General features: G+C 57.3%; 8 protein-coding genes and 1 long non-coding RNA gene across 18 annotated transcripts in view; 5 read left to right on the top strand and 4 right to left on the bottom strand.

Annotated features, from left to right (window-relative positions):
* SAXO4 (stabilizer of axonemal microtubules 4) overlaps window positions 1-3,075 on the top strand; it is an 8,160-nt gene extending 5,085 nt beyond the window's left edge. For all 3 annotated transcript variants that reach the window (XM_079104344.1, XM_079104343.1, XM_079104342.1), the window contains exons 10-14: window positions 57-170; window positions 270-364; window positions 2,055-2,219; window positions 2,693-2,775; window positions 2,971-3,075. In XM_079104344.1, the coding sequence (XP_078960470.1) occupies window positions 57-170; window positions 270-364; window positions 2,055-2,219; window positions 2,693-2,762 (444 nt within the window). In that variant the 3' untranslated portion in view covers window positions 2,763-2,775; window positions 2,971-3,075. The remainder of the gene's footprint in view (window positions 1-56; window positions 171-269; window positions 365-2,054; window positions 2,220-2,692; window positions 2,776-2,970) is intronic.
* An 11,690-nt stretch (window positions 3,076-14,765) lies between these two features.
* On the top strand, window positions 14,766-18,717 carry LRRC10B (leucine rich repeat containing 10B). The gene is given in 4 exon segments (XM_079103394.1): window positions 14,766-16,699; window positions 16,702-16,754; window positions 16,756-16,905; window positions 16,907-18,717. Coding segments are annotated over 4 exon segments (876 nt in total). The 5' UTR covers window positions 14,766-16,662; the 3' UTR covers window positions 17,543-18,717.
* A 3,665-nt stretch (window positions 18,718-22,382) lies between these two features.
* Window positions 22,383-82,313, bottom strand: SYT7 (synaptotagmin 7). Its single transcript, XM_079105388.1, is given in 15 exon segments — window positions 22,383-25,672; window positions 28,725-28,817; window positions 28,819-28,881; window positions 28,883-28,926; window positions 29,460-29,574; window positions 29,972-30,141; window positions 33,274-33,544; window positions 37,371-37,506; window positions 42,303-42,425; window positions 46,441-46,809; window positions 50,160-50,384; window positions 51,246-51,377; window positions 55,148-55,227; window positions 59,612-59,715; window positions 81,919-82,313. Coding segments are annotated over 15 exon segments (2,061 nt in total). The 5' UTR covers window positions 81,950-82,313; the 3' UTR covers window positions 22,383-25,567.
* Window positions 82,314-149,774: 67,461 nt separating this feature from the next.
* On the top strand, window positions 149,775-208,777 carry DAGLA (diacylglycerol lipase alpha). 6 transcript variants are annotated; one of them, XM_079105138.1, is made up of 21 exons: window positions 149,794-149,913; window positions 183,723-183,775; window positions 184,743-184,880; window positions 185,228-185,439; window positions 186,645-186,746; window positions 187,153-187,291; window positions 190,569-190,656; window positions 192,522-192,656; window positions 193,206-193,283; window positions 195,109-195,233; window positions 198,642-198,795; window positions 199,305-199,388; window positions 199,471-199,548; window positions 199,914-199,994; window positions 200,740-200,882; window positions 201,183-201,251; window positions 201,578-201,650; window positions 202,901-203,097; window positions 203,647-203,776; window positions 204,280-204,467; window positions 205,588-208,777. In XM_079105138.1, the coding sequence occupies exons 3-21, from the start codon at window positions 184,786-184,788 to the stop codon at window positions 206,543-206,545; spliced, it is 3,129 nt and encodes a 1,042-aa protein (XP_078961264.1). In that variant the 5' UTR covers window positions 149,794-149,913; window positions 183,723-183,775; window positions 184,743-184,785; the 3' UTR covers window positions 206,546-208,777. The 6 variants fall into 6 exon arrangements, with proteins under 6 accessions (XP_078961261.1, XP_078961264.1, XP_078961262.1 ...); XM_079105136.1 differs by lacking the exon at window positions 183,723-183,775 and adding an exon at window positions 166,363-166,482; XM_079105135.1 differs by lacking the exon at window positions 183,723-183,775 and having other exon boundaries at window positions 149,775-149,913.
* Window positions 208,778-211,477: 2,700 nt separating this feature from the next.
* On the bottom strand, window positions 211,478-219,661 carry LOC306640701. Its single transcript, XR_013757864.1, has 4 exons — window positions 217,104-219,661; window positions 215,645-215,779; window positions 212,387-212,470; window positions 211,478-212,225 (listed from the first exon to the last, which is right to left on the bottom strand). It is a non-coding gene; the product is annotated as an uncharacterized lncRNA (long non-coding RNA).
* MYRF (myelin regulatory factor) lies at window positions 212,829-242,342 on the top strand. Of its 3 annotated transcripts, none has more exons than XM_079105149.1 (27): window positions 212,829-213,018; window positions 223,086-223,173; window positions 223,326-223,589; window positions 225,789-225,850; window positions 226,750-227,029; window positions 228,159-228,409; window positions 228,488-228,611; window positions 230,128-230,323; window positions 231,398-231,474; window positions 231,665-231,775; window positions 232,172-232,262; window positions 232,622-232,822; window positions 233,057-233,168; window positions 233,804-233,913; window positions 234,440-234,600; window positions 234,677-234,749; window positions 234,988-235,073; window positions 235,372-235,440; window positions 235,762-235,842; window positions 235,970-236,055; window positions 236,158-236,355; window positions 236,586-236,837; window positions 237,713-237,818; window positions 238,028-238,102; window positions 238,418-238,523; window positions 239,732-239,806; window positions 239,996-242,342. In XM_079105149.1, exons 1-27 carry the CDS (start codon window positions 212,973-212,975, stop codon window positions 240,074-240,076), a joined length of 3,462 nt encoding a protein of 1,153 aa, XP_078961275.1. In that variant the 5' UTR covers window positions 212,829-212,972; the 3' UTR covers window positions 240,077-242,342. The 3 variants fall into 3 exon arrangements, with proteins under 3 accessions (XP_078961275.1, XP_078961274.1, XP_078961276.1); XM_079105148.1 differs by having other exon boundaries at window positions 235,967-236,055; XM_079105150.1 differs by lacking the exon at window positions 235,762-235,842 and having other exon boundaries at window positions 235,967-236,055.
* Window positions 242,343-242,936: 594 nt separating this feature from the next.
* Window positions 242,937-245,847, bottom strand: TMEM258 (transmembrane protein 258). Its single transcript, XM_079105147.1, has 4 exons — window positions 245,694-245,847; window positions 244,208-244,317; window positions 243,546-243,682; window positions 242,937-243,041 (listed from the first exon to the last, which is right to left on the bottom strand). The coding sequence occupies exons 1-3, from the start codon at window positions 245,694-245,696 to the stop codon at window positions 243,556-243,558; spliced, it is 240 nt and encodes a 79-aa protein (XP_078961273.1). The 5' UTR covers window positions 245,697-245,847; the 3' UTR covers window positions 242,937-243,041; window positions 243,546-243,555.
* Window positions 245,848-246,037: 190 nt separating this feature from the next.
* On the top strand, window positions 246,038-250,263 carry FEN1 (flap structure-specific endonuclease 1). Its single transcript, XM_079105145.1, has 2 exons — window positions 246,038-246,149; window positions 248,385-250,263. Exon 2 carries the CDS (start codon window positions 248,404-248,406, stop codon window positions 249,544-249,546), a length of 1,143 nt encoding a protein of 380 aa, XP_078961271.1. The 5' UTR covers window positions 246,038-246,149; window positions 248,385-248,403; the 3' UTR covers window positions 249,547-250,263.
* Window positions 250,264-251,918: 1,655 nt separating this feature from the next.
* Window positions 251,919-266,833, bottom strand: FADS1 (fatty acid desaturase 1). Its single transcript, XM_079105146.1, has 12 exons — window positions 266,426-266,833; window positions 264,203-264,313; window positions 263,458-263,655; window positions 262,644-262,745; window positions 262,407-262,535; window positions 257,561-257,621; window positions 256,160-256,236; window positions 255,237-255,334; window positions 254,950-255,046; window positions 254,629-254,708; window positions 254,409-254,534; window positions 251,919-254,130 (listed from the first exon to the last, which is right to left on the bottom strand). The coding sequence occupies exons 1-12, from the start codon at window positions 266,630-266,632 to the stop codon at window positions 254,079-254,081; spliced, it is 1,338 nt and encodes a 445-aa protein (XP_078961272.1). The 5' UTR covers window positions 266,633-266,833; the 3' UTR covers window positions 251,919-254,078.
* Window positions 266,834-276,763: the final 9,930 nt, after the last annotated feature.

Below are 276,763 nucleotides of genomic sequence, written 5' to 3'. Positions count from 1 at the left end.
CCTTGCTGCCCCAGCTGGCCACCCCAGTCTCCCTTCTGTGGCCCTGCCCTCTGCAGGTGCCCCCACCCAGCCCAGAACCCAGCAGCATGAGCCACCGCCAATTCCAGCCCCAACAGCGGCTGCAACAGACCAACGTTGCCCTGCTTGGCCGCGAGACTGTGGGGAACAAGGTGAGGTTGGCTCCCCAGCCCACACCCTCCCAGTCCCCGTCCCCGTCCCCACCCCAGCTCTCCAGACCTGACAGCTCCCTGTCTCCCCCTCTTGTTCAGGAGCCCACGGGGTACAGCCTTAACAACCCCGCCTATGTCCGGAGCGCCTATGACCCAGACAGGGATAACCGGTACCTGACTACCTACAACCAAGGGTGAGGCCCCCTCCCAGCCCAAAGCGGAAACCCATTTGACAGACTGGAAGACCGGGGCTGGGACAGGCAGTGAGCTCACAGCCTTGGGGAGAAGACCAACACTGAATTAGCGCAGGCTCTGCTAGACGCACGCCCTGAGCCAAGCATTCAGGAACCGGGATGGGGAGGGGCTGTGGGGTGGGGACGACTGGCAGCCTGTAACGGGGATGTCACGAGGCCAGCTGTCCCATGGCGAAACTCTAGAAAACAGCATAAAGCACACAGCTCAGAATTTTCCCAGCCAAAGGGCAAGAGAGTGGGTGTGTTTACACCCCACGTCTACTGGTCCCTTGTTAAGACTGTCCCAGGGGGAACGTCAGACACTAGATGTCTCCTTGTTCAGGTGAAGCAGCTTCTAGCAACACGAGGGTAGCTCCCTGAGAGCTGTAGAGCAGGACTGTGGAGGGCTGGCTGGTGGGCATGGGAGAGGGGTCAGCAGGAAGAGCAGTGCCTACGTCCAGCGCCTGGCAGGTGGGCTTGGGCCCCCGGGGCAGGTAAGCTCTGCATTGTCCTGGAGAGAGGCATCAGCAGGGGCTTCCAGGAGGAGGTGGTCCTAGCGCCATCGGGGAGCCTCCAGGGCCAGCACTGGACATGGAGGGCATTTGCAGGCGTGGAATAAAGGAAGTGTAATTTACGGGACAAAATCCTCCAAGCCAGGAAACCTGAGTCCCTCACGGTGTCCAGATTCTTACTGTCCCCCCAACTCCTCAGTATTCCAAGGTGACTTGACCCTCCCTGTCCTCTTGGGCTCCCCTCTCCGGACCCCTGATCCACTCCCAAGTCCACCTCTTCCCCGCTCCTCAACCCACCTCTCCTGCCTCCTGCTCGGGACATCTCTCGGAATCCATTCATTTCAGATTCTCCCCGAGCCCTGGGTGCCAGGCAACGTCCTTGTTAGGGTGTGAGCAGGAGAGGAGGGTCAGGAGGGGTGGGGGACCGGGCACTGCCAGCTGCAAAGAGGTGAGGGCCATAGGCAGCTTCAGTGAGTGTGGGTGCTGAGCGGACAGCCCTGCACGCAGACCAGAGACCGAGCTGCAAGCTCTGGCTAAACCCGCCCTTTGGGACCAGACCCTGAGCTCAGATTTGGAGCAAATGGCTGCTTTAGTTCCCAAGGAGTCCAGCGGGAGGGGCAGAGGCTCACACAGGGCATTGCGAGACCACTATGTCCCTGCCTGTCCTGAGGTGAACATACCCCTCCCGAGGACCCAGCAGCCCCCAGCCACACCCGTTGGGGCTGGGCCCTTCCCCGGTCCACCTGCCTGGCCACTTCCTGAGCACCTGCCAGTCCACACTGGTGTGCCTGGAGCCCCTCCCCCTCCTGCAAGGCAGTCATCATTGATTTCCACGTTGACCTGTCTGCACCCCCTCTTTGTGAGCTCAGGGGCAGGGCCCAATCCCCTCAGAGCTCTGGTGGAAGGAAAGCAGGACACCAAGGGAGAAGTGGGCGAGGCAGGCCGCCCCCACCCCAGATGTGGGAGGGCAGACTTCCTGAGTGAGAGTTGTCCAAGGGGACAAGGGCTTTGAGTGACCAGGCACAGGGGACACAGGCAAAGGCAAGGAGGCCAGAGGGATCCGAGGGCCAAGATTCCTGAAGAGAGGCTGTGGAAGCGGGTAGAGGCCAGCGGAAGGCCAACGACCCCCTGCCTTCTAGGTACTTTGAAAACATCCCCAAGGGGCTGGACCGGGAAGGCTGGACTCGAGGTGGCATCCAGCCCCAGAAGATGGGAGGCTATGCCCTCAACCAGCCAGTCTCCCGCATGGAGGCCACTCCCAGCCCCACAGAGAGCCTGCGGCGCCTGCACCCCCATGTGGGAAGGTAGCACCCCAATCCCAGTTCTGTCACCTCTTCCCCTCCTCACATCCCAGCCAGCCGCGGGGCAGCTCCAGGCCTACCCCTGCTCTGTCGTCTGTCTGTCCCTCTGAGAAGCCGTTTCCTTGGGCTGGCCTCCATCCCAGCTTCTCTGGCCTCTGTCTTCCTGCCCTCCCGGGCTGCTCCTGCCCAGTGACTTGCTGTGCTCCCCACCACCCCTGCCTTCCCCTTGGAGGCAGCAGAGGATGGATCCAAAGATGGATGGACTGCAGATCTGCCTCTCCCTGACTCCTCTCTGCTCAATTCCTCAAAACCCATGCTTTCGCAACAAAGGCCCGGCTTGGCAGGCGAAGAGTATTTGTGGCTTGGCTGCCCTGACTCAGGCCTGGGGTTGCTCGCGGGCTCCCAGGGAGGAGCCAGCAGAAGAGAAGGTCCAGGCCCCACTGGCCCCTCTCTCCCACTGTCCTCTCTCCCTACAGAACCTTGACCTCAGTTGACCCCTTCTATTGCGACACACCTCACAGCAGCCGCTACATGGCTTCCAGCTGAGCCAGAGGCCCAGGTAAGGGGGGGAGCTACCTACACCTCTCCCTGCGTGGGGGGCCCTGCAGGCCAACCCGCCGCCCAAGCCTGGGTCAAACAACCTTCCTGGGACCAGAGCCCTGAGTGGGGTGGGCAGTCAGGGGCCTCCCAGGAAACAGGCCTCGCTCAGAACACCCAGACCCTCACTGGGGCCACGCCTGCTCTTTCCTCCCAGGTTTACGGACCCCACAGGACAGAAGCCAAGTCTCTGTCCCCATTCCCACCCCCTCCCCCACAGTGCCTCCCGAGCTACTTTCCTGATGAAATAAAGAACATTGAAGCAGAGAAGTGTAACCGTCACTGTCAGGGTGGCTGGAAAGGAGGGGTGAGCTGAGGGCAGTGGGTGCAGGGTGGGGGCTGGGGCCGGATTTGGAGTCAGGGGCTCAGTTGGAACTTGAGTCACCTGATCCTACAGACAGTGCGCTTCATTCTGTTCTGCCTTGGATCGGGCTTGGTTAGGTGTGCATGGCAGAACCCCAGGGGAGGGCTAGAGGGAGGGGTGTCCAGAGGCAGGTCGCTGTCCTTCTCCAGGTCTCAGTTACCTCTTCTACGGAATGGGAGTGGCGATTAGGACAGGACTTCCAGGTCCTTCCTCGGTCTCATGGGATGGCTTCAGAAGAAGGCATAGCAGACCTGGGAGAGGGGCACAGGCCTGTCTCCAGAGGTGGAGGCGAGTCTGGAAGGAATGGGCACTGGGTGGGGTGCTGATCCCAAGGCCTGGGGCCTCTTTCCTTCCAGGCAAGTGACCAGAGCAAGGCAGCTCCTTTGTGAGAAAGAGACCAAGGTGTCCACTAGAGAGGTCCTACCCGAGCACAGGCTTCCTCCACAGGCTGCAGCCTGGCACCAGGGCCCCCAGACCGGAAGGCATAATCTGGGCTGGCTCTCTGCTCTTTTGTCCTCTTAACCAGGTGCCTTTGTGCAGTGCACCACTATACCACTGTATGCTGTGGCCCTGCCAGCACCAGTCCCTCAGACGGGGGACCATGAGCTGTTGAGCCATACGACACCCGCCCAGGGCCGTCCGCTGTGCCTTGCAGCCCAGCCCAGTGTGCAGAGGACGCTCGGGGTCCCTGCACCCACACTGCTCCTTAGTGGCTATCTGTGGAGCAGTGCTGCTGGCCCTGGATCCCGGCTGTGCCCGGCGTGGTCCTGAGTGGCAGGCCCGGGGGCTGTCCGCAGCCAGGCTGGGGCTCCATGTGGGCTGTGGGCGGCCCCAGCTGGCTCCAGCACTGGAGGAGGGGATTCGAGGACACAGAGTCTATAAACCCAGCCAGATTCAGGCCCCAACGACAGCCCCATAGGCTGTGGGTGGGGACCTGCTGGCCCATACCCCCAACACTGAGGGTGAGTCACCAGCCCTGGGACTGAGCTGGGCCCCAGTCATGACTTGGCCACGGCAGAGTGGGCGAGTGAGAGTTAGGAGCTCCCTCAGATACTAACGTACTAGTCCACACTGTCACTATAAACACACAAATAAAAATGACACAGACCCCCAAAGACAGCTCCCGCAAATGCACAGGCACATTTATGTCGACAGACAAATACACAGAGACTCAGCACAACCACACACAGAAACGCAAATGTGTATGTGGACATGTAGATGTGCACGGAACACGTGCACGCAGACCCACAGACAGCATGGACACCGGCACAGACACATAAAACAGAAGCGTAGACGGAGCTGACAAGAGACACCCCCCACCCCGGCCCCTCTCCTCCGTGAGGCTTCCTCTCAGCTCGAGTTTCCTGTTCATCCAACTTCTACCCCGCCCAAAAGGGGATAGGGTGTCCCTGTCGGGGACACTGGAGCCTGGTTACACCCTCCCCAGCCTCTCCCTCTCCTATGGCCCTGCACCCAGTTTCCAGGGCATGTGAGCTGGGCCACCTCATGGTCAGGTGGGAGCTGTGGCCCCTGAAGGGAGAGGCAGGTGCCCCAGGTGCTCTGCTCAGCCCTGCCCCCAACCCAGAGCAGGGGACTGTAACCTGCCTCTGACTTCATCGGCTCCTAGGCCCAGGGCAAGGGGCTGTGTGAGGACAGGGTGGCCCAAGGCATGAGCTGGCAGGAAGAGGGTCCAGGAGGGGCCAAGGCCAAGACTAGGTGGTTCTGGAGCCCCTGCTGGAGGCAGGGTGTCAGCTTCCCCATCTCGGAGGCAGACATGGAGAAGGGGGCATGGGGGCCTGCTGGCAAGGAGAGGACTGGAAGCCCAGAGTGGCAGCAGCTGGGAGGGCATCGGTCACCCTCCAAGATGCCCCTGACCTCTGCTGGAGCCACTGTGCACCCTGTTACTAGGGCCGTCCACATGGGGGAGGGAAGGGCTGGGCCTACGTGAATGGGCTCGTGGTGGGGCAGCCCTGGAGGGAGGCCTGTGGGTGAGGACAGTGGAGGCGACGAGCCCCAGGCATGGCAGGTGCAGGGGAACAGGGACCTGGACAGGTGCCCCCCTGGGGAAGGCAGGTGGTTCCAGTCCCAGGAAGTCTTGATGACCATGTTAGGGAGCTCTTCTGTGCCCGGCTCCTGAGGAGGAAGCTCAGTGGGACATACAGAGTGGGTCTTGCTCACAGCCGAAACCCCAAAGCCCAGGACAGCGCCTGGCACCTTTGGATATGAGTGGATGTTAGCTGGAGGAATGCAGTGGAGGGGCCCCCAGTGGGCTCTGACCACCACCCTCCCTGACCACGGATGTCAGTCAACCAGGCTCCCTGCATCTGTGCTGCTGGCAATGAACCCGCCATGCCCAGCGCTTGCCCAGCTGCCCCTGATGCCGCCCTTCAGACCTGCCTTTTCTCTGCACCGGCCCCTCCTGGTCTCCCTGCTCCCTGAGGTGGCCTAGGGGCCTTCACATGCCAGTCTGGACCCCATAGGTGTCCTCTGCCAACCCAGGCTCTTCAGGCTACTGAGCCCTAGGCCAAGGGACGGCTGGCTGCATGGGCTTTGCCATGTCGCCCTCCCGCCCTGTGTGCTCCGGAGAGTGTGGGAGAGCTCCTGCCCCTCAGCAGGCCTATGGCGGGTGTGATGCTCGGAGATGAGTGACAGACATTCCGAAGGAGAAGTGGAGCAGCAAGCCCCTTGGGACAGCTCTGAGAGAGGAGCCGGTGAGGGGTGTGGAGTGTGGCCTCGTCCCATTGGCCCTCAGAGCTCTGAGCCTGCAGCCTGGCCCCCCCCCATTGGCCCTCAGAGGTCTGAGCCTGCAGCCTGGCCCCCCATTGGCCCTCCAGAGGTCTGAGCCTGCAGCCTGGCCCCCGCCAGCGTCCGCCCGGGGTGCTCTCCCCTCAGGCCCAGGCGGGTGGCAGGGCATGGTGTCCCAGGCCTGAGCTCTGGAGTCAGGACTGCCCAGGTCCAAATGCCAGAGCCACACTGCCTGAGGGTAGTTCCTACCACCAGCAGCAGGACCTCCATCCTGAGCTTTTTTGGTGAATCGCAGCCCCTGCCTGGTGGGTGACATGAGATGACACACTCAGAGTTACTGACAGTAGTAGTCGTTTTATGGCAGGAACCCAGGAAACAGGCCCAGGTGGGATGGGGCTTGACCAGGCCACCACTGCTATGTGCAGGGTATGGCCTCTGACTCCTGTGGCTCTGGATGGGTCCCTCCATCCCTTCTTGGGGAGGCAGCCTCCCTTGATGGCGGGTGGGTGATCAGTCGCACAGCCTGAGCAGGCGGCCCCCGCCACCTGTCCCTAAGCCCACTCTGCCAGGACCTGTTGGCAGCTGCCTGCCTGTCCCTTCTCCTGGAAACCAGCTCAGAGTGTTGGTTCGAGTCCCCTCTTCCGGCGGGTGCTGAGGGCTCCCTCCTCCTCCCTGCAGACATTTTAGAGAGCTTTCTAGGTATGCGGAGAGGATGATTAACCCTCCTGCAGCGCCCACAGCCTGCCAGGTGCTGAGAAGATCCGTGGGCCTTCACCTCTTTCAGTGAGAACATGGAGGGCCTCCCTCTGGGGGAGGGTTGGGGACGCAGGTGGGTGGGGTGCTGACGGCAGGCAGGAGGGGTGTGGGGTCCAGGAGGAAGGGGGGGGCAGCAGAGTGGGGACTCGTGCTGGGTGCTACACGGGCAAGCACCCACCTCTGACGCATGGGGACATGGTGAGACTGGTGCTCGTCATGGTACCGTGGCAGCTGATGTTGACAGGTACCATCTGGCCTGGGTCACGTGATGACACAGAACCACCAGCTCATGGACTGGACAGCTGTCCAGCTGGGAGAACAGGGCGCCCAGGGGCTGGGGGGGGGGATGGTGGGGGTGTTTAAAGGCATCTGTGTGTGGGAACCGGAGGCGGGTGGGGTGGCGGGAAGCCCTGCCTGGGGAGGCTGAGGCTGGTGGGCCTGGTACACAGACAGATGGAGTGGGTGAAACGCTGAGTCGCTTCTCCCATTTCCTCTCTGACCATCTGGAGAGCCACCCATTCCTGAGGAACCGTTCCCCGAACAACCGAGCAGGCAAAGACAGAGGAGGAATCAGGCCCAGGAAGCCCCAGCCGGGGCCTCTGAGGAAGGGCCCCGGGCCTCACGGGGTCTGGGGGTCGTCCCACTCTTGCTTCCTTGAGGCAGTGTTGCAGGCTGGCTCTGACAAGAAAGTCTTTCCCCTAGGAGGACCTTGGTGACACCCGGGCATCCTGAGAGATGACCAGGCCAGAGAGGTGAAGCCACTCGGCCAAAGGCACTCTGCTTAGTGAGTGCACGTTGTCATTCTCTGTTCTGAACACGAGGACTCTCCACCGACCTTGCTTGCCTGGGGGACTGGGGTGGGCAGCAATGGGCCTGGAATCTTCCCGTGATAAAAGGGGGCTTTGTTTTCTTTGTTGAAGGAGTGTGTGAGCTTGTGTGTGTGTGTGTGTGAGCTTGTGTGTGTGTGTGAATGTGTATGTGTGTGAGCTTGTGTGTGTGTATGAGTGTGAGCTTGTGTGTATGTGTGTGAGTGAATGTGTATGTGTGAATGAGTGTGTGTGTGTGAGCTTGTGGTGTGAGTGTGTGAGTGTGAGCTGTGTGTGTGTGAAGTGTGTGTGCGAGTGTGTATGTGTGTGAGCTTGTGTGTGTGTGAGAGAGAGTGTGTGTGTGTGAGTGTGTATGTGTGTGTGAGCTTGTATGTGTGCGAGTGTGTGTGTGAGAGAGAGTGTGTATGTATGTGTGTGTGAGCTTTTTGTGTGTGTGAATGGTGTGTGTGTGTATGTGTGTGAGCTTGTGTGTGTGTGTGTGAGAGGAGAGAGAGAGAGTGTGTGTGTGTGTGTGAGTGTGTGTGTGTGGATGTGCCTTCAGAAGTCCCCGGGGTAAACAGGTCAGAGAGGCACCCGTCTGGCCACCTGACCTCAGACTGGGTGGGGCCGTGTCAGGAAAGCTCGAGGAGCCTCTGGGCACAGTGACAGCATGTGGCCACAGAGCCTTTTTACGGAGCCCTGGCACCTGGGACAGAACACTGCTGCTGCTGAACGCAAACTTGTCCTCAGGACAGAGGAGGAGCTGAGGCCAGGGTAATGGGCGGGGGGGCGAGCACGTGGCTGCCTGATGATGGCGGCTTGGGTACCAGAGCTCCTTGCAAGCCACAGAAACCAGCTTTGGCTAATTTAAGCAGAAGGAATTTATTAAAGGACTTTGGGTACTTACATAATCTTCAGGTGGCCCCAAGGACAAAGCTTAGAGGCTACCCAAGCCAGGAACATGGCCCAAATTGCCCCAGGGTCCAGGGCTGGTGAAGCTGCCAGGGCCTGCCCCTCTGTGGGTTCCTGCTGCCACCCTTTCCACTCGCCCTCAGAAGAAAATCCAGGTGGTCCTTCTGCTCATTTCCCATTCAGAATTGAGGGTGGGTGACTCCCAGGTCACATGCCTGCACCCAGCTTGCAAGGGATGCTGGGAAAGTGAGTTTCCAGTGTTTTCCGTGTCCACACTGGCTGGTGGGATTCTCCAGTATAAGAAGGGGCTTCAGATACTGGGGGCCCCCAAAGGGTGCAAAGGTCCTTCACATACAGGGGTCATCACCACGAAGGGAATGAGCCCCGGAGGGCCTTCCGTGAGCCCAGCGCTGTGCACACCTGGCGGGGCTGCTGATCTGGAAGGACCCTTTGTGAGACATGGAAAGGTTAGTTGTCCTTAGGAGGCTGGACTCAGCTGTGAGTTCCCAATACCTGGGTCCACTCGTGACTGAACAAAGTCATCAATCTAGTTGGACACTTCTGGTCCAACTCGGGCTCCTTTGAATGACAGCCCTGCCACTAAGGACTCAAAACCAGTCAGTTCAGGAGTTGTGTCCCTTCTCCCCAGGAAGAGGCACGCCTTCCGTGGAGGCTGCACCCATGCATGTGTGATCTTTGTGGCCTTTGGTCATCCACACCTGTCCTCCCTGTACCTGCCCGGAAGCCACTGTGACTTCTGGCCTCTGTTTGCCAGAGTTATGCAATCATCTCTGCAGCTCCCTTACCAGAACACTGCACCTCTTTGGATCTACCAGCCTGCTTCTGGCCGTACCTGCATCCATTTTGGAGGAATAGAAACTTCTGGGTTCTCGCCAGGTGCTGTGGTACATACTTGTAATCCCAGCAGCTCAGAAGGCCGAGGCAGGAGGATTGAAGTTCAAAGCCAGCCTCAGCAACTTAGCAAGACCCTAAGCAACTTAGAGACTCTGTCTCAAAATAAAAATAAAAAAGAGCTGGGATGTGGCTCAGTGGTTTGAGCACCCCTAGGTTCAATCCCAGGACAGAACACAAACAAAATTCTAGGTTCTCCCCTGTGACACTGGTGTGGAAGGATCCAGAGGAGGGGACTGGCTCACCTCCTGTCTCCTCTACTGAGGCCTCTCCAAACAGGCAAGAGGACTGGTGGGAGGTTCATGGCATCCTCAGACCACAACGGCTGTGGGAAGTGCAGGTTGGTCCCCTCTGTCTTGGCGTCCCTCAAGTGTACTGAGAGCCTTCTCTCAGGCTGCCCCAACCTATTTTGGCCCACATCCGTGTGCGAGTTGTGGCACTGTCCCTTCTCTCCCACCTGCAGCTTGGGTCTCGATCTGCTTCTGGGTGGGATCTTTGCTTCTGTGATGACGCAGGCTTCTCCTCTCCAGGGCTGGGCATCAGCTCTCTGCTCTTCAAGTTCAAAGCCAGGCTTCTGGACCTACAAAAAAGATTTTTGCTTTCAAACCTGGCTCTTGTAAGGCTATACTCTGGGCTCTGGGTTTCAAAGCCTCTTTTGCAACTCGGAGCCAAGGATTTGATTCTTTGTTCTGGTTTTCCCATGAAGAGCAGGAATCAGAGAGAGCCAACTCAGCATCTGAATGGATGGGAATGGATAGAAGGAAATTGTCTACCAGAGAACAGCGGTTAATACCCCCTAATGATCTTGATGTTATCTCCCTGACGCTTCGTGCTAATCCATCAGGGCATGGCGATCGTGCCCACAGCAGACCTGGCATTGGGGTGAAGGGAACAAGGGGCTTGCCCCCAGGTATGATATTTAAAGTGCAAAAAACAACTTCATAATCAAGTTATAGTTTGATGGTAATCGTTGTGTGTGTGTGTGTGTGTGTGTGTTGCTGAGACTTGATTCTGGGACCCCTCACGTGCTAGGTGAATGCTTTACCACTGAGCTACATCCCAGCATTTGCTTCAGTCATTTTTTTTAAAATAAAAATGAATGCTGAAACTCCATGATGAACAAGACACCAACATTTAAAGGAAGACAAGATTAGTACTACTGCTTTTTCTTTTTAACCCATGCTCAAGAAAGGGCTCCACGTAGCATTGTCTTGATCTGACCTTATTTCAAATTTTAATATTTTGTTGATCATGAAATTTTTTAGATTAATTTCGAATTTTGAAAAAGCCAGGAGCAGTAGCGCACACCTTTAATCCCAGTCACTTGGGAGGCTGAGGCAGAAGGACGGCAAGTTCCAGGCCAGCCTGGGCAACTTAGTGAGCCCCCTGTCTCAAATAAAAAATAAAAAGGGCTGGAGATGTAGCTCTGTGATAGAGCACCCCTAGGTTCAATCCTTAGTACTGCCAAAAAAAAAAAAAAGAAAGAAAGAAAAAGAAAAAAAAAAAGACCATCAATACCCATCCCCCAAAAAAACAAAACCACAGAGAAGGCGAGCTGCTCAAGTGGCCATGTGGCTCCAGCGGAACATGTGGGACAGAAGGCTCTCTACTCTCGATTCACATGTACAGGGGGAAACAGCTTTCAATTAGAGAGTTCACTGTTAATTATTTAATTATAACTGATAACTGAAATACTTTGAAAGAAATAGGCACTCAAGTTTTTATTCCATGGGGATTTGACATGCTTTGAAGGACCCTGGAAGGATTCTCAGAGATGAGGAGTTTTCTAGAAGAAGACACTAAAGATGATAGTGTGAGCCCAGCAGAGGGACTGGCATATGCAAAGGTCCTGGGATGGGAACTGAGAGGAATCATGTTAGATAGTCCAGGCTGATTCTATAACAAACAGCCCTGGAGTCTAAACACGGAAACACATTTAACATTTATTTCTTTTTCTTGTCACCGTCTAAGGTGGGTCAGGTAACTCATATCCAAGTGATGACTCAGGGCCCAGGTTTCTTTCCATTGTTAAAATGGCAGAAGGTAAAAGAACATGGAAGATGACGTAGTGACTGGTCTCACTTCTGCTAGTGTCCGTTGGCTCAGGGCTCCTCCCAAGGCCTCACCCTGCAGGGCCTGGGAAAGGTAGTTATGCTCAGTGTTCAGGAAGGGAAGATAGAAAACAGAAGTCAGCATCTCCCACCACAGAGAAGGGGACTAGGCTAGGGGTGTCCTTGGCCATCGTGGTTGGGACCTGGGTCTGTATTCTTTGGATGAACAATCCTAGCTGATTGTACTTGGCCATTGACTCAGAAGGTACTAACGTAAGGGCAGCTGCCAGCAATGGCCACTGCTAATCTTCCTGGGAGGAAGGGGCCATCATGCCTGGAACCCAGTTAGCAGCAGGCGGCCCACCGGATCCACTAGGAGGGTAGCATGGCGGCTTGGCCTTGGGTGCTGGCTCAGCCTCATCCCTTCCTCACTCTCCCTTGGCCTCACGTTCCCCAGCTCGGGTTCCAGCGGAATGTGATCCCAGGCCGTTCGTGGGCTCGGGTTCCAGCGGGGGTGTTGGAGGAGCAGGCTGCCAGGGGCTGAGCTAGCCAGTGAGTTTGCTGCCCACTGAAGGGCCCTGGGCTAAGGGTGGGCCCGAGAGTGCCTGGAATTTGTAATCGGGTGAACCCTGAGCCCCACTCACAGGCCTAGGGTGACCCTGAACTTGGGGGCCTTTTTGTTCTGTCCTCTTGAACCTGTTTGGGGGTTCCTAGGCTTGCCCTGCAGGTTTCAGGATCCCCCCCTGCCCCCAGGTGGGCAAACACACTGAAGCCTGGGGCTGAGGAGGGGCATGGGCTCTCGGCCATCCTTAACTTGTCTGGCAACATCCAAAGCTCCAAGCAGGGCACCCTGGACATGGGTGCTGTTTGCAGGACAGGGGCACCCCGGGCGGTTTCTCTAATTTCTCCCATTTGGGAGGGTGGTCGAGACAGAGTTGAAAAAACCCTGGATTTGCAACAGGATGGTCTGGGTTTGAATCGTGGCTTTGCCTCCTACCAGCTGGGTGACGATGCCGTGGCTTAACCTCTGAATCTGTTTCCTCATCTGTGGAGTGGGAGTGTGGGGATGGAGCCGAGAGGAAGGGTAAATGAGGCAGCCTGGAGGTGCTCAGTGAGTGACAACTATCATTACCGCGTGGGAGGCAACAAGGCGAGGGGGCAGACGCCTCCTGCATCCTTTCCTGCAGCTGCAGCCCAAGGCTCTTGTTAGGACGGGGACTCTGCTTAAAGTCCCTCTCACCTGAAGTCTTCAGGAAGGCCGCAGGCCTCCATATGCCACCTCCTCCTCCTCTGCCTCCTCACTTTCCCTCTCTGACCTCACCTGCTACCACCTTCCCTCGTGCTGCATGGGTTCCAGCCACCCTGAGCTGCCCTGCCCACTGCAGTCCCCTGTGCCAGGAACACACCCTCTCAAGACTCCTTCACTGGCCCCTCACCTCCGCTCTCTCCTCTTGGCTCAATGCCATCCTCTCAAAGGAGCCTCCACTCGTCACTCCACTGGTGTTAAATGGTAGCTCTCCCAGCCTCCCTTCTCCTCCTTGCCTTACTTCCCCCACAGCCTTATTAGCGCTAGATTTGTGGGTTTTGTTAATTATCTCCACTGGCGAGAATATGAATCCACAAAGGCAGGAGTTTTTCACTTTTATAGTTAATTCCCAGAGCCTAGGCTTAGAAGCAGGTGCTAAATGTTTGTTGACTGAATACTTGAAAGATTCAAGGCACTCAAGTTCTGACGGGGCAGAGGAGGGGAGCACGCCACGGCATAAAAGACATTGTCACTTTTCTTTTTGCCAACTGAGGGGACTGGACTAAGACTCCCAGGAGACCATGACCCTGTGGAAACGGTCCTCCGCGCACTTCTCTGGGACGAGGGTCCCCCACTTCTTACAGACATTTAAATCAGTGGCCTCCTGGAAGAGCTAAGCCCGCTTCCTGCTCTGACATGGAGTGATTGCCTCTCGTCGGCTCAAGTCTTCGCTTTCTAAGACGCCAGGCAAATATTGCCTGGTTCTTCCTCGAGCCTCAGCAGCCAGTGGTCCTGGGCCCAGAGCAGGGAGGGAGAATCCAAGTGGCCTTGGCAAGGTCAGTGTGGAGGAGGCAGAGGTGCCTGTGGGGACGTGGAGGAGACACGCAAGGAGCCTTCTATGTTACACTGCTGTTTTCTTTCTTTTATTTAACAGGAAAGAGATTTAAAGCGTGTATGACAAAATGTGAGCAATTGTGACCACTGGAGACCCAGCACAGGGGTGTTTATCACAGAGAGCTTTGTGCCTTTCCTGTATTTAAAAAAAAAATCCTTTAAAAACATGGATTTGGGGGTGGGCATGAGTTATAGCTCATGATTAGAAACAGAGAGGTGGCTTCCGGGGCCTGGAGGCCCCACACCTTGGTTATTTTGCGGTGCGTAGGCAGAGGGCACGGCTGGCCCGGGACCCTATCTGGAGCTGTCGGAGACCTGTTCCCCTCGCGCTGCCTTTGCTGGTCTCGTTTCCTGCCTTCCCGGGGAGTAGGGAAAGGCTGAGAGGCCCCGCACTGAGGGTGAAGCTAATTCATTAGTGCCGCCTCGGCAGGGACCGGGCGCCTGCAGAGCCAGTGTGATTCATCAGGATGATTGCCCCGCTGCCAGCCTGCGTGGGCCCGAACGCCAGCACATTTTACCTTCACCCACTGAGAAGGGCCTGGTGGGGGGCGAAGGTACAGGATCTACCCAGAGCAAGACAAAGACTCGGAGAAAGAAGGCTGGGCAGGCACGCTCCCGGCCCAGGGATGCTATGCCAGGCTGGTGCCAGAGGGCAGGGGCTCAAGCGGGCTGCTGCCTGCGCCCAAGAGGGCTGCTTGGTGCTGGAGTGGCAGCCCTGAGCAGGTGGCGAGGGTGGGCTGGCTGAGCTTCCTCCTCCACAGCGAATGTTCCCTTGCTCAAACCACTTGGGGGCCAGGGGGTGGGGAGTACTCATGTTCATCCCATCAGTCTGGCTGGGCTTCCCCCAACTTTCTGGTTACCCCGCCTCCTTCAAAAGAGCAGAATGGAAAGAGTTGGCCTGGGGCTTAAGGAGGTCTGGCAGGAACTCGAACCCCTCCTGCTGGACCTGAGAATCCTCGTCCATCCCAGGTCTGGGGTCTGGGTTCTGCTCTTTCTTGGTCTGTGTCCCCTACCTTGGCTCGGGTCCTAACTTCATCTTTGCAGTCCCCTGCCAGGATGAGGGTCCACGGCTGGTTCCTGGCTTAGACCATACCTGCCCCTGTGTCCCCCAACATCTGCTTTCTAACACCAAGACATCCTTTGCCCAATTACAACTGCTGTTGCTCTGTTCATCTCTCCACCCAACAAACACATGTCCATAATTGGAACAAAAGAAGTCAACAGAAAAAAAAAAAGTATGTATTGAATAATTTCATTTATGTGATGTTCAAGAACAGGCAAAACTAGTCCCGGATGATGCAGGTCATGATCACAGTTGCCTGTGGGAGGTGAAAGAGGTTCAAGGGAACTCTTGGGTGATGAAACGCGAATGGATGAGTACATTTGTCAAATGCATCCAGTTGTACCCTTAGAAGCTATGCATTTCACTGTATGTGAAGTTGCCTTGCTTTTCTTTTTTCTCTTTCTTTCCTTTTTCTTTTTCTTTTTGAGATGGAGTCTTACTATCTTGTCCAGGCTGGTCTTGAACTCCTGGGCTCAGGCCAACCTCCTGCCTCAGCCTTCTGACTGGAGGTGGTTATAGGCAATGCCACGTGTCCAGCTTCCATTTTCTTAAATGTTAAACATTTTCATTGCGGTGGGCAAGGAAGTGGGTGGGGTAGGCTGGAGGGCAGGGTGCTGCCCTGAGGTCTATGGTGCAGTCAGTCCACGTGGGTCACAGGTTCCAGAGAGTGCAGCGTGGAGGAGGCATGGAATCTGCTCCCTCCGAAGCAACCTCTCTTCACTATGTGACCTTGAGCAGGTTGCTTCCCTTGGGATTAATAATACCTTCCTTGTAGTTTTGCATTGAGAATAAGAGGTTTTACTGGGGGGGGGGGTGGATTCATCTGGAGTGACATTGTTCCATTTGCTGGCGGTAGTGTATGGTTAAAAGCCCAGGCTGTTGAGTCACACTGCCTCACTTTAAAACCCAGCAGCTCACCAGCTGGGTGACCTTGGGCGAGTCACCCAGCTCAGTCAACCAGCTCAAGTCAAACCTCTCTGAGCCTCAGTTTCTCAATCTTTCGAACTGGGTAATGGCTGTGGCAAGGATTCAGTGCAAAGTTTTTTATCACTGCGCTGGGTACATGGTAGCCTCGCAGTAAATGGGAACGCGAGTCTGCTCTGGCAGGGAGGGCCCCCATGGGAGGGGAGAACAGGGTAAATAGCTGTTGGTGGGAGCATGCGCAAGGAGTTTCAGAATGAGGGTGGTTGGGGGGTTCTCAGGCGTTCACCTGTCCCAGCCCTCTGACCTCCGTAGCCACACACAGACCTTGAGCATCGAATGAGGCAGGAAACAGGCGTGTGAGTGCACTAGCCAGGAAGCTGCTGGGCAGTGGACTGTACGGAGCGGGGGCGGAGTCAAGCGGTGAGTTCCTGCAAATCCTCAGATGTGAAAAGGGACAGAAAGCAACACCGTTCGGAGTTACTATCCTGAAGTGACCCCACAAGGAGACTGGTCGCACGTCGCCGGATGTGAGTGACCGGCAGTGACCGCGCTCCACAGTACCTCCTGGAGAGCTCTCTGTTCCCAGCCGTAGGTGTCGCGTTTCTTGGTCCGGACTTTTCTTCAGAACCCAGGGCCCCGGAGAGCACAAAACCTCCCTCCAAACAGCTCGCGGCGGCGTCGGACGTCGGATCTCGGCGCCGACACAGCGCTGGGCTCGCTGGGAGGGGATCCTTTGGCTGGCGCCCGCGGCAGGTGGGCGGGATTGGCTGGCAAGGGGCGGGCTCGGGCACCGGGACCCCACATGGGCGGCGCCTTGGCCCCGCCCCTCCCCGCCTTCCCTCCGCCTCATTGGCAGCTACACGCGCGTCGGGGGTTGCCAGGGCGACGGGTCGCTAAGCTGCGAGTCAGTGCGAACTCTAGCCAGTCGGCCTCTGGCAGAGGCAGCGGGGGAGGCCGGAGGGCGGGTGGCTGAGCGCAGCGCTCGGCCCCAAGCGGGCGCCTCCTCCCGGCCCGGCACGGCCCCCCTCCCGGCGCAGAGGCAGGCCGGGGCGGGGGGCCCCGAAGCCGGCGCGGTCCCGGCCCCGTCGGGGCGGCCGGGGGGCGGCCGGGGGGCGGCCGGGGCGGGGCGATGCCGGGCGGCGGTGGTGACAGCGGCCCCGGCCGGGGCCCGTGATCATGGGCATCGCGGAGTCCACGCCGGATGAGCTGCCGTCGGCGCGGAGGAGCAGTTGCGCAGCGGCGAGCAACAGCTGGAGTTGAGCGGACGGGCGGCTGCGGCGTCTGCCCAGCGCGGTGTGCGCGCTGAGCCGCCTGCAGAAGCTGTACGTGAGCGGCACCGGGCTGCGCGAGCTGCCCGAAGAGATCGAGGAGCTGCGCGAGCTGCGCATCCTGGCTCTCGACTTCAACAAACTCGAGCGCCTTGCCCGACGGCCTCTGTCGCCTGCCGCGCCTCACGCGCCTCTACCTGGGCAGCAACCGGCTGCTAGCGCTGCCCGCTGACTTCGCGCAGCTGCAGAGCCTTCGCTGTCTTTGGATCGAGGGCAACTTCCTGCGGCGTTTTCCGCGGCCGCTGCTGCGCCTAGTGGCGCTGCAATCGCTGCAGATGGGCGACAACCGGTTGCGCGCGCTGCCCGCGGAGCTGCCGCGCATGACGGGCTTGCGCGGCCTCTGGCTCTACGGTAATCGCTTCGAGGAGTTCCCGCCAGCGCTGCTGCGCATGGGTCGCCTGCATATCCTCGACCTCGACCGCAACCGCCTGGGAGGCTTCCCCGACCTACACCCGTTGCGCGCGCTGCGCGTCTTCTCTTACGACCACAATCCGGTCACCGGACCCCCGCGCGTCGCGGACACGGTCTTCCTCGTGGGCGAAGGCGCCGTGGAGCGCATGGCGGAGCGCGATGAGCCTACGCCACGGCCGCTCCCCAGGCGCCCAGCACGGGCCTTTGAGGATGAGGAGGAAGAAGACCTGCTCATAGGGGGCGCTGGCTCCCGGGCCCTTGGACACCTGGGGGGCAACCTCCGTGCCTTGGAAGGCCCTCCAGGTCTGGGCACCTGAACCTCTGCACAGGGTGATGGTCTTCGGCCACTCAGGAAGGACGGCCTTCGGAAGACTGTGTCTTCCTGGGTCTGTAGGACCGGTGGGAGCCTACTTGGGGCAATGAAGTCTCTTTGGGCTAGCTTCTGGGCACAGGCAGGCCTGGGGGCCATCTTCAGACACTCCTGGGGAATAAGAAGAGTGCCCCCTCGTGGATCTCTGGACAGTCTTCAGACCAACAAGTTTGAGCTCTGTCTCCTCCCTGATAGAGCCACTAACAACAAAATGTGCCAGTTTCCTCCTGGAACCAGGGTCACCACTGTCCACAGAATCATACCAGTCACTGAATCTGGATGCCCAGGGCACCCACACCCTCCTCCTGGGGTTTGTATCTCCTAGGCCACCTTTTCCGGTGCCAGAGCTGCTACCTCTGGGGTAAACTGTGTTAGAATAGTACTGCCCTTGGTGGGGGGATACTGCCCAGGGGCCAGGCCTGGGACCCTTGGCCTGCGCCCGTGACAGAAGTAGGAGACAGATTGAGGACTAAGGCCATAGCTGGCCAGGGCTCCTCATGCATAGCTCCCTCCTCAGGCCCCATGATACTTGTATGGGACCCAGAAGTCAGGGTCTCTTTCCCCGCTGCTTTCCTTCTGGTCTCTTCTCCCAGCATGTACGTGGACTCTTGCTGGGCAAAGAGAGCTCTCCCTCCCTTCCCCACAGCCTGAGCCTTCAGCTGTCAAGTTTGAAAAGAAGCCACTGTGCCTCCAGGGCTGCCTGCCCTGAAGAGAGGGGCTCTGCGCTCTGGGAGGCTGCTCCAGGCCTCTCCTGCTGCCTGCATTCTCCATTCCCTTACATGGGCACAGCCAGTGTGGCTGGCACGGCATGGGGCACGGGATGGGCACTGTGTGCCTCTACTCCGTCACCAGGGCCAGCCTCAAGGGGGTGAGGAGACGGGCCTTGCTCTGCAATTCCCAGGGCCAGCTCTTTCCCATCCAAGCAATAACAGGAGGAGGGGGCCAGGGCCAAGGACACTCAGGGGACACTGTCAGGGGCAGTGCTCCACATGATAGTGTTTTCTTTAGGAAGAAGAAGAGAAAAAAAAAAAAAAACTGGCTGTAAACATAAATTATATTTCTTGGAGAAAGAATGTGCATTTCCCACATGCCTGTTTATTTATAAGCCCTGGGAGCACCGGGTCCCACTTCTGTGGGCACACTGCCCCCATCCGCGGCCTGTGTGTCAGGCCGACCCTGGCAAAAAGTGGTGTCCTGAGTGTCTGGGGAACAAGAGCCCAGACAGAAATGTCTTGGACCGGCCACACGAGGCTGGTTTCCCTCAATACCCTGGGTGTCTTCATTCCTTTTCGCCACTGGGCTCACCCCGTCTCAGGCCGCGGATTTTCTGGAGCTTAATTCTCAGGTTCCTGGTTCCTGGATCTCCCACCAGAGGGCTGACCTTTCTGTGTTCCCTCAGCCGTGCTTCTCTCCTCCTGCTCTGTGACTACACTTGTCTCCGTCTCCTCCTCCATTTACCTCTCCCTTTCTCTCCCCGATAGTCTCCTTTTGCTTAGTTTTGACATTTCTCTCTCCCCTCGTCGTTCAGGGGGAAAATATTTAAAGAAAGGAAGAAAATGAAAATCTCAAACCTACAGGCCCATCTCCCATGAGAAGATCCTGCAGGCCTCCATCACCATGGCAACAGGGACTGATGTCATATGGGGCCAAAAGGTCAGATCCTGCCCAGCAGCTTGGCTGGCACACTGGGCTGAGCCCTGATTAAGGAGGAGTCTGGACCTGGGTCTGGAGCAGGCAGCTTGCAAGTGAGATCACAGTCATGAGGGCACAGAAAGAGGTGGCGAGGTGGGGAAGATTGCAGGAAGAGGGGTGTGGGGCTGGCTGCAGACCTTGTCCCACTGAGGTTTCATCAGGGCCTGGGAACATTCTGGGATCTGGGAACTTGAAGGAAAGTGCCTGGAAGGGTGGGGATCAGTGAGGTGGGGTAGGAGATGCAGCTGACCAGTAACTTGTCTTACACAGGGGAAATTTCATTCCTAGTTTTGCTATCAGTTAAGTGACCTGAAGTCTCTTTTTCTCCATCTTATTTAGAGCTGAGCGAGTCTACAATTCGATACTCCGTACATCCTGGTGTTCATCTACCTCCTTTTCATGCAGAATCAAGTTTCCTTCCTCTCTCTGCTGTTTCCCTGTACTTCCTCTCTGCTGAGCCCCCCACCCTCTAGGTCAGAGCAAAGACCCTGCCATGGGTTCCCCTGGGCTATCCGGAGGCACACAGAGCTCTCCCTTTTTACATAGGGCCCTTATCGATGGCTGTTTGCTCACCAAACAGGGCTGCCAGGCTGTTTCTCTCAGGAGAGAGGAGAAATGTGCCAGGGCCTGCTTTGCTATTCACTTGCTCTCCATAGCAGGAGCAAGTTCCTTCTGGAAAGTTAGTCTGGTTAAAGCAGCTGCCAATGCCTGACTTGAGAGCACTAACGAGGGTCTCTATTTCCACAAGAAAATGAGGGAGACGTCCTTCTTGGAGGGAGCTATTGCGGGGTCCACCTGGGCATCCCGGCTCCCATAGTATGGAGAGAGCACTGTAGGAGAAGTCCTAGCACCCCTCGCCCCACAGCTTCCTTTGACTTCCACCTTGGTCTCTGGGGAGCAGGGAAAAGGGCGTCCTAGAGCAGTCAGAGGTGGGTAGGGAGCAGGGCAGGGAAGCTCTGAAGAGTTGTGTTTATGCGAGGGATGCAGGGGACGAGGCCAAAGGCATCTGGCGGTCAGAGCAGGAAGGCAGGCTGTGGGATCTTCGAGGAGAAAAGAAGTGGCAGGAACAGGTGCAGGTGGTAAGTGACTTGCCCACCAACGGGTGTGTGGACTCCCAACCAGTGTTCACTCCACACCACTCGAGGGCTGCTCCCGCCTTGACTGGCAGTCAGCTCTAGCCTGTCGCCACCCACCCCACGATGGCCACTGCCTCCAAGCCTTCAGACAAGGGAGCCTCCTGGCCAGCAGAGTGGTGCACAGATGAGTGATGGGGAGGATCATTTCCCTGGCACCCCCACACTCAGGGGCTTGGGAAAGGGGGAAGAACAGGGTACCTGGGAGTCAGGGCTCCTGCCTCTCATGCCACCAGCCAGCTTTCTTAGCCATTTGTCCCAAAGCTTCCTCAAGACACTGTTGTTCTGAAGATGGACATTTATTAGCACACCCAGGCGTGCTACATAGAACATGTGTTCAGACAGGGATCTTGCCCAGGGGGGCGCACAATCTAAACAAGACACAACACACACGCACATACACACGTATGCACATACATGCACACACACATGCAGGGACAGAGACAGGGGGAGTGCAGTGTCTTCATGAGAAACACGTTCAGGGGAGCCACAGGCTGCGGTCCTTCTGGCTGTCTTTGTGGGGGAGGGAGAGGTGTGTAGGACATGGCCTTCCCAGAAGCAGCGGCGGACAAGGAGGGACTTGCAGGAAAAAGAAAACACTGGAGAGCAGCGGTTCCAGGTACAGGGAGGGGCAGGCAGCTAGCTCAGGGCAGCATGGATGGAGACCGGATCCGATGAAGTGAAGGCGGTGCTTGTACGTGTACCAAAGAGTGGACTGTCTGTCCAGGGAAGAGGCCCTGAGCCGTGGCTGGGGCTGAGCCGACTCTGCCATTGGCTGTTTTCAGAGCGCCTCAACAGAGGCACCAAGGGAGTGCCCCGAGGCTACTTACCTGACCCCAGGGCTCCCTCCAGAAACAGAGATCTGAAGCCAAAAGGAGAAACCACTTTTCTTTCTTTCTTCTTTCTTTTTTTGTGGTGCCGGAGGTGGAGCCCAGGGCCTCTGGTGCTAGGCAATCTCTCTACACCTGAGCTGCACCCCCAGCCCACAACCACCTTTAAAAAGGAACATTAAAACGAGGGCCTAGGAAATTGAAGGGGCAGAAAGGGAGAAGATGGGCAGCTTTGTTGGTGAGGGTACCTTAGTGCAGCTCAAGGAGGCAGCTGCCAGCCCCAGGTGCTGGGGAGCGGGAATATGTGGCCCCCTTTGCCCCGAGTAGGGTGGGGCCAGCAGGTGGGCATGTGACCAAAGATGCCAGCATTCCTTTTGTCTATGTCTGAAACAGATGTAATGCCTCCCTCCTGAAGTGCCCTGAGATCTAGCGGGCCTGCTGCCCCTGGGCAGCGTGGGGAGGCGGGGTTATTGCTTCTTTGTGGACAGAGGATTCTAAGGGCAGAGGGAGGAAGCGTACAAGGCCACACAGGCTGGAGCCAGATGGGACCGAGCTTCCCAGGCTCCTAGGCTGGGACTTGCCATGGGCTTTTGGGTTGGAGAGATTTTTCTAATCCTAAATAATTAAACTAGAGAAAATGGTGGAGAGAAGCCACAGGTCTAGCCAACAGACCCAGAGCTCTCCTGTCCTTTACCCCACAGGAACCAGGAAGGGGATACTGGCCCAAAACCGCAGCAGCTCCTTAGGTGGTAGTGGAAGGTGAAGGGGCCTCCTTTGGTTTTCTGACCTACCTTGGAGGGTAGCAAGCATCCCCTGGGAACCAAGGGAAGGGATGTCCAGCGGGGTGGAGATCCAAGGGGCACCCTAAGGCCTCCAGGAGACTCCACTCCCAATAAACCTCCACCTGAGATGGGGAGGGAGCTGCCCCTGCTCTCTAGGCAGCTGGTGGGATCATAGCCTGGATCTGAGGATGGGCCGGAAGCTCAGAAAGGGCCAGGTCACCAGTGAAGTCCCAGAAGTGATGAGCTGAGTGAGGGGAGACTCAGCCCCAGGCTCCCCATCCCCTCACCCAGCTGCTTCTCTCTGGGGAGGGAGCCGGCTGGGACCAACAGAGGAAAGAACCAAGGCCCTGCTTTTTCACGATCCTTTATTAATCAGAACAGGCCTTGCCACAAAAAGCAGGGCCGGTTCCCACAAAAATATGATTTTGCAAAGAGGAAATCTTGCTGGCTTAGAGGGTGCGTGTGGTGGAAAATTTTGTATTTTTTCCTTTTTTTTTTTTTTTTTCTTCTCCAGTTTTTTCTTCACTTCTCTTTGCTGCAAAAATTTTTTGTGGTACTGGGTTTTGTTTATTTTTTTATAAAACACTTGCGCTCAAGGACTCAAACACAATACAAACAGGGCCACCAATCCCCACCCCTGGGGCCCCAACTGGGCTGGGCATCCCCCCGTGGCTATTTTTGTGGCTGTTTTCCTTTGTCCCTTGCCTGGCCTCTGGTGCCTGAAGACAGGTCCTGGGCAGGTGGAATTTGTACAGCAGTAATGTGGAAGAGATGGTCACAAGAAAGGATACCGGAACAAAGTAACAACTAAGTCTAGGGTGCCCACAAAGGTGGGTAGATGACACTCATGGGGGGGCTGGAACACAGTGAAGAGACAGACGGCCCTGGTGGCCTCGCTGTCCCTGGAGGCTCTCTGGGGGAAGGGCAGTGGGCCTGCTCTCAGGCTGCGGCAATAATACTTTGCTCCCAGGTAGCACCTTCAGAGTCCTCCTGCTTGGACCCCCAGGTCAGGTGGTGGCCTCACAACCTCCCCTATGAGGTAGGTGGAAGTATTATTACCATCATTTACAGAAAGGGAAACTGAGGCCCAGGGAGTGTGGGTGACTTGCCCAAGATCCTGGGACGGTGGCAGGGCTCCGGAGCCCTCCCCTGCCCTCAAGTTCCCCCATTCCTTGCTCGCTGTGCCCTAGACTGTCCCGTCCCCACGCCGGATCACCTGCGGCCTCTCGTGCCAGCCCACCTGGCCCTCAGACCCCCACCTGCAGCCCCCCGCCTGCATCAGGGAGCGAGCTCCTGCGGCGCCGGGTGCTGGGGAATCCAGGCGGGGCATCTGCGAGCAGGAGGGGGTCTGACCGGGCAGACTCTGCGGGAGGCTCCCTGCAATGTGATTGGCTAAGAGTTCCGTGGGCGGGGCTCGGAGGGGGATGCAGCAGCTTCACCGCCTCGGTGGGAACTGGGTCCCCAGGGCTCGCAGGCAGGCAGGGGCCCTGGGGCGGGGCTCGTGGACTCGCCGCCTCCCGCCGGTCGTGGGGGCGTTGCATCGGAAACCCCAAGCGGATCCGAGGGAGGGCGGAGACTTGCGAGTTCCCTCGGCCTCTCGAGACTTCTGCCCTTCCTACTTCCACAAGGCCTCCGGGGTCCCCTAGGGACCACTCCCCAGGCCACCCCATGTAAAGCAAGCTACGCTATAGAAACATTTGGGTTTACAAAGAATGTGGGTGGACTATTTGCTTTACATAACTAGCATTCTTCACTCTACAAAACGGTTCACCTACTACGGATGATTATCCTCCGGATCCCATGGACAGGTGGGGGGCAGGCAGGACGGGTGGGGTGGGGGGACCGCGGTGCGAAGGCAACTCAAGAGCATTTTAATATGGGCAAAAGGTGGCCCTGACAATGGCATAGAAGGAAACGCTCAAGGGGAAGCCCGCTAAAGGAAACTGGTTCCCGACGACTATGCTTTCGCCAGTGCTTTGGATTGTGGGGACCCTGTGCGGGTTCCCTCGGGGTGGCAGCCCACCTCGGGTAAGAATGTGGTGCAAGAGCGCGACACAGACGTGGTGTTCTCGCGCCACCTTGGCGGTGTGATCTGGGAATGTTCGGCCCAGGCACGTGGAACCACTGGATTGAGACTTGTCACCAGCTGGGTCTTGTATCAGTACCAGGCCCAGTGTAGGGATGACAGGGCTTAAGCAGGGATCATCCTGAAGTCTGCTGTCTCCAAGGAGGAACCAGTTCTAGTCTCGCAGTAGCTGGGAGGAGAAACACAGCTTCTTTGTGTGGGGCCACCTCAGAGTTCCTAGAATGGTCCCTGCTTTCTCTGCCTGCCGGTGGTGGGAGGGGCAGAAGGAGCGTTCTGGAGGCCCAGGGAAGGTGGGGGAGATTTGAGAAGACAGGTGATGGAAGATCAGAAACCACCAGAGGAGAGGGAAGGAAAGGGAAGGTGTCTGCCCACCAGTGGGGTGAGGGTGGGGAGTGAGGAATGGGGCGGGGGTCTGCACAGGCAGAGAGAGGGGAGGAAGGGCCAGAAGCTGGAGAGCATGGAGCATAGTGCCAACTTGGCTGGAACCCGAGACTCTGGAAAGAGGGGGAGTCAGGGAAGAGCTAGTGGGGGCTGGGGACCCCTGAGCAGGAGGGGAGCAGGTGCATCCTGTGAAAGCTGTGCACACAGGAGGTGCCTCGGAGTTGTCAGCACATGTCCAGGGATGAGTCACTGGGGGAGGAGCTCCTGGGGGGACTCTGAGCAGAGGGGGGCCCTGAGGGGCAGGGCGAGGACAGGGGGATGGCCCTGCCCCTCGTCCCACCTCTACTGGCCCTGACCCCAGCCTGGACCTCTCCAGGCCTCCAGCCCCACCCTGCCTTCCACGAAGCCTTGCTTCCCCACAGTCCGTAGCACTGCTGGCCCCAGGGGGACAGGGAGCAAGTGCCCCCCTCTCTCTCTCTCTCACACACACACACACAGACACACACACACAGTGGACACAACACAAGTGCACAGGGCCTGGGCTCCAGGACCCGGGAGCGGGCTATGTACTGTCCTCAGCATTCAGGGCCCAGGCGGCACCTGAATCTGCCCCGGACGGCCTGTCTCGGCTAGGCCAGGGCCAAACGCCCCGGTCTCCCCGCTCGGGCCCACAACCACGGCTGCAGAAGGGGTGGTTCTCTCCACTCCAGGCACTGCCTTAAAGAAAACGGGGGGCCATGCCCACCTGGCGGGCCTCTGGAGGGATCTGCCCGTCTGCCCAGCTGGCTTTCGAGCTCTCCCCCACTTCTTTAGTATCAGCAAGTCAGGAAGGAAAGGGGCAAAGCAGGAAAATGGCTCCCGGAGCCCCACCCTGAGCTGGACGGATGCGGGTGGGCTGGTACTTCCTAGAACGGGGCCCAGCTGAGTCCTGGGACCCCTCCCTGCTGAGCCCTCAGGGCCCTCCCCTCACCCGTGATGGCAGAGGGGCAGGCCAGGCATTGTGCATAAAGTGGTGAGGCCATGATGGGGACCTGGGCCTCGGCCCCCTGGGCCTCCCTCGGCCCCCACTCAGGCCTTTAGCTGGTGCCACTGGGCCACAGGCTGCCGGGGTCGGGCAATCATGTCCTTCCAGTGTTTCACCTCCCCTGGCCCGCTCTTCCAGGACAGGTAGATCTGGGGAGAGAGGGAGGAAGATGCATTAGGGCCATCTCCGGTCTGCCCCGCCCCCGCTGATAGTGACTCCCACAAGCCCACAGAGGACATTCTTGGCGGTGCCGCCCCACCCCCGCAGGAGCCTGGGCCTGCCTGGCCCTTTGAAATTAGCCTGTGACCTATTTGGCAAAGGCAGCCGTGGAGGCAGTTGTGTCCATGGCCTTCCCTGCCCTACTGTGGGACGCTGTCTAGCTCACCGTGGTGGCAGGCGCTCCCACCTCCCGGGTACTTACACGCCAGGCACTAAGCTAGGACTTTCTATCAGTAGATGGCCGCGTCCTTACTGCTGGGAGCAAGGCATAATCACCTTCCTAGTCCACAGACGCAGAGTTTAAAAGGGTGCAGAGGTGTTTAACACGGGTCTTGGGGCCCTAGACTACTGCCCTGTCCTGCCCCATCCTGCTTGGCCCTGTATTGGGGCCTTCCCAGCCTAGTGGGGCTGTGTGCACAGATCTCCAGAACCCTCCAGCGTGAACCTAGCTGACCACAGCCTGGAGAGTGGGCCAGAGTGTGGGAAGAGGAGTGGGTGCTATAGTACACCTGGCCAGTACCCCCCAAGGGTGTCAAGGTCACAGACAATACAGGAGACTGAGAAACTGTCAGAGGAGACGGGGACATGACAACTCAGTGCCAGGTGACACCCTAAACTGGATCCTAGAACAGAGAGAGGATATTGATGGAAAAAACTGGTGAAATACAAGTCTGAACTTTAGTTCCTAGTAAAAGCCTCAGGCTGTGACAAATGTACCATCTTCACGTGAGAGGCAGACTACTGAGGAATCAGGGTGAGGCGGACGTGGGGACTATCAGTACTACCTTCTCTATAAATCTAAAATATCCAAATAAAAAGTATTTTTAATGGAAAAAATAAAAGCAGGGCATGCTAGGGCATGCTCGTAATGCCAGCGACTCGGGAGGCTGAGGAAGGAGGATCAAAAGTTTGAGGCCAACCTGGGCAACTTAGCAAGACTGTATTGCACAATAAAATAAAAGGATTGGGGATGTAGCTCAGTGGTAGAGCCCCCTTGGGTTCAGTCTCCAGTACTGGGGAGGGAGGGAGGAGAGAGAGAGAGAGAGAGACAGAGGGAGGGAGGGAGGGAGGGGATGAGAGAAAGAGAGAGAGAGAGAGAGAGAGATTAGAGGAGAGAGAGAGAGGAGAGAGAGAGAGAGACCGAGAGAAGGAAGAGGAGGAGGAGGAATAATGGTGGAGGGGACGGGAGGGGAGGGGAGGGGAGGGGAGGGGAGGGGAGGAGAGAGGAGGGATTTAAAAAAAAAAAATGGAGGCAAACTCCAGCTCTGCCATGTAGGTTGGAGAGACCTCCCTCTGCCTCCGGCTGGCTTGGCGAGTGTTGTGGCTCGGGGGGCACGAGGTATACTGTACATAGTGAACTTTCTCCGTTATGGGTCTGTCTCTGCAGCTGGCTGGCTGTCCACTCCATAGGGTCACAGAGCCTTAGGGCCACTCTGGGAAAGGTCCTCATTTGCAACCTGAGTCCAGCTGTGCTGGACTGATACAAGGGCTGAGCAGGCCTGGGACTCAGAGGGTTGCCTAACCTCCCAGGCCAGAGCAAGAACAGATCTGCCTCTGCCTCGGTTCAGTGACAGAAGGTAGGTCTGTTGCAAAAGGACCTATCTGTGCTGTCTAAGGAACATGCGATTCCCAGAGGAGAAGCTTTGGAAGAACGTAGACACAGAGGGTTTCCATGGTCCTTGGCCTGAGCTGGGCACGGGAGGACTCAGCAGGCTCTGCCCAGAAAAACACGTTCTCACTGGAATAGGGGTGGCGTGTCCTGTGACAAGCTGGCTGGTCATGCTCATGGCAGGCAGGGCCAGCTGTCCTCTGTGAGGCCAGACTGCCTCCCTCACTCCCAGTAGCACAGCCGTGTTCCCCGTTCCTAGCTGAGGGACGCCCCCAGTTCAGCCCCCCTCCCCTGCAGGTGCCCAGAACGTTCTTCCCTGTGTTTCCCAGACAACGCGATGGCCTAGGCAGTCTGTTTCGCCCTCGCTCACTCTGCCTGTCCTTGTCATTGGTTCCTCCATTGGCTCCTGGGCAAAACTGCACAAGCCCAAAGATAACCTTTATCCTAACAGTAGCTAACAGGCGGGCTCTAAGACCTATGCCAAGCACCTGGCCTGTGTCACCTCATTCAATTCTCCCAGCACACTACTGTGGTTAGGATCGTCCCCACTCGTTTCAGAGGAGAAAAGGAGGCTTAGGGAGGGGGACAGCTGTTAAAGGTGAAGCTGCAGAGCCAGGGGTGTAGCATCTACCTGTGGGAAGCCCTGGGTTTGATCCCCAGTCAAACAGAAACAAGAGGTGGGGCGGGAACTGGACTCAGGTAGGCTGACTTCCTGAGGCCACCCGTGCACACTGAGCCATACACGAACCCAAGAACAGACACTTCAAAGTAGAGAAATGGAAGGGTCTATGTCACGGAGTCACGTCCTAGAAAAACTCAAGACTGGGACATGGATGTGTAGGTGAACAGATGAGAAGAGAAGGTCACCTTCGGTAAGGAGGACCTCTACATATCTTGGGCAATTCTTCTAAACACTCTGGAAAGTTCTGTAGCCCCATCTTACACACTGAAGCTGGGAGAGACCAGGTGGTGGGCCTCAAGGTCACCCGCTCTCAGTGGGCAGATCAGGTGGGACCTGCAGTAGGTTCCTTGGAGTCTGGTGGTAAGCACTTGACACTGACCCCTCAGAGAAATCCAGGGCCTTCCTGGAGGATCCTGTCCAGAAAATCCTGGTTTTTGTGAACCAAGGTGCTTTCCTCCCTCTCACGTCCCTCTTCCCCTTCCCTTCCAGTGGTCTGTCCTGATGAGCGTGCCCTCGGAGGATGCCTGGGGAGGGACCTTCATCAAGGTCTCACCCATGCCCTCATTTTTCAGATAAAGAAATGACCCACGACAGGAAGAAACTGACCCGTCGTCTCTCTTGGTGTCCAGTCCTGTGCTCACCCACCCCTGCCACCTCCTTGGAGGAACAGGCCCCCGCAGCCCGGCCCTACCTTGCCTATGACGTCGTTGCGGCTGAGCTTATCCTTGTCCATGACGGTGATGACGATGGTGGTCTCCCTCAGCTTCTCTGTGGGGATGTCGAAAGGCAAAGGACTCATTGAAGATGGGGTTCAGGTTCCTCTTCATCGTCACCGTCTTCTTCTTCTCCAACCCGCTTGTCCTTGTACATCAGCCACACCTTCACATAGGGGTCTGGGAAGGAGGGGGGGGGTTAGAGGGACGGCCGTGGGGGTACCACCTAGGATCCTTGCCCCCTTCCAGCCGTGGAAGCCAAGGTGGCGGGGCTGGCTGTGCGCTTTCCCCAGAGGGCAGGGAAAGGCCCAAGGAAGGACCGGAAAGATCTGGGGGAAAGGTCTGATGGAAGGGTCAGAGGGGACCTTGGCCATCAGTACCTGGAGCCACCTGCTAGCATCAATGAGGAAACCAAGCCCCAGAGAGGCCAGGTGCCCAAGGTCAGAGACAAGTGGCTTGAACCCAGCACTTGAACCCAGGTCTCCCCAGAATAGTGACATTCCCTTTCTTCTCCATTCCATGAAGGACAGGGTCCAAGATGTTGCTGTCCCATAGGGTCACCCACAGGGGTCCCCAACATCTCTAGGGTAGAGGACCCGAAATGGAGGATGGGGGTCAGGGATGAGGCCACAGCACAGACCCTGCCCTCTGCATCCAGAGTGACCCCGTCAGAGCCTCCCCTGGCCTGCCCGCTGCCTCCAAGAGCGCCGCACCTGAGGTGCCCCCGATGTCCATGGCTTTGAGGTTCCGGGCTTTGATGATGTTCACGATGATGGAGTTGGCAGAGGGGTTGTAGCAGAGGGACAGGAGCAGCTCCCCTCGGCTCCCCTGGGAGGGACCGCGTCAGGGATGAGACGGGGCCACGGGGAGGGGCGTGGGGCTCCCCTCCCGACTGCCTCCGGGGCCCCTCTGGCCTGGCCTGGTGCCTACCCATCCCTTCTGTCTGTCATTGCTGTCGCACTGTGTCCCCGCCTCTGGAAGCCCTGCACCCCCACCCAAGGACCCCCACTTCCTGAACAGAGCCCCAAGTTCTTTTCCACAGCTCAGGTGAGTCACTCAAGTGCCCAGGGCCAGTGCTCGGACCACTGGTGGGAGGCACCTCCTTGGGCACCTCACCCCTCTCCGAGCCCGGCTGGCATTCCTAAGGCCGCCGGGGCACAAGGAGGATCTGCCGGCCCTGACAGGGCAGCCCCCTCCGGCCAGAGGCCCACAGGTGAGGCCTTACACTCCCATCGCTGCATGGCTTCAGATCCTTCCAGAAGGTCTGCATCTGGGTCAGGTCCACCTTGTTGAGGGGGATGGACACCTCCCCGATGGGGTCATTGCGGCTGAAACGGTCGTAGTCCAGGACTTGGAGGTAGAGGACCCTCTGTACCACCTTCTCGTAGGGAAAACCTGGGGGACAGACATGTGAGGTGAAGAAGGGCACAGTGGTGTCACCCAGGGCCCAGGAGGAAGACTCCATGGGGGGGAGACTGGCCCATGGCCTCCTGCTGCCCTGACACCCAGGACAGCAGCAACACCTGGCTGCAGTCAGGGCTTCCCGAACGTGCTAGGAGGAAATGCCACTGTCCATGTGGACCGCTAATGGTTTTCCTTGGTTGGAGGGTCTTGTTCATTTCACAGATGAGGAAACCGAGGCTCGAATGGCTTAAATTACCTGCCAGTCTCATGGCTTATAAAGGGCAGAATTGGGGTCATCCATTCGTTCACCAGGTGTCTATCCCAGTGAGGGGCATCTCTGAGCTGCCACGGCCCATCATCCTGAGGCAAGTCTGGACAAGTGGCTCTGTTGGAGGTGGACCAGGCTGCCAGCAAGTCCCTTGGGGGGACTGAGGTCGGGGGCGGAGAAGTAGGGATGGACTGGTGCCCTGGGACTCCTCCTTCCCCTTCCAAGGTGGCCTGTCCTTCCGTTCTTCCTGAGCAGATCCTGCAGCCTGCCCCTCCTCCACGCCACCTCCCTCGCCCAGCCACCAGCGGGCACCTCCTGCCTAGACAGCCGCAAGAGTCTCCAGATTGCCCTCCCCACTTCCACGCTTCCTCCTGGTCCATTCTCAAGGCAGTGGCCAGAGTGAGCTTTTAAATATAGCAGCGCATCCCAGCCCTCTCCTGCTAGAGCCTTTCAATGGTTCCCGGTGCACTTAGAATAAAAGCTAGGCACCCTGCCTTGGCACAGTCCTGCCACAATCTGGCAGCCCCTGCCCGTCTCCTGACCACTCAACGACGACAGGCCGCAGCCTCCTTCCTGGTCTCTTTGTGCCTCTGCCCGGCTCAGGCTGGCCCCCCCTGCACCCGCTGGCTCTCCTTTCAGCCTAGCTCTCCTCCTGATGGCGGTGGCTGGGGGGGACGCCCCGCGAAACCGGGCGCCCTGCTTTCGCGACAAGCACCGCGAAAGGAGGTTTATTCGTCCATTTCCTTAAGGGCTACCTGACTTGCACGTGGGGCTAGGATTTCCAGAAAGGCATCCCTGTCATCACCCACCAGACCCCAGCGTCTAACACCGTTCCTGGCACGTAGTAGGCACTCGATAAATATTTGTTAAGAGAATAAATAATTGAACAAACGAATAAGTGCCAGGGAAAGAAGTGGTCTGATGGAGCAGCAGGAGCCGAGGCTGCAGGGAGGGAGGTGGGGTGGAGAAGGGGGGAAGGAGCCAGGGGAGGTCAGGAGGCATTGTCCCCTGGGAGACTTAGAGAGGTGGGGCTGGCTCCGGGGGTGGAAGGGGCACAGGCCACCCGGAGGCCTCGGGGCTGAGATCCTGGATGAGGGGTGGGCAGGGAGGAGAGGGCCTCTAATGCCGCAGCCCCACCGGTGGAGAAACTGAAGGCAAGAGCTCTGGAGGCTTCCAGCACCTTCACCCAGAAGCAAGGGAAGCATAAAAGAAGCCCCTGACAGGAGCAGGGGAAGAGGAAATCCTCCAAAATCATACAGGCCCCTTTCTTCCTGTTAAGGAGGACTGGGTCTTGCTTCTCTCGGAGGCCCTAAGGGATCTTGCCCAGGTGTCCCTGGGCATCTATTCAGGTGGAATGCACGTGGACAACGTTCCGGGAACACCAGCAGCCCCAAGAGGTCTGTGCACCTGCAGCTGTCTTCAACGCCAGAGCAGGCAGGCTCCTATCTGGTGAACTCCTACTCATCCATCAGGACCCACCTTGAATGGCCCCTCTCTGGGGAAATTTCCTTCAGCACCACCAAGGGAAGCCTGCACTGGGGTCCTGTAGCAGCCGTCATGCTGTGTGAGGTTCCAGTACCAACCCATCTATGTCCTCCATTAGAGCAGTAATGTTGAGGGCCATAACAGGGCCTCGTTCTTTTCTGAACTCTCAGTTCCTAGCTGGGAACTGATGCTGGGTACCTGTCTGTGGAAGGGATTGGGCGACTGCGGCTCTGTCCATCATCCTCCCCCCATCAGCTGGCCACGTATGCCTCCAGATGGCCAGACCGCTTGCTGGGCCCCCGCACTGAACAGGGAGGAGACCTAGAAACACGTGAGCTCACCCTCACTTACTCAGCGAGGTCATTTTGCAGAACCAGAGGGGTGCCGAAAGACACCAATTGGGTAAGAGTCCGTGGGGTGCACACTGCAGGTTCTGGAAATCAGGGGACCAGGCAGTGGAAATCACAGGGGGTTATTCTCACTGGTCGAAACCAGGCTCCTGGGAAAGAGTGATGGCCTCTCTAAGTGGGGCCCTGGATAGAAACTGCTCCTCAGCATGCACCCAGCTTCTGGGTTACACTCATTCCTCAGACGTGAAACATAAAGACAGGCCTTCAGGAGAGGGGAAGGACTTTCGCCTCAGTGGCCTCCTGGAGCCAGAGGACATGGCTCAGCATCCTTATTCCTGTCCCAGCTTGGGGTCGGGGGCGAGAGTGGGGGTTGGAGACCAACAACAGAATGTGTTTAACAAACTGCTATCAGCATTTTCTGAGTGCAGGGCCCAGTTCTAAGTGCTTTGCAATAGTTAACAGTTTGTTTAATCCTCACCATTATTATCTCTGTTTTGCAGATGAGGAAACCAGGGTACAGAGACGGTTAGGGAATTGCCCAAGGCCACACAGCTAGTAAGTGGAAGAGCTGGGATTTGAACCCAGACAGCCTGGCCACAGCCTGTGCTCTTAACGATGCACTCCGGTTGCCCCAGGGCACTCCATTGCTGAATGCTGTGGGTGCCTCCTGCCTGTCCGACCCTCCTCAGGATGAGTGCTGTGCCGGTGCTGAAGCCCAGGGGCACCAGCTGCCTGCCTTGGCCTCTGGATGTGCTGCTGGCTCCTCCCGGCTCCTGAGACCTGATCCAGCTACATACAAAACGCATCAGGTTGACTGGGCCAAGACGTGCCCTGGGCGTGTGCAAGCACACTCACATGCACACGTATCTGTCCATGAGCCCACACCTGTACCGGCTTGCACGTTTGTGCACCTGTGTGCCCCCAAGCGTGCCTATGCGCCCGTGCTTGTGCCCAGGGCCACGCGTGTGTGGTGGGGTGGGGCATGAGGTGACCAGGGTAGGGAGGGCGGCGCTGTCTCACCTTCAAAGAGGAAGGTCTCGTTCCAGTGGGGGTTCAGGTTCTTCCGCTTCACCTTGGTCTCCAGCTTGTGCTTCTTGTCTGGCAGCAGGTAGATCTTGACAAAGGGGTCGCTGGTGCCGCTGAAGTCCTTGGCCGGCAGCTCCTGGGCCTTCATGATCTTCACGGTGAGCGTGGACTCCTGGAAGTTGTAGCCGACGCTGAACTGGATGCGGCCCAGGTTCTCTCGGCTGCAGCCCTCGTGGGCCTCGTCCTCCTCCGAGCCCGGGGAGAGCTGGGGGTGGGCAAGAGGCAGCAGGTTGGGGAGGGTCCTGCTGCTCAGGACCCCCTGAAACCCAGCAGGGTTGCGAGGCCTCTCTGCACTGGAGGCGGGTCCAGCTACCACGAGCTGCCCTTTCCTGATGGCCACGTGCGGGGCCGGCTCGAAGAGTGGCCCATCCCGCACTCAGGGCCGGAGGAAGATGTTCAGGCCAGCGAGCAGGTGTCTTGACCAAGGTCTCCTGGGGAGGGGGGGGAGGGAGGGAGGCAGAGCCGGAAACGGCCCCCTCTTCTGAACCTGATCTGTGTGTGGACACATGTTCTCCCACTTCCTGTCACAGTCCAGGATCCTCCTGGCCACCACAGCTGCCTTCACCTCCCCAGGCCGGGAGGCCCAGCCTTGGTGCATGGGGGGTCCCTGGGTCTCCTCTGTCCCTAGCCCTGTGGGCCCTGCAGACACGTGGCCCAAGCCTGGGCTGCAAGGCAGATGGGGGCGGCTCCAGCTTCAAGAGCTTGCTGCCATGTACCTGATGCAAGCCACTCCCTGGGGTGCTGGGTGATGCAATTCACAAAACGAGAAAGGCAAGCGTCCCTGGGGTGATGTCTCTGTGAGGCAGAGTCACCAGGGAAATGAGAAACTCAGACCTGCCTGTTCCCGTCCCCAGGGAGTCTGACTGGATCATGCTGGGGTGGGTCTGGGCATCCATACTGTCTCCAAAGGGCCTCAGATGGCTGGACTGTGTGCCCGGCTCGGGACCCGGGAAGGCACCCAGTCCCCATCTGCTCAGCGCAGAGGGTGAGGTGGGAATCGGGTTCCCATCCTGACACGGAAAAGTCGGCAGCAACTGGGGGAGGTCTCCCAGTCAAGGGTCAGCGGGGACCCCTGGGCCCTAAGCCCTGCCACCTCCAGCTGCTGGGGTCCAGACCCATCGGACAGTCTGCTGGCCCCCGCATCCCTGTCTCTGCTGATTAGATGGGAGCAGGAGTGGGACCCAGGGTACCACAGGTGAGACAAAGCTCCAGGTGGCTGTCTTCTCTCCCCTGCAGAAACCTTCTCCATGTCCCCCTCTTCCTTGCTACAGTGGTGGCCACAGGCTCTGACATGCTTCATGATACAGGTAATATTGATGCAGACGGGGTACACCTACCATGGCAGACGACTCATGTCACCTTCTTACTGCCAGGCCAGGCAGTTGTCACCGCTCTCTAGTTGAGGAGACTGGCTCAGAGAGGTTAAGTCACATGTCCAAGATGGCACAGCAGTATGAACCCTCTCTGACTTGAAGGCCTGCTCCTTCCACCAGAGCAGGCCACACCCCAGGGTGATACGAGACTCCCCCCAACCAGCCAAGCCTTCCCTGTGCCAGGTGAGAAGCATCCAAATCACAACAAATGATGGTCACTATTGGTACAGGCCAGTCGCCTGCCACCCTGCCCTGTGCCAGGGCCTCCACCCTTACTCCTTACTCCCAGTGAGGCAGTGTTCCAGTTTGCTTTTGGAGCACAGAGAGGGTGGGTAACTTGCCTCAAGTCACCTTGACTGAAGGCGAACTGAACCTGCACCCGGGAGGTGCCAGCCGTCCTGAGGACCCTGCACCTGGCTCCGCGTCCTGCCCAGACCTGGAACTTTACCCCTGGTTCCACCCGTGGGTGGGGTGCCAAGCGGCCCCTGCTGCCCTCCCTCACAGCAGGAGGCTTGTCCTCGAGGATGGCCACCGACCCAGGCTCTGCTCTCTCTGTGCTCTCTCCATCTGCTCCTCTGCACCCTGAGCTCAGCTTCTGCATCTCAGAATGGGTACCAGGGGACAGGACTGGCGTGGCTCCCGGCAGGTCTAAATGGGCCCACGTTCCTTCCACAGTCCTGCTCTGCAGCCTGGTCCCCTGGCCCAGGGACCAAGAGCCTAGGACACTGCATGAGTAGGCAGGGCCACTAGCCTTCCCCTTTCCTCTGAAGTGGGGGTGGAGTTGTGGGTGACTAGAGCCCCGGGGGCCCCAGCCCCACCTGAGGTCCTGGGTCACTTGGTCTAGGGTAGTACTGGGCTGGCCAGGTGGGTTTCACTGCAGAAAGAGGCAGTGCCTCTGCACCCACTCCCAGCCCTCCTAAGCCACAGCCCTGAGCCCTGACAAGCTCTCTCCACGGCACCCAGGCCGGCTGCCCCCATCCAGCCCCCCGCAGGTGCCACCTGAGCCCCACCCCCAGTAGAAGTTAGTCCCTCACAGCACCAGGTCCTGGGCCAGGGCGTGGGCACCTCAGATGTCTGGGTGGTCCTGACACCCTCTCCCCACCGTGCTGGTCAGCTCTGGGTGCCTGACTCCTGTCTTCTGACTCCCGGCCTCTGCAGGAGGGAGTCCGGGGCTTATTTGGCCTGCTTATCTTTACCGTCACTGTTAATGCTGAAGACCCGGCTCTGCCATAAGGCTGGGCTATTAGACTCTGCCCTCTACCCTGGGCATCTGCTGACCACGAGAGGGAGGTGGGCCTGCCATGCCTTCCACCACCACGCCCGTCAGCCCCTCCCTGGGGCAGCAAGGGGCAGGCAAGCTGGCTGGGAATGGGCCGTCTCTCTGGGGAACCTGGCTCCTGGAAAACATAACTGATCGCAGGGCTGTGAGAGAGGCAGGTGGGCGGTGGCAAGGGGCATCCAGGACAGAGGCTGGCCAGGACTGTCTAGATGGGAGGCAATGCAGGCGAGGTCGGGGGGTGGGGGGCTGTGGGCGAGGGGAGATCTGGGCTGGGGAAGATGGGCTGCCCTAACCCGGCTCCGACAGAAAGGTGGACTCTCCACCAATCTCCGCTGGAAGGCTGCCTCTCACAAGGTGGCCTGGGGTCTGTGTGTCCACAAGAACTTGAGAAATGCCAGGCTAGCCAGGGGCAGTGTGGGGGGGTGGTTAGAGCTGGCTGCGACCCTAGACCGCAGAAGGGGTGGGGCTGGAGGCTTTGAGGGCCTCAGGAAAGGTGGCGCCTGTGGGGCCAGCGCAGCGGGTAAGGGCACTCTGAACTGACGCCAGCACTGGCAAGGGCCAGACAGTCCCCCAAGCCCACTTCCCTGTCTCTACGGAGGGAAGGCGACCAAAGAAATGATCTGCCCCGGTCATGTCCAGCAGGACGGGGGCGGGCACTGGTTCCTGGGACTTCTGAGCTGCCAGAGCTTTAACTGATGCCTGCTGTAAACCCCTGCGGCCGAATTTAGGGGCTCTTTGGAAAGTACAGAAGGGACAAGTGGCCTCGCTGCTGCCACCAGGGGGCGCCCTGTGACTCACACCTGGCCTTGGTGAAGCTCTAGGATCTGCGTCGATCTGCGTCCGCAGCGCAGTGTGGAGGCGCCGCAGCACAGCGGGCCTTCCCAAGAACCAGGACCGTGGGCTCTGCTCCTCCTCTTCTCTCATTGCCTCCCAGCAATGGGAAGCGGGGGAGGTGGCCAGCGTGGGGGTACGAGATGGCCTCGGCTGGGTGCGCCACCCCAGACCTTCACTCCAGGGCTGCCACTCCAAGGCAGGGGACACCTTCTGCCCCAAGGGCCACCCCCCAGCCTTTCCTGCCAGGGACATCAAAACGTGTCCCAGGAGCAGGCTTTCCTAGGCCACTTCTCAGTCTGGAAGGGGCACCAACGGAGGGCCGGCCTTCCTACTTTCACTTGACAGGTGAGGAACCTGAGCCCAGAGAGGCTGTTGGGTGAAAGAGCCGGGAAGAGACCCCAGGCCTTGCTCCCTCAGGTCCCACGGTCACTGCACTCTGCCTGGCTCTCAGGCTGGGTCCCTTGCCCACTCCAGGTCCTCAGGTTCCCACGCACACCTGCCTCCCCGCCCAGCCCCTCCGAGGGGCACAGGCGCCCGCTTCTCACCATGAGCATCTCGCTGGTGAGGGAGTTGACGAGGTCCGAGACGGAGGAGCGGGGCTCGGTCCGGCGGTCAGACTCGTCATGGGGCGTCTGGCCTGGCACTGGGGCTGTGTTCACCGCCTTCCCTCCTGCCGGCAACCTGGGAGAGGGAATCCCATGAGTGCAGGCCGGAGCTGGGCTGGGCTGGGCGCCATGGGCCTGGACCCGCAGCAGCACCTTCTCAGATCTTCTCCGGAGCCCCTGCCACCTTCTGCAGGCGGGCAGGAGCAGCGCTCTTGTCCATCAGGAGGCCTGGTTTTCCCCAGCCTCCTGCTCAGGGCCCTTGCGCCCTGCAGCCTCTGTCCCAGTGACTCTGCCTTCACTGGCCCTGGGGGGCTGTTTGGGGTGGAGATCCCACTCTTTCCGTTCCCCAGAAGCCTTCTAGTGCCCAGTCACTGACTTGCATGGTTGGTCTCTGAGCCTGCACCCCTCTGCTGAGGGCTGCTCCGCCATGTCCCCCCAGCCTGGAAGGGGGAGGCTCACTGGGGAGGCTCCGGGTGGAGGCCAGGTGCCTCTATGTGTCATTACCCTCTGCAAACAGGTCAGTGTCTGTCACCAGGTGCCCCACCTGTTTGTTCAGGCTATTCAGAGTACAGCTGCTCGTCCACCCTCCAGACCAGGTGAGGTCATGACCACTGTCCACACAGCTCTCGGGCAGAATTTCTATCACAAACGAAGCATTCAGTCTGCACTGTCTGAGGCAGTAGCCGCTGGCCACACAAGGCAAGGGGGCATTTGCAATCAGGCCAGTGCAACTGAGCACTGAGGTTGATTTTATTCAACAGAAGCGAATTTAGACCGGATGGCACCTACTGGGCAGGACGAGCTGACGTCCCTGTGCTCCCCAGTCCCCACCCTGCCCCTACTGGGAGGTCTGCACATCTGAGGAGGCTCTCACCCGGAATCAAAGAAAGACAGGGACCCCCAGGCAACCCCGTGTGCACCCTACTCCATGCCGTTCCCAGAAGGCTCCCGTCTCTGCTCAGTGGCCAGGCCTGGCACCTGGGCTCCATTCAGCTGGGACTTGGGAAGGGTTACTAAAAGCCTGCCCGGGGACCAGGCTGGACTGTCCCATGAGGAGGAAGAGAGGTGGGGGTCGGCAGCGAGGAGGTGATGGGGGACTGGCAGCAGGGGGCTTGGGGCAGGCTAAAGTCGAACAGCTTTCAGAGCAGAGTCACAGACTCAGCCACACAGGCTGGACACAAGCCACGGCCCTCTAGTACAGACCGGCCACCAGCACACAGGCGGCCACGACAGGCACAGACAGACATGCACGGAATATGCCAGGCCCTGGAGGAGAGGGGCCAGGACCCAATAGCAGGGTGTGCACACAGACACACGCGTGCACACAGACACACAGACACACAGACACACACACACACGGAAACACACAAGGCTGGCAGACACCCGGGGGACAGGGAGAGAATGGTATGGGCGTCGGGCAGGTCAACAAGAGCAGCCGTGAGGACACACACAGTGATGGGCACGCTTAGATCCCCAGAGGAAACCCATTCAGGGACACCCAGGCATGCCAAGGAGCGCACATGAATCGGGACAGACTGAAACAGAAAGGAGGGAGCAGACACAGAGACACCCCGATGGTCAGGTGCTGATACACCTGCTGTAAGAACCTGGCCTTGCTGCGACAACACAGAGACCCCCACCGGCCCTTGACAGGCTGGACACCCCTTCCAGAGGCGCGGACACAGGAGCGCACGCAGCGCGGGGCGCACGTACGGCCCCCCCACAGACACACACACACGTGTGGACATGTGCTCACGCAGACAGGCGCGGGGAGGAAGAGGAGACTGAAATAGCTGGAGAGGTAAAGTCAGGTTAAAAATAGAGCAGGAGAGGAGGAGAGCGCAAGGTTGACTGCTGAAGGTATGAGAAGTCGAGTTATTTTGGCCACGCCACAGCGGCAGCACAGCTGCAAAGCAGCCTGGGAAAGATGGTCAGCGCCACCCAAGCTGTCGGAGGTCACAGGACAGAGAGACAGAGAGACAAAAGGCACAGGGAGAGGCAGAGGGAGAGGCCGAGGGGCCCGTCACTGGCCCAGGGACATCCCTGTGAGGAGCAGATGGGAGGAAGGAGGCAGAGAGAGAAAGAGAGGAAGAGAAGAGAGAGAGACAGAGGCCAAGAAAGGTTAGTCAGAGACATGTGGAGAAGGCTGCTGGGTGGACAGGGACAAGGAGGAGCGAGGCGGCCAACAGGAGAGGCAGAGAGGAGGCAGGGGACACACAGGGGCAGAGGAACATGGTGGCTTCGGAGGAGGCGAGCAATGGGGGTGGCCTGGCCGGCCCGGCCCCGCTGGGCGGGGGGTGGGGCCACGTGGAAACCATTTGGATCCCAGGAGCAATGGAGAGGATGGCTGAGCACATGAGGTGGGTGGGTGGATGTGCGGTGCAGAATGAATGAGGCCAGCTGCGCGCCTGGGGCCAGCGGCCACTCCCCTCCCAGGCCCAAGAGGCTTCCAGGTCCTTCCTAGAGGAGCAGGGGTTTGTGGACCCTGGTGTGGGAGCCACCTGGAATGGAAGGGATGGGAGGTAGGGGCTACCCTCCCATCTTCCTGTGGTCGGATGGCCACACTGCCACCTTGTCTGGGACCTACAGAGGCTCCTCCTTCTCATTGGGCGCTGTCTCCCACCAGCCTGTTGCTAGAGGCCAACGGAGCATGTTCTCTCAAACAAGAGACACGGGGTCGCTGGGCTGGGCGGGGTGGGGCGGGGGCAGAAGGGCGGACTCTGGGTCTGGAGGGGAAAGCTGAAGAGGGACAGGTGTCCAGCCATACTGCAAGGTCAAGGTTACTGGAGCCCAGCAGATGGGGACCTAAGATGCCCGGCCCCAGCAAGGGTGGCCATGCCAAGCTTTGGGATGGGGAGAGCCTGCTGGGGGAGGCACTTGACTCTGTGGCCCCCCTGTGGTGGCCCACCACTGGGGAAACGCTCCATGGGCCGTGAGAAATGAGTTCCCAGGATGGGTGGGCATGACCAGGTGGGAATGGCAGGTGTCCACTCGGAAAGTCAGGTCAGGTGGGGCGAGAGCCGGTGGCTTCCACCTCCACACCCCCCTTTCCCAGGAAGGCAGAGGACAAGCTGATGTCATGATCAGAAGGGATGGGTGTGTTAAAATATGGAGTGAGACCTAAGTGGCGAGGAGGTAAAAACAAGCCGCGGGCAACAATGGCGCCGGCTGATCAGCACGGTGGGGGGAAATCTCGTTTCCAGCCTGCTGCTCCCTCACGCTTCCCACCTCTCCCCAGCCAGAGGCTCAGGTTCTTAGCAGGCTGTCAGAGGGCTCTATCACCCCTGCGTCCTCTTGTCCGTGAGCCTGCCCCTCTCCCCGTGGCCCTCTGGCCTGCCTGCAGCCCAGCACTGGGAAGCCCCAGCTCCTGGAGGACCCAGGTGGGTTGGGAGTGGCAGGTTCTGCCTCTCCCAGCACCCTAGACATGGGCCCAGAGCCTGACATCATCGGCGCCACGGAGCGAAAGGACAGTCCCCACTCGCCCCTCCCACTCTCCAGGGGCTTGCGGCCCACCACAGACATGCGACATGGACTCGGTGGGAAGGAGATGAGAGGGCTGGTCTCCAGAAGCCGCGGGAGGGGCAGCCAGCCAGCAGTCTCGGGCTATCCACTCTTCCCTGACCCACTGGCCCCTGGCAGAAGCCTGGGCCAGTCCCTTCCTGCCCCTAAAGGCCTCTTAGTAAGCTCAGGGTCACCTGTCCAAACAGTCCCTGTCCAGCTCACAGGATCTGGCAAGTGCTCCAGCCCAAGGCCCATTTCCTCATTAGAAGCTCAGCATGTCTGAGCCAGAGGGCTGCTCCCCAGAGGTCACCCTGCTGGTCCTTGACTTGACAGCTGCAGAAGCAGAGGCCTAGAAAGGGCTGTGACTTGCCCACCATTGTAGAGGGAAGCTCTGGCCAAACCAGCAGTTTGGGCAGGTGTCCTGGCTGCTGGGCCTCCGTCCCCCCACAGGATTTTGATCTCAAGGGAAGCAAACCTAACCAAGGTGACGAGCCCTCCTCTCATCCCTGGGACCACAGGTGTGTGATCAGCTCAGCCTAAGGCCAGGTGTGGGGAGGAGGCTGGACCAGGTGCAGGATGGTTCCGACTGGGGGCTGCCTCCTCCACTCTGAGACCTCCAACCTTCCCCCTCCCACGAAGCAGTGCCCACCGCCTCCTGGAGACAGGGGCCCGTAGGAGCCGCTTCCCTGAATTCCTGATGGCCGAGGCTGTGGAGGTGTAAATGCTCAGCCTCTGCAGGGCCCTGAGGGCAGCAGCGACCCTGGGGCCCGACAGCCAGGCCTCCTCTTGCGCCAGCAGCTGCCTCAGCTGCTCTTGGCCCCGCACCCCACTCCCTCCTCCTGATACCCGGGCTCAAGGACTGCCCTTCTGGTTCCTTCTGGTTGCCAGACCTCTCCCATGCCCCATGCCCTCCTCACCAGGGCCCCCTTCCGTGGCTGAGCAGCCCAGCAGGGGGGTTGAGGTGGCGGGGATGAGGGAGACCAGGCTGGTCTCACATCCCCTCCGCAGTCCACCAACCACCAGGGAAACGGGGATTTCAGGGTCAGGGGTGGGGCAGAGATGAAAGATGAAGGGGGCAGCAGAGGGGAGCCAAGCAGGGAGATGGGGCAGAGAAGGCTGGGCTTGCTCCCGGCCCGCCCGGGCAAGCATGCTGGGGAGCAGGCTTGATCCAGAATGGTCCCTTCATAGCCTCAGGGACACCACCAAGGTGGCTGTGAGGGGGCACCAGCTGGGGAGGGGGCTCGTCCTCCTGCTCCAGCATCCACTGAAGGCACCACCGCCTGGTCCAGCAGCCGGGGCCGGTCAAGGCAGGCGGCCTCTCCGTGCCTCCTTCTCTGCCGCCGCCGCCGTGGGCCTCGCCCGTGCTCGTACCTCTTGTCCCCCTGAGCGTTCTGGTTCTGCTGGGTTCCTGGGTTTTGCAGGTCAGGGATATTGGCAAAGTCATCCTGTTCCGAAAGCCCTAAGACCAAGGATAGCACCACCATCCGGCCTTCCCTGCCCGGCAGGCAGCCCACCAGCCGGGGCGAGACCAGGAGGCCCCACGGGCAGGGGCAGGGGGAAAAGGAGAGACAGAGACAGAGACAAAGAGAGAGAAGAAAACAGCGTAAGAAACTGGCCCTGCAGGGAGGAAAAAAAACTTCAGCACTGTCAACAGTGGTAGGACAGAGTAGGGAGGCGGGAGGGGGCCCGGAGGGAAGGTGTCCACAGCCTGGGACCCCACTTGCCTCAGGCCAAGAGCAAGACTGTCGGGGGTGACATGGGGAAGGGGCTGGACAGAGGGCTGATGAAGATTGTTGGTGGCAGGTCAGTTCCAAGGGAACAAGTAGAGGTAGCTGGGGTGGGGGTGGAGCTCAGGTCCTGGGACATGGCAGATTTTTGAAGGCTAATGCATCCCCGGCTGAAGTTGCTCTGACCACCTGGGTCCCTGGGGGAAGGGGGAGGGTCTGTCACCATTTTGTTCTAGGATTGTGCATGCGGGTTAAGGTTCTCAGCGGGCAGCATCTTAGAAACTTGAAATCCAATGAGCACAATACCCTGTGCTCATGGAAGCCCATCACAGACCTCTCTGGGTCATGGTCAACCAGATGTCTTTGAAGCCAGGAGGGGCCTAAGGACACAAAGCCCCAGGTTTCCAGATACATAACCCATCAGAGGAGAATGGAAGTCCCTTCTGGCATGTAGTATACTGGGCACAGCAGACCCTTTCCTGTGTTCCCCTTCTAGAGATCCAGGGAATGCCCGCCAGGGAATATGGGTCCTGTTCGGGGGCCTTTCACTGGAGAAGCAGTCCAGAAGGCACGGAAAAGCAAGGGCAGAGAGAAGGTGCAGGAACTTGGCAAGATGCGGAGAAGCCTTGGCAGGACTGTCGGAGCCTGCGCCTGCAGCGAGCGATTGTGCTTTGAGAGAGGCACGCAGGGCAGAACGGGTGGGCAGGCAAGGAGAAGGTCAAGTATCTTGGAGTGGACAGCAGTCTGAGGTCAGAGATCACGCTGCACACTTTGGGTATGGTGCATTCTCTGAGAACCACTGGACAACTGCCCAAGATCTTTGCTGGGGTCACCTGCATTTTCTGGGGAAGAAAAGGAAGCGTAGGTGGCCGCTGCCTCTCAAAACCATCGGAGTCTGTGAGCACTTTCTGGTTGCTTTGTGGAGCTCACCTGGCTTTATGTCTTTCATGAAAACAAAGGAAGAGGCGTTCTCGGATGGGGCAGGCAGGAAAGCCAGTCACAGGAAGGGTCAAAGGAAAGATGACAAGATGGATGGAATGTTCTGGAAGGGAGAAGATCCTGGGTCAGGAATCTACCACTTCAACCACTGAAGGAAGGCAAGAGCTTGCTGGTACTATTCCCCAGACTGTCAAAAGGGAACTCCAACAGGTGAGAAATGGTCTCTGCCACAAGGGACCAGAGCACAGGGGTCATGGAGAAAGGAAGAAGCCGCCGGGACCGAGCACCCGGAGGAAGCTGAGGAGCTGCAGGATCCTTCTTTGACTTTGTGTCTTTGTCCTGGGCACAGATCTGCAGGCTGACACTTGTTCTTGCATTTAACTTTTGGGGAGCAACTCTGCCACTTCCCTGAGGATGAACCCTGTGTCCTTTGTTCTGCCCACCGGTCCACTTTCAGAGTTGGTAAAATTCCATTTGGCTGCTCAGGAGCTGGTGAGCTGGGGGAAGGCAAACCCAGCGAAAACAACATGTTTTTCCCCAGTTAATGCATTTTTCAGATACTCCTTTTGCTCTTCTTAAAAAACAGAGCGGCCTCTGCATAAATACCCAATTTGTCATTCTCTGCAGTTTTGCGGGCCACAAGGGTGGGACAAGGGGCGGGAGCCAGACAGTTGGGAGAGAAGCTGGCCATGTTGGAGGGAGCTGTACTCATTGACCAAAGGGTGGGGTCCTGCAGCGTGTGGACAGCCCTCCCAATCTGACACTCTGAAGGGGGCCTCAGTATTGGGAGCAAGGACAGAGTCTCAGAAATGGGCCACCTGAACTGTATGGCACAGGTCAGCAAATGGTGGTCCATGGTCTGTTTGTACACAATCCACAAGCTAATGCTTTGTATATTTTATTTATTTATCTGTTATTTATTTATCCATCCATTCATTTATTTCTTGGTACTGGGGATTGAACCCAGGGATGCTTAACCACTGAGCCACATCCTCAGCCCTTTTGAATATTTTTATTTTGAGACAGGGTCTCGCTGAATTGTTTAGGGCTTCACTAAATTGCTGAGGCTGGCTTTGAACTTGCGATCCTCCTGCCTCAGCCTCTTGAGTGACTGGGATTATAGGCATGCATCACCATGCCTGACTGCTTTTTATATTTTTAAAGGGCTAGGGTAAAAAAGAAGAAAGGAAAAAGGAACACGTGATGGAGACTACACGAGTCTTGCAAAGCCTAAGATATTATCCAGCTTTTCCAGGCAGAACCTGCTGACCGCTGCCATAATGGGCAAGTAGAGGAGGTGGGGGCTGAGAGGTGGGGTGAGCTGGGAGGCAGGTAAGGGGAAGGAGCGCTGCTGTGTGGCAGAAGTGCAGGCACAGATCCTGGCATGAGAGTGACACTCATCAGGTCCTGGGTGAGAGGAAGGTGAGGCAGGGAGAACTTGGTACTCAGGACTCCTCCTGCAGCTGGGGAGATCCTGGACAGAGCCTGAGGCTGAAAGGACAGGAAGCGAGAGCAGAGGGACGTGGGGCCCCAGCGGGCCTGTAGACCAATTCCTTGAGTCTTCTAGGTCCACGTGAGGGCCACCACATCCATCCCAGGCAGGAGGCTTTGCCAGGCATCTTGTCTGGTGCAGGGATCCAGGGGATTCTGAAGGGTCAGCAAATAGGCTGCCCTGATTTGTCAAGGAGACCAGCCGGCACCCGGCTAGGCTGGGGCCACAGGTCTCTTGCATGAGCGTGGAAAGCTGGTTCTTCTGCCCAAGGGCCTTTTCCAGGGGCATGGCTCCCGTCCATCCTGGAAGCTCTGGCTGGACTCTGAGCTGGATAGACAGATGCTCTGAGGAGCTTGCATGCCTTCCTGATTCTGGTATCTTGCCCCAGTGAGCTGGGCCTTTGTCTTGGGCTTACCATTCTTCCCCCCTTTCTCCTCTCCCAGGCTTACTGTGCTGGTCACCAGCTCCTGAAGAGGGCTCTCAGGGGAGACCCCAGAGTGACCCCAGAGCCTGGAAGGAAGCCCATGTTAGGCTGGAGGGTGTGACGCTGGGCACTGTGGCCACACCGGCCTTGGGCTGAGAGTGAGTACAGGTGCCCAGAAGGCTGCTGGGCAGGGGCCCACTGGTTAGGGCAGGCAGCAGGGGTGCTAACAGCTGGGCAAGTGGCTAAAGGTCGGATGGATGCTGGTGGCAGGTTCCTTCTGGGCCTGTGCGCTTGAGAGAAGGCTGCGGTTTACACATCCAGAAGCGCTGGGAGCATCTCAGGTTTGTCCTCAGGGGATGGGGCATTATGGGGAGGAAGCAACCCTAGGAAGCCATGGCAGGCGCTGGAGGACAGGTGACTAGAGAAGGTCGAAGAGACAGGGGACAAGGCTGATGGCAGGGACAGGGGAAGTGAGAGGGAGGGAGGAAGTGTGGGGCAGAGTCAGGTTACAGAGAGGAGGGCAGGGCTCTGGAGCTGGAGTGGCCTCAGGGTGGAGAGGGGTAGATGGGGACGTGGCAGAGGTGAGGCTGGCGGGGAGGCCCAGAGCAGCCCGGGACTGACCAGGAGGAGACAGGGCTCAGGGACTTCTGTGACATGTCTAACGTCTCCATTTAACTCTGGAGGGGTGGGTACTTTCTCTGAGCCCCGAGCAGGTTCTGGGGTCCTCAGAGTGGAGGTAGCTCAGGTTACAGGAATGCTCGGGCACCAGCCATGGAAGCTGCCGAGGGGACCCCGAGATTGCTTGGCACTCGGCCTAGGATATGAGGCCCAAGGATGGCACGTGACCAGTGGCTCCCAAGGAGATTTGGGGGGAAGGAGGCTGGAAGGGGAAGGTGGGGGGCTGGCCTGCTCAAGGGGAGGACTTACAGGAAGGATTTCATGTCCAAGCCTCGGTTTCGAATCTGCCCCACCACGTGGTCCCAGCTGCCTGGGTTGGAGCGGCTGCGGCCCCCGGCCGCCCGGTACTTGGAGCCGGCCGAGGTGCCCTGCCGAGCCTGGCCCCGGCCATAGGCCCGGGGGTTGGAGCCCGGGGCCGAGGCCGCGTGGGCCTGCAGCTGGCCCAGGCTCTGGCTGGTGGTGGGCTGGCTGGGCTGCCGGCCCCGCTGGTGCTGGCTCAGGGGCTGCTGCAGGCTCTGCTGCCGCATCAGGGTGTGGGGTCGCTGGCATCTCGGCTCTCCCGCGGAGCTGGGGATAGACTCAAGGGTAGTGGCCGTGGACAGGGTGGAGTCCTCGAAACTTGGGGCGGGTGGAGGAGAGGAGAGAAAGGAGAAGCAGGTGAAGGGATCACAGTGCAGGAGAAAGAAGCCGAGGGCCGCAGGGCGCGCTCAGCCGGACATCGCCGAGCCGCCATCCGAGTTGTCGCTGCCGCCATCGCTGCTACTGCCTCACCCAGGAGGCCACACAGCCCGCGTGCCCACCCTGAGGCCCCCAGGTCGGCCCCACCGCTCTGCCCTCTGGCCCCGCTCGGCTAGTGCCCTGACACCTCCTGTCTGGGCCGACCTCTCTGCCAACCTGAGGGCGGCGGCTGCGTGGTGAAGGCAGGTCCCTGGGCCCGAGGCTGCCTGTGGGCTTGGAATGGAGCTGCTGCTGCTCCCTCTGCTGTCTCACAGGGGCACCAGGACAGCCTGTCTCTGCATCCTACGTACTGCTGTCCTTTGGAGACGTGAGGAAATCCAGGCCAGCGTGCGGGCTGGCCTAGTAATGCCTGGTAAGGTGGAGTGGCCAGCCAGCCTCAGAATCTGTCCCTGGAGGGGAGGGAGGAGTCCTGGGCCCGCAGACCTCTGCTCTGAGGTCCAGGCTGCCTCAGGATTCAGGCTATGGGGCGTAGCTTTGCCCTCCTCCCAGGACTCTGTTTCCAAGGTACAGCATCCTCTCCTGGTAGCTTGGGAATGACTCCCAGTCAGAAGAGGGGACCAAGGAAAGAGGACAGATGAGGGGGAGTCCCAGGAACCACTTATCGGCCACTTCTCCCAGCTCTGACAGTCAACTGGGGGAACTATCTTGTCTTATTCATGAGGTCCACCAGTATCTCTGGAGAACACTGGGAAGCTGGGCAGGAAATCGGACCTGGCAGGTCAGAGGCAGTGTAGGGTCAGAGACCTGGGATCAAAGCCATCTCTGCCACTTACTCACTGCAAGATTTTGGGAAAGTTTCACCCCTCTGGGCCTCAGTTTCTTCATCTGTATGATGGAAGTTCAGAACAATGGTACAACTTGAGTCACCTCCATCACAGAGGTGAGGGGAAGTGCTGTATCTGTGAATACTCCCAGGCCAGTGTCTGAAGTCAGGAGTCTGTGGTTTCCCTGGACATAACCTGCTTGCTTTGTGCCCTAACCAGAGATTTCAGCACATCCCACAGGCAGGGCCAGAGGCAGGCTGTCACTAGAGCACCAGAGACTGGGCCAGAGCCTGACCCCGAACAGCTCTAGGTCAGTCACTTCTCCTCCCTGCACTTCAGAGTTCAAACCTTCTCTTCTAATCCAAGTGCCTAGGGAGGGGGTTGGTAAACTGTAGCCTGTGGGCTGAATCCGACCCAACATTGCTTTGTAAATAAAGTTTTACTGGAACACAGCCACTGGTGTGAGTTTACAGACTGTCTATAGCTGCTTTCGGGCTACAATAGCAGGGTTGAACAGCGTGAGATAGCTTGGCTTGCAAAGCCTAAGTGTTTCCTAGTTGGCCCTTTATTGAAGATGTGTACAGGCCCCTGGTCCAGGACCACCGGACAGCTGAGCATCCCTGTGAGTACCTGAGAGGAGGTCCCAGGGCCTTTGGGAGCCACGTTCACCACTGCAGCCAGACCTCAGCTTTGCTCACCCCCTGAACCTACCCTGGGAACCAAAAGACAACAGTTAGGCTGCCCCTGTGGGCTGAGAGAAAGAGAGAGAGAGAAAGAGAGAGCGAGAGAGCGAGAGCAAGAGAGAGAGAGAGAGAGAGAGAGAAGAGAGAGAGAGTATAGTAAAGAGAGAATGAAAGAGAAAGAAGAAAGCAAAACATGGTTTCGGCTGCAGTCTTGGAGGGGCAGCAACCCTGCCTGCCTCAGGCCTGGAATCAGGGCTATCACCAGGGGCAGGCCCAGGTCTGGCTGGCCAGGTAGGCCCATGGCTCCCTGGGGGCCAATGGAGGCAAAGGGAGGACAGCACATTGGCAGCCTCCTCCCCCTCCTCCTTGCTGACCTCATTTTGGTTTCCTATCACATCCAAAATTAGTCCAATTTACAACCTCTCAGTCACAGGAAACTAAAACTGGTTCCTTCAGGCCTGAAGCCAGCAAATGGCATGGCGGCCTAGCCAGCCTAGAGACTGGCCGGGGTGGCCTGGGGAGAGTGGGGCACAGGATCTGACTCTGGCAGGGTGTGGGGCTTTCCTCTGGGACTTTCCTAAGGCCAGATGTGAGGGGAGAGGTAGACGTGGTTCACTTAAGCCAGCAAGCAAAGGACGCCTCAGCCTGGTGGCCCTCAGCGGTCCTGCTGGTGGGACTTGTAAAGAGACCAGGAGGGCCCGTATTGCGCAACAGGAAGGCCCAGGGCTAAGAAGGGGTCACGGCTATTGGCATGCTAAGGGGTGACTGATCCACTAGTGGGGCTGTTCCACTAGCTGAAAGTGGAGCCCACATGCCATGCATGAGAATGGCCACAGTGGAGGGACCTAGGACTGGAAGGGCTCCACTGTGGGGAACTGGACGTTCCTAAAAGCCAACATGAGAAAACCCTGCCCCCGGGGGGCGGGGTGCATATCATCTATGGAAAACAGGGACCAACCCTAGCCTATGTCTATCACCCAAGAGTGGGACTGACTGACAATCTCAGACAGCTATTAAAAAGGGACAGCTCTTCTGCCTACATCCAGACCATCCTCTGGCATCTGGAGAGAAGCTAGCTGGGGCTCAAGAATCCAACCTCCAAGAACACCAAATCCCAGCAGCTGACAGTGGGACAGCTCACTGACCAAGACTGGGACAGCCAGTGGGGATGGCTGAGATGAGATGAGCCAATGGGGCGGCCTGGTGGCTACTCATGGGTGAAACTCTGCAACGGATGGTGTCATGGTACAAGCAAGACTGGGGTAGGCTGATGGAGTCACCAGGGGGTCCAGAATGGAAAGGCTCCATGTTGGGTCTAGAGCCATCTGCCGGCTGAAAGAGGAAATGCCCAGGGGCTGATGAATGGCAGAGACGGCTAAGGTGGGCTGGCTCCACAGGGTGGATGGTCTCATGGTGCCACTACCACAGGCCTGCTGCCTGGGGAGGGATGACCTGACAGCTGAGATGGGGTGGCCAGTCAAAGAGGGTGGGATGGCCCCAGGACTGAAATGAAGCTGCTCCAGGCGGGGAGAATGGAATGACTGGTGCTGGCAAAGGAAGAGACGGATGGGCAGCCGCTGAGGCTGGAATGGAGCCGCATGGCTGAACTAGTTGTGCCCAATGGCAAGGCGATGGGAGGATCTCACGGAGGAATGGAATGAGCCAGAGGCCGAGGACGGCACCTCTGGGGGCAGCAGCGGGCATGCCAGGGGTCCCGCTGTCCACCCTGGCGGGGGCAGGCCTGAGCTCGCGGCTCCGGCGGCCATGGGGTGCCATCACTCACTTGGACAAGTTGAGCTTCCCTGCGGCCAGGTGGCTCTGCACCGTCCGCCAGCGGCCTCTCCCCGCCTTGCCACCGCTGCCCGGCTCGCTGGGGGCAGCCCCGCCGCTTCTCAAGGCGTCCTCTCCGGGTGGTGGCACCGGCGCCGGCTTCTCCCCCAGCCGGCCTTCCCGCTCCACCGCCAGCCCCGCCACGGCGGCCACTTTGGCGCCCGACAGGAGGGTGCCACTGAGGCATGCACGAGGCAGCCCGGCCAGAGGGCACCGGGGGTGGCGGTGGGGGAGAGAGGACAGGCCACACGTGGGGGTGGAGGGGTGGAAGAGGAGGAGAACAACGACAGATAAAAGGAAGAAAGAGACAGCGAGAGAGAAGGAGAGAGACAGACGGACAAGAGACAGACAGAGAGAGAGAGAGAGACATCAGCACTGCAGATGGGTTAACAGTGGAGCCTGCAGAGGAGAAAGGGGCACCGGGTGGGCTGGGGTCGGAGAACAACGCACCACGACAATGGAGGGGGGCCCCTCCCCACCGCCTGGGGCAGGGGCGGCGGGGGTAGGGGAGGGCAGCCACCTCCAACTCTATCCCACAGGACAACGGAGGGTTAACGACGGAGGAAGAGCGGGCTGTCCAGGCCAGGAGGCCCCCAGGCAGGGAGAGAGAGAAAGCCATGTTAGTCAGAGTTCATCACCACCACCACCACCATCACCGCCACCACCGCCACGGACCACCGACCACCGACCACCGACCACCAGCAGCCACGGCAGCAGCACACAGCAGGGAGGAAAAAGCGAGCCACAACCGGAGGGAGGGACCGAACGGGCAACCCCATCCTGACTGCACAGAGGGCGGGCGGGCGGGCAGCTGGGGCCAGGCGGCTGCGGAGGGGGCTCTCCTGCGTGGCTGGCCCTGGGGCAGGGGCGGGACAGGGCAGGCAGGCGCGGGGCAGGAGGGGTTGCTCGTCTCCATGGCCAGCCTGCCCATGGGGGGAGGGGGGGCAAGGAGCAGGGGAGGAAATCAGGGGACGGAGGGACGGGGAGGAGGGCGTGCGCAGATACTGTACATATGATCAAACCAGGTAAAGTCACTCACTTGAGGGACAGTCGTGGGTCACCATAAGGGGCGTAGGGTGAAATGTTTAGAATAAACTCCTTGGGAGGGTAGGAACTCCATTTCTGCTGCACTGTGCTTTCATTGTTATTCCAAAAGTCTCTGTCTAGATCGCTGGAGGGGCAGAGAGAGAGGGGAGAAAACAGGGAGATACAAGAAGAAACAAGAACTCCAAGTCCTGCAGGGGCAGAAGGGACATGGGACGGGGGGTGGGCACCCTGAGGGCGGGGCTTCGAGGGTCTGCTCCTGCAGGAGGAAGAAAGGCAGGCGGGCGCCACAGCCTGAGCGGGCACCTGTTCACGCACACACCTGTGCAAGCCCACACACGCACACACGCACACACTGGAGGGCCGGCCGGGAGAGGCCGCACAGGGAGGAGGCAAGCTGCGGATGGGCAGACGGGAGCCTCGCGCCTGGGAAGCTGGTGGGAGAGAGAGAGAGACAATGAGAGCAGGGCACGAGGCGAGGGGGCGGGGTGGGGCCTGGGGGGTGGGAGAAGGTGAGGCGATGGAAAGTAGATCCGATCCTGCTGCCAATGACCTCTCCTGGCCTCAGTTTCCCTGCCTGTCAAAGGAGAAGGCTGGAGGTGCTCTTTCCCCTTCTCTCCACTGAGCTGCCCCTGCCCGTCTCTCTCAGCCCCGCATTGGCCTGAGGTGCCCCCTGGCCTCTTCTGCCCTCTCTCCCCCTCTGGCGAGAATGGGGTGCAGTGTGTCTGTGAGATTGGGGGTCTCTGTGAGCTGAAGAGCATCTCCACTCAGGACAGACGTGGTGCTGGGCTTAGACCCCCGGGAAAGGAAGTGCCCCTCGGCCTTTGCCTTGCTGAGAAAAGCCCGGCACAGGGGGCCTGTTCTGGGGGCTGCGTGGAGGCTGCCCTTCTCTGGATGGGGATGATGTGGGGCCTCAGCCTCAAGTCCCTGGCTGGCCAGCTAGGACAGCCCCTCCCTGTGCCCCTGTCCTTTTCCAAGGTGGAGCTGTGGGGCTCCTAGGAGACTCTCACCTCGGGGTCCCCACCCCTCCTGCTCTGGCTTGTCACGCTGGAGAAGCCAGTATGCTAGGCACGTACAGAATGTGGGAACTTCCAAGAGGGCAGGTGGCAGAAGTCTGGGTGGGCAGAGGGGGTGGCCGGAAGACCCTAGAAGCTAAGAACAAGAGTCTCCACCACTTTGTCAGACTCCTAGGCTTCCAAGGAACAGAGAAAAGAGAGGTAGCTCCCAGGCCAAAGGACTGTTCTGGAAGGGAGCCATGTCTGACCCATAGGGATGCAGCTAGGGGAAGGGGCTCTGGGAGAAGTTGGGAGGGTGCCTGGAGGGGGCCGAGGCAGCAGGCCAAGGGGACGGGCACTGTGGGGGCATGCCCCCGATGACCAAGCAGACATGTTCTGGGGGACCTGCTTCTTTCCCCACTGAGAATCTGACCTTGGCTTGGTTCTGCATCTCAGACTCAGGAGCAAGGGCCCAAAAGGTGACAGGAGCTGAGCTGCCACCCTAGGCTCAGAGGAGGCAGCAGCCTTAGGCCTCCCTGGTGTAGACAGGGTCTGACTGTGTGGAGTGCACACTGGAAAAGCCTCCTGGGGGGCTGCGTGCGCCATGTTCAAAGCGCCAGCCCTGAGCCAGCTCACGGCATCAGTGAGGGCTGGGGTAGGCCCAGGGGAAGCTGCTCCCTCGACAAATGACCGGTCCCCATCGGGGCTGTCCTTTGGGTACCTTGGCCACAGGGCACCACAGGAAGGTGTGGGCGGGGCCTCCCTGCATCAGGCATGTCACAGAGATGGAGCGGGTAGATGGCCTCCCTTCCCCTTCTCCCTTCAGATCTCCAAAATCAAGAGTGGTCCAACACTAGGTCCTAGAGAAAAAAGATCCTCCAGCATCATCGTTGACAGGCTGGTTTCCTGCCCTGTGTTCATGGAGCTCCAGGGTCCCTCAGGTTTTCACTTTGGCACAAGAAAAGAGGATCTCGATTAAAGAAGTGTGGGGAACACTGGTTCCTTTCCTGCAGGACTTGTCAGAGTCTTTAATGTGCCAATGGCTATCAGTATCACCGAAAGGGAGACAGAGTATGCTGTGTTCCCCAAACTTGATTGTACGTGGAACCCGAGTCATGGTAAACCATTAATCATTTATGAGGCACAAGTGCTCCAAGGAACACAGTTAAGGAAACACTGATAAGGAATGCAGCTTCCCAGAATCCTTCACGAGATGATCCCTTGGGGAGGTCCTAGGCCCACCAGGAGTTGTGCAGTAAATACATAGCACAGGCCCGGGAATGTGGGTCGGATGGACATGAGCAGGGACTTCCTCTCTCCTGGGCAGAGGGTACAACCGCCCAGCGGGGTGGGGGTGGGCCTGGGTTGTGGATGGTGGGGCTCAGAGGTGGGTTGGACAGTGCTGCTGTCTCCCCTTGACTCAGGGAACCCTCATGGGCACTGGTCCCAGCCTGCCAGAGACAGCTGCTGGCCCCACTGGCCCTGCTGGCCTGCCTCCCCTTGCTGGGAACCGTGCTCCTCAGGGCCCCTCCAGGATTCCTGGCTCTGCACGTGCGCCCTGTTCAAGCAGGTTTTGATCCCCTGGCAGAGACAGTCTCTCTGCCCTGCCAGTGGCTGTGGACAGCCCAGCCCGGAGGTGGCTCTGGTGCCGCCCTATGTTGCCCTCACACTGTCCCTCCCACCTTTGGAAAGCTGGGGGCCTGTGCTCTGCACCAGCCCCTGAGACCTGCCAGCTCTCGGCTTTGAAGACTGAGAACACGCAACCAAACCAGCTTCAAAGACTCCCCGCGGCCTCCTCCCAGCCTTCCGCCCACCCAGCCGTGGTGGCCCACCCTTCCCTCCCCCCACCCAGACACACACTGCAGTTTCTATAAAGGGCCCAAACAGGGTCAGAGCAAGAGATGAAAAAGGAGGAGGGGCAGGGAGGGGGCCCTCCAAGTGGGAAGGAGGGACCCAGGGGGACAGCGGCAGGAAGAGAAGAGAAGGAAACATTTGGCAAGGGCGTGGGATGCGGGCGGGGTAGGGCGGTTGTGGGGCAGCAGGCCTGGAGGCCTGGAGGCCTGGAGGGAAGGGGCTGGGGGTCTCAGCTTCCCAGCAGAGCCCCTCAGCCAGCAGGTTTGGTCTTGGACGGGCTAAGAGAGGGTGGCCCATCCCTCCCTGGGCTTTCCAGGAAAAGCCTGGGTTCCTCAGGGAGGAAAGGGCCGGGATGGGATGGCCGGTGGGCACGGAGCCTCTGGAGAAGGCCTCCGCACCAGAGCCTGGCCCACTCCCGCCAGGAGGGCAGGGCCTTCTGGGTCTCCCAGCAACCCTCAGTAACCGGCTGGCCAATGGGTCTGCAGGGGAAGCCAGCCCTGTCTGCCACATGGGGTCCCAGAGCAGGTCAGAGGCAGCAGGACCTGAGGTGGGGACAGGGGAGGGAGGGACCTCTCCCCAAGGCTCTGCTTCAGAGAGGCCCGGGCTCTGGGTCAGCCGGGGTCCCCAGGTTGGCTGCCCCACCCTCCAGCCGTGAGTAGGATCGGAGCAAACAACCTGAGCCCAGTAGGAGGCGGCTTCCAGCCCAGCCGCAGGGGACCAGAGCTTCAGGGGACCGGCCAGGGGTAGGACAGGGTGTGATATGAGGGTCAGATGGAGGACTTGAGGTGAAGCGTGACGGTGCTGGGGTGGGGACAGCTGGGAAAAGGAGCTGGGGGCTCTGAAATGTCATGAGGGACTGGGGGACAGGCAGAGGAGGAGGGTGCTGGGGTCACCCCGAGGTGCCGGGAGTGTGCATAGTGGACTCTGAGCACGGCCTGGGGGTGAGTGGGATGCTGTGGGTCGTGTGTGGGGTCAGGTCTGAGGAGGGGAGGGCCTCCTCCCACCTGGGTGGCCTGTGTGCCCCCCACGCAGGCAGCCTGGCACCTACTTGATGGCCTTCTTCTCACTGCGCCCACGCCCTGAGTCCGGCGTGCCCACCGTCTCCAGGGAGTTCTTGTAGCGTTTGCCCTGTGGAGACAGCACGAGGGTCACTCTCAGGGGCCGGGGCTGGACTCTCCCCCTCCCCAGAACAGGAACCCCAAAGTAGAGGGAGGAAATCAGAGTGCAGCCTTGGCAACACGGTCCAAGGCCTGTGTGTGGGCATCACCACTGGGCGGTGCCAGTCCTAGCAGTACCTGCTCCCTGGCTGGTGGCTCCTGGGCCCCAGCGGGCTCTAGGACCTGACTGCCACCCACCTCAAGCCTGACCCCCAGGTACCAGGCTCCTCCTGTCTGCCCGGCTCCTGGGCCTTGGCCTGGCTCCTAGAAACAGTTCCCTCTGCCATGGACAGACGGCTCTCAGGCGCCTGGCCACGTCACACTGTTCACGTCACCACCCCCAGATGGTGGGGGTGGCACCCTGTAGGGCAAGGTTGGCAGTGGCCAGTGACGTGAGCAGTGGGGGCGGGGAGAAGGCTGCATGCCCGGTCCTGCCCATGCTGCCTCCGTCACTGCCTGGGGCTCCCTGGGGTCCTGGTGCCCCGGGGCTGCGAGGGCCTTTTGAAGAGGAGCTGTGGGAAGAGGCTGTGGGCTGACTCCGACATGGGCGTGGGTGGCAGCCTGCCCCCAGACATCCCCCCGAGTCCCTCAAACCAGCAGGAGGAGGCGGTTGGGGGAGGGCAGGGGCCGGACACCCAGGTCCTCCAGCTAGAGGCAGGGCCACGCTGCAGCGGCCAGTGGGCCTGCCTGCCAGGAAGGTGAGCACCATTCACCTTCTTGGTTTGGGTTTCTAAATTTAGCTCATGCAGAGCCCGGCCCCATTAACATTCCCGGCTGCCACCAAGCGTCCTCACACGCACCCGTGGGCCCCGGGTCTGGACCGGGCTCCAGGCTGATACAGGCAGCGGAGGGTGGAGGCTGCACGGGGCGGAGACTGTCTCCCCCGCTAGGTCCACCTGCCCACTGGCACTGGCCTGCCCCTTCCTGGCTCAGTAGGGACAGTGGGGACAGACAGACACACATGCTTCCACATGCTTCCTCGACACTCTGTCATGCGCACCGACACCACAGCCACAACAGTCAATTATTTCATCCTCCCAAAAGAAAAATGAGAGTCATCAGAGTGGCATTTCCCCGGGTTCCTGCCAGCTGCAGCCCCTGCCCGGCCACGGGAGCTGCCTGTCCGGGGAGAGGCCAGGGAGCTCCCAGGACGGGGTAGGGGAGGGCCCTCGCTCTACCGCCAGCACCCTCACATCTCTGGAGCTCCTGATCTTGGCCCCCGTGATGTCAGGTGTTCCCTGTGCCACTCTGGCCAAGTCCCTTCCCCTCTGGTCTCTTTCCTCTTTCCGGAAATGGTGTGATATCACTAGATGCACTCCCAAAGGATGATACCCCTGCCCCAGACTTCACTGTTTCTGTTGACTCGCTTCAGCTCCTTCTCCCTGGAATGGAGCCGCACGAAGGCAGAGCTTACTGCCCCTGGTACTGAGAGGGGGCCTGGTACTCACCAGGCAGTTCTCAAAAACCATTGAGTGGAAGTGCCTCTTCTATGGACCCACCCACCACAGGGTCTGGGCCCGGCTGGCGCCTCTGAGCCAGAACCCGGAGTTAAAATTCGGAGCTGCTGGACCCTCTGGGTCTATAAAAGTTGTTCTCTCCCAGATCTCTTGTCACCCACATCATTACCCAGAAGTTCAAATTTCAAACTATTCCCAGTGCTGACTGGAACTCCTAGGGGCCACGCTGTCACCGGCAGGACCCTTGGCAGGAGGCACCGTGGCGCTCCCCTCGCCCCGCTCATCTTTCTGGTCTCTACAGGAGAACCTGCCCTGGTCAACGCCCTCTCCTCAGGCTGGTTGGCTGCCCCTTCCCCAAGGCAGCAGGCCTGGGCTGGGTTGGTGATCCTGCTTCATCCAGGACATTCTGGGAGCTTCTGTCTGTCCCTCTTCCTCCCACAGCCCAGAGAACCTTCCCCTCTGGCTGCAGCTATCACTGGCAGCAGGAGGATCTATGGAGGAGAACCAAGGCAGGGCTCGATGGGGGGGCGGGGGGACTTGAATAGGGCAACCCAAGTCAATAGGAAATCCAGGACGGTTCAGGAGACATTAGGTGGCTGCAAAGAAGCCCATACCACCAGCGGGCTTAGCAGGGAGGGGGCTGGCCAGGCTGATCCAGAAAAAGCCAGCTGGAGATTAAGGAAGTTATTAATGTTTGGAAATGGGATCTGGGCTGTCAGGGTATCACGTCACTGCTGCTGAGGGGACAGGCAGGCAAGGAGAACCCAGCAACTGTGTGTGGGGACAGCATTTTAAAGCTCAGTCCATGGAGCAAGGTATAAAGCTTCATGACACCTGGGACCCCTGGGGCCGGGGCTGGAGGTGGCCGGTGGGAGGGCTGAGAAAGTAACGCTTTCTTTCAAGCATTAGAGTCAAGAAGGACAGACTGTACCTTGGAGCCTTGGGAGGGTTCCTGGCTGGTGGCTGGGGGCATGCTGGGACCAGGGAAGAGGCTGCTCTGCATCTCCCAGCTCTCCCTGCACACTGGCCTCCTCCAGCTACTAAAGCTGTCATCTTTGAACTCTTGTCCCCAGGCTTTGCCCTGATTGGAGGCGAGTGGGGCTGAGAGTGGGGTCTGTTGTAACCTGGTCCTAGAAGGCGTGTTTCAGCACACACACACACACACACACACACACAGGCACACGCACTGTGCCACATGCAGGAGAGGTTGGGGTAATGGGGGCAGACCTCAGCTCCAGCCACACAAAGATCTGATGCTATAACCCACATCTCACGGATCAGGACAGACACAAACACACACGCATACACACGTTGCACCAGTGCCCTTAAAGTCAACACCCTCTGCACAAATCACACACACACACACCCTGCCCCCATGCACACGCAAGGTCACCAGAAGTGCCTGCTTTACAACCTTTCCCCCACCTTCAAACACAGACAGAAACAGCCAAATGAGTCATGTAACACACAGGTCTGCAGTGTAAGCTGGTTCCCATGGCCTCGGAGGATCCTTGCACACCAAGACATGTGGCCAAGTTCCCTCTGCCACCTCCCCTGAAATTCTGAGACAGGGGTAGACACATGGGACCTGGGAACAATGCACGGCAGCCAACCAAGGACCACACACCTGTAGGCAGGGAGTAGGCCAGGCCACACAAGCTCAAATACATGTATGCACGGAGCTGGTCTGGCTTCTGTGGTTCTTGCCCAGGGGTCAGAGCTGCCTGGTGCTCAACAGCCCAGGGTGGATGGAGAGGTAGACTCCCAGCTCCTGAGTTTGCCTTTCTTGAAGGAGATGCTAGGTTATGGGCTGCTTGGGTCTCATACTTACAAGATCCCATAACCCTTTCCCAAGGCTATCTGCTCCTCCTCTTTCTCCATGGTAGTGGGGCACAAAGCCCTCATCCACTCAGTGCCCCTGGCCATGGCCCTTACCCTTTGTACTTATGGCCCCTCTGGGACTGGGCAAGGGGAGAATGGGGGTCTCCGATGTGGCACCCTGTCCCCTGCTCACACCATTCTCCACTCGGGATGGAGGATGCCTGCAAAGCCCCATACCTTGGACACCTCTGGGCCCACCATCCATCAAGGGCGCCCCCTGTGGTCCCCTGCAGCCCACCACGCTGCAGGGCAGGGCTGTGGAACACCACGTGAGTGGCAGGGAGCGGGGGCCTGCGGGCAGTGGCCCTTGCAGAGCTGCGGACTGCGGGTTGGTGAGCGGGGAAGGTGGCTCAGCCGGCTTCCCTCCCGGCGCCCTTGGGTGATGAATGTCCCTCCAGACGATCTCGTTACTTATTGATGGCCTAATCCTGCTCTTTAATTTCCCAGCCCTCGTTAAAAATGAAAAGAAGCCGTTTGTGCTTGTACAAACCGGAGAATCAGGATGGATGTGCCGGCTGCTGGGGGGCGGGGCGGGGCGGGTGGTGCCTCCTCATTGGCCAGGAGACTCGGCTCAACCACGCCCATCTAGGGGGACTGAGAAGGGAGCGGCGCAGAGCTGGCGTTTGAGGGGCCTCAATTCTCAGTCTGTGCGTGTGAGTCTGCGGTTCTTTATGCGGGAGGTGGGGCGCGTGCGCACGAGTGCACGTGTGTGTGTGTGTGTGTGTGTGTGTGTGTGTGTGTGTGTGTATGTGTGTGTGTAGTTGCAAGCGTGCGATGACTGAGACCAAAGTCTGTCCATGAATGTGTCCCTAGATGTGTGGCTCTGAGTGTAAAGATGTATGGGATCAAGTCCCAGGCAAACAGGGTGTGCGTATAGTGGGAATTTCCATGGAACTGTGCCTCCACGGGCAAGTGGTCCATCCGGGGCATGCACTTAAGAGAATGCACAAGCCTGTGGCTGCTGGGTGAAGGGGTGCAGGGCCAGGCCCCCCGCCCAGGGGCCCTCAGGAGCCTCACCAGTTTGCGCTGACACCAGTGGCAGAGGCCACAGAGGACGACAGTGACGCTAAGGCTGACGGTGATGATGGCAGAGACCAGCAGGACATCGCGGTTGGGCGCCCCTGGGGAGGACAGGCACATGTCAGACCCTCATTGGCCAGTGCCAGCCACTTTTCATCCAAAAGCTCCCCAGAACACCCACCCTTCCACCTTCTGGCCCCCAAATTGAGCTCTGAGCCCTGGTTCTTCTCCCACCTTTGCCTTACTGGAGGAATTTAGGAAATCCCTCACCCCTCCATGTCTCAGTTTCCTCATCTGTAAAATGGGAGGCTTGTGCCGGCTGGCATCTTTTTTGGTGTCTCCATATCATTCTCCAAGCCTGACACCCTGAAAGGGAGTTGCCACACGTGCCCCTTAGCTCAGCCAGCCTGCACTAGGTCCATCAATTCCTCTAAAGGCATCACTGCATCCTCGTGGCTTTCTGCCCGTCCAGATCCCCAGTCTCTCCCCACCTCACTGAGTGACAACTGCAGTGAGATGGCCTAAGGCCTAGTTCCTACAGTCCCTCTTAAGGGTTTGGCTGAGGCTCATCAGCCACAAGTGCAATGAAAGGGGAAACCTCTGGACCCCTCTCATCACATTAGTTCAGTTTTCTTTGAGGCCCCCGTGCTGGCCTCTGCCCACCCGTCTTCTCCATCCATAGCCTGGGAGCTGCCCTCCCCCACAGCGTTCCAACCCCATCTACATTGTTTACAACGTCCTAAATGCTCTCGGGCTACCCTGCAGCTTCCATTCTAAGAGCTCGGCCCTACCCTTCAGGGAATCCTGCCTCTCCTTGCTGGGTGGCTTTGCACTAAACCACCTCCCCTGCCTTCTTCACAGGTGGTCATAAACATCAGCCCAAACCAAGTGTAAGGAAGGCAAAACCCTGACCAAAAATGATCACGCGGGGGAGCGAGTGGAGAGAATGGCACACCCACACGTGCGCGGTCATGGTGAGCACCCCGCCATGCATCTTGAAGTCAAGGAGATGTGGTTTATTTGCAGAGGCACCTGCGTGGGCTTCTCAGTGCCAGTGACTGTGGTAATTAAGAGTTGACGATATCTGTTTGGTCCTGGTTCCCGCGGTTTTAGCTTCCGCCCTCCCTTCCTCTCCTGGAGCCTCCTGCTCGGCCATGAGGAAGGCCCAGCGGTTGCCCCCAGCTCCCAGGGCTCCCCCCCACCACTCCAGGACCCTGGAGTCCATTTGCTACCTGTCCTCTCCAGAATGCCACTTGCGTCCCCTCTCTCCCTTCCCAACTTCCTGAGCCACCTTGCTATAAGAGAAGGCCACCTGTGCAGCCCCCACCCATTCACTCGCCACGCCCACACAGCCTGCTCCTGTACAAGTGTGCAGCCCCAAACCGTGGGCAGTCCCCCTGCCTGGTTCCCTGTCAATGTCGAGGCCCACAGCAACCATGGGCTCTGAGCAGGACAACCTGCAGCAACCAAGTCCAGCCCCCTGGGCAAGTGGCTGACATCGGTGCTGCCATCTGTGGAAAAGCTGACCCTTCCTTGCTCAGAGGACGGGCCAGGAATTCCAGGTGCTCCACACTGCAAGAGTAACTTGGTCCTTACAACAACAACTCAGGTAGGTAAACATTACAAGTTTCCTGGGGAAACCCAGTCACCGAGGGGTCAAATGCATGCTTAAAGTCATTCAGCTAGTGAGTGGGAGAGCCTGGGTTCAAACCTACCATGAACTCTGAGGTATGCTCTTTGCCTTGACATCCCATCCATTAGAGGTGGATGGTTGGTGGTTCTCAAAGTGTGCTCCTTGGAACCCCTAGGGTTCCCTGGGATTTCCCAGGGGCCATCGCCATGGATGCTGAGCAGCTAAGGCTCAAACCCTGTCCAGCCACAGCAACGTCGTTTCCCTCAGCTTCGCATCTTGGACTTGTGCAGGAAGTTCCACTTGAAGAAGGGGATGTGTTACTGAGGGAAGTTGAAACCCTCCCAACGGTGACTCTGGGGTCCCCTGCAGTGTACAGAATGCCATCATCATCTAGGAAGCTAACTCTTCCCCTCCCCAAGATCCCCGAGCCCCCTCGGCATCCCTCGGACAGTCCTGGAAGGCAGGGTGGAACAAACGCTTGCCACTGCAAATTGCATTGATGTTGGGAACAAAAGTGACAAGGTGTCCTTGGCCAGTATGCCCTCAAGTGATCTCACCATCAAGGGGTGCAAGCATGTTCTCGCCTGCCAGTCAGAGCCAACCACTCCCGGAGCAGGGAGTCACTATGTCTCTGGCTGGAAGGGACCTTGGAAGTCATGAGTCAGGCCCCACCGATGCATGATGCCCTGGGCAGCCCTGGCACCGACAGGGAGCTACTTCTGCAGAAGGCTGGCCCTCCCGGAAGGCTGGTGGGCCTGCTGTGCCTTGCGCTGAGCTGACTGTCTCCCTAGAACCCTCTGCGTGGTCCTAAGCCTGCCCTCCGGGGCTGCTCTGCCGCATGATGGGCCTCCAAATCCTTGCCGACAGTTTTCATGTCCCCTTCAAGTCTTCTCCAGGCACAGCCGCCCGTCCCTTCCATCCCTCCCTCAGATGACATACATGGTTCCAAGTCCCCTATTGTCAGCATATTAACATCTGGGAAAGAAAATATTGCAGCCTAGTCAGCCTGACAGGGCTGAGTTCTGCAACCTATCCTCAGGCAGAGGAGACATCCTGGGTCCCTGAGGGTGAGACGCAGACAAGGGCAGACAGATGACATCGGGAGACCTGGGAGGTCGGGTGAGCCAGGAGCTGGGCAGAAGCAAGCCTGCTCGCCTAATCTCAGGGGTGTCTTGGGAGTGCGGCGTGGGCTCAGCCATGCTGCTGCCCCCCACCCTGGTCTGTGGTGGGCACGTCAGCTGATCAGAGCTCGGGATTAACGCTCTGAGTCCTGTGAGCAGAGCTGGTGCTCCTGGCTGCGCGGTTCCCCAAGCAGATCTCAGATCAAGCCTCTGAACCTCAGGAGGTAGCCCCGCTCCAAAGGTGGACAAAATGCCACGCACAGGCCTCCTCTCCAGCAAGTCAGCTCCGTGAGGGCAGGGCTTGGTTTCTTGCTTGCCACCATATTCCCTGCGCTGAGGACAAAGCCTGGCCGATAGCAGGTGCTCAATAAATGCTTGTTGTAAGAACGGATGTGGAAGAAAACGAGCCCTCTGGGAGTAAAGATAACAATGGAGGCTACCAGTTATTGGTCACCTACAGTATACCACACTAGGGGGCCCATGAACATAGGAGCTATCTCTGCTTTGCTCTCTGCAGAACCACTGTGAAAAGAACGGTGTCTGACACACAGAGCTGCTTAGCAAATATTTGATGAATTTCAATGCTCTTTTGTCATCGCATCAGTCACCCACACAAGATGAAAAGAAGAGATGGGATGGCCATCAGTGACAGAGTTTCAAAGCCACTTTTACATACACACACACACACACACACACACACACACACACACACATACCAGGACCCCTTCTACTTTTTCCCCATGTCCCACTTGGCCCGACATACTTCTGATTTTTCTAGACTCAAATGAAAACACCACCTCCAGGAAGCCCTCCTTGGTCTGCCCCATGGGAGTTGACTTCTCCCGCCTGAGTTCCCCTCACTCTGTGCCTGCACCCAGCTTTTACAGGGCAGCGAAGCTGAGTGCTGGGGTACACTCCTGTAATTCCAGCTACTCAGGTGGCTGTGGCAGGGGGATTGAAAGTTTGGGGCCAGCCTGGGCAACTTTACAAGCCCCCTTACAACTTAGTGAGACCCTGTGTCAAATAAAAAATGAAAAGGTCTGGGGATATAGCTCAGTGGTAGTGCACCCCTGGGTTCAATCCCCAGTACCAGATAAAAGGAAAGAAAAAAAAAAAAAAAAAAAAAAAAAAAACGTGAAGTAGAGTGAAAAAGCACCAGGCTGGAGCTGGATGGCCTAGGCTCAATTTCTGGCTCAGATTCCTCCCAGCCAGGCGACTTTAATCTCTGAGCGCCTCAGTTTCCCCATCTGTAAATGGGGCTTTACCACAGTATAGCTCTCACGGGTCTGCTGGAAAGTTTAAAGGAAAGTGTACACATAAAGCACTTGGCACAGAGCCCTTCATGGAGTAAGCAAGCAACGAATGCTGGTTATTATCATGGCGTTACCATGCCATGCCTATACTGGGGAACCTGGGCATGGAGCTGGCACCCCCGGGTGCTGAGTGAAATGAAGTGCAGAGCGGGAAACATTCTGGCCTTCCCCAGGACAGCAGGGGTCAGGAGTCACATCTTACCCACCCACTGGTCCAAGACTGGACCATAGCAAGGATCAGGGAACATCTGTGACATGGAAGGGGAAGGTGGAGGCATGGGGACAGAAAGTGGAGGTGACAGCAGGAAGCCAGGCTGGGACTCAGGTGTGAACTGCAGACCCAAGTTGGTCCCTTGCCAGGGCTCTGCCCCCACTCCCAGTTCCTTCTCATCTCCTCAGCAAGCCATGATTTATGGATGAACAGAATCAAACGGGCCGCTGGCTGCTGGGATGCCCGGGGGAGCTTCTGGAGAGGGAATGGACTTCTGAGGGCAAGCGCACCAGCTGCCCAGGGGAGCACAGGAGGAGAGCCAGAAGGGAGGCAGGTACAAATGCCCAGGCCACAGATACAGGCACCAGTGGCTCTCACACACACGTGCCACAGGGACTCCCCGGCACAGTCCCGTGTGCACATTCACACTCATAAAGCACCACACACCCACGGCCACGGCCATGACATATCCAGTGCACTCTGCCATTCATGAATCTGGACATTCGCATACTTCCCCTGGCCTGGAACTCTCTCCTGCATGAATTTGCCATCATTTGTCTACTCAAATTCTGCCTTTCCTTCCAAGGCCAAGCAGAACATGAGCAGGAGACACGCGGGCAGATGACCTGGGTTCAAGCCTCGGCTCTGTCCCTGGCCAGCTACGTGACCCAGTAGATCTCAGTGCTTACTTTCAAATGATGACAGTAAGTCAGAGAGTAAGTCCTGACTTCCCCTGCGGGGGTGGTGCCAGGACCAAAGGAGAGCTAACATTAACTGAGGACATACGATGTGGCAGACACTGTGTCAGGAAGTTTATACGCACCTTAGGTCATTCATATCCCCATTTCACAGGGGAAGAGACAGAGGCAGGGAGAAGAGACAGGGAGAAATAAAGGCACTTGAGCCTGTCCTCTCCTGCCATGCTGTCGTGGTCTCCCTCTGAGAAGAGCTACGTGACAACATTCTGTACCTTGCTCCATGGCAGGACCCACCCGTACCCAATTCTCCTCCTTCCCACAGCAGGCCACTCCTCCACACCTTGGGGTCTTGCATGAGCTGGTCCCTCTGCCTGTGCTCCTTCCTTGCATTCTCTGTCTTCAAGGCACCTAGCCAAAGATGGCCTTTGTTCCCTCCCACAATCCTTTCTGCCTTCCCAGGAACTATATTGGGTCCATAATTAGTTCTTTCTAAGTCCTTCCCACACTGGGGGCCCTTGGAGGACTGAGACCCCAGTCTCAGCCTTCGTCTCTGCAGCCCCAGGTACATAGGAGAGGCTAGGTGAGTACCTGCTCAGCACAGGCATGGAGTTTTTCAAGGCCCCAGAAAAGCCCACCTCCCACAGGAGGCCCTCCCCTGTGACAGACACAGCAGACTCTTCCTTTTCCAAATTTGAGAACTGAACCTCTGACCCATCCCCTTTTCTTGGGACTAGGCCTGTCCCCTGAAGACAGCCAGTGGGATAAAGCCTTGTCTTCCCATTGCTGAGTCTTCCGTAGCCTGCAGCCCAGACCACAGTCAGAGAAGCCTCAGGACACAGTGGTCATCTGTGTACATGGCCCTTCCCCAGAATTCTCTTGTCTTTTCACTCTTAGATGGAGACATGCATACTCCCTATGCCCAGCGGGGGCTCCCCAAACCATCCGATGTAGACTGTCCCCTTTCCTGCAGGCTGGCACCCCCAGATCCCAAGCTCTGCTCTCCTTACCAAGTGCTTTTTGTCACAGTAACTAAAGTGTGCTGGGCATCAAATCATGTCCACAGTTCTCAGCACCCCTCTGAAAGTAAACCTCTCATGCCCATTTTACAGTGAGGGAAACTGAGGTTTGAAAGGTTCAGTACTTCTCAGGAGCTCACAGCAGAAAAGAGGCAAAGCCAAGATTGGACCTGAGGTCGTGAGACTTAACGTCTGCGGCTGTCCCTCTTGTTCTACCCCAGGGGAACGATGCCTTGAAACAACTCACTTGGAAGACAGAGGCCAGAGGAGGAGACTGATGCGCACCAACTAGAGAGCAGCTAGGGAAATGGCCCGCACCCGCCTCAGGAGATTACCCAAGAGAGCCAGGGCTGAGTTTCCCCAAGCACTTCAGAGACCCCTGGGACACGCACGTTTCTTGGAACTCCCCCTCCACCAGCCCGGGTACTGGCCTTGGTAAAGCGTCCTTTGTAGATTGAGCCTCAGGCTGCCTGAGGATTCCAGAATAGGTTGGGGGGTAGGTGCTGGAGCTAGGCAGGTTAGGAGTGGAAGGAGGATGGCGTTGCCCAATGATGTGCCCAGGGCCCCCTCTCTGGTATTGACGAGGGTCCAGTCACTCTTTGGAGATGGAGCAGAGGGTGCCCTGGGTGGTCAGGGCTCGTTTGCCAGCACCTTCCCATCCTGAGCCCGCCTCCTCTCCCAGCCCCCGAGATGACGTTCAAGGTGGAGGACAGTGAACACTGGAGTCATAGGTTGTCACAGGAAGCACCCTCCACACACAGGCTGCACAGATGGGAAAGGGGGAAGACGTGAGGGCACTGAAAGTGGGCAGAACCCACCAGCCCCAGGGCAATATGGGCATGGGAAGAGGGACATTTTTGTTGCCTGAACATCCTCCCTTCTCCCCCGGGACCCAGCACGCACAGGAAAGCCAGCGAGAAGCAGGGGTGGCAGAAAGGAACAGAAACCACAGAGCCAAACCCTGAAGCCTGGACAGCCGGCAAAGCTCTGCTTCTTGGCAGCATGCAGCCATCTCTGCCCTTTCTCCACCCTGAAACGCCCCTTCCGGGCCACCCACCTTGGGAACGGGGCAGCTCTTTTCTTGCAAAAGGAAAAAGAAAATGAGATGGGCGGGAAGAAGGACAAAAGAAAAGGAAGGCAGAGAGAAGGGCAGCACTCCTTTCCCAGGCTCCCCCTGTGCCCGAGGGACATTCCCTCTGCGTGTCCTTCAGAAAGCAGCAGAGGTCCCCACAACCCCTCCGGCCTCACCTGGGGTGGGTGCAAGGCTGACAAAAGAGGAACCCCGAGGGGAACTGTTTTGGAAAGTTACAAGTAGCTGAGAATAGGGGCTTAGCACGAGCAAGCTTCCTCAACCTTGACGGTAATAAAAACAGATAATGCGTGAGTGAGCCAGGGAGAGCCTGCTGGCAGGGGCCGCAGAGGCCGGCTGGATGCAGACGGTTTAGAATTCAGACGAGATGCCAAGTGAGTAAACAGCGAAAGAAGGATTATCTGGATGGGCCAGGAGTCTTTCCAGCAAGAAATTGAACGGGGACATATTGGGATCCACAAGCACTCCGGCTCCTCACCAGGGAGCCAGGCCTGGTCAACCAGGAGGGCCTCGTCACACCTTCCCTACCTCTGCTCTCTCCTCCAGCAGAGAGAATGGCCTTGGGAAGATTGTCTCACATTTGCACCACACAGAACAGTTTGCAAAGCACCGCACACTCTACCAAGGTTTCACATCCACTGTCACATTTAATGGAGGTGGTGGGGGTGGTGTCTTCTGCCCGCCACCTCCACCATCCAGAGCTCTTGGCTTAGCAAGGTCTGAGGCATCCAGCCCCAGTATTCAGCCTCCAAAGAGGGGGAAGGGAGCAGGCAGGCCATCTGTAGACCCCAGAGAGCTGCTGAGCCGGAAGTCACCAGGGTCAAAGCTATTCAGGATGGACATGGCCAGGTGTCAGCTCTGAGCAGGGAGCCCAGGCCGAAGGGTATGTAGCCAAGAGCTAGCCAGGAACGTGCCGCCCTCCCCACCCACCTCGATCCCAAAGCTGATGAGATGCCTGGGCAGCCATGAAAATGATCATGTCTATCAGAGCAGCAGGAGCCCAAGAAAGGAGGAGCTGAGATGGAGGGCCTCTCCTCCGGAGTGCGGAGCGGAGGCAGGATCGGGGACGTGTGATGATTAAGTGCAGGCCTTGACCACTAGTTACTCCTATGAATAATGCATTGTTGTGCCTTGGCCTAAATCAGCATCTTATTGTTATTAATAATACACGGCTGCGAAGAGCTGGGTTTGGAAGAGTGTGCTGTGTTTCATGTGAGGATCTCAGAGTGCTGTAGGTTCCTCAGTTTGATGACTCAACTCTACCTCCCCAGGCCACAGGCTTCCTTACAGGCCAGGGCACCTGCTCTTCCCTGGCTCCCTCCCACCTGAGGCTTGGATCCATGAAGGCACAGGAGCAAGGAATTGTTCATTCTGGGATTCAAATCCTCAGCCAGGGCTTTTGGTGGGGGAGGGGAGTGCTCTTAATCTTTGCCAGCTCAAGGGCTCTTGAGGATGCGACAGAATGTGATGGAGTTCCCAGAGATGTTTAAGAGAGAGGCAACTAAGAGGAATCCAGGTGTGGGAGAGAGGGTTGGAGACAGACCAATGGGGATCTGAATCAAGTTATATTACTCACTGGCTGTGTGCCCTCGGTCTACTCACTTACCTCTCTGGTCCTCAGCCTTCTCACTAAGATTTAGGGTGTCAGAGTCCCTCTAGTAGGTGCTGTTTTAGTATATTATGGAGGCACTATCCTTTACACCACAATCAGGACAGAGCCCTGCAGCCAGCCAGCTAGAGTGCTGTCCATGGTGCTGAAACCCACGCCAGGCACCCTGTCCCTGTCCTTAGTGCTGAAACAGATCTCGGTCCTGATGCCGTTGGACCCTCTAGGTGGCCCTTTGCGTTTGCTCCTGGAAAGCAGAACTCAAGAGACTGGAATCTTGTCACGACTGTAGCAGTGTTTCCACTTTCCTCTGCCAGCTCCTCCCTGGTCAACCCCTAGCTGAAGCCACAGCAGAGACTAGCCAACCTCGAGGGCTCTGCTTCCTCAGATGGCGAGGACCTCAGTGAGACGTCCAGCTTGGGGGAGGTGAGGTGACCGCTTGGATGGTGCAGCTGGTGAGCGTCGAGACTGACCTGGGGAAGTGCATCTGCCTGTCTTAATCTTGCAACTCAGCTGGATCCACCTTACCATCCTTCCAAGCTCTGGAGCCTCACTACCCCTTAGGTATCTCCAGGACCACTCCGCCTCTCCACTCTCCTCAGCTCTCAGCTCTTTACCCTGCTAAGGTAAAGACCACACCCTCTTCCCTCCACGTGAGCCCACCACACTGCCTCCTGGTGGCTGGCGCCGCACTGCACCCAGAGCAGGAGCACAGAAGGTCCCCAGCGGTGGTGCTGGGCGGGCAGGGAAGGAACGGCAGACGGCCCGGCCCCCGCCGCCCCCTCACCGCTCCCGGGGCAATCTGGCACTCTGAGCTTGCACTGTTGCCCAACACCCGCACGCTCCAACTTGTCCGACTGCGTTCTGGCCTCTTTGGGTGCCATGCAGCCCAGGTCACAGAGCAGACTCCGGTCAGTCAGGCAGACCTGGGACAGACAAAACCTTCTGCTCCCTCCCCCTGGTGGGTGGGATAGACCTGTCAAAACAATACCAACCTTTTCTCCTGCTGCAGGGCCAATCCACCAGGATGAATGCAAAGACCTGTAACTTGTCTCCCCGCAGGGCAGAGGCCCCAAATTTTCATGCCCATCCAAAGAGAGCCTTGCCCACTGCCCCTCCCTAGGAAAAAGTGGGGGGGCTGGGTTAGAAGACTACAATCACAGGACACCCCGATTTCCCTGCCCTTCAGGTGGGAGTTCTTTGAGAAGCAGTTATACTTGGTAGTTTTAGGCTTAAGATTAGCCTAAGTGGTATAGAAACTCCCCTCTTTCCATAAACAAAAAGCAAAACAAATAAAACCACCTGAGGACAACACCCTGAATCATTGCTTCTCTGGATCCAGGCAGGGACTAAAGATAATAACTTTGAATTATGTAAGATCTGTCTGGTATCATTTACTGAACACTTACTATGTGCCAAGCACTGTAGTAAGAGCGCTTACAAAACCCCCTTTGGAGGAAGCACCATGTCCAGCATCTTATGGATGAAGATGGTGGGTTTCAGAGAGGCAAGGTGACCACTTAGATGGTGCAGCTGGTGAGTGTCCAGACTGACCTGGGGAAGTGCATCTGCCTGCCTTAATCTTGCAACTCAGCTGGATCCACCTTACCATCCTTCCAAGCTCTGGAGCCTCACTCCCCCTTAGGTATCTCCAGGACCACTCCGCCTCTCCCCTCTCAGCGCTCGGTAGAGAGCCACATGGAGGAAGACAATACGCCTCACACTCCGCAGCACTTACAGCCCTCAAAGTGCTTGCAAAGCCACTGTCTGAATTAAACCTCATGCTACTGAGGGACAAGGCAGGTAGAGATGACCTGGCTCTGATTTTAGAGAGAAAACTAAGACCCCAAAGAATAAGTGGCTTGTCCCAAGTTGCAGTGAGCAATAAGCCAAACCTTAGCTGAAGACCATGGGGGTGCCCGCCCAGGGCTCGCTTTCCACTTGTCCAAGGCAGGGGTCCTAAGGGTACACCAGGCAGGGATTCCTAGAGACCTTCATCTCCTAAGGGGCTTCCTGAGGCCATGACCAGGGCTGCTTTCCCCTCCTGCTCCCTAGGGGCCATCAGCTGGCTCAGCTTTAACTTGGAGTCTTGGAGTCTCATTCTAAATGAAATTTTTTTCCAGGCAATTACCTCCTGCTAATTAGGAAGCAAGGCTGCCAGTCCCTGGGCCCTAGGTTGACCCCTTTCTCAACTCACAGGAGTGGGGGTGTGGAGGTACTGGGTAATAGCACCAGCCACGGAAACTGCCTGGGTCAGGGCCTGTCAGGGCAAGGGGGAAGTGAGGGGGCAAGGAGTTCCAAGGAACTGGAAGAAGGGAGGTGGGGACGCTGGGGAAGGAGGGCCTCTGAAGTGGGAGAGAGCCAGGGAACAAGGAGCTGAAGGCACCTATATGCGCCCAAGCAGAGTAAGAGAGACCGAGGCTCCAAAGTAGCAGAGGGCACCAGGAAGATCGAAAGAACCTGGACTACAAGGGAGAAAGAAAGGAAGAATCTCAGAAATCGGAGAGAGAGAAGGGAGGATCTCCCCCTGAGAGGAAGAGGAAGCAAGGCGGTACCTGGAAAATGGCTATGATTACAGGAGAGGAAAAGGCAGGGAAGGGGAGAGACTAGGAGACTCCAGGGAAGGAAAGGAGAGAGGAAGGACAGGGAGGAAGGAGGAATTGCTGAAGGAAAACCCCGGGGAGAAGGGGGAGGAGAATGGGGGAGGACAGCTTGGAGTGGCAGCTCCCAGAGTCCCAAGAAGGGCTCTCTCTATGTCATTGTCCTTGAGCTTCCCCCAATGTCAGTGCCCAGCCAGCCGGGCCTGCACACCCTCCTACGCAGCCACAGGTGCAGGCGGGCACGATGGCAGGCCACCAGCCGGCTCAGGCCCCAGAAGCTCCACTCACTGGGGGCAGACAGCCGATCTCCCTCCCTGCCAACCCACGGGCCAAGCCAGGACCCTCCTGGGTCCCACAGCACTGTGACCAGGTGCCTCTGCATCTGTGTTGTCCAGCCTCTTTACATTTTAGAAAGATCAAGACCAAAGAGAAAATGGTGCTTGTCCAAGGTCATACAGCAAGTGGGCGATGAAGCCAGATGCAGAAGGCTCAAGGGCTGAGTCCCAGAGGTGGGTCCTGTTCTCTCTGGGGGACACAGGAGGTAAGATGGATCTCCATTGCCAGCAGCCGGTCCCTGATCAGAGCCCTGTGGAGTATGGGCGGCAAATGGAAGGGAAAAGGGTGGCCAGGGGCTGGAAGGGAAGTAAAGGAAGTGGCCACTTATGGAGCACGGAGCGGAGGGCTCTGCAGCTCACCTCACTGAGCGCTTACCAAGGACAGTGTGCCAGCTACTTAAGACATGACCTGCAGGATCCTATTTGGCCCCAAGACAACCCTGTCAATAGTACATATCACTATTATCCCAAGAAAGGGAAGAAAGTGAGCCTCAGGAGGATGAGTGACAGCCAAGCCAATGGCTTAACTGGAACTCAGGTCACTAGCCACATTGAGGCCACTGACCTGAGGGACGCCTCTGATATGGCATTATCTGAAGATGTTGAGGTCCGTGAGCTCCCAGGATCCGAACCCAGCTGTAGTAGAATCTAGGCCCCAGAAGCCAATAGGACTGCAGTTGTGTACGTGGGGACTTCTTGTGGCCCCAATGGGGTGGAGGCAGTACAAGACTTGCACAGCCCTCTATGAAGGCACTGCTGTCTGATATCCAGACTCGGCTCTGCCACTAGCTTCCCATGTGATTCTGGGTAGGTCATCTGCCCTCTCTGGGCCCTGGTGCTCTCACCTACACCATCAAACGGTGGGACTGGATAATGACAGCCCCTACCCGTGTGGTGCTGACAGGCCCAGTTCTAGGGGGTCCACACACAGTAACTCGTCCTGTCCTCCCAGTGGCCCCAAGTTGGGACAGTCATCTCCATTCCACTCAGGAAATGGAGTCATCTCCATTCCATTCAGGAAAGAGAGCACTGTGAAGCACAATGCCCAGGGTCACAAAGCAACCCAGGCACAGTGGACCTGAGATCTGGACCCCAACACCCCTAGCCCCGAGCCCTGCTCTCGTTCCCGCTCTGCATTATTTCCTTGAGGACTCTCTCCGCCCTGTGGGGTGCCTGAGAGGTCTGTCCACGGCCCTCTGCGTAGGCACCTGTGCCATCACGTTTTCACACGGAAGCACATCCTGTCAGGTGCCTGCGCGAAGTGACGTGTCTGCTCATGCTTCCACCTGGCACAGCCACACTGGGTCACACATGCCCACGATTCCCAGCCGCAACAACCAGGCCAACTGCAGCAGGTACACGCACGTGTCCCCCTCTCTGGGCACTGGTTGATTTGTGGGGACGGTATGGCACTCTGCAGCACACAGCCACGTGGCGGTGACGTGGGCCACCACACCCTTCTCCTCTGCTTCCCTCTAGTGCCTGGGTGGCTGACACGTCACATCACACACCTGCCGCACCCCCATCCCCGCTGCTTTCCTCACGCCTCTCCCCTCACAGAAGCGGGCACCTTCTCCAGGAAGGAAGCAGGCTGGAGCACAGCCTGGCTCCCACGGCCCACGGATGCCAGCCAGCCCGGGGGTGGGGAGGCAGAAGCAGGCAGCAGCCAGAGGCTCTGGGGTCCTGGGGCCCACAGATCCCATCAGAGGAGGAGCCCTCTCTCAGTCTTGAGTGCCCAGATGAGTTCTTGAGATTCTAGGGATACTGGCCCTCCTTGGTCATTGCCAGATATGGGGCCAGATGCGGATCTGGGGACAGAGGGTCTGGGCAGGACTGTGGTGCCACTAGGGCTCCTTACCATTGCACCCCTCACCCCATTCCTGGTCCCTGCTCTCTCCTCCCCCTGCCCAAGCATCTCAGAGTCCTGGGTATTTTTAGGCCTCAGCTGACAGGCTGTGAAATCGCTCCCTTCGCACCTCCCCAACCAGGCGGGGGCTGGAGAGGGAGGAATGAGGTTGGGGGGGGCACACAGACAATTCACCAGGCTCCTTCAGGGCTGGCAGGTGCCAAGCAGGGAGTAAGGGGCTCCTCCCTTCTCCCTGAGTCTCCCCTGGGGAGAGATCCCTCCACCTTGCCTGGAGAAGAGAACAGAGACCGGGTGGGATGGAGCCTCTGTTTCACTCGGGGACTTGAGAACAAAGGCTTCAGAGGACAGCCCAAGCACTAAAAGAGGCGCTAGGGACACCTTCCGAGTCCAGCTCTGCAGCCAATACCAACTCCTAGTGTTCTCTTCTGAGAGACAGGCTGAGAGACAGGCTGGCTTGGATCCTAGTAGGATACGAGAGGTGCCAGGCAGTGCAGCCCAATGGTTAAGTCCTAGCCTTTCTAGTGAGGCTGACACAAATCCTTATCCTTGCTCTGCTGAATGGCCTGGCAAGACCCTCCAGCTCTCTGGGCCTCAGTCTCCCCATCTGTACAACAGTGGTAAGGATAGTGCCCTTGTAGGACAGCTATGAAGATGAAATAATGTATAAAAAGAACAAGGTGAACCATGAGATCCTCCCTGGCTGCTTCCCTGGCCTTTAATTTTGTCCCAACCACCCCTTCTCTGGGCTGGCTTTCTTTCTGTGATCCCTGCAGCAGAGGCTTACAGTTCATCCTGTCATCAGGCTCTCTGGTGACGGTCTGACCACCTGCCCCACTCCAATGGAACGAATCCCCAGCTGCGGGGTGTGAGTGCCCTAGCCCACCTTCCTGCTGCTTGCTGCAGGGCACACACACACATCAAGTGTGCACACGGAACCAAATGTCAACATGTGTGCATACTCCAGCACCTTGGCGTGGGGCGTTTGCCCTGGATGACCCCCAATGGGAGTGGGAAGATGTACCCAGGCCCTGCTGAGAATGGGCCCCTGTGCCAGGGGCTGTGGGCATGGAGAGGGAGGCGGCCCGCCTAGTTGCCGTGGAGACAGGTTTGTTTGGGTGGGGCTCTGGAGCTCAGGCCTGGTGGATGGAGTGTGAGCTGTGTGGCTCCCCAGGCCTGGTCCTGGAGCGCGTGGCGGAGTGGGCTGGGTGCAGAACCCATCCTCGGGAGCATTAACCTTGTCTCTGGGGCCCTGGATCTGCTCCCCTTAGCTTTACATCTCTCCCAGAGAGGCCTCCTCTGATGCCTCAGGCACAAGGGCAAGCCTCCTTGGGGCGCTCATTGATGCGTCAGGTTACCGTGACCGCCCACTACCTGCCACAAGCTTGACAAAGGCAGGGAGGGCCCCAGTCCAGCATGGTACCACAGATCTCCTGGTACTAATGCCTTGGCAGCCAGGTGAAAGACAAAGGAAGGGCTACACAGAGACAGGCCCAGGTAGCTCACAGCCGAGACTCTGGCTGCATCTACCTGCCTGCCTCCAGGCTCCACTGCTGCGCCACGGAAGTTCTTTCTAGCGGTCTGCTCCAAAGCCTCCATTGCCTTGATTTTAAAACAAAAATCCAGTTTTCCTATTTCTGAATGGCAGTCCATTTGTAATCTGGCCCGACCTATCTTCCCAAGTCTCATCTCCTTCTACAGTCCCCCAAGGTCACCCTCCCAACCACATTCAAGCACTCCCTGCTACCTCAAAGGGCTAAGACCCTCAGCACACTGGGCCCCACCTTGCCAAAAACCTCACCTGTGGTTGCTCACATTGCAGACTCTTATTCTTCCTTCAAGATCCAAGGCCCTGCACCCATAGCTCATGATCTTGGGCAGTGGCATGGCTGGGATCCCAGACAGTCCCTTTTTTCTTTTGTAGTACTGGAGATTGGACCCAGAGGCACTCTACCACTGACCTACATCCCCAGCTCTTTTTTTTGAAACAGGGTCTTGCTAAGTCCCTGAGGCTGGCCCTGAACTTGTGATCTTCCAGCTTCAGCCTCCTGAGTCGCCAGGATTACAAACATGCACCACAGGGCCAGGTTTCTGGACCAACTTCTAATTCCAAGTTCCCACTTCTCAGGGCGTTCTGAGACCCAGCGTGCAGAGAGCCGGCAGCACGTCTGTGCCACTCTGATGGTAACTAGCTGGCATTGGCCCACTGGAGCCCTCCCCAGCTCCTCCACCAAGGCGTGTCCTCCTCAGAGCTTCCAGAACCCTCATCCCACACATCAATCACTCGGTACAGATAATGTTGATAACAGCCGAGTGTTTACTACGTGCTAGGCCCTCCTGAAAGACTGTTCCTGCCTTACCCCACCTCATCCTCAAGCCACCCAGGAAGAGCCGTCATCATGCACATTTAAGAGAGGAGAAAAACCGGAGGTCACAGCGGTGGAGCAAAGTGCTGCGGGGACATAGCAGATGACACCTCTGCCAGGACTCACACGACAGCTGTTTGAGACCAGAGCCCTGGGTTAAGCGAGCCATTCCTGATGGCACGTATATAAGGTGCTTAGCATACACTAGGCACTCCAAAGAGCTTGCTGTCCGGGGACTATTGCTGTTATCAGGAGAGCGGGCAGGGTGTGCTGGGTGACTGAGAGGGACTGCTTAAGCACCAGACCCCCCACCCGACTCCTCATGAAAGAAGCAGCTCCAAGGAGCCCTTGGCTGCCAGGGATAGGGTCAGGGATGGCAAGGAGGTGGGCAGGAAGCCCCACTCTCAGACATGGTGGGCTTGGGAGAATGTGAGGGGTGCTAGAGGGAGCAACTACTCGAGGGGGCTGTGTGGGCCCAGGCTGGACCGAGCCTGAGAAGGCTGACCATGGGCTGGTTGTGCTGGCTATAGCTCTCTGGTCCCGCTGACACCACCCCATGGTAATGAGACGGATCCAATTTGTACCCAGAGCCCCGCCGGGAGCAGCTGCGCAGCAGGGTTTGAAGTAATTTAATTGGACACATTAGCCACACGGCTCTCTCCTTCACTCCCCTCGTGCAGGGCCTCACGCCGGCTCCCCTTTCATGCCACCAGACCCTGGCTGGGGGCAGGGTGCAAGCCCCACTAACCAGCCGGGACTGGCCATCAGCACTCTCCCCTGGAGTTCCTGGGGGCCTGAGCACCAGAGGGCTCTCCAGGCTAAGTTCTCACCTTTCTCTGGTGCAGGAGGAAACAATGGGATCCACTGAACCTGGGGTTCAGACCTCTTCTGCTATCTCTTCCAGTGGACAGAATGGGGTCACCCCTTTTGTCCCTTGGCAGCCCTAGAAGTCCCCAGTTTCCTGGTCTTCAGGAAGGACACTGAAGAAGCAGGACCGTGGCATGTGCATGTTCTGACAGCAACTTTGGTTTTGTGGCTGTCAGGGTCACTACTGAGACAGGGGGCGGCCCTCCTCTTAGGGCTCTGGGGGAGGGGTACATACACCCATGGACAAGAGTGACTACGCCAGACACACACACACACACACACACACACACACACACACACACACACACACACACAGTCACGGTGATGCTTGTGTCCTACCCACAGAAGCTCCCACGAACATCCCACAACCATACGCAAGCCTGCTTACAACCAGGTGAGGCCCTCCCTGCAGACAGAGGTGTTGGAGGTAGCCAAGCAGGCAGGTGGGAGGGTGTGGCAGGGGGCAGGCAGGGTCCCTAGAGGTCACTGGCTCCGCCTGGCCGAGTACAGGGCGTTGGGGGGAGCAGGGAGGAGCCCTCCCCAATACTTGCCGCCACAGCTCCCTGCGCACCTCAACGCACCTCCCTACAAATACACTCATTAGCTGCTGTTTACAGCGGGCACGGCACTCAGATGAGTGCAGCTATTACGGCCGGCCAGCTGCCGCCTGCGCCCGCACACGCACACGCACATAGGTACACAGAGACCCGGTGCAGCGCACACCGCCCCGCCTCCTCTGCCACCGGCGCTGGAGCCCTGCACGCACAGTCACATGAACAGATCAATTCCCCAGACATCCCAGCTCACCGTACAAGTGGACTCCCAGCCTGGCCCCACCGGCCACACACCTCTTCCAAGGGGACCTTCCAGGTAGAGGCTGCAGAGCCCCCAGAGCAGGCCTGACCGCCAGTCCACCTTCACACCAACGGGTCTGGAATTCCAGGCGCAGTCTCTGGGCGCCATCCAGCCCCTTCCACAGGTCCCACGCCGTCTGCCAATTCTGTTCCAGCCCTCGGGGAATTCTGCTGGGTGAGACCAAAGCCCTGCCCTCCAGACACAAATTGGACAGGGCCCAGGAAGGCTGCCCTGTTGCCTGGAAGGTCAGGGACCTTCGTGTCCATGGAACTGGCATGATCCGCTTGGCACCACTGGCTGGGCTTCCCTGGCAAGGCAGGAGGGCACCCAGGCTGGGGCTGGCACAAGCTGACTCCGGCACCTGGCCAGACCAGTGACCTCCCTGGGAGAGAAAGCAGACCTCACTGGCTACAAGTACCACCTGGCAGGCACTGTCCATGGAGCAGGGGGCAGGTTCCAAGCAGGGCTGGCTCTGCCCACCTGAGATGCCCCAGTGCCTCTGAGGCCATGGAGCCGAGACTCCTCCCCCAGGCAAGAGTCCTCTGCTCAGCACTGGGTCCCCTTCCTCCACGTGGCCCCCTCACCAGCTCCTCCCTGCTGTGCTCAGTTTTACTCGCTTGGCGGAAGCAGTTATTGAAAACGGTCCATCAGATTCAATAAGGATGCAGTCCCTGAGAGGATGGGTGGGGATGTGGCTCAGCGGTAGCGCGCTTACCTAGTGTGCGTGAGGCCCTGGGTTCCATGCCCAGCATGGAGGGAGGGTGAGTCCTTGAGAGAACGGGGTGGGCAAGAGTGGGGGTGAGGGGAAAGGTGGGGAGGAGGAGGGGTGGGGGGAAGGGGACCATGTCCTTCTTCTCTGCCCTCCCCACACAGCAGTGCTGGGGGGCCAGGAGGAGCAGCCCCCACTGGCATGCTACACTGTCCCTGAGGCCTGAGCTTCAGGGGGTCAGGACTCGGCTGGCCTAAGGCAGTCTTTGATCACCTGATGCCCACCTGTACTTCTGCCTCCCAGCTGTCCCCTCACCTGCCACCAGCTGGCCTGGATGTTCCCATCCCCCTTTAGCCTGCTCTAGCTGCTTTCTGAGGGGCTTTGGGGCCATCTCTGTCCCCACCATCCTCCAGTTCTTGAGCACCTAGATTGTTGGTGGAGCTGTGCCCACAAGGCCACAGAGCAGCATGATTAAGGCCAAGGAGGGGCAGGTCTCCACAGCAACTCTACAGCTTGGAGGTGGTGACTCTGGCCCACACCCCCTAGAGGGCATCCTCTCCCACCCTGGGTGTGAGACCTGCTCAGCCCCAGATCCCTCTCCTGCCATGACTTTTGGGAGACAAGACTCTGGCCTAAGCCCAGGGTATAGACAGGGTGACCTGGGCACATGGAGCTTGGGAGGTCGGGAGAGAAGGTTGTCAGTGAAATGATGGGCCAGAGTCAGGCCTCCTTGGACCATCCCACACCCCAGCCCTGGCCCCTGACCCTGGGGATCCTCCTACTGTACCCCTAATCTGCCCTTGTAGCCCATACCCCTAACTCCTGATTCATACACACAGCCTCATCAGCCTCTGCACCTAACTTGTGCCCAGTGAGTGGAGGGTTACCTGGACCAACTCTGTGGGTCCTTCTGCCTTAGGAAGGAGACCTGCCATGCCAAGGGCCCCTGCCCATGCAGTGGGAAGGGCACTGCTGCCCATGCCCCCAGGAAATGACCTGCCTGACAGAGTGTCTGTAGGGGACAGATCCCACTAACAGGTGGGACAGATGAAGGTTTTGAGTACAGCTGCCCCTGAGGGGACAAGTTCACAGAGGGCTGGGGCTGGGGGGCAGCCCCCGGAGCAGACCTCTCTCCCAGCAGGCCCCTCTCTGGCCTTGCTCACCAGCTCACCGCAAGGTCACCTCTCCCTCCCTCCTCCTCCCTGCTGCCATCCTGCCTGCCCACTGCAACGCTGACCCCTGCAGGCCTGTTGAGGCCCTGCCCGGCTTGGGGACAGGCAATTGGAGGGACAGAGGGAAGTTCAGTTTCGGGAAGCACAGAGATAGAGGGTAGGGAGAGGACAGAGGGGAGGCTGCAGGTTTGGACCAGAGTTCAGAGCAGGAGCCATGGGTGTGCATGGGAGGGGACAGGTCTGCGCTCCTGTTCCCCATGGGGATCTCGTTTCTTCCCACAGTCCCTTTCTTCATAATACACCGGCGCAGAGTGTGTAGTGCCTGGGGATAGGAGCCTAAGTGGGGAGGGAAGAGCACCCACCAGGTAAGGTCTTAACCCTACACTGAGCCCTGTGGGGACCTGCAGAATGAGTAGGTAGAGGGAGGGAGAAAGCACCCCAGGGACACTCTGGATCCAGTCTGGGGCTTTGGGGGAGGAGGAGGGGACAAGAAGTGTTTTAAAAAGCAGGATCGGTCCGCAGGTGTTCCTGAGGGGGGTGGAGGAGAAGATGAGGATCTAAGAGGTTCTGGCTCCTGGGGGACCAGAGGGGAAAGGAGGGACTGGCCTGAGTCACACAGGAATCAATATGCATTTCTTACTCCCACCTGGCACCAAGAAAAGGGAACGGGGGGGGGGGGAGGCAGAAAACGGGGCACAGAGCTCTGGCTGGGGGAACAGCATCAGGGGGCCCTTGAGTGAGCTGAGAGAGGAAGCTGACTGGAGCTCTAGGGAGTATAGGAGGTGGGCACAGAGGCCAAATGGAGGTCTCTGACCCTCTGGGGATTCCTGGATGCCTAGGATCCAAACAGTTCCTGCCCTCCCCAGCCTCTCCTCACCCCACCCAGTGAGTGCTTCGGGTCAGCCCCCTTCCTCCTCAGAGTGCCCCTGCCGGAGGTGCTGGGGAGCCCTGCAGCTGCAGGGGGGCAGGACAGGTCCCAACCCCAGACAGAGAGATTCCACTAGGGAGGGAGAAGGAGAGGCCAATGGGATGCCAGTCCAGGCCCTCTGCCCAGAAGATGCCAAGCCCATCGAAGTTGGCCTCCATGGAGAGGGCAGGGGTGCAGGGAGGAATGGTGATGTCATAGTGCCCAGGCGTGGGAGGGCTGAGGAGCGGGGAGAGGGTGGAAGGCAGGGCCCCAGGCCAGTGGCCTAACTGGAAAGGAAGAGGGCCTGGCAGGGCAAGGGGAGGGGACGGTCCTCATGCATCCCCGCTTCCAGCCTCATACCCTGAACTGGTCTCTCAACTAAGCTACTGCCTTCTGAGAGGGTGAACCAAGCGAGAGAATGCCCCTGCCCCCTGCCTGGTGCTGGAAGCTGGTTCTTCTTGGGGAAAGATGCCAGGGTTGTGACCTGGGTCCAGAAGAAGGGAGGACTCTCCAAAGGCAATGCCCCTGCAGCCCTTACCTAGAGGACAATCATGGAAGGGGACGAGGTTCCAGAGGAGAAGAGGAGTCTCCTTTCCCCCCAAACCCAAGTGCTGAGTGAGCACAATACCTGGCGCCCAGTAGGTGGTCCCCAGTCCACTTGGGCTGGAATGAACTGACAAGGGTGAGAGCCTGCTTTTCAGGAGGCAGGGACGGGCTGAGGCTGCTCCTCCAGGAGAAAGAGCAAGTGCGGGCTGGGGCAAGAGCAGGCAAAGCCGGCGCCCACCAGCCTATCCTCCGACCAGCCCGCCCTCAGGAATCTCAGGAGGAGCCTTCTGTGGAGGGTCTGCGGCTGATTCCTCCCTCCAGCACCTGCACCCCAGGTGCAGCAGAGAGCCCACCAGACCCTTCATCTGGGACTAGGTCCTTGATTGAAGTGGTGCTTTCAGTGTTGGACAGCAACCCAGAAACAGAGACCCCATACCAGAATTGGTAGGCTGGGGGAGGTCCTGAGTCAGGGGGAGCACCCCAGATAGAAGCTGGGACTGAGCCTGGGCAGGAGCTGCAGGGGACCTGCCTACAGGTGGGCACTGCGTGAGGAGGCGTCAGAAACCAAGGAGGAAATGGCAGAGCAATTTCCCGAGGAAGGAGAAGGGATTGCTGGCTTGGGCTTGGAGGATGATAAGCAGATAGTGGGCTCGCGGCCACTCCCTTTGAGGAGAAATGCAAAGGGGTGCCGCCCCTCCCCCTCCCACCCCCGACGAAACTGGAGTGAGTTTGGGGTTCTTTGCTTCCCCCTCCTCAAGCCTGGGAGAACATTTCCCCGGGCACCCCCCATTGTCACCGGCCACTGCGCTCTTTCCCTCCAGGTACCCCTACCTCCCCTTTCAACGCTCCTGCGGTTCCCCACCCCCCAGAAGCTTCCCAGCCTTGCTGCTGCACCAGATTCCCACTTGCCCCCTGGCACCCTCTCAATTCACAGTTGGCACGGCCAATGCCACTCTGCTCCCCTGTGCCCACGATCGTGGCCCAAAGCAACCGGATCCTCACCTTGGGGTCCCCCAGCGCTAACATCCCAGGGCACTGGTGCTGGGGAGCGGGGGGTACCCCTGAGGGCACTGCCCTGCTCCCGCGGGGGCAGTGGCTCCTCGCTCCGCCACACACGTTGTCCTTGGGCTGCTGGGGGGTGGGGGGGAGGTCCTTGTGGGGACACTGCGAAGCCGGCCCCAGGCATCAAGCCTGGCAGTGTCGGGACTGCGGGGGTCGAGGTCCGAGCCGCTGCCACTCGAACCCGAGCCCCCGGGGCTGGGATGACCCTGGGGGACAGTCGGTAAGGCTCCAGCCGACAGCAGCCCCAGGCTGAGGCTCCGAGACGGCGCCTGGCGCTGCCGCCGTCCTGCCCGCCGGTGCGGGGCGCCCCAGCCCGCGCGGGGCCGCGCTTACCTGGGCTGGCCGCCTCCGGGTCCCGGTACATGGTCCCCTCGTCGCCGGCTCCCTCCGGGCTCCTCAGAGCCGCCCGCGGCCGAGCGCTGCTCCGCCGCCGCTGCAGGGCATGGGGCCGGGCGACCCCCGGGGGCGGGTCCGAGGGCGGGGGCCGCGCGGGCTGCACCGAGCCGCGGAGCCGGGGAGCTGGGGCCGCCCGCCAGCCCTCCCGCCCGCCCGCGGAGCACGCTGCCGCCGCTGCCGAGCCGCGCTGAGCCTCCTCCCTCCGGCCTGCGCGCCGCGTGTGCGCGCCGGAGCGAATGTAAGTGTGTACGAGGCCGTGTGTATGTGTGTGTGTGAGCGCGTGTGTGAGCGCGCCCGGGGCACCGCCGGCGCCGCCCGCCTAACGCCGAGCGCCGCTGCCACCGCCACCGCCTGCGCCCGCTGCCGCCCGCTGCCGGCCGCGCGCCGCACTGCAGCCCGCGCCCGCCGCCGCCCGGAGCCGCCCCGAGGGCACGGCCGCCGCCCCGCGTGCCCCGCCCGCCCGTGGCCCCCGCGGGGAGGGCTGCAGAGCCCCACGGCTAGATTCTTTGAGCCCGCGGGTCCCTCCGCACTGCGCGACCAACTCTGTCCGTGCGCCCCAGCTGGCCGGAGCCTCGCATGGGGCAGGGCGGCGGAGCCGGCCACCTCCTCCGAGGTGCCCTTTGGCTCCGTTCCGAAAGGCATGGAGCTCCACTCCGGGTTTTCCGCCCGGTGGCCGCTCGAGGGCGTCAGCTCTGGACTCGACTCCGCAGCGGTACTGGGAAGACGAGATGGTGTGTGCAAAAACCCGGAGTGGAGTTTTGCCAGAACAGGGCCTGCGCCCGCTTACTCTGATCATTCTCACAGCTTGCACGCAGTGGGAGCCGAAAGGGCTAGGATCGCTGCTCTCTGTGGGACGCTTGATCTAATGACCCTCCTCATTCACCCCACATAAGAAGAAGCATATCCTTCAGCCTCTGCTCATCCTTCTGCTGCTGTTCTTCCTCTGTCCCTTCCCTCTTTTCCTTGACCCAGCACATACCTCTTTGGTAGGAAAGAAATGCCCATTTCCCCTGCTAACCCTCGGAATCTCTTGACCCTCTCTGCCTCTGTGCCCTCTCAGCACAGCCCAAGTTCTGGTAAACTCTACTTCTCCTTCCTTCACAGAATGGGGAAAAAATTTGATTCTGGGAAAAGGAGGAGAGATTCATCTCCCAAGAATTGTAAAGGCCTGTAACTGAACCATTGGCGGTAGCAGGTATGGAGACCTGCTTGTACACACCTACACACCTAATTGTCTGCATACACACAAGCACACAGACAGGCCTAGCACACAAAGAGACACAGACACTTCCCATGGTGCAGGTCTTGCCCCTACCCTGAGCTGAGGTGGGCAAAATCCCAGGTCTCTGGCAGCATCCTGCCTTTTCCTCTGCTGAGAATGCAGTTCGCAGGTGAACCAGGCTTTTCCGAGTCCAGAAATCCAACTAACTGCCTTAATCCCAAGCAGCTCACGCCCAGCCACACCCCACCTTCCCACAGCACAGTAGGTAGCCAGGACCCAAGGGACAGATCTCAGTCCCAAGTTCCCCTAACACACACACGCACACACACACACACACACCCCATTCCCTGGAACTCACAGGGAACCTCCGCCCTCCCCACCAACACACACACACACACATACATTCACCTCCACCCACAGCTTTTCCGGTTGAGAAACAGATAAGGAAATTCCCCCAGAAAACCTTCTCGAAGACTGTTCCGGTGGAGAACAGATTTCCTGGGATTGAATGTTCTAATTAAAAATGAAAGGAAAAAAGGCATCAGTAGGTTAAGGCCTGCAATTCCCCAGTAGCCAGAAATCTCTGCCCTTTCCTTCTGATCAAGGGTTATCTCCGTCCCTCCCTCTTTCCATATACTCTGCCTCTGTCCTCACCCACATGCAGCTGAGAATCCAGGAGCTATCCACAACCCTCTTTTGGGCCTGGCAAACCCCAGAAAACCAAGCCACAAGCTGGGACTCCAAGGCCCCTTGCCTTGGCTTCCTCCTCCCACCCCCAACTGCATCGCTCATTGCTCTTATTAAGAGCAAATAATGCACCCCTCACACACGCCACTACGCCAGACCGTCACTGCACACACAGAGGTCCTGTTCAGGATTCTCCCCACCCCACAGCCCTCCCTGTCATCAACCTGGGAGCCTGGAGAGGGACAGCAGAACCCCTCAGCACAGCAGTGCAACAGGTCTTTACTGGACATCCGGAAACTCCTGTTTTCTCAGAGCTGATGGAGAAGACAAATGAGAGATGACCCGGGCACCCCTCCTCGGGTGACAGAGGGTGAAGACAAGGCCTCTAGAGGAGAAAGAACTGATCCAGACAGCTCACAGCCCAGGGAGCTGCTGAGAGAACCTGGAGAAACCCTTGGTCCTGACTCCAGCATTTTACCAGCCATTGTGGGATTCAGGAGAAGGCCCTGTGCCTGTCCCCACCCACCACCTTACAGCCTGTCCTTCACAAAAATAAAAAGAAGTCGCATTCACTCCCAGCAGGCATTAGGCAACGCTCGTTCCAGAATGTAGGAGCCGGACAGTCCTCAAGCAGACTAGATAAACCCCATAAACATTGTGCAAACGGAGCCTCCGGGGCATTGGGAATATTGGGCAGTGTTTTATTTCTTGACTGCTTCATGAAAAACTTTGGACACGCCCTTTCTCTGGGCCTCAGTCACATTGTTTAAGGGACACAGAGTTATTGGAAGGAGCAAAGAATAGAGATTTCTGTGGCTTTGCCATTCATAGCTGTTTTTACCCTGGACAGACATCTCTGAGCCTTAGTTTCCTTGTCCCATATAATGGGAACAACAATACCTATTTCCTTTCACTTTTGTGAGATTAAATGTAATGATATGATTAAAGCACTTTGAATGACACTTGGAGCATATACTTCGTTCTGGATAGATATTGAGTGCCATTATTATTGTTATTTGTTTAACCTTGACAGAGATATCACATACTGCCCATTCTCATGTTTTTGCCTGTCAAGGAAGTCCTTTCAGATGTCTAACCTAGACCCATTCTGCTGCATTTCAAGGCTACTCTCTGCTGCTGGAGTATCATGAGATCCAAGCCAATTGTGAGTTCCTGCCTTCTGAGCACTCACAGAAGACTGGACAGAGGCAGGAAATGGAGTCTGCAGGAGCAAGCTGTCCTCAGAGAAAGGAGATGGGAGGCTGTGAATCACTCCTGCCTTGCCTTCAGGTCCTGTCTCTCACAGGGGAGGCTGGGCCTCTGCTGTTCTGCTTCTTCTGTCTGGCCCCTTGGAGGGGGCCCAGAGAGGCCTTCTCATTCCGTGATGCTGCTGGCCCCTGTGTCCTGGGTTCCATGACGTGGCAGGAAGTGCTGGCAGCACCTAGTTCCCCAGGGACTGGCTTGCTGCGTGCTTAGACCCCTCAGGCCTGTTTCCGATCTGGCTCAGTCATCAGGGCCAGGTGTCCTGGGTCAGCTTCAGGGAGTGATTGGAAGCAGGGAGGGACATTCTGTCCCTCGGGAGCAGATGCCAGGCCTCTACTCTCCCAAACAGGGCCCCTGAGGCCACCTGGCTATGTTGCTAGGCCACAGCCAGGAGGCAAGGCTCCTGGGTTCCCCTCTGGCCTCTACCTGGCATGGTCTCCGCGACTGCTGTCTACCCACAGCTCCCGTCCCCTTGCCCCCACCCCCTGGGCTACAGGATGAATTATTAATAAAAATGCTGAGGAAGCTGTTTGTACAGGTCACGTGACAGAACAAACACACCTCTCTCCTTGCCACCATCCGTGTGGCGAGAGGCTCAGGCTGAGCATTTGCCTGATCCGAGGAAGGCAGGCCTGAGACCAGCTGGAGGGCAACACCAGCACCTGCCAGAGGTGCCTGGCCCGGAGCAAACCCTTGTTCTGCAACCCTGTCCCTGCAGCTGGCCCCCAGCCTTCCCCTTCCTCCTCTGCAGAGGGCAAGAGCATAGAATTAACAGATGTCATCCTCCCAGCAAGGACATGACAGCTCGCCCCTGGATGGCAGCTGCAGCTGTCCCCATGCCCACCTCAGCATAAGAAAGACTGGATCAATACTTGCTGATTAATTACCTCCTGTCTCCAGACCCAGTCACCACTAAATCTCGTGGCCTACCCAGGACCCAGACTTGCCATACTTCTGCTGGGCTTCTCTTTGGAGGTCTGGTCCGGAAGAGTCAGGGTCTGTCCCCACAGCATCAAGAGAAGAACACTAAGCTGGGCACAGTGGCACATGCCTGCCAGCTACTTGGGAGGCTGAGATAGGAGGATCTTCAACTCAAGGCCAGCCTAGGCAACTTACTGAGACCCTGTCTCAAAATAAAAATTTAAAAAAGGGGTTGGGGATGGAGCTCAGTGCTCGCATGGCCTGTGTGAAGCCCTAGGATTTAGCCACCCAGTACTGCAGAAAGAGGGAGAAGGAGAAGAAGAGAAAGAGGAGGAAGAAGAATCCTAGACTCGAGCTCTGCTCCTGCCTCTGTTGTTCTAGTTGTTTGGTTTTGGCTGCTCACTTGACAACCAGGGGCCTTAGTTTTCTCAACCATAGGATAGAAATAATTGCCCTACACAGAGATGTGAAATGAGGAGATGGCCAGGGCTGGGTGTCTGTCCTGGCTCCTGCAGGTAACTCCAGGCACCAAGGATCCTGACTCAGGCTGACCTTCTGTAGCTACCGACCCTCAAGGGTCTCTCAGGTCACAGGTTGCAGGACCAGAAACATTCTCTTGCCAGAAACCCCAACCCACCCCAGTGGTCCTTCCCCCTCGTTTCTCTCTATAACCTACTCCCCACCCAGATTCTGCTCTGAGATTTTCTCTTCTCCACAACCCCCTGACACCCGCTATGCCAGGCTCAGCCCCTCTAACACCTCACCACCGCTGAAAGATGAGACCCAGTGCCCCTCACCTCACCACCCCTGCTTGGAATAGCTACAGCCTCTGCCAGAATCTTGTCTTTGGCCTCTGCTCTTGCTCGTGGGCACCTCTGGGACCCCTGAGACTAAAGGTCCTACGGAATCACCTCTGCTTGCCAATTCCAAGCTAAGTGACCTGGGGGGTAAGTCACTCAATCTTTCTCAATGTCCCAGTAGTGTGTATCATGGGAATGTTGCTTTTGAATCTTGATTACATCTCAGACTCCTTTGGGACTCTCCTAAACCCTACAGATCTCTCCTCCCTGGAAAAATGCACATGCAACCACAACATTGTGCCTGTCATTGGGTGTGTGACAATCCAGATAAAAATCCCTAGCTTGGAGGCCTAAGGTGGCTTCCAACCCTTGAGGGGCCAAGCCCAGTTCTCTGCCCTCCCCGCCTAAGGTGGCTTCCAACCCTTGAGGGGCCAAGCCCAGTTCCCTGCCCTCCCCGCCAGCGACTCTCGGGGAAGGTGGGCTGGTGGGCTGTCGCTATCATTTCTCTCTCCCCCAGCACTTGCTGTGGCTGGAGCCAGCCTGTCTGCAGCTCAGACTGTTGTTTTAATCCCTCTTGGAACCCATTGAACCGGCTTCACCTGCCTTTCAAGGTATTTAAAGGTTCTTTGACCAAATGCTTTTTGATCCTCCACTGATGGGAACCAAGCAGAGGCTCTTTCACCAACTGCTCCCCTTCCCCCCACATGATTAGTCTCTAAGAGCTCTTTTGATATTGCAGAAGCCTTCTGTGGTTTGTTCAAAGCCCTACCCTTGCCACCCCCCAGCCCCAGGAGACCCAAGCTGGTCAGCTCCAGCCTCCACCGCCCATCCTCAGCCATGGCCTAGTTAATGGGGGCCTCCCAGTGCTTGTCCACTCTTCCTGAACTGGTTGGGACCTCAGATCCATCCTAGCTGATAGAGGGTCAAGTGCCGCTCCTCCCACGGAGCCCCAGCCCGGTCTGGGTAGTAGGACGGGGTGGAGTTAAGGGTCCCCAGACCTCAGCGGACCTGACCACGCCGCCTCTGCTTCCCATCCCCCAGGATGCATAGATGAGCATGCCGGCCCACAGATCCGTCGCCCTGTTCCCAGTAAATTAGATCTCAGCCTCAGGCTGAGACGGGGAAACCGAGGCGCTCAGAAGTCCCGGGTGCAGAGCTCGGGCTGTGTGAGGGCGCAGGAACCTGAACACACCGACCCAGGACTTGGCGTGCTCCAGCAGCCTGCGCTTGGGCTCTCCAGCGCGGCGCGGAAGGCGCCCGGGGTGGGCTCCAGCTGCAGAATTGGGGGTGGGGGAGGCGCCTCCTCCTGCCCGGATGGCCAGCTCCCTCCCGCGACTCGCGACCTCCGCACGGGCGCCCTTCTACCCAACTTGTACCAACCCACGTTGCGCCTCTGTACTGTCCCGGCCCAGGCGGGGGACCGGGACCGGGATGCGCGTGCGCGGAGGGGGCGCCGCGGAGCCCGCGTGAGCAGGCACATTACCCCGGACCAGAGAGGACCCGGCCGCGCGGAGGAAGAGGAGGGGGCCGGCACACAGAGTAGAGGGACACGGCACGCTGGAAGGACCCCCGACCCTGGGATGAGGTCCACCCTTCGCCCCTCCCCAGCTGGAGTTGAAGACCGCAGTGGGGGTGGGGTCCTATCCCTCCGCAGGTGGAAGCGGTGGGAGCGCTGGGACAGCGACCTCTGCCCGGCTTCTACGACCCGCCACCCCGGGCTCTGGGCTCTTCGAGGATGTCAGGAGGGGCTCCAGCACGCGGGGAAGTGTTCAGATCGCCAGCCCCCTCCGTCGCCGAGGTCTCTGGGGGCTCTGGGTTCCTTGGCCCTGCCAGACCCAGCGCCAGAATTCAATCCCCGCTCTGTAATGATCGTAATAGCAGCAGCCACCATTTATTGAGCTCTGAGGGCTTGCCAGACCCGAGTGCCAAATGCATAACACGCATTATCCCACTTAATAGTCACAGCAACTCGATGAAGAAGTCCCGTTGTGATCCCCTTAGGAAGGCAAGGAGGCTGAGGATCGGTGGTGATGTGGCCTGTCTGAAGTCACAGCCAGGAGGAGCGGGTGGGAATGGATCAGCCAGGAGTCACTCCTGGATCTGACCAAGCGCGCTTTGCCGCCTTGGAGCTTTCCCCAAGGCTTGGGAGGCTTGGGCAGGCACCAGGGTCAGCTCCTCAGTGGGATGTGGCCCTGCTCGTGGAGGTGAGGGGCAACAGAGGCCCTGGTAGCTTGGAAAGGATGGAGCCGATGAAGGATCACCCCCACCACCTCTGGAGCTGCTCCATTTCCTCCTGGGTCCTTCCCTTCCTGCTCCCACCCCTCCCAGCTGTGGGTGGCCCCAAGGCTCCGTCCTGTCTTTTTCTTCTTTCTCACCCCACACTATCTTCTTGCAATCTCATCCACTCAATCTCATCCCCTCCCAAGGCCTCGGATTTTGCTTCAGCCCAACTCCCAGCCCTGCCTCTAGGGCCGGACCTCCCTCCCAGGCCCAGCATCTAGGTCTTAATAAAGCTTCTCCACCCAAGGGGAGTGAACTCATCACCTTCCAGGGAAGCACCAGCCTTATCACTCTCCCCGGCCCCAGGTCAGTTCCCCATAGTCCTCCTGATGCTCTTCCTCCAGCTTCTCAGCCCCTTTCCTCCACAAAGCTTCTCATACCTTAGGTGTCCCTAGGGCACCTCCTAAGACACATGCACACCCTCTGCCTCAGCAGCAGCTCCTGACCCATTGTCTGCTTCCTTCAGACCCTGGGATCCAGGGCTCTCTCCTCTTCCGTAGCCCCATGGTACTTCCTCAGCAGTTTGGAATTATCTAACAGTGTTTATGCACCTCTCTAATCCTGCAAAGGACTGGGAGCTCTTTAAAGGCAAGAGCCACTCAATTACTATCCATTCTCATCTTCCTTCCCCCACATTTTTATCGATCCATTTGGCAAACATTGAGTAGTTACTATGTGCTGAGCACCAAATATTCAGAATCCTACTGTGGGTTACCTCTGGGTAACAGACACACACTGGAAACAGCACTAATGAGGGATGCTCAGGGTGCACTTGGGGGTAGCTCTGCCCTGGGCAAGGATTTCCATTCCCTCAGGTCTCTGAAGGCCAGGCCTGCGTCCAGGCAGATGGAGAAATGCGAGCTAAAATAAGACTGAGCCTTAAGATTGTTCCAGGACGGAACAATGAGAGGGACACAAGGGCAGGTATGAATCAAGTGCTCTGGGATGCCAACAATGACCTTAGCCCTGGGGAGATCCACGGCCTTCCAGATGCCCAGAACTTTGGATCGAGCATGAGCCTTATCAATCTTCGCTGAATTAAATTGTTTGGGGGCAGGAAAGGGACATGGTGGAGACTAACGAGGGAAAAGAAGGTTGTGAGAGGGGCATTTTCACAACATCTGAACAAAGTGGCCCTGTCACCTACCCCAGAGAGATGTCTTCTGGGCAAATGAGATCATGGATGTGCAGTGCTCTGAACTCTTGGGGAGACAGGATGATGTATACACACACACACACACACACACACATGCAAAGGTGATATTATTAGTCTATCCCCAGAAGACAAGGTAAATTTCTCTCCATGAAACATTAATTTCTTCCCTGGAAATACCAGATCTCTTTGGACCTTAGTTCCCATCCACCAGGTAAAGATGTGGGAGGAGGTGGTCCTGAGGATTTCTGGTTCCCCCATGAGATGCTCCATGGAACAGCCATCTGTCCTCCTGCCTGCCACACCCTAGCTGAGCTGAGGAGTCCCCATGGTGTCACAGAGGCCACTCCCTGTCATGTTTGTCTTTCTGGTCAAACAAGGTCATGCAGAAAGTGAAGAAGTGTTGACTTTTCTGCTAGAAGTTCCCATTTAAATCCTGGAGCATAGGCTTCAGGCTTGACTTTCTAAAAATACCCCTTGGGTGGACCCCTTCCTTATATCCCAGGTCCAAGGTCTGGGTTCCCCTGGGCACCCAAGTCTCCACAGGCCTTGTCCTTTATGGCTAGGAGTATTGGGGTACAAGATGCCATCAGGGAGAGACAGTGAGGACTGTAGTTGGGAGAAGCTTCCCTGACTACATAGGCCTTCTTTACCCTCTGGTCTGGGCCCCTGTAACCTTCCTTTGGCTAGTGTCACCGTCCCCCACTTCTATAAAGCAGAGACCACAGCCATGTCTCTACCTCCCTCTTTTCCTTACCCAGCACATTTAATTGGTGGCAGGTCCTGGCCTTCCCCCACTCCTGACTGCCCCTGCAGTCCCTCTCCCCCTTGCCCTGCCCAGCCTGGGTCTTCTCATCTCTCTTGGGCTTCCTCCGGGGCCCCCTCTCATCCTCCAGCCTGGCTTCCCTGTCATCCATTCTCCTTAAAGCACAAGCATGACCACCAGTGTGACCACATTGCTCCTCAGCTCCAAGCCCTTCCGTGGACCCTCACTGCTCCTAGGAAAATGCCGGGACTTCCTGTCTGGCAGGAAAGTCCCTTTCTGACCTAACCAGAACAGTGAAATGATCTTTGAGAGGGTTCGAGGCAAGAAAGAGCACGTCAGAGGATGGTCCTGGGGGACACATTTCAAGACAGAGGGAGCAGCAGGTCCAAAGATATGGAGGTGTCATGGCGCCCGTGGTGGGAAAAGTGGAACATCTGGTAGGGCAGGAGCTTGGGATAAGTGTCCTGGTGTATTAGGCACACCTACTGTGTTTCAGGTACTGTTCTCATGCAGTGGATGTAGCAGGGGCTAAAACAGAGACCCCTGCCTTTGGGAAGCTGGCCTTCCAACCGGGGAGACAGGCAATCAGCAATACATGTGTTGTATGTCAGATGATGAGTTTGGGGGAGAGTAAGGGCTTTATGGGGAGCTGTGGTTGGCAGCAGCGAGACAGGGTGGATAGGCAGGCTTCATTGAGAAAGTGACATCTGAACAGGACTGGAGGGACTTGGCCTGCAGTCCTCTGGGCAACCGTGCGCCAGAGATAAGGAACAGCCAGCTCAGAGGCTCCAAGGTGAGGCTGCGTCTGGTGTGGCCTGGTGTGTGTTGGGGGGGCCAGTTGAGCGGGGAGGGGGTCAGGAGAGAGAGAAGGAGGCCAAGCCACTGTAAGGGCTTTGGGGGATGGACAGCTACCGGAGTGGTTTTGAAGAGGAAGGACGGGAGCTGACTTACTTTGTAAGAGAATCTCTCTGGCTGTGTGTGGAGGAAGCCATGGCAGCGGCAGGGAGACCAAAGGGAGGCTGTCATAATAATCTGGGCGAGAAAGGATGGTGGTCGGATGCAGTGGGGGTGGTGGGGAGGGACTGGATTCTGGATCTATTTTAAAGGCAGAACCGACAGGATTTCCTGATGGATTGGATGTGGGTTGTGACAAAAAAGGAGGAGGTGAGATCGCCACCAAGGTTTTGGCCTGAGCAATGGCAGGATGGGTTTGCCAATGGCTGGAGTGGAGTCTGAGTGAGCGAGCACTGCTCCCCAGTCTTTTTTTATTATCGCCCACCCCAAGAATTCTTTGCAGACTTTTCCCTCCAGGAAGCCCTCCTTTGGAATTTTAATACAGCAGCTATCATGCCTACATATTGAAGTACTCTGGCTCCTTGGAGAGTCACAGACCACTGCAATATCTATGATGTTTTTGTCCCCCAAGAACCAATTTTGGCCCCTTTGGAGGAGAGAGCAACCCCATGCAGGTTGCATGTGCTCGCACAAGTTATGAGCAGAGAGCAGAGTCAGGGTGGCCGGCGTTGGAACTGAGCTACTGATACAGGAGGGAACAGTGGACAGTTGGGCAGTTGCTGTCCAGGCTGGAGGTGTGGATTTGGGAGCCATCCGCAGGCATGTGAATGCTGCTAAAAGCCAGCAGAGTATGTAGAGATACTCCAAGAGCAAAGAAGGAGCTTGGGGTACCCCAAGTCCTCAAGACGTCTGGAAGAAGAGGAAAGACCAGAAAAGAAGTCTGAGGTGTCAAGGAGATGAGGGAAACACAACAGAGGACATGGAAGCCCAGTGGAAACCATGTTTCAGGGAGCAGGGAAGGCTACACTGTGCCAGGTGCTTAAGGGAGAGCAAGAAGCAGCAAGGCTGGGAACGGATGAAGGAAGTACGCCAAGAGGCTGCTGGAGACTTTGTGGGGAACATCTTTTCATTTCTGGTGTTGAGGATTGAACCCAGAGCTCATGCATGCTAGGAAAGTGCTCTACCACTCATCTACACCCCAACCCCCCTTTTTAATGTTTTATTTATTTATTTTTAAATTTTAGGATGGGGTCTTGCCTGGGCTGGCCTCAAACTTGTGATCCCTCTGCCTCAGCCTCCTGAGTAAGTAGCTGGGATTAGAGACGTGCACCACCTTGCCTGGCTCCAGGAACATCTCTGATGTAGTGGTGGGGACAGAAGGCAGATTGGAGTGGGTTTAAGAACAGGAGGAGAGGATCTGGGAGAAGTTTTGCTGCAGAGGGGGCCAAGGAAATGGGCAATAGCTGGCCTGGGAAGAGCCAGGATTGAGGAGGGTTTGCCTGCGATGGGAGGGAGCTCAGCATGTCTAAGAGGAGGGACCAGGTGAAAAGGGAAGAACTGATGATGCCAACGGGGTGGGGGTGGGGTGAGAAGTTGCTGGAATGATGTCCTTGAGCAGATCAGAGGGGCTGAGCGCCTGTGTGTGAATGGGGAGGAGCGTGGGCAGCCGTCTCTCCCAGGACTTGGGAGGCAGAGTGTGGGTGCAGAGGCTGGTGGGGCTGTGGGTGCCCCTGCGAGTCTGGAAGTACTTCTGAGAGACTGATTGTCTTCGGGGAGTGGGAAACAAGGTCAAGGGCCAAGAGTGAGGACAGGGAGGGGCGGAGGAGGCAGGGCGAGGGGCGGTGGAGCAGGGATCTACACCCCTGAGCCTTCCTGCCTCAGCTGCCCCAGCTCGAGTCGGCTGCCCACCTCTGGGCTCCTAGGACTCCCAGGATGCACTGCATTTGAAACTCTGGCTCCTCCAGGAGAGGGTCCTTTCTTTGGTTAGCATTCCAGTGACCAGCAGGCCCGGCAGTCGGACACCCCAGCATTGGCTTTGTCCTACACTACCTATTTGCTTTGTACTGTGGGACAAGCTTTTTTGTCATTGTTTGTTTTCTAAATGTCCCCATGCCTGTGATACCCTCTGAAAAATAGGAGCAATGGTAGGGGCAGGCTTGTACCAGGGCCTGGCTTCCACGAGAGCTCAGTAAGTAAATGAGTGCAGGGTGAGGGAGGGGTGGGGACTTTGCTCTGGCCCTGCCTGAGGGAGAATAGGGCGATGTCACATCTCTGCCCCGGCAGAGGAAGGCCTCCCCATACCCAGTGTTCACCCTCTCTATGTGAACTGAGACCCACCTAAGGGCTCACAGGTAGACAGCGACCCACTGGGGACAGAGCCACCAGTGAGGCCCAGGATAGTCCCTTGCATAGCCCAAGTCCAGGCTACGTTGGTCACTTTCAGTAGAGTAACCCAGAGCAGGGACAGGCCTCTGTCCCTTGGCCCACCCTCAGGACTTCCTCACCAGCCTGGCCCTTCCTGTTTGTCTTCCCTCGTCCATGAAAGCCATTTCCTCCATGGGGTTATGGCGGGGTTACTTTCTCTCTCCAGAGCCCAGAGCTTTCTGGACTCATAAACCTCTGGAAGTGAGCTTTTGGAACCTCTAGAAAATAGCAGAGCTGGCTCGCCCCTCCTCGGGGGCTGTGATGGGCTGTGATGGGAAGTGGGACTCTGCTGGGGGTGTGTCGTGTGTGTGTGTGTGTGTGTGTGTGTGTGTGTAAGGAGGGGCAAGAGTCTTGCTCTCTGCCTGGCTGGCAACAGACCGTGGAAAGACCACAGGAACAGAGCCAGCAGCCTGGGAGGGGGCCTGGCTGCTGGAACTTTACCCTCCAACCCCGAAACCTCTCTCACAGGAGCGAGGGCTAATGGGCCAGAATGGACTCCATAGACTATTATGAGAGCCACAAGTTCCTGCCCATTCCCAAGTGCCTATAGGGAGGGCTGGGGAGGAACTGCTAAGTGCCAGGTGGCGCTGAGGCTGGATGGCGGTGGGGGCAGACAAAGTGCTCGGCAAAGGCTTAGCCCTGCTTCTCACTCTCCTAAGGAAATGCCAGCAGCTACCAGAAGCTTCCTTCTCAGGCCCTGGTGGAGGTTGCTCACTCATGTCCTGCAAGCAGCCAGCCCAGCCAAGTCCTGGCTCGTTCCTGTCCCTTTGTCTAGTCCTGCCCTTTGGCCCCTCAAAGGGGAAGGGTCAGTGCCCTCTGCAGGGCTCTGGTACAGGGTCTCCAGGAGCAATACTAAAGCTGGGGGACTTCATCGTCACTTAGCAATACTCTATCCGTCCTGTGGGGAAACCCAACAGAAAGGCCATGGGACTTGCCTACGGAGGCAAGCTCTTTTTTCCTAGGCTGGCCTGCCATTTCCCTCTGACAGAGCCAGGCTCCCTCCTCTTCAGGAGCAAGGGGATAAAAAGAAGTTACTCTTTCTGCCCCTACCAGTGGGGTCAAGCCAGAAGTAGCATAGTACAGCGTGAGAATCCCGGGTCCCTGTGACTGAGGACCTACTACATGTCAGGCAGTATTCCAGGGACAAGGAGCACTGTGGCCAATGAGACAGGGTCTGCACATGGAGCTCACCTCGTGGAAGTAGATTTTAGGACATGGTGGTGCACATCTGTCATCCCAGCATCTCGCGAGGCTGAAAGCAGGAAGACCACAAATTCGAAACCAGCCTCAGCAACTTCGTGAGGCCCTAAGCAACTTAGTGAGACCCTATCTCAAAATAAATTTTAAAAGTTTTAAAGAAGAGGTTGGGGATATAGCTCCGTGGTAAAGCACCCTTGAATTCAGTCTCTAGTACAAAACAAAACAAAACAAAACTTCTTACCCCACATGGTTAGCGCTGCTGTCCCCAGTTTATAGATGGAGAAACTGAAGCTCAGAGCATGTAAATGACTGGGGAGCACAGTTAGGTCCCCTAGCCAGTGAGTGGCAGAGCAGGGATTCCAACCCAGCTATGTCCTACCTTGTCCCAGCCTGGCCTGGTAGCCACTGGGATGTACCAAGAAGATTTGGAGCTGGGAATCAGAAAACGTGCATTGGCTACTCACAGGGATCTGGGGATGGCTTTCCTCGCCGCGGACCTCAGGTGACTCAGATTCTTCATCCGTATGTGATCCAGAAGCTTCCTTCCTGCAATTCTGGAATGTCTAAAGACCTGGAAACCTGGCTTCCAGGAAGATCCAGGCAAGGATTCCTTGGCTGTACCTAAGTCGGTGGGACAGGAACTTGGGGAACAGAAGCTGTGGTCAGGCCTGGGCTCCTGGAGCCACCTGGCCGGTCTGGCCTTGCCGGTCCTCTAGGCGATGCTGCATTTTATGTCCACCCATGATCCTGGCCCTGGACTGGACTCAAAGGCCCAAATTCTAGTGCTGACTCTGGCTCTGCTCACCTGCTGTGTGCCTGGGGAAGCCTTGGCCCCTCTCTGGGCCTCTGTTCCCCTGGCTCGGCTCATCAGTCTGCATGGTGTGTTGAGGCCTTGGTGGGGACCCAGCACTTCTGGGGACTGAGTCAGCCTGGGAGTGTCTGCTGGTCCTGAGCTCCACTCCGCCCCTGGGCCTCCTCTTCCCTCCACCCCAGGAAAGGAAGAATGATCTGTCCCCCCGGATCCTGGGGCTCCCTCTCATCCGTCTTATCCCCTGCCCTGTGACTGGGCTCTGAGTCCTCAGCCCCGCGGGAAGGGGTCAGGAGGAGGCTGGGGGCGTGGAGGAGACAGGGTGGGCAGCCAGAGAATCATGACAGGTAGGGCTGGGTGGTGAGGCGGGCTCAGCGAGACCACGCTCAGCTGGAAAGGCACTCCTCATCCTGGGCATGCCTGCCAGGTAGTGGGAGGACCATTTCTTTTTTTCTTTTTTTATCACTATCCAATGTGGATGGGAGTGAGGGGGCCCAGGGAGAAGGGCTCCTGAGAAGGGGGATGAGCCAGGGACCCGTGGCCTGGCTCAGATGGGCGGGCACAAGTATTCAGGGTCTCCCCCCATCCCATCCCCTTGCAGACCCAGGCCCCGCCCAGGCTGCACCCCCTAGCTGGACAGAGGAGAGTCGGGACTGCTCTCCTTCCTCCAGGTCTCTCATAACCTAACATGGGGTGCAGGTGTGGCTGCCTCATCCCACTTAACAGATGAGGCAACTGAGTCTCAGAGCAAAGAAGTGACTGGCAGATAATGGAGCGTGGGACAAATATTGTGCCTCCTGGGAGTTCTCTGGCCTCTTCAGGCAGGGGTGGAGTCTGGGAAATGCACCTGATAAGAGGAAATCATCCCCTTTGTTAAAGAGGTAGGAAAGAGCCGCTGTGGGAGGGCAAAGAGGCTGGCCCAGCTGCTAAGAGTCCCCAGAATACACCACCCCTGTCTGTACTCCAGATCCCTGTCTGAGCTGTTCCCTCCTGGAACTGGTTCTCCCAACTGGCTAACTCCTACTCATCCTTCAAGTCTCCATTTACTTGTTGCTTCCTCCAGGAAGCCTTCCTGGTCTCCCCAGGACTGTGGAGCCCTGTTTTTGTATGTTCCTGCTGCCGCCTGGTCTCCCCTCACCCCAGGATGGCCAGCATGGAGCCGGGTACGTAGTTTGCTCCAAGAGCTGTTTGTTGGGTGAATGAATGATGGAATAGACACCTCTAGAGCTCAACAACATTCCAGGCCCAAACAGGGGGTCCAGTGACAAATAAGATCCCGCCCGGCCTCATGCCCACATGCATGATGGCCCAGGAGGCTAGCGAGGGTGAACCTGGGGAAGCCAGAGTGAGAGTTCAGAGGAGGGAGAGAGCATTGCAGTCAGAAGTTAGGAGGCTCCAGAGAGAGGCCCAGGGGCCTTGAATGACAAATCCTTTGGAGCAGGAGGCAGGGTTGGGTGGGAGATACTTAGTGACCTAAGAATAGGCGTCTTTGTCCTGAGCACAGGATTGTGCCCAAGAATGGACCAGTGGGGTGGGGTGAAGGGTTCTGGCGAGGGAAGCTGAGGCACATATGGAGAGCCATCTCCAGGTGAGACCAGAAAGGCCAAGAATCAGGGTCAAGGTAACGCAGCACTGCCACTGCCCTGCTCCTCCCACCTGGCAGCCTCCTGGCTTTAGGTGAAGGAACTGCCACAGGCTCTGGGGACACAGCATCAGAGGAAGGTGATGATAAAAGCTTATCAAATGGCATGTTGGAGGCAGGCACTAAGTATTCCGTGTCTACCACTCACTTAGTAGAGTGCGGGCTTCTGAAATGTCAGCGCCCGCCGTCGGCCCTGCAGCCTTGGAGCCGTTGAAGCCAGGGAAGCGGAGTCCGTCGGCCCACCCGCATGAAGCCCCACACAGGGCCCTGGGCCCGGAGGGGTGTGGTCCTGGAGGAAACATGAGCTTTCAGACACTAGACCACCCTGGCGGCGGCGGCCAGCTGCTCCTGAGGAGGAACACTCATGTTTGGTCTTGGCAAGGTCATTCAGGAGCATGGAGGTACAGTGGCCCTTGTGCAGAGAGGGACAGAGGACGCTTAGCCAAGGGAACCCACCGCTGAGTGGCTTCAGAGCCTGGCTTTACCCGTGAGCCTCTGCTGCTTTGAGTGCCCTGAGACTTGGCCCTTAGGGGTCACGGGGAGGACTTCCCTTGGCTTGTGCCTTCCCACCCAGGACCATGGAAATGAGGCTGCACAAGCGCCCCGCTGAGGGAGGACCCAGCTCGGGGCTTTCTAAACATCAAAGCCCTAAAAGCCAAAGGGGTCAACCTGGCCTCTGCCCTGTGTCTTGTGTGACTTCAGGTAAACCCTTGGTCCTGTCTGGGTCTCAGTTTCCCGCCTCTGTCAAGTAGCAAAAGGTCCTGTCCTCGTAGAACATGACAGATGAGGTGGCCACCTGGCTGTGCCTTCCTCATCTCTGGGATACGGGGTCCTGGTTCTGCTGCGGCGATGACCCCAGAGCTGGAGCAGTGCCTTTTTGCTCATCCTCCATACTTCCCGGTTAGCCCCCTCTCCCGGCACCCAGGTTCTGCTGGGTGCCCTCCAGGGCCGGGCTGCACAGACTCCTGTGCACGTGTTGTGTGCAGTTCTACTCCCCCCGTTTCTATTCCACCTTCTCCTTTCCGTCCTGGGTGCGTGGGCGCCGTGTCTTCTTTTAGATCCCCAGCACGGCGAGGATGAGGGCCAGGGCCTTGGCGGTACAGCCGGGCTCCATGGAACTGTTTACAGCCTGCCAGTGACTCACCCGCAACAGCCCGGAGCAGGCTCTGCCCAGCCCGGGCCCAGACTCGGGAAAGTGGGGGAGGCCTCCTCCAAAGCCCGCCAGGATCCTGCAGCCGAGGCCCCAGAGACCTTCCAGCCCAGCTCTGGTCCTAGGGAAGCAGGGATGGAATCTGATGGGCCCAGCTGGGCCGGAGGGAGAGGATCCGTACCGGCTCAGGTCCGCGGGTTCACGCATTCCCAGCCTCTTGGGAGGGCCTCCCTCTGGCAGCCTGAGCAGGAGCAGGGGACCCTGACATGAATCAGCCCAGGTCCTGGCCTTCTGGAACTCTCAGGGAGACGGAGGAGGTGGCGGGTTTAGGGGTGAGGTGGGGGTACAGGTTCCTCCAGGAGCAGCAGGTGCCAAGCTGCCCAGACACTGCCACCAGCAAGTGGCTGGACGCTGGCCCTCCCCTGCTCCCTGTGGTCTTGCCCCCTCCCCCACCATGGGACTCTCTTTCCTCATCTGGTTTGTCACAGCAGAGGGGGTAACAGGTTGTCCTCAGAGTTTTCATGGCTTTTCCGGCTCTGCGAGGTAGATTCTGTGGGCATGAGAAAGGGTGAGGTGCTGGCAGGCAGGGACTTGGGTGACAGTGAGGTCCTTGTGGCTGGGCAGGCAGGACAAACAGGGCTGTCTGTTTAGGCAAGGAGGAGAGCCAGGAGCAGGACACTGCCAGCCAATTAGACTCTCTCTCCAGGCCCAGTGTTTGCTGATGGAATAAGGGAGCCGGTGTGTCAACAGTGGGGAACGAGGTGGCCCTGCACTGCACACATGGTGTCCCCGAGCAAGCCATCCGGCGCTGGCAGGCAGGAGCCTGTGGAGCCCAGTGACCCCATTAAGCGGGGTGCTCAGAGCACTCAGCCCAGGCTGTGTCCCCAGCCCTCTTCCCCAGGCTCAGCTTGAGGAAGGGGACAGGGGTGTGTCCCATCGCCCCCCGTGGGCGGGAGAGCCAGGGTGCCTGCTCCTGAGGCTCCTGCTTCGCCCCCTTGCGGAAGTTCCATGTGAGTTCTGTCTTGGCTCTGCCACCAACTTGGCGGATGACCCTGGGCCAATCCCCTCCCTCTGTCCACTTCAGTTTACTCTCTGAAACGAGAGGGAATTTGCCGACGGGACCCCATCTTTGCTTCCTCCAGAGCCCTTCCTCCTGAAGCAGCTGTCTGCTGACTCCTTCACGCACTGAACAATTGCTGCCTGCCTGTTCCCTGGCGGGTGGGGGTGACACAAGAGAGCAGTCAGCTTCTCCAGCCTCAGCCAGCTTCTCCTCCCCGAGGGAAGCCGTCACTCTGAGGCCACCTGCACACGGCTTCCAAGGGTACAAGATAGGTGCTGGATTTAGCTTCATCATTACCAAGTTCCTGACAGCTTTGCTAAGTTCCAGGAAGGGGTGGCCATGGATAAAAATTCCTGCGGGAGAGAGGGGTTCTAGGGCCCCCAAAATTTGTGGGCAGACTGGGACTGAGCAGAGCCACAGGTCCTGGGAGGCAGCGCCCCTGCCAGTCACCTTCCTGTCCCACGACTCATGCCCAGCAAGCCAGCAGTTCAGTTGTTCGTTTTGCAAATTTGTGGTACTGGGAATTGAACCCAGTGCGTGTGGGCAAATGCTCTGCCGTGGAGCTCCGTGCCCAGCCCACGACTGCCCATCACTGGACACCCTCACCCCAACACGTGCATGCAGAAGCCCCAGGTCCTGTGTCAGCAAGACACCTTCTTGCGCTGAGTCTGGCTGGCTAGAGAAGGAGGGCGGACACTGGACAGTCCTCCCATCACAGATGGAGACACTGGGGCCTAAGTGTCAAGGAAACGAGTCAAGAGAGACCCGTGCACCCTGAGCCCCCAACCTGGACCCCTGCCCTATTTTTAGGAAACAGTGAGGCTCAGAGTGCCCCAGCGCAAGGTCAAGAGTACCGCAGCTCCATGCCCGTCTTTCCCAGGGGTCTGGCTCCCTGCGACGCCCTCTGCGGAGTCCCCCCCCCCCCCCGCAGATGGTGCCAGGGCTGCCAGGAACCAGCTACCCTGGAGCCCAGCTGCGGCACAGATGTATGGGGGGGAGGAGGGCGGGCGCTGAAGCAGGGACCCTTGGCAACTTGGGCCTGAGTCACCGTCAGCTGCAGGAGTGGTAATGAGGGGATTAGGCTGGGGCTTGAATGGCTGGGAGCGCACCCACTCACCCGAGCAACCGCCACGGCGCCTGCGGGGCTGAGCAGGCTGATCGCGGCCGCAGCCCCGCCTGGTCCTCGCCTCCCCATTGACCGCCCACCTCCCGCCTCATTAGGGCCGCCTGGGCGTGCCTACCACCCACCACCCAGACCTCCCCCTCCTGCCCTCCTCCTGGGCTTGGCAGGGGGACACGGACACTAACAGGGGGGCCTTCAGAAGCAGGCACAGTGATCTCTGGTCAGGGAGAAAGGCACAAAGTCCCTCTGCCCCCCTGGAACTAGGGAAGGACTGGGCCACCAGCCATCTCCCTGGGGGAGTGAAAACGGGGCTGGGCTAGGGACACCTGTCCCCAGGGAGGGCAGCCTTCTCCCCCAGTGGCCTGCGTGCTGCCTGTGTTCCCTCCCAGAGCAGGAACAGAACCAGCGTTTCCAAGTGGCCCCGGCTGGGACGCGGGGCGGAGGACCAGGGCCGGTAATAACGAGTGGCAAGCAGCAGAGGCTTGCTGCTGTGTTCCAGAGCGCCGGCCTTAGTGCCGGGCACGCCTTCGCCCACGGAGTCCTCGCAGCAGATCCGCACGTGGGTGTGTTATCACCATCCCCATTCTATAGGCCCAGAGGGGTTCAGTAACTTTCTCCAGGCCACACAGCAGGGGAGCAGCACTGCTGGGCTTCCAGCCAAGCATCCTTGCTCCCAGAGTCTCTCTTTTGGCCACCACCTCTGTGGCCACACTGCACTTGTTCCGTGTCTCTCTGCCTGAGCTGGTCCCCACCGTCGCCCCCACCTTCATCCTCCCATCGGGCCCAGTGCGCCCCGAGAGGCTTCCATCCTGGCACCTGGCCCCGTCCTGCCTGGTCAGCCTTCCGGGCCCCTCCACTGCCCACGGTCCCCTCGTTCCGACACCTGGTCCACCACAGGCGGTCCAGTCTCACCACTCGTTGACGGCCCTGCCTCCCTGTGCTCTCTGCCTGGAGCGGGCTCCCCTTTGTGCCTGCTTGTCCCCCTGAGCTGGCCCAGGAGGCGCAAGAACCCCCGAGTCACGGTGAGGAGGCGGCGTGTGCGTGTCGGGGGCGCTGAGGAAATTCGGGTCTTGGGGTCAGTTCCGGGACTTCAGGGCCGGCCACCGAGTCCTCACTCCCCAAGCCTCAGAATCGGCAAATGGGGGCCCCTCGCCCCGGCTTCCCTCGAGGGTGAGGCCAGTGTATCCCAAGGGTGGGCACACAGTAGGCCCGAGAGCAGCTGGGTGCAGGGCCCGCCTCCTCCACTGGCAGTCAGGCTGTTGCCTCTGGTGCTGGCGACGCCGGCAACGCAGGCCCTTGTCCCTGCAGAGCCACCTACCCTCCAGGCCCCACTGCGCTGGTGTGTCACCAGGGACCACAGGCTGGGAAGGGGACTCTGGACACCAGGTGGCCCTGGTGACCAGTCCTGGTGGAGAGCCCTCACCCACTCCAGGAGCCCAGCGCCACCTGTCCCCGTGCTGGGAGTGGGTGGGTGGCACGCGCCTCCCCCACGTTGCCGCCTCGGAGACTCAGAATCCAGGGAGACCGTCTCCTGGCAGCCGAGCTCCGCGGCCCGCAGGGTGTCTGATGCTGCCACGCCCCCCGGGGCGCAGGCACCACGCCTGAGCAGACCCCGGAGCAGGAAGGGGGATCCGCCCGGCCAGGCTGCAGCCTGAGGCGCCCGCTGGCCAGGGGGCACTGCAGGCATGGAGCCCCTACCCCGGATTGTGTGTGGGAGATGGCAGTCCTGGCCGCGGGGAGGGGAGGACCCAGCACAGGGGGGTGGCAGGTCAGAGACGAGGACAACCTCTCCTCCGTGGGATCCTGACTTCTGCTCCTGGAGGGTCAGAGTTCCCGGAGGGGGAGGGGACCCTTGACCACGGCCCCTGGGAGGACATAGAAGGTTCCACCCTTCTCCACACGAGCGGCGCTGCTGACCTTGGCCCAGGGCCACTCACCCGGTCCCACCTGGTGCCCGGCCGCAGTCGGACCTGGGAGAACACACTGAGGACATACCTGTCCACAAGGACTCGGCATCTGCCAGGGGTCAGGGTCAGCGGTGCCGATGCGGGGCTGCATTGACCTTCATGTGTTACGAGGTCTCTCTTTTGGTGGGAGGACGCCGGGGTGGAACCCAAGGGCGCTTCACCACTGAGTACATCCCCCATCCTTTGTATTTTCTTTATTTTGCAACAGGGCCTCCCTAAGTGGCTGAGGCTGGCCTCCAACCTGCAATCCTCCTGCCCTTAGCCTCCCGAGTCCCTGGGATTACAGGCGTGTGCCACCACACCCTGGTCAATTGTTCTCTATTTAAAGTGCTTACACACCTTTCTCCATACCTGGCTTTCTTCCCTTAAAAATTTATCTTGGTTATTGTTCCATGCCATTTGAAAACAGCTTCCTCATCTTTATTTTATGGCTGCACGGCCCTTCCTTGTATGGAGGGACCACACGTTATTTAGCTGATCCCTTATGGAGGCACGGTTAGCTTGTTTCTAGCCATTGGCATTAAATGTTGCAATAAATAACCTTCATGTGTGCCAATGAACCTGCAGTGAAGATCCTGGAGCTGGCCCGGCTGCTAGGTGAGGTGGGGCCACGTCGGGAAGGGACTCTGAGGGTGACTACCCTGCCCCATGCCACTCAAGCTCCACTCACACCAGCTCTACGCTCCCCTCTGCCCCCACGGCTTTGCCTGACCAGTGAGTCATCAGACTGTGTGAGCTTTCCCCATCTGAGAGTTGAACAATGGTATGTTTTTGTGGTTCGAAATCTTAAAACATCAATTATGTCGGTGGTCATCTACTGAGCAGGAGGACACCAGGCCAAGCGCACGTAACATGTGACACGACGTTCATTTCTCCCAAAGGACCCCTGAATGTAGATGAAAGTCACTCCATTTTTCTCATTAACTCAGAGAAGTTAAGATACCTTCCTAAGGTCCCACAGCCTCAAAGAGCAGAGTGGGGATTTGAACCCAGGTCATCTGACTTAAGAGCCCATGCTCTCTCTCTATGCCAGGCTCCCTTTCAGTGACAGCTGTGACAGTACCCCAGGCCTGAGGACCACCCCCACCTGGGTTTTGAGCCCAGCCAGAATACTGCTCCTGAGGACTGGGGACACTCTCAGAGGCTTGGCCCCCACAGCTCTGCCCTCCCAGGGTGGCTCAGTGGGAGGCAGGCGGGTTGGCACCCCCTGAGGGCAGAGCCAAGGCCACCTCCCTCCGCACGCACGGCGTCCTCCTGCCTGCCCTCCCAGCTGCCTGCGCACACTTGGCACGAGAACCCGGGGCGCACACCCTCTGCTCTCCGGCCAGTTGGGGAATCCTCCAGCTTCTTCCTGGCTTCCCCGGGATAGAGGGGGCAGGAGCCAGCAGTCCTGAGTCTACCTTGCCATGTGGCCCTGGGCAGGTGGCTTCCCGTGCCTGGCCCTCGCTGCCTCCATGGCTCCTGCAGACAGTGCCCCCTGGACCTGCCGGCTCTTCTTCCAGAGCTGGCCTCTGCCCGAGAAAGCCTGAGAAGACAGCAGCTGCCAGGAGGGGCCGTTCCCCACTCTGTGGCCCATCAGTGGCTTTCCTGGGACTGCGAGGTCTTCGACGTGGTGGCCTTTCCCTGCTCCACTCCTGCTGCAAGTGGCCCAGCAACAACCCTGAACTCTGACCCTGGCCCGTCCAGGCTGGGCGGGGCAGGACATTCTGTCAATAGTGGGAGAGCCTCGTTAACTGAATGTCAACAGGATTAAAGCCTCTGAGGGTGCAGGACAAGGGTGACGTCACCTGAAGTGACGGGGTTGGGGGTGGGAGGGGGAGAAGAGGGAGGCAGAGGGTGGCCTGGGGGCGGGTGTGACAGAGACAAGGGATGGAGATGGACCGCGGAAGAGAGAAGTCGCAGACAGAAGCAAAGGAGAGACAGGAATCTGAGAGACCAAGCAAGGAGGGGACATCTAGGAAAGCCCAGAAGGAGAAGGGCGGAGGGCGGTCCAGGAGCGGCCAGCGAAGGGGCAGGGAGGGAAGGGTCGCGGGACAGCGAGCTGCAAATGAAGACCGAGCTTCCCGAGAGGCCACGGGCAGCAGGATGGCAGGGCGGTCGGTGACTCCAGGGACTTAGGGGGCAGGTCTGTTGCCCAGGCAAGGTGAGACCTGTCAAGCACCCACATCAGGCTCTGCGGTGGCCGCCCGGGCTGGGAGCCGGCAGAGCGGGAGCGCAGGGAGTCTCCGCCCTGGGCATCCAGATGCACACTGGGCCAGCACTGCGGAGGACCCCTGGGGACGCTGCCGCAGGAGGGTCAGAGGCCAGGCAGGCGCCCAGCTCATGCTCGGGCAGAGCCCAGGTCCAGCTCAGTCCAAGGACCGCAGTCCCACACACTGAGGGGACACACCGCATTCACACACCACACACACCACACACACCACACCACACACACCACACCATGAACAACACACACCACACCACACACACCACACCACATACACCACACCACACACACCACACCATGTCACACCACGCACACCACACCACACACACCACACACACACCACACCATGCACACCACACCACACACACCACATCACACACACCACACCATGCCACACCACAGCACACACACCAAACACACCACACACACCATGTTCCCCCCTACACCGCACACCACACACAACACACAACACATACACAAACACACGTGCACCCATGCTCACACACCACAGGCACCTACCCACACCCTGCACACACACACGCACGTGCGCACACACCACGCACCCACACGGTGGCGCTGGGTGTCTGGTGCAAAGCACGAGGACCTGCCTCCAGGCTGCTGGCAGGTGAGCAGCAGGGGTGGACGCTGAGCCCAGGCCAGCGGCGCCCGGCCAGAGGTGCTCGGCCTCCTCTCCTGGAGTGCCGGTGGTGATGGCGTGGGCGGTCAGGGGCAGCCCCGGCGCGCAGCAGGGCTCCGTGGTGCCCTTCCTTCCCCGCACCCCAGGTTCACGGGGAGACCTGCAGGGTCTCCCTGGACCTGAAGGGACGGTGACGCGGGCCGGGCGGGAGGTCAGCTGGCCGGTTACCCTCACTGCGCTGCACGGGCCTCTGGCCATGGGCCCTGCAGGACGGGGAGGCCTCTGCCCGCACCCTGGCCTCCTCCCAGCAGGGTCTGAAGCTGTGGGCATCCCAGAGCCGCCCGCCCCGGCAGGCCTGCGGCCTCTGCCTGCCCGTGTGGCCCGCTGCCGGCCAGCATGACGGGCAGCGGATGGCCAGCGGCCTCCAGGAGTGTAAATTCCACATTTGCATGGCGGACGCTCCTGGCCCCAAGGGCCGCTGACCTTTACGGCTGCCTCTTCCATCCTCGCCCCCCTCCAGGCCTCTGGGGCTCAGCTGCGCTGCCCATGGAGGCTGGAGACTCGGAGCCAGGGCGCCTGGCCCAGGGCGGCCGGCAGGGCTGGGAGGTGACGCTGCCGTCCCCGGTGTCCGCTCTTCCCGCAGCTCACTGCCCCCTGACTCAGAATCAGCTGCCCACCTGCCCCCAGAATCCCCTTCGCCCCCACTGCGAGTCGCTGCCTGGCACGCGGCAGCCTGGGCCCCGGATTAGCGGTGTCACCAGACGTCAGTGGCCCCGGGCTGTGAGACGGCCCTGGGACTCCTGTCTGCGTGAGTGGCAGCAGAGCTGAGCTCACTGTCAGCTCTCTGGCTCTGCAGTGTCAGGCCTGTCCTCTGACAGGTGGCCCACGCCGGGGCCCCGGGGACCCTCATCACCAGTGGCTTGGGCAGCCAGCTGACTGGGCAAATGCCCCAAGATACATCTAGATTAAATCCCTCTCTGGCCCCCAGGAGAGCAGGTTCTGTCCTCAGCCCCGGGGCTGGGACACTGGTGTCCTCCGGAAGAGGGAAGACGGCCAGCAGCTTGGGGCACTGACACAAGAGGACACCGGGTGACGACAGGCACAGGGCTGAAGTGATGGGTCCACAGGCCGGGAACCACCGAGGAGCCAGGGAGGGGAAGCCCGGGTCCCCCTGCAGACTTCTGTGGGACAGAGGCCCTGGGACCCTCGATTCCGGGCTTCTGGCCTCCGGGGCCATGAGGCAGCTGGCATTTGCTGGTTCAAGTGTCCAGTTTGTGGTCATTTGTCAGGGCGGCCCCAGGGCACGATTGCAGAGTGCATTAGGGTCCTGGGCCTGCAGGTGGTGTGGGCGGAGAGAGATTCAGGCAGGAGAAAAGGTGCGTGCCGAGCGCTGGGCTGCCCGCAGCTGGCCCTGTGGCATGCTGGTCCCTGTCGGGCACTGTACGGGTCTCCTCTGCTGGATGGTTTGTTGAGACAGGGTCTTGCTACGTTGCCGGGGCTGGCCTTGAACTTCAGGGCTCAAGAGAGCCTCCCGCCTTGTCTCCCAGGTAGCCAGGACCACAGGCATGCTCCACCTGGCCCCGCTGGCCATGGGGCTTTCCCGTTCCCCCGAGCTCCTGCACCCGAGCCGCCGTGCCCGTTTCACAGATGAGAAGACCGAGGGCGAGGCTGCATACCTGGCCTAAGGCGGGGAGGAGATCCAGACCCAGGCTGCTGGGCCCCAGCAGAAGGCAAAGAGGGACCAGAATTTGGGGCACAGGACCCTTTGGAAGGAGAATCAGATCCTTTCAGGCACAAACCAGACCCCCTTGCGTCCCGCTGCTCAGACCTGCAGCAGCTTCCTGTTTTCAAAGTCCGGCCTCCTGGCTCTGGTGCCGTGCAGGGGCGCTCGCCCGACCTCCGTCCCTCCGCCACCTGCCAATCTGGTGAAGGGAGAGCCAGCTCCTGGGTAGAGAGGGCCAGATGGGAAGTGAGGCCCCTCTGAGTCTGAGCCCTGGTCTGTCCTTCACCAGTGTGGCCCTGGCCCTCGGCCCCCTGCCTGGACACCCGGAAGGAGAAGAGGGCCTCCTGGTTGCGAGAGGCCCGGTGAGCGGCAGACTGAGGACTGCGGCCCCAGCAGGCCCCTGCCCCACCGGACCGGGCGCCGGCCTTGACCTGGGGAGCCGCTGCCTTTGCCCACGCCTCCCCCGCTGGGGACGCCTCCCCCATGTCCCTGGTCCCCTCCAAGAGCCGTCCCCCGCCCCGACCTACCTGAGGCGGGGTGACCGCAGGGACGTCTCCCAGGAGCCTGGAGACTGATCAACAGAGGAGACCTGCCGTGAGCTGCCCTGGGCCGGGGCAGGGGGATGGGCGGTGCCCAGATCCCCCGGTCCCCCCTTGCCTGTCCATCTGCCGCCAGCCGGCTCCCCCAACACCTCCCCCGGCTGCCCCCACCCCCTTGCAGAGGGTGGAGGACGGGCCGCCCCCTCCCCAGCCAATGGGCGAATTACATGGCTATCTCCTAGAAGGCATGGGTGAGGAGGGTAATTAGCCGCCTGCCAGCTAGCCACCCTGAAGGGCTGGCTCTGCCCTGGGGACTGGGTGACAACAGGGAAGGCCTCTTTCACCCACGTGGCCAATCGCTCCTTCCCTCATGAGCTGCTGGGTGCAGGAAACTTGAGTGTACCCAACCTCCCAGTCCTTCCAGGGTCCTGTCAACCACGGAGCTGAGCCACGTTGGGGGTGGTGGAAAGAGTTGTGCCTGTGGCCCCAGAAGGCCTGGGTTCCAGTCCTGCCCTTGCTTTGCTGTGTGATCTTGGGCAAGTTGTTCACCTTCTCTGAACTCTGTTCCCCTAACACATAAAAGGGCCAGGATGGGGGGGGGGGTGTCGCAAAGCCCCCTACATGTGTGATGGTGCAGACTCTTGATTGCTCACCTAATGACTATTCCTTCCCTCTCTGCTTGCTGACCATGCTCCAGTTTTGTTCAAAATTGTGCGGTTCCCATCCCCATTGATGGATCACCTTCCCCGATTTCTCAGCTTCCCCTGACTCTGTGTCTGACCAATGAAGCCTAAATTGTTGTCTCTTCGCGGTTCCAAGAGAGTCTTTGCTTTTTTTAAGTGAGGGGATGACTGGGCTAGCTGGATTCCTTTTGGCCTCCACTTCTCTTTATCTTGCAGGACTCTACATGTGATACCTGGCGGTATAGCAGCCATTATGGCACTACGAGACTGAAAGTCAACATCTAAAACTGGAGACTAGGAATTGAGAAGTCAGCTTGATGCCGGGGCACTGGCCCTGGGACCCTCGCCTCCAGATTCCTTGTTAGGCGAGAAGACTTGAAGTGTTAAGCCACAGTTCTCAGGCTGACTTGTGACCAAAGTGTTCCTCCTGACACCAGTTGGAATCTGGCTGTGGATGTCTCCCTTGCGCTAGGCATGAGAGGATGTCTGGAGCCCGTGCCTTGGTGGCACTACTGAATACCTGTTGACTGACTGACTGACGGAGGAGGAATGAATCATACATACCAAGTTCATACCAGTTCACCATAATAATTGTCCTGTCCTTATTGTGACGATAGTAACCCTGCGTCTGCAGGACTCGCTATCCCCTCTGTCTGAAGCATTATCTCATTTAATCCCCACAGCAACACCACGAGGTAGGGACCTGACTGTGCCCACTTTACAGATGAGGAAAACCGAGTCTGAGAATGGGTGCCGCAGCTCGTAGGTGCTGAGACTGGTGCTTGACCTGAGTGCGTGGGCTCCAGAGTCGCCTTCGGATGAGTCACCTTCTGATACCCTCGCCTCCCTCCTTCAGCAGTATGGGAGGGAGAGCCGCCGTGCAGGACAGGTGGCCGCTGAGCACCCTGTCACACCTGGCTGCGTGGGGCCCGAGGAGCTGAGCCGAGACGGCTGGACGAGAGGACCCGGGAGGAAGGGAGTCAGAGGACTTCGGTGAGCCAGGCAACAAGGAACCGGTCTGCAGGGCCCCAGGCCTCAGCTATCCAGGTCTTAGGGGACCACAAGCCACCATCCACCTGAACCACTGCCCCTCAGAGTCCTCTGGTCCCCACAAGGTCCCCAGGCACATCAGCAGGGAGGAGAGGGAAGGACATAGAGGATGCGGGGTTCAGCCGCTCTCTGAGTCCCTCAGTGTGGCTCCCACTGGCTCAGCCAGCTTGGCCCCCCGGGCCAGGGCCTTGTCTGGGGATGAAGAAGTGAGTGGGCAGCAGGCCCCGCCCCTTCTGGCCTCTGCTCCAGGGGAGGGCACCCACGCCAACATTGAGGACCGCGGGAGATCCAAACCAAAGGAAGGGAGGGGATGCCGGGCCAGACGCAGGAAGAGTGCTCCAGAGGACAGAACCTGCCTGTGCAAAGGCCCTGAGGCCCAGCAAGGGGCCCTGGGGCTGGAGGAACCACATGGGATTGTCACCTGTGTGGAGAGGGCACCATGGTGGACAGCAGCAATGAGCTCAGACTGTTCAAAGAAGGACCAGGCACAGCTGGGCCCGGAGCCTCAGGTCTCCTGGCTCTGGCATCCTGGGTCTCTGGGGCCGGAGCTGCAGCAGGAGCCCCCATCATGAGAAAAGCCCACGAGAACTGACTCGCTGGGACCCGGGCCCGGCAAGGTCTGCCACTTCTTCAGTGCCACTAGGCACGCGGAGCGGAAGCACCAGGTCCTGAGCTCAGTGCTGGCCACCGTTACACCACCCTCAATCTCTGCTCTGGGGACCCATGTCCCAGGAGACCCTGGCGCCTCTTCTCTTTCCTGGATGCAAAAGATGCCCTGAGTCCTGACCGTGTGGGTTTGAGGGCTGGGCAGCTGCACCACCCCAGGCCCCAAATCAATGGGCCCAACTAACCATGGCTGAAGCCTCCAAAACTGTGACCAAAAGAAACCTTTTTCTCTTTTTAAGTCAATTATCTCAGGTATTTTATTACAGTAACAAACAGCTGACTAACACATTGAGAGAAAAGACAAACTGATCCACTTGTCAAATCCTCCCCTGGGAGAACACAGATACGATAGATTCTTACAGACCAACGACTTTTCTCAGCAGGGTCAAATGTCCATTTTCTGACTTTTCTTCATGTACCAACTCTTGGTTCCAGAGATTCTTGTGAATTAATGTAATATCCACAAGGATGCCCACAGCGGCTGAGGGACCTTTTGCAAAGTTTAAACAAATCCTATTACTCTTATATTTGTATATATAAATTTAGATATAACATGCACAAAATGTGATACTGATTCTTTAGTACCAACTACACGGGCCCCCTGAACACTAGAACTGCCAATAGTATGATTGTTCAAAAATGGCAAATAAAATTTTATTACAATTTAAAAAAAAAAGTAAAAAATCGAGATTTCATTTCAACTGCTATATTGATTATAATTTGTATTTTGCCTTCTCATTTCAGTAAATAACTTTGAATGTTCTAGAAAGATCCGTTTTTAAAAAAAATGTTTTAAAGATTTTACATTTGCTCTGATTTATCTTTTTGGATGAAAACCGTATTTTATTTCTTTAGTCTTGTGGACTATACTGGTAGCTGGAACACAAATTAATAATTTTGGCGAAGCGAAAGCATGAATATCTTTATGGACTAAGACAATAATAATTTATGAATTATGTATGTCTTTATTTTACCACTTGTCTAAACATAGCCGGCACATCAGCGGAATACCCAAATACGACAGCTTTCTAGCATATGAAATCCAGGGCTTCAGACACACTTCTTAATTTTGCCACTATAAAGGTTTATTTTCCAAGGCAAGAGAAGAGAGCATTCTTTATTTAACAGCTTGTTTGCTTGATTTTTAAATATTTAAGGACCTGGTATATGGGTCTTTGTTTTTGCTTCTGCAGATCCCAGAGGCGGACCTGGATTTTTTTTTTTAAATGACAGTTTTATTGATACATAATTCACAGACCCTAACTCTCACCTTTGAAAGGGTGGACTTCGGTGGGACTTCCCCCTTCAGTACTGGGGACGGAACCTGGGGCACTCTACCACTGAGCTACTTCTATAGCACCTGTTATTTTATTTATTTGTATTTTTTGATACTGGGGATTGAACCCAGGGGTGCATAACCACAGAACCACATCCCCAACTCCTTTTATTTTTTTATGTTGAGACAGGGTCTCTGAAAGTTGCTGAGGCTGGCCTTGAACTCGTGATCCTCCTGCCTCTGCCTCAGAGTCACTGGGATTACCGGTGGGCACTACCACACCCGGCCTCGGTGGTTTTTTTGTGAGTTTTTTGATTTTGGGGGTACCAGGGATGGAACCCAAGGGCGCTCAACCGCTGAGCCACATCCCCAGCCCTTTTTGCATTTTATTGAGAGATGGGGTCTGTCTGAGTTGCTTAGGGCCTCGCTAAGTTGCTGAGGCTGGCTTTGCACTCGCGATCCTCCTGCCCCAGCCTCCCGAGCTGCTGGGATCACCAGCCTGGGCCACAGCCCGCCGCTTCTGGTGGTTTTTAACGTATTCACAAAGTCTTCCATCATTCACCACTAATTCCCAAGCGTCTCTACCCCTTCTGATAGAATCTCTCCCCGTTGGCAGTCAGTGCCCACTCCTGCCCATGCCAGTCCCTAGATACCACTCGCCTTGGTGTTTCTGTGCATTTGCCAATTCTGGACGTTTCCCATAAACCGACTCACCCTGCATCCAGTTCTTTCCCCTCACCTGTTCACAAGGCTCATCCCTGTCCTGGCGGGAACCAGTTCTCCGTTCCTATTGCCAAAGAACATCCCGTCGTAAGTGTCCGCCGCGTGGACTGACCCCTTCATCGCTGATGGACATTTTGTCTACCTCTTTACTTTGCTGTTATGCACACAGGTCCTGCGACGGTTCCTGCACAGGGTGGTTCTGTTTCTGAGGACCCGTGTTTTCCGTCCCCATGGACACGGGCCTAGGCGTGGCTCTGCTGGGCTCTGCTTTATTTTTGAGGAACTGCCGAGTGGTTTTCTAAAGCATCCCTGCCAGTGTCACGCGCGGTCCCTGTTTCTCCGTGTCCTCGCCGGCACTTATTACTGTGCTTCTCCATAGCTGACCTGCACGTCCCTGGCCAACCGGGTGAGTATCTCTAATGTGCACGTCGCCCTTCGCGGATCTCCTTTGGAGAAATGCCTGTTCAAGTCCTTTGTGCTGTTTTTGGTGGGCGATTCGGGTCTGGTTCTAGCACAGGGACAGGGCTGCGGCACCGAGCTCTGCTGCTTGCCTTGCCACCGGCCTGTGACCTGGGGGCGGACACACATGTCCCTGGGGCTTGGCAGAGGCGGTCACGGCTGCCTGGACGCCCTCCGTCCCCGCCTTCCGGGCACAGCCTCTTCAGGTCTGGTGGCGATCCTTCTGCCCGGCTGTGACGGTCAACTGGGCCAGCTGGTGGCTCTGGTGGAGAACTCGGGCTCATGGTCCCCAGCCCCGCTTCCCCGCCTTGGCCAGGCACAGCTGGGCAGCTGTAATGGCAGAACACTGTTCTTCGGAGCCACGGACACCTCGCTGAGAACCCATGGGCTACTGCGCTTGCAGCACCCGCTGCCTTTCCCTGGGGAGAGGACGTCTTTACAGGGCTGGCGACGGGCAGGACTGTCCCTTTGTGGGTGGTGCACCTTGGAGGAAGCCCTGGGGTGTTTGGCTGGAACTCGTCCTCCTGGCTTTGCTTCTGCAGGGTCCCAGGGCCGCCCGGCAGTGTCCTGGCCCCGGCAGTGCCTCCCTGCTCCTGGCGGCCCTCGGGTCCCTGGCGGAGGCCTGGGGTTCCAACCTCCAGCCGGTTGTCCACCCACTCCTTTCCTCCCCTCCTCTATGTCACCCGGGCCTCTGTCCTCCTTCCCAAGTGACGTGTGACTCAGGGGATGTGAGAGGCAGCTGGAAAGCGACATAACACCCCTTAATTACCCTCCTGCATCCCAGCACTTAGCCAGCAGAGGCTGGGCACCGGGACAGCTCCTCCTGCCCGCTCCCCAGCCCCGGGCTTCTCACCCTGCTGGGGCTGGGTCAGGTGGAGCGGGGGGGGGGGGGGGGGGGCGGGGGGGGTGCGAGGCTCCGGCAGAGACCCTTCCCACTGCAGCTGGCAGCTGGGGCAGTGAGTCATGACGGAGCAGAAGGGCACTCGTCCACTCCTGCCCTTTTTTTTAATGATGGGGAAGCCTGGGAGAGAGGGTTAGAGAAAGGGGTACAGGATCTGAGATGGGAGAGCCACAAATTGTCAGCCTCCACTCCACTATCTGCTGTGTGTCCTTAGGCAAGTGACCAGACATCTCTGGGCGTGTTTCCTCAACTGAAAAATACACTTCCTGAGCAAAGGGGCCATGAGATTTAAATAAAGTTGTCTAGGTGATGCAGGTGACACCAAGCAAGTACCAGAGGGATGGCCTTGGTCGTTGTCAAAGTTCCACAGTTTAGCAGCTCCGTGGGACCAGGCCTGCAGACTCATTCCACAAAGTCACACACCTACTTAACCACTGCCCCCTGGTGCTTCTGTTTCAGATGGGGTCACCGAGGCAGAGAGAGCTTAACACCAGACCCAAGGTCGCCCGGCTAGTTGGCAGTAAGGCTGGGATTGGAGCCCCACCCAGGGCACCCCAGCTCTCTGGAGGGATGTGCTTCCTTGCGTGGCCTCCGCTGAGGCTCACTTCTTCCCATCCTCCCCAAGAGCCCGCCCCCTCTGGGGAGCCTCCTGGCTGCCTCCAGCGGGCCCCCCAGCTGCAGAGTGTTGGCTCCAGACGTGACCCTCCCCAACAGGGCAGGGTCTGGAGGGGAACAGCCGGCTGCTCCCGTGAGTCCTCCGGATTCCAGGACAGTCCATGTCCGGATCTTGACAGGAAGTAGGAAAAGGGGGATCAGCGTTGGGAACGGGAAGGAACCTGGGTGACCACTGACCCTGAGGAGAGGCGTCGGGAGGGGCAGCATGCCTGGCCAGGTCTGCACTCAGGGGGTGAGGGTGGCTTCATCCCAGGGGAGGCCAGGGAGGCCTGGTCAGGCCCGGGGGGCTCCCGGTCACCAGCCTGGAATCCAGTCCTAGTGCTGGGCGCCTCCGCTTCAGTCGGTCACCTGCAGAAGGGGGCAGTGAAGGCCAACCTCCTGGGCAGAGGGGGATGGAGTGAGGGCCCTGCTCTGTTCCCTTATGGCCGGCAGCCTCCAGTTCAGAGCCTGAGGTGCTCCTGTCACCTGGGCGTCCACTCAGGTATCCACGCGCACAGAGGGCACTTCTGGAGGGTCCCTGGAGGGAGCCTAAGGCTCAGCCACAGGCTCCCGCTTCCTGGTCACGCTGGGGCTCCCGGCACAAGCCTCAGGGGCACCAGCAGGGAAGGCCTGGGGTGTCCCCGTCCTCCTACTGCCCTCCCCGGCCACCCACACCAGACGTCTTCTGGCTCTGCACGTACTATCTCACTTAACCCTCAGGGAAGCACGTCCCACCCTCAACAGCAGCCAGGTACCGAGGAGTGGCCAGGCATGGCTGTCCCAGCATGGCAGGGAGGGGCGGGCTTGGCACCTGTGGCCATCCTAGGCAGAGACGCCCCTCCTGACCACCCTAGTCTCCCTGAGCTGGTCCCTCGCCGACAAGCCTGGGAGCAGCTCAGTTCTCCCGCAGCAAACATCGGACTCAGAGAAGGACCATCACACTCAGAGACAGACCCTGGGACTCAGAGACGGACCCTGGGACTCAGAGACGGGCCCTCGGACACGGAGACCGGCCCTCGGACTTGGAGACGGACCAGCCTGGGCCTGCGGGGAAGACAGTGCGATCCCAGCCAGCTCCAGTGAGTGGCATGGCCCCGCAGAGGCGCTCACGCCTTGAACAGACGCTTCCTCCGCGACACACGCACAGGGTGGTCCCCTAAAGGCTTAGCCGAGGGCTGCGTGGCGGTTCCCACCGGAGCCAAGGGGAGGAGGGGCCTGAGAGGCGCGCGGTCCTCGTGCTGCGGCCACGTGACCGTCATTGCGGCCACGTGACCGTCATCGCCCTTGTTACCGCCCCTCACAGCAGAGGTCGGACCACATGCCCTTCGAGTTGGGAGAGGATCGACGGAGTCACCCAGCCATGCGGAAAGGTCGGGTCCCTCCCGGGTCTCCCTCCACGCGTGAGCGGCTCTCGGCTCCGGGGTCTCCGTGCGCTCATGGGTCTGGGGCCCTGAGCCCTGGAGCCCGGGGTTCACGCCCATCAGGCTGGGGGCCTGGCCCCGGGGACCGAGCTCATCTGCAGGAAAGCTTCCAAACACCCTGCAGACGGCCTTCCTGGAGGAGACGCCGGAGGCCAGGCGCAGCTCAGGCAGAGCACTGGCCTGGCATCCACGGCCCCGTTCCTTCCCCAACCACAAACAGTATCACAAAACCAGACTCTGGAAAGGGTCCGTGGGTTTGGGTTGCTATTGGAATGAAACTGCAGTCTGCCTGCGGCTGCTTGGGGGGGTGTGACGACCCCCTGGAGAGTTTCTCCTTCGCCCAATCCGTGCATTTCGCAGGCAGTGTAAGTGTGTATAAGGGCTGTGGAGAGGTTCATTCCCAGCCTGTGTGGAAACAACAGAAAACAAAGCAAGCGTGGCAAGACTTATAGAAGCTGAATTTTCCCCAAGTAAACAACATTTGGAGGCATCTGGCCCAGGGCTGGTGTTGCAGCTCCACAAACAGGAATCCAGATCACTTCTTTCTTGTCTTTTGGTCAACGAGAAAGGGGCCCTGAGCCCCGGAGCACAGAGGACATGTCCATCTGGCTGGGGGCCTGGCCCAGGAACCAAACTCATCTGCATCCAAAATGGCACACGCCAAACATCCTTAACATGCTACTTCTACCTTGTGATCCAACATGGCTGCTCCAGCTCCAGCACTCACATGTATATCCCAGCCAGCGGAAAGGAAGAAGAGACAAAAAGAGTGCAATTCCTTGTTTCTGAGTGACCCTTCTTCTTACACCCCATGGAAGAACTCATTCATTCGACTGTACAAGACTGTAATGGCATCTGTGAAATGCAACCTTTCTTTCAGGTAGTTTAGTGCCCAGCTAAAAATCAGAGGTTCTCTGGCAAAGAAGACAGGAGAAGAGATGCTGAGGACCAGCAGGAGATGCTGAGGACCAGCAGGAGATAGCTGGCCTGGCACGGTACTCCTCCCCTCCCCTGGGCAGGGTTGGCCTGGTCCTTTTTTGGCACCATGCTCCAGGCAGCCTGGTTCTCTGTCCTTATATGTTACTTGTCTGTCACTCCTGCTTCCCCCATGCAAAGCCAGGCTTGCCTGCCAAGCAAGACTCGGACCCCAGAATGAAGCCTTCACTCTGGCATTGGGAGCCTGTGGCCACCGGGCAGCCTCTGCCGGCCACTCGGGGTCACTGCCCGCTCCGCCTCAGGGGCCAGGGGCTCCTATGCATCCATGAAGACCCAGGAGGGAAACAGGGCCTTGTCAGCACGGCCCGCTGGGCTCGCCCTTTCTCCCGCCTTCCCCTGGGCTTCCGGAGCCTTCCGTCATCCCTCTATTTATAGTTCAAGTCAGGTGCCCCTGGACACGCTGCTGGAGGGAAGGGCCTGGGCAGGGAAGGCTGGGGTTTCCAGGGCGGCTCCTCCGGCCTCATGTCCCCCTCACCATATCCAGCTGCAGAGGAGATGGCCACCGGGATCACACGCTGTGTGCCCGGTGGCCGGGGATACGGGACACGCTCCTCTCTGCACCTGGAGACCCAGAGGTGGGCTCCAGACCCTGATCCGGCCCTGCCTCCGGGAGTGTGTGTCGCCCTGAGCCAGCCGGGCTGGGCTAGATGGTCGCTGTGTGGCAGGGGACCGGGCCGGGTAGGGGGACCCCAGGAAGGCTCCGGGGGAGGAGCTGGGTGGAGACACCGGAGCCAGCTGGGAACTCAGGAGCTCCTCCCAGTCCAATCTGAGCACTGCTGGGTCCTAGGGCTCCCCGCCCCCCCAAGGCCCGTCCTCCAGCTCCAGATGTCCACCCGGCTCCTTCCAGGGCTGACAAACTTGGATGGGGGCCGGTGGGACTTGGGATCTTGAGTCAGGCCCGTGCCCCTGGCCCCACCCCACTTCCAGCCCCACTTCCAAAGACAGAGGCGCTGACGCCAGGGACGCACCCCTGCTGTCTGCCGAGCCCCCCCCCCCGCCCTTTTATAAGCCCCCACGCCCAGCCCTGACTACCTGGACCCAGCCCTCGACCCTTTAGCAACGGTAGGAACACCCTGTGCCAGGCTCGGCCCCACGGTCACGGCTAAGGTTGCAGCCCCAGTGGCCAGACCTTTCCGCCAGGTGTGGGCACGCGGCAGGTGGAGCCTGGCACCTCTGCCCGGAGCCTCGCCCGACTCTTCAGCGTTAGAATCAGATGGACCTGGCTGTGTGACCTGAAGCAAGTTACTAACCCGCTCTGAGCCTCTGCCCTACCGACTCTGATCTGATACATGGGCTCCCGAGAGACCTGAGAAGGGGACTTATTTGTCCTCCAACCCTGTGTGTTTCAGAACCCACTTTTCCTCCAGCGCCCTGGGAAGGTCAGGGGGCAGGTACCTCTGTGGGATGAGTTGGGAAAGAGTGAGGGCCACTGTACCCCTGTACCCCACCCCAGCCGCTGCGGCCCCCAGTGCCACAGCTCAGAGACCCCAGGCCCACTCCCGCAGAGACCAAGGTGTGGCCATCCAGGAGACTCGGCCTGGGGCGCCCCCTGGTGGCCCCCAAGGGCATGTCTTCCTGTGGGAGATTCATGGGTGGCTCAGCCCGAAGGTGAGGCCCAGGAGGGCCCATGGCTACCAGTCACCGCAGACCTCCTCCTCCAGGAGTTGGACACTGCCGTTGGGTGGCCAGGACAGCCCGCCTTGCCCCCGTGGGGTTCTCCTGGTCCAGAGGGGCAGGGGCGAGTCCAAGGTCCGCCCCGAGCACGGGTGAGAGCCAGGGGGTAGGGCACTTTCCTGCGCCCGCTCCCCTGGGGGCCGCCTCGGCGTCCCTCCGGGGCCTGGACCCCTTCCGCTGTCCTAGTGTCCCAGGAGCTGGCCCAGGAGGCCTCACTGTCCCCCTGCTGACGAGATGGGCTGTGATCCCCTTTCCAGTGCGTTCAGGGACGGCTCTGTCCCCTCTTCCTGGAGGACAGACTCTCGCGGGAGCCTCCCGCATGGTGCCACCCCACTGGGGCCACGCGGGGCCGGGGCTCCCCGGGGCTTCTGTCCTATGAGGGGAGCCGTGGTGCGTTTGGGTGGGAGAAGGGGCTCCTAGTGGGAAGGGGACGCAGAAGGAGGGTCCCAGGGGCCTCAGGCCGTCTACGTGCCTCTCGCAGCGGCGAAAGGGTCCTCCCGAGACGCGCGCTCTGCAGGGCAGCAGCTCGGGTCTCTGCCAAGGCGGTGAGGCTGGTGCCGGGCACGGAGCAGACTGGGGGCCTCCGCGGGGCTCATCCAGGGTGGCAGGCGGACTCGCGGGGCTGGAGGCCTCCCTCTGCCAGGGTCCCACTGGCTGCAGCCCCTGGAATCCCCCTCACACCCTAGGAAGGCCCCGGGGTTGGTGGACCGTGGACACCCCTGTCCACACGGAGCCTCTGGCTTTCAAGGAGCCCTAGGGCCTGGGGGTGCGGCTGGGTGGTAGGGCGGCTGGCTGGCTGTGAGAGGACCGAGGGGAGGCAGGCCAGGCACCCAGGACGAGGGTCTGGAGCTGGTGACCAGTGGCAGCCTGGACAGGGTGGATGGCTCGGGAGCAGAAGGCGAGCTGACTCCCAGCCCAGCCCCTGCTGGACAGCCACCAGCTCAGCCACCCCTTCCCTGCCAGGGGACAGACCCTCGGCTTGGCCCCAGCGCCCTCCCCCTCATGCCTTCTCCCCAGTCTCCTGCTGACCTCCGCTCCTGGCTCTTTCTGGGAAAAGCTCCCCGACCGCCCCACCAATGGAACCAAGCTCCTGGACCTCCGCCACCAACCCGGGGGCTTCAGGTGTCATGCTCCGCGCAGGACGCCAGCCCTGACTCGGCTTTGCTGAGAAGGTTGCGCTTTTCTTCTCTTTGGTACCAAGAGACGGGGAGGGAGGCCGGGAATGGTCTTAATGGAGCTGTGCGATAGGATCGGATTTGTGCTTTACAAGTTCACGGGCAGCGTGCGGTGGGGAGGCAGGGGAGGTCGAGCGCCTTGAGAGATGCACGCGGCACAGCCTCCCACAACCCGTGGTCTCCGAGCCTGGCCGCGGACCAGAATCCCCCGAGGAGACGTAAAAATAGATTCCTCAGATGCACTTTAATAAGATCTCAGGGCTCAGGGTCAGATTTTTTTTTTCTTCCAGTAAAGGGGTTGGAATCCAGGGCCTCCCACATGCTAGGCAAACGCTCCACCACTGAGCTACAGCCCCAGCCCTTTCTTCATTTATATTTTGAGACAGAGTCTCACTAAGTTGCCCAAAGTTGGCCTCGAGCTTGCCATCCTCCAGCCTCAGCCTCCCAAGTAGCTAGGATTACAGGCATGTGCCACACACCCACCGGGGCTGAAATTGTTTTTAAATTTATTTTTCATTCTAGTTAAAAAAAAAAAAAAGCATAGCATAAAATTTATCATTTTAACTATTCGTAAGTGTACTGTTCGGTGGTATATTCACATAGTTGTGCATCAGCTCTCCAGAACTTGTTCATCGTTCCTCTGGAACTCTCCACCCATGAAACGACAATTTTCTAGTCTTCCTTCCCCAGTCCCTGGCAGCCCCATTATACTTCTGTGTCTGTTAATTTGACCACTTTAGAGGGAATCATGCACTGTCACTTCATGACTCAAAATCTGTGTGTGTGTGTGTGTGTGTGTGTGTGTGTGTGTGTGTGTGTGTGTGAATCCTCATGTGGCTGGGGCAGCTGGTTGGTGGCCTGGAATTTGGGAACCCATCCATGTCACTCGGGCCAGAGGTGCCCTCTCCTTCCCTCTTTACCCTTAGGAGCAAAACCAGAGCCTAGTCCTGATTCTTGAGTGGCAGTTGTCTCTGACCCCTGGGGTGACTCTTCTCCCAGAGGAGCCCAAAGTCTCCTGAGTCAGAGCAGGAAAGCGCCCGACATCCCACGTCAGGCTTAATCTTGATGACCTGCATTTATGTGACGCCTTCAACACTGGCTGCTCAACGCGTGTGACTGCATCCCCGCAAGCCCATTAGGAGAGCCCTCTGAGGCCCCAGCCCTCACTGGAACCACAATGAGCATGTTGGCAGCGCCCGGGGGTTGGCGCCCGGGCATGGCATGTGGGGAGCACAGCTTCAGGGTTCAGAGGGTGGGGGCCCTGGAGCCGGGGAAGGAGGCCCGACCCTCGGGGAGGGAGGTGTGAGGGAACAGGAGGTAGCCAGGCTGAAGTGACCTGCTTCTGTCTCTCCCAGCTCACCGCCTTGGAGTCAAGCTGTCCCCGCACACCTGGACCTCAGTCACCTGCCTCGTGGGCAACTCTCCAGGCCCCAGGTGCCAATCACCAGGAGACCTGGCGGTGGGGACACGGCCCTGCCTTTGCCTGGCCCAGAGCCCTCTGCAGGGACCAGGTCTCAGAGGTGCCCCCAATCTGGTTGCACTTGAGGGCTTATTAAGTGTCAGACCCCGAGAAAAGAGACCAGCAGGCTCCAGGCCACTCAGTCCTCACAGAACCCCAGGAGGAGGCCACAGGGATCATCCCCATTTGATAGGCAGGATGCCCAGGCTCAGAAAGGTAAGTGACTGGTACAAGTCCCTTCAGCAGTACGTCCCTCAGACCCAGCGTCCTTAGCTGCTCGACCTGGGTTTTTTACCCCATTTGACAGATGTGGGCGCTGAGCAGGTCAGCCTGAGTCTGAGACCCTCCCAGGGCTGACCTGTCCACCCAGTCCAGTCCCCTGCTCTTGTCTGGGCTCTAACCACACTGACGAGCCAGGGTCCCGGGAGCCGCAGCTGCAGCCCAGAATGCTCAGGGAGCTCGGCATGGCGGGGAGAGATGGAATCTGACATCTCTGGGTCCCACGACTCTCTGAGCCCATCGGGGGAGCAGATCGCACACCTGGGCACAGGAGGTGGCTGAGGGCAGCAGCTGTTGGCCGATCAGGACGTGGTGGGAATGGAAACTGACGGGGTGGATGAGCTGCTTACCCACCCGGGCACCGCTGGGGGCCCATCACAGCTGGAATGGAGGCTGGGCCAGGGCAGGGGAGGAGACTGCAGAGGATGGTCCCTGGCCAGGCAGGGGAGGAGGGCAGTGTCATCCAACTGGCTCCTGGCAACGTCAGCTGGTAGAGGGTGACAGGCGGCTCCACCCCTCGCGCGGGCTCTGCAACTGTGGGTGATTGCTTCACCTTTGGGCTTTCCTGGGATGGTGGCAGCACCTCTTGCAAACCTGAGAGCCCAAGGTGTGAGCAGACACCAAGCGCCAGCACCCGGCGGGCCTCACTGCGCGGGCTGGGTGAGCCTAAGAGAGGCATTTCCTGTGGCCGCCGCGAGGAGCAGGCGAATCACACACATGCAAATCCGCGCGCCAAGGGCCAGCGAGCTCTCTGTCAGTAACAGGTCTAATCGGGAGCAGGACCAGTTGGAGGGTTTGCAGAGCATGTTGTTGGATGACATGTGGGACTAGGGCTCAAAAAATGATTAAGAACTTCAAGGTGGTGGAACCAGAGCATCAAACCCAAGGGGGGCCCTTCTGCGTGAGGCAGCTGCAACCCAGGAGGTTCCTGCTAGGAGATCCGACACCAAGGTCAGTAACGGACCCAGCGGTCCGTCCTCGGGACCGGTGCCTGTCGGCTCAGGGCTGGCACTGGGGGGAGGCTTCCCCGTCCCTGCTTCTTCTCCTGTCCAGATCATTCCAGCAGAGACCTTTGTTTTCTAGGGACTCCTGACATTCTCATTAGTCCACCCCAGATTCATTTGTCCAGTATGAGGAAGCAGATGCCCTGAGTGTTGGGGCAAATGGCTCTTTGAAACCATCCCATGTCCATCCCAAGAGAGCAAGGCCCTGGCCCAGGAGACACAGGACCCAGTGGTGGGGTAGGGTGAAGAGGCAGCTCTGGCTCCTGGCGCCCTGGGGCAGGTAGGTGTGCAGAGGGGCAGGTGCGGGAAGGCCTGTTGGCCTGGGCTGTCCCTGGGGGCGGGCACGGGGAAGTTTCTGTTCTCTTGGCTGCTGTGTGCTTTCAGCAGTCGCAGAAATTGCTTTTGTAATAGCAGGGAAAAAAAAAAAAACTATAAATGAGCCTCTATTTAAGAAAAAGCACAGCGTTCTCATAGGAACGAAGACAAGCCCCTGATGCAAAGTATATTCAAGGAGAAGGAAATAAAAAATACAGAGATGGTGAGATTAGAGCAATTGATCTTGTAATTTCTCACCACTCCCTCCCTCCAGGAGAGCCTGGTTTGAGGGACTAGAAGGATCAAATCCCCCACTGGACCATCAGAGTCCAGGTGGGGATGCAGGGTGTGTGTGTGTGTGTGTGTGTGTGTGTGTGTGTGTGTGTGTGTGACTGTGAGTGTGAGTGACTGAGCATTTGAGCTGGGGAGACAGCAGGTCCCCCCAGAAGCTGGATCAAGGCTCTCCCGCAGGGATGCTGATGGCTGTGGCGTGGCCCGGAAAACACAGGGTTTCAGAACCAGGCAGACCTGGGTTGGAGTTCCAGCCCCACCAAACCCCTGCCACTTCTCCTTCCAAAGCAGCAGTTCTCCCATTTATAAAATGGCGGGAACAATGTCTGGTTCACAGGGTTCCTGCTAGGAGATCGGACACCAAGGGCCAGTACTGGACCCAGCGGTCTGTCCTCGGGACCGGTGCCTGTCGGCTCAGTGCTTCAAGATTCAAGCAGGGATTCAAGAACGTGAGCTGGCAGGAGGTACTGGCACACAGCGGGTGCTCAGCCTGGGCAGGACGCTTCTTCCCCTCGTTCACATTGCACTAGACAGCTCAGAGGCTGGGCCTCACCGCGATCTGTAACCTGACGCCCAGGGACAGCAGGGAGGACCGGGCCTTGCACCCGGTATCCACCTGATTCTCAGGCTGCAGGTGAACCAGGGCCTGCAGAGCCCTTGGCTGTGCCAGGGAGAAGCCATTCGGCGGAGCATGGAGACGCCTAGTGGCCATACTGGGGACTACACCTTGCCTCCCCAAACCTTCCCGAGCTCTGCAAAGGTTTCCTGAAGAGTGCCGGGGCTTAACAAAGACAGAAGGTGATATTCAGTCCCCAGAAGACCACCAGCAGGAAAGTTGCAGGGGCTGTACCGCCCATTCCTTCTTCCCATTCCTATGTACATTTATATAGAAAAGAGTTCAAGGTTCACTCAGAGACATCTGGGTGTCTCGCTCTCCATGTAGGGTGTGGGAGTGGGACCCCACAGAGAGCCTGGAATGAGCAAGAGTTCACATATGCGTATGCTTATTACAGGTATGATAGGCGGATAGATCGGGTCGGCCTCTGATTTGCTACCTTCTCTGAGCTTGTTGGAAACAGCCAGATCCATGCTTCAAGTCTGTTCTCATCACGCGCAGGAACTGGAAGAAGCCCTTTGCAGATGGCATCTCATCCAGTCTTTGAGGAACAGCGTCACGAGTCTGGATGAGCTGATGCTCGGGAGGTCTGGGTGGTAGTCAGGATTTGCATCCAGGATCCCCGGCTCCAGAATCCGAGCTCCCATTCATGCAGCGCTGCATCTGCTTAACAGTGCAGCTCACGACTCGCCAGGCTACTTACCTCTGGGCCTCGGAGTCCTCCTCCGTCAAGCCAGATGTTTTGATTTGTTCGTTGGCTGTTATGTTGAGGCCCTGTGGCACTGGGTCCCGGCCCTGGCTGCCCTTTCGACTCCCTGGATCCACCTGGTCTGGGTACATCCTGGGCATTGGGATTTCTGCAGCCTGCCAGTGGGTCTAATGAATAGGCGGGGTTGAGAAGGACCTTGCAGGCTGCAGTCCTGGGGTTAAACCTTATTCTGGAAGGTACTAAGCTGGGGAGGCTCCCTCTGCCAGGCCTTCTCAATCACTTTTGATTATTTTTTTTTTTTTGTTAGATGAAATCCATCCCTTTGAAGTGTACAGTTTTCTTAACAAACTGTAAGTGTACAGGGGCTTAACATTCACAAGGTTGTACAAGGATCACCATCAGATTGCAAAACAGCTTCATCCACCCCAAAAGAAACCCTGTACCTACTCTCAGCCCCTCTCCTCCCCAGCCCTCCTGGCCTTGGCAACCCTAAACTGCTTCATGCGTCTAGGGATTTGCCCATTGCAGGCGTGCATACAAACGGAATGGTGGGCTCCGTGGCCTTCTGTGTCCAGCTTCTTTATTTAGCACATCGTTTTCAGATTCCAGCCACACTGTAGCATGTACAGATTTCGTTCCCGTTTATGCTGAATGACATTCCACTGTATGGCAAGAGTGCATTTTTAAAATGCACTCACCCATTGCCAGATGACTTTTCTTTTTTGAGGTAGAATCTCACTGTGTTGCCCAGGCTGGCCTTGAACTCGTGATCCTCCTTCCTCAGCCTCCTGAGTAGCAGGGATTATGGTGTGGGCCACCTCACCTAGCATGGCGGATGGTTTCGAGGCCCCGAGAGTCTCCTGGTGGAGAGAGGTGATTCAGTTGCCCTAGGGGGTGGACTGAGAGAGGCATCAGGAAGCCTGGGCGCCACCTCTGAGGTTGCAGGAAGGACTAATCAAAGAACCGGTGTGAAAATCAACCCCAGAGAGATACAAGGGGATGTGTCAGGGTAGACCCTGAGTGGCCATGAGCGCGGGGCCACCCTGTGCCCTCCATCCCTCAGCAACAATAACCAGGGGTCTGCACAAAGCTCTATTTACAGGGCTGCGTCCTCGCGGAATTGCTGAAACAATGAAAACCCAGAGATCACGCAAATGTCCTACAATAAGGATGTAATAACCCGCGGTAATGAACTGTGGCGTGGCTGTCCCCAGGAGCATGGGTGAACACGGCGGAGTCCCAAACGGCTCACATCTGGCTTCCGGGCCAAGCCCTCTTTGTGCATTTCCCTGGGGCTGACTCACTGGGCCCGCGCACAACAACCCTACAGGAAGGTGCTTTTATGATCCCCTCTGCACAGTGTGGCAGCAGGAAGCAGGGCACAGCAAGGAACTTTCCCAATGTCACCCGGAAAGAAAGCTCAGAGCTGAGATGTGCAGTGTGCAACAGGGGCCACTTACCCAATATCTCGGCTCTACCTCCTCTCCGGGGATAGGGAAAACATACTTACTGACACGAGAAATTGTTCACAAAATATTGGTTGAGTGAATAAATCAGGTTATGGAGATAACCAGGTGAGTGTGAATCAAATCCTGAAGGCAAGAGGCCAGGTTGCCAATGGAGGGGATTTCTGCACATTCAGATTATGAGTAATTTTTACTTTCTGCTTTGTGATTGTATTTTCCCAATATTTAATGAGGAATATGATTTGTTTTCAAGAAAAAAAGCTTTTTCATTTGGCTCCCTTAGGGGGGAAAAAAAAAGCAACTTTCATATGTTGCTGGTAGGGCTTCCACGTGGTATATCCCCTAGGGAGGGCAATTTTGTGATATTTATCAAAGTTGCAAATTCATTTGCCCTTTGACTCAGCAGTCCTGAGTCTACGTTTTATTCCCATGGGTAGAGCTATATATGGATGAGGTACAAGATCAAAAGATTGGAAGCAACCTGAGTATGTGATTTACAGGGGTCAGGTTAAATAAACTGAGGAATACTATACAACTGTAAAAAAAGAACAAGGAAGTTTTCTGTACTGATGGGGAAAGAGAACTGGGATAGTTTCAATAAAAAAGGCAACACACAGATCAGTGTGTTTTTAATGTCACTTCTGTGTAGGAAAGATAGAGGTGTCTTAGCTCAAGATGCTGTAACAGTGTGCCATCAACTGGGTGGCTTATAAAGAATAGAAATTTATTTCCCATAGTTCTGGAAGATGGAAGTCCTAGATCAGGTGGCAGCATGGTCAGGCTCAGGGGAGGATGCTCTTCAGACTCAGACTGCCAGCTTCATGTTGTGTGCTCACACAGTGGAAAGAGGGCTGGGGAGTTCTGCCGCAGGTTTTATAAGGATGCTAATACCATTTGTGAGGCTCCACCCTCCTGGCCTGATCAGCTTCCCCAGGCCCCGCCCCTCCGCGCCTCAAGTTGGTGGTGAGGATTTAACATATGCATTTGGGGAATGCAAACATCCAGGTGGGTTTGCTTTATTTTGCCTCCGAGAGGCTGGAAGGCAGGCTAATGGTTAAAACATTTGACAAGCAATCCAGAGGGGAAGGCAGCTGGCCTGTGTCCGCATTAGGAAGGAATTTCCACGGGACAAAAGAAGGGTCACCCACAGAAAGGGGAAAACGGGGCAAGCAGGAAGGGGGCGATAAGGAGGCTTCTCAACCCCTACATTTTAATGCTGTTTGGATGTTTAAGCCCCGGGGCGTTATTGTCTATTTGCAAAAGAATCATCATTTTAAAAAACACCGCATGTGCTGAGCACTGTGGCACATTCTTATAATCCCAGCGTCTCGGGAGGCTGAGGCAGGAGGCTCTTGAGTTCAAAGCCAGCCTCAGCAACGTAGCGAGGCCCTAAGCAACTTTGAGTGACCCTGTCTCAAAATAAAAAGTAAAAAGGGGCTGGGGACGTGGCTCCCTGGTTAAGCACCCTTGGTTCCATCCCCAGCACCAATAATATAAAAAATAAAAATAAAAAATAAAAACCACCACATGTCAGAGTGGCTTCCCACAGACTCCCCCTCACGGAGGCATGGGGAGGCTTGGGAGTGAGGGCTTGGAGGACTAGGGTGAGCCCTGAGCATTGGACACCACCTTGGGGTGGCACCTATCAGTCCGGGTGTCTGCTCCAGCTCAGGGGTAAAGCCTTGGAGCTTCTCTGGGGTCTTGACCCCCATTATACTGGCTCAGATACGTAGGACATAGGTGAGGGACGGGGTGCTTCTCCCCTCTTTGAAGATCCCATAAACTTTCTGTTGGGGGCAAAGATGCAGGGGCCTCCTCAACGTCCTTGGCTTGGCCCAGGGATGGGCACCTAGTAGGCCCTTAGTAAGCTTCTCTTTAATTGCTGCCCCACCTGCCTGGCTGCTTCCCCCTTCGGGTGGTAAGCCTCTTACCTGCACAAATCTGCCCTGGTGGCTTAAGCCTTGGGTTGCTGGTACGAGGGCCATATTACTTTAATCAGATAATCAGATTACTCCCCTCCCTTGCATCTGGCAGCGATCAGTGCGTTCAGCAAAGAGAAGTGAAGGCATAAAACATCCGATCCATCGGGCAGATATCTGTCAGGTTCCTGCTGCAGCATGAGCTCAGACTTCCGTTCCCCCCCCCCCCCCGCCTTCTGTGGGGGTGACTGGTCACCGCTAACAAATGCGGGGCATGGACGTGAATGTTGTGCTGGGTCGAGTCCAGTACACGAGCCTGCCCACTTAATCCTCATAGGAGTCCAGGGCTACCGGGTGCAGGTGCAAGAAATAAGACTGAAACTGACTTAAAGCAAGAAGGGATTTTACTGGCGCACATGACAGGTTAGCAGACTTCAGGTGAGGTGGGATCGAGGCCCTGGAGGCTTCTCTGCCACCTTCTGTCTCCCATTTATCTGGCTTCCCTTGTGGCTTTGAGACGGCCACTAGGAGCCATCAGGAAATTCTTCCTTATTCCTGTCCAGCAAAAGAAAGACTAAGTTTTCAGGGTTTTCTTTCAAGAATGAGGATGATTCTTTCCCAAAAGCCACAAGGAAGTCTCATCTCACAACTCATTAACCCAAATTGGCTTAGAATTGCTCATCCCATAATCCAATGGATCTCAACTCTGAATGCACATCAGAATCACTCAGGGAACTTTGAAAAAAAAAAAAAGAAAAGAAAATTTATGCTCCGGGACCACTCCAGTCCTATTAAATCAGAAACTTTGTGGGTGATGTCCAGACATTAGCATTTCCAGAAGCTCGCCGGGTACTTCTAACACACAGTGGGCCTCAGAGTTAGACTCGGGGCATTATCTCCAAGGAACTTCCTCTTCCCAGTGACCAGGAGCCTGGCCCAGCTGCACAAAGACATTCATCCAAAAACTCCACGCCTATGGCCCCTTGCTAGACCCCACCGCCCGAGTGTGCCAGCAATTAATAATTTTAATAAATCCTGTAATTTTCTTGTGAATAGCATAATTATATTGCTTGGCAATTTGTGTGTGTGCTAAAAGCATTAATTTGTTAATGTAAACATCTGAAATATGCTGCAATTATTGTAAGCCCGTAAGCATGTCTTGATTTTTTAATATCCTGGGAGCTTCCAAAACGGGAAGGGGCCCAGGCCTCTCTTGACGCCTAGAAATTTCAAACCTGGTGTCCAGCTGCAGGTTGAGGAGCCCCGGACCCCAGCCCCAATCTGTCCCTTCTGTGACACCTTGCCGTTTTGATCCCAATTTTCTTTTGCCCCTTTCCCCAGGCCTCGTGGGAAGAAACGTACCCTCTGCTCCTTGACTTGGAGCTTGGTCATGTGACTTGCTCGCATCCACCAGCAGGACAAGCGTGAACAGAGGCTGAAATGTCCTTTGGCAGGTGGTCTGGCCCTTGTACTTCCTCTGCAGCCCCTGGAAGACCACACCAGCATGGCTGCTGCCCCGTCAGCCTGAGCCAGCCTGGGACGGCCAATGTTATGTCAACTTGACTGCGCTAAGGGATACCTCCATAGCCGGAAAACTTCATTTGTGGTGAGTGTATGAGGATGTTCCAGAAGAGCTCAGCATTTCAGTCTCTCGGGGATCACCCTTACCAGTGGGGGTAGATAGCAGCCATCCCACAAAGGGCCTGGCCATAGGGAAACGTGAAGGAAGGGGGAAAGCGCTTTCTCTTCTTGAGTGGGGACATCCCTGTTTTCTTGCCCTTGGAAGGTGAGCCAGTTTCCATAATGAATCTCATATGTGTTTATTTTTATTTTATTTTATTTTATTTTTTTCGGTCCTGGGGATCAAACTCAGGGCCTCACACATGCCAGGCAAGTGCTCTCCCTCGGAGCCCCGTCCCTGGCCCTCATCACGTACACACTGTTGATCGTATTTCTTGAGATGACCGCAACTGGTACGTGATCCCCGGATGACATATACAGCTAAACTGAGCTGGACCAGCTTCCTGGAGCAGAGCCACTTGGCCAAGTGCTACCAAGACTTATGAAGGCAAGAATGTATGATTGGGTACGTAGAGAAGGACTGGAGATCGAGCTTAGTGGTGGAGTGCCTGGGCTCGACCCCCAGTACCACAAAACCAAAACCAAACCAACCCAAACCACACTGCTGTTTGAAACCTGAGCTTACGGCGTTAATGAGCAGCAATCGCCTAGTGCAACTTCCTCAGTGAACAGATAAACCAACACTCGCACTTTTGGTCCCAGAGGACTAAATTTAGGGGCCTAGCACAATAGCAGAGAGTGACTGAACAGACACCCCACCCCTCCTGGGACCTAATGGTAACATCCAGCATTTATGAAGGTCACAGCCAGGACTTAGTTTAAGCATAGTAATTGCAAGCATCGATTTTCTTTCCTTTTTTTCTTTTCTTTTTTTTTTTTTTTTTTGCAATTACCGCTTGCTGTATTTGAAACCCAGCTCCACAACTTGTATGCTGTGTGACTTTGGAAAGGCCGCTTAACATCTCTGGGCCTCAGATTCTTCCTCTGGAACATAAGGATGAAATTAATTGTACCACCTCATTGTGCAGATTAAATATGTCTTTGTATAAAGTACATAAGGCAGAGCCTGGCACACAGTAAACATTGTATAAGCAGGAGATCCCATCTGCATTTCAATTGCTCGACAAACTGATCAGAATCTTATCACCGTTTTTAGATAACGGAGCTAAGGTTAAGAGAGGTCAGATAACTTGTCTGAGGTCACACAGCACATGAGTCACTGAGACAAGGCATGGAAACCATTCCATCTGAGTCCAAGGCTTGTGTTTGTGTGTGTGTGTGTGTGTGTGTGTGTGTGTGTGTGTGTGTGTACCCAGGACCTCAGACCTGCCAAGCCAACACTTTACCACCGAGCTCCATCTCCAGTCCCAAAACCATCTCTTATCTTTGCACACCAGGCATGGACAATGTCACTGAAGGAAGGAAGGAGAGGCAGACTGGACCAGGAGTCCAAGTCTGTTCCCAGTACTGTCTGTGGTTCATCTGGCTCTTAGCTGGGCTGGGTACTGGCGGGCCAGCAGGAACTTCACTCAGTTTGATTTGGGGAGACGGGAAGAGTGGAAGCTGCCTTGGTCTGGGAAGCAGGTCCGGCTGTGTCTAGGGCCAGTTGCTTTCCAGAATAAGTAAGATTCACCTTACTTCCAAGTCTACGCAGAACGGAGAGCCAAGGAGCGAGGGCGGCCACCTTCAGAGTCCCAGAGCCGCCCCCTCTGGGCCCTGCTGCCTGCAGAAAGCCTCCCCCTTTCCAGAGGGACACCTGAGCCCTGCTGAGCTGGCAGATTGTGGGGTCCAGACAGCTGTGTCCCTCACCGCCTCTCCCAGAGCAAAGGCTTGTCCCTCCAGAGGGCAAGGACCGTGCAGGGCCTCCTTGGGGCAGCAGCGTGCCCAGGGTTTGCCATATAAGCTGGGTCCTGGGGGCCTAAGGGGCAGATGCGCTGAGGCCCCTGCTGATGGCGAAGGTCAGGCAGAGCCCGGTGGCCTGGCACAGTAGAAAGAGAAACAATTTCCCAGCTGTGGCCGTTTGACTCTCAGACTCTGTTTCCTTGAAATGAGGAGACTCATAACTCGTTCATCTCGAGACTGTGCAGATGATCCGAAGAGGGTCCCTGGAAGTTGGAGGAGAACCTCGGTAAACCGAAAGGGCCTGCGGTCCAGGAGGCTGCTCTTGGCCCTCAGTATCCACGTCTGTAAAGTCGAGCAAGGAATACTAAGGGGCCTTGCAGCCGGGACATCCTCCAACCCCGTCCTGTAAGAACTTGTCCCTCTCGCTCTTGAGCTTTACGATGCTTCCAGTGTGACGCAGCGGGAGGTGCCAGCATCCCCTGTGATGCCTACTGACACAAGTCTAGCAATTTCCAGTTGACTGAAAATATAGGACACACAGAAACAACCTTAATGAAACAAGAGGGAGCCAGCTAGAGACAAATGGGCAAGGTTTGGGATTTCGCCAAACAACTGGTCCAGTCTTACCCAGTCAGTCACTATCACAAAACAGGGACCTGCTGGACCAAAAGAGGCCCAGGGCCCCCAGCCAGAGGCTGTGCGGTGTCCTTGACTCAAGCGGGTTTACGAGAAGCAGCATGAAGGGCATTTGGGGAATAACGAGGGAACTTGAATAGGGACAGTTCATTGCATGAAATGAAGATGTATGGATGGGAAGAAACTGTAATTTTTAACTGAAGAGGATGGTCTGATCTCATTCTGATTTATACGCACGCCAAAAGGATGTTTAGAGGGACCCTCACCAGGGGTAAGAGTGGAACTGTTTTGTCTCTTACGTTTGCTCATCTGCGTGTTCCTACGACTTTGGTGATAACAATATCATCATAATAGTAACTTTTTCCTCTGAGATGTGGTCTCCCTGTGCGGCCCACTCTGATATAGTTCTCCTCGGCTCAAGCCGTTGTCCTGCCATGGCCTCCTGAGTAGCTGGGACTACAGGCATGCACCACCACAACCAGCCAGCAGTTTATTCTATTTCTTTATTTATTTGGGGTGCTGGCAATTGAATCCGGAGCCCTGCCCATGCTAGGCAAGGGCTCTGCCCCTGAATGGCGATTCCAGCCCTTAACAGGTTGTTTTAGCTGGGCGTGATGGGGCACGCTGTGCTCCCAGCTCCCCAGGAGACTGAGGCAGGAGGATCGCAAGTTCCAGAGTAACTTAAGCAAGACCCTGTCTCAAAATAAAAAGGGCTGGGGTGTGGCGCAGTGGTAGAGCACTTGCCTAGCATGCATGAGGCCATAGCCTCAACCCCAGTACCACAAACCACCAACCAACCAACCAACCAACCAACCAACCAGAAAGTTTATCTGAAGTCAGGGAAGCGCTCTGCACAGTGCTAACTCTGACGGTCCTTTGGCCACAGCCTCTTCTCCCATCTGGAAGCCACCGTCGACACTGACCTGGGCACTGATATCTCAGGCCATGGCCTCCCTCACCTCCAGAGACCACACTTTCTCCCCCCACTCGGATCCAGGGAGCATTCCCACACCTTTGTGTGATTCCAGTGATGTTCCAGCCTCTCTGTGCTGCCCTTCACCCCCCTCAGAGAAGAAGGCTGAGTCTGGGAGGAGTTCCAGGGCATTCCTGGCCCAGTCCCTCTCTTCCAAGTCTTCCAAGTAGTTTGTTCCAGCCTGGTAGTCAGCAGCCTCTGGTGTCCCCACTGGGCAGGCACTGGGCAGTGTCATTGATGAATATCAAGTTCGAGGGTGGGATAGTCGGAAGCCCACCTGGCCATCTGTCTGAACTCGTCGCTGTAGGGAAATACCGGGGTCTCCATGGGCCTTGTGTGAGTCTCTCAGCTGGCTCTGAACGTGGTCGGGAAGAGCCCCTAAAATCCACCATCTTGCCGCCCCTCCCCCAGGGGCCACTTTTCTCTGTCCAACTCCAGGCACAGGTGGAAGCCAATGCTCCAGAGGCGACTAGAAGTAAGAACTTCAGGACTGAGTTCCTAAGAGGAGAACGGGAGCTCCGAGGTGCGGTTGGAAGTGGGGCAAAGGTGGCAGGGGCGGGGGGGGGGGCAAAGGTAAGGAGGTGGGGTGGCAGCTGGGGGAGGGGAGGCCGAGCGGAGGCTGAGCCTCTTCAGCACGTGGTTTCGGGGACACCGGTTTCAACCACGGCAATGTGGAGCCACACAGGGTTTCCAGCTGGGTCATGTTTGCACATCAGGCAGGTTTTCTGGGGCCCGCTCTGCGGAGGACAGATGGAAGGGACAAGGACACCCGTCCTAGAGTGAGGAGAGGAAAAGAATTATTTAAAACACTCAACGGTGGTGGCTGCTTGTCCCACAGCGAGGGCGTTAGGGCTTCATTTCAGAAACAAATCACTCCCGGTTGAGGAGAGCGCAGAAAGGGGTTTCTTGAATTATGCAAAGGTGGCCCTGGAGCAGACCCCGCACCCCGTGGATGGCACAGGCGCGCGGATGCCCCCTTCCCCGAGCAGAGAGGAAATTCACGAATAATCCAATCACCCTCACATGTGCTTATTTTTTAAAAAATCAATATAATACCCCAACTAAAATATGAAGAAGCAATAAAAGGAATTTCTAATAAAATAATACAGGTTTCTGGAAGAAACAGCACAAGCTGAGGACAGGGGGGGCTGGGGTGACGTGGCCCCACGCTCACTGCATGTGGCCCCACTCACGGGGTCGTGGCAGCCGCAGAGCAGCCAGACACAGGTGGCTGTGAGGTGACTCAGCCGGCACCAGCGGCGCCGCAGCAGTGACATGCATGGGGCACGGAATCCTGGCAAAATGCCGAACTAAACAAGGGATGATCTTCTCTCCATGGACATGATAGTCTCATTTCCAGAAAATTCTGCGTATATTAGAAAGCATGCAAAAATCACTTTGTGTTTAGATATAAACAGATCACACACGCACACACACACTGAGCCGAAGAGAGATGCCCCGGCACATTTCCCAGGACTCCTCGAGGGAGCGAGTGTCTTGGCCTCACCAAGCATCGTCGTCTTGGAGCCACATCTGTGATGACAGCACTTGAGACTCAAACGTAGACACCTGTGAAATCGATTTTGTACCTTTGTCCTGGTAGCTGAGAGTCGGGTAGGAGGAGAGTGGGAAGGAGGGTCCAGAGAGAGGGACGGTGGCCTGGCCCCAAGAAATGGCATTAGACCAGGGATGAGAAGAGACAGCTGGCTGCTGAGACATTTTCTGTGATAGTTCGGACAAAAGATGCACAACAGGATTCAGTCCACAGGCCGGTTGTGAATTGTTCCAGTGCTGGGCTGTAATCCCTCTTCTCTGTTCCCAAGCCGTCCATAAAAGCCAGTTGTACACAACAGTGCTTGGTGGGGGATAAAACCTCTTCACGGCCAGATGCTGGTGTTTTACCCTCATCAAGTCCTAAGAGGCAGAAGCCTACTGACCACCACTTTATAAAGGGAAAACTGAAGCCCAGGAAGCCAGAGTACTTTGCCCAAGCTCAGCCAGCTGGTCAGTGGATGGCAGAGCAAGGCTTCGAGCCCTGGATCCTGTGGCCCATGCTCGCTCATCCTGCCAGTGAGGGCCTGTGTCTGGGTGAAGCGCTGTGGGGAGAAACAGCAGCAGTAGGCAGAGAGCCGGGGGAGGCTTGGAAATTAGACTGAGTGTTTAGTTGACTTTTTCACTGCTGTGACCAAAAGACCTAACTAGAACAATTTGAGAAGTTTATTTGGTGCACATAGTTTCAGAGGTCTCAGTCCATAGATGACTGACTCCATTGCTCTGGGCCCAAGGTAAGGCAGAACATCATGGCGGAAGGGCATGGAGGAGGAAAGCAGCTTAGGACACGGCACCCAGGAAGCAGCGAGACCTCTGCTCACCAGGGTTGAAATCTAAACCCAAAGGCAGGCGCCCAGTGACCTATCTCCTCCAGCCACACTCCATCCACCTAAGTTATCACCCAGTTAATCCACAGCAGTGGTTGAATCCACTAATTAGGTTACAACCCAGAATCTGATCATTTCACCTCTGAATGTTCTTGTATTGTCTCACACCAGCTTTTGGGGGACACCAAATTTCAAAACCATAACAAAGAGATAACAGGGGATCAGAAATGTCCACTGGAAATTCTCAGAAAGACCAAGATGGATATTAGATGTCCTGGGTACATACAATAAGGACTCTGCCATTTTAGCCGGATCTGACAGAGGAGGGGGACCCCAGGGAGGTAGAAGACTTGTAGTATTCTGTCTTGCTGAGAATGCCCAGTTGACCACAGTGGCTTCTACACAGCCCATTTCAGCTCTTATCTTCTGAACTCTAACTTTCAACAGCCTCACCTATTTCTACGCCATTTGTTAATAGCTGCATTTTTAGGTATTTGTTGGCTGAGAAAAGACAGCATAAAAGACTGTTGCGAATTCAGAAATGCTTTCAGTGAATTTGAATGTTATTCATCACAATGGCACCCGAATACTTTTGGAAAAACATAGGATTCACGGAAGCCAAATGCTTTCCAGCTCCTGCTTGGGCACTGAGAGACAATGCAGGGGAGGATGCGCAGGTGGAAACCAGGAAAAGGCATAGCAGGAGCAATTGCCACACCAGCCCCCCCACCCCCCAGTCCCCAGAGCTCCATCCAGCTGGAGTGGTTCAAGGTCCCCACAACCATCCTGGTCCGTGTCACCTACACCCTGCAGGTATATAGGTACTGAAGACACGCTCTGATGGAACAGAGGCATAATTTGGATATGGTTTGAATATATGCCCTAAGGTGTCATGTGTGGGAATTTATGCCCCCACCCCCACGAGGTATCCAGAGAGGGGAAATGGAAACCGACTGTGGTGTCTGGAGGGGGGCCTCAGGGAGGGGAGTAGGAGTAGGAGTGAATTACTGGGGCGGAGCCCTCACTATCAAATCCTGGTGGCTTTATAAGAAAAGGGAGAGAGTCCAGAACACACACTCGTTCTCCCTCCCTCCCTGACTCTTCCCACATGGCGCCCCAGGCTGCCATGGGCCTCTGCCACCACATGCAACTCCTTGACCTTGGATGGACTTCCAGCACATGAGCCAAAATCAGCCTCCTTTCTTTAGAATTCACCCCGTCTGTGCTGTTGTGTCACTAACAACAGAAAACAGATAAATACAGGCGTTCCTAACGCCACTCACTGAAGAGCGACCAACTCCATGGGTGGAAGTCTGAGTCTTTATGAACCGCTGGGGGCATAGAGAGGTGCCTTCAGATTGGAGGCTGGCCTGGGGCAATCAGCTGTGGCCGGTGGAGCCATTGCAATGGACAGCAAAGGAGCCAGTTGGGGGCCACATTCCTCAAAAGTGACTGGAAAACTGGCTCCAAGGGAAAGGATTGTCAGCAAGGATCTGGACCAACAGAAACTGGGATCCATGGTTGGTGGGAATAAAATGGTAAAAACATTTTGGAAAACTGTAAGAATTGACAAATCTAATATACCCCGAAAATCTATTCCTGGAAATGCATTCAACGGAAGTGAGAACATAGGCTCAACAAGATTTTACACACGTGCGTACACACACATACACACGCATGCACTCTGGCACCAAGAATCCATTGACTACCATTTAGAGAAGTGTGAGGCCGAAACTTGAGAGATGGCTTTTCTTGTACATGAATAGGGCAAAATATAGCAATTTCATAGGATTAAACCCAACATATGATAGTTATTCCTACAATGAAATACTACAAGCAATAAAAAAGAATGAGCTCTTGTTAAATGTAGGGCCAAGGTTGAATCTCACGGACAGCACACTGTGAACAATCACCTACAGAGATGATTATTTTTTGTTTTCCCACTGATGTGAAGTTCTGGAGCAGCTTCCATCCCCCACGTGAGAGAAGTCAGAACGGCGATTTCCCTTGGGGAGTCCTGACTGGCAGGAGGCACGGAGGACCCTTCTGGAGTGCTGGAATGTTCTAACTCTTGATCTGGGTGATGAGTACCCAGTTGCATACATATGTAAAACAAAGTAATCAAGCTGTACATTTAGGATTAGTGCATACATTTCATTTCAATTAAACAAACAAAAAACCCCTTATTCCAAATGGCCAATAAGCAGATGAAGAGATGCTCCACATCACTAATCATTAGAGAAACGCAAGTCAAAACCATAACAAATACCACTCTACACTGCTAGAGTGGCTGTTATCAAACAAAACAGAACAACAACAACAACAACAAAAAAAAATACCAGAAAATAAGGAGCACTGGCAAGGACTCGGATAAACCATGCTCCGTGGTTGTGAACATAAAACGGTGCAGCGATGTGGAAAGCACCAAGGCGGACCGGAAGTAATTAAAGACAGAATCCCCATGCGACCTGGCTACACACCCCCAAGAACTGAAGCAAGGTTTTTATATTTTTAGTACCAGGGATGGAACCCAGGAGCACTTAACCACTGAGCCACACCCCCTGTCCTTTTTTTATATTTTCATTTTAGAGACAGGGTCTTGCTAAGTTGCTTAGGGTCGCCCTAAACTGCTGAGGCTGGCTTTGAACTCTCGATCCTCCTGCCTCAGCCTCCCAAGCTGCTGGGATTACAGGCGTGTGCTGCCACGCCCCGCTTGAATTTAAACAGATATTTGCACGCGGTGTTCACTGCAGCCTTATTCAAAATAGCCAAAAGGTATAGAAGACGCACGCGTCCGGGGAAGACTGAAACGTGGTTTTCAGCCACGGATGGGAAGAGGGCACACACGTGCCACGGAATGCAGCTCTGGCACACAAGACGACACCAGCAAAGGCTGAAGACCTTGTGCTAAGCGATGCGGACAGACGGGAAAGCTGGAGGACCGCAGGGCGGCCCTTAGGTGAACGAGTGGGACAGTCGGATTCATAGATATGGAAAGGAAGACCGTGGCTTTCCCTAACTGTGGCTGTTAGGGGCTGTCTGGGGGATGGGGCTATTGTTCAGTGGGGACAGAGTGTCAGGCAGGGTAATGGGAGTCCTGTGGTGCGAGGGGCACAGCCGCACAGCAAGGTGAGCATACCCAAAGCTCCGAGCTGCACATTTAAAAGTGGTCAAGATGGCCAACTTCATGCTTTGCATTCCTTACCTCAATTTAAAAAACAAAAATTATAATTGTCCCCTGTATCCATGGGTTCATTGTCCACAGAGTCAACCAAGTGTGGATTGAAAATATTCAGAAAAAGCTGGGCACGGTGGTGCACGCCTATAATCCCAGCAGCTCAGGAGGCTGAGGCAGGAGGATGGCGACTTCAAAGCCAGCCTCTGCAAATTAGCGAGACCCTGTCTCAAAATAAAATATATAAAAAAGGGCTGGGGGTGTAGCTCCGTGGTTATGAGTCCCTGGGTTCAATCCCTGCTATCAAAAAAATTTTTTTTCAGAAACAATTGTGTCTGCACTGAATATGTCACCCTTCCCTGAAGAACACAGAATAACCCATACTCACAGCATTGACAGCGAGTTAGGTATGGCAAGTCCTCTGGAGATGGTTTTAAGGATATGGGAGACACATAGGGTACGTGTAGGTGTCGTGCCATTTGATACGAGGCTTGAGCGTTGGTGGATTTCAGTGTCGTTAGGAGGTCCTGGAAGGGGTTCTGAGATCCAAGGCTGCCCTGAGTGTTCCTGGATTCGCCCCAGGCCCCTCAGCATGTGCCGTTCTGAGAATCCCACCGCAAACTTGCCTCCAGAGCTCTGGGGAACCCTTCTTTTAAAAAAAAAAAAAAAAAAAAATCGAATGTATATTTTCAGTTGTCGATGGACCTTTATTTTATTCATTTATTTATATGTGGTGCTGAGCACTGAACCCAGTGGCTCACACATGCCAGGCAAGTGCTCCACCACTGAGCCCAGCCCCAGCCCATGGGGCGCCCTTCTTGAGGCCAACTCAAAAGACAGGGCTCTCTCTGAAAACCGCTCCAGTCCCTGGGGGTCCCATTAAGAAGCGCTGTTCCTCCTGACTTTAATGAGGAGCCTGTCTTCTGGCCCCAAGGAAGGATAGTCCCCAAGGGATCAGTCCTGGGTTTCTACTCACAATGCTCAGGTCACCTTGGAAGGTCCCCGAGCCCAGGGCGAAGGGTCAGGGAAAGCACCCACTATGCATCCGATTCCTGACCACCAGGCAACAAGGCCGATATCCGTCAACCCATTTTCCTGACTAAGAAACCAAGCCTCAAGCAGGTTCCCACAAACGGAAAAGGGGGTTCAGGATTTAGAACTGGCTCCATGTGCCTTCAGATCCCAGTTGTGGACCTTCCAGCCCATGACTGGCCTGAGGAAGAGCCAGCTCAGTGAGCTGGGCGGCAGCACAGTCCTTTCTCAGAGGTAAGGGCAGGTGGGAAAGAAGGGACAGAGCCCGCGCCTACCAGAATAGACGTCTGGCCCCTGCCCGGGCCGGGCTCTTCACCCGATGTGCACTTGGTAGAGGAGGTTTCTGGCTGCAGGGACCCCATGCCTCCTGTAGGGTAGCTCCACTCTCCCTCCTTACTGCCAGAGTCACCTTGACCCTTCCCGGAAAGGGACGCTTTGAAAAGAGAAAGAGGGGTGGGGTTGAGGCGTCACTCAGGAGCGCGGAACAGGGCAGGGGTACTCCTAGTAGGACTGAGTGGCGAGTGCTAGAGTGGCAATCAGATGTTTTAGTCCTGACTCAGCCTCCACCTTGCTGTGCAACCTGAGGCAAATCCCTTACTCTCTCTGTACCTTTGTTTTTTTATCTGTAGAACAAATGGGTTGGAATTCATGATTTCCAAAGGCTCATCCACTGATCACACAAATATTGAGTCCCTACTTCAGCTACCAGCCAAGCTCTGAGCTAGTGGGGAAGACAGATACTGATAAGTAATAAAAAGGTGCCATGAACTTTGGGGGAGAAGTTTAGAGGGGCTGCAGGAACCCAGGGCTAACATTCAGCCCAACCTTGGGGATTGGCTGTAAGATTGAATAGCAACCCTGGTCTCCCCTGGGCTTTACCCTGGAATCCTAAGTCACTCCTTGTTCTCCAAAATCTCCAGATCCCCTGCTTCCTGCCTGGAGTTAGCGCATCAGGGGCTTCAGATCCCAAATGAGGGGCTCTCACCCTTGTCTTCCTAATGAGCCTGAAAATAGACACCAACTGTCGTTCTGGCCAGCATGGTGGCGCATGCTATAATCCCAGCAACTTGGGAGTCTCAAGTAGGAGGATCAAGGTCAGAGGTCAGCCTCAGCAACTTAGTGAGGCCCTAAACAACTGAGTAAGACCCTGTCTCAAAATGAAAAAATAAAAAGGGCTGGGGATATAGCTCAGTGGTACAGCATCCCTGAGCTCAATCCCTAGTACCAAAAAAAAAAAAAAAAAACACGAGAAAACCAAAAAAACCTGTCATTCTCAAATCCCAACTCCTCAGAACCAAGCAGAAGGAACCAGGAAGAAGCCAAGGCAGAAGGTCCCTCTGCAGCAGGGTTTGCAGGTAGGGAGAGCTGAGGTGAGGCCCCGAGGGCCCCAGGGCTCTTCTGCAGGTGGAGCAGGGCAGGGGCAGCTTGGGCAGTGAGGAAGGGGGTCCCTCTGGCCCAGGGGTCCTCAGCTGTGGGCTGGAGTTACTTGCAGAACTTTAAAAACTCCAGATGCCTGAGTCTCACTCCTAGAGAATCTGCTGTCATTGGTTTTGGGGTAAAGCCTGGGCAGGACAGGTTAATGGATTAGGTTGGGAATCAGTGACCTAGCGGAATACCAGAGTCTGCACAGAGGCCAAACAGGTCAGAGGGTGGCCAGCTCCGTCCCAGGAGCAAATAGGCTGTGCTCTGGACAGTATGGGCATGGATCCCCAGAAGGGTAGTGGAACAGGGAACAACCCCACCCCCACTCCAAAGCCCAGCCCCAGAAAAATTACAGGATACCCAGTTACATTGGAACTTCAGAAGGATGACACATTTCAGTGTAAGTATGTCCCGTGCAGTCATTGGGTTGAATTTCTATTTTAAAAAGTGGCTATCATGTATCTGAAATTCATAATTGTATGTCCTCCTTTTTTTTGTGCTAAATCTGGCCACTCGTATCCCACCCGCTACCCAACACACACTGAGCCCAGAGACAGGAATCTGGATTTGGGGCCCAGCTAGGTTTTAACACATTGGTGGCCTTGCCAACGCATTGCCCCTCTCTGCGCCTGTGTCAGGTTACCTACTGTTAATATCCCCCCCCCCCCCCGCCTCAGGGGCCAGACCCGGAAAGACACTGAGCTGTCTGTAAAGGGACAAGGGTCTTTCTCACTCAGAAATCAGCATTTTCCTCCTGCGGTTGAACTCACCTGAATAGCTTTCAAAAGCCTTCTTGCCCTGGGGCTGCTAAAGTGTCAGGAAAGCCCAGGGCAGAACTTGAGCCAGGAGACTCCCAAGGTACTGGTCTCTCTTTCTCTCCTCTCTTCTTCTTTCTCCCTCCTCTTCTCACTCTCTCTGATATCCTCAGGGCACCCAGACATTTCCCAGCCCTAATAAACAGAAAGCCTTCATTCCATGTCACCAATTAGTGGTTGTGGGCCTACTATGTGCCAGGTAAATAGCCTACTAAGTGCTGGAGATATGATGTTGACCAGTTCTTGCCTGCATGGAGCTTCTAGTCTGAGGGTGAGGCATGAGGGGACAAAGTTAAATAATCACTAAGACGAGGACATTGTGGTAAGGGCTCTGAAGGAAACGGACGGTATGCTTCGAGAGGGCCAAACAGTGTGCCTGACCCTCTTCCTCCTGGAAGTGTCCTTTGAACAGTTATCTAAGGGGCAGGCCGAGGAGGGCCATCGTAGAAACCCGGGAGGCAGGGCAGGGCAGAGAGTGGCAGGCGAAGAGGACAGACAGGTTGCCTGGGTGGTGGACAGGCCAGTGGTGCGGGGTGGTGGAGACCACGTGAAGAGGTTGAGCCTTCCCTCATTCTCTGGCCCAGCAATTCCAGTAGCTTCCTGATACTGCTCGACAAATCACCCTGACTTTGGCAACTGAAAACGAACCTATTATCTTCCACTTCTGAAGGTCAGAAATCTGAAGGGGGTCTGACTGGGCTAAAATTAGGGTGGCAGCAGGCTGTGCTCCTTCCAGTGGGTCAAGGAGAAGCCCCATCACCTTTCATCTTCCGGTTCCTAGAGGCCGCCACATTCCCTGGCTCGTTTTCGAAGCCAGCCCTGACTGGCCGAGTCTTTCCCATGCTGCCCTTCTCTGCTTCTGTCACTCTCCTTCCCACTTCCGTTCTTAAGGATCCTTGGGATAACCCCGGATCTATCCAAATAATCCAGGATATTATCACTATCTCAAGGTCAACTGATTTTCCAACTTAATTCTATCTGCAGCCTTGATTTTCTTTTTCATGTAACCTAATATATTCATAGGTTCTGGAGATTAAGATGTGGACAAAAGACCATTATTCTATCTACCATGCTGTCAAAGGAAAGGAAGTGCAAGGTCCAAGAGTAGGAACTCTTGTACGAGAAAGTTCCTAGGAGGCTCAATCCATTCCTGCTACTACAGCAAGATATCTTAGGCTGAGAAATATATCAACATTAGAACTTTATTTCTCACAATTCCAGGGACCAGAAAGCACAAGATCAAGGTGCTCACAGATTCATGTCTGGTGAAGTTTAAACTCTTTGTCTTCAAGGTAGTGCCTGTTATGGTTTGAATTTTTAATGTCCCCTAAAAGTTCACGTGTTGAAGACTTGGTCCCCAAGCCAGCAATGTCCAGAGGTTGTGCTTTGGTGATGTGATTGGCTCCTGAGGGCTCTGACCTCATCAGTGGATTAATCCATTTGATGGATTAACAATTTGAACAACTGGGAGGAGGTGAAAACTGTAGGCAGGCGAGGCATTGTTGGAGAAAGTAGGTCACTGGGAGTGGGAGTCTATCATGTTCCTGGCCCCTTCTCTTCTCTCTCTCTTTCTTTCTCCTCCTTCTCTCTCCTTCCTGGCTGCCATGAGCTGAGCAGCTTCCCTCCACCACAACACACCCTTCCACCATGATGTTCTACCTCAGCTCAGGCCCAGAGCAATGGAGTCAGCCTACCAGGAACCTCTGAAACCAGGAGCCAAAATAAATCTTTCCTTAAGTTGTTCATGTCAGGTATGAACAATGAAAAGCAGGCTAAGACAGTGCCTCTTGCTGTGCCCTCACAGGGCAGAAGGGACAAAGCAGGCTAGCTAGTTCCCTTGTACCATGGCCCTCATGGCGTAACTACCTCCCAATGGCCCTACCTCTGAGGAGCATCACCATGGGGGTTAAGTTCCAACAGATGAATTGTGAAAGGACACATACATTTCAACTAGAGCACAGATTTATTCATAAGAGCTCTGAATTGGAAAAAGACTTGATATCCATCAATAGCAAAAGAGACTAGAAAATTAGGGTTTATTCATCCAATAAAATATTGCATTGCCATGAAAAAGAATGTGACCCCCAATAAGAAGGATGGAGTTCACAGAGTAAAGTCGAGAGAGAGTGAGCAACAGAGGGTGCAGAGTATAGAATTTCATTTTCAAGAAGTTCAGAAACAAACAAAACCAATCCATGGCTCCAAAGTTCAAATAGTGTTACTTCTGAGAGGTAGATATTGACTATGAAGGACATGAAAAACTGGAAATCATTCTGAATCTTCATCTTGGTGTAGTCACATTTATGTATGTGTGTGGAAATTCACCACGCTGCATGCTTTACCATGTATGTCTTGTACCTAAGAAAAATTGGAGTCTATCCCGTGTGTGTGTGTGTGTATTCCTGGTTCTAAGGCTTCAACCCAGGGCCTCCCATGTACTTACTGGGCAAGTGTTTTAGGACTGAGCTCTGTCCCCACCAGAAGGAGCCTGTCTTTTAGGAGCATTGGGAAACTGCAACAGGGTCTTAAGCAGCAGGTGACATCTTCTCTGATGTTCATTTATAAAAGGGTGATCTATCTTCTGGGTGGAAAATAGATGAAAAGAGAGAGAGTCATTGCAGTTTCCCTGAAGACAAACAAAGCTGCCCTGGACTTAGAGAGGACTGGTGGAAATGATAGAAGTGGGTGGTTCAAAGATATTTGGGAGGAAGAATCAATAGGACAAGATTTAGGAGGCAGTTGAGTAGATGAATGGGTGACAGGTAGAAGGAGTGATGGATGGACGAATGGACACGTGGATGGGTGGGCAAATGGGTGGAGGAGCAGGTGGGTGGCAGAATGAGTAGGTGGGTGGAGGGGCAGACGTCCTTCGGAGGACAGACTCGACTCTGGTGGTTGGTGTCCAGAGAGTGGAGATGAATCACGCTAGTCACTAACACACAAGCTTTCCCCCGAGGCATCTGTGTTTACACTCTTGGAGCTCCCCAGTGGCCCAAGGAGAAAAACTAGTTACTACAATGCCCACGGGGAGCAGAAACTTACAAATAGGCTGGTCTGATGAGATGCAAGGATCTCCCAACCCTCTGGGCATTGCAGGGAAAGTGCTGGAGGTGCACAAGTGAATGGGGCTGGGGGATGCAGGAGGCAGAAGTGGAAAAACCTTCCAGAACGCCCCCTTGGAAGCAGGGGCCGTCTCTCTCCTCTCCATCATCACTGCCACCACCAAACCACCATCACTATCTCCTCCCCAGCATCTCCAGCATCACCCTCCGCACTCCGTCCGTCATGTCGATCTGTTGAGTCTCAGAGGACTGCGCATCGTGGTAACTCAGGTCAAAGATGCGGGCTTGCACGCACCCCTCTGGTGGACGGGAACGGCCTACCTCTCGGAGAGGACTGCAGGCTATCTCTGCAGTGGCTGACCTTCCAATGCCTGAACTGCCAGCAAAGGCATGTGGTTCAGCCCCACGTGCAACCCATTTGCCCAGTAAATCCCTCCCTGTTACTTCATAGCAGCAGGCAAGCCAAGGAAGTCAGGGCAAAGGCCTGGCCATGCCGGGACAGCAGCTGTTTGCAGAGGCAAGAAGGTCTGAAAATCTACCAGGGGGTGCCCCAGATGATGATCCGGAACTGGCTCAAACCAGGTTCACACGCATTTCCTAGACCTTGCAACTGGCTAATTTTTCTCCCTGTGGGAGTCTGACAGCTCAGCCTCCAGAGCTTTCTCTCCCCTCCCCAGGCAGGCTGAGTCTGCTTCATGGGTAAACAACAGTCCCCTCGTTGTCAGAGGCAGACTTATTTACCTGGTGGTAGGACTGAGCAATGCCTTCCGCCCACCCCTATCAGAGGCGCCAGGACTCAGGGTGGGGGCCAGCGCCCTACAACACTCAGGGATGAAAGACCTAGCCTCTGGGGGCCGGCAATGATCTCACACCAGCCATGGGGATCCAGGGCTGGGACTGCAAAGTCACAGTCACTAAGTAACTCCAAAGCCTGTCTGGACTTTCTACATCTGGAAAAGGCTCAAGTCATCATGCCCCAGAGCTGTGATTTCATCCAGTTATTCTACACCCTAAACCCAAACTAAAATAGAGTCATTGGATCTCCCTCCACCATGAGCGGACACCTAATACTCTAAAACCCTGCATGCTTTGAACTCCCCCCAACTCAGCCATGTGTCCTGGTCCTCCCTCCCTCAAGCTCTGAGGGAAGGTGGTCACTCAATTCCTGCCTCCACGCGGCGGGTGGTGCTCAGCTCAGGAATTCTGCAGTTTTCTTTCCTCAGGCAATTCTACCCTACTGCAGTCAATGGCCAAAACCATCCCGGTCTGCAGCTGCTGGGAGCTGAGGGTCTGCAGCAGGGTACAGCTGCGCCAGCTGTCAGAGATGGATTACGTTCTGAAGCTCCACCATGACTCACATTCCAGCAGAGGGGAAAAGTTCTCCGTTGTCTTTGGGGTGCCAAAAATCGCCTTGGTTTTGTCTTGCAAGATGTTCAGCTTGTGGAGCGTGGGGCAGACGGAGGAAGGGGGTGGGGAGGAAGCAAGGGGAGCAGATCTGTCTCCAGCCGACTGTGCCTGTCACACACCCTCCATCGCCTCTAATAACAACACTCAGCATTTAATCAGCCCCTTTGTGGAAGCAGGCGATGTCACACTCATTAATTAGTTAATCCACACAGTCCCCTGGGAGGAGGAGCCATGTTATTATCCCCACTGGGACCCACAGGGAAACTGAGGCCAGAGTGGGAATTTAGCATGGAGCAGAGGGAACACAGCCCAGTAGCTGGGCCAGGACCAGTCTATGGCTTGTTGTTGGTTCCAGTGACCTCACTCCAGTCTACCATGCCCCTGGTGATTATCTCCAAAGGCCCCTGGCCACGCTCTGTCAGAATTGGGCCAATTCTCCAAGAGAAAACCATGGTGTTAGAGCTTCATAGCTGCAAAATCAGGCTGTTCTTCTAAGGGGTCTCAGAAAGAGGGGTGGAGGTGATGATAGCATGCTCCACCACCATCAGAATGTTTGCTACCTGTGCTGGCAATTCTGGGATTGGACTGTGGCTTTAGAACTGAAGGGAGGATATTTCCACCAGAAGGCACAATCGTGGTTCCACTGAGTTGGAAACTGGGACTACCGCCCAACCACTTGGGACCCCTCACCCTGAGTACTGGGGATTTAACCCAGGGAGCTCTATCACTGAGCTACATGCCCAGCCCTTTTTATTTTTCTTTACTTTAAGGCAAGGTCTCATAAGTTGCCCAGATTGTCCTTGAACTTGAGATCCTCTTGTCTCAGTCTCCTGAGTAATGAGTGTCTGTGTGACCGGCTGTTTGGGGATCTTCATCACATACACGAGGGTAAGTGTGGAATCCGGAGCCTCATGGAGTACCTTCTACATCCTTGCCCCTGGTGGTAAATGTAATGGAAGCCCGTTCACCATTTTGCAGCTGGACTCACCAAAGGCTCAGCCCTCGAGGGTAAACACTTAGGTCAGTCTGTGGGCAAAGAACCCTGATCAAATGAGAGGCAGGCAGGAGGCAAGCCTGGGGAATATACTCCTCCTCGGAGTTTACCAACAGTTACAACAATAGAGAATGCAGCCTTGGGGCTGGGGAGGTGGCTCAGTTGGTAAAGTGCTTGCCTTGCAAGCATAGGGCCCTGGGTTCAATCCCCAGCACTGCAAATAAAAAAAAAAAAAAAAAAAAAAGAAAAGAAAAGAATGCAGCCTCAACCTGACTGTCCTCATTTGTCACTAGAGTCTAAATAATTAACTACTTCTTTTGTCTTTTCTTAGGAGCAGATGCTGGGGATGGAACCCAGGGCCTTGGGCAGGCTAAGCATGCATTCCACCAGTGAGCTACACTCCCAGTCTCTGTCTTTGTAAAATTGGAATGATCACAATTTAAAACATTTTTTATCTTTTCCTTTCCTTTCTCCCAGTGTTTATGATAACACTGTTTCTGAAGTTGTAATGTGCATACAAATCACCCGGGGATCTGGTGAACAGGCTGAGAGTCTTGGGCCTGAGATTTGGCATTTCTAACAAGCTCCCCAGTGGTGCCAATGACACATGGAGTTACTAGAGTTCAAAGGATATGTGGTGGTTGTTAAATGCACCCTTTAATCCAGTTGTTGAATGCCCAGATGAAATCACCCCAGCACTGAGGAGGAATAGACATCACTGGAAGATCTTGATTAATAGCAGTCTCATCAGTCTGGAGGTGGCCAACATGAATTATTAGAGTTTGTGGGTGAGGACAACTTTGGATGAATGGGAAGGAGTGTGTGTGCGCGTGTGCATGTGTGGCACATGTGTGCATGTGGACTTGTGTGGGTGTGTGTGCACGGAGCAGCTAAGGGGTAGACTGTAGACCATCTTTGGAGTGGTTGCTCATGGTTTCTCCTTCTTTGGGGACTTCTCTCAATATGGGAGAATGGGCCAACAGGTTTGTATTACACAGTGCTTTCTACCTCGGCCATAGCTGATTGATTACAGTCCATGTTAGACCGATAATTCTTTTTTCCGGGAATTTGGAACTTTGAGCAAGGCAACATTGTCTGTTTTGATTCTGATGAATTGCAAAGATCTAGTAAAAAGGCCCCGGGACTGCAATTGCTACTGTCATTCCCTAAAGCCTTCCTGAACTATGGTGGAGGATGTTACTGCTCCTGGAATTCCTTGAGGTGTCCCCTCTCCCCATTTTCCTTTTTTACTGAAGCCACAGGGTGCCTTCAAAATAACCATAAACAACACAGACTCCTCCCAGGAGCGGCTGGCTGCACCTGCTTCGACAGAGGAAAGACTGTCCTGGACTGAGTTTCGCTTTTAGCCAGATGCCCCAGGCCAGGCGCCACCTCCACCTCCCTTATACTCACACATGCCCTTATACTCAACCTGGGGCTCCCGCTCACACTGAACCGCAGGCAATCACCCTGACTTCCTGGGATGACAACAGGACTCAGGAAATGTGTTAGAGGCACTACCTCTGTCTGAAGCGTGTCACTCCTCTTTTTGTGGTTGATGATTTTCTGCTGACCTTTGAGACCCGGTTGAGTCATCCTGACCTTCCAGACCCACCCCCTAGTCTCGCTTCAGAGTCCTTTTTAGATGGGGTCTGTCGGCCCGCTGCCGGGGCTCAGCTTAGCCCCCATCCGTCTGCCTCCCCCAGCAGACTGAGCTCCTTGAGGGCAGGGCCCCTGCTCTGCTTCTCTGTGCCCACCCACTCGCTCAGCTCTGCACAACGCATGGGCATTGCAGGGCCCCTGCTAAGAGCCGCTTTCAGCAAGGCGCGTTAAGCGACTTACAGCCCAGAATGAATGGGCGTGTGTGAAGGAGAACAGGAGGGGCGATTTTCTGCCTTTGCCAGTGACCAGGCGCCCCTCTGGATATCAGGCACGATGCTGGACGTTGCGGGGGGCGAGGGTGGGGGTGGAGGGAGGACACATGGTGATGTGCTCCGAGCCCTAAAGGAGCTGCTCCGTCAGCCCCGGGAGGTGGAGCCATCTCTTTCCTCCCTCCCAACTCCAGTGATCCTACTTGCTTTTTTTCCCTCTCCCACGCTAAACCCGGTCACGCGGGGCCGGAAGGAGGGGGACCCAGGCAGCTCCCATCTCCAGATGCAGTGCGGCCGGCTGGGTCCTCCCGGCTGCCCCCGGAGCCCGGGCCAGAGCCCAGCGCCCACCGCCCCCACGTGCGGCCCGCGCCCGCCAAGGGCTCCGCTCGCTCCGGCCTCGGCGTCGCTCCCCTCCCTGGCGCCAGGGGGCGCTGCCGCCCCACGGCCGTCGCCATGGTCACCGCTGGCGGCGGAGTGGGGTTTACGTAAAGGACGCAGCGTCCCCCGGGGGGCGGAGGCGGCCTTCGCGCCGGCGCCGGCGCCCTGCGGAAGCGGCGTTAGTGAATCGGGGCCTTGGGGAGCCCAGGATGGAGGTGGCGGTCGCCGCGGCGGTGGCGGGCCGAGCCCTGCGGCGGGCGGGAGGTAAGGGGGGCCTGGGGCGCGGCGGGCCGGCCCCGGGCGCGGGCGCGGTGCAAGCGGCGCGGCGGGCTGGGCAGTGTCCAGGGCGCGCGGTGGCCGACCCGACGGGCGGCTGCCACGCGCGCCCGTGGCAGGTGTGAGGTCCGCTTAGCCCCTGGCACCGTGTGGGGACGGTGACACCCGTGGCACGGGTGTGGGCAACGTGGGTCCGGCACAGGCAGTGTGGTTTTCCTGGCACGGGTGTCAGAAGACTCACCCCCACGTTGGTGTGGTGGTGGCCGCCCAGGTGCGAGGCGGTTGCAGCCCTCTGGACAGGTAGGTGATGAGCACAGCCCTCCTGCTGCCTGGGGGAAGGTGGACAGCTGGTGCTGGCATGGTGGTGCCTCGGCATGGGTGTGAGGAAGTGCTGCCACTGCTTAGGTGCCGGGATGGTTCTGGCCTTGGTCTTGACATGGTCTGGGATGATGGCACTGGGGGCTTGAAGGATCCGGGTCTTCAGCATGGCAGGAGTCCCTGGCATGACTCCCTTCAAGAAATGGCCTCGGCTCAATGCAATACCGGGGGCATGTCTGGTGCTACGAGGGAGAAATTGGTGGCCCTCAGACTCTGGATGGATAGGAAGGTTAATGCTCACCCTTTCATTCTGCAGATGATGAGGGGCTTTGCTTCTGTCAGGGGGTCCCAGCTCTAATGCCTGTTGGGTACAATGGACTGAGGGCTGGAGAAGGTTGGTGTCCTTTATAATGGACATGAGAGACACCAGGAGATGTTTCCACCACAGGGTTTCTGATGGTGACTCAGAGACCAACCTAGGTACTAGTACTGTCTGGGGGCATGAATTCATGCAGCTTCTGGAAGATAGGAAGGGTGGATGGTTCTCAGTGGTGATCCCCGTCACTGAAGATGTCGTGAGAATGCTGAAAGTGCCGAGCGGTGTCAGTGGGTCCGGGGGCTGTGCGGTGCACCGTCTGTCTCTAGTCCCGCAACTCTACCTTCTCATGGAGTTGGTGGGTTCTCTGCAGGGTATTTGGGAGTTATCTTTCTTCTTTGATGCTTAGAAACCTTTGGGTCCAGAGGATCATTTGTGGGATGCTTGGGAGGTGATTCCGTAGCCATTAGGAGTGTGCTAAGATCGAGTGTCCCCTCGCCAGTCCTTTGGGAATCTTTGGGTAAGGGCTATGTTCAGTGTCTCAGGGTGTCCTACTTCACAGAGGGCCAGTTTTCAGACCCCCAGAGAAGTCTTGGGATGTGGGGGACATCTTCCAGTCTTTGTGGATCTCTTGGGGGAAATGGCATCTGGGGTAGCAGAATAAAAAGGGTGAGCTTGGGAGGGTCCAGGGGAAATATTTTAGGAGCCCAAAAAGATGAGGTTGAGGATATTGGAGACTAGGGTGGCAGGTGATCACTGATGTGCTAAGGTGGAGATACTGCTGAGTTCCCTGAAGCTGAAGTATTGCCCAGTGCATTTGGAGTCAGATAACTTGAATTCCAATCTTGGTTGTGTGACCTTGAGCAGGTGACTACCTCTCAGAGCCACTTCACATGGTGATCGGTAGTCCTAGAGAGTGAAAGGAGATGGTGCAGGTGGAAACCCTCTGTAACAGTGAAAGGCTGTACAAAGGTCAGGGATTCTCTTCAGGTAAAGAGACTAGGGCAGGAGGCCGGAGGCCATAGGAAATGGAAGTTCTGGAATGTGATTCGGGAGGAAGGGAGCCGGAAGGTCGAGGGCCTGTCATAAGGAATTAGAGGCCCTGAGCGTACATGCTGGTGGGGAAAGTGGGATCTGTTGACACTGTGAGTCAGCTACTGAGCTGGAACCAGGCCCCAGGTCTCCCGAGGACGGTTTCGAGTATGGCCGCAGCAACAGTGGAGTCCCGCAGGAGTGGCCTAAACAGGATGAAGCCCTTTGCTTGGGCTGCAGACATGTCTCATCGTTTGAGTAGGTCTGGAAGGTGTCTGTGGCTGACAGATCTAGGGTACCTGTGTGGGAGGGAGATTGGGAAGTGTGTTTTCTCTGGAGAATTCCCCTTGGCTCCGGGTTCTGAGATTGGGGGTAGGGAGCAGTCACATCAGCATTTTCGGGACTGTGGCCTGAAGAAAGTAAAGTGGGTCAGGGCATCCAGAGTGGGCTCAGGGCTGGGTGATCCTGTGAGGGAAGTTGAAGCCGAATAGCAGAGACTGGGGACAGCAGGTGATGTCCTTAGAGGGTGTGCCACGGGTGCAGACAGGTGGCTCTACTTCTGCCTGAAGGACCTTCCCAGGTGGAGAAGATGAGGCAGGCTGCACATTGCTTTGCTTTCAGCTACCACGACCTACATCCTGACAAGGGGCCGCAGCACCTGGATTACAGACCCTCGTGATTGGGAGGCTTGGTTCGGGGAATCCTGTTCTCTAGCATTCCCTGTGGATGTCTGCCAGAGCCAGCAACCCCTTTCTCAAGCTTGCTCCCCAAGGCAGAAAGTTCTTGGTGTGTGACCAGGCTGCAGGGTTGAACCACTTGTGCAGACGGACATGGCCTTTCAGGCCCAGGGTGGTGAGCTGACTTTTCCATGCTGTGGGACTCGCCCTGTCCCAGGCTGCTGCTTGGATGCTGGCCTGGCGTTGCAAGGGCTTCCTTGGTCGTTCCTGGGTTGGTCTGAGGGGTGCCAGAGGCCTCCCGCACACTCTGCAGTGGCTTTCTCCCTCCCTAGGGAATCAGTTGGCACTTCAAGCTCCCGCCTGGAAAGCTCTCCAAAGTGCAGAGTCCATTAAGGAGGAAGCCTTCAGCCTCCCTGTTGTGCATATCCAGTACTCGTGTCCCCTCAGCTCACCCTGCACACCTCCGCCTGTTTGTTCTGATTTGTGGCTCAGCCTGATGGTTTTGGGCTCCAGGAGCCCTTTTCAGCCACCCCTTGCCATCTGCTTGGGATGCTGGGACTCTGCACAGCCGAGCTTGGCTGCAGGCGGGGCAGATCAGAAGACTCTGAGAGGAGGAGTTGGCCTCTGTTCTCCAAAGGCAGAGTCCAGCTTTCTTCCTGGACTTTCTTCCCAGTCCTGGGGGCTCGAGGCAGTGGGGAGCCCAGTCAGGTGGCCAGCCCTTGTCCTGGTGCACAGATGCTGGTTTAGACAGACTTCAGCTGAGGCAGGGGCTAGTAACGCAGGACTGGCCAGGAGGGCAAGCTGCATCTGGAGCTGAGATTTTGCAGCTCTTGTCCTCGCTCCCATTCTCATTTTCTTTATCTGTTTCTCCAAAAGTTGCTGTACTCAGCTCCTGGCAACCTCTCCTTCCTCAGCTGCCCATAGATCATGGTGCCTGGCTTCTCTACTCCAGGGGTGCCAAGGAATCAGACATCTCTGGCCAGAGGATGCTGACCAGAGCTGGGAGCACTGGGTCAGATGGCCACAGCTAAAGACACAGCCTATCAGGGGAAGCCACTGTCCCTGTTCTGTCCCTCTTCCCAGGCCAGAGGGGGACCTCGGCGTGTAATCACCTGTTGGCCCAGCACTCCATCTGAGTTAATTTCTCACCAGAATAGCTTTACAGTACACTCCAGTGGACCGGGCAAGTGGCGCTGAGGAAATATCAATGAGCGTGTGGTCAGAGGAAGATAAATCTTTTAGAACCGCGGAGCCCAGGACACTGGAGGATGTGGTTACCTCCCCCGCGGGCAGCGCTGAAAACTGTTTATCTTGATTATTTTTTTCCTTTCTGATAACAACTTGAGCTGAGCTCGGTCTTTCTGGGTCGCACTGGGAAGCGTCCGTGCACGTGGGCCTGGGAGACCCAGAAAGCTGCCTGTTGGCGGGGACTTCTTTGCTGCTGAGGAGTGCAGGGAGGTGCTTGGTGGGCTGAGGGGAGGGTGTCGTTCTCCTGGGGTGTGTTGCAGCAACACCCACGCCTCTGCCAGGTCCTGGTGGAGAGCAGGGACTGGGCTCTGGGCCGTTGGGCTGCCCGGGAAGTACACGCGTGTGCAGCCGCGTGTGCCCACAAAGCACGACTGTGGGAAGTGAGGGCTGAGGGGGCGTGGAGCGGCTGGTGGCGTGGGAATCTGTGGGCTCTGGTGTCTGGCTGGCCTGGTGTCAGTGGGTGTGTGGAGCAGGGCGTTGCTGGGTTTCTGGCGGCAGCGGGAGGGAACAGCGGAGCTGGAGGAGGCAGCCTGGTGGCTTGGGGAAGTGGGAGGGTGGGTTTTGTCCCTCAGGTGGTGTTCTCCTGAGAGGAGCCTTTCTGCTTTCTCGGGATTCCTTAGAAGGAAACGGGGGGCCGGAGGTGTGGCTCTCGAAGGCCATGTGCACTCCCTGGGGGTGTCGCACCCGCCTGCCTCGCCTGCCTCGGCGCACCTCCTCCAGCCACCTGGAAGTCAGCTGGGGACAGCCCACCTGATGACAGGGACAGCCTTGTAGCTGTGGCTGCTGTGCCAGGCTCTGCACACCTCAGTGTCCTCATCTGTAAGATGGGGACAGCCGGCCTTCCACAAGGGAGAATGGTGAGATTTCCACGTGGAACGCCGTGGCAGGCGATGGGATGAAAGGCGCGCTCAGTAAACATCTGTGCTCCTGCAGCCAGAGTCCTTTCACAGCGGGGGTTGCATCAGATCAGGTGTGACAGGTGCCCCGCTTGGTGAGGAGGAGTAGCTGCCCTGCCCTTGGACTGCACTCGCAGGACTGCCTTGGCCCAGGAAGGCCTCGCGTGGATTCCCGGCGCCGACTGTGGCTTGGGGTGGCCGAGGGCCCTGCAGAGTTGCTGCACGTACCAGAGCTGAAGTCTGCCTTCAGGGGCCGTCTTCGAGGAGACATGGGAACTTCTAGAAGTGAGTGCTACTGGAGGTCAAGGGGGAGGAGGTAACTTGAACCAGGCAGTCAGGGGAGACTCAGTGGCCCTGCCCCCCGGGCTCTCTGGAGCAGTGGGACCGAACACAGGAAAGTGGTCCCGGGAAGCACAGCCACCCAGGGAGGAGGAGCAGCCCCTGTCTGCGTGTGGTGGGAGCGCAACCCGGCAGCAGTGAGGGCCACCGTGGAGGTGCGCAGGAGCCAGGTGCCAGGGCAGGACCCCCAGACAGAGAACATGGCAGCCACTGACAGGTCCTGAGCAAGCGCGTGGGGCCCAGTGCCACCCCAGGAAGAGGCATCTGGGGGCAGGTTCCAGGGCTGCTGAGGGACAGGAGTGGCGAATGCCCAGGGGGGTTTCTCCACCCTGGGGAGGGAAGGGAGAGACAGAGCCCCACGGGTTACAGAGCGAGGCAGAAGCCGCCAGGTTGGTCAGTGTGGTTAGTGGTAGGTGGTCGTGGGGAAGGGACACTGGAGCCAGCGTAGGGGCCTCGAGTGTCTCTGAGATGCATTTCCCACTTGACTCAGCTGGAGACTCCCGGCAGTGCCAGGCTGGAGCGTGAGCCAGAGGCTTGCAGGGTCCCTGTGTGGCTGTTCGTGCTGCCTGCAAAGCTGTGCTCGTCCCCGAGGACCACTGAGGGGCTCCAGTGTTCCCAGCACTTATTTCCAGGCGTTTGATCATTTTCTCACCAAATTACCCCTTGAAATTTTGCCTGCCTGAGTTCAGCCCAGGAGGTTGCTATTCTGGGAAGTTTCATCAAAACCCTTTCAGTGTTGAGAGTTCTCTGAGCTGGGGGCCGGGTGGGAGGAGGACGGGCTTGTCTTCTGCTGGTTTGGGGGCTGCTCCTAAGAGCCGTTCCTGCACCTGAAAGTCCTCCTGGGCGAGGTGTCTGCAGGCCTCCGGGGACGGGAGGTGGCCTGGCTGCGTGACCGAGGCGGGCACTGCTCTCATTCATCCCGTCGGCCCCTTGTCATGTCTCTCCTGGAGCCATTTAATTAATTCATGATTGATGTTCCTAGACTTCCTTGAGGTTAATTTATTATTGATGTCCCTTCATCATGTACCATACACCCTTCACCCCCAGCACGTGCGCCCTCAGGGACAGGCTTGTGTGTGTGTGTGGTGGGCCTCTGTGGAGCTGCACCTCGGTCCCCCTGAGGACAGGATTCTACGCTTGACTTTTGTCAACCCTCTCAGGTTTAGGGGTCAGAGAGGGCATGTCTGCAGGAGGGCACAGATTAGCAGTAGTGATAACAACAGTGTCCTCCTGTGACTGCCAAGGGACTGGACCCAACTTGCAGAACAGAGGATCTCATAGGTCCTTGCAACTGCCACTCCCTCCCTCCATCCCATCTGGGAGACCGGAGAGGTTGAGTTACCTGCTCAAGGACACACAGTGATCCACGCCCTCCTCTCCTCCAGGCCCCACCTCCTCCGTGCAGCTTCTCCTGCTTCCCTGAACTGCAGGGCTGTCCACCTAAGGAACTCCAGTGTTCCTCTGAGAATGAGGCTCCCTTGCTCATTCATCCCTCATTGAAGAGGTAGGATAGTGGCAAAGGATCATGGGCTGAGCATGGCCAGCTCCAGCTAAGCACTTCTCATGCCTTATCTCCCTGCATCCCCTCAGCACCCCAAGGGGCACGTGCAGTGGACCCATGCTGTAGATAAAGCTTGGAATCGTGCTCAAGGTCATTCCCCGAGAGTTGCCAGGGCTGGGGTTTGAGCAGGGCAGCCCGCATCCAGAGGGCGTGCATACAGCTGTTCCTTGGGATTCCCTTCTGTCTCCTTGGCCTGCTATGTGTTCCAGCGGCACATCTCCTCTCCTGGCTGCTGGGCTCCCTCCTCTGCTGTGCAGAGCAGGAGTGCCCACTCCCGCGGGGTGGGTGGCTGGAGAGAGACAGTGTGGAATGTGGGGAATTCTGGGCCTGGATTCTGCTCCTGGTCTGCTGGACAACTTTAGATGAGTCACTGGCCCTTTCTGAGCCTCAGTTGCCCCCTTCGTATGACAACAGTGATGGTATTTATCCTCTCTCCTTCACTGGCTGGAAGGGACTCGGGGAGACCCTGCGTTAACCAGGGTTAGGATCGCGTGTGCGTGAGGTTCAGGAGCTGGCACGCAGGCCAGGAGTGCTTAAGTCTGGGCACATAACAGGCCAGACATCTGTACCCACCCTCCAGGCCACCCTGGACAGGCTGTGAGAGAATTCTGTGGCTTGCCAGCTGCCACGAACTTGCTGGAGGACCCTATGGGGCCAGGAGAGAAGTGGGAGGTCCCTGGAATAGGTGCCAGGTCCTGGTCCAGTGTCCTGGTGGCTGAAGAGCGCCTGGGTCGTTGGAGCAGTCTCTCGCGCTCTGGTTCTGGTTGTGAAGCTTGGGGGGTCCTCCGGGTTCTGGGCCCCCTTCCCCATCCTCTCCCATGCTCAGCCTAACTAGGTCGGTCGGGCGGGCTCGGTAGGGAAGGAGGATGGCTGGCCCAGCAGCTGCCTGACCTCCCCCAACCCTCCAGGCGCGGAAGCCTGGGGAAGAGGTGAGTCTGTTCCGGAAAGCAGAGAGACCGCCATCCTCCTGTGGCAGGGTTCCCAGGGCGCGGGCTCCCAGTCCTCTGCTTTCTACCAGCGCTGCTCCCAGAGAGCAAGAGCGAGTTTGGCGCCCGGCTGGGGCTGGGGAAGGCAGCCCTGCTGCGTGGCTCCTCCTGAGCCCTGAAGAAGAGGGCAGAGCCCGGGCTCACGGGTGGGGGCGGGGCGGGCAGGCCTGGCATCCTTCGCTGGAAATCTGTGGCTGGGCTGCCGTTAGGTGACGTTTTGTTTCATTTCCCAAGTTTCCGCCTCTGCAGGCTGGGATGACATCAGGCTCCTCTGGCACGCCCTGCAGCCTGCTCCCACTTCACCCAAGCGCCTCCGGGTCCTGGGATAGCCGGCTCCGTGGCTGAGCAGACTGTGCTGGCCTTGCTGGTCTCACCTGCAGGGCCCAGAACCCCCAGTGCCCTGTGGCCTGGGGAGCACCTGCACCTTCACCCTCTCGACTGCCTGTCTCCAAGAGTGTGCAGCCCTCAGCGCCCTGGATCATCTGCTTCTGATTCGTTGTCTCTGTCCGTAAGCTGAGCACAGCATAGGCCTTCAGACATGGGCTTGGCATGAGGACACAGTTGCATTTGAGTCAACTGCTTCTTTGACAGGACACTTGACCTCCCCGAGCCTCGGTTTCCTCATCTAAACAGGGGCTCTAACAGAACGTGGCACACCGGCATCAGATGAGAGCCACGTAGGAAGGCCGCCCAGTGCAGGAGCTGCACACACTCAGGACGTGTTAGATGCGATCAGGCATTACCCTGATTGCTTCTCTCAGTGTTCTCTGTCAGCGCCGGCCAGCGCTGAGGCTTTTAGGACCTTCCCTTTCCTGACGCTACCTCCTCTGCAGCTAGGTGACTGTACTACTCCTGAGATGCAGGTTGGCCCCCTGGGCTTCCCCGCTGCAGCCTCTGGGCATCTTCTCAGAGCTGGCAGAGGCCTGCCATCCCTCTGGCATCTCACCCTGTTCACACTCCACCCCTCTCTGAGGCTGGCTTCCCAGCCCCTGGCTCTTCTTGGTTTCTCTCCTATTTTGGTTTCCTTCCCTTTGGCGCCTCTTCCATCGGCTCTTTTCTTTGTCTGACTTTTCCTCCCCTGAGGCCTTTGGGAGAAGCCAGTTCCTTCCCCAGAGCCCCTCCACACCTCCCTGTGCAAAGCCCGCTGGGCCCCTGGGACTGTGGAACGATGGCGCGCCGGGCAGACTTTGCATCCAGAGAGTGGGTATCACGACTTGGCCTCATAGCCCAAAACAGTGCCAGCCTTGACACACAGGAGCTCTGTTGCGTCCTGGAGCCTTGGTCCGGGCACCTCTCCAGTGTCTTTGAGGAGGAGGCAGACCCAGCCTGCAGGGCCACCATGTGCCCACTGAAACTTAAGGTCATAGGTGCTGCAGGCCCTTCTCACTTCCCCGGGCACCAGGGAGAAGGCTGGCGGTCGAGCCCTGGATCAGTGGCGTGGACTCTTTCCTCTCATAGGGTCAAGGAATTTCTCCCAGGAGGTCATTCCAGTTTTACACCTTTGCAGAGAACTTGGTCTTCCTCCGACACCTTCTCTGGATGAGGCCAGATGGAGCAGAGATTAGTTCCGCCATTTGTGATCTCCCATCCACCCATTGGTTCCGGGGCATCTGTGAAGTGCCTCCTGCGTTTCAAGCTTCGTGCGTGGAGCTGAGAACAATACGGACAAAGTTACCAAGAGTCCTCTGGGAGGTCCCATTAATGACTGGCACATAAATGGATGTTACAACTGTGACAGCAGCCACAATGACACACACTTCCTGGGGCGTCCTCCCTGCCAGACCTCGTTCTGAGTGCTTTAAGGGAAGGTGACAGTTTCTGTTCTGGGGAAGCTCACCCCAGGCTCTCCACCTGGGACAGTCCCAGGGCATCCTAGGAGAGAGGCTCAGTTATTTCATAGCTGAGGTGTGGGTGGGGACCAGGGTCTCAGCATCCTTGGAGAACTGAGAGAATCTCCTAGAATCTTCTAGAGGCCTTGGATCTGCCACTGGTGTCTGTTTGGCCCCTGCTTTTAGGATGTTCCTTCTTGTTCTCCCCATCTTGTTGCATCAGGTCTGGGGACCCTGTAGGCTGTGGGAGGAACAGGTTCCTATAACATGTGGGCCCCTTTGGCTGCCCTCTTGCTGAGAAGACCAGCCTCCTCCACGCAGGCCAGGCTGTGGCTGAGCCGCCTGGTTCTCCCAGCCTGCCTCTCAGACTCCACGCCTCCCTGGCCTTGGCTGGTGGCTCTCAGGCTCACACAGGAGGCTTCCTCTCACCCCACAGGCCCCCTGCCAGTGCTGCTGAGCTGTTCCAGATTGTTCGCCTTGCTGCCTGCCTGCTATACTGCTCAGTTTAATAAGTAGACTAATGAAAGCCCTGGGCACCTCAGGAGCTGCCCTCTCTGTTTCTGGGTCCCTTTAGAGAGGTGTGCCCTCCCTTTCCAGGTGAACCCCATTCAGCAGGCTTCCGGGAATGGTAACTAAGCCGGGCGCCCAGCCCACCACCCGCTCAGTACTTTATGAAAGTTTAACCGTAATGGTGTAATGAACTCCCATCATAAAGCAGCTGGAGCAGTGCATCCTGGGATGTATAAATTATAGGAGTCCTCTGAAGTTGTAATTGGAAATGGCAGCAACTGGAACGTTGAAAGAGGCCAGCCTCGTTGGGCTGAGCACAGCTATTCTCTACTTCCTTTCAAAAGGCACATAGAACTGGGTCTGGCTGTGAAGAAAGAATGTCCCCAGACCAAACTGAGCTCCTGGCTCCTCCGCCCCAGATTCTACTTCCTGCCTTCCTGCCCCTGACTGTGTCTGCAGAGCCTGCAGGCTTTGGAGGGGGACCCCTACCCTGGCCCTGTGCTCTGGCTCTGAGCTACAGACAGAATGGGCTGTGAGGGATGAACAGGGGCTCTGAGACAGCCAGTGGGGTCAAGGCCAGCTCCATTGTCCCCAGGGAGTGCTGCCTCACAGTTCCTTTGCCTTCCCTGCATCTCTGCAGCCTGATCTGAGAACTAGAGAGTGAGCCCACCTCAAGAGTAGTTGTTGGGTGTTGGTGTGGTGGTGCACACCTGTAATCCCAGCCACTCGAGAGGCTGAGGCAGGCGGATCATGAGTTCAAAGCCAGCCTCAGCAATTTAGCGAGGCCCTAAGCAACTTAGTGAGACACTGGCTCAAAATAAATAAATAAAAAGGGCTGGGGATGTGGCTCCGTGGTTAAGGGTCCCTGAGTTCAATTCCTAGTACAAAACACAGCAAAAATGGTTGTTGTGATCTGAGCAGGACACTGCAGGGGTGCTTTGAGGTGTGGCTAGGCTGGTCTGGCTTCCTGTCCCAGCTCCTGCTGTTGGTACTTATGAATCTTTAACCAAGTAATTTAGCCTCACCTGTGGAATCCGGAATCATGGACTTCTCAGGAGTGTTAGGGAGACATGGGGTGGCATACGTCACTCATCCAGGACTCCTCACAGTGCTTCTTCAGTGGGCTCAGCTTGCTGATACAGGTTCCAGCTCAGGCCAGGTGGGCTCAGAACTGCATTTCTTACAGGTAACTGGCTGCTGCCGATCCGTGGGCCACACCGCAAGTGGCGAGTGGCGAGGGCATAGAGCTTGACCCTTAGGAAGTGCTCCCTGGGATTATCCTGTGAGGCAAATGGTGCCCGTTGCCAACGCTGCCCAGGAACTGCACAGGTGCACACGTGGGTGTCATTCAGTGGCTGGAGTGTGGCCCACGAACCAGCCTGGGGCAGGGGACAAATGGAGAACCTCAGGGCCCCACTGCTGCCTCTTCAGGGTGGAGCTCAGGAACCCAGCGCATCCAGAGCCAGGCATTCAGCTTTTGCAAGTGCGCCTGGAAGCACGCAGGGCTCGCCCTCCAGAGCAGGTTTTCTCCACGGGCAGGCCGTCAGAAATCTCCTGTGGTCGCCTGGCCGTGATGGGACTTACTAGCCTGCCCCACCCCTCCGAATCACTGAGTCAGACTGACCGAGTGGGAGCCTGGGATCTACATTCACGGGTTCTGTAACACCGCAGTTGGAGCATCACTGGAAATTACTCTGCCCAGGGGCTGCGGTGAGGGTGGAGCCACCTCTGCCGGCCCTCCACCTCATGCGACAAAGCTTTGCCTCTGCCCAGGGGAGAACCCGGCTCCGGCTCAGGTGCCGCCAAAGCCTGGGCCCCAGAGCTGCTCTGCCTTGGGCCCTGCTGCAGGGTTTTCTCAGTGAGGAGCCGACTGTCCACCAGGAGGGAGCGTCGAGTAGACCGAGTCGGTCAGTTATGTGGACTGCTCTGTAGGAAGGAGGAAGGACGCTGGTGGAAAACCGCTCGGTGACAAGTTCACCTCTACCTCCTCGGAAAAAGTGCTCGGTACTGAGTGGCCCTATATTCAAACTGAGAAAAAAGAGAACGTTAATAGTTAGAATTTTCTAGAGGGCTCCTGGGTGTTCTTTTGTTCTTGTTTAGTTGGCTTCTGTTTTCTGTGGAGAACATTATCTGGTAACGAGAATAAGAGAGCAGGTAGGTGCACACAGGTCTGCCCAGGGTCCTGGTCCACTTGCTCTGCCTGACGCCAGAGGCCTGCCCAGCCAGTGGCAGCCCAGACATCCGGGACCCTGCTCCTTGGGCTTTCAGGACCTTCTGATTGTCCCCTGGTCCCCAGCCTGTGCCTGTTGCTCCCATCCTTCACTGTTTTACCTCCTCTCTGCTGTGCTCATCCCTGGTAATGGCAAGGCTACCGCCTCTGTTCTATGAAAGAGGAAAGAGGGGGACAGGGAGCCCCTCCCTGACTCGCAGGGCTCTGTGGCAGGGTTCAGCTTTCGTCAGGGTGTCACTTAAGGCCCCAGACCTGAATCCCAGAAGCTACTAGGCACATGGGATGTGCTTAGGAGTAATGGTGGAATGACTGAGGCTTGGAATGACACCAGGGACAGGGCAAAGGCTCAAAAGCTGTGCGACCTTGGGTCCTCACGGTAAGATTCTGGTGAGTGGCATCTTGAACTCTGGTTTCCCAGGGCCGTTCTAACTCTGATCCGGGGAGTCGCACACCTTTTCACTCCTGATTTTTTTTCTTTCTTTCACCTTTTTTTTTAATACTAGGGATTGAACCCAGGGGTCCTACACCCCTGGTCCTTTTAAATTTTGATACGGGGTCTCACTAAGTTGCCCAGACTGGCCTTGAACTTGAGATCCTCTTGCCGTAGCTTCCTAAGTTGCTGGGATTACAGGTGTGCACCACCACAACTGGCCCCTGCCTGGTTTTCTAAGCAACTTGTGCTGCCCAAGAAGACCTCTTGTCCGTCCCAACTGCCCAGTGAGAGGGAGTTCCCACCCAAGTGGCTGCTCAGGGCACAGTCCTCCAGGCCAGGGCTGGATCAGAAGCAGCACTGTGTCCCTGACGCCTAAGAGCCAGGCCTCCTCCCCTGTGGCAGGAGGATTGCAGACCTGCTCTGCTGGACTTGGGAGTTACCCTGACTGCAGATCAGGGTGCCCAAGCCTTCTGGGGCCTGCCGCTGACCTCCCTGAGCCCTCTGCAGCCTGCTCTCAGGTGTCTGCCTTTCATTCTCTCCTAGCCAAAGCTGCCTTTATGATAAGTGCCCCCCGCTGGGCTTTGTGTCTGAGACCCCATTTCCAGCAGCCCCCAGCAGCCCTGAGAATCTGGCCCTTCCAGCTACTGTTTTCCATTGAGTGGCTCAGCAGGGAGGGAGGGTGGGAGAAATCCATTCAAACCGTTTGTTTGAAAGACATTTAAGTAAACCCATGAGATTTGTGTGGTCACATGTTTTCAGTCTTCTTTCAAAGTAACGGATGGGTTTCTGGATCTCTCCCACACCCACTTCCCTGCCTGAGAGTGCAGGAGGCCTGGGCTTGGGGAGAGCCATGGAAAGGGAAGCCCAGCCCCAGCCTGAAGATCAAAGCAGGTGGGGGGCTGGGAAACCTGCACATGAACTTCTGGCTCTGCCCCGGTTCTGCTCCTACTCCCGGCTGGGCTGGCGGAGGGGCTCTGGGTACCTGCCTAGGCACACCTAGCATGTGTACGCCTGCGATGCCAGGGAGCCTTCAGGAACTACCTCGTGAGCAGCCCAGGGCAGGAATGGGGAGCTTATGGGTGCTGAGCTCATGCCTGCAGGGACAGTGGTGGGGAGGGCGCCTCTTGCACAGGTGTGCTGCTGCCTGGCCTGGCAAGCTGTGTGCAGGGGCGGGCAGGCGAGGGGAGAGCGGGGAAGCCCTCCCCGCTGGACTGGGCAGTGGTAGCCTGGACCCGCTGGCTCTCTGTGAGCTTCCCTGTCATTCTGCCCTGTGAGCTCTTTGAGGTTGGGCCTCAGGCTCCTTCTGCTGAGTGTAACCAGCACCTCCTGGTCTGGGAGCTCCCAGGCCTAGGGCCATTCTCCTGACTTGGCCACGGAGCCACACCAGGCTGTGGGCGGGGCGCACTTGCTCCGTCATCCTTACTCATTCTCTTTACCTACGCAGTGGAAGGTAGCCCAACCTGTGCAAGTGTCAGGCTGAAGGGAGTGGAGCAATGAGGGGGTGGCGGGAGAAGGCAAAATGTCCCCTCTGGCAGATCCAGCCACAGCTGCAAAAGGCTGAGATCTAGCTCCCCTGCACCCTCAGGCAGTGGCACCGAGGTGGCCTCCAGAACCAACCGGTCTGTCGGGTTTGTGGGATCTGGCCTGTTTGTTTCTGGATGGCCAGGACCTCCTGCAGTGAGGGATCTTTGTGCCCGTCTCTGCTGGCCTTGCTCTCCTCTTGCCTCCCAGCCAGGGCGTGGGTCCTACCTCCACTCTGCCCTTCTTGGGGTCCAGGGCAGCCTGCAGTGGGTGTGCTGGGCTCAGGCAGAATAGGGGCCTGTGCCTGTGCCTCAGGAATGAGGTGGGGTGTCCATGTCTCCATCCCCTGAGACCCTGAGGTGTCAAGTCCCTGGAAAGCAGCATACCCAGGACCAGTGTGCCAGTCCCAGGCAAGAGCAGACAGGGGCTCCTTCCCTCATGTGCCAGGGATGGGGGCCAGAGGCCTCAAGGGAGCGGGCGTGTGCCCAAGCCTCACCTGGAGGTTCATCCGTGCCGTGACTCTCCCTGCCCCCGCCTGCCAGGCTGCTCGGAGCAGGGATGGGGTGAGGGAGTGGGGTGTTCCTCTCACCCTCTGCGGGAGGGGCCGGACACCCCGCTCGTAGGTGTCAGCGGAACCATCACCAGCGGTGGGCGCCGTGCTGGGATTTCCCTGGCTGACTCACCCTCGGCCTGGCTGTGCCTCAGCCTAGGCAGGAGCTATTTGTGAAGGTGTCTGGGTGGTGACAGCGACTCGCATGGAGTCCCAGAGCAGGATTAGTGGGGGTGGAGGGGCTGCTGCTGGCCCCCCGTGGAGCCCTCAGCCTCCCCCACTGTCCATGGAACATACCACCCCACTTCCCAGAACAGGGTCCCCAGCATGCCAGCCAGCAGGGGCTGCTCCCAGAGAGAGTCCCTGGTGAAATGGCTTCCCTCCCCTGCCCCTGCCAAGAGGCCCTAGAATAGGGAAGCCATTGATTCCCTCCTCAGGGAAGGGGCAACTGATAGACAGGGCCACCAGGCAGGGACTGTGAGAGGCAGGAAATGGGGTCAGCACGGTGACCTAGCTAGGGCCAAGGACCCCTGGTGGAAAGGGGGAACTGGGCTCTTCCCCTAGAAAACCCACGCAGGTCTCTTTGCACCTGGAGCTCGCAGGGGGCCTGGAGCTCATTCTCGGCCCCCCTCCAGCAGGCAGAGGAGGGCGCGGTCAGTGGGACATCAGCAGACCAAGCGGTCGAAGTTGCCAGGTTGTCGTTGTCCCAGTCCTGGTGTGTGGGGGTGGGGGCGCCGAGCAGCCAGACTGAGGAGTGCAGGGCTGTGCGCAGGCCTGAGGGGGTGGTGGCAGCATGCTGCGTGGGGCAAGGGGGGGTGGGATGGGATGTACAGTTCTGGGTGACTGACCCCAGAGTCCCTGCCTTCCTGTCACCAATGGGAGGACGGTCGTCCCGACTTCCTGGTGGAACAGTAGGGCAGGCAGGCTTTGGGGACCAGGCTACCAAGCTGGGGCCCAAGGTGACATTCAGGACCCTGGCATGGCTTGGTCTTATCAGTCCAGCTTCTTAGCCCCTTCCGTGCGCCTGGCCTGGTGAGAAAGTCCGTGGTTTCTGTTGGCAGGGGGCCAGGGACAGGTCCAGGGTCTCTGACAAGCAGGGTGTCTAAACGTCTGCAAGCATGTGCGGCCGTTGGTTTGCTAACTTCCTTTGGGCAAATACAGGGTTTGGGGGCTGGGAAGGTATGTGGGTGGTGGGCCATCCTGCGTAGCCATTTTTAAAAAATATTTTTAGTTGTGGATGAACACAGTAACTTTGTTTATTACTTTTCATGTGGTGCTGAGCCCAAGGCCTCGCACATGCACTGCAAGTGCTCCACCTCTGAGCCCCAGCCCCAGCCCCAGCCCCAGCCCGGCGTAGCCTTTGAGCCCTGCTCCACCTCCATTTGGTCCACTGCTGCGGCTGGAGCGCTGTGGCCAAGGGACTGTGACTCCAAAAGGCACCATCAACAGGCCGGGCGGGGGCGGAATGGCATAGCCTGGCCCCAGCTGCGATGGTCTCCCTGCACCGCCTCAGACCCCTGCTGTGGCTCTCTCAAAGCAAATGTGTCAAGCTGCTTGGGGGAACAGCCCTGTGGTAGGCCAGGTGGTGCTAAGGACAGAGGCCAGCCCTGCACAAGAGCGGGCCAAGGCCCGGAAGCCTGGGCTGCAGGGCAGGGTTCTGGGCTTTGGCCCCTGCCTGCTGTTGTTGGTGTGGCTGGGTCTCCGTGTTCCTGGCCTCGCCTTTCTCCCTCAGCGAATGTGTGTGCTCTCCTCTGTTACTTACCGGGCTCCAGAGAGCAGTGGACGTCCCAGGACCACCTCCTCACTGACCTGGGTAGTCATCCGCCTCTGCACTGAGGAGCAGGGCCTAGCCCATTCTTGGATCCTGCATCCCCCCACCCCCCAGGGATTGATAGGGCGGAAGTGAGCTAAGGGCTAGAAGTTCCTAGGATGGGGCCTTCGGGCAGGTACTTGGGCTCTCAGTAAATAATAGCGGATACTATTGCCCTTAGTACCCAGTGTCTAAGCTGCTGTCACCGTCATTGCGGAGTTGGCTCCCCAGAGTCTGTGAGGCTCCCTGGAAGAGGCAGTGTGCAGCACGTCCTGCCCCCCATCTGCACAAGAATCAGAAGGTCAGACGGGGGCAGCCGAGGGTCAGGGTGGGCAGGAGGGGCCCTGGCACCTCTCCGTGGCCTCTGCAGGCTTGGCTGAGCTGCCGGCTCCCATCTGCAGAGGGGCGGCCCCGCCCTCCTGAGTTGGCTGGGAGGCCTCCGAGCGAGGAGCGCGTGTTCTCCAAACATCTTGCTCGCAGCAGATGGCAGCCACAACTGCCTTTCTCCCTGCAGTTCCGGTGCACTTCCCTTCCCTTGCTCACCCCCTGTTAACTTTGGTTTCTGCTTTTGGAGATGGGAGGCAGCCTGCAAGCCCCGAAGCCTCCTGTGGCTGTGGGTGAAGCTTGGTGAGCACGGCCAGCAGTTTCCAAAGAGCAGAAACCTTGTGCCCCCTGCGCTTTGTCTGGGATGCTCCGTCTTACCCTGGTTCCGGCACACTCGCTGTCTCTGAATCTCTTTGGCCAAATGTGCTGGCAGCATGCAGAGAGCAGCAAGGGAGTTGGGCCGGGGGCCTTGTTCGACATTTCTTGAACAGCTGCTAGGCACCAGGCACTGTGCTGGTGCCAAGGACACAGAGATGCAGCGTGTGCAGCTCTGCCCTCCAGTAGCTCCTCGCCTGCGGGGGGAACCTGGAATGGAGGGGTGCTAATGGGTCTGCCGTCAGCGGGGGTGGCAGGTCCTGGCCGCTTCACAGAGGAGGTGGAACACAGGCTAAGCCAGGGAAGACTGACAAGTTTCGGGGGAGCAAGATTGGAAAAGGCCTTCTGGGCAGAGAAGAGCCTGTGCAAAGGCACGGAGGCATGAAGCATGCTGCCTGTGGAAGGCGCAGCCTGGCCCATGGAGCAGGGGAGAGCGCTGCTTCCTCTGGACCAACAGTGCCTCCTGTGGCTGCTTCAGGGTTGGGGTCAGGCTGAAGCTGAAGCCCCAGATGGCAGCCAGTGGCTTTCTTGGTGGGGCGATTCCTTCCTTCCTTCCTTGGTTTACTGGGAAGGGCCTCGGGCTGACTAGGCAAGCGTGCTACCGCCGACCTACACCTAGCCCTCTGCTGGGGATTTCTCCCCTGGGTTTGGGGTCAGCAGGACCAGCCCCTGCTAGTGGAGTAGACCTGACTGGTCCTTCCCTACTGGCAGGCCCTCCAGCCACAAGACAGCAACGTGGTGTTCGCACTACTCCCCTGGGGGTCAGACAGCTGCAGGTGGACCTGCCCTTGGAGGGGTGGCAATGTACCAGGCCGCTCATCTGTGTTACCCCTGCGCCTGGTGTTCTCACACAGACTCCATACCCTCAGCTGTCATGAAGGCCATTGCACAGTGGCCATCACTGGCCCCAAGGTGCCATGATTTGCTCAAAACCTCCCAGATAGAATGTGACCCAGCAGAGATGCCAAGTCCAAGCCAGCCTGACCGTCCCCAGCATGTCTCCAGCTGGGTTAGTTGCCCTGTCCCCTAGAGAAGGCTCTGAGTGAGCTGGCAAGTGATGTGGGAGTGGCAGTCGGCTCTCAGAGCCCAGCCCTGAGGATCATGCCCTGCCCATTCCTCCCTGTCCCTGCGCTCCACCTCACACTCAGGCCCCTCGGGGGAGTGCAGCTTGGGGAAGGCCAAGCCATTGGTTCTGTTAGCCTCTCCAGTACCGTGGGCCCAGTGCTGGGGCATGAGCAGCTGAGGCAGGCGGGGCCTCCTGCGCACCCACCGTGGACACCGAGGCCTCCATGTTTGCCTTTCCCAGCTCTGTGTTCACTGTGCTGCTCACACCTGCTGACTGTTTGCACAAGGATTTGCCCTCCTGGAAGATGGGTGGGACTGGGCAAGGGTGGCAGGCGGGTGGCCTGCTACTTCTGGGGCCCCGCTTCTCTGCAGTCCCGCATTGCTCGTGAGCGCCAGACTCCCTTCGGTCTCTAATACAGCCCCAACAGCGGCTCGCCTCGCCTCGCCCATGCAGAGCATGTGACCTTGCAGTGCCCTGGCCTGGCATGCCTGGCGTGCTTGAGCAGCAACAGCAGCAACAGCTGGACTGTCGGCTAGGAGCAGGAGAGGCCCCCGGCATGCTGGGCTAAGGCAGTGGCCCCAGAGCGCGGGGGTGAGGGGCGGCATCAATGGGACTTTTGTATGGCCAGGGCAGAGGGACACATGGCCTGAGCCAGGAGCCCCACACAGCCACATCTGATTCCTTTCTTTCCCAGGGCGGCCCGTCTGCAGGCCGTCACCCTTCCTCCTAGCAGGAGAGCTCGCCTTGATTCAACCTTCCCTTCACCCCTGGAACCTGAACTTGAACTTCTCCAGTCACTGGGACTACCCTCCTGAGGGAATGGCCTTCCAGCATCTTCTCCTTGGGCTGACTGAGCTCGTCCCCAGTAGCTTTTTGAGACTGTTGTCCTGTTCCTCTGGATTGGAAAGAACAGTAGATAGCCAGTGGCCAGGTGGATCTGGCATCCCAGGGAAGAGGAAGTCCTTTCTCTCCCATAACTGGGGGCCCGAGGAGGGCTTGCATTGGCCAGGCGGGGCCAGATGCTTCCCTCCCTGCTGTCCTGCCTGTGGCCAGCCCCCTGGAGGGGCCTCAGCCCTGTTAGGAGGGACACTGAGCACTGACTTTGATTTCCACTCTACTTTGTGTGATGGTCTTCAGCAGACCTACTGCTGTGGCCCGTGGTCTCTATGCCACTCAGTACCTGTCATACAAACTATGGGGACAAGCAGTCCGTCATCAAGAGGCTGAACAGCACCCTCCATGGACACAGAGCTCTGTGAACAGAGGGCAGCTAGGAGAACCTCTTCTCTCAGCCTTGGTGACAAGGTGAGCACAGCTGTAGGAGGGGGGTGGGTCACCCCCAGGCTGGCCTGGGGTGAGCCTGGCAACATCTAGGGATGAGGAGGCTGGTGAGGGTAGTCACTGGCTCCTGGCCATAGGGATCTCAGGTGTCCCTGTGGTCCTCGGTTAGCTGGGGGATAGGACAGATATGGCAGAAGGGAATGCTCATCTCCCTGTTTTGGGGAGGGGGGAGGGGAGAGCTGGCCAAGGGTGCCAGCCTAGGCACAGAGTCGGCCAGCCTGGCGTGTTGCAAAGAGCCCGTCCTCAGGCCTTTCTCTCTTCCTGCACCTTCTCTCCGGCAGCAGAAAGTTCCCTACTGTGTACCACTCACACATGCCCTTCCTGGTGAGTGGCCCAAGGGGCTGGTGCTCCTGCAGTCCCCACCTCCAGGTAAAGAAAGGCGATTGGGGTGGCGCTTTACCGACATCACTCATATATTGCTTCTCCCATTTTTCTAAGAATTGGGGCTTAAAGAGGCTGTGACTTGCCTATACCTGTTAAGTGACCAGACCCAGCTACAGCCCACATTTTCCGTCGCCAAGTCCCATGAGTGTCCCATCTATACTTGCAGTCGACAGAAGTGCTAATAAATAATTGCGTTTATATATAATGGATTCCACCTCCATCCCTTTGGCCTTTTCTCTCCAAGGCGCTCTGAACGCGTCCCAGACGTGATCTCATGCATCCTGCTGAGGCCCCAGAAGAGCTGAGAGGAGTCCCTGTGCAGAGAATGGGGAAGGGCTGGCACCACAAGGGCCACAGGGACCTGCTCTAGACGCAGCCTGCCACCTGCCTGTTCCCCCTCAGCCCTCTGTCTTCGGGCGGTGGGCTGCAGGGCATAGGCGGGCCTTCCTGTCTTCCTCATGGGAATTGTGCCAGAGAGAAGCCGGGGTGGGCCGGTGGGCACGGTGGCCTGAGGCTCTGCTGGGCCCGGAGCGTGGCTGAGGCTCTTGTTGCTCTTCGTTGGCCGCTGCTTGTTCTCCTCACGTTCTTAGGAAGCTGGAGGAAGCAGATCTGGGAGGGAGGGGGTGAGGACCCAGAAAATAGGCTCATTCCCAGGGTCTCCCTTGGTTCCCCAGTGGCCAGGGAGACAGTGGCTGCTCCTGTGTCCATTGTGTGGAGAGGAGCCAGGTCAGAGACTCACCCAGGGTCACACGGGAGTCATGGGCCGGTTAGGTTAATGGCTAGTTCTGATGGACTTCACAGCAGGGGACTGTCTCCTTCCTGGGGTGGGTCCAGAACTAAGTGGGCGAGGAAGGCCTAGCAGCCAGCTCCGCCTCCTCCCAGGGGTTCCCTTCCTGAGTCTGAGGCTAAGACCTCAGGAGACAAGGTGTGTCTGGGAACCAGAGGCCGCTGGCCAATCCTTCACCTTCCTCATGAGGACCCCGTCCTTCCCAGGTCCTCCTTGCTCACAGTTGGCGTGGCATCCGCCCCTCAGCCCCATGCTGCAGGCCTTTCCCTGGGAGAGGGCTTCTGTCCCCGAGCGCATCCTGAGAGCACAGCCCTCTCTCCTTCCCTCAGTGTGCTTACCCACACGGACAGCCACCTTTGCTTGCATGCCAATTCCCAGGACCATGGAGGTGGAGGGAGCCAGGTTGCTGCTGCTGGGAAGCCCCAGGCAGCAGGACCTGCCCGCATGTCCCTGCAGACGACACCCACCATAGTCGCCGCCTTCTCAGTAAACTGAAAAGGCCCCACTTCCTCTCTGCCTCGTGCACTGTGCTCCTGGGTGCCAGCATAGTCCCCTCCGTAGCCGTCGCTGCAGGGGCAGGTCAGGGTTGGGTGTTGGACCGCAGTCATCAGGTGACATGGGAAGAGCCCAAGGCTGGCAGTCAGAGCCCCGGGCTCAGCTCTGCTCTGGCTCCTGCACATCAGCCACTTCTGTCCCTTGAGACCGTGCTCAAAAATGGTTCTTCCTTCAGGCAGGAAGGATTTGGTGAGCTTCTGCCACCTGCCAGGCCATTTGCTGGGTGCTGGGGACATAGCAGGAAGAAAACAGGCAATGCCCGTGCCCTGGGGAGCCACACCCTGGTGAAGGGAGCCAAACAGTAAACCCGCGAGCAAAGCATCTGATGAGCGAGTGAAGCGCTGCGAGGAAAGGAGACAGCCCAGGGTGGGGAGGGACGGCTCCCGAGACAGGCGATGAGTCCAGGGAGGGCGCGTTGGAGCAGGGCACTCAATGACAGCAGGGAGCCAGCCAGGCAGAGAGCTGGGGTCCAGTCAAGAGGAAGAGTGAGGGCAGAGGCCTTGACACAGGACATGCTCAGCTTGTCGGAGGGACAGAGGCCAGCACGCGTGGGAAGGAGGTGAGCCAGACCTGTGGGGACAACGGGAGGACGGGCAGAGGCCAGGTCGTGTGGTGCACGCAGCCTGGCATGAGGGAGCGTGCCCAAGCGTGATGGGCACTGGGTGGCTGGAGATGGTGGGCGGAGCCAGGAGGGAAGGATGGGTGATGGGTGGCTGGTTGACGGTGGACAGAGATGGCTGTCCCTTCCCTATCCACTCTGGGCTTTAACTGGCTCTGGGTCCCTTCACGGCTTAGGCCGTCCTGTGTGTGGTCGTATTCGTGGTCAGGATGGGTGACAGGGAGAGTGAGGACCTAACTGTTGAGGAAACTGCCTCAAACCCCAGGCGTGTTATTGGGAATCCTCAGTTGTGGACAGAGCGTGGTGGCCACCCCCAGTGGGTGCCTGCCATACAGATGCCATGGTGTGCCTGTGCACGGCCTCAACCCAGGCCAGGACAGGCAGAACTGACATTTGGGGGAACCTTGCTTTGGGGTGGGAGCAGACAGCCGAGGCCTCTGTCCTCAAGGCACCCCTCCAAGGTCAATGCCCCCTTCGCCTGCACATTGTACAGGCTGGGAAGCTGGGGCCGCCCTTGACAGTGCCTTTCTCATTGCTGCTGTGCCCCATGTCACCATTCCATCTGCTGAATCTCCGTCTGGGCCACGCACATCCCTCCCCCTCACACACGCCTGGCCTGTAGTTCCCAAGTCAGGTCCAGGACCTCGCCCACCATCTGTGCCCCTCAGCCTCCTTTGCTCCCCCCATGCCAGTCTGGGCTTGGCTGCACCCCCTCCTCCTTCTACCTGGGCTTCCGTTGAGCACAGTCCTCCTCGCCTGTCCCCCACTGCCCTCCACCTTGATCTCAAGGCACCCCACCCCTGGCCACTTCCAGCTCTGGTGGGAGCACCTGCCTCCCCCACCCCACGTGAAGATTAGTTAGATTCTCCCTCACCTCTGAACTGCAGGTTCCATGGGTTGGCCCCGCTGTTCCCCAAGCCCCTGGCACACACAGTAGCCTCTCTGATTGTTCCAAGTTTGGATTTAACTTTCGCCATATTGCACCTGTGGCTTGGGGCCACCCTCTGAGCTGTTTCCCTCCTTTTCTTCTCTCTGCCCCTCCCCCAGGCCAGAGCCTGGGACCAAGCCTCACCCCTCTGGGTGCCGGTGTTGTCACATCTGCTAGGTCTAGGGACCGCCTCCTGGCCTCTGCGCCTTCCTGGGTCAGCCAAACCAGGGCCTTGAGGCCTGGGCATGTCTGGATCTTTCGAGAAGGGAGGGTGCACTTGGAAGCAGGCTGCCAAATAAAGAAGGAAGTTGTTGAGGACTTGTTTGAACAACCGCCAGACCTTCTGAGAGGGCCGCTGTGAAAGTAGACTACGTCCCGGGCAGACTTCTGGGAGCACGGCAAGTTTGGAAACCAGGTTGAACCAAGGACCTCGGAGGAACTGTGGGACGAGCAGATGGGGAGGAGGGGCTCGGATGCAGCGGCTCTGGACCTTCACCCACAAGCCTGGCTCCAGGGCAGCCCGAGGCTGCTGTGGGTGGCACAGACGGCAGTAGGGCTCCGGGGACCAGCAGCCTCAGGCACTGTGTCTCTTGGGCCGGCCACTGACTAGCATTGTTAGCACCTTGCCCATGAAGAGGGTAGGAATCCCCGTCACAGGAAGCTCAAGGCGTGGAAGCCAGGGCAGAGCCCGGGTGTCGGAGCCTCCTTGGCCTTGGCCGAGGCCTGCTCGTGGTTTGGGGCCAGCTCTCAGGCCGCATAGATGCTTGGGTCAGGCAGGCGCTGTCTAAAACAGGCAGGGAGGGGCCCCGGGAGGCCTCAGTGCCCACGATTCTAGGTCACCTCCTGCAACATCCAGAGACAGGAGCGGTATTTATAGCCGCCAGCGGCCACCGAGGGCGGAGGAGACAGCACGAGCCGTGACGCAGGCTGACCCCCACCCCCTCCAGAGCCTTCCTGGGATGTGCAGGGAGGGACATGCCTGCTGGGGAAGTGGCTTAGCACGCTGTCACTCTGAGCCCTGGAGGAGACAAGGTGCCACTTTTGGTTTGTCAGGAACCTCCGCCTCTGCCCGTCTGGCTAGGACCTGGCCCGGCTTGCTGGCCCCAGGTGGGCAGCCCATTAGCACTGGGCACCGGCTTTGCTGGGTTCTCCCCGCTGCCAGCTCCTTCCTTGAAAGCCTTGTCCCCTGGAGTTTCTGCAGCTTCATGACTTCTCTCGGGCTGATAGGGTCAGCAGAGAGGCCTCTCTTCCCACTGTGGTAGTTAAGGGGGGCCAAGGGCACCGGCCCCAGGCTGCCAAGCGCCTGTTAGTTCCCTACTGTGTCCTTGCCAAGCGGTAGCAGACTGCCATTCAGGCTGAGGGGCAGCCCCAGCTCTACCTCCTATCACACCAGGGAACAGCAGGGACTGAGGCCACAGGATGGCAGTGTGATAAGACTGGGGACCAGGCTCCTGAAGGCGAGTCTTCAGAAGGACGGTGATGCTGAGCTCTGGAGCTCGCGGCCGAGCAGACCTGGCCCCTGTTCTTACTTGCCCAAGACGGTGGGCTGAGGGTCCTGCCCGGGAAGGGACAGACAGGAGGCTGATGCTTCCCAGGTGCCACACGCCCACTCCCCCCACCCATTTCCAGCCTCATTGCTCAGAGCTTTGGGCCCATCTCCCAGGCCAGGAGAGAAGCAGGGTGGGCACGGCCTCCTTGGGAGCCTGCTGTGTCACAGAGAAGCCGGGCAGGCACACCAGAGACATGCAGAAAGTGGGCCATGGCCTGAATGCTCGGTTCCAGGCTGACCCGCCAGGGCTGGGACTGGGAGCAGCTGGGGACACGTCCCTGAGCAGACCTCAGAGGCCTCATTAGGAGGAACACCTGATCAAGGGGACCAGGAGAGAGGAAGTACCTGGCTGGGCCAGGTGTGCTCAGTGGGGACATGTGAACAGGGGCAGGAGAGTGCCCAGCTGGCAGGGCGAGCGGGACTTGGCGGGAGGGGTGGCGTGGGTGCTCATGGTAGGGCCTGGCGGGCAGGGCTAGGGAGGAGGGCTCTGTGGCTGATGGTTGGGAGTTTTAATTTTATTTAAAGGGTATTTAGGAACCATAATACACTTTTGAGGAGGAGACTGGTTTAATTAAAACCGCGTGTCCATGCTGCTCAAGCTACAAGCCCCTTCCCTGGGCAGAGCCTGCTCTCCACACTATGCAGCTTCTAACTCACTTCCTTCCCACAATAGCCCCCAGGGATGTGTTGTCACCTCGTCCTCATCAGAGGAGCAACAATAGCTGATCCTTCCTGGCAGTGGCTAATCCCCCCATGGTCATTTGAAGTTCTGGCCCAGCCAGCAGTGGAGAGGCACCAGGGCCAACGCCAGGTCCTGCCTGTCCTCCACGCAGCAGTGGGCTCATTCTGTGCCACCCCTTCCTGGAGGCCATAACGTGTACATGGTCTAGCTTTGTCATGCTGAGATAGATGGCAGAGGGAACCACAGGTCAGGACACAAGAGTAAGCCTTGGCCTTGGGTCAGGGGTCAGTTCCTGTGGCCCCTTTTGCCCTTCTGGCTCAAGCGAGGGGAGGAGACACGTGCCCTGGTCCCACCGTCCCAGGCGTCTGCGTGGAGCCGCAAGGCCCTCTCTAAACGTCAAGCAGAGGGCACCTGTGAGCTCCGGGCTGTGGCTTTCAGACATTTTGAAGCAGAGACTGTTCAGTTCTGCCACTGAGCGTGACAAGGAACTCCGACTCGAGACAGCTACACGCTACTCTGAATGCCACGGCTTCCAGGCCTCAGGAGGCCTGCTGTTGTGACCACCCCCCTTTTCGTGCCAGGCTGTCCAGAAACCCACCTCAAAGAGCAGAGATGCCCTCATTGGGCAGGAAAGGAAGGAGCAGAGAGGGGAGGGGACCAGGCCATGGCAGCAGCCACCACCTCCATCTCCACGTCCCACCATGGCAGGGAGAGCTGGCTCTCCCTTCCACACCCAGAGCTCTGCAGCCCTCCCCTGGGCAGGAGCTTGTGTTACCCAGTCACTTGATCCCTGCCTGCTTCTGAGATGGCCAGGGAATGGCTGATGGGAAACCCAATAGCCTGAGGGCCAGTCTGTGCCCTCGATGGCCGTGCGGTCCAGGGAGTGGCCCCTCGGAGGATCCGGTCCACACAGCCTCTCAAGTCCGAGGCTTCCCCCAGCCTCTGAGCAGCATGCACCCAAGCAGGCAGGACCCTGAGGAGCTGCAGCAGGAGGCGGTGGCAGAGGGTATGCTGGCCCCAGCGCTCCCAGAGGGGAGGTGTCAGGCTAGGTGTGCCCACTTAGCAGCTCATTAACAGCCTCGTGGGGCCCCAATCAAGTGGAAGGTGCTAATTCCTCCAGAGGCGACACCAGCACCTGGGACTGACAGTCTCCTCTGGAGGAAGCCCGGGAAGCCAGAGCACTTGGGTGTGGCTGGAGCTGATGAGCTGCCTGCAGGGGCCCTCGGGAAGCTGCTCCCAGCAGAGGGGAGGCAGGAGGTGGGCTGCAGGTGGGATCTGGTGGGGCCTTCGGGCGCCCTGAGCTGGAGCTGGGAAGGGGTCGCGAGGAGAGCCTGGAGCTCAGACACGCAGAACACAGTTTCTGGGGTGCTCTCGAGCCTGTGGCCGTGGGTGGGGGTTCTGTGGCCCCAGCTGTCCCGTGGGGCACTGGCTCACTGGCTTGTGGGTTCGAGAAGGCAGTTCCCAGGAAGCCTCCGTGTGGACCAGCGCGGCTCCTGGGAGGTGGTCCCTGCCCAACAGGGGACTGAGGCGAGGGCGAGGGCCTCGCTGTTTGGGAGGGTCCAACGAGTGAGCCTGGCTCCAGATTAGTGGCTTTTCCTGTGGCCCCTTCTGGCCATCTGGCTCAGGCCAGGGGAGGAGACCGAGGAGTCCTGGGTGAAGAATCGGCAAGCCGCTGCCACACTGCAAGGGGCCGGCGCTGTGAGCTGAGGTGAGCCATTAATAAACCAGAGTGGGCGTGGCCAGCGCTTCTGCCCCGGAGCTTTCTCGGCGTTTACTCTCCGTGACCCCGTGAACTGATCCTTCATCATCTCATTTTGCAGATGAAGAAATGGAGGCTCAGAGAAGTGATGGTCACAGACAAATAGGAGTGGCCAAGCCAAGATTCCACTCCAGGGCTGCCCCACTCCAGCAGGCTGCTGCCTTCCCCCGAGTCTGTGCATTTGAGAGGGAGGGGTCTCGGGGAGCCAAGGGGATCTGAGAAGACGGGGGTAATCCAGAAAGGTCACACCTGCTGTCTGCCTTCCCCAAAGACAGCAGAGGAAGCAGCCCAGTGCACCTGCTGTGCGCAGTGCCCATGACTAACCAGGGCGGCTGGGCTCTCTGGGCTGCTCCAGGTCCCCTCTGCTCAGGGCACTGGAATAGGCATGGGACAAGGGCCTGTTTCTAATTTCAGGAAAACAAATGGTCGCCAAGGCAGAGTTCAGGAACAAACCTGGTCTGGCCAGCATTTGAGAGATCTGCTGCTGGAAAAGCCCTCAGCCTAGGACCAGAGAGCCCGGCCATCCTCCTCCCCTGAGACCCCCAGAGGAGAGGGCAGGGGAGGGCCAGCAGCGGGAGGAGGGCCCAGCCTGGGTGCAAGGCCAGGGTCTTGCTACCCTCCTGGGCACTCCCTCCTCAGCAGTCAGCTGCCCTTCCCGAAAAACCAGCAGGAAACGAAAGGCCCCAATTGATTCCCAGGGAGTTGGCTGGTGTCAGTGGCAAGGCCGGTGGCAGATGGCAAATTCTGCTTATTGTAGAGGACTGGAAAATAATTAGCGTGAGAACGAGAAGCTGGGACTTTGGTGATAAATGGAGCCATGGTGAGGGCTTATGGGGAGGGACTCTGGGGCCTCAAGGCTGGCTATGCGGCTCAGCAAGCTGAGTGGACTTAGATTAGTTAACTTCCCCAGGCCTCAGTTTCCTCATCCAGAAAATGGGGAGAAGAATGGCACTTTGTAGGGGCCTTGAAAGGATTAAAGAAGGAAATCTTTGCGAAACTGCTTGCTACGGTATCCAGCACAGCATACATGTGACAGAGTTTTAAAAAGTAGACATGTAGTTGAATAATTTTTGGATCTATTTCTGGGTCCAGCCAGGTGGCCACAGGCATGGCCCCTAGTAGTTGGGGCTGTTCCAATTCCTGTCTTCCCTGAATGCTGTCCTGGCTGCCAGGTTGCTCTTTTTGGCAGGGGAGGGGTCCTCTGGCCAACACGTGTTGATGCTGCAGAAAGAGCTCAGTGGTGGACCTGGTTTCCCAGCCTGGCGTGGCCCCTCCCTCCCTCAGCACCTCAGTTTCCCATCTGTGACCTGAGCAGCCCACGTCCATGGGGTAATGAAGACCCCTAAGTGGTAAAGGGCGCAGGAAGTGGTTATCCCAGTGGAAAGATGGGGCAGTGCCTGTTAGTCTAAGCCGCAGGTGGCCGGCGGGAGGGGACCGATGGCTGTGGCATCCACCCCTGCCCCGGTAGAACCAGGTGCACTGTCTGGCCCCAGGGCCTGGGCATGTGAGGCCCCATCTCATGCTGAAATCCTGCCCCGGGCGGGCAGGCTCCACTCTGCCTTCTGCTCTGGCACAGCTGACGTGTGAAAAGCAACAGCTTTCAGGCCCCTAACTTGGGCTGCACATACCCGGGCACAGGCTGGTGGCGCACACGGCCCCCAGCCCACACCTGCTCCCTCTCCGTTGCCTCCTTCTCCCTTCCTGTGTGTTTGGAGGCCAGACTTTGGCTGCCCTGTGGGCTGCAGGCCTGGGAAGAGGAGGGGAGGCAGTGCAGCCCGGGGACCTCAGGAACATGTGCCGGAACGAGGAACTCAACCAACAGGCAGAGAGGGTTGGAAGCCAGCTCTGCCCTGTCCTCACAGCGGGCTCTCTGGCAGAGTATTCCCTCTCTGAGTCTCGGTTTCTTCATCTGCAAAGATAGGGCGATGCCCCTAGAGCCCAATGAATCTGGACTGCCATGACACGCGAAGTGTTGTGATGCTCCTGGCACCTCTTCTGTGCATGCCCCTGGGCTCAGTTTTCCTCATCTGCAGAATGGGGCTGATACTCTTTCATGCAATGGTGTCATTGTGAATCTGGAGCCAAAGACCCAGGTTACTCTTTATGGTCCTTGAGACCCTGCCACCCACTCTGTCAGATGACATTTGAACCCAGCTCCTGCACTCAGATGCCTGCAGTTAGTAGAATCCTGCCCTCAGAAGCAGTGTGTATAGTCGGGCATAGTGGCGCGTGCCTGTAATCTCAGGGACTCAGGAGGCTGAGGCAGGAGGATTGCAGGTTTGAGGCCAACCTGAGTAATTTAGCAAGACCCTAAGCAACTTAGAGCCTGTCTCAAAATAAAAGAATAAAAAGGGCTGGAGATATGGCTGGCTCAGGTAAAATGCCCCTGGGTGCAGGTAAAGCCAGGTGGCTGTGGAACTTGGCCTTGTGACCCTGAGCAAGTCACTTCACCTCGTCTGTAAAACACAGTGCCTGCCTCATGGAGTTGTCAGGAGGGTTAGGAGTCTGTCTGTAATGGACTTAGTGGGCCAACACATTGTGGGCGACTCGTAAAGCTTAGAAGAGGAGAAACAGCCGTCCCGGCCCGCTGAGATCTCCCCGGGCTGTCACTGGGACCCACTTGCAGCTGACTAAAGTGGTTCTGGTTACTGGTGTTGATCCCCTCTGCCTGCTCTCTGGTTTGAGCCTCCTGAGCCAGCACGGAGAGGTTAACCCAGCAGCACTGTGCAGCTGCTGGGGTTTCACCAGGAACTTCCTCCTGGCCTGTCAGTGAGAAGGTGGCCCGTGGCTGAGCCTGCGCCAGCAGGGGTGGCACCTCTGAGCACAGCGCTCTGCTCCAGGGGCCACCGTGCGGCCCAGCCTCCCTCTGGAGATGCCCCTCAGCACTGGACAAGCTCTTGCACCAACAGACACATGGAGAACCAGACTGTGGAGGGCAGAGCAGGCCAGGCACTGGCCCTCAGGAGGGTTCGGGCCCCTCGCTGTTGCTGGGCTCATTCACAGGGAATCCCATTGAACGGTTACCCCTTTTACTTTGGCCACCAGGAGATTTGGCATCTGGTGGTGGCTTTCCCTGTGGCAACCACAAGGGCATGCACATCTCCTGCCTGGGCACCGATCCCTCCCCCGCCACCCAGGAGGGCTGAGACTCTTGGTCTTGGGGACTCCGCTCTTGCTCCAGGACTGGAGGCTGGGGTGTGGCTACACTGGGCTCCGTCACCAGCCTCAGCAGGCAGGAGTGACACAAGGGAGCAGCGGAGGGGCTTTGGGCCTGCGGGTCTCCTCTCCTGGCTGCAGCGATGGGAGGGGACTCCACCTGCAGGCTCGTCTCCAGTGAGCACAGGTGCTGTGCCGCTTTCTTAAGAGTTCTGTTATTCCTCAGGAGCAGGAAGGAGAGGGTCGCAGTTTCCACTCCGTGGACGTCATTCTGCTAATGGTTGTGTCACCCAGGAGTTTGACCTGGGCGTGCTGTGAGGAAGGAGGGAGCGGGCTAGCTTGGGACTCGGGGACCATCTGGGCAGCACATGAGCAGGAAGCGCGGGGAGCCTGTGTCCCTCCAAGCCTCGGTTTCCTCCCCATTACGGGGCCGGAGGGACGGTTCTGAGCCCCTGTCAACGCTGTCTTTCCTGCATTCGCTGTGTGCTCCAGGTGGAGACAGGAGTGACCTGTGCCTCCTGCTCCTTGGAAGGTACCAGAGCAGTGTCAGAGCCTCCGTCTCCACATTCTCAAATGGCAGCGACAGTGGAAGAGGTGGCATTTGCTGAACACTTCCCCAGATGGCAGTGCTGTCTCAGTGCCTCCTTCACCTGTGATGCTGAGATGGGTCTTCTGATCCCAGTTTTAGAAGCGAGAGAATGGAACGCAGAGGGCTTAAGTGACTTGTCCAAGATTATGCAGTCAGTAGGTGCCAGCACCAGGACTGGGACACAGCCTGTTTTTAGCGCCTGTGCTCTTAATCACCCCCACCCCCGTGACATGAGAGTGGCGTTGTCACCCTGCATCCTACTTCAGAGACCAAAGGCAGGCAGCCCAGGACTCCAGGACTCAGCCCAGGATGTCAGGCGTTCCCGTGGCCTTCTCCAACCTCCAGCCCATCCCTGGGTGCCTCGTGGGCTGGGGTGTCACATCACCCTGTCTCCTGTGGTCACTGCAGGCAAACAAGGTAGTCCCCTGACACCCACAGTCCCAGCAGAGGGCTGGCCCTGCAGCCTCCTGCCCCGTGAGCACTACCCTGCCAGCCGGGAGCCTGCTGCTGAGGGTAAGGGGCGAGGCCTAGAGCAACGCTAGGCCACAGCAGTGCAGGTGTCCCAGTCAGGTGTCCTGCCTGTGCCTGTGGGACCTGTCACCAGCACCCGCCCCAGACCCCAGCTTCCAGTCACAGATCACATGGCACCAAGTCCCCAGGAGCCCGTAGGTGCCGCTAGTGTTACCGCATCAGGAAGCGTGCGGGGTGTGCCAGACCTGTGCAGAGCCCTTTAGGAATTCTCCCCCTCCGTTCTCACATGCCTCCTGAAGGGCTGTCCCACTTTACAGACGAAGCAACCAAAGCCAGATACTTAAGAGAGGGCAAGGCCGGCAACGGTGGGGGTCCCTGGAGCTGTCAGGGAAGGCGCTGGAGGCAGGAGGGAGGGGCATTTCCCCAGAGGGCTTGGGGTGAGGCTGGGTGGAAGCTGCCAGGGAGGGTTCTGATGGAAGGTGACATCTGGCTGGCCCAGAAAGATGAGCAGCATTTCGCTTGGAGGAAGGATTGGGGCAACCCCTCCAGCGAGGTGTCCGGACAGCAGCAGGCTGTGGGGGCTGTAGCAGTGTGACAGGTGGGGAGAGCCTCCTAGCCACCGGAAGGCAGGCCGTGCGCTGGAGTCTGTAGCTATATCCCTGACCACCGGGGAGTATCTTCCTGCTCAGGGGGTAGGGAAACCTGGATTCAGAGAGGGCAAGGCCTGTGCCCGAGGTCGCACAGCCTGCCAGCCACTGAGGTCCTTAGCCTGTCACCCGAGGGGCTTGGACTTTATCCTGCAGGCCATGGGGAGCCATGGAATGTTTTTAAAGTAGGGGATAGCATGCAGTCTTTAAAAAGAATTTTGCATTTTTAGAAAGAGGAACTCCCAGAATGGCTAATATTTAACCCAGGGGTCTGAATCATCAGAGAGGAAATTGGGCCATGTGGGTGGGGGAGGAAAGAGGCCCTTTAGAGCTGCTGAAGTCATTCCATCCATGTGAGGGGGGCCTCTGGCACCCCATTACTGCCTGCCTGGGTTGGAGACCCAGCCTGCGGCATGGGGTGCCCCCAGCAGTGCCCCTGCTCCTTCCTGCTGGAGGGGGCGCTGTGCCTGTCCCAGAAGCCCCAGAGGTTAGGATAGGAAGGGGTGGCAGCCCCCCACCCCGCCACACTGGGGTTGTTGAAGGCACCAACTGTGCCCCAGGGAAGGAGCGCCAGAGGAGGTGCTTTGTGGTGGCCCCAGACCAGGAAGCAGCCTCTGCCCTCCCCCTCCTGAGACATTTCCTCCCGATGAAATCACATCCCCAGCAGGGGAACAGGCCCCCATTGTGATGGGCCGGGGTCTCAAGAGAAAGGGTGCTTTTCAGGCCCTTCAAAATACCAGTCCCGAGATTTATGAATCTTCACGGAGAGTGCCCCCTTGCGCACAGCCCCCACCCCGGCCAGCCCGTGACCTGCTGCTGACCAGCTGCAGAATCCTCTGGCCCCAGTCAGCCAGGGTTCACACGCACTTCGCCCGCCTCCCCGCCCCGGCTGCAGCCCCATGTGCTTTGGGACTCCCCCCGCCCAGCTAGGGCTCTGCACACCTACCCAGTCCTCCCGCTAGAACCTTAGGAGGTAGGCATGACCAGCGTTTCACAGGTGAGGAAACTGAGGCACCACGAGCAGTTCTCGCGGCTGGCGGGGATCAGAGCCTGCGACAGCTGCTCCTGGGCCTGGTTCCCAGCCGCCATGCCTGGGATGGTGCAGTGGTGGGCTGGCCTGGGGCCAGCTGAAGGGCAGGGCATGGGTGCCTGCCTCTAATGGGGCACCACTCAGGAGCCCTGCCACACGACCTGGGTGGGCTGGTACTAGCCACAGGCTGATCACCCCCTGAGGGGGTACAGAGCCACTGTCCCTATCGTTGGAGTGTCTGGACTGTCCGGAGGCCACCTCTGCAGGGCCTGGCACCAAGCTCTTCTCACTTTCCTGCCTGAGGGATGGGAGGGCACTGCAGGCAGAGCAGCAGCAGCTTGGGGGACTTCCCGGGTAGGTGATGAACTCCTTGGGTTGCTGTGGGCCCAAGGAGTGCCAGTCCTTCTGGGCCCCACCAGGTGAAGGGTGGGCGAGAGGAGGAGTGCCATCCAGGGGTCCACTGGATGACCAGGTTACTGGCAGGGACAGGACAGGTGGCGGGCTGGATAGGCTGACCCTCACCTACCCGCCTCAGGGTGGCAGGGACTAGGGACAGCACTGTCCTCTCCCTCCTCCCACGTGGCTGATGGGAGCCGGACACAGCCCTGGCACCTGTTGGGGCTGTGCTGACCCCACTTCTTGGGTGCATTCCATTCTCCATTCATGCGAGGGGGGCTCAGGATAGCCCCCAACCCGACCCCAGCCTCTCTCTGAGCCAACTACAGACTGGGGAGGGGTGATATCACCAGCTGTTGACGGCTGTGTTCTGCCCCTGCCTGTTGCCCCCCAGGTGCCCGGCTCTGTCTGTCCCATCATTTAAAACCCAAAGCCAGGGCTATCGGATGTGGTCACAGACGTGACTGCAGCCCTAGCCTCCCGCAGACCACAGCCCCCGGCCACCCACTCCTGTAGCGCCCTCATCTGTTCCAGCCTTCTCCCTGCTTCCCAAATCTGTGCTCCACTCCTCCACTCCTCCTCAGGAGTGTGGGATGATGTCACTTCCTGAGGCAGGGAGGAGCAGGCACGACCCGGCAGGCTAGCCCGCCAGCCACCAGCCAGGCTGCTAACTTGCTGGCCAGAGCAGCCCTGGAGCTACTGGAGGAAGGGGCTGCCCCAAGGAGAGGAGGCAGCAGGGCAGTACATGCCAGCTGGCCACCCAGCCCCACACCCACTAGCCCACCCTGAGGGCTGTGCCCATTGGCTGGGGAGGACATGGCTGCAGAGGACATGGCTGCTTTCTTCCCAGGTGATGTTGGTCACCAATACATGTTTTCCCCAGAGCTGTCACCAGGGAGAGGAGGACCTGCTGCCCACTCCTGGACCAGGTGCCATGTAAGCCTCTGTGGGCCTGGGGGCAGCCACCTGCAGGAGGGTGCCCAGCCCCCACAGCAGGTGCGCCTCAATTCAGTGCAAGGCTGCCCTGGAGCTGCCCTGGGTGTCCGCCTGGACCAGCTTCCTGCCCACATAGCTGCCCTCCTTTCAGGCACTCTAAAGGGTGGGCAGCTCGGGTCCTGGCGCTCTCCAGAGCTTGCTCATGACTCCTTTGTTTCCAGCTACTTCATGGAGTTGGGTGCTGGGTGGAGGGGGCTGTGGGGCTCAGGTGGCATGGAGGTGGTGTTGCTCCTGTGGTGGGCCATGACTGTGGCTGGGCACCCTGTTGGGTGGTGCCAAGCAAGTCAGAGCACTGTGCTGGAGGGCTTCACAAAGCAAGGGCCAAAGACCCCCCATTACAGCCTCGCTAAGCACCAGCTGTGTGCTGGGCATCTCACTCTGCTGTGCATCAGTCCCAGCTGCTGCTCACAAGCCATAGCCGCCTTCCCCAAGGCCTGGGGCCTTCCCCTGCCCTGCTGTGCTTCATGCTAAGGGCAGCTTGTTCTTGGTGTCAGAAGCCACTGCCCTGGCCCCAGGGGCCATGTGCACTGGGCCAGGTATTTTTGTGGACAGGCAACAAGGAGTCTGGGGCCAAGGATCCCATCAAGCCCCAGAAGGAGGAAAGGGGGATGAGCCCAGGTCTTAATGGAGCAGAACAGGGACTGTTGTGGCAAGTGCAAGCAGTGCCAGGCGAGGGGGACGGAGACACCTCAGATCAGGTGGCAGCCGTTTTCCTGCTGCTGAGGTCCTTTGCTGGCCCTGGAGGTTGATAAGGCAGGAGGCGGGTCAGCATTCCAGCAGCTGGGGATTGGGACTTGTGGCCAGTGCCAAGGTGTCCGTACTCCGAGCACACCTGGGACTGGCCCAGTGGCCCAGGAATGTGGTGGCCCTGGGTGCTACGGCTTCAGGGTCCTCTGCTCTCTTTCAGGAGGTGAACACCAGGCCCACTGAGCCTTCCAGAGCTGCCAGCCATGCCCGGGATCGTGGTGTTCCGGCGGCGCTGGTCTGTGGGCAGCGATGACCTCGTCCTGCCAGCCATCTTCCTCTTCCTCCTGCACACCACCTGGTGAGCCCCAGGGCTGGGCTGCGGCCTGGGGTCGAGGGGAAAGGCTTGGAAGGAAGCCTTCCAGTCACACGTTCCTCCCTGCCTGGGCCCAACCCTGACCCTGCCCTGCTGCCCTTTCTCAAGAGGAGGTGCCTGAAACATGGAGCCCCTAGGGCTGGCCCCACGTGGCGCCAGGGCCCTCCTGACCACTGCTGTACCCAACGCCAGCACTGGGAGCGGTTGCCACCGCTGTCTCCCACTCTGCCCCTTGGAGGTGCCCGGGCCAGGTGGACGTGGTCTTGTAGGGAGGCCCCTGCTGCCCCTCCTTCCACTGCCAGGGACAGCTCACTCCCGGGGTCGCCCTGCAGGTTCGTGATCCTGTCCGTGGTGCTCTTTGGCCTGGTGTACAGCCCGCATGAGGCCTGTTCCCTGAACCTGGTGGACCACGGCCGCGGCTACCTGGGCATCCTGCTGAGCTGCATGATCGCCGAGCTGGCCATCATCTGGCTGAGCATGCGTGGCGGCATCCTCTACACGGAGCCCCGCGACTCCATGCAGTACGTGCTCTACGTGCGCCTGGGTAAGGGCCGCCCGCCTGGGGCCGGGGGCTGCCCCAAACCTCCCTCCCAGCACCCTCCTTGATCATTCAGCCAGTGTTTGCATGAGCCACTCTGTAAACCAGCACCAGAGACAGCAGTGAACCGAGACTTCCAGGACTGCATCTTGGATGAGGGTACAGGCTGCCGACTCAGACCTGTTTTGTAAATAAAGTTTTATTGGAACACGCCCATTTATTCATGATTGGACTGCTTTGGCAGAGTCGAGGGGTTGCTTCAGAGACTGTGGGAGTCTAAAGTCTAAAACATTTGTTCCCTGGCCGTTTATGGACAAAATTTGCTGACCCCTATTTTAAACCATGAACATCTCTGCAAAGCGCATCTGCTTTGTGATATTTCTCAGACAGACCCAGCCCTCCCCAGAAGGCCCCCGGGGACCATCTGGCCTCCTCTTCTGGGCCCGGGTTCCAGCCACTTCTCCTGCGACTTCCCGCTTCTCTCCTCTTAAAAAGTGTTCAGCTTTTCCCCACGTTAACACCTAGAGAAGAGCTGTTATTACCTCGTTTTATAAACGAGGACACTGGGACTCAGGAACGTTATGAGTTTCCTCAAGGTCACACAACTAGTCAGTATTGAAGTGTCAGACTTGAGCCCAGGCCGTGGCTCTAGGCCCTCAGCTGCCATGCTGCTGCCCTCCGCCAGCCTCCAGATCCCCTCCCTGTTCCCCACCCCACGTGGGCCCTGCCGACAGTGTGTGCTGACAGCTGAGCCCCAGGGACTTGAGAGGCTGGGCCGCTGGGCTCCTCCCTCCTCCCTCCTCCCCACTCCAGTTCCAGAGGCCTCTTGCTGGGAAATAGCAGTTTCCATGAAAAATGAGCAGTCACCTAATCCTCACGTGGACCCACGACATAGATGTTGTCACTCCCATTTTACAAACAATGACACAGGGGCTCAGAGGGATTAGGTAACTCACCTAAGAGAGATTCTGATTTCCATAACTCAGGCACATAATTCTGAGATCCTCAAGAACAGGAAGTGTCTCTTCATTGCCCACCTTTCCCATCACGGGAGCCTGAGGACAAATTCCAGGGGGCCAGACAGGGACCAGGTGGTGGTGGGACAGCCTCTGCTGGGAGCCTGCTGCTGAGCTGACCAGAGGCTCCAGCACAGGAGCGGCCAGGCTGGGATTCCTGGGCCCTCCCTCATCCGGGGCCTTCTCTCTGTCCAGCCATCTTGGTGATCGAGTTCATCTACGCCATCGTGGGCATCGTCTGGCTCGCTCAGTACTACACCTCCTGCAATGACCTCACTGCCAAGAACGTCACCCTGGGTATGTCAGGCATGAGCCGCGGAGGCCCGGTGGCCTGGGCCAGAGGGCAAGGACAGCTCAGGGCATGAGCCGTGGAGGCCTGGCGGCCTAGGCTGGAGGGCAAGGACAGCTTAGAGAGGAAGGAGCTCGGGCACCAGCAGGTTGACTGGGGGAGGTGGCTTCCTTCACTTTGTGTTTGGCCATCCCCAAGAGGTACCTCCCTGGAAGTCCACAGAGCTGCCTGCTGTGTGCCCAGGTGGGCCTCAGGATTGGGCTGGGGCAGGCTGAGAGTAGGGGCTTCTGAAGCTTGTCCTTGGGTGCTAGAGGCAGCTGAGGCTAGGAAGGCTCCAGTGTGCCCCTCTCTTCAGAGCTGATGTCCAGGGATGTGTCCCCCAGCATGTCCACCTTCCTGCTGCTGCCCCCACAGGGATGGTCGTCTGCAACTGGGTGGTCATCCTCAGCGTCTGCATCACCGTCCTCTGTGTCTTTGATCCCACGGGCCGCACTTTCGTCAAACTGAGAGCCACCAAGAGGAGGCAGCGCAACCTGCGGACGTACAACCTGCGGTCAGTTGGCTGGGTGGGCGGGCAGTAGTGCCCTAGCGGGCTTCACTGACCAAGGGCAGAGGTGAGGTTCCTGCTCTGCAAGAGGCTGCTGTGGGCCTCCTAGAGGACATGACAGCCTCTTGTGAGGCATGGGCGTTAGTAAAAAATTTAGCATCTCCCTGCCTGTCACCTTGTGTTCAAGGTGGGAACAACAGGCCAGGTGCAGTGGCACACACCTGTCATCCCAGCAACTCAGGACGCCGAGGCAGGAGGATCACAAGTTCAAGGCCAGCCTCAGCAATTTGGCAAGGCCCTAAGCAACTTAGCAAGACCCTATGTCAAAATAAAAAATAAAAAGGGCTGGGGATGTGGCCTCTGGGTCCAATCCCCAGCACTGAAAAATAAATGAAGTGGGAACAACAGCTCCCGCCTTGTGGCAGTACTGAGACTTAAATGAGAGAATTCGTGCAAATTGGCCAACGGTGCTCACACTGGTACGCTCGGCAGATGCCAGCCGTTGCTGTCGTGGCCACCAGCAGCACTGAGAACAGTGGCAGGAACAGGGAGACACCCGCAACTCAAACCAGGCATTGCGTGGAGTCACCCCATGCTTAGCCACACGTACCTCATTATAGGATGGGGACACTGAGGTAGGGGAGGTCGTATGGCTGCGGTTGGACAACAAGCAAATGGCGAGGCCGGGGCCTGGTGCAGAGGTCTGGCTTTGGAGTCCTCACTTAACCGCCAGGCAAGCTGCCTCTGTGTCTCAGGGGTTCGAGGAAGTTAATCAAGGAAGGTCTCCTGGTGGGGGTGCTTGACGTGCCCATTTAAAGAAAAGGCAAAGCTGTACCCTGCAGAGGAAATGAGGGAGGGCATCCAGCAGGATCACATGATTCCTGTTCATTGGCAGAAAAATAGAGGGGGGTTTCCAGGATGGCTCACAGTATCCCGCACAAATCAAGCTTCCTCTGTGAGTTAGGCCCTGTGCACAGCTAGTCCATTTAACCCTTTGGCAACCCCACGAAATTTTGAGACCCACTCTACAGGGGAGGGCTCTAAGTTGCTTGTCCCAGGTCATGTTGGTGGAACATGGAGGTAGCCCTCCATCTGTAGCCCAGAGCAGATTAGGACCTCACTGAGGGAGCGGGCTGCCCAGGCCACCTGCCCAGCAGGACTCCTCCTCCCCTACCCCATGCCTCTACAGCGAGTCCCCTTCCACGTCAGCTCATCAGTTCATCTGCAGCCAGAGCCACACCCGTGCCCTCTCTGGCCACCTCCCAGCCCAAAATGCTAGGCCTTGGAGCCAAGGCCCCGGAACCCATCTTCCTCAGAGTGCAGCTAGCTGCCACCGCCTGTCCCACTTAACTTGCTCGGAGCACGGGCCCCAACCTAACATGGTTTTGGGCTCCTTGCGCCCTGGAGGAGACTGCCCTTCCCGACTCTGGGTGATTGCCTTGGGAGCCCAGGGCAGCCAGTGCCTGTGCAGTGGGGGTTGGTGGTTGCTGTCTTTTTAATTAGAAAGCTGTCCGTGGTTTCCTGGCCTTGCGGAGGGGAAGGAGGTGCTTTGGAGCTTGCAGGGCCTGGCCTCTCGTGGTTCCTCCAGTGCTCTGAGGGGCTCTGGAGAGTGGCCTGGACCACAGGGCTCTGTGACAGCTGATTGGTCTCAACTCGCCTGTCCTCTGCTCTGAAATGCACAAGCTGTTTTTCTAGGAAGGACATTTTCAAGCCAGCGGCTCCCCACGGTGGGACCCACACGCTCCTGCTACCCTACCCTGCTAGGTTATTTCAGTTTGGGGAATGCAGAAATATTTGTTTAAGTCCTGGGTCTTTTCCCTTTCTAGTGAAATCTGGTCAGGGTTGGGAGAGGGGATTATTCCAAGGAGCCTTGACTTTGGATTTTTGTAGGACTGTCTGCTCCCCTTCACATTAATGAGCTGCAGTGCAGAGGCTGCTGGGGTCTGTGCACTTTCCGTCCACACTTGGTATGTAAGTTGCTAGCTTGGTCCATAGCCTCACTGATGCACTGGACGGGTTCTGTCACCTTCTCATACACATTCCTAAGATGACCTGCCCCCTGGTGTTTATAAAGGGCATTACAGCAAGGTGTAGAGGCTACTTCTGTTTGGTGAGAGGCCCAGCAGGAAATTCTTTTGAATTTTTGAAAACACCGTCAACTTAGAAACCATTAAAGAATGTGATGTCGTCCAACCCCTGGAGAGTTGACATTGGTTTAGGATGCAAGGCTGCCGAAGTCCTTAAGGGTGGCAGGTCCCAGTTGATTCACACCCTTTCCTAACCTTCTGTAGCCCTAGAAGACCCTTTTTGCTCCTCCTTGTGGCCCACGACCTCATGGAGCCAGGGTTGGGGAGTGGGGAGCAGACTTTGGCCATAGCGAAGGACCAAGAGGTCAAGGAGGGCCAGGCCGTTGCTCCTGGTGGCTGTTGAGTGCCTTGTGTGCATCCGAGTACCACCCTTGCTCCGCTCCTGCTTTCCCAGCTTTGGGCTTTTAAGGGACCAGCTCATGGCACAAAGCAAACCGGCTCTTCTCCCTCAGTTTGGAGGTGTACGGTCTAGTGTTGGAGCCATCGTCTTCTTGCTCAAGGCACACTGATTTCTGGGCACCCGGGATTGGAGGAGCCTCTGTGATAACTGGCCCACTGCTATGCCTTTGGCTGCAGACTCCTGGGTCCCTTGAGTCCCCATCCAGACAGACAGCCTCAGGGCTGGAGCCAGGGCATGAATGGGCAGGGGACAGCCATGCAGGTGAGGTGCTAGGTGACAGCAGCAGGAGCTGGGGAGTGCAGAGCCTTGTTCAGCCCAGACACTTCTGTGCGTGCAGAGCACGCGAGTGTCTGGAATCCCTTAGCAGGAAAAGTAAGCCTGCCTCAGGTCTGTTCTGGCTCCTGGAACAAGAGGACGGCCACTCAGCGTCCTCCTAGGCTCTTGCGTTTTGCCTTTGGACACCTTTGCTGCAGAGTGGCCTCCACTTTGGTTCCCGGCTCTGACTCCCAGGCCTGTGGTAAGTCTTCCAAAAGCCAGGGAGCATGGCCTCCTGACCAACAGTTTGCCATCTGAGGCCAGCGGGAGCCCCCCAGGGAGGAACCTGACTGGCCATCAGCCAGGACACTGGCCAGCCAGCTTTAACCAGGCCTGGGACCTCTTCTCCCCTCAGAACCGCCTTCTGGGGAGCCTTTGGTGGGGTCCTGGGAAAAGGCCACCCTGTTTCTATAATATCTGGGTCCCAGCTCTTCTGGTCCAGCCCTCTGACCTCACATATACCAACTCTTCCCTTCTGCAGGCACCGCTTGGAGGAAGGTCAGGCCACCAGCTGGTCTCGTCGGCTCAAAGTGTTCCTGTGCTGCACCCGTACGAAGGACTCCCAGTCAGTAAGTATCGGGAAGTCTCTTCCCCAGGCGCACATCCTGCAAGACAGGCACCTTTCTCTCCTGTGGCAAACCGAGTGGGCGGGGCTGGTAGGAGACGCAGGGTTTTGAGTGCAGGTGACAGCCTGCTTATACGATGATCTGTTACTCTTCGCTGACGGACTCCCCCCGCCTGTAAAGCAGCCTTGGAACAGAGTTTAGTTTTGGAGATGAAATGCTCACCAGCCAGGCAACCCGAAGACAAAGAAAGTAGCACATCCTCCACAGAATGGATCTGGAGGGTCCAGCGCGCAGTCTAGTGCTCAGTGCATTGCTAGATGGCACACAGTCAGCCTTCACCAACCACAGCTTTGAGAGGCCAGACTCAGAGTACCAAGTGCAGCAGGAGGAAGACAGGGTCAGCTGTGGGTGGCCCTGCGGGGAGGGAGGCAGAGCCCTGCAGTGCCAGGAGGGAACTTAGAGGTCTTCTAGCCCCACCCCTCATTTTGCAGATCAGACAGCTGAGGCCCAGAGAGGTGGAGTGACTTGCCCAGCATCCCACAGCTAGTTAGTAGCAGAGCCAGTGGGGTCAGGAGGCCATTCCTCCCGAGGCAGACAGCAAAGTGCCCTCCTCGGAAGCCACCGGGAAGCCTCGAGTGGCTCCTTCTCACCAGCAACGCTGGTGAAGCGTAGAGTGAGTAATCCAGTGAAAGAAAGCCCCTCAAGTTCCCCGGTTGGCGGGGAGTCCTCTGCGGGTCCTGCGGGGAGATCTGAAGGGTCATGGTCAGGGCTGGGGCTGTAGGCAGACCACGTGAACCCCTGGCAGGTGTGGGCTGGGCCTGCCACCATGTGCAGTGCCCAGACCCCCTCTCGGACAGGGCTGTGGTTCCAGCCTGGTGAGAAGGCCTCACGTCACCAGGAGCCCTGAGCACGGGTGCTCAGACTCGCTGTCCAGGTGCAGTCTTGGGCTTGCAGGCCAAGTCTCGACCAGCTTCTATGGTGTCCCTTAAAAACCTGAATTGGATACCAGCTTTTGAAAATCAGGGAAGTTTCTGTAAACTCCTGTACTTCCCAGTCTGGCCTCTCAGGCCCTCCCTGGCTGGTCAGCTGGAGCTGAGCAGTGGCCGGTGCCATTTGGCCCCTGAGGCATTTTGATTGCAGTGCTTGGTTTTTTTCTCTTATGAATGTGAGACACTCCAGGGTGAGGCAGGACCTGTTTCCCTGAATTGGTTCCCACCTTGGCCTCTCCTGACAGGTTAGGGACAATGCTTCAGGCTCCAGGGAAGCAAGATGCAGGGGAGACCCCAAGCCCACCAACCCACAGGACTCACCACTGTTCCTTGCCTCCTGCCCTGAGGCTCAGATGCAGGCTGTCCTTAGGTCAGGGGCATGGAGGAAACCCAGTGATCACACTCCGTGGGCCCATTGTGGTGAGCCACGGAGCCAGTGACCCCTGGGCAGCAGGGAGAGGAGCCCCAAGATCTAGGAGGTTCCACAAAACCCTCAGTGTCTCTTCCAGGGTCATATCTTTCAGGTCAGAAGCAGCCAGGAATCATTCGGCTTTCTGCTTGAGAGAAATTCCAGAGGAGAAGGAAGCCAGGGTCATCCAGGTGTGATTCCTAGTATCTAGGGAGAGAGAGGAGGACACGTCTCAGATGACACCTGTGTGGCAGACAGAGTGAGCCTCAGGACCTCCCACGGGAGGAAGGGCCCCAGAGGTGATGGAAGGGTCATGTCCCACATCACTGCTGCCAGACCTGCGAGGGCCCTCCGGGGGCCAGGCTCAGCTGGTGCCACAGGGTGCATGGGCAAACCTGCCCTGAGCCTCACTCCTGGTCTCACGTCCTCCCGTCTCCCTGCCACTGTCCCCTGCTTCATGGACCTCGTAGGATGCCTACTCGGAAATCGCCTACCTCTTTGCTGAGTTTTTCCGGGACCTCGACATCGTGCCATCCGACATCATCGCCGGTCTGGTGCTGCTCCGGCAGAGGCAACGGGCCAAGCGCAACGCGGTGCTGGACGAGGTGAGCCGCCTGCGGCCAGCCCCTCCTCCCTGAGGCCTGCTGCTGACTGCATGGCCGCCCCGCCTCGCAGGCCCTGGAGGTCACCTCTGCTGTGCACTGCCCTCCCCTTCCCCGGCGCAGGACTTCAGCCAGCTCCGCACCACTGCTGCTCAGGTGGCTTCCTTTTCTGAGCCCAGTGCGGCCTCTTCTTCCAGACCTCTAATCCCAGGGCCCCAGTGCCTGTCTCCAGCTGGGTACTCCAGCCTTCTGCTTTGTCCCTGTGTCCCACTCCCCTGTCCCTGCCAACATTCCAGTTCAGGTCTCTCACATCTGTACAAAATCCTTCTCTGCTCGTGTGGGTCAGGAAGGTCCCCCAGGGGCTTAATACTTTGGGCAGGAAGGAGCAGCTAGAAAGACAGAGAAACTTCTGATTTTGGAGCCCTGGCTGGGTCTTGGAAGAGCTAGAAGCCACCTGCTCCTTCAGGCCTCTCAGGCCTTAGGGAAGCAGGCAGAGCCCTGGGGACAGCCTGGGGATGGGCCACCGCCCACCTTTGCATGCCTGTTTTACAGGCAAACAATGACATCTTGGCCTTCCTGTCTGGGATGCCAGTGACCAGAAACACCAAGTACCTCGACCTCAAGAACTCGGTGAGTCACCCCCCCCACCCGTTCTTGCCTGTGCTGGAATCTCGGTGTGGGCCACATTGCTCCTGACCAGGACCTACTCAGCCCTGCAGGGTGACTCCTCTCAGGTCACACCCCCAAGAGCCCCACGCCATGCTGCTCTGCAAGCAAAACCCCAAATCCCTTAGCCCAGCTCCGGGACGTTTGGCCCTGGCCTCTTGAGATGGCAAACCACCTCCCAGGGTGAGCTATGACATTATTGCTGCCACTGCTGTCATAAAAGGCACTGGGGCGTAGCTCTGTGGTTTCCAAGACTTTTAGTAATAGAGCCTTTTCCTAAGTGCCTTTAGTGGAGTCCAGCAGATTATAGGAGAAGGTGGTGCCACCCTGTGGTGGCAGAGCCCTGGCCCAGCCACTGTGCAGCCAAGGCTGAAACCACAGCGGGCTGCCCTGCCCCAGGAAGCACACGGATATGGGTGCGCCTCTGCTCAACTCTTTGTCGCTGTGACCTCGAGCAAGTCCCTTGTCCTCTGAGCCTGTCCCCCTGCAGCTCTAAAATGGTCCTGGGCAACGTTCCTCCCAGAGCTCTGGGAAGAGGAGCTGTCCTTAGTCCAGTCCCCGCACAATGCCGTGAATGAAGCGCCAGTCAGATGCAGCCCAAGAGCGTCAGCCCTTGGATATCTCCGTCCTTTAGAAGAGCCCCAGGGTGGGGCTGCGGGCGCAGCTCTGTGGCAGAGTGCTTCCTGGCAGAGTGCTTCCTGGCGTGCGCGAGGCCCTGAGTTCAACCCCAGCTCCACACACACGTGCCCCTGCTCCTCAAAGTGGCATTTGTAGCTTCTCAAAGCAGCCAGGTCTGCAGCAGGACCTGACTCTGCTTTCCAGGGAGACAGGCTCTACCATTCCTGGGTGGTGGGGCAGGGCCGGCAGAGGGGCCTGGCTCCCACCTGCCTGTGGCGGAGGCTGCCAGCACCCCGCCCGCTGGCAGGGCATGCTGAAGGTTGAGTAACTGCCTCTCCAGCTCACCAGCTCATTCCTGGAGAGCAGACAGAAGATGCGGACACTTTCCCCCCTCTGGGCCCTGATTAAGGCACTACCTGTTCCACTTCACAGGATGACTAATCACCCTCCTTACCTTTTACAAGAGAAATAATTCCCTCTAAGTGCCGCAGTCCTCCGCTGGAGGCTTTGCTGGGACACCTCTGTCCCTGCCTCCCTCTAGCCCTCGGTGCTGGTAACAACCACCCACAGCAGCCACTGGGCCTCAGACCTGTGGGGTTTTAAACTGGCACCTTTCTTCAGAGTGATCCCAATCTCCTCCAGACAGCCCTCCCTCAGCCTGAGCCTGGGACTCCATGAGTCAGGCATACCTAGTACCTGAGGGCCAGAGAGATTTGGTGACTTCCTGCCCAATGAGGCCCACCCACCTGCTGCCTCTAGCCGGAATGCCAGGCGGCTCTTGGAGGTCCCAGGGCCTTTCAGGGTTAAATTCAGTCAGGGCCTGATGACTGAGGTGGGTGATTGCTACCCTGCCCCTCGCCCCTCACTCTTTTCCTTCTTGGGAAACAAGCAAGGAAATCGATCCAGTGCTTTGAGTGATTTTCTGTCTCCAAATCGTTAATTCTGAGATGGGAGCGTCAGGACAGGTCTCAAGAGATTTGTGCCCTGATTGCATGGAGATAATTAGGGAAATGCAATTATCATCTAGAGGCTTGGTCCCTCCTCTAGGGCCTGGGTCCCACACAGCCCCACCTGTGCACCCGCTCCCTATGGGGGGGTGAATGGCCAGGCTCCCACCTCTGGGACTGCTGGACTGAGGCTAGAGTCACCGCCTCTGCATGCTGTCTTCCAGCACGAGATGCTGCGCTACAAAGAGGTCTGCTACTACATGCTCTTCGCCCTGGCTGCCTATGGCTGGCCCATGTACCTGATGCGGAAGCCCGCCTGTGGCCTCTGCCAGCTGGCCCGGTCCTGCTCGTGAGTACCCTGCCCTGTCCCCGTCTGGCCAGTGTGCAGGGAGGGGCTAAGAGGATGAACTGGTGCCTGTGGGGTCTCCCACTAAGCTCAACAGGGGCAGCAGACTTTGCCTCCTCCTCCTCCCTTGGGCCCAGTGGTTGCTCTTCCTCAACGTCGCCGGCCTCAGCCTTTCCCCTCTGTCATCCCCGAGCAGCAGAACTCTGGGCTGTGGAGTCACACAGCTCTTGGTTTGAGTCCAGACCTTGTCACTTGCAGCCTCAAGCAAGCTGGTCTACTTCCCGGGGCCTGTTTTGGCATCTGTAAAATGGGGATGTGGATACATACGTCATGGAATTTTTTAGAGGATTAAATGAGATTCTGTATGGTGTCTACACTGCTGGATCCCTTCCCCTTCCAGCTCTTTCTCTGCCCCCTCAACCATTCCCGCCTGCCCACGTCTCCCCTGCTCTTGGCGTCCCTCCTGTGCTCTGCCTTTCTGGAGAGACAGTCTTGGGAGGGAGGCCCTATCCACAGAGCTCTAGGGAAGGGCCCCAGGAAGGCCCTTTGCAGGCTCCTTCCCGCTTCCCAGGGAGCTGGAAAGGCCTCAGCCCCAGATCCAGCCTCTGATTTGTCTCCACCCTCAGCCCCGCCCTGGGGGGGTGTTCTGTTCTCCTAAGTGGGCCAGAGAAGGGCTCCAGGAAGAAGCCGCCCCTTCCTTGGTGGCTCAGCTGTTTGCCCGTGCCAGGTAGAAGGAGGACAGCTCCCTGGGCTCCTGTTCCAGAAAGGTGGCATGTGAGGCAGGAGCTTATCCTCAACACCCCTGTCCTGGGGCCCTCAGCAGCCACACCCACCCTGCCATGCCCTCTCTTTCTTCAGAAAGCTCAGTGGCTCTTGGGACTTTGTTCTCCCCATGCCCCTGGCAGCTAATCAGAGGTAACCAGGGCACCTTTTCCCTCTCTGCCTGCTGCACGTGTTTGCCCTCTTCCCTGTCCTCTTGGGAGTCCCAGCCAGACGGAGCATCAAAATGAGCACTGGGCCAGGAGTCTGGAGACCCGGGTTCTGATGGGCCTTGCTGCGTTACTCATGGCAGTGGGGGCCAGCCATGGAACCGGTTTTCCCATTTGTAAACAGGCAGCGTCTGCCCATAGGATGCTTTGGAATCCAGGGGTCACAGGCAAGCAGGACTTCAGTGCACTGCATGCAGCAGGGTTGTGGGCCTTTGCATCCACCTTCTTAATGGCCCAGAGAGTGCAGAGTCCTCAGACCCTAGGGGGACCCCAGGGCCTGTGGGGCGGAGATGAGGCAGAGCTGAGGCCCAGGTGTGCAGCCAAGGACATCAGACAGCCCAGAGGACTGGACGCTCTTCTTGGCTACTCAGGCCTGACTGCAGGTGCTGGCTGGAGGCAGAGGGGCTGCCCACCAGCCTCAGGCCTGGGCCTCTCCCTTGGCAGCAGTTCTTCCCCGCTCAGGGCATGGAGAGCCAGGCCTGCCCATGCCAGCTCCTCTGGCCGTCTGGCGCTCCAGCCCTGCCCTGGATATGTGGCAGGTCTTCCTCCCACAGACGCAAGGTGGCAGTGCCACCCTCAAAGGCACGGCAGGGCTGCTCCCGTCTAGCCCGCTGCCCCTGCCTCCTTCCTCACTGCCCCTAGTCCTCGGACCCCTTATTCAGAAGCAGCCCTCACGAGAGGGGAGTCAGCGTGTACCGCCTGCCTGTGATGTGCCAGGCCCTTTCTGAATCGTGGGCCTTTGGTCTCGCCCCAGCCTTGGGATGCAGCTGCAGGAGGAAAAGGAGGCCCCTTCAGGCCCACGGAGTCCAGAAGTAACTTAAAGGATTCCAACCCAGAACTCAAGGTCATACCGTCACAGCTTCATGCTCAGCCAAGGGGGAGAGGACCGCTGTCTGAGAGTAGGAGCTCGGGCCCCAGCCTAGGAGCTCCGCTGCCTGACCTGGTGGTGGGGGCTCCTCCAGCCAGGAACCCCTCTCACGGCATCTCAGTGGTGCCCACGCCAGACCCCGTAGCTCCCAGGTCTTGCCTCCACCCTGGCGTTTCTCAGTGAGGCCTGTCCCCTTTGGGAAGTAACCCCGCAGGTGCTACTTTAGGAGAAGACAGACCTCTCAGCATCAGGGACTCCTAGGATTCTTAATAAAATCTCAGCTGTCCTCTCAAGACCGCGGGCAGACCCTGTCAGGTGCACTGTGGGCTCCAGGCCAGTCCATTGGGTGCTGGCTCCCTCTGGTGGCCTGAGGAGCTGTGATCCCCAGCTGGGCGCTCTGTGCAGCGCTCGTTCATCCACTCGTGGGGGGCCTCATATGTGCCTGGCAGGTGTTGGTGTTGGGGACATAGTTGTGACCCCCACAGAGCAGACCCTGCCCTGTGGCACTCTGTGCTGAGACAGGACGCTGACAAGGGAATGTGGAGTGTGTCAGAGTCGGGGTGCGGTGGAGGAGGGTGTCTGATCGGGATTAGAATGGCTGGGTGGCAGGGAAGACCTCTCTGCAGCAGAGGCTGAGGGAGGAGGGCGTGAGCACGCAGGATCTGATGGAAGAGCATTTCAGGCCGAGGGAGGCAGGGGAGGAAGAAGGATGGGGAGGCGGGAAGATGGCCAGGCATTAGAGCAGAGGCACCAAGGACGGGGGCCAGAGGGCATGAGTGAGGAGAGGAGGGGGAGGTGCAACCAGAGACCAGGGCCAGGGCCCGCAAGGACCCAGGTCCTCTGTGGGCAGGAGGGTGTTGCTGTAGGGTTAAGTAGAAAAGTGACAAGGCCTGACTTGCCTTTAAAGGGTCATTCTGCCACTGAGTTGAGAACATAGGGAAGTGTGGGAGAGGGGACTGGTCAGCAGGCCCCTGGGCTGCCCCCAGGCAAGGAGAATGGGAGGGAAGGTGGAGGGTCTGGTTCTGAGTCTGCTCGCAGACCCGACGGGCGTGTGTGAGAGGAGAGGGTGGAGGGGGACCGGGGTGGCTGCCATGCAGGTAAGGTGGGCAGACGGGACTGGCTTTGTCGGACCTCTGAGGGGAGGTGCAGCCGGGTGGCTGGACGGGAGCACCTGGAGGGCTGGAGCCAGTCTGGAGTGGCTCCTGAGCAGCGCAGAACACTTAGAGCTTTGGACTGATGTGCAGCTGCAGGGGAGAGGGCCTGGGCGGAACCCGCGGCTTCGGTGCCAGAGGACAAGCCCAGGAGCCCAGCCCGGAGAGGACACCAGGGGTGGGGGTCCTCCAGCTGGTGGGAGGACCCCCAGGGTCAGGTGCTGCCAAGAGAACAAGGAGCGGGCACTGGGGACTGACCCGTGGGCTTGGCACCGTGGAGGTCAGCAGGGATTTTGAAGGTGGTGGGGCTGGATACCTGACTAGAGCAGGTTTGAGGAACAGGAGGAGGAAGTGGCACCATCAGGGGCTCCCTGGTCCTGAGCCACCCGCCCCCACCCGACAGGTGCTGCCTGTGCCCCGCGCGGCCCCGATTTGCGCCTGGTGTCACCATCGAGGAGGACAATTGCTGTGGCTGCAACGCCATTGCCATCCGGCGCCACTTCCTGGATGAGAACATGACCGCGGTGGACATCGTCTACACCTCGTGCCACGACGCGGTGAGGGGCTGGGCAGGGACAGCCGAGTTGGGGCCCAGGTCAGGGCAGGCAGCTCAGGGGCCGGGCACGGAAGCCACCCTGCTGGGCCAGCACGGCCACTGCCCCTCCAGGCCACCCTGTGAGCAGTGCAGGGGCAGCTCCTCCTCCGGCACGCCCCCGGCCCACACCTGCTCTGGGGCTGGAGAGTGGGCGCCCACCCGACCCCCAGCGTTGGCCTTTCCTGGCCCCAGCTGAGCAGGAAGCAGGAGGCACAGAGAGGGCTGGGGTGCATCCAGGCTCAGCAGTGGGATGGCAGTCGAGACCACGCTTGTCGGGGAGGGGCCAGGAGGGCAGGGGCTTGTGCTAGGGACAGAGGACCCTCAGTGACTGCCAGGAGCCCTGGCCCTGGAAGGAAGCAGGGGCTCCATGGCCAGTGGAGCGAGCTGTGGAGCCAGGAATAGGGCTTAGGTCCCTCTCCCAAATCTGACCCCATCCTGGGCCCCTTGGCCTCACACACTGCTGCTTCCTAGGTCTATGAAACCCCCTTCTACGTGGCCGTGGACCATGACAAGAAGAAGGTGGTAATCAGCATCCGCGGAACCCTGTCCCCGAAGGTATGCCCCCTGCAGCCCCTGCCCTGGGTGGCTGCCTCCCCCTTCCTCGTCTCCTCAGCCACCCCTCACCTCCTCTCCCCAGGACGCCCTGACCGACCTGACGGGTGATGCCGAGCGCCTCCCTGTGGAGGGCCACCGTGGCACCTGGCTGGGCCACAAGGTACCCGCCCCGTGTGCCCAGGAGCCCTCGCCTTCTTCCCCAGCAGCCCGCAGACACCTGCCGTTGGGGTCCTTCCTGTTCACTGGGCCATGGGAGGTTGCTCAGAGAGGTGTAGATTAGTCTGGAAGGTCTGTGGTCCGCTTGCTGGAGCCCCACCCCCCGCCCAGTCTGGAGCCTGCCTCTGGGGAGAGGCCGGGCCACCCCGGTCAGACACACCCCCTCTGAGCCTCAAATCCCTCATCTGAGGTGTACATGTTCCCCAGGCCCATCCACCCCACAAGAACAAGGCCAGTGCACTGTGGTCACTGGTTTTGCGGGTCCCCGGGGGCCTTCCGTCAGCATCCTGCTCTGCTCCTCCCGTCCAGGGCATGGTGCTGTCAGCCGAGTACATCAAGAAGAAGCTGGAGCAGGAGATGGTCCTGTCCCAGGCCTTCGGGCGAGACCTGGTGAGTGGCTTTCCATGCCCCAAGCCCTGTGCCAGCCAGCTCGCCCTCCCCCAGGGCAGCGGGGCCAGGAGAGGCTGGGTGATGGCAGCCCTCCCCTCCTCCACTGCCCAGCCCCTCTCATGCAGCTCCCCAGGTCCCCTCTGGTCCAGCTCCGCCGAGGTTGGCCCCGTGGTCACTAAGTGCCTACTCCAGGCAAGTGCTGGGGCTTCTCAGCCTGGAAGCTGCACAGCCATTTACCCAAAGGACATTTTATGGAGACACTCAAAGAACAAAACAGCAAGAAGAGTAATCACAGAGCAGGTGGAAGGCATGCTGCTCTGCTTGGCTGCAGCCAGAACCAGCCACCATCCCCCTGTTGAGGCAGGCCCAAGGTGCCACCTACTGCCCCATAGACTCTAGTAGGAGTCCGTGGAGGAATGGGGACAGGTGACCAAGTGATAACATTAGAGTATAAACCACTGTAGTGATAAGGTCAGAAGCAGTGTCTAGAGGAGTGACTGGCTCCTGGAAAATCAGGGAGGGTGTCCCCTGGGTAGGTGCCCTGTAGGGCAGTGGAGGCTGTGAGGACAGACACCCTACGCAGTCGCTCTGTGGGGACCTAGCATGGTTCTCCCTCTGCCCCAGCATCCGCATGGCACAGACATGATTGCAGACCTCTGGGAGGACCCCTCTGCCTCCTTGGCATCAGCCAGGACAGTGACCTGGCCGCGGGGGGCAGAGCTCTCAGGCTTATCTCGGTCCCCAGGGCCGCGGAACCAAGCACTACGGCCTGATTGTGGTGGGCCACTCCCTGGGCGCAGGCACAGCAGCCATCCTCTCTTTCCTCCTGCGCCCACAGTACCCGACCCTCAAGTGCTTTGCCTACTCGCCCCCAGGAGGCCTGCTGAGGTGAGCTGCTGGGGCCTCGGGCTGCCAGCCGGGGAGGCCAGGCTCAGGCTGAGGGCTGGGAGCTGGGGACTGGCCCAGTGCATGGAGCGGGCAGTAGAATGAGGACTGTGTAAAATGCCAGTCCTACCCTGGCAATGCCTTGTGGGCAGGAAAGACAGGGCCGGGAGGCCTGGCCAGGCACCTGCAAGTTCCCGTGCAGGTCCCCGGAGTGCAGGAGTGGGGGCCCGCTGCTGGCCAAGCACCTCCTCCAGGACGCCACACTGCCCCTTGTCCTGAGCTCCCACCTGGCTTCCCTTGCAGTGAGGATGCTATGGAGTACTCCAAGGAGTTTGTCACTGCCGTGGTTCTGGGCAAAGACCTCGTCCCCAGGCAAGTTCCGCCCTGTCACCTGGCCTCACCCCAGTCCCGAGACCCTGAGTCTCTCTCACTCAGCCTCCCAGCTCCCTAGGAACCTGGGTGCTCCCTCCCTATCCTTTCTGCCTTGTAGTGAGAAGACAAGAGGACACAGGGCTGGCCCCACCCTGTATGGCCTCTCCTCAGCTCTGCTCTGCTCTGCTGAGCTGCAGACTCCCTGCCACCCAGGACCCTTGTAGACTGGTCTTCTTGCTCCTGGAGGCCAGGCGTGGGCCTACCTCCCCTGCCCCTCTCCAGCCCCTGACCAGGCCCAGCTGATGCCCATTTTGCGACTCCTGCAGGATTGGCCTCTCCCAGCTGGAAGGCTTCCGCAGACAGCTCCTGGATGTCCTGCAGCGCAGCACCAAGCCGAAAGTGAGCTCCCACCGGGCACCCTGGCCTCTGGGCAGCTCTGTCCATCCCTGCCCTGTCCCCTGGTGGTCCCTTGGACAAAGCACAAGAGGTGCAGCCACTGTTGGCCAGTGTCATGGGAACTTCAGGCCATCAGACCCTCAGCATCTCCAAGCCCAGCCCATCCATCCCCTGTCACATAGAAGGGGAAACAGACCCAGCCTGGGAGTTACTGGCCACATAACCAGTGGTCACCATCTCAAAACAGGAAGCCAGGAGCTGCCTGCAGTCAGAAGGGGTGATTCCCCAAGGCCCAGGGCTTTGAGTTGGCTAAAGAAAGTTCTGATCCAAAGCCCAGTGAAGTTGCCCAGACTCAGGGAAGGCTGGGAGTGACCTGCAGGGAGGATTTGGGCTCAATGTGTTCCTATCTCTGCGGGGCCTGAGAGGCTAGCCCTTCCAATGTGCCCCAGTGTCAGAGGACGTTGGTGGACTCTTCTTGTGCAAAGTTGCCTTCAGTGCATCAGGCAGGTGGGGTGGGTGGAGTCTGTGGCCAGGCACCCTGGGGCAGGCCCCCAGCAGCAGGAGGCACACTTGGGCCCTTTGGTCCTCTGTGAGGTCACCCTCCATTAGTCCCCCCAGGTGGGTCCTTGCCCCATGTGCCATCTCTGCCCACCTGCGCAATTTCCAGCTTTGGTGTCTGCAACCAAGGGTGCAGGCAGGGCCGTGGACCAGGTCTCAGGTGCAGTTGGCGGGCAGGACAACAGAGCTTATGGGACTGTGTCTGCCTGGAGCAGCCTGGTTCTGGGGAGGAGGACCTGCTCCTACCAGACCCAGGCCTGGGCATGATCAGGCCAGAGGCAGGTGGCTGGGACCTAACCCAGAGGTGGCCAGGCCTGGTTGGTACAGCTGGCCCAGGCGGAGGTCCGTTCTGCCTCTTGACTTGTGGAGTGACCTAGAGCAAGTCCTTTCCCTCACTGGCCTGTCTCCCCATCCACTAGATGAGGGCTTGGCTGGTCTTCCAGCCCCTTGCCAGCCCTGAAATTCAACAATTCCATGTCATCTGTCCTTGGCATCTTATTGGCCACCTGGCCACCGTACACCTCAGCCACTGCCTCTTCAGGTGGGCACCGACCTTTAATGCTCTGGCCACTGCCCTTCCCCTGCCTCGTCACCACCCCTCCCTGCTGTCACCCATCGAGCCCTCCTTCCTCCTTGGCCCTGGCCACTCAGCCAGTGCTGCTCAGCTCTGTCCCTATCTCCCCTGCCCCACACAGTGGCGAATCATTGTGGGGGCCACCAAGTGCATCCCCAAGTCCGAGCTGCCCGAGGAGGTGGAGGTGACCACCCTGGCCAGCACACGGCTCTGGACCCACCCCAGTGACCTGACCATCGCCCTTTCAGCCAGCACTCCGCTCTACCCGCCTGGCCGCATCATCCACGTGGTGCACAACCACCCTGCTGAGCAGTGCTGGTAGGTGCCACCCAGGGTCCCAGGCCTGTGGCTGCAGGGCCTGTGGCCTCTTCGGAGCTTCTGCTTGGACAGGAGCAGAGCCTGGAGGGCGATTTCCCTAGCCTCAAGCCCTGGAGACGAATGCAAGGGCCAGCCCAGAGCAGGACTCCAAGCTCCTTTCTCAGCCCCCGCCTTCGCCCCCAGTGTCCCCCCGCCAGCTCTCACCTCGCACCACGGCATCATGGGGATTGACTAGCAGGCAGTGTAGGCGAGGATGGTGCAGGCAGGAGAGGGCCAGTAGAGAGGCCTCCCACACTCCCTCAGAGGCGTGGGCCCGGCCCTCGTCCCCAGGTGAGTTGATGAGCTGGCCCTGCCCAGGGTGGAGCAGGCATGGCTCAGGCCAAAAACGGGCAGGAGGCCATAGAGGCTGCAGCTGGGGCCCCAGGTCGGCCTTTCCCAGGCTGAGGGTAAAGCGGGGCCAGGAGCCAGGCCTAGGGAGAGCCCTAGCCCTGCCAAGCAGGGGCACAGCCCAGAGCCTCCTCAGCCCCTCACTGGCCCCTGTCCCCTCAGCTGCTGTGAGCAGGAGGAGCCCACATACTTCGCCATCTGGGGCGACAACAAGGCCTTCAACGAGGTGATCATCTCACCGGCCATGCTGCACGAGCACCTGCCCTATGTGGTCATGGAGGGGCTCAACAAGGTGAGCTGCAGGCCCTGTGGAGCATAAGATGCTGCCGCCTCATCGGAGCACACAGGTCGGATCACTGCGCCCCCTTCTTCCAACAAGGGCACTTAGGCTTGAGAGGTTGGCATCCCAGCCAGAGCCCCCAGCTGGGCCCGGGGGGACCAGAAAGGCCAGCTCCACCCTTGGCTCTTGCCACAGCCCTGCATCACCCCACCTGGGACCTGTCCCTGAGGCAGGCTAGGCTGAGAGGCCCTGAGGGCTGCCTGGGACATACCAGATGCACAGCCAAGCAGGGACAGCCTCCGCCACCACCAGCCACTGAAGGGCTGAGCACAAGAGAGGAACTGTCCAACCTTGAGGGTCTGTGGCAGGGCGCCACCTGTGGCAGGTCCCCAGCCTTCCTTGAGGAGCAGGGCCCTTGCAAGGAGGAGAGTGACCCCAGGGACCCAAGAGGCTGTTCTGGGAAGCCAGGCTGGGCAGCAGCCCCTGCCCCGTCAGCCTGCCCATGCTGTCCCCAGGTGCTGGAGAACTACAACAAGGGGAAGACGGCTTTGCTCTCTGCTGCTAAGGTCATGGTGAGCCCCACGGAGGTGGACCTGACCCCTGAGCTCATCTTCCAGCAGCAGCCACTGCCCACGGGGCCACCCCTGCCCACTGGCCTGGCCCTGGAGCTGCCAGCTGCAGACCACCACAACAGCAGTGTCAGGTGAATCACACAGCCCACAGGTGTGCAGGGACCATACGTGTGACCTTGGAGGGTGCGTCCATGGCGTGTGTGTCCTGGGCCCACGCACATTCACAGGACTCTGCACATGTGCATGAGAGAGTCAAAGTGGCCCCTCTTTCCTGCTCTGCTCCCCTGCCCCTCAGCCTGCCATTACTAAGGGGGCTGTGTCTCGCAGGATTCCTGTGGGGCCCAGGGAGGGTCTTGGCACCAGACCACACATCCATTCATACCCAAAGGTGGACACACGTACCTACACATATGTGCATAAGACGTGTTGCGTTGCAGCTTGTGCCGGCACATTCGCCTGCACACAATTGTTAGTCACATATGTTCATGGACCCCATGCAGACACAGACACGCGTGTGGGACACACACCAAGATAGCAGAAAATGTACCTGGGGACACACCTGGACAGGCAGATGTGTGTGAATGCACGAGTGTACCTGAGCCAGACACAGGCACGCAGATGCACACAGACATGGCGTCACACGCACTCACAGGTGCACACTTCCGTGCTCACACCCTCTTTGGAGAGGTGAGTTCTTGGGCAATGGTGCATCTGCATCCCTGCCTTCTGGAACCTTGGCCCTAGGCCCTTGGTCACAGATCTTGCCAGGAGGCTGCCTCCTGGTCCCTGTAGGAACCCCTGGACACCTCCCCCAGCTTTATGCGCATTTCCTGTGGTAGCAGCATGGCCAGAGGAGGGAGCCAGTGTCTGTTCTGAGCAGCGGTGACCGTGGCAGCCACCCACTCCTGCAGGCTGAGCTGCAGACGTGGGGCGCCAGGGCTTCCTGTGCAGCAGAGGCCTGACCCACCGCAGTGTGAGGAGCGACAGAGCGGGCTGGCCTCTCCTTGCTTTCTTCTTGCCCTGTCCCTCCCATTCCCATCAGTATGGTGACGGCAGGGTGCAGGGGCGAGTTCTTAGTCCCTTGGGGCCCCGTCAGCATCGGCCCTTTGTCTTCTGTCTTGAGTTCATTTTTAAAAACAAGGCTTCCCTGCCCCACCCATTCGGCGGCTGAGTTAACTGCCCTTGTCCCCTCCCTGCCAGCCAGGAGCCGGGTGGTCTTCTCTCCCGCTGAGTCCCACTCTCCCTCTGCAGGAGCAAGTCCCAGTCCGAGATGAGTCTGGAGGGCTTCTCGGAGGGGCGGCTGCTGTCTCCAGTGGCTGCTGCAGCGGCAGCCCGCCAGGACCCTGTGGAGCTGCTGCTGCTGTCCACTCAGGAGCGACTGGCGGCGGAGCTGCAGGCACGGCGGGCACCGCTGGCCACCATGGAGAGCCTCTCGGACACAGAGTCGCTGTACAGCTTCGACTCGCGCCGCTCCTCGGGCTTCCGCAGCATCCGCGGCTCCCCCAGCCTCCACGCTGTGCTGGAGCGCGACGAGGGCCACCTCTTCTACATCGACCCGGCCATCCCCGAGGAGAACCCCTCCCTGAGCTCTCGCACGGAGCTGCTGGCGGCAGACAGCCTGTCCAAGCACTCGCAGGACACGCAGCCCCTGGAGGCGGCCCCGGGCAGTGGCGGGGTGACTCCAGAGCGGCCCCCCAGCGCAGCCAACGAGGAGGAGGAAGAGGCTGGCGAGGAGGGCGGTGGGGGGCCGGCCCGCGGAGAGCCCACGCTGCACAACGGGCGCCTGGGGGACTCGCCCAGCCCCCAGGTGCTGGAGTTCGCCGAGTTCATCGACAGCCTCTTCAACCTGGACAGCAAGAGCAGCTCCTTCCAGGACCTCTACTGCATGGTGGTGCCTGAGAGCCCCACCAGCGACTATGCCGAGGGCCCCAAGTCCCCCAGCCAGCAAGAAATCCTGCTCCGCGCCCAGTTCGAGCCCAACCTGGTGCCCAAGCCCCCACGGCTCTTTGCCGGCTCGGCGGACCCCTCCTCGGGCATCTCACTCTCTCCCTCCTTCCCACTCAGCTCCTCCGGGGAGCTCATGGACCTGACCCCCACGGGCCTCAGCAGCCAGGAGTGCCTGGCAGCAGACAAGATCCGGACTTCCACCCCCACTGGCTGCGGGGCCAGCCCTGCCAAGCAGGATGACCTGGTCATCTCAGCACGCTAGTGCCCCTGCACTGCTGCCAGCCGAGGCCCTGGCTGGAGCAGGAGACCCTGTGGGCACCTGGTGGCTGCCCCCAGGCCAGGCGGCTTTGAGGAGAGGCCCCCGGGGTCAGTTAGCCTCAGGCATGGGCATTGCTGCTGAGCTGGGGGTCTGCGTCCCTACCTCAGCTTAGGACCCCCCAGAGCCAAGTCGGCTGGGATCCGGCCCTGTCCTGGGGACTGCAGGGGAGGACAGGGAGCAGGAGGAGCCAGGCACAGCCTGCTGGGCGGGCAGACCTACTCAGCCCCCGCAGCTTGACCCACCAGGGCATCCTGACACCCTTGTCCCGCAGTTGGCCTTGGGTAAACTGGCTTCTGGGGCGGAGAGCAGCCCCTCCCCAGTGTGTGCCCTGGCCACCCCCAGATCTGGTGCCTGCTGGCCGGTTCCCTGGGGTGACGTCTGTCAGGTGGCCCGCAGTGCTGTAAGTTACAGAAGCTGCTGGGCTTTCAAGGCCCCACACCCAATCCCATGTTCAGTAGCCCCGCCAACGGCCACGGCAGCCCGGGGCGGAGGGGTCAGGACCGCCCCTTCTCTGCGTGGCACCCCTCCAGCTGGCCCTGTCCATGGGTCCTGGACACCCCTGGCCTGCTCCACCTACCTGCTACTTCCTGGTTTCCACCTTCCACCCCCAGGGATCCTGGCCACTCGAAGGGTGGTGGGTACTGCTGTGACCACCCCGCTGCAGAGTCAGTGCCCTGGGAGGAAAGGAGGCACCTGAAGTCCCTTCCTCCGAGGGTCCCCGCCTAACTCCTTTACGTACACCCCCACCACGCCTACGCCTCCCTGGGCCCTGTCATCTGAAACCAAATGAACCTCTGCCCCACTCGCCCGGTCCCTGCTGGCCTGGGCTCCTTCCTGAGAGCTGGCCTTTCTTCCCACTGTGTCCTCAGTGTCCTGTTGGTGGGAAGTGGGGCCAAGAGTGGGGTACTGTGGGACCTGGCTGGAGACCCTCTGCCTGCCGCCCAGGGGAGGGGCCAGGAGGGCCAGGGGCTCCAGGCTGCCCTCATTGGGGTTCCTTCCCTCTGAAGCAGGCGTGGGGCGACTGTGCATGCTAGTGTCAGACGAGTGTGTGCATGTGCATGAGTGTGCCCTGTTCCTGAGGAAGGCCCTGGGGGCTGCCCGCCCGCCTGTCCCCGGAGCAGCAGTGTGAGGCGGGGTGCTAGACAAGCTCCAGGGCTGGCGTGGGCGGGCACACAGACCCCGCTTGTGCCTTCGTCTCCTTGGAGGCACGGTGCCCCCACCTGCTCCCACCCCAGCCTCCTGGGCCACCTAAACTCCCACGAGACCCCCATCTCATGATCACTGGTACCTGGTCCTGAACCTCAACACCCCCCAGCTGAGGCTGGCCTGGACGGCTGCCCTAGGAGCACCTGCCTACCCTGACAGATGGGGACAGAGACTGGGAGCTGGGCCTCCCCTCCTGCCCCGCCAGCCCCACCCGCCCCACCCTCACCAGATCCAGGCACCCTGCCCCCAGCAGAGAAGCAGGACAGAATCTGTGACTCCAAGAGTTTAAAGAACTAGACAAATTCTTCAGTTAGACAAAGGTTCCAACAAGCACCTTGGCCAGTAGCAGAGAGAGACTTGGGTCTGGCCTTTTAATTCTCCTCTTTGGGGTGGGTCTGGGGACCTCTAGGGTAGGTGTGTCCCCCCCCCATCGCCATGCCCAGGACTGAGCCATCAGGGACAGACTCCCCCACCCCAAGGCTGCAGCCATGCCTGTACAGACTTGGGGCTGGGGCAGGCTTGGACTCAGCCCTGGACACCAGGGTCAGCCCACCCCTCACCTGCCCCGCCCTGCCTCGCCCCTGAAGAATGGGCCTGCTGCACGTCTCCCTCACCCCTCGTCACATGGGGGGGTTTGAGCCACCCCCCTCTGCCCAGGTCGGCTCACACTGACCCCACACCGCCCCCCAGACCCACAGCACAAGCTCTCCCAGCCGCGCGCTGGCCTGTCCTCCCAGGGGCCTGGGCGACCTCCGTATGCAACGGGCAGGGAGCAGCCGGGCCCCACCCTGCGCACTCTGCGCCGTCTCCCCTGACTTTTTTTGTACTTAATGTATGAAAGATCCACACTAATATTGCTGTAAAAAGGAGAGACAAATTAATATAGCTTATTCTATAAATATGTCTGTATATAAAGGTTTCTGTATATTGTATAGAGCTGTGTATAAACTGGATGTAGAAGCACACTGGGCACTGGAGTAATCTCTTCCCGCTGGCTGGGGACCTGCTGCTCGGCTTGCAGCAGAGTTGGGGGGCCACTGCCACTGTCCCCTTGCAAATCCAGAGCTTCAGGGGTAAACAGCTCCCCTTGCCCTAGCCTGTTTTGACCCCAACACATGGGGCGTTGGGTGGTTTAGGGACAGCTCCGTCCATGGCTGAGTGCTGGCCTGAAGTCAGCACAGTTCCCCGGGGTCTTATTAAACTGGGCGCCGTTTTGGCAGGTCAAGGAGAGGCTGAGGGCCTGCATTTCTCCTGGGCCTCAAGATCCGCCAGTGCCAGGCCCACGACCACCCTGGGTTGCTGCAAGGGGGCAGAAGCCCCTCGAGCCCCCGGCGTGAGGGAGACACGGGAGTGCTGCCTGTGTGAGATGTACCAGGACATTCGCGTCCATCACAGCAATAGGCCTTAAAAGGCATCCCGCTTAGTCCTTCTTCCTCCCGGAAGGACCTGAGGCTCAGAGAGGGTAATCTGCCCAGGACTGCAGAGCCAGCAATTGGGGTACAGACTGGTCTGGTGGTGCCCACAGCACTGAAGTGCAGGGGCCACCACGTTTTGCTGAGGGTTTCCCTAGGAAGAAGGGACACCTGGCCAGGCCAGGGCACCCCACAGACCCCAGCCCAGCCTGGCTCCCAGCAGTGAGATGTGGGGAAGGGCTGGAGAGCTCCCCCGTAGACAGCAGCTGGAACTCCTGCCAGCCCCAGGCCCAGGGCCTACCCCTGCCATGCAGCAGGGGGCGCTGTGCCTCTGATCAGTCCCACAGTGGCCCAGACAGGTTTGAGTTCCACCTTCCACACTCGGGCTGTTCCCCAACTCCAGAGGCCCCCACTTGGCGAGGAGCTGGAGAGTCTGCTAGGAGTGCTCTTGGCATTGGAGCCTGTCCTCACAGTCTTTGAACAAGAGGGGAGACAGGCCTGCTCCAGGTCACACTGTAGGTAGGAGCAGAATCCAGTCCTCCAGGCTGGGACTTCGGCCTCCACCCTCACCTGATGGTCTTCAGACGTTCTTTCCCTTCTGCGGTCTCATCCTGTCCCTAAGGGAGCAAGAACAGAGTAAACAGGGCCAGAGAGATTCTGTGTCTTGCCCAGGGTCACGCAGCACAGATGGGGACTCATCGCCATGGATGGAAGCCTTAGAGTCCTGGTGTGCAGGCCTCCTTGGGGCTCCTTCACCAGCCCCAAGCACCGCCCTGCCCAGCCCCTGCCCCAGCTGTGCCTGGACCCCAGCTTCACCGCAGTGGCTGAGCCCTCTAGTCTGGGACACTTCAGTTTCCCCTCTACCTCAGCCCAGACGTAAAAACCCGTGGGGACAGTTGCTCCTTTGCTCAGTGACCTAGTGAAGTCAGGGGAGATGGCAGGGCCTGAGGCCCCCAGGCAGGCCAGCTCCTGTGGGGTGACAGGAGGCTCCTTCCCACCAGAGCAACTTCAAGGACTCATCACCTTGAAGATGAGGGGGCGTTAAATACATGCGCCCCTGCACCCCTGCACCCCAGCCCTGATGACCAGGCCAGGACACTGTTTAAGCCACCGGCTGGCCCTCCGTTGGCAGGCGTTTAGACACACACGGGGTGTGGAAGACAGACCTTGGGTGGGTGGAGTCCCTAGGGAAGCTGGCTTTCTAGCTGACCCCAGGCAACTCAGAAAATAAATTCACTTTTAAAAGTCGCAAGGTCTGGGTGGGTGTCTACTCTGTCCGCGGGCAAGCATGACCCCGGGTGGAGGAGGGGACAGAGTGGAGAATAACAATTGTCCTGGGGGAGTCTGCAGAGGGGACAAACCTCTGGGTGCATCAGCCGGAAAAGAATGGGCGGCTCAGTGTGGCCCCTCTCCCCCAGTCCAGCCGCTGAGTGGAGGGGGAGCACGGGTCAGCACACACACAGCTGGGCCCACAAATCCCATTCTATATACCTAAGAGCAACAGCTCCGGGAGCGGCCCGAGAGACAAAACCTCATTGTGAGACGCCCGCCGGCCTGGGCACCCCCTCCCCCAAGCCCAGAACTGTCGTGGCATTGACCCTCCTCGGCGGGGCCACTACGGGCCTGCTGACTGGGCCACATCTGGGGCTCAGGCACCGGCCACCCCTCCCCCATGGCTGGCCACCAAGGAGAAGGGAAGCAAGGAGGGGGTGGGAACAACTCATGGGCATTTCACCCTGTGCCCATCGCACAGCCTGGCTCGTGCCCCGCCCTCCTCTGAGGACCGCTGCCAGGCAGGATTGAGAGTCGCAGGCTGGCTAGGTGGTCGTCTTGATCTGACACAAGTGCCCCCCACCTCCCCTCTCTCCAGACCTCAATTTTGGGGTGGGGTGGGTCTTTCTGGCTCTGACCTGCTGTGTCTAAGGGTCCTGAGAGGCTGTGAGCTACGCCTCTCTGAAGGGAGATGATCGCTGGGCCTGGGGTTCCAGAAGTCTCTGCTGCCCAGATTTCAGGTCTAGGACTCTGTGGGTGGACAACAGTGTTGTCCATTCACTTACACTCATTTTGCTGCAGTTCTGGGGACTAAACCCAGGGGTGCTTTATCACTAAGCCACATCCCCAGCCCTTTTTATTTTTTATTTTGAGTCAGAGTCTCACTAAGTTTCCAGGCTGACCTTGAATTTGCAATCCTCCTGCCTCAGCCTCCCTAGTCACTGGAATTAGAGGGATCACAGACATGTACCACCGTGACCAGCCAAAGAATTATTTATTAGACACCTACTTTGTGCCAGGTGTTGAAGTTATAGCAGTGCCCAAGACAGAAAAATCTCTTGCCCTCATAGGCTTTCCATTCTAGAGTGAGGAAAAGCATAAGGACAGAATTCTAGGTGATGAGAAAGGCCTAGGCAGGGGGATCTAGCTTAGGTAGGACAGGGTGGTGACACATAGCTGAGACCTGATTGCTGAGAAAGAATGTGGGGACAAGCCTTGTGGACAGATAGAATAGCACATGCCAAGGCCCTGGGGTAGAAGTGGGTCTGGCATGTTTGGGTAATAGCAAGAAGAGCTCAGGGGCAATGGTGGTACAAAGGTGGGAGCTGAAGTCAGTGGTTTAGGCAGGGGTGAAGCAGCCAAGGCTGCAGAAGCCAGGGCAAGAGGTTGAGATGTTTGAGTGCAAGGGAAGAACACTGGTTCCAGCAAAGGAAGGAAAGGACCTGCTTCATGCTCTACAAAGCACGGTCTGGGAGGACTGAAGAGGGGATCCGTCAGCAGAGAGGGTGTACGGTCAGGCGGGCTGGACAGAGAACCAGGCACAGGTTAAAGGCAAGGGTGATGGTTCTATTCTGATACTCCTGGAGACAAAGCTTTCAGGTGTTGTCCGACCAGACAGGGCATCTGTGATTGACAGCCGGGGCTCCTGCATCAGCCAGGGTTTGGTTCTGCCTCTGCGGACCTTAAAACTCTTAGACTTGCACCTTAACCACATGTGACCGATTTTAGGCCAACTGAAATCAAACAAAATTGGAAGTCAGTTCTTTGGTCCCAATCACCACTGTGTGACTACCATGTTGGACAGCACAGAGAACATTTCCACCAAGCCAGAATGTTCTCCAGGACAGTGCTCCTTCAGACAGGACTTGGCCTCATTAAGCCTCAGGTCCCTTACCTGTACAATGCAGGTAGTCATAGCACTTCCTTGGTAGGGTAACTGTGAGGACTGAGGTAGCACCTGCGGGTGCTTAATGCAGACCTGGCACAGAACAAATTTTCGTTAAATGTTGGCGGTGGGTAGTGGGAGGGATTGGGCCACGTCTCCACGGTTTGGTTCTGAAAATCCCAGATTCAGAATCCTGGGACCTTTTCCTGACCAAAGAGAGGGCCAGATGCCACTGACCACTGCCACCCTGGCCCAACCCGGACGCCCGTCGCGTCCCTCACGGGGCCAGACCGCCCTGAGCCCCCGACCCCCGGCAGGACCCCGCGCCAGCGCCGCCTGCAGGAGACGCTGCGTCCTGCGGCGCGGGCTGGGCCTGGCCGGCAGGGGGCGCTGTGCGCGGCGGGCGGGGCGCGGGGCGCAGGGGGGCGGGCGGGGGCCGGGTCGGGGCCGCGCGGGGGGCGAGCGCGCGGCTGGCCGGGCGGGACCGCAGCCGGAGCAGAGCGGAGACTGTCGCGCGGGCCCCGCCGGCGATGCCGCGCCCCCGGGCCGGGCTGTAGCGGGGCCGCGGCCGGAGCGCGCGCCGGGCAGTCCGGACATGGAGGTGGTGGACGAGACCGAGGCGCTGCAGCGCTTCTTCGAAGGTGAGAGACCATGGGCTTGTGGGGCGGCGACTCTCCTGAGCTGGGATCCCTAGCCGCTCTCCCCGGGGATGGGGACCGTACTGGGTTCCCGCCACCCCGGGACCCCCAGAAAGCCGCCTCCGTGCAGGGATCCTCCTCCTGGTTGGCACCAGCCTGCCACGCGGGGCCCCAGGGCAGAGTCTCCCGTAGGTACTACCAACCTCCGCTGAACTGGGGCTCCCCTGCCAGCCCCGCAACAAGACAGCTGTGTCCCCTTTCAGACTCGAGCCTTCAGGACCTGCAGTCCCCCTAAATGGTAGTACTCCCTCGCCAGCACACTTCCCCAGTCTGGGGACCCTCTACTGTGCTTCCCTGGAACCCCATCCAGGCTAGACTACCAGCACACTTTCTAGGACCTTCTGTACCTATGAAGGCTGGCAACTAGTGCCCAGCCCGTCTCCCAGAGACCAAGACCCCCTTGGTGCCTTTCAGGTTGGCCCTTGCCCTCAGTCTGGCTCTCAGGAACTTGGACCACCTGTGTTCCGCTGGGAACAGAACCCTCTTGGGGACCTGCCCAGCCTGGCTTGGGCAATGTTGCTCCTCCCCCAGAGCTGAACTCCTTGGAGCAGCTACCTTTCCACTCCCCAGGTCTGGGACCCACTCTAGCATGCTCTCCTAGGGCTAGAACCTTCTTGAAGCTGGCATCCCTGCCACCAGCGCTCTCTGCTCTTGGGGACCCTTCCAGTCCTGCAAAGGGCATCTAACCAGCTTCCTTGGGACTGTACCCCTATACCTGTCCCTGCAGTTGTGCTTCTTTCCCTCAGTCGAAGTGACCTCACCCCCTCACCTTGACCCTGAAAGTATCCCGCTCAGGGTGGGATCTTTCCGGACCCCACCGTATTTTCTTCGCCCCACCCCCACGTTGGTTTTAGGAGTCTGCCTCCCTGAGCAAGCCCTGCCCCTCCTCCAGGGCTGTCCCTCCTCGGGAGTTCAGGAGGGATGGGACAGTGTGGGAGGGGGCGGGAGAGGGGGAAGTGCGGCTGACATCTCCCAGCCCATCTCTCACCCTGGCTGGAACATCTAGCCAGATGGCCCCTCTTGTGCCCCTCTCTACCATCTTGGGGAGCCTAGCCTGCTCCCCCGAGCCCCCAAACCCACATCCTGGTCTCCAGAACCTTTGGCCACGCTGTGGGACGCAGGACCATAGCATGGGGATCGAGGCCAGGCTTCAAGGCCAGTTCCCAGTTCTCTTTGGAACCCCTGGGCAAGAGAGGAAGGCCTTTCTCTGCCTCAGTTTCTTTCTGTGTGACTTGGGGGTGGAAATTTTTCAACTCCTACTAGCTGAGGAGCCCAGACAAGGGCATCCCCAAGCCTCAGGCTGCCCCATTCCAGGATGCTGGAGACCCTGGCAGACCCAAGCCCCCTCAAGCCAGGCTTGGACGAGGTCATAGGGTTGACCCTGAGACAGCCCTCCTGAGTCCCAGGGCCTCCTTTTCTCCCGGGACAATGTCCATCCTCAGGAGCAATCCAGAGTTCTCACAGGGCCTGGAGTTCCCAGGGCGGAGGGACGGAGACACTGGTCTTTGCCTAGGCGTACTGTTGGGGTGTCTCGTGCCTCCTAGGTACCCCACTGACCCTTGAGCCCTGCCCCCTCCATTCCCAAAGGGAGCCCTGCGCCTCCGCCCCAGGTCCCGGGCCCTGGCAGAGCGGTGGACCTGCTGGCTCAGGCTCTGGACTCTTGCGCCAAACCTTTTCTCCTGGCCACGGGGGGGGGGGGGGGGGGGGGGGGGCTGACGCCACAGCTCAGCCATGCGGCCGCCTGGCAGGGAGGCTGGCTGCTCCCTCCAGAGAGATAAGAGGAGACTCAAGAATGTCTGTGGGGAGCAGGGCGGGTGTGGGGCCGCCCGCCCGGGAGGGCTGGGCTGTGGAAGTCTCCCAGAGCTGAGATGGGGCGGGGTGGGCTGCGAGGGTCGAGGGTCGGGCCTCTGGGTCTACTTGGGCTTGGGCGGGAAGGGCCTGGGGGATGCGGGTGGGGAAGGGGTGATGCTGTGGGGGGCGAGGCAGCCCTGGGAGCTCGGGGCCCAGCGTGCTCCTGAGTGTGGGAGGCGAGGTGACGGGGCGCGTGTGGATGAGTCCTTCCTGAGCTCAGGGGACTGCGTGTGCCCCCACCCTCAGGGCGGCAGTGCCCTGGCCCCTGGTGCCTGGGATGTGAGCGCGATATGGTGCCCACTCACTGAGCACACGGGCCTACGTCCTGGGTCTGGCCCGTGCGGGTGGTGGGGCTGGGGGCTAAGGCGCTTTGGGCCTCGGGTGGGAGGCCGGGACAGGGCGGCCCCCTCGAGGCTGGTACAGCCGGGCCCCCGTGTGACTGCCCGGCTAATCCCCTAGGGAGAGTAACAGCCGCCCAGATCAGCGGGCACAGGGCCTGTAGAGAGGGGACCTGACGGGCAGGATGCACTGGCTCCCAGCAGGTAACTGGGCCGAGGTGGTAGGTGTACCCCTCATCTCCGACTGGCTGGGGACTTCGGCTCCCCAAGCCAAGGCAGGGATGGGACAGGCAGCACAGGAGCTTCTAGTGCAGGCTGGGCCACTGAGAGCTGTCTGATCCCGTCACGGCCCTTGCTCTTTCTGGGACCCTTTTTCTCACCTGCAAGACAGGAGCGGGTGGCAGAGAAGGCTCCGCGGTGCCTTCAGCTCTGACGAGCTTCTCCCAGTCCTGGGAAGGAGGCTGTTTGAGAGGATGAGTGCCTGAGCCCAGAGCTGGTGAGTGCTGGCCTCTGGTCTAGGGGCAGAGAAGGCTCCAGTGAGCAGCCCACGCCCCGCAGAGAGCAGTAGGTGTGGAGGAATCCTTAGAGACGGGGACTGGGTCCCCGCACGTGCTGGAAAGGCCTCCACCCAGCCTCCAGAGACCCACCACGGCTGGCAGGGGACCTGAATCTCCCTCCGAACCTGATGTAGCGTGGACTGACCACTTCCTTCTCGGGCCCCAGATTCCCCGTGAGAATCGGTAGGTCAGCTGGGCCAGAGCAGGGGCTTCAGACGTGATTATTTTTAGCCATCAAAGACAAACTTAGGGCTTCCAGATTGGACGTATAAGGTGGACCAAGGGAGACTGGGCTCCCCCACAGCCTTTAGAACACCAGGATCGTGGCTTGAGGGACACTTCCTGCTCCAGGAGAGGGGGATGGAATCGGCCCCCTTTCCCAGGGGCCAAGACTGAGGCTGTAGGAGAAGGGAATTAGCCAGAGGTAGCCTGGGAGTTAGCCCCAGGGCCTTGAGCAGTGGACTACTTGTCAGGGACAGCAACCTTGTCCACCCTCTAGAGAGTAGGAGCCTCAGGTGGATATTTGGGGAGAGGACCCCCATCAGCCTGGGGTCTGGACTGAGCTGGGAAGTGTGATGGGGTGGGCTGTCTCTGCCTGCCGGACACCAAGGGAGTGGCGCCAGGGTGTCCTGACCCCTGTCACCTGGGGGAGAAAATGAGGTGCCTCCTAGGCCCACCCCCCAGGACTCCTGTCCCAACCCCAATCCACAAGGCGATTGCCAGACCCACCCCTCAGGTCCTGGGGCCAGGCAGAGGGGAAGAGATAGTGGGGGGTCTGACTCATCCCCTTGTCCCCACCCCCAGTGCAGAACCACATGGCAGAGCTGGTGCAGGGAGTGTTCCTGGTCACCAGAGTCTACAACTGATATGTGAACAGAAGGCTTGCGGGTGGGGGCGCACCTGGGCATGACTCTCTGGGAGGGCCTGGGGTCAGCACAGGGGCGAGGAGCAGGCCACCAGCAATCTCCTGCCCTTGGGCCCCTCCCAAATCTGGGCACTAGATGGAGTGTTTCTTAGGGTCTTAGATGTTTGGGGACAGATAGGCCACTGGGCAGAATGGCCTCTTCCCTGGGAACCTGCCCCCGCTTCCCAACTCCCAAGAGGTTACAGCACTTGGGGACCCAGCAGCAGAGGCTGCTGGGTAACAGCCTAGTAGGGCAGCTGATTGGCTGCTGCCCATGGACTTTGCCCTCCCCGATAAGAACCAGAGCAGAAATCATTAACGGAATCATTAACTGGGGTGGCCCTGCCCTGCCAGGCAGCCTGCCCCCCTGATTCTCACCTTCTTCCTCCTCCGGGCCTCGGTTTCCCTCACGACTCAGGGTGCTGGGTGTGCGGTGGGCTTCCTCTGACATTGGGTGGTGGTCTGTGACTGGGGACAGGGGAGAGATGATGTCACAGGCTGTGTGGGCACTGGGTGGGCAGCTGCTTGCCCAGAGCCCCTCGTGGGCGTGTCCCTGTGCCTCCTCACCCTCATGTCTCTCTGTAAAGCGGGACTGGAGTTGTAGCACTGTTAGCGCCTCCTCTCAGGGCTCCTGTGGGGACCTGTGAAGGCCTGGCCTGGGGAGTGTCCCACAGGCCTGTGCACCCCATTCTGCGGGCCTGGGCGGGTCTTATGGGCCCCCCTGGAGGATTGTTGGCCCACAGGGTGGGTTGATGCTCCCGAGCTCAGGCTGGGGCCCTGCCACTGATGCTGTGTGCTTTGGGGAAACCCCTTACCCTCTCTGGGTCCTTATTCCAGGGACGAGGGGCACTGGGAGCCCTTGAGTGTGTTTTGTGTGCAGAGGCCTGTGCCACAACAGATCTGGCCTGGCCTGGTCCTGATGCTGGGTCTGGGTCCCCAGCAACATCCTTGCGGCCTGTTCCGTTCCCCATGAGGGAGAGGCAAGGCTTGTTCCCACGGGACAGGGAGGCGCCTACACTGGCCAAGGCCTGGGCGCCTAGGCCAGCGTGCTCTGCACGCATTGTCTTCTTGGAGTCCTGGACTGGAAAGGTGGACGCGGGAGAGGCGGAGAGGAAGGTCCGGCTCTCAGGGGGGCCGCGGCAGAGGCAGGACGGGATCCTGGTCACAGTTGGCTGCCGGCCCAGGATAGACAGGACTCGGGGTCCTGACCACTGCTGACGGCTGGCCGGCCCTCTCTCTTCTGGTCAGGATTGTTCCATGAGCAGAGACCTCAGAAGTGCCAAGGCCCAAAGTGGGAGGGGCCGTTTGGTCTAGAGCCCCCTGCAGCCTCCATGATAGATACCCTGTCCCCCCTCTGCCTCCAGGTGGGGTCAGTGGCCTGCGGGCAGGGGGTGCTCACCCCTTTCCTGGTAGCTTGGAAGAGGGCCTGCCTTTCCTGAGCTGGCTCAGCGGGACCTGGCTGGAGCTGGGGCTGGTGGTGGGGAGGGTCTCTTCGTCCTGGTGGGGAAGGAGCTGAGGGGAAGGAGACGGAGAGGAGGCTCTTCCCGGTGGGTCTGCACCCACGTGTATTAAGCTGTCCCTTGGAGGGGCGGTGGCCCAGGCCTGCCCTTGGGCCGGTCTTGTTCCTGTGCCACGTGTCCTGGGGTACATGCCTCTGGGCATGCTGAGAGGTGAAGCTGCACAGGCCTGCTCCTACCTCAGGCCTCCGTCCCCACGGCCTGGAACCTAGCTTGTCACCTGACTGCCCGGGAGTGTCAGCTCTGTGCAGGCGCCTCGCCTCTTGTTTGTGCTGTCTTCCCACAGCCTCACCCTGTGCCTGACACGTAGTGGGTGCTTACCTGAGTGAGTGAGATGCTGCCTGCATTGAGCCGAGAGCGTGTGCTACCACACGCTGGGCAGGGCAGGCCGTGGGCAGCTGACCCCAGGCTGTGCCCGTATGTACATGCATGCATGTCAGAGTATGCCGGGTTAAATCAGAGGGCCCCGGAAGCCGGGAGGCTGCAGCACGGTCCCTGCACGGCCTGTGTGGCCCGCCTGCCCTGGTCCCCGTAGGAGAGGGTCAGAGGCACTGGGTGGGTGCTGGCTTTCCCTGTGGAGTGAAGGCCGTGGGCCCCAGAAGAGAAGAGTCCCTGGGAACCAGTGCGGGTTCTCCGAGACAGCGGGTTCTCCCAGAAGCTGGCCCCAGGACTCTTGGCCTGGCTCGGGAGCATCTTAGGCCTGGCGCCAAGGCCTAGAGACTGAACCGTGCCACCCATGTACAAGGAGAGCAGCACAGTCCCTCATGCCTCAGAGGGAATTTGGGTAAGGCGTGGGCCCCCTCGAAGTCTCCAGAGGTCCCTGGAGTGGTACAACCCCAGAGAGGTGTGAGAAGGGAGAGGGGGGCCCAGGAGAGACAGAGAAGAGAACAGAGCAGCTAACAGTGATGACGGAAGGGCCTCCTGGGGCTCCCCTGGTGTAAGGCTCCCACCACCCTGGGATACAGGATTCATGCTCCCCAGGAGGAATCTGGGACTCAGAGAGGTCAGGGTAGTTGCTGAGGGTCCCACAGCAATGAAGCGAGGGTTCCCATTGGAAGCCAGGACTCTCTCAGGGCATCATGAGGATGCTCAGGTGGGCAGTTTCTGAACCCCAGCTACTTCCTGGAGCTAGGGCTCCCCTCAGATTCAGATGCCTGAGGTGGACACTCAGGGGAGAGGCCCTGGTGCCCTATCCACCCAAGTTCAGAGCAACCAGGTCTGGCCAGCATCCTCAGACCCTGGCCCACCCTGCCCACAGCCACGTGGCCGACGGGATTTCCGCCATGTTTGGGGCATGAATTGACAAGTGCCCCATTGACGGGGCAGGGGAGGGGGTGGGCAGGGCACAAGCCTCCCACTGTGCCGGGTCCCCACCCTCCCCGTCCCACGGGACAATGGCAGAGACTCAGCCAGCAGCCACAGCTGGTGGGGGGGGGGCAGGAGCACGAGGGGTGGGAGGGAGGGGCCCAGGGTGTAGGGGCCACCTGGGTCCCTGCCTGCTCCGTCCTGCACCTGGCTGGGTCCCCTCAGTTCCTCTCCTGCCCAGCTGGAGGTGGAGAGAGGAGGGAGAGGGCCACTTTCCCACAGCCGGCCCCAGTCTGCTCAGGAAGGGCTAGTGTCTAGTTCCTGCTCAAAGCAGGTAATGAAGGGCTTCAGGGAGGAGAAGCCGCTGGGCGCTCGGCCTGCAGGATGGGGCTGGGCCCAGAGGAGCCTGCGCTGGACCTGAAGCACAGGGTGGCTTAGGTCCCGAGCCAGCAGGCCTGGTTCCAGACTCTGGTTTGCCGCTTTGCATGTTCACCCCTTGGACTCTATTGTGTGTGCCTACTGTGTGCCGGGATACTGGTATCCCAGAGAGCGCGAGCAGCTGGCTCCACCCCTGGAAACCGGAGGGCAAGTGCCCACCCTCAGCCTCAGTTTCCTCATCTGTAAAACAGGGAGAAAGGGAACCACCTGTCCCTTAGGAGAGGCCTTAGAGAACTGAGTGGACGGGGAAGGGTGCCGTGCGGGCGCCACCCGGCGAGGCCTGTGTTGGACAGGAGGGTCCCAGCCCCTGGGAGAGCAGAGCGGGTCAGTGGGCAGTCTCGGGATGATTTACATTCCAGCCAAAGCTGAAGAGTGAAGAGGAGTCACTTCCTCTGGCTGGGGCAACTGTGTGCAGAGGGCCTGCTGGGCGGGTGGGATGGGGGATGGGATGGGAAGGAGGCAGGGGTGGACCAGAGAGTCACAGCGCAGGGACGGGGGCAGGAAGAGGCTGGGGCAGGCAGGTGGCGCCAACCATGCCCGGCCTTGGACACCTGGAGGGCACTGGGTTTATCCCAAGATCTGAAGGGACGAGGACAGGGATGCTGGCTTGTGACCTCATGGTGCTACATTCTGGTGGTGGGGCCTTGGGCAGCCCCAGTCCAGGGACCCTCCTTCCAGGGAGGTCTTGAGGACCAAGGTACCCATGTTGGGATCCAGTGATGGTTTGGTTCTCTGCGGCAGCAGTGGGGAGGGGCACCCCACTTGTACCTGGGCTCTGCCCCAGCCTCTGGATTCCTGGGCTCCAGCAAGTCCCCATGTTGTTCCTGGGACGTGCTGGGGGCTCTGGTGGCTGGTCCCTTTAGCGTCCCCTTTAGCGCGGGGAGAAGAGCAGGCAGTCCTGGAGGGCTTCCGCGGAGGGCGGGGGTCTGCGTTCCTCAGGAGGCCCTCCCGCTCCACCATCCAACCTCTCCCCCAGCCCTGGGCCCACCCCCACCTGCCTGTGGCTCCCTCCTCCCCCTCCGTCCGCCCGGCCCCTGGCACGGGAGGGTCCCTCCTCCCGCCAGCCACATCTGGTTCTTGTTAGGGTCTCCCAGGATGCCTCTGCCTGAGGCCCCCCATCCCGGGGGAGGTGGGCAGGAGGATTAGGGGCGATTAGGAGTCCTCCTGGCCGGTGGGAGGCGGGGAGGGGGCTGGGCTTGGTATAAATAGCACTTCACGGCCAGTCCAGGTTCAGCCTCAGACGCAGCTTCAGCCGCCAGAGTGGGGGCCACACCCGTACCCTCCTCCTTCCCCATTCCCTGTGCTCCTTCTGGAACCTTCCAGCCTGTCCCGCAGTAACACCACCAAGGCCCCGGGGCAACTGGGAGGTCAAATGCGTGGAGCACTTAGAATGGTGCAGGGCCTTGGTCAGCGTGCGCCCTCCCCCGTCACCATCGGTCACTGTCATCGTCACAGTTATGAATCGCGAAGTACTGGTAGGCCTCGGCATGAGCTGCCACCCTGTCAGCGTCAGGCAGGATTGAGTGACACGCCCCCAGGCAGAACACTTGCACATGATAAACTCCTGTGCCTGGCACACAGTAGGTGCTCAAGCAACGGACCCGTGGTTACCGGGGGAGGGTGGGGAGGGGCGGGGAACCTCAGCGCTGGGACTGGTCCTTCCCAGCCCAACCAGTTTCCTTGCCCTGGCTGGGCCGCCGCCCTGGACAGCCGTTGGCCACGCTCGGTGGGTGCCTGAGATGCCAGCTGGGTGAACAGGGTGGGGGTCAGCAGGAGGGCCCTGGCCTGTGCAGGCAGCGCGTGACTCCTAGGAGGGCTTAGCCGCTCGTTAATCACCTAAGCGGGGCTCAGCATTCCTGAAATGCCGGCTGGGGCCAGGGAGGGGCCTGGGCTGGGGGCTCAGGGACCCCAGGGATCTGGGGCTGGGAAGGGAAGGCTGTGTTTGCTGAGCCCTCACCATTGCTGGGCACCTCGAAAACCTGTCTCCACAGACTTCACTGCTGCCCTAAGAAGTGTTCGCTATGTCCCCATTTTACTAGTGAGGAGACTGAGGCTCAGAGAGGGCATGGCCGCCCAAGGTCACACAGCAGGGTGTGGCTTAGCTGGGATTTGTTCTGTGCTGTCTGAACTCTGGTCCCAGGGCTCATCGTAGAAGGGGCCAGGAGGTGCAGACCCCAGACTTGGGGCTCCAGGGACCTGTGGGAGGGACTCTCCCGCCTGCCTCAGTGGGGCTGGCTGGCCAGGTCGGCAGCGTGGGTGGGGCGGTCCTCCATTATCAGGGTTGACGCATCTCCCACGTCAGGCCCCTTATCACTCCGCCCTCGGGCTTCCCCCACAAGGTGACCCAGGAGAGGAAAGGCCGGCGCCACCCCTCTCCTCCCTTCGTGATGCCCAGGAGCCCGACTGCCTTTTCCGAGTCCCTCCCCTTCACGGCGGGTCCAGAGGGAGGACCCAGGAAAGGGCCTCAGTGAGGAGCAGAGGCCGCCCTCCTCCCAGGGCCTCTGCCTCCCGTGCACATGGGCCCCTGAGGGCGGGCCAGGGCACTCCTGGCTGTCGCTGGGGCCCAGGCACAGGTGGCTCCCCAAACTCCTGGGCTCCCCAGGAGGTGTGGTCCTGCGGGGCCAGGCTCCAGCCCTGTATGTCCACAGCTGGCTGTCTGGCCTGATGGCTGGAGGGCAGGGCGGACGGTCCTGCTGGGCTGAGCCACCGTGCAGTGGCCCTTGAGACACCTCGTTTGCCCTCGCAGCACCCCATCAGACAGGGGCAGGCCCGTGCCCTGGATGCGAGGGAGAGGGTGGCTCCTGTCACAAAGCCGGAAGGGAGCTGGGATGCGAGGGTGGCAGCCTTGTCCCCAGGCTACACTCCGGGCCTCTCACCTCCTGGAGGTTGGAGGTGGCCTTGTGGCCTGGGGGAGGGATCTGCGGCTCCTCCCCGAAGGGGTCTGGGTGGGCGGTGAAGGCCCCCCGCCTGGACACACAGTCGGGGAAGTGGGCATAGGTCTGGAAGGCCTGGCCTGTGGAGGTTGGAGCGCTGTGACCAGAGGCCTAAGGGTCTGCAGGGACCTGGCCCTCCCCTAGCCCAGCTCCCTGCTGCCCTGCAGGCCACGACATCAATGGCGCCCTGGAGCCCTCCAACATAGACACCAGCATCCTGGAGGAGTACATCGGCAAGGAGGACTCCTCCGACCTGTGAGTCGCCCCGGGCCTCGGCTGGCCGCGGACCGCAGTCCCGCCCTGGAAGGCTGCTCCCTATCCGCTCCCCGCCCACCCTCAGCCCCCTGCACAGTTCCCATGGGAGGGCAGCCATCTGGGCGGGGGCTGACCTCCTGCCTTCTCCGCAGCTGCTTTCCCGACATCTCCGCTCCAGCCAGCACGGCCTCCTTCCCCCATGGGCAGCCTGCAATCCCTGGCTCCAGTGGGGTCCACCACCTGAGCTCCCCTGGGGGTGGACCCTCCCCGGTGCGCCACGGTCCCCTCCCGCCCCCGAGCTACAGTGCCCCACTCAACTGCAACAACAACAACGGCATGGGCGCCACGCCGAAGCCCTTCCTGGGGGGCTCGGGGCCCCCCATCAAAGCTGAGCCCAAGGCTCCCTATGCCCCAGGGTGAGTGAGAGCAGGCGGATGGAGTGGGATACCTGCACCTGCTGGCCCAGCCTGGAAGGTGCCGGCCGCGGCTGGTGGCAGGCAGGGCCCAGGCGGCGGGCTGCCCTGTGGCCGAGTGGCAAGCCGAGGGAGACCAGTGGGCAGCCGGCAGGGCTACGAGCAGGGGTCTGAGGAGGGCTGGTGTGATGCTAGAAACATCTCTGAGCGTGCAGACAGGAGGCCACCACGTTCACGTTCAGGGGAACCCCAACATACACACGCGCACACAGGTACCCAAACACCCTCCACAGGCCCATGTGCGTTCAGTTGACATCATCTGTGGCCTCGGGGATTCCCAGGGGCTCCTCTGTGGTCCCTCAGGCTCCTCCTAGCCCAGCTGGCCTTGTGGAGCCACATCTCATCCCCATTCGGCCTCACCCCTCTCTGCACCTCCCTGAGGAGACCTGGATGAGCCTCGGGCCTGGCTTCGGTCAGGTTTCCAGGTGGCCGCCAGCCTAGCCCGACTCCAGGGCAGCCCGGCCCCACGCGCTCCCAGGGAGAGGCAGAGGACACGGGTGCCATGCTCTGCAGAGGAGCTGCGAGGACGTTCTGGATTCCCCACCCTGGGGCATGGGCAGGGACCCTGTGTCTGGGAGAGGGCCAGGGAGCTGGGGCGGGAACAGCGCTGTGCCCAGGCAGCCTGGCGCTGGCTCACTTACCAGCTTCCTGCCCTGGTAACCTATAGCCTGCTCAGGGTGTCCTTTCCCCCTCTGGAGTAGCCCCAGGTGCTGACTCCTGAGCTCCTGCAGGAGCACAGGGACAGTGCTGGGGGGACAGTGGCCGCTGAGGTGTTGTCGCTAGGGTCTCCCGCATCCCCAGCTGAGAGTGGCCAGGCTTAGGGTGCTGGGGGAACCTTTGCAGAGACAGCAGACTGACTGCTTGAGGCCGTGCCACTGGTCCTGAGCCACAGGCGCCTGAGGGCAGAGGGGTGAAGACTAAGACTCAGGAGTGCCTGCTGGCTGCCCGCCAGTGCCTGCTTGTGTGAGCTCGTCGGAGGTCGTCGGAGGTGCTCCTCCTAGCAGGCTTCTGATGGCTCTGAGAGGGAAGCGGGTCCAGAGCCACACAGGGACCCAGGCCAGGCCCTGTGCTGGGTGGGTTTGCTGCTGAGATGGGGAGAGAGGTACTGATGCATCACAGGCTGGGGCGCAGCCCAGTGGTGGAGCACTCGCCTAGCCCTGCAGGGTCCTGGGTTCCGTCACCAGCACTGGAAGAGAAAGAGCAATGACCAAATGCAGGCACAGGAGAAGCGAGATCGATTTATAAACGTGTGAGGAAGGAATGCAGAGTGCAGTGGGCTCAGGGCGTCGGAGTGTGTGGAAGACCCTGACACCCTAGAAACACGAGGCCCTGGTCAGCAAAGTGCAGGGGGGGGTGGAATCGGAGCTGGACAGCCTGGGCTCAGCCTGTGGACCTGAGGCCGTGGGGAGAGGCAGAGTGAGAGTCCCCACCTGCTCTTCTGTGTCTTCTCAACAGTCTTGTTTGAAGGTCCACATTCACAGATGTATGAACAAGGACCAAAGCGGGTGGTGGCTTGTCCAGGGATGCCCTGGGACTCTGGGATCAGCGTAGGCCTTTCTAGCAGTTCCGTGGGTAGCATGGAGGGGAGTCTCTCTAGATATGAGGACCAGGGATGGCCAAATAGCTGCACTGCTCAGAGGCCACAGCCCTCCTCTTGCTGGGCAAGCGCAGGGTTCACACAGGACGTGGTGACCTCTGGGGTTGAATTTGTTCTTTTTCTTGAACCACTGATAAAACAAAACTTGCAAGGAAAAAAAAAAAAAAAAAAGCAAGCCCAGACCCAACAGAACTGGCCCCCTGCCAGCCCACACCTGCCTCTGGCAGGGCAGCCCCCAGTGACCCGCTGGACCTACTGAGGCCCAGCAGAAAGAAAGCAGAAGGCATAAAGGCTCTGGTGGGTGCAGGGAGGGGTGCAGGCCTGGCCCTTCGAACTGGGGAGGGACTCCTGAGTCCCTGCACCATCCTCAGGGTCCTGGTTACTAGACCACAGTGGCCAATAGGTCTGAGGGGATCCTAGAGCCTAGGCAAGACCCCAAGACCCCCACCCAGACCCAGGCACACAAGGTAGGTGGCACAGAGAAATGCCCTAAGGGACCCCAACCCACGGGGCGCCGAACAGCCCCTTCCTCCCGGTTCTTGCAGCACACTGCCAGACTCCCCCCCGGACTCGGGCTCCGAGGCCTACTCCCCGCAGCAGGTGAATGGTGAGTCCAGCGGGCACCGCCCTCCCCTCCGCTTGGACAAGTGGTTGGGGCTGGTTGGGGCAGCCTTATCGGGCAGGCGGGGGGAGGGGGCCAGCGGCTGCCCAGCGGGCCTAGATTATCACTGGTCAAATACTGCCCGGCGCTGGCTATTGTTCCCCATGGGCGGGTGGGGAGCCTGGCCCTGCCTCCGAGCAAGTGTCCCTGCCGGTGATGCCACCGCCTGGCCGCCTGCGCCATCATGGACGCGCCCTTCGGCGGTAAGTGGACGGCTGGGGAGGGCCTGGTGCAGTCTGAGCAGAGGCCTCACCACCGCTGGGCCCACCTCCCCTTGCGGGGTGCTCAGGGGTGCAGTGGCCCCCAGGTGGTCAAGAGCAGAATGACCACGGGCAGCTGGCTCCCCACGGCCTGAAGAGGGGTCAAGAGTTCTGTTTATCTTACCCGAAACATCTCTGGAATGCTTCCTGGGGAACAAAGGGAGCTGGGCCTCCCCCTCGGGCTGGGGGGCTGGCCCCTGGAGCCCAGGAGAGGGGCTGCTGCAGGGAGGAAGCCCGCCTGCAGCCAGGAAGGGGCTGGGGTCTCCAGACACTCCCTCCTGAGGCCAACGGAGGGTCAGGCCTGAGAGGAGTTGGGGGCCGGAGGAACCTTGAGATTGGGGATCTCGGGGAGCTGGGCCCAGCCATCTTGAAAGAACTGGCAAGGATGGGGCAGAGGCCACCCGCCTGCGGCACAGGGCCTTGCTTCCCCACCCAGGCTCCAGTGACCAGCTAACCTCCCCAGCCCCTGGGCTTGGGGCTTGGCTCAGGATGGGGTGGAAGCTGGAGACCCTGCCGGGGGGGACCGGGTGTCCGGAACTGGCGCAAGGTTGGCCTCTGACGCCCAATCCCACATCTCTCCCGCAGACCCCCATCTCCTCCGCACCATAACCCCTGAGACCCTGTGCCACGTGGGGGTGCCCTCCCGCCTGGAGCACCCGCCCCCACCGCCAGCCCACCTGCCAGGCCCCCCGCCGCCCCCGCCGCCCCCGCCTCACTACCCTGTCCTGCAGCGGGACCTGTACATGAAGGCCGAGCCCCCGCTCCCGCCGTACGCTGCCATGGGGCCGGGTCTGGTGCCCGCAGACCTCCACCACGCCCAGCAGTCTCAGATGCTGCAGCACTTGCTGCAGCAACACGGAGCTGAGTAAGGCGGGGAGCCCGTGGGAGCGTGGGGGAGCGGAGCAGGCAGGGCCCCAGAGGTGGAGAGGGGATGGGGTGCTGGGGAGGGGCGGGGGCTCTTCAGGGAAGGCGGGGGCCAATGTGTTCGTCCCTAAGTGCCCAGTGATGCCCCGGAGGATTTAGAGGCTAGTGGCTCACAGCTACCTTTTCCACAGAGGTAAACCGGAGGTTCTGAGAAGGGGAAGTGGCTCGTCCGGGTCTTGGAACCAGGAGCGGGGGGGGGGGGGGGGGGGGGGGGGGGGGGCAGACTTGAGTCTGGGGTGACATTCTTACCCAGGCACAGGTGGTATCCAGCTGATCCTGGAGGCTTTCTGAGGAGGTTCCTGGCCTGGACTTAAGCTCCTGGCTCTGACTCCAACCTGTGCACGCGTCATTTTTATCTGTTTTTATCTTTCATGACTTTTTATCTGTTTTGCATATTGAAGTTTCATCAAAGTTTCTGAAAGTTCGAGGAAAGAGTCCACTGTCAAAACATTTTGTAGCTGGGCAGGGTGACACACACCTACAATCCCAGTGGCTTAGGAGGCTAAGCCAGGAGATCACAAGTTCAAGGGCAGCTTTAGCAATTTAACAAGACCCTAAGCAATTTAGCGAGACCCTGTCTCTGGATAAAAGAAAAAGAAAGGGCTGGGGATGTGGCTCAGTGGTCAAGCACCCCTGGGTTCAAGAGTGCTGTGCAGGGCACCCAGACCTCCCCTGTACCCTGCCCTGGGAAACTCCCCCCCTGGCCTTGTGGCCCAGCCCCATGTGGTCTGTTTCTGACTCTGGAGGCTGTCGCCTGAATCCCCAGATGACCGCGCGTGTGGTGTGTGCTGGGCCTTGGCTGGGCCTGCTGGAGACACACTGACCAGTCAGGTGTGACTCCTTCCCTCCTGGAGGCCAAGTTCTGGCCGGTGGGGATAGTGACAGAGAGAGTGACAACACGGACCAGGGGCGGGAGTGTCGAGGGGGCCCAGCCCGGGCTTCCTGCAGGAAGCATCCTCTGAGCTACGCCTGGCCCGCTGAAACAGCGGGAGAGGGGACAGGAGTGGGCACTGCCCAGAGCAGGCTCTCAGAGAGAGCCAGCCCCCACACGCACACCTCTGCCTCCCCAGGCTCCCCACACACCCCTCCAAGAAGAGGAAGCACTCAGAATCACCCCCCAACACCCTCAATGCCCAGATGCTGAATGGGATGATCAAACAGGAGCCTGGGACCGTGACAGCCCTGCCCCCACACCCTGCTCGAGCCCCTTCCCCACCCTGGCCTCCCCAGGGTCCGCTCTCGCCGGGCCCTGGCTCCTTGCCGCTCAGCATCGCTCGGGTCCAGACACCACCGTGGCACCCGCCAGGTGCGCCCTCACCAGGTACGAGGCTGGCCCGACCCTGGGATTGGGGAGTGGGGCCTGGAGACCAGGGCCCACGTGGGTGTCCCCTTCCTCTAGGTCTCCTGCAGGACAATGATAGTCTTAGTGGCTCCTACCTGGACCCCAACTACCAGTCCATCAAGTGGCAGCCCCATCAGCAGAACAAGTGGGCCACGCTGTATGATGCCAACTACAAGGAGCTGTGAGTGATCAGTGCCGCCCAGCCACCCGTCTTGGGACAGCTTTGGATCTCACTGAGGTCCTGGATCAGGGCCTGGGAGCACCCTGGGTACAGGATGATCCCATTTTGCAGAAGAGCAGAGTCTGGGGGAAGAGCTAGGCCCAGGCCTCCCCAGGAGGTGGTGTGTGCCAGGGCGTGGTCTCGGCTCGGGGCCAAGCCTGGAGGAAGTGGGCGGGTGGTGTACTTCTCCTCCCCCTCCGCCTCCCCTCCTCCTCCTCCTCCTCCTGCATTCCAGGAAGGTAGCCGGAAGCTGAGTGTTAGCAGGGCCCTTACAGGACCCCCTCCCTGTGGAGGGGGTTAGGCAGGACCAGGTCAGGGTCTGTCTGGTCATATGGATTCAGCTTCCCAGGCCCAAGGCCAGGAGCCCTGTAGGGAGCACCCCATCTGACTCCCCCCAAAGACTGGTGTAGGTGAGAGGGTAACTCCCCTCAACCCCTTTTGGACATTTCCAGGCCTGGCAAGGTGGCTGGGGCCAAGACCAGTCTCTTGGGGTTGGGCACCACAGGCTGTGTCAGATTCCTAACCAGCAGACCCCACGGCTAGGGGGTGGCCCAGCTGCTATGGCAGCTCAGGTGTGACAGAGGGCCTCTGTGGGAGTGCCGTCGGGCCGGGGAAGGAGCCTGTTACTCTTACAAGGTGTACTTCATACACGTTGGGCCAACCTGCCATACCAGGACCCCAGGCCGGGAAGCTGCCAGTGGAGGGCCCCAGTATAGCCCGGGCACCGCTTCGGGGCTTTGCTAGCTTGAGCAGGTGGGTGGAGCCCCAGGAGGGAAGAGGTGGCCGGCCGGCCTTCCCGTAGGCCTGAGCTCTTCCCACAGCCACCTGCCTCCAGGCAGGCATGGGCACTCTGGTGACCCGGTGAGGGTGGCTGAGCCACAGGCCTACGCTTGCCCTCTTTACTGCCACCTGGAGGTCTCCAGAGGAACCCTACTTGCTCCATTCCGCCCCTCCCCCCGCAGCAGAGGGGCACACTTCAGCTGAGTCTGAGGGGGCATCCAGAAGTGCCCCCTCCTGCCCTGGCAGACCCTGGGAATCAGAACGAGGGTGTGTGGGGACTTGAACACACTGGTGGGCAGAGCCTGTGCCTGGTTCCACAGTTACCATGGCAACCAGCTGTCACAGGCCTTGAGGCTCTGCAGATGCAGCCCCTCACCCTATTCCCATGAGGGAGGGGGCTTCAGGCAGCCTTCTGGGAACAAGCCACATGTGACAAGGGCCATCAGGCCCCCTTGGGAGTTCCTTCCTGTTGGGGGGCCTCAGGGTCTTGCCCCGCACCCTCTTCACCAGGCATGTAGAGGAAACATCTGCGGAGGTTGGCAGATCTGCATGGAATCCTATCGGGGATGCGGTTTTCATTTCTGCAAAGTGGGCACAGCACCATTGGTGGTTTGGGGATGCAGAATAGGAAGCTGACCTGGAACAGGGTGTGTGGGAGGGAGTGACATCCCAGGCCTGGCTTTCAACTGTCCCCCAGGCCTATGCTCACCTACCGCGTGGACGCTGACAAAGGCTTCAACTTTTCGGTGGGTGACGACGCCTTTGTGTGCCAGAAGAAGAACCACTTCCAGGTGACGGTGTACATCGGCATGCTGGGGGAGCCCAAGTACGTCAAGACGCCCGAAGGCCTCAAGCCCCTGGACTGCTTCTACCTGAAGCTGCACGGTGTGAAGGCAGGTTTGGGGTTTAGTAAGGAGCGCGGGGCAGGAGGGCCAGAGTGTGCTGGAGAAACTGCTGGGCCTCTGCCTCTTCTCCCTGGGGCAGCCTGCGACCAGCTCCCATGTTCCTTCTCCCTCCTCTGTCCTGTGACCTCAGTCTGCATCTCCAGCCAACATCCACCTCCTGGTCCCTCCGTCAGCCACCTCAGCTCTGAGTCCCAAACCAAACTCCCTGTGACCTCGCTTCTCCCCTGAGCTCCCCTTCAGGGAACAGAGTCCAGGGTCCTGATCACCCAAGCCAGAAACCTGGGGACTTGGGTGGCCTGTTTCCCTGACCTCTTGCACCTGGCCCGGCTATTTCCCGAGCATCCTTCCACCCGGTCCCCTTCCTCCCCTCCTTCCTTTGTCCTCTCCCCTGTCCTGGTCGTCCCTGCTCCTTGCCTGAATGTCTACTCTGGCCCCCATGTGTGACACAGGTGGTAATGGCATGCCCCATCCTTCCAAGACCCCAGTGTTCTCCCAACGAGCCCAGAGTCCCCGGAGCCAGCCCTCCACTCCTCTACCCTCTGCTGTCCACTCGCAGCCCCTGCCTTGCCCGGCGGCCCCCATTCCATCCCTCCCCTCCTGGCAGACTCCACACTGGTGCTCGCCCAGGGAAAGCTGCCCCCTAGGCACAGCCATGGTGCGGCGGGCTCGGAGCCAGGGGTCCCTGGGGGCACGCCCGGCTCTGCCTGCCTTGGTCGTGAGTGGGCAGCCAGTGTTCCTGGAGGCTTGAGGCCTGGGTGTGTGGGAGGGGCCGTGAGGGCGGGGGAGGAGGTGTGTGTGGGCGTGGATGTGGGCCGAGGCGGAGGTGACCCTGTGTGCCTCATAGCACAGCAGCGCAGGGTGGAGCGCGGGGCTGCTTGTGCACCTGAGGACGCGTGGGGTGGGGTGGCGGGTGCTGCTTGTGTAGAAGGCCCCTGAGTTTGTGGGGAAGGGAGGCTGAGGGCAGAGCTCTGCTCCTCCTTGAGGCTCCTTGCGGGGCCAGGCCCAGGTTGAGCAGGTGAGGGCAGGCGGGAGCCGGTGGGAACCGCTCTCTGTCCTCCTTAGTTGGAGGCCCTGAACCAATCCATCAACATTGAGCAGTCGCAGTCAGACCGAAGCAAGCGGCCCTTCAACCCCGTCACGTGAGTGTCTGACGGGGGTCGCGGAGGGGACCTGGAGGGGCCTACCCTGGAGCTGGCTTGGGAACCAAGGGGGCCAGGTGGACACAAAGAGTGTCCGCCTCCTGCACGCTCCTGGCCTGGGTACCCCTCTGTGGCCTGGTTCTCGACGACCTCTCTCCCGGCTCCCTGAGGCCCTGTCCCTCCTCTGCAGGGTCAATCTGCCTCCTGAGCAGGTCACAAAGGTGACTGTGGGACGACTGCACTTCAGCGAGACCACTGCCAACAACATGCGCAAGAAGGGCAAGCCCAACCCTGACCAGAGGTGAGCGGGCTGGTCCCCTGCCCCAGGAGCCACCCTGCTTCTGAGCAGCAGGATCAGGAAGACACTGCCCATGGGGCCTGCCAGGGGCAGAGGTCACAGACTGGCCATCTCCTAGATGAGGGGCCTGAGGTTCAGAGCCCTCCGCTGACCGAGGGATCGGAGGGGCAGAAGTCTGGCTTCTGGATTCAGAAGCAGTGCTTGGCTTCGGGCTGTGAACCCCGGGGGACTTCTGCCCCCTGGTGGAGGCTCGGGTGCCTCTGTAGGATACTGTGTCCACGCCACTTTCTTGGGTGGGTTGAAACTAGGGAGCTGTGTACACTGCACACAAGGCCCAAAGGGGCGGCCAGGGGCAGTGGGCGGGACCCTGAGTACCTCTGAGCCTCCTGTGTGTCACAGGTACTTCATGCTGGTAGTGGCCCTTCAGGCTCATGCGCAGAACCAGAACTACACCCTGGCTGCCCAGATCTCAGAGCGCATCATCGTGAGGGTAAGGGCCACCTCCTTTCAGGTAGAGTCCTCCCAGAGCTGGAGGAAACACCCAGAAGAAATACCGGGTACCCAGGAGTCAGGAACCGGTGCGTGGATTTGGCTGGGCATTGGTTGTGTACCCTTGGGCGTGACTCTCACCCTTTCTTAGCGACAGTCTTTCCTTCACAGTAAAGCACGGAGCCTGGTAGCCTGGTAGCCTCTGGCATACCACAAATGACTAAAATGAGCAGGACGGCGGGCATGGTGGGGTGAAGAGCCCTGGCTGGGGCTAGGAGGGGTTGCTGTGGTGTTTCCCCTTTCCCGCGGTCAGACAGGTCCCCCATCCTCCAGGACTGATTCAGCCCCATCTTGCCCTAGGCCTCCAACCCAGGTCAGTTTGAGAGCGACAGCGACGTGCTGTGGCAGCGGGCGCAGGTGCCCGACACCGTTTTCCACCATGGCCGTGTGGGCATCAACACTGACAGGCCCGACGAGGCGCTGGTTGTGCATGGCAACGTTAAGGTCATGGGCTCGCTCATGCACCCCTCGGACTTGCGGGCCAAGGAGCACGTGCAGGAGGTGGGGGCGGAGCCTCGGGCTGGGGCTCCTAGGGAGGCAGCGCACCGGGCGGAAGGGCAGGGCAGTCAGGAAAGGAGATGGGGAGGCTGGCTCAGGTCTCAATCCTGCAACCCGGGTAGCGGGGTTGCTCCTCCACACTGCAGCCTCGGGGCTGCGGTCCTTCTGAGCTCCCCGACCTGTCCTGGTTAGTCTCAGGAGCCGAGGGGTCAGTCTTGTCTCGGGGTCCCCTGGCAGGTGGACACCACCGAGCAGCTGAAGAGGATCTCGCGCATGCGGCTTGTGCACTACAGATACAAGCCCGAGTTCGCAGCCAGCGCGGGCATCGAGGCCACCACGCCAGAGACCGGTAGGGACCCGCCCTCTGCAGACCGGGGTCTGGGAACAACCCCTCAGCCTTCAGCAGCCCGTCCCTCTCCCCTGGAAATTGTGCTTCCAGAAATCCCTCCCCTGGAATTTCGCCCCCGGAAGCTTGCCTTCTAGAAGCCCCGCCCCTTAGCCCCTGGAAAATCGCGCTCTGACAAAGTCCGAAAATCCTGACCCAGGGCCCCCTATAAATTCTTGCCTTCATCCTCTCGGAATCCTTTGCCTTCCTCGGAGGTCCTTATGTCCAGGAACCCACCCACCTCTGGAACCCCACGTCCTTAGCCCTGGAGCTGCGACCCGTGAACCCTAGTAGGAGGCAGACCCTGCGCAGGGCTTTGGGGAACCCAACTCTCTGGTCCCTCCCCCGCAAATCCACTTTTTGCCAGACATTGCGGCCCACGCCTGTAATCCCTGCGCTTAGGAGACTGGGACAGTAGGCTCTCAAGGTCCAGGCCAACCTCAGCATCTTAACCAGACGCTGTCCCAAAATACAAAGGAAAAAGAATTGGGGGTGTAGCATGTGGCAAAGCCCTCCTGGGTTCAATCCTCAGTACCACCTCACCCCCTTTAAGTGGAAGAGTGGCGGCCAGGGCACCTTCTTGGCTTGGCCCTCCCCAGGTGTCATCGCCCAGGAGGTGAAGGAGATCCTGCCCGAGGCTGTGAGGGACACAGGAGACGTGGTCTTTGCCAATGGGAAGACCATAGAGAATTTCCTGGTGGTGAACAAGGTCCGTAGGGTGGGGACCTGGAGGGTCTGGAGAGAGGGGCAGGCCAGCTGGGGGCAGAGGGCAGGCAGGGCTCCTTCTACTCCCTAGGGAGGTGGATTTGGCTAGGGGAGGCTTTGGGGTCTAGGACAAGAGAAATCTTGCTGAGAGCCACTTCTCACCTTGTCGAACGTGGGTAGTAAGACATTGTCACATGGCTGTCAAGGCCTGAAAGTGTTCTTTATCGGGGATGTGACATCTCTAACTTACGAGACACGAGGCTGCACTGAGGAGGTGTGAGGCAAGTTTTCACCTCATCTGAGTAGGAAAGTGCCCAAGTCTGAGCTACCCGGTCGCCAGGGGGCAGACCTGAGGGTGGGGGCCTCTGAAGGCTAGAGCTCCGATTCTGGTAGCGAGGTGGGCCGGCCAGGCAGTGGGACAGCGCAGGCCAAGGTGCAGCAGGGATGCAGTTCGGAGCCAGCACAGGGGAGGGAGGCCTACAGCAGCTGGGAGGTTCAAGGGCCTCAGGCCAGCCCTTGGTCCCTGGCAGGAGCGCATCTTCATGGAGAACGTGGGTGCTGTGAAGGAGCTGTGCAAGCTGACGGACAACCTGGAGACCCGCATCGATGAGCTGGAGCGCTGGAGCCACAAGCTGGCCACACTGCGGCGTCTCGACAGCCTCAAGTCCACTGGCAGCTCGGGTGCCTTCAGGTGGGGGCAAGGCATGGGTGTGGGAAGGCAAGGCCCCTTCCAAGAGGCACCCCTGACCGTGGCCCTCTTGCTGCAGTCACGCAGGGAGCCAGTTTAGCCGGGCAGGCAGTGTCCCTCACAAGAAGAGGCCCCCCAAGGTGGCCAGCAAGGTGAGGGTGGGTGTCTGGGCAGGGACTTCTCCAGCCTCCCTTCTGGCTTCACCTCCGCAGCCTCCCTGACTCCTGGTTCTTCCTCTCCTTCTCCTTCCCCTCCCCTCCCGTTCCATAGCCTCCCAGTCTGTTTCTTTGTCTGTCCCTCTGCCCCTGGGGGAGTGGGGTGGCCCTTCAGGTTGGGTGAGGCTGCAGGCTTCCCCAGTCTGCTTCCTCTGCTGCTTCCCCTTTCCCTCAGGCGTCAGTGGTGCCAGACCAGGCCTGCATCAGCCAGCGCTTCCTGCAGGGAACCATCATTGCCCTGGTGGTGGTCATGGCCTTCAGGTGACTTGCTGCCCAGGCTCTGGGGTGGCTGGCTGAGAGAACAGAACTGCTCAGTGGGGTCAGCTGACCATGGGCCCAGACCCAGAGGACAGGGAGATGTGGCTTGGAAGATCTAGTGGCTGAGGCTTTGGGGGAAGGTGGGCTGCTTCCTTGTCTCCTCTTTCCAGGGCTGGGGACATCCGTTTGGGCATCACCTGGGAGCCCAATCCCTGGGGTCAAGGATCATAGGCAATGCCTGGGAGAGAGGGTGCTGACAGTGCCTCCGGCTCTAACAGTGACCCTTTCCTGTGGCTCCCAGCGTGGTGTCCATGTCCACACTGTATGTGCTGAGCCTGCGCACCGAGGAGGACCTGCTGGATACTGATGGGTATGTCCCCGAGGTCGGGCAACTGGTCAAGTCCCCATGCCGAGTGGGGCTTTGGTGGGCAGCCCAGGGTCAGAGGATCCATGTCTCTAAAGAGGTTTAGCCTTAGGCTCTGAGCCTGCCACAGATATGCTGGGGTGGGAGGGTCTCCCTGGATGGTGGGCAACAGATCCCTGTCCCTGCTGTCACAGAGGTTTCTCTCTGGCCAGCTCAGGACCTTGGGCTCTGTGCCCTCTGTCACCCTCAGCCCCTGAGCCTGCCTCTGACTGTGTCTTCTTTCCTCCCTGCACCTGTCTCCCTCTTGATCTCTGTGTTGCCCCTTAGCTCTTTTGCCGTGTCCACCTCCTGTCTCCTGGCCCTGCTCCGGCCCCAGCACCCTGGGGGGAGTGAGGCCATGTGCCCATGGTACGTGTCTGACCAAGTGCCCCCCCCAGCTCCTGCTGCCCTTTTCCTGCCTCTCCTAGTCTCCTGCCTCTTGGGCATTCGCAGGCTTCTCTAGCCCCTCTGAGCTCAGCCCTCCCTTCCCCAGCAGGTCCAGCCAGAGTTTTGGAACCACTCAGCTCCGACAGTCCCCTATGACCACCGGGTCGCCAGGCACACAGCCCTCTTTGCTGCTGGGTGTGTGTCCACGAGAGTGTGGAGGGGTGGGGTGGGATGGGGTGGGTGGCTGGTTGGGGGGCTGTGCTGCTCTCCTCCAGCTCATATGGCCTCATCTTTCAGTTACCACCAGCCTGATCAGTTCCGCCCCAGGTCCAGCTGTCCGCATGTTGGACCTGTGCTTCAGCCACCACTGCCCTGTCGTCTGCTGCTCCTCACCCACCCCCAGCCCTGCCTCGGATCCTAGTCTTGACTCCAGTGTTAAACCTGGCCACAGTCCCACCCCCAGCCCCAGCCCCAGTTCCAGCACTAACCACTCAGGTATAGCTAACTCCGGGTCAAGGGTGGGTTGGTGGGGGTTCCAGCTTCCCTGAGTCCAGAGAAAGGCCCCAATGGCTGGTAGATGGGAGGGTCTCAGGTAGCCCAGAATGAGGGTAGAAGAAAAGACTAAGGGTACCAAGACAGAAGGGGTTCCCCCAAGGCCCTAGAGACAGCTGGACAGGAGGGAGCTAGCTCCCCTCTGCCCAGCCTACCCTTGGTTCTATCCACAGGCCCCAACCAGATGGCCCAGCTGCCAGTTACCAACATCAGAGCCAAGTCCTGGGGCATTTCAGTCAATGGCATTGGCCACTTCAGACATCCCAAGGGCATGGAGCCTGTGGCCAGCCCTGCAGTTCCCTTCCCTGGCGGGCAGGGTAAGGCCAAGAACAGCCCCAGCCTTGGAGTCCATGGCCGGGCCCGGCGAGGAGCCCCCCAGACCAACCTGGGTCCTGCTCAGCCCACTCAGGCCCAGAGCCAGCCAGGTACTCCTCTCTCCTGACACTTCCCAGCCGGCCCGGCAAGGCATTCTGGCCCCAGCCCATTTCAGCCCCACTACGTGGTGCCTGGGTGCAGGATCGCTAGCGAACAGCATTTGCTGAGCGTGTGCCAAGTGTCAGGGATCAGGCCAGGGCCTAAGTACTCACAACACTTCTGCAAGAGAGAAATTGTCCCCGTTGTCCAGATGAGTCTGGCTCCTTTGTCACCAAGCAAGGGCAAGGAAGGTGCTGTGTGGGGGTCCCCCCAACTTTCCTCCAAACTTCAAACCGTAGTTTTTAACAAAGCCAGAGAACTTTTTATTGCAGAGGTTTTCAAACTGGGTTTCTTTGGCTGCATGGGACATTCTGGGTCCTTAGGTTATGCCTGAGCTGAAAATGTACTCGTCCAGCAAATGTCCAGAGGCCAGTGGCCCATCTGGGTCAGGCAGTAGTGAGCCCAGGTGTGAACTAAGATGAACAAGAAAGCCCTGGCTGCCCACTTTCTGTCGCACTTGGTCCCACCCTTCACATGGCCAGCCAGCCTGTGGGTTCACTGTGGAAGGCCGCAATGGTGGCGTGCTGGTGGGTGTTCTCTGGGCAGCGGGGAGGCCCTGACTGGCCTGCAGTGCTCCCTCCGTGGCTGATGCCGCTGAACACAGCTGGGAGGTGATGCGTGCAGCCAGCAAGGAGCCACGGACAGGCTTCCGCACAGCTGGCCAGGGCTGTGCAAAACCCATCCCTGCTTCTGGTGTGCTGGTTCTTTGGAGGAGGCAGCTGGGATGGGGTGTGGTAGAACCCTGGTCATCGTGGGGTCTGGGAAGGACTGAGGAGTAAGGAAAGACTTGACTGCTTTTTGTCCCGCCTCACCCTCCCTGCCCCAGAGGCCTCTCTGCTCGCGGACCCCGTGCCCTCCCTGACCTCCGTCCAGGTGCTGGAGACCTCAATGCCCATCACCCCCCAGTACTGCGCTCCAGAGGGTGCCTGCAGGTGGGTGGTCTCCGTCCCTTCACTCCAGAGCCCTCAGGTGACGCAAACCCAGGCAGTACAAATGCCCAGATCTTGAGCCTCAGGGAGGAGCCTCCCCCGCGAGGCAGAGCAGCCCCTTTCCAGGCTCCCAAGGGTCCTGGGATGGACTGGGTTTTGAGGGCGGAGGCTTTGGGAGGGTGGTCTGGCTGAGGTGCCGTCTGCCCCTTCAGGCCTGGCAACTTCACCTACCACATTCCTGTCAGCAGCAGCACCCCGCTGCACCTCAGCCTGACCCTGCAGATGAAGTGAGTGCTGGAGAAGCAGTGGGCTGCGAGGGGGCCAGAGGAACCCCAGCAGAGCCTCAGAATGGCCAGACCCGAAGCCAGCCCAGCATCCATCATACTTCCTAGGGGTGGTCCTAGGAAACGGGGGGAGGATGCTGTTAGCTGCTTGAGGTTCAGTGGCGGGGGTGGGAAAGTCTGTGGCAGCGTCTTGGCTGTGTGCAGCCATGAGGGTCAGTGCTCGTTATGGGGCGGGTGTGGAGTGGAGGGCTGGTTGGGAGGGGGCCAGAGTTGAGGGACTCGGAAACCCCATTCCCTGCTCACTGGGCCTTTCCCCAGCTCTTCCTCCCCTGTGTCGGTGGCGCTGTGCAGCCTGACATCAAAGGAGAAGCCATGCGAGGAGGGGTCGTTCCCGCAAGTTCTCCCCACCCATCGGGACACCCAGGTAGGGGGCAGCGGGGAAGTCGTGGGCAGCTATACCCGCTTCTCCAGACAATGGTCTGCCAATGCTTGAGGAGGAAGCTGGAGTCAGAGTGCAGGTGTCTCCATAAGGGACACTCAGAGCCTGGGCCTCTGCCCCAGGAAGGGGCCACGCATGCAGGTCTTCATCCCACTCCCTGCTGAACATCTCCGTTCCTGCAGTGGCAGGAGTCCTGGGAAAGAACCCAGTCCCACAAGGACGAATGCAGAGTTGGACAGGAGCCACCAGTGACATCCTGGAGCCCACGGCAGGCAGGGCTGCGTCTCTGGGGAGGCAGAGCAGAGCACAGTGGCAGAGACCAGCAGTGTTGGAAGAGCCCTCAGGTTCCGGGTGGAGGGCTGATTCCTGGTCTGGGAACTGGATGGCTGGGCCCTGTCACCACCCAGCTCTGCAGTGGCCACGCTTTCCACCTGCAGCTGATGGACCTCTGGGTTCTCCTTGACCGAGGCCATGGGAGCAGATTTAGGAGGGGGTAGGGGGAGGAGTGAGTCCTTGCCCACTCATGTGTCTACTCAGGAAGTACTTATTAGGGCCTCCCAAGTCTCAGGCCCCGTGCTCCCAGCTGTGGAAGAGCGGGCAGTGGACAGGCTGTGGCTTCTAAGAGTGTAATCCAGGGAGAGAAAGACGTGCAGAAAGGGCCTGAGCCGGGAGTGGGTGGATGAAGGCTCCACAGAGGCAAGAGCACCCCAAAGGGAGAGCCCAGCTGGACACTCTTTAGACGTGGGCTCAGGCCCAACCTACCTCAGGAGACCAGGCTCAAGCCTTGGGTGGGAGATGGGCAAGCTGCCCGTGGCTGACCACATGCCAGCCTGGAAGGGACATTCAGACAGGTGCGGATTTGAACCCCAGCTCTGCAACACTGCATCTGGTAGGCAAGTGACTCGGTTTCCTCATCTGTGAGCTGCGGTAGTGGCAGCACCACTGCACTGCACCCTAGTGAGGAGGATGGAATGAGATGCTTCCCTGTGCAGGGCACAGGGGGAGGGCTGTGCCCGGGGGTCGACAGTCTGGAGCTGGCTGCCCTGATCCCCAAGGAGGGTGTGCTCCCTCCCACACCTCTATGAAGCTCTCCACGTTTCTCCTTCATAGAACCTGGCACAGATCTTGGGGCTGCCATGGGAGGGAGGCCGGTTGGGATGGCATCCCCTGATCCCCCTCTCCTCTCTCTCCAGGGCACCTCTCACCAGTGGCCAGTAACCATCCTATCCTTCCGCGAATTCACCTACCATTTTCGGGTGGCACTGCTGGTGAGTGCAGGCACCTGCCTGCCCCTTGAGGTCCAGGCACCTCTCTGCAGTGTGGGGCTTAGGGAGGAATGGGAGCTTTGCAGAGCATGTGGTAGGACTTGGGCACAGTGTCAAGCATGCTGGCAGGGAGCGTGCTCCTGCCCTGCACCCCAGGGCCACCTCACCTCTTCCCGTTGCCTTTCTGCCCAGGGTCAGGCCAGCTGCAGCTCAGAGGCCCTCATCCAGCCAGCCACAGACTACTACTTCCACTTCTACCGCCTCTGTGACTGAACTGCCTCCCAGAGCAGCATAGCAGGGATTTGGGGTCCTCGGGCCCTTGGGGGCGCAATGAACGGCGTTCCACTGGAGCCTGCTGCCTGCCAGTTCTCTGCCATTCACCGGCCTCCAGGAGACTGGGGAAACTGGAAGTCTTCACACTGGAGCTGCTGTTCCTGTTGGTCACCCTCGCATGGCACCGAGGGAGCCAGGGAGCCAGAGAGACAGACTTCCTGGGCCTTCCTGCCTGCCACCTCCTGATAGCAGGATCCACATCTATCCAGATATGGTGGCTGGCTTCAGGGGCCCTGCCTTGCCCAGAGTCCACTCTCCCCTGCCCTTCCCTTTTGAGACAGGGAGTTACTGCTCTTGGAGAGACCTGCCAGGGGCTTGGATCTAGCCCTACAGGACCTGACTGGCCTCCATGAGTCAATGGGGCAGACAGCTTTCATCCTTGATGCTGCTCCCTGGGTACGGCTTTGTAGTGGACTTTTTGGGATATGACTGTTACACTGGACTTGGACTTCTAAGCTTTAAGTGTGGCCCAGGAAGTTTTTTCTTCCTGGGAGACCTTGGCTCCCGAGAACTCTCCGGGCAGCTGAGGCCAGCCCTGGATGGTCTGGAAAGACTTGACTTTGTGCCTTAAATCTACTGAGTGCCTGATGAAGCCACCCTCAGCCCTTCACAGGCCTGAACCAGCGGAGGCCACGAAAATCTGGAAGGGGAAATTCCCTGTGAACCCCCACACCCTGTGGTCCTGGGAGCTTCCACGGTGGTGTCAGTGACTCCTTCATTCCCTCTGAGCAGAGGAGCGGGAATCCCTGCAAGCATCAGGCTGGTCTGGGCTGGTGGGCAGATGCACATAACTTTGGCTGTTATTAATGAAATAGTTACTAAATGCACTTAAACCAGGGCAGGAAGGAGTGGAAGGATGGAGCTAGAAAGTTCAGAGTGACACTTGCAAAGAAAGAGGGGTCCTGACTCTGATCCTTCCCAGGAGGCTCAAAGACATCCACCCTACTTCACCACCAAAATTCTGGCTTCTCCCTCATCTTGTTTGAGGGTAGCCTCATCTTCCCATGTCAGAGGCACCCTTTCTGTGCTTGCTCAAGATGGAGGGATCCACGCTTGGCAAGCCCCAGCTCTGGCTTCCTCTCCCAGGAGTGACACAGTGAGTTTGGGTTAAGGAAAATGTCAGCTTCTCTTCGTAGTGTCTGGAGCATTCTGGGGCCACATGTAGGCTCATGAAAGGAGTGTGGCAGTCATCTGGCCACATCCGCCATGGTCCAGAAACGGGACATCCCTGCCCTGTGCAATTCTGTCACTTCTTTGGAAACCAGGCCTTGCCCCTATCCTACCTCTCATCTCTGAATGGGAGGCCTTTCTGTGGGGGAGCTGAGTTCTAGAAGCCTATGAATTGCAGGCCTCCTCCTGCCACGGATCTGAAAGCACTTATCCACAGGACAAGGAAGCACCAGGGGGACTTGGGGTTCGCAGGGTACCCAGTCTGGCTCCACTCCCCGATTCCAACACGGGAGCTGTATGACCCCCACACCAGGCCAGGGGCCACGCCCTGCTTAGGACTACTGTGCTCCTCCCACAGGGCAACCCTTCCTACAGTGCCTTAAAACTGCCGCACCCGCCCCTTGGAATAGGATTTGGGGCTTCCTCAGTAGGGGCATTTTTTCTTGGACTGTAGCCCTCGTCCTTAACTGGAAAGTGACCCTCCACTGCCCCCTGGAGTCCATCTGGACATAGCATAGCCCCAATCCTGCTGGCAGCTGGCTCTGCTTCCATGCCAGGGCTGGGGTTAAGCTGGGGCTCCAAGCTGCTTGAGAGGGTCAACCTTGGACCAAAGCTGCCTTAAGCCCAAGGTATAAAAGGGCTCCAGGGAAGGTGAGTGGGCCATCTGCCAGAGGCTGGCTGGCCCTCCCCAGACTCCAGCAGGCCATCTCGCCCTTCCCCTCTTCCCTCTGGCGTTTGTTCCTGTAGCCACTGGGCTATTTCCCCCCCTAGCTTCAAGCTGTACATAGGGCCTCCCAGTGCAGAGCCCCCGCCCACACCACTGCCCCGTAGCAGCCTGCGTGTGCATAGAGCGTCCCCTCCCCAGTTAACTCCCAGTCCTGTCCCTGAGCTCTACTCATATTTATCGTATACCCACTGACTCTGAGGTGGGCAGAGGGAAGCCACCCTAGGCCTGCTTGCTTCTTGTCCTCTGAACTGTCCTTTTCTTCCAAATATACATATATAAATAAATGTATAAATACTGCTTTGTATCTGAGCTTGCTTCCTGTCTCTTCTTGAGGTCATTCTGGTGGGAAAGGTTTTCCTGGGGGCTTAAGACCAGTTGAATTCAAGGTTCTTCCTGAGAAGAGTGGAATCTCTGGGCCCCCATGCCTGATGGCCAGGTGAATGCTTTGTACTCATCAGTAGCTTCATACTAGGGCTGAGATCTGACTCAGGGCCCCGCCCCTGGTTGTATCTCCAGCCACTGTCTTCCTGGCCAGCTAGGGGAAAGCCTCAGGGAACAAGCTGAGCCTGGCAAAGGCACCCCAGTTCAGAGAAGGGAGGCTAGGTTTAGAAGAGGGGATTGGCCCAGGGCAGAGGGCAGAATCAACTGTCGTAGGTTCCTAGAGAAGTCTGTACTATAAATGACAGAAGAGGGTAGGCCTGGACCCTTCCTATCCATAGGTAAGCCTTAAATTCCAATGATAAGACACCCCTGCCACAAAGCCCTCACCCCCATGTGTAGAAAGCAGGTTCCCAACAGCAGGAAGCATGTGAAAGGCAGATGAGAGTTGGAAAAGGGTGGGATTGGGACATAACACAGGCCCCACGCCACTCCCACCCCTGTAGAATGGGCACAAGACAGGACTGTCACACATCTGCCTTTATTTGAGCAGCAGGTGGGACACTTCTAGCAACAGTAAAAAAATTAATTTACAAAAGCAGGGATTTAGTGAAGCCACCTGGTGGGTACCTGAAAGAGGAAAGGGCAATCAAAACCAGACCAAGGACACTTCTTCCCACAGCCTGTCCCTGAAATCCCACCCTATGCCCCTAATCAAGAGCTGACAGGCACACTAATCCTTGGAGGACGGGACGCGAGAGCTGGCTGCGGGGTTCTCTGCAGCAAGTTTTAAGTCTTAGATATTCTCCAAGTCATTATAATAATATAATATAACAATGCAAGTGTAAAACCATAGGAAGCCTTTGCATGCCTCTACCTAGAAAACCCCGCAGACAGACCAAGGCCTGGGGCGGCATGGAGAACCCAGAACAAAGTGGGTCACACTGGGCTCAAATCCCCATGAGTAGCAGGGAAAGAGGCACGTGTGCTCAGGTCCCTGTCCATCCAAGCAAATCTGTCTCCATGAGCCACAGGGTTTTGCAGGAAGAGCCTGGGGACCCCGGTGTGGCTATGGGAGGCTTTTCCAGGCTGTGCCTCAGAGATGTGAGAGTCCCACCCTGTCACAGTGCTTACCCTTGGGAGCTCATACGTAGATGCCAACCCAGAGGAGAAGGAAGAGGACTCCATAGCCCATGAAGAGTGAGGCCACCAAGGAGATAAGGAGCTCTTTGTAGATATCCCGTGTGTATTTGGTGGAGGTAACCTCATAACTGGACAGGGCTGTTAAGGAGAAGTGCTGATGGACTGTGGGGTGCAGGGAATTGCCCCCAACATCTTTCTGGGGAGAAAGGTATGGGTCAAGGGCTTTCTGGCTTGATGAGCCAGGAAAAGGGGCCCAAGAGGTGTCTTGGACTCTGCTGTTCCATACCGTCCTTCCATCTCCCTGATGAAATGATACCTATACCTCAGTCATCTCATGAGTGGCAGGGCTGTGACTAACGCTCAGTCCTACTGCCACCTGAGCACACCCTTCATTACACTACCTTTCCAACCTCAGCTCCCCTAACCCCAGCATCCACTCCAGTCAGACCCTCAGCTCACCTACGTAGATCTCAAGAATGTTAGCTCACCTGAACTTGGGAAATAAGGCCACAATCTGCCCTTGGGCATCAGCAACCTTTGTCCATTCCCAACCCCAATATTCAAAACTAGCAGATGCAGTTACCCAGGGTAGTTTCTCCATCAGTTTCTCACATCATCTACTCTGGCCCAATGGCTGCTTGGTCAAAGGATACACGAAGAACCAGGCGGTGAAGAACATGCCAATAGCCAGAAGCACCACAGTCAGATGGGGGAAGACAGCTGGGTTGACGGGGCTGGTGTATCTGCTCATGGCCTCGAGCTCCTAAGGGAGACATGAGAAACAGCCTTGTGACTGCAACTGTTAGAGGCCCATTCCAACCTGGGAAATGTGGAACTCCTTCGGAGCCAATTATCGAGTGATTTATTATGGGAAAGACAATTATGACCACATCTTAAAACAGGTGGCATGTACTCTTTTCAGAGAACTTGAAGGGCAGCTGGGAGTTAGAGACTGAGATGCAAAAGGAGATTACGATCAATGGTCCTTGGCCAAAGACACTCCGAAAATGTGAGGAGATGTATGTACACTACCTGGGAAAACCCACATATAAAAAGAAGCTTGCCTACAATTTCTGGAGTTTTGTGGACCTGTGTATTGACTCCAAGGTATGGAGCCCTGCTGCAAGTCAGAACCTAGACTGGTACCCTGATCTTTCTCACTACCTATCATGGAATCTCTGGTCCTACCGGCACAGGACATCAGTTAAAATTCTGGCTCTACTGAATAGTCTGAGTCTGAGTGAGTGGTTATAATAATTATTTCACAGGGTTGATGTATGATTTAAGTGAGATTTGAATATTGAGGCATCTAATTTAATGTCTGGCATAAAATGTTGCTCAATAGGTTTCCTTTCTAAGGTTGCAGGGTCCATTATGAGATAATGCCTGTGAAAGAGGACTGTAAACGTAAAGTTCGGTACAAATGTTAACTTCCATTGTCACCGACCAGCCAATGCTTCTAAAACCCAGAACATAACAACTCTAGAGAAGTAAAATGATCCCATTGTTCTAAGAGACACTGGAATTCAATTCAGAACAACAACTATGTCCCCCTCAGCTTCCCCCCAAAAGCGAGAAAGACAATCGCTGCCATTTATTGAGCCTCCAATTGCAGGCCCTGTGTTTGGCACTAGGAATACAAAGATGAATAGACATCATCCCAGAGCTAGATGCACGTCAGATGGTGGTCACTAGGAGGCGTGGCAGATAACAAAGAAGTCCATGAAAGGTGGCCAGAGGTCTGTATACAGGCTGTGGGCGTTCCCAGGAGTCAGAGGCCAAGTGCCTGAGCGAGTCCCAAGTGCTTCGCCAAGAAATGACATTTGCTCGGGGCATTGTGGAATGAGCACGAGTATGGCAGGTGGAAGAACTTTCCAGATAGTTAACAGATCAGAGGTAACAGAGGTAGTCAAAGTGCGCCCCACGCCCTCCAAACAGCGAGCTCAGAAGCTCAGGGAGATCTAAACCTCAGCCTAAGGAGTTCAGGGCAAGGGGCTTCCTTCCCCCGCCCCAGCTCGAGCCGGTCAGGACGTCCCACCCGCCCGGTCTCGGGCGTCTGAGGCCTCCGCGAGAGACGGCAGCGTGGTCCGGCGCCCGGCCGTCTCACAGCCCTGGGGGAACTCCCCTCGACCCTCTCACCATTTTGCCCCGCACACGGTAAGCCGCCGCTCTGCCACCGGAAGAACACGTCGGCAGGCGCAGGCGCCCGGCCCGGCCGGAAGAGGCGGTGTCCCCGCGCGAGTGGCATTGTGGGACTTGTAGTCCCGCGGGTTCGGGTGTTGGGGGAGTTGGGCCTGCGGGGACCCGGGGTGGGTGGGGCGGGGACGGGAGGCGGAGAAGGACAGGGCAGGGTCGCCGACAGTCGGTTCTCCGCGGCAGAACGGTGCGCCGTGGGAGCAGCGGGCTGAGGGGGCGGGGCCTGCACGACACTCCCCAGGAGGCCTTGCGCGCGGGGCGGGTCACGTGACGGGAGCGCGGGCTTTGGAAGGCGGCGGAGCTGGAGACGACCCCTGGCCGAGCTGAGCAGCACCGGGACTTGGGAGTGTCTTGGGCAATACCGGACCCAGCCCCGAGGCTTCTCGTTCCACAGGCCAGGTGAGACTCCAGGGGAGGCACCACCGAGAACGGTGGGGTCCGCCGGGTGCGGCGGGGACCCGGGGCCTGGCGCGCGCGGGGTTCACAGTGCAGCCGTCCCCCCACTTTCCCGCTTCGAGGCTTGGGTGGTTCGTGTAATCTCAGAGCCTTTCTTCACATAGAAGAGGAGGGTAATGACTTCCCCCGGATGGGATCGTAGTGATTTTTTACTAAGACCGGATACTGGAAACATTTATGACATTCCACTTGTTTTAGGCCCCTTTCCTGCCTCCGTCAGTCCCATGCCGCGAGAGAATAAACGGCTGTTGGGGCATTGCCCTCTTTGCTCATATTCTGTCAAAACAGGCATGAACCGAAGGATTGGATGGGGAACATTCTGCGGGGGAGTTGTACATTTGTTGTCTCAGTTCACTTTGGCAGGAATCCTGCAAGGCAGGAATGGTTATCCTTATTTTTCCCATTCTTCTGCAGATGAGAAAATCAAATTTAAATGACTTAATAATGTTACTCAGATGGTAACTACTGGCCTCTAGATTCAGGGTTGAGCTGTTGCCATCGCTATTCACGGAAGAACTAAAAGGAGATGGACCCTGAAGGAGGGTGAGAGGAAGGCACAGCTGGGCAAAATGAGAGAAGTCAGGCCTCCTCCCAGACTTTCTAAGCTGAGCAAAACTGAAAGGAGGCTGGGCTTATCCTAACCTTCCTAACTGTAAAGATTGGCTGGGAGGACTGGGGTCATGGAGCAGTGGTGGTAGAGCGCTTGCCTGGCACATGTGTGGCACTGGGTTTGATCCTCAGCACCACATAAAAAAAATAAATTAAAAAAAAATGGTCAGGAACCAGCATGATTCTGATGCCATACTGAGGTGTTTGCAGTTAATTAGAGGGAAGAAGGTAATAGAATCACTCATGCCTGGGAAGGAACCCTGTGAAGGAAGAGTGAGAACAATCAAAAGGTCTAGTAGAGGATTTCTTAGCGTCAGGACACATGCCATCCTGGGGGGGTACAAGATGATTTTATGTTGCACCTTAAAAAAAATCTTTTTAAATAGTTATGTGTTTAACATATTAAAATGTAACTGATGTAATACAGATAATGTGGCTTATGATGAGTTCTCTTTTTCAACTTATTTTAGTTTTTTAAACTATTCAAGAAACTGTAAAGTGAATAAAAGTTGAGGTGTTAGTTGGAAGTGACAAAAATTGTGATGATGTTTTGGGAAACATGGCACCCGGAACAATTTGAACCACACAAATGCAATACTGGCCAATTGACTACAGCCTGCTAGCCCCTAACTCAGGCCCTAGGGTGGGGTTGGAGCCATGGAGTTTACATTTCAGACTTGTGGTAGAGCGAAAATACAAAGGGGAAGTCTTAAAACTCCCAGCAACATCCTGATAAAAGTAGAAACTCTTGCCTGGTGCAATGGTGCACACCTGTAATGCTGGCGCCTCAGGAGGTTGGAGGATCATGAGTTCAAAGCCAGTCCCAGCAACTTAGCAAGGCCCTAAGCAACTTAGTAAGATCCTGTCTCAAAATAAAATATAAAAAGGACTGGGGTGTTGCTCAGAGGTTACGTGCCCCTGGGTTCAGTTCTCAGTAACAACAACAACAACAAAGGTAGAAACTCTTATGTACTAAAGGGGATGCAGAAGGGAAATTAAAGCAGCCTGTTAGGTGGTCACCTTATCCCCATTCAGTTATGTTTTGCGTGCCAGTCTTTCAAGAGTGCTTCATCAATCCAAGTTCTCTAGAGAAACAAGTCAGATATAAGACATATTTGCTTAGCTGATATTTGCCTGCCCATTAGGACTCAGTTCTGCCATTATAATTCCTGGACTCCTCAAGCTGAGCCGAGTGCTGTCCTCAGGCCTTCCATGGTCCTTGTTGTTTTAGTCTTTTTTTTTTTTTTTTTTTTTTTGGATGAATGACATCATTGCCTTATCCACAAAACTTTTAAGTCTCTCAAGAACATCCACGGTATCTGAGTTCCTATAAGCACCCAGATCAGTTCTTAGTACTTAGTAAGACTTAATATTAATTGAATGGACTCTCCTGCTAAACTGTAAGTTCTTAAGAATGAAGCAATCACATCTTGTTCATCTTTTCATCTTCAGTTGTGCTGACTTGGTTTCACTATTTTGTGCTAATTAGAGCTAATGTTGGTGAATTAGCACCAGTGATAACCCTTGGCATCCTTAAGGTTTCTCCTCTTACTCTTTTTCTTATTTCAGCTACCTCTTCCATATTGCCATGGGAATTCAAGGCCTGGCCAAACTAATTGCTGATGTGGCCCCCAGTGCCATCCGGGAGAATGACATCAAGAGCTACTTTGGCCGTAAGGTGGCCATTGATGCCTCCATGAGTATTTACCAGTTCCTGATTGCAGTTCGTCAGGGGGGCGATGTGCTGCAGAATGAGGAAGGTGAGACCACCAGTCACCTGATGGGCATGTTCTACCGCACCATCCGCATGATGGAGAATGGCATCAAGCCTGTGTATGTCTTTGACGGGAAACCGCCACAGCTCAAGTCGGGTGAGCTGGCCAAACGCAGTGAGCGCCGTGCCGAGGCGGAGAAGCAGCTGCAACAGGCTCAGGCTGCTGGGGCTGAGGAAGAAGTGGAAAAATTCACCAAGCGGCTAGTGAAGGTCACTAAACAGCACAGTGATGAGTGCAAGCACCTGCTGAGCCTCATGGGCATTCCGTTCCTTGATGCACCCAGCGAGGCAGAGGCCAGCTGCGCTGCTCTGGTGAAAGCTGGCAAAGTCTATGCTGCAGCCACCGAGGACATGGACTGCCTCACGTTCGGCAGCCCCGTGCTGATGCGACATCTGACTGCCAGTGAGGCCAAGAAACTGCCCATCCAGGAATTCCACCTGAGCCGGATTCTGCAGGAGCTGGGTCTGAACCAGGAGCAGTTTGTGGATCTTTGCATCCTGCTGGGTAGTGACTACTGTGAAAGCATCCGGGGCATTGGGCCCAAGCGGGCGGTGGATCTCATCCAGAAGCACAAGAGCATCGAGGAGATCGTGCGGCGACTCGACCCCAACAAGTACCCTGTGCCGGAAAATTGGCTGCACAAAGAGGCCCAGCAGCTCTTCCTGGAGCCCGAGGTGCTGGATCCAGAGTCTGTGGAACTGAAGTGGAGCGAGCCAAATGAAGAGGAGCTGGTCAAGTTCATGTGTGGTGAAAAGCAGTTCTCCGAGGAGCGAATCCGCAGTGGGGTCAAGCGGCTGAGTAAGAGCCGCCAAGGCAGCACCCAGGGCCGTCTGGATGATTTCTTTAAGGTCACTGGCTCTCTGTCCTCAGCTAAGCGCAAGGAGCCAGAACCCAAGGGATCCGCTAAGAAGAAGGCAAAGACTGGGGCAGCGGGGAAGTTCAAGAGGGGAAAATAAATGTTTCTCTCTCTTGTCCCTTCTTGACCCTGGAATATTTGCCCTTGCCTCAGGAGCTGGAGAGACCTCCGCTGGGTGGGGGGAATCCATTGCTACCCTAGTGCTACCTTTCTCTGTCACGCTGTTTCCCTTTTTTACTTGATCTTATGGCAGGTGGGCCACAGAAGTGCTTTGTTTTTTCTTTTTTAGCTCAGGAAAGTGTCAGGCTCAAACCACTTCTCAGGCAGTTTAATGGATGCTGGATCCATGGCTACACGCAAGTGATAGCAACGAGTTTTGAAGGAGGAAGAGGGAGATAAGGGTGGTGAACCGGACTACATGGAAATGATTCCCTGGCTGGCCAACTGGTGGCTGATGGGAGGTGATGGATCCAGACTGTGCTTCCTAGTTCAGCTTTGACCCACCCTGAAGAATAGCCATCAGGAAGATCCACGTTCAGCAGATGGGACAGGCTACTGAGAAAAAAGGATGCAGAGAAGCAGGAGTTCTGTATTTGGCAGCAAAGGTTTGATTCCTGGCTGTGTCCTGGGATGGGCAGAAACTTTAAATTGCTATGTAATGGTTATGCAGAGGAGTAAGATGATTCTTTTGGCCTTTCTTGGGCAATCAGTAGAATTGAGATTTTTGGGATAAGACACTGGTTTTCATGTGCTGTTTTTATTTTAGAGATATGAAGAGAAAAATGTCAATAAAATTGTGTTAGTATCCAGAACATGATGTTCTTTGAGAACATTTGAAAATATCCAGTGCTTCAAGCTCCAGGTAGACGATGTTCTTTTCACGCTACGGTGTTTTGCAAGTGGCCACAAGAGGGCACCATGCCCAGTACAATGGCCACAGCAGCTATAGCCCTTCGGAGGATGCCTTGTTTATCTTGCAACGAAAGGAGTTTAATAAATTGAATGGATTCCTGATGCTCCACCTACTCTGTGAGATAAAGGAGCTCCTTTGAGAAAGCCTCGCAATTTAGATCAATTACCTCATAACATCCAAGTATTTACTTTGCCAGGTTGTAGATTGTGAGGGCTGCCGTTCAGAAACTTTCTTCTTGTGTGATATCAGATTCGAGTTGCTCTTTCTCATACAGATGAATGTTTGAAAGTTTTATAATCCTGGTAGTGCTTGGGGGAGAGCTAGCCTATTTAGCTTCTGATTTTTTAGTATTCTTATCAAGGCCATTTGAAGTTAATACATAAATGTCTGAAATTTAAGTTGAAAATATTTGACAGAGTAGACAGAAGATTAAGTACCGTGGGTTTTCAAATTTCTAAATGGAAAAAGCTGTGTTCCAAGCAAAATCTTAAGTGAAATCTCAGAATATAAGAGCTCCTCTGATTGAAGCTGGTGAGAGTCGTGTCCCCAGCAATGGCTCCATAATAAGGGAACTCTCTGGAAACCACTGATGCAGAAAAGTCCCAGGAACTTGGTTCTGCTTACTGCTCTACTCCAGTGTTTGAGGATTGGAACTGATTTTCCAGATTGAACCACACCATGGCTTACATGAGCTCTACTTTAAGTCAGGTCATTTGATTTGAAACTTGCAGTCATGGTGTTGGAGCCTAGAGGTGCTAAAACTTCTTAGGAGTGATCACCTCTGCAGCATCTCTAAGGACCTATGTCCTGTGATAGTCAAATGCATGTGGTTGGCTTTCCTTGTTTGTGTTAGTATTGGGGATTAAACCTAGGGGCGCTCTGCCACTGAGCTACAGCCCATCTTTTTTCTTTTTTTTAATTTTGAGAAGTTCTTGCTAAATCGCTGAGTCTGACCTCCAACTTTTGATCCTCCTGCTTCAGCCTCCCAGCTATTTGCCATGCACCACCACACCTGACTTCGACTTGTTTTAAAATTTGTTGCTTGGTCTTTTCTAGAAGTTCATTAATCTAACTTTGTATGGGCATGCTGCAGGGAAAATCTTGTCTGCAAAATGTTTTTGCTCAGGAGAGCCATTTTACTAGGATGAAAGGTGAAGAGACCTTGCTCTGCTGTCCAGTTCTAGGGCATTGTGCTTGCAAAGATGTAGGCACTAAAATAAAAAAATGAACGAATGAATGACTCAAAATGGAAACTAGAGGACAGAAGGGTGAGGGCATTGTCTTAGGAGGAGGAAGTGATGCAGACAACTGGGCAAGGGTGTCAAGGCAATCTAGCATCCAAACATGGTGGAGTCATGGGGAAGACGTGGCCTTGCCTTTCCTTGCCGTGGACCATCCTTGCCTGCCTGTTACCGGCAGAGTCCTGGTGCCCCTTCCTATTCCCCAAAGGACTATAGAGGGAGTCTGCAATGATTCATGTTCCAAAAGAAGTTAAGAGGACAGGTCCGGTTACCAGGGAATCCTGTGCAGACAAGCATCATGGATTATAGTGACTAGCCTTCATTTGGTCAAAATTAACTTTATTTTTCAGCTTTACTTCGTCAGGATATGGTAACATTGGCACACAAAAAGATGCTGTCATTGAGCCCGGTTACAGAAAACGCCTCCAGCCTGGTAGTAGAAAGATAAAAATAACAAAGGTAAACACAGAACTTGAAAAAGTGAGTTTACATGTTCTGCCATGATCTGTGACCAGAGGCGGCTCTTCCTCCACAAGCCTGTTTTCTCATCTGTCAGCGGGGTTTGAGCTCACTCGCTTTAGCACTGTAACCGTCTTGTTACCCTGTGGCCATGTGACGCCAGTGGTGGGGGCTGAGCAGAGAAGGCCACAGTGGTGCAGGTGCTTTGAGGACCTGGTCTTGGCACAATAAAGTTTACTGGTGTTTACTAAGACTGGTGGCCTAGGCCCAAAGCCAGTTGGCTCCATAGGCTGGTGACATCACACCATGTCAAGTGTGAGGGATCAGGAATAGGGAGGGGTCAGCACCTATCCGGGAGTGAGGGAGCCAGTGAAAGTCACTCTTCCATTCTGCTTCTAATTCTACCCAGGACTTGAATGGGGCTCTCTGCAGGGCCCAGGAGGGACAGTCCTGCACTCCTGCGACCTGCTCTCCCTGGTACTTGACAAACCTACGTAGCCCTGCCAAGCTCTCCAGGGTCTGCCTCACTTCCCAAAGCACCAGGCGTGGGCTCTGCTTCTGCCCTCGAGTTTAAGATCTCTTCTCCCAGTGTCCAAATGCCAATGCACTAGGGAGATGCTACTGAAGAGCCAAGAAATAATGCCCTGGCTAGACTGAGGGTGCAGCCTGAGCATAGCACTGTGACACTCCAGGGAGAACCAGGGCCTGGCTGGCCACAGGCTTAGGGAGGAAGGTGGTTGAATGCTGGCGCCAGGCCCTCGGAAGACTCCCGGGGCGTGTTCCTATGTTCGTTCCCTGGAAATATGAGTTCAGCTCACAAACCAGAAGATGAAGAAAATGGCATGTCAGTGCTAAACTGATTGGCTTTACCAGAGGTATTCCTAAATCCCTATCTGGTCTCTAGATGAATAAGATAACAGCCCTGGGCGGACAGAGGAAGATGCCTAGCTGCAGCAATAATGACCACGAACTTGTGTTTTCAACCTTCCTATTTCTGATTTAGAACTGTGAAGTGATTAGTCTAACCCATTACTCCTGCTAGAAAATGCTGTCACCTAATTTAGGGTATATATTGTTTCAATTTACAGCCCTTTGACTCTTTATGGTGGAAACTGATCACTTGGGCTCACCAATTGCTATTAAACTTGGAACTACAGGTTGTGAGGCAAAGGGAAACCACTGGGAGTCCCATTTATTTCTGGGGAGAAGGAAAGACCAAGTCAGCCCTTTGCTTGCTAGCTGATAGAGCAAGAAGCAAGCCCTGAGTTGTGGGCGTTCTCTTTTCCTTGGGGTGGGGGATTAGAAGTGAATCAAAAGAAGCGATTTTTAACAGCCAGCAACTCCCTACCTAATGTTCCCTCTGGACCTTGAATGGAACATGGGACCAAAACCAGTGGTACTAAGATCCTTCAGAGTCACACATCTATCTCCAAAACCACAATCTTGGCCTTGGCCCTGGTTGTTTTTGAAAGTGGAAAAAGGCCTCTTCTAGCAGCAAAGGCAGATGTGGGTGCTGAGCTCCCTGGCAGTGTGCCAGGTCCCAGGATTCTATGTGCAGATGCTTCCTTTCTAAATCTCGCCCAAAGGGTTCAGCTGCTCTCTCCCTCAGAGGTTAGTCAGCAAGGGAGGATGAAGTCACAGAGAAGTGGCCCAGGGAGATGTCCCCTTAGGTGAGTGCAGTTTCAGTACCGACTCGCCTGGTGCGGGCTCAGTAGGTCCCCTCTTCTCATCCCCCTGTTCACCGCTCTTCATGTGCCAAAGTAGAAAAGTGAAACAATAGAACTGACTCTCACTCCTGCTCCAACAGCTCCTCCCCTTCTGGGGACTTGCACGTCCCTACACCCCTCTTGGGGGCCTAGATGTGTATCTAGAAGGTAAAGGGAAAAGTCGGAGCCTGACCTTTCTGTCCCCCAGCCCTCCCCCATGGACACTGGAATCACAGTGGCGCTGCCCCTCAGGTGCCCTCTGCTTTGGCTCGGGCATCCCTTCCTCTTCAGGTGCAGCAGGGAGGAGCTCTCCTTACTGGTGAAGATAGGCATCCAGCCAGAGCTGCCCAGACTCCTTCAGCGAGCTGCGGGGGTGACGGGAGCGCATGGTGAGGGAGATGGGCGAGCGGGCCCACCAGAGATGGAGGGGCCAGGCCCTGCGACAGGAGCCTCTTCACTCTGCTCCCCCTTGCTTCTGAGGAAGCTAGCGGGACACAGCCCTGAGGGGAACTTGAGAGAACAAGGGCCCTGTGCCAGGGCGACCTCCACCGCAGGTGACGGGGATGTTCCCATTGCTCCCCACCCCACAGGGCACCACCGTTCTCACTGCCCTGCCCTCCCTCCCCTGGGCTCAGATACTCACTAGACAATGTCAGCGAAGGCCGAGAGCAGGGGCTTGGACTGGTACTCTATGCCGTGCTTGGCACACAGCGACTGCACCAGGGGTGCCACTTTGTGATAGTTGTGTCGGGGCATCGTGGGGAAAAGGCTTCAGGGAGGGAGAGTAGGTCAGTGGCTCTTGCTCCCACCTGCCCCACCCCAGGCCCTTCCCAAGACCCTGCTTCCTGGGGCTTCCAACTCACTGGTGCTCGATCTGGAAGTTGAGGTGCCCGCTGAACCAGTCGTTGAAGAAGGACTTGTGGACGTTGCATGTTGCCTGCAGCTGGAGGAGGAGGTGGGGGTGAGTGTGTCCAGGGGGCAGAGCCAGAGGCCAGCCCACCCTTCCTCAGGTCAGGCTCGCTGGAGAGGCCAGGTAAGGGGTCCCTGGTCCCTCCTTTCACGTCATGGCACAAAGCCTCAAGCTAATGAGGGGGACACTCGGGAAGTTATTTTTTGCTGTTACCATCCTCCACCCTTTTCATTAGTTGTGTTATGCCTGGGTCTTCCAAATGACCACCCCTTACCTGGGTGGACACCCAGTCCTTGTTGTGGTCGTGATCAATGTGCATGGGAATGTGGTTCATCTGTGTGACCCACACAAACCAGTTGCTCTCCAGGAACCTGTTGGATGTGGCGCACAGGCAGAAACAGTAAGAGCAGAGCCCAGTCTTCCTCTTCCTCAGGAGCCGGCCTGTGCACCGTCCTGGGCCAACTCCTGAAAGAGCCCCTGCCGCCTCGCAAGGCCCCTGCAGCCCCCAGACCCAGCATTTGTGTGTTCCTTTACCAGTCCCTCCACCCCATCAAATACTACCTGACAATGAAGAAAAGGCCCAGGAAGCCTTTCAGCCCCAGCAGCGGCACGTAGGTGAGGAAGATGCGGGTGTAGAAGGTGCACATCCAGGCCAAGTCCTGCAGTGTGAGGGCAGAGGGGCTGCCACAGCTGCTCTGGCTCCTCTCCCCCACCCCCTCGACCAACTGGGGAACCTGGCCGTCCTCAGCTTTGCCTCAGCGCCCCATCCTGCAGCACCTAGTGTCACTGCTCCTTTCCGCCGTTCCTGTGGCACTCCCAGCCCTTGCCTGTCCCTTCACGCAGCCCCACAAGGCCCCTCCCTCCAGCACCTCCAACCTATGTAAATGCCGCCAAACGAAATTTCCTCCAGGACAGGGTTCGTCCACACCAGTGCCCTGGTCAAAGCCCCATCCCTTTCCTGCACAATGAGCCCAGCCCATACTCGCCCTCGAGGCTGGAATCCTCGGTGCTACGCCCACCGGCCAAATTCGCCCCTTACCCCCCAGCTCCTGTGCTGCAGGTCCTCGCCCCTGCCTTACCTGTGCCAGCCAGCTCCCACCCATCCGGAGGCCAGCAAGCAAAGCGACTTTACAGAGCAGACACAGCCAGGCCTCACGCAGTCCCCAGAGCCTTTGCCTGTACTACTTTTCTGATACCAATCACATTCTGCCTCACGAAGGTTCCTGGAGAGGAGGGACTGTCTCCCCCTCCTCTTCCCATTTACCTCCCCCAGCACAGCAGCCTCAGGACACCCTGGCTGCCTGAAGCCACGCACGGGAGGCAGGCTGCTTGCTGAGTGGTCTGTCCAGAGACAGGGAGTACCACACCTGGTCCTATTATTTGCTCTAAGTTGGGCCTGGAGTTTATTTCCCCCAGAACACCCCTTACCCCTACAGGGTACTGGAGAACACAGGACACGGGACTCTTGTGTCATGGATACTCACCACCCACTTCTTCCGCTGGATAACAAAGTAGAAAATATACCACTGGAAGTACAGGGGCAACAAGGCTGGGGGCCCGACTGGGAGGGAAAAGGGGACAGGAAGGAGGTGTGAGCCATGTGACAGTCATGGAAGGGTTGCTGTTAAGAAATGGTCCCCAGCACGGGGCTGCCCTGCCCATCCCCTCATCTCTCCAGCTGTCTTCGCACTCCTCCGTTGGCCCTGAAGGCAGGCAGGCACGAATACCCACCCGGAGGAGGCAGGGGAGGGTGAGGGGTGGGAGGGGCATCTTTGTCCCGTGGAAGAGAGAAACTCAAACCCCAGGTACAGAACGTGCTCTGCCCCATGCCTTTAAAAGGGCACTGTTAATACTCCCAGTGTCCCCCGTGCTGCCCTGCCATAGCCCTGCCCCTACTGTCATCTGCCATGTTCTTGGTTGCTCTACCATGCAGGTCAGGCAAGGGGCAGGGGCGGGAAAATGTGCACATGGGTGCATGCGTGTGTGACCCTCTGACCCCTCATAGGCCGAGTCTCACTTCCTTGGACTAGGGACCTGGGCTTGTGCTGCCCCAATCCCAAGTCCTGGAGGTGAACTATGGGCAGAGGCAGAGGAGCTACTTCTGAAAGAAAACTGTCAGCTGAAGAAATGGTTCCCATCCTGTGCCCTCCCCCATTTCCCTCCCCGCGTCCTCCTCTGCAGCATCTGATGCTACTCTAAGCCCAGCATCACACGCCCTTCCAGGGCTCCTCTATCTTCATGTGCTCTGGATTCTGAAATTCCTTCTTCCACAAGTCTGCCCTGCCCTCCTCTCTCTAGGGACAGTTGGGAATGGGCAGTCAGGGTGAATGCCTTCACACTCATTCCTTCCCCACTTCCTTTAAATGTCTGAAAATTCAAAGGAGTTTTAAGGCTCAGACTTTTGGGCTGTCTGGAGCAGACTTCCAAACAAGATAGCCAGACACTCCAGAAAGAGCTTATGCAACCACAGCCTCTTCTGCTCAGCTGACAGTCCTCCTCAGGTCCCATGTTCCCACGGCTGTGTGGACATTTACTGCCCTACAGGTTGTCTGGGCCCCAGTAGATCACCTTGACCTGGGTCTCTGTGACAAGGTGTAAGGTGAGGTTTAAAAGCTTAATCAGGAGGGCCCCACCTGACCACTCAGTTTCCTCATGGAAAGAACTAGTTTACCCCCAACACAAATGACCTTTAGTCAAACATGAGCCTGTTGACTGCTCAGTGGAAGGGCTAACGCTTCCCAGGCAGGGAGTGACAGGAGCAGGGTGGGTACTTGCCCAGCCCCTTTCCTTAACTTTAATGCCGTCAGGGCTTAGAGAGCTGTTTCCTCCTCATATCCCATGGTGGCCCCTCCCGGGCGGCTCCCATGGTGGGTGAAGACACTCACTCAGGAAGAAGTACTTGTGCTGGTGGTTGTATGGCATGTACTTTTTCTTTTGTTTCCCAAGCTGTAAAGAAAAGCAAACAATTTAGCAGTCACCAATTACAGGCCAGTCACCCAGTCCCCTCCCCCTGACCTTGGCTTTTCCCTGCTCAAAAGCTGAACCCACTGCAGGGACCATCAGCCTCCTGGTGCTACTAGAAGGCTCCAGCAGCTCCAGCCTTACCTCCAGCACCTAGAGCAAGAGGCCTTGGCTGCTCTGTGCATTGTGGTGACATGGCCCACGGCTCAGTGGCTACACCACACCAGGATGTGTATAAGGCAGAGTCTGTCCGACCCAAAGACCTCTGTCATGAGTTTATTCAGGCCCCATCTTTGCCTTTCCTGTCTCCCATCTGGTACTCTGGACATCTAAGTCTCCATGGAAAACGCCTATGTAGGCAGTTACTCCTTCTATGTCCAGCCTCTAATCCCATCAAAATCTTTTGGTCCTGTGATTTCAACACAAGCTCTATAAAGTCCCTTGAAAGTTAAGCAAGGTTTGGCAAGTACATGTGGAAAGGGCACCGAGAACTACTTTGCAGTTGGAAGGTTCTGGCAAAGCTTTCCCTGTGGGTGGCGGTTATTTAGTAAGCCTCGCTGCTAGAAAGACAGGCTGTGGCTGCCAGGCCAGCCAGTCAGCCAGAGCTCCTGCTGTGTCCTGCTCTGCTCCATCACGCCACGGCTCCTGCATTTCTTGCCCCAGTTAGTTCTGGTGACCAGACAATCAGAAGGGCACAGCAGAAGTTTGGCTCAGCCTCTCATGAGTCCCCCCGACTGTATCCAGAGGCTACGGAGCTTACTCTGCGCAAGCACTTCAACTAGATGAAGCATTCCATCTGCATTTGCAGATCTGTTCAATAAGCACTGGAGTACCTAGTCTGTGCCAGTCACTGTCCGGGTGTCCACAGAGGCAAACTGTATGAAGCTCCTACCTGCATGGAGCTATAACCTGAAGAGAGGAAGCTGGTGACAAATTGGTAAAGAGCTCAAAATAACTTAGATTACCAACAGGAAAACAGGGAGAGCAGGCAGTGATCTGGCAAAGGTGGTCAGATACAGCCACCTTCAGGTTTCACACCTCGACTTTACCCTGAGTCAGGAAAAAGGCCAACAATGCAAAGATTCAGGGCAAGAACACTGAAAGAAGGGATAGAGAAAACAAAGGCTCTGTGGAGGTTCAGGATCAGAAAACGAGGGAGCAGTCGAATCACGTGGGACCTCAGAAAGCTCTGTAAGGTCAAGGTGGGTGCATGATCTGCTTTGTGCTTCTAAAAGGCTCACTCTGGCTGGAGTGAATTGTAGGGGACTGTCACAAGTGAGGAGGCTGAAGCTAATCCAGACCAGAGAGGCACCTGACTGGGTACTATGGTTTGATGTGGTTTGCTTTCTAAGGGTTCCTGTGTTGGAGGCTTGGTCCCCAATGTGGTGATGTTGGGAGGTGGTGGGGCCCTTATAAGAGGTGGAGCCTAATGGGAGATAATTAAATCACTGGGGGCATCACCCTCAGAAGAGACTAATGTGATTCTTGTGGGACCCTATTAGTTCCCCCTTGAGAGTGGGTTATTATAAAAAGAGCAAGACTGGCCTCTCCCTGGTCTCTGGTTTATCTTACCACAATTACTCTCACAAGCCCCCCTGCCACTGTGACAGTATCTGCCATGAGGCACTTACCAGAGGCCAAACTGATAAAGCAGCCCAATCTTAGACTTCCAGCCTCCAAAACTGTGAGCGAAATAAATCTCCTTTATTTATAAGGTACCTAGCCTTTGGCATTTTGTTATACCAACAGAAAATTAATACATGGCAGGGGGGCCACAGTGGAGTTGGAAAATTTGATGGAATCGGGATATATTTTGGAGGCAGTGTCAACAAGGTTTGCTCGTGACCTGGATGTAGTGGTGAGGGACATTCCACCTCAAGCAACATTAACTCAAAGGGGAAACCTGGAAGACCCACCTTTCGTGGTTGGTGGGGTGGGTGGGGAACTGCTATGCAAGGGAGCCCCATCCACTGCTCTCTTTAGATGGAACTCAAATGTCATTATGGTCCCCAAAACTTGTCCCACCATGTTGAGCCCCTCAGAGGTCAGAAGGGTTCAGTTATGGGCTAAGTGTCCCCTGCACCTCTTTGTCCTCTAGGAGAGCTGGGAGGCCTAGGGCAGATGTCACAGAATTAGCCAGGGCATCGCTGTTCAGTTAAGCTATTTCCAAAGGGACGGAGCAAAGCCCTACGTAGCCCAAGCAAAGGCACGCACTAATAGGCAAGCCTGTCTCAGCCCCCATGGCTAGAAGGAATAAAACGACGAGAGCTCATTTTGGTTTCCAGTCTTTCTCTATTTCAAATATCTGTAGATCAGTTTCCCCCAAAATCCTAGTACCAAGAAGCAGAAAAGGTAGTGGTGCGAGAAGTCTCCTTCCATTTAGTCTCCCCACCTTTTCTTAAACCCACTGTAATGACAACAGAAGTGCCAAAAGCCCAGTGCTATTCCTAATAATCAACCCACTGTATTAGCTTTCTGTCACTGTACCAGATTCTCAAGATTGACAACTTAAAGGGGAAGATTATTTTGGCTCATGGTTTCAGAAGTTTCAGTCCTTGGCCCCTTGACTCCATTATTTCTGGGCCTGTGGTAGGGCAGATCATGGTGGAACGGTGTGACAGAGCAAAGCTACTCACCTCATAGCAACCAGGAAGTGGAGAGAGAAGAGGAGGCTGGGGGTCCTAACAAAGCCTACAAGGGCAGGCCTCGATGACCTACTTTCTCCAACTAGGCCCCATTTCCTAACATTTCCACCAGCTCCCAATACTGCCACTGGCTGGAGATCAAGTCTTCAACATGGGAGCCTTTGGGGACATTTTAGATCCGAACCATAATACCCACACTGTGCTCAAAGCAGCCACCAGAGCCAGGGCAAGTTCATCACCTGCACAATGCTGATCCTAACAGTGCTGGAGGCCTAACACACCACCAAAGTCGACTGCTTATGCAGTGAAAAGGAAAACAAGAACATGAGGGACAGCAGGGGCACAGGCCTCAAGCTAGGAGCTCCTCACGCTAGGACAGCCCGTGCTGCCCAAGCCCTTCCGGAGTTGTTCTCATGGCCAGAGGGGAAAGGAGAGCCAGGCTACCTTGAACTCCTGCCTGGAACTGAAACACATCCTTGAACTCCTGCCTGGAACTGAAACACATTCAATGAGAGTTCAATCGCTGGCAAGCAGAACTGTCATTAAGTGGGGGAAGGGGACCTGGCAGAACTTTGACCACAGCATGGAACCGGGGGACAAAGGTTTTAAATTAACCTCTTAAGGAGCTCTGCCGGCCACTCAGACCCCTCCACTTCCATGCTCGCTGAGCTAGTGCACTCTTCCTTCAGCAGGACAGTCCCACTCACACAACTCAGACCCAGTGCTGACCACTTTGGGGGTCAGGCTGGAATCCAAAGAGTGGAATAAGTATAGTTGCCCGCTGGTTTTTCAACAAGGGGTTGGCTCCCCAATCCCCCACAGATGCCAAAATCTGCAGCTGCTGAAGTTCCTCATATAAAGTGGCATTTGCAAGTAACTATAGTCCTGTGGGCCTGGCAAAGTGGGCTTTGGTGTTTACTTTGAACCCAGAGCCCTTGCATGCTCTACCACTCAGTTACACCCCCAGCCCCTTCCCAGTAAAAAAGACAAAACCCCCCGCCTGCTAAGTGCTAGGGATTGAACCCAGGGGCGTATTACCCCTGAGCGACATCACAGCTCTTTTCCTTTTTCATTTTGAGACAGGATTTTGCTAAGTTGCCAAGATGGGCCTCAAACTTTCAATCCTCCTGCCTCAGCTTCTGAGTCACTGGGATTACAGGCTGCACCAACATACCCAGTTATCCCTCCTGGGACACCTTGAATTCTCTCAATTACTTGTAATACCTAATACTATGGAAATGCTACAAAAACAGCTGTTTTATGGTCCTGCTTAGGAAAACGTTTTTTTTTTTTTTAAAAGTGCATATGTTCAAGTTACAGACACCAGTCTCTCTTTTCTGTTTCTTTCTTCTGAAGTGCTGGAGATGGAACCCAGGACCTTCCGCATGCTAAGCAAGCACTCTACCACTGAGCTCCATTCCTAGTCATTGAATTTTCTTTTCTGAATATTTTCTTATTTATTTATTTTAATTCATTGTACACAAATGGGGTACAACTATTGTTTCTCTGGTTGTACATGGAGTAGAGTCGCACCGTTTGCTTAATCATCCGTGTACATAGGGTAATGAGGTTCGTCTCATTCTGTTACGGTTCCTTCCCCCCCAACTTTTCTGAATATTTTTGATCTGTGGTTGCTGGCACCTACAGATGCAGAGTTCAAGGATATTGGCAGCCAAATGTACTGAGTAAACGGATGTTTCAAGTACTAGGCATCAGAGGAGTAAGAGTCTACTCGTGGACTGGGGAAAATGACACTGCAGGATATCCAATGTAAGCGAGAGAATCCACACGTGCAGGGTATCAAAAAGCACCCCGAGGAGGTGCCATGTATCACCTTCCAGAATGAGCAGGGGCTTGCACAATCATTCCGGTCACCCTCTGGATCTGACAGCACGTGGTGCTTTCATATTGATTGAACTCAGTAGGAGGGATGAGTGATTCTCTCCTAGGCAGCTCAGTCCTGGGGGGCTGCCAGTTGCTTCCAAGAAATTCTAAAATGCAAGGGCCCCAGTCAGCCCAGTCCCCGATGGATGTCTTTCCTACACCAATAACACTGTTTCCCCCAGATCCCTCTGTGCTGGCTGCTCTCCATTCCCCAAGACCTTTCATTGATACGTCTGCTCACCTCCACAGAAAGGACCTTCCCCAAGGCAAAGAAGAAGGGATGCATGTTGATATCCGGATCTTTTCGGAAGCAATTGGGCTTGGCATGGTGCTGGAAGTGCATGTGGTTCCACCAGCTGGCAGGGGCCCCCTACAGAGAATTGGGGATGTGAATATGAAAACCTAGTCTCACCTCTTCCCCACTCAAACACCCACTTTGAGACTGGAGTCTCAGAGAGTCCATCCCAGTGCCACTAACCTTCAGGTGGCCAATCACAAAATGATGTAGCAGGTGGTTCCATGTAGAGGTGCCGAAGACTGACAGGTGCCCAAAGTCATGCTGGAGCCAGCCGGCCTGAGCCTAGAAGAGAAAGGTTAGTGCCGAGAGCAGCCAGCCACCCAGCATCCTTCTCCCTGACCTTAGCCGTGCCTTCAGCCTGGCCCTCCTCCTTCACTCACCCAGGCCTGTGCTGCCCACAGTACTCCCAACCGAGCACATCAAGAAAGAAGTTAGGAAACCTGGGTCTCAATTCTGGCTCTGCCATTGAGTCACTGAGAGTTGATACAAGTCACGATCCCCTCTCTGTTCTTTAGTTTCCCCAGCTCTGAAGTTCCATGACTTAGGATGGACTCACATCCAGGATACAGAAAGGACTCAGAGGTAAGCAGCCTTGCCACATGGATTCTGACAGCCAAGGACGGGGTACCTTCCACTGTTAGTATGTGGGGCTCTGTTGGTGGAGGGAAAGGAGTCCAGCATCGTTGAGAAACCAGGATCTTGGTTCTCAGCACACTGGGCTATGACAGAACCTGAACTTCAAGTTTCAGAGAACAAATTCCATGGGAAGAAGGGAATTCTGGGAAGAAGGATTAGAGAGACAAAGAGAGAAGTGAAGATGTGCATGTGGCCAATGAGCACATAAAAGTCACAGAAAATGGAATGTTCTCTTTCTGCATCAACTCCCCTGGTATCTTCAGATCTGCAGGCAGCATTCTTGGTCTTCTGAATTGTACAAAGCTTTCCCCAGGGAGGCCATGAATGGTTGTACACTTGACAAGTCAAAGGCTCTTACCTGAACTACACTAAGCAGCACTGCACAGAGTAGGAAGGTCACGAAGGATGTCCCAAAGACCCAAAGGATGAGCCAGGCAGCAACATCCAGCAAGAGGATGTGCAGCAGGTATAGCAGGAAAAAGAGGTGGTTGGACTTCATGAGTCCCATCCGCTCCACTGTAGCCCGCAGCTCCCGGAACTCATTTGTCAGCTCTTTCTGTGGAAGAGGAGCTGTTAATTCTTCCTAGCTGCATCCCAACACTGCTGGAGACAAGGGCCTAATGGCCTCCCAACTGAAATAGCTGTGGGAGGTCCATAATCCTAGGCAAAGGTGCCACAATGATGAATGATGGGGAAGGATGCCAGGAGCTGCCCCAGATGGGACCATGCCGAAGAGTTAAGCAAGACTTGATTTAGGTCCCTGCCCTGCCATTTACTGTGTGATCTTCAGCGCCAAATCTTTCTGAGCATCAGTTTTCTCATATGTAAATGTATGAGAATTTTATGGGTCTATAATGGGCACACAGCAAGTGTTCAACACAGGTCTCCCACTGCTGACGACGGTGACAATTGTAGTATTGGTGGTGGCAGCCTTGGGAGAATCATGGTTCCAAAGTCCTGCTCCCTTGGGCTTATGATACCGTTGACTATCTCAAAGCTCCTGAAAACTGTCACCTGTCACCTGTGATCTCTGGTTCCACCCCCCCCCCCCACCCCCCCCCCCCCGCATCAACCAAATCTCCAAACAGCAAACAAGGTCTCACATTCTTGGTGGGCTCAAAGCTGGGCTGCTCCGGAGACAGTTCTCCAATCAGGAGAGAGTTCATGTACTTGCTCACAAGGCCCTTGTTGATGTGGAATGCCACAAAGGGATCCTACAAGTGTGGGGAGAAGACAGCAAGGTGAGCAGTGGGCCCAGGCCCTGAACAGCTCACACCGAAAGGCACCTTCCTGCCTGCTGCCTACCCAAGTGGAAGCAGAGACCACCTCCCTCCAGCCTGCTGCTCTCGGAGCTGCTCAGGCCTTTCCAACTGCCCACAGCTCAAAGTCTCCCAGCTGGTGGGTTACCAGGAGAACAGCACCCCGCCAGGAGTGGGAAACACTGCCTAGGGGCCGCTGGAAAGACCTGTCTGGGCTGGCGTTGGTGCCTGTGGGCAGATTTCACCCAGGAATTTAAGCACAGATGAGAAACAGTAGGGAGGGATGGGTGGGGCTATGAGACTTCTCTTCCTCTGACAATTTGAACAAGGTCCTCCTTTCTGAGCCAGCTTCTCTCTGAATTGCATGGTGAAAGTCTCCCTGTCCGAACTGTGGAACTTGTCACATTTCTCCCCCTCCTGTCCACTACTGTTAGGGGCAGGGTTCCCAACTTCCCCTAACTCTTACCAACCCCTCCCCAAGGTGGCTAACTTTGGTGGGGTCCTCTAAGTCAAGATTCACATTAGAGGTAGGTGGGGGGGGGCTGGCCCTTTGCGAGAGGGGCTTGTGAGGCTGGGGGCGGGGGTTGGGGCGGAGCCGAGGATCCGGTGGCACCACACATCCAGACCAATCACCGACCCAGCTGTGGCGTCCCAGGCCCCAAATCACACTGCCTGTTGTCGGACTTGCTCCAACTGCGCAAGTGCGGCCTTGGCCCACGCTGTCCACAACCATCTCGGCTTTCGAGTGGTCGCTACAGGCAACTGGCAAAGGCTGCAGCCTCACGCCTAAGGCTGCTCGTCAAAGGGAGGGGCAGGCCTTAGCCCTGCAGCGAAGCTGAAGCCCCGAGGTGATTTAACTGGAACCCTGGCGACCCGAGGCATGCTTTGGGATATCAGGGCGGAGATGGGGGTGAAGATGGGTGATGGAGTTAGGGTGTTACACCGCAGGGCATGGGATTAGAAAGGGATCCAATGGGAGGAGTCTGGATCTCCGACACTTAGGGGTTGATGCAATGATGAATGGGTCACAAGCAGTGAACACCTCCCACCCCCTGCTGCAGCCCGGGGAGGTTCCAAAGGCTCTTTGTAAAATAGAAAGAGAATTAGTAAAGCTAGGCATGATAGTGCACACCTGTCTCAAAAAGAGCTAGGGATGTTGCACAAAGGTAAAACGTTTGCCTAGCATACGCGCAAGGCCCTGGGAGTTCAATCCCTAAGACCGAAAGAACAAAACAAAACTAAAACCAAACCAACTAACCAGCGGGATCTGGGCTGGAGCGCAAACCCACCCTGAAGCAAGGCCCAAGGAAGGACAGCAGTCCGAAGTGCCAAACAGCTAAAGTCGCCCTGACATTCGGCTAAGTGACCTCCCTGGCGGTATTCAAGGACAGTTCTGGAAATCTTCGATAAGCGTGCGTCCATGCTGGTGGCCCCACCTCAGTGTAACGCTCCCTTTGCTCCCTATGCGTCCAGCCGTGCAGTCCCTTCCCCGCGTTCCCGTTTTCACATAGCGCAGGGGATCCCAAGGCAGCGGGCTCCCGGATTCTGTTCTACCCTCGAGGGATTCCTCTCCTGCTTGCCAGTGGAGCCCAGCAGTTTCCCTCAGGCAGTCCTAGTCAGACGCAGCTGTGCTTCCAGCTCCCAGCCCTGGAGACAGGACGTGACTCCCTCCCTGCACTGACCCCTCCACTCTGGGCCCTTGGCAGCACCGCCGCTCCCCGGGCCTTGTATTCTCGATCTCCTTCCTCCTATCCGGGCTCTGCGTACTGTCCACGCCTGGAGACCACGGATGGAGCCTGCAGATGGAATACACGTGGTGAACAGCCAGCCCTTTGTGTGTGTGCACGTTGCTGGCCTCTATCCCCAACCCCCAGACTCTAGTTTTTACAGCTCCTCTCCACTCTTGCATCCCGTGTCGGTAGGACACTCCATCATCCGACGCCTCCTGACTATTTTTTTTCCGAATTAGTAGATGTTCCACCCAGGGCGCCAAACTTCCTGTCTCCCGCTCATTCTGCCCCCGATCCTGGCCCGCCCCCTCCCGTGCCCCCGGCTGGCGGCGCTCACCGTGGCATCCTGCCCGGCGTAGTGGCTAATGACCCGGGAGCCCCCCGGGTGCCGGCGGGTGAACTCGCTGATGTTGTACACCTTCCGGTCGATCACGAGCCATCGCTCCTTCTCGCGCCCGGAACGCTGCGCCACCTCCTCCCAGGTGAAGTAGCGCGGGATGGATCCCTGGGCTGAAGTCCCGGCGGCCACCGGGTCGGGAGCCATTGCTGGCCTGGAGACGCCGCGCGCCAGCCGGGCTGGGGCTGTCGGGTGCGCGCTCTGGGACTCCCGGCAGCGCACGCCGGCCTCGCGAGCCCGGGAGCGGTACGCTGGCCCGCGCCCAAAGCCCACCGTCCGCGCCGGAGTTTCAGCACCCGCGGCGCGGACCACAGAGCCTCCGGGCGCGCGCTCCCATTGGCTGAGCCGCGTGGCGTGGGGCGCGAGCACCGCCCTCCCGCTGGCCCGTAGGGGCGGCGCCCCGCGGGGGACTTGTCTGCTCCGGGAGGCGCGGACACGCGCCCCCTCGCGGGTTTCTTAAAGTGGTCGCGGCTGAATTCCGCTTCCTGAGTGATGTCCGGCGGGGAGTGGCCGGGATGGCTCCAAGGGAACATCGTGGGCAGAATAACGGTTTCCGGGGAGCGCTTGGGTGCGCCCCAGCTCGCCGGGGCCGAGCCCCACATGCAAATAGGGTAGGGCCAGGCGCGGCCTGCAGAGGCTCCGGCTGAGTGGGATTGTGTCGAAGGAAAACCGGTTGAGACAAATTGAATTTGGCAGTTTATTTGGGCAAACAAACGATCAAAAAGGGACAGGCACCATTCATAGACAGAAAAAGGAGTTGTCGTGCGTAAATTCTTTTGGAGGCAGCTTTGGGTCAAATTTTATTTAATTTGACGATTCTTCCCTCCCTTTTAAGTTGACAGATAAAATTGTGTGTATTTATAATGTACACGTGATATTTTAAGTATATATATAGTAGGGTGGTTAAATCTAATTAACTGTCATGAGCGAGCTATGTCATGAACAGACCAAACACATTTGTGTCTTTCCACAGTGTCAGAATTTATTAAATAACAATAAATCCACAGGCCACACCACTTTCAGTGGTGGTAGGTCACCAAATACTTGTGGGTCACCTGATAGACATAAGCTGGGCAAACATGAGTTCTTATATTTATCTTAATTTCTTATATCTATGACACTCAAGTCACATCATACTTCACACACTATATATATATGTCATTGTGTGTGTACATATATATCGTGTATATATCTCTATCTGTATCTATGTATATATATCAATCACAAAAAGACTAAGAAAGGGTTAAAGACCACTGCTTGGTTACCGGGATGCTGTTCCAAGAGCACAGGCAGAGTGCTCTTTAACTCTGAATGCGGGAGCTGAAGAATCAGGTAGGTAGTCAGTTAAGGATTTTAATGAACCAGTTCTGTAGAGCTGTCAAGGCAGAGAGTCTGGAGGGTTAGCAGTTTCAGTTCTAGAGTGTCAGCTCGAGCTTTCACCTTGGAATGGGTGTGGGTGGTCATCACAGGCAGACAAACTACATTCTGCTCAAGTCCGGTGGACAAGAAATCAGAAGTTTGTCTAAGCTGGCATGCATGTTATTTATCAATTTGTGCTTTATAGTTGCATTGTGTACATGGTGGTTGTTTACTTATACAAACAAGACAGAGTCGTTCTACCTTGGCACTTGTACTAAAAATGTAGTAATTGATTGCAAACTACTGCTTTATAAAATGGAGTAACTCAGGTTACTGCTGTACTATATATCATGGAGTAACTCTGAACAGGACATAGCTTGTTCTCCACAATCCATCCCCTGAATCCTGAGGTCATGTTCCCGAAATCTCTGGAATAAAAGGAATCATAAATTGTTCTTAGAGGCTGATGACACAGATTTTGAGCAAGTAGAATCCAAATAGCATTGCCAATAATAAGAATAATCCGAATATGGTCTCTCTTTGGGTGAGACCATAGTATGCTAGTCAGGTTATACCAACCCTCTGATGCAGATCAGAGGGTTCCAATTGGACCGTGAATGTGTGCATGGTGTGTGGGCTTTGAAGGTTTTGTCAGTTATTTGGAAGAACATGCTTTTGGTGTGTATGTCTTCAATATCTTTTGCAAGTGTGATTGAGTTAACATTTAATACTGTGACTGCATGCTTTCTGGAGAGTTCAGTTGAATTCTTGACGTTAACCAATTGTGGAAGGCATCAGATGCTGTTTTGGGTTCCTCCTGGTTTATTTTGATGACATTGTCCATGTGTGTTGTATTGACTCATGGGATTTCTTGAATTTTACCATGCCATGATTCAGGACGGTTCCCATATGACATTTATTGGGTATGGGAGACTAGGTAAGGTTTTCCATTCATTGTAACATTAATTCCATTTGTCAGCTTTATACATTCTGAGTTTATAACATGAGCATTTGATCCTGAGGTATGATTGTAATATAGTACTTCAGTGTTTGATTTATGACATCCATACAAAATTTCCTATGTTCTAACATATGTAGGTATAGTTGCTATATTAATGGGGTTGTAATCTATGGTTGGGATAATCTGCTCAAACATAATGATACTCAGAGGGTGACCACTTACACACTATTCCTTGTTAATACTGTATCCTGATACGTATAATGGGTCTTCTCTAGTTGAAATTTGATGTTTACAATCATGGCATGTTCGCATTTGGCATAAACTATCAACGATGAGTTCCACCTGAAAGTTGAATTATGTGTAGTGAGAAACCTCCGGATGCTGAAATCATATTTCATAGGTCAGGTATATAGTCCAACAGATTTAAAGAAATTGTGTTCTCCATATTCTATTTACTATAACCAAACCATCATCACTGTGGATTAAATTGCGGGGCTTGTACCTTTCACCTGAGATGATCTTTGTTAGACTTGTCTTGTTTGTTTAGCACTGGATATCATATCTGTTAGTATTTCTATAATGCAGATGGTCGCCTTAGTGAATGTCCTCCTGTAAAGTGTATCAGGGCTGCAGGTGGGTATGTATACATCTGTGGAATTAGAGCATGGTAGTAACAGGTGCTGGTGTACTAACAGGATCTGGGAAATAGCAGTCTTCGTGGACAAATAAGTAGTAGGATGTGATAGTTATGGTGGCATAGATGATTAAAAGATGTATAATAAGGGACTGGGGTTGTGGCTCAATGGTAGAGCACTTGCCTAGCACTGGGTTCGATTCTCAGCACTGCATATATGTAAATAAATAAATAAAAATAAAGGTTCATCCACAACTAAAAAAATACATATTAAGAAAGATGAATAATAAGAGGAATGAATAATAGCAATGAGTGTGCATGAGAGGCTGCAGGGCAGACAGCCCAATTGCAAGTTGTCTGAACTTGCATGTTAGTGCCTGGACACGGGTAGATGTCTTGATGATACTCCACATTTCAGGTGTTCGTCCTTCCATTGGGCTTAATTTGAGTTTTGCCAGTGCTGCTGCTGTTAACTGCTGTGGTGCTCAAGATGACTGCAAATGTCAGAATGGCCTATCAGATTGGTTCATTCATGTATCTAGTTATAGGGGCAGAGACTGCTGATCTTCTGTAGTTGTAATGTCCCTGCATCCATCTTCCGGTGCCACTATTTCCTGTGGGGTGGTATTTCTATCCTTAGTTTCAGTGTGCACCTTGTAAGGTAGCACATTAGGCCTTTCTAATTCCCTTTTTTTTAAATTTTCAATGGGTGTATTTAAATAGGAATGTGGACTTCCCTTAACTCTGTGTTCTCTCTGATTTAGATTGAAACATGCACAAAACAGTTTCAGTTGGAAAGTTGGGAATTCTGGAAACAATTGGGTTTCTCTTTTCAGCAGCCCGTTGTATACCCATTCATTGCTTAGGCACTCTCCTGCCTGTGTTATGAAATGGGTTTCCTGACCACTTGTATCCTAGGGACCCATAGGCTGCATTTCATAGCATTAAAGCTCTGGTTATAAAAGCTGCTGAGAGTTTTGCTGCTGCTGAAGCTAAACCGAATTCTGAGTAGATGTCCACCCATGTTTGTGGGGATTGGTGTTGTATTTGCCCTGTATATCCATTTGCTTAATCAAGTTAGATGGTCCAACTTGCATGTGTCTGTTAGGATTCGGAATTTAAGTTTTGTCAGTGAAGTTTTGCAATCTTCACATCCTTGTATTGCCCTTTGTATCTCATGCCAGGTCACTTTCGTCTTCCTGTCATCCATTTGTACAGTCCATGAGTGCCCATATGCCCTTTGAATGCCTGGATAGTTAATATCTCTTGTGAAATTTTTTGCATGTGGGTCTTTCTTAATGGTCCGTCTTTCTCCTTTTTATTTGGATGCTTGGCACCTTGGATATTTCCCATGGGTCATCATCTCCTTTTCAAAGCGTCGAGGTGGAGTGTGTGTCCGTAGTTCTGTCTGCATCCTTAGCTAATTTTAACTTAGGCGTTCAATCCTCTGCCCTATGCTCCCTGTCAGCGCGTCTACTTGGTTGCTGTATTTGTGTCTGAATCTTCCTTCTGATGTGCTGATACCGTGTGATCCTAATGCTAAGTGTTTATGGGGCGTCTTGTAATTCTTTCCATTACTGGTGTGACTATAGGTCTTTGCCATTTATTTTATAATTGTTTGTGTCCATTTGTGTGACCACAGGGCTGTGCCATTCACATGGAACCCCACAGATGAGCACTATTTTAGAGTGTTTCCTTTTTACCTTGTCCCTTATTTTTCGTCTCCGTTAATGTTTTCTACTTTAATTTTTCTTGCCCAGGCTGAATTCTTAGCATATTATGACTGCATAGTCCACCTTACAGAGAAATCGTTGTAGGTGTGGGACCTGAAGTTTGCTCCTGCTATTCTGTATATTTCTTTTTTGTTTGTTTTTTTTCTTTTAATTCATTTTTATGGTAAACAAATGGGATACATCTTGTTTCTCTGTTTGTACATGAAGTAGAGGCATACCATTTGTGTAATCATACATTTACCTAGGGTAATAGTTTTTGATTCATTCTGTTATTTTTTTCTCCCCACCCCCGACTATTCTGTATATTTCTTTTGCCAACAATTCCCAGCATTTGCCTTCCCAACTCTCCAACCTTTGACCCTTGATCTGCACAGGTCAGAGGTGTGTCCTCCTTCCAATGCCCTAGTTGGGTTTCACCCCAAATGGTTGCTCCACAGCACGAGCCAGACCTTAGATTTGCAGAGTCAGCTTTGCTCATGAGTCTTTGGTATGGGTGCTGAATATTATCTGTATTGCCAGATGGCTTGATTTGTTTGAAGAAATTTTGTATATTTCTGATTATTTTGCCAACGATCTATTTATTTATTCGATTCCTTCTTTAATATATGGACTCTTGCCTGCTGTGCCAATTTTTGTGAATGAGCTGCACCATTAACATAGACCAAACGTGTGTGTATTTCTGCCACCCTCAGTGGTGGGGGTTCACTGATTGCTCATGGGTCACCTGGTAGTCACAGCTGGGCAAACACAAGTTCTTTTATTCTAAAATTCATAATTTCTAATATCTATAAAACTCAAGTCACACATCATACTTCTTGCAATTATATATATATATGTAAAATAGTGTATGTCTTGTATACATGGATGTATATATAGTAGTTCTATTTTTAATGTTTTGAGGGACCTCCATACTGTTTCCTTACCTGCTTACTAATTTACATTTCTGTCAAAGCAGTGTGTAAGAGTTTCCTTTCTCTTTGTCCTTGCCAGCACTCGTTACCGTTTATCTTTTTGATAATCACCACTTGACCTGAAGTGAGGTGATATCTCATCACGATTTTGATTTTGATTTCCCCCATGATTAGTGATGCCAAACATTTTAAAAATACACAAAATCCAAGATTCTTCTCCCCACTTTTATTGATTTGATTCACATTCCATACAACTGGTGTCCCACCATCAGCCCCCACGAACAAGCCCCCACGAGCCCCACTGGAAACTTCATCTCAGTGGAAACTGACTTACCTTCATCTCTTTCAAGGATGTTGTGGTCATTTCATTAATGACTGCTTTGGCCTCTGATTATCGGAGGTATCATGGGGACTCAACAACCAGGAGTGAACAGGCTAAATAGCAAGATCAGAACCAATGAGGAGGCAGAACAGAGTTAGACATTTTTCCATGGCCCTGGTGTAGGACACTGGGGACTGAGAGAGGACCATCAAGTGGCCGTTGAACAGAGGTATTGTTCACCTGGAAGTCAGCATAGCTCCTGAGCAAGGTCTAGTGGGAAATTTACTTTTTCAAGGTCCCTTTATGCCATGCCGTAAGGGTGCAGACCACAGGGAGTGGAAGGGGGCCTCACTGGCTTTAACCCAGAGCCAGCAGACAAGCAATCACTCATAACCACCCAGGTAGTCTCCAGGTCTTGGGTACACCATGTCGGAAGCATAATATGCCTTTTGCAGACGTCACTCAAGCAGGTTTTCTGTAGGTGGTGGTAGTTACGTTATTGCTTGAAAAGGTCAGGGTACTATTTCTAGTGAGTTAGGAAAGGAAATAGCAGTGAAGTCCAGAACAAAAGGACTTTTGTTCCCTTTTCCTTGGGGTTTCAGGTCGACTCTCGGGAACACAGAAAGGCATGGGCCTTAGTGGAACTGTTTTTCGATTTGGGGACTTCAGCAGTTTCATGAGCTAGTCAATTTCTTCTTTAGAGTTCTAGGAATTGTTACCCAGTCCAGTGGTGTAATTTAATTTTTAAAAATTTGAAATAGGGTTTCACTAAGTTGCTGAGAGCCTGCCTCACGAAGCTGCTGAGGCTATCCTTGAACCTGTGACCCTCCTGCCTCAGCCTCCTGAGTTGCTGGAATTACAGGCAAGCAGCACCACACCCAGCTCAAAGTAAATTAGATCTCAAGAAAAAGACTTAACTTAACATTTCATTTTGGGAGGTTAGTGAAAAATAACAAAGGTTTTAAATGCTTGATCAAAAAAGGATCACAAGTCTCTGTGAACAATAGTCATTCATTGAACCAAAGTGATAATTAAAAGGCAAATAAATACACAAAGTTATAGATGTAGAAAAAAACTTAACTTTGAAAAATAAATACAGAAACTTAACTTTGAAAAATTGGATTCAATTTTCTTTTCTTTTCTTTTTTTGACGATTCTGGGCATTGAACCCAGGGCCTTATTCATGCTAGGCAAGCGTGCTACCACTGAGCCACATCCCCAGTCCTTAATTTTCTTAAATGATCAACAATTTAATAAAGACAACATTAAGTACAGGAAATCATCTTGGTAAAATATAGAATCTTTGTTTCCTAGGCCAATTACTTAAAAGGTAAAGGAAAAAAAATCACAATTTCTTATGAAGTGAAGATTAATATAACAAAACATTTTTTTCTTGAACAGATAATCAAATTCTAGTTCTGTACTTTTGGTATTAATGCTCAACTTTTAGAAAATCCTAAAAATAATTCCCTTCTAATCTTAGCCAGCTTGAGCACACACACTCAAATTCCTCTCACAAGATTCATCTTTCATAATACAACATTCTCATGCATTCCATTTTGGTTTTTTTCTTTCTTTTTGTTTATTTATTTATTTATTTTTTTGATCCTGTAATTTTCCTCTCCTCATTCTACTTAAGACAAAAATGACTCATTTTCTTTAGTAGCACAAAACGTGCTCTTTACTTATCACTTTTCCTTACCAAATATGCATCTTTCACCCTGAACATGCATGCTCCAGGTTGGGCCTGGTGAGGACTTATTTGGATGGGAGGCTGCCTGGGAATACTGGGTGCTGTAGACTTTAAAAGATGAGAGAAAGGCACAGCTTACCTTCCTCGTATACTTAAGCATAGAGTTTCCCCCTATTCCTTCTAGTGATTCTAAATCTTTTATTTTATTTTATTTTTATTATTATTTGTTTTGGTACTGAGGATTGAACCCAGGGTGCTTAACCACTGAGCCACATCTCCAACCCTTTTTTGTATTTTATTTAGAGATGGGGTCTCACTGAGTTAAGTGCCTCGCTAAGTTACTAAGGCTGGCTTTGAACTCTCGAACCTCCTGCCTCAGCCCGAGCCACTGGGATTACAGGCATGTGAGATTCTAAAACTTTTAACCCTTTAGTGACCTAATGACCCCCAGATAGCAAGTAATTGTGAACTATCATCAGTGACCTGTAACTTGGCAACTCTATCAGTCAATTTCTAGAAGCATGTGCTTTGTCTTAGTATAAAATGTCCTTGTGGCACAGACGTGTTTACTAACAGTTTCAAATATCCTTGGTCTCTCTGTAGTAAAGAGGCAACATTTTCTCTATTCTTTTTGGGCTTTTTGTTTTGTTTTTGTTTTAGCCAAGTCTGAGAATTAAATTGTTTGTGCAGATTTTCCTCAGCCTCACCTTTTCATTCTTGAGAATAAATGTTAAAACCTTCTGGTATAGGAAAGACACCTTTTACATGGGAATTTTATCTTATGACTATTTAACTGCCTTATTTTTAATTTTTATGATCCAATTGCTTATGAAGATGAGACATTAAATAACTAGCCATCAACTGAAGTTACTTTTCTTACTGATAAATTTTGTATCATAGAGATAACTTAAGTTCATTTTGCCAGTTAGCTTAGGTAACAGAAGTTGTGCATCTGTATTCTATTTAATGCTGAATCTCTGAAGACATGCCTGTTTTAATCAAACCAACAGCTTATCACTTACGAAAGATTGCAGGCTCACTGGATCCAATTGTTTTTCTAGCAGATGAAATAAGATTTCCTGCCCAGAAGACTGACGCTCTTGACTCATATTTGTAAAAAAAAAAAAAAAAAGACGTCTTTAAGATCATTTTATTTGCTTTCTGTAAAGAACCTTTTAAGGGTGCAATTCATGATTTATTTAATCTTTTAGATGCCTGTGTGTACCAATTAAAGAATGAATTCCATTGCTTTTGTGGCTTTTGGTTTCTTTTTTCTAATGCATTCCACAAGTGAATAATTTTATCTGGGTTGAAACTTCCTCACTGTGGCCACTATAATTCTAGGTTGTCGGTACTAAGACTAACCTATTTTTTCTAAACACACACACACATTCTGGGGCCATAATTTTCATACACAAAGTTAGTTGGTATCCTAGAAAGTGGAATTTCAGACTCCTAGAGTCCCAGACTTCTCAGATTTGAGGGAAGCTATTTTCTAAAGGCAGTGATCTAGTCCGGCACAGAGGCACATACTTGTCATCCCAGAGACTCGGGCAGCTGCGGCAGGAGAATTACAAGTTTGAGACCAGCCTTGGCAATTTAGTGAGACCCTGTCTATAAATAAAAAATAGATCTGGGGGTGCAGCTTGGTGGTAGAGCTCCCCTGGGATCATTCCCCAGCAGAGCAAAACAAACAAACAAACCCAAAACAAAACAACACATGGCACCGATCTGAGACCTCTAACTGGATCCAATCAGTTAATTATCAGATACTATCTGATCCTGGATCCAGTCCAGTAAAAATTGCTCAGATAAAATCAGAGAGTTCAAAACACAAATCTGTGGAGCTTGAATCCCTGACAGAACTCGTGACCCTGGTTGCTTCGAAAGTTCAATGGACACGATGGGCCCTGGCGGGGTCCTTTACTTGGTCACTTGGTACTCTGGGAGTTCACTGAAGGTCCACTTCTGTCTGTTAAAAAGAAAAAAAGAAAAACATTAGACATGTTAAATTTAACAGAGTTTATTTGTGCAAGCAATGATTCATGAATCAGCTCCCTAAACCAGTAAAAGTTTGGAGAGCTCTACCCAGAAAGGTAGACAGGCAGTGTTTATAGATGGAAAAAGGAAGTGACGTGCGCCGAATGGCCACAGCATAGCATTTCCCCTATCTGGACATGTCTGAGCAGCTGGCAGCTTGTGATTGGCCAAAAGTTCCTGTGATTAATCTAACTCTGTTACTTGTTATACCAATATACTCTCAAACCAGGCAGCGGTTTGTTTACCTAATAAGTTTTATTACAATTTGCTATGTATGGAGGCAACTTTAGGTCAAATGTAATAAGTAGGTAGAAGGGCTTAGGCAGGGGTGGTGACTGGGGCGGGGGATGAAGGCAAGCTGTCCCCTGTGGCTGAGGGCATACTGGGGCCAAGACTATTTGGGGACAGGGCTTCCAGTGGAAGGGAGTGGTCCCTGAGCTTTCGGCTATGTACTCTTTCTCCAGAGTCACCTGAGCTGACCCTCCAGGAATCAAAACTCCCATGGCCTAACCCGGCGTTCACCTGTCGTGCCGCCTGAAGGGAAGGTCTGAGAACGTTTGCAGTTGCTGCGATCTTGCCAATGGCACCGTTGAGGTGTGCTGGGCTCGTGGTTGGGAGGGTTGTG

The sequence above is a fragment of the Sciurus vulgaris genome (assembly GCF_902686455.1).
Source record: "Sciurus vulgaris genome assembly, chromosome: 11".
NCBI lineage: Eukaryota > Metazoa > Chordata > Mammalia > Rodentia > Sciuridae > Sciurus > Sciurus vulgaris.
This window is presented reverse-complemented; position numbering and strand designations above follow the sequence as displayed.

Excerpts from the sequence above, each read along its gene's own strand:
- DAGLA (XM_079105135.1), top strand. The coding sequence starts at position 184,786 with ATGCCCGGGATCGTGGTGTTCCGGCGGCGCTGGTCTGTGGGCAGCGAT. Across the intron at positions 184,881-185,227 it reads TTCCTCCTGCACACCACCTG|GTTCGTGATCCTGTCCGTGG; the intron begins GTGAGCCCCAGG and ends GTCGCCCTGCAG. Across the intron at positions 186,747-187,152 it reads TGCCAAGAACGTCACCCTGG|GGATGGTCGTCTGCAACTGG; the intron begins GTATGTCAGGCA and ends CTGCCCCCACAG.
- MYRF (XM_079105148.1), top strand. The coding sequence starts at position 212,973 with ATGGAGGTGGTGGACGAGACCGAGGCGCTGCAGCGCTTCTTCGAAG. Across the intron at positions 232,263-232,621 it reads CAGAGCGCATCATCGTGAGG|GCCTCCAACCCAGGTCAGTT; the intron begins GTAAGGGCCACC and ends ATCTTGCCCTAG. Across the intron at positions 234,750-234,987 it reads CCCCCAAGGTGGCCAGCAAG|GCGTCAGTGGTGCCAGACCA; the intron begins GTGAGGGTGGGT and ends CCTTTCCCTCAG.
- TMEM258 (XM_079105147.1), bottom strand. Across the intron at positions 243,683-244,207 it reads TTCACCGCCTGGTTCTTCGT|TTATGAGGTTACCTCCACCA; the intron begins GTATCCTTTGAC and ends AGCCCTGTCCAG.
- FEN1 (XM_079105145.1), top strand. The coding sequence starts at position 248,404 with ATGGGAATTCAAGGCCTGGCCAAACTAATTGCTGATGTGGCCCCCAGT.
- FADS1 (XM_079105146.1), bottom strand. The coding sequence starts at position 266,632 with ATGGCTCCCGACCCGGTGGCCGCCGGGACTTCAGCCCAGGGATCCATC. Across the intron at positions 254,709-254,949 it reads AGGACTGGGTGTCCACCCAG|CTGCAGGCAACATGCAACGT; the intron begins GTAAGGGGTGGT and ends CTCCTCCTCCAG. Across the intron at positions 254,131-254,408 it reads GCCTTCGCTGACATTGTCTA|CTCGCTGAAGGAGTCTGGGC; the intron begins GTGAGTATCTGA and ends TCACCCCCGCAG.